This window comes from Sus scrofa, chromosome 4, assembly GCF_000003025.6.
Source record: "Sus scrofa isolate TJ Tabasco breed Duroc chromosome 4, Sscrofa11.1, whole genome shotgun sequence".
NCBI lineage: Eukaryota > Metazoa > Chordata > Mammalia > Artiodactyla > Suidae > Sus > Sus scrofa.
Genome location: NC_010446.5, coordinates 34551643 through 34804394, shown reverse-complemented (window position 1 = coordinate 34804394; position 252752 = coordinate 34551643). Strand labels below are relative to the sequence as shown.

The 252752-nt window shown below is 40.8% G+C and overlaps 2 protein-coding genes and 1 long non-coding RNA gene across 12 annotated transcripts; 1 reads left to right on the top strand and 2 right to left on the bottom strand.

Moving 5' to 3' along the window:
• UBR5 (ubiquitin protein ligase E3 component n-recognin 5) lies at positions 9885–158601 on the bottom strand. 10 transcript variants are annotated; one of them, XM_021089030.1, is made up of 59 exons: positions 158052–158277; positions 112143–112187; positions 111703–111784; positions 111174–111250; positions 110104–110223; positions 96968–97157; positions 96611–96770; positions 95869–96018; positions 93403–93614; positions 85029–85145; positions 84835–84945; positions 84063–84217; positions 82587–82704; positions 78599–78783; positions 76240–76349; positions 75260–75372; positions 73796–73939; positions 73595–73706; positions 72949–73103; positions 72439–72636; positions 67597–67807; positions 66316–66442; positions 62323–62474; positions 61800–61895; positions 61314–61437; positions 51817–51914; positions 50854–51002; positions 50275–50366; positions 49209–49355; positions 49015–49133; positions 48805–48931; positions 48584–48713; positions 46282–46442; positions 45924–46163; positions 42321–42444; positions 41605–41716; positions 40489–40620; positions 39858–40115; positions 39054–39322; positions 38671–38882; positions 35194–35424; positions 34597–34670; positions 32843–33015; positions 32634–32747; positions 31478–31698; positions 29966–30086; positions 29759–29863; positions 26857–27100; positions 24926–25037; positions 24177–24321; positions 23142–23272; positions 21744–21804; positions 18951–19126; positions 18638–18722; positions 17263–17418; positions 16781–16894; positions 14933–15077; positions 13541–13626; positions 9885–11060 (listed from the first exon to the last, which is right to left on the bottom strand). In XM_021089030.1, the coding sequence occupies exons 1-59, from the start codon at positions 158111–158113 to the stop codon at positions 10848–10850; spliced, it is 8403 nt and encodes a 2800-aa protein (XP_020944689.1). In that variant the 5' UTR covers positions 158114–158277; the 3' UTR covers positions 9885–10847. The 10 variants fall into 10 exon arrangements, with proteins under 10 accessions (XP_020944689.1, XP_020944691.1, XP_020944698.1 ...); XM_021089032.1 differs by having other exon boundaries at positions 21750–21804; XM_021089039.1 differs by having other exon boundaries at positions 9886–11060; positions 29765–29863; positions 61800–61844; positions 93403–93596; positions 158052–158585.
• Positions 158159–159581, top strand: LOC110260477 (splicing factor, arginine/serine-rich 19-like). Its single transcript, XM_021090802.1, has 2 exons — positions 158159–158879; positions 159424–159581. Exon 1 carries the CDS (start codon positions 158159–158161, stop codon positions 158858–158860), a length of 702 nt encoding a protein of 233 aa, XP_020946461.1. The 3' UTR covers positions 158861–158879; positions 159424–159581.
• On the bottom strand, positions 205588–228795 carry LOC102167349. The gene is made up of 3 exons (XR_002343178.1): positions 228469–228795; positions 211078–211160; positions 205588–206163 (listed from the first exon to the last, which is right to left on the bottom strand). It is a non-coding gene; the product is annotated as an uncharacterized LOC102167349 (long non-coding RNA).

The window sequence follows — 252752 nt, the reverse complement described above, 5'->3', positions numbered from 1 at the left end:
GAATCATCTTCAGTTTCCTTTATTAATATTTTCCAGTTCTCAGCATGTAAGTTTTGGACCTCCTTGGTGTGGCTTATTACTAGTTTTTTTTATGTGGTTATTACAGGGATTGTTTACACTCCTTTCTGATACTTCACTGTTATTGTAAAGAAATGCAACCAATTGCTGTGTGTTAATCTTATATCCTGATATCTTGCTGAATTTATTTATCATTTCTAGTAGTTTTTGGGTGGTGTTTTAAGATTTTCTATATATAGTATCATCTCATCTGCATATGACAGTTTTCCTTCTCTCTACCAACTTGGATGTCTTTCTTTTTTTTTTTTTTTTCTTATCTGATTGGTGTGGCTAGGATTTCCAAGACTGTGTTGAAGAAAAGTGGTGAGATTGGGCATCTGTGTCTTGATCCAGATTTTAGCAGGAAGGCTTTCAGGTTTTTAGCATATGTTTAACCATCCTTGTAACCCTGGGATGAATCCAGCTTGGTTGTACTGTATGGTAGTTTTCATGTTTTGTTGGATTTGATTTGCTAATATTTCATTGAGAATTTTGGTATCTGTATTCATCATAGATATTGGTATATAATTTTCTTTTTTCTTTTTTTTTTGGTAGTGTCTTGTCTAGTTTTGTTATTAGGATGATGGTGGCTTCATAAATGTCTTTGGGAGTGTTCCCTCCTCTTCAGTCTTTTGGAAGAGTTTGAGAAGGATTTGTAGAAATTCTTAATATATTTGCTAGAATTCACCTGTGAAGCCATCTGGCTCTGGATTTTTGTTTGTAGGAAGTTTATTATAGATTCCATTTCACTTCTAGTGATTGGTCTGTTCAAATTATGTATTTATTCCTAATTCACTTTTGGTGGGCTGTATGTTTCTAGAAAGTTGTCCATTTCTTTGCACTGGTCAGATTTGTTGGCATATGATTGTTCATTATATTCTCTTAAGGTTTTTTTGTATTTCTGCAATATCAGTTGAGATTTCTCCTATTTCATTTCTTATTTTCTTTATTTTGATTTCCTCTCTTGTCTTCTTGGTGAGCCTGGCCAGAGGTTTGTTAATTTTGTTTACCCTTTCGAAAAAACAGCTCTTGGTTTTATTGATTTTTTTTCTACTGTTTTTTTTTTAAATCTCTATTTTATTGCTTTCCTTTCTGATCTTTGATTTCTCTCCTTCTGCTAACTCTAGGTCTTGTTCATTCTTCTTTTTCTGATTCTTTTAGATGGTAGATTAGGTTGTTTGAAAATTTTCTTGTTTTTAAAGAAGGCCTGTATCACTATGAACTTCCCTCTTAAAAACGGCTTTTGCTGCATCCAGTTGATTTTGTATGTATGGCTGTTTTCATTGTCATTTGCCTCAAGATATTTTTTAATTTCTTCTTCAATTTCATCGTTGACCCACTGGTTTTTTTTAGTAGTATGTTGCTTAGTCTCCTTGTGATTGTTTTTTTCTTATTGCTTTTTCTGTGGTTGATTTCTAATTTCATGCTGTTGTGGTCAGAAAAGATGCTTAAAATAATTTCTATACCCTTAAATTTTTTGAGGCTTGTTTTGTGCCCTAGTATGTGGTCAGTCCTAGAGAATGGTCCATGTACACTTGAAGAGAATGTGCATTTTGCTTTTGGGGGTATGTAATGTGTTGAAAATATCAATTCAGTCTAATTTACTGAATAATTTAGGATCTCTTTTGCCTTACTGTTTTTCTGTCTAGAAGATCTGTCCATTGATGTGAGTGGGAAGTTAAAAATCTCCTACTATTATTGTATTCCCATCAATTTCTCCCTTTATGTCTGTTAGTATTTGTTTTATGTACTGGGGTGCTCCTATATTGGGCACATATATGTTGATGAATGTAAAATCCTCTTCTTATATTGATCCTTTTATTATTATTTAGTGTCCTTTTTCTTTATGGACTTTATTTTAAAGTCTGTTTTGTCTGATAAGAGTATTGTGACCCCCTGCTTTCTTGTCATTTCAGTTTGTATGAAATATCTTTTTCCATCCACTCACTTTCAATTTATGCATGTCCTTTGCTCTAAGGTATGTCTCTTGCAGGCAGCATATTATAGGTTCTTATTTTTTAATCCAATCTGCTACAGTCCTTATGCTGTGGGGCAGCCAAAAAAGAAAAAAGAAAAAAAAAACCCTAAAAATGGCTTAAAGACTTAAACATAGGGCATGACACCATAAAACTCCTAGGAGAGAACATAGGCAGAACATTTTCTGATGTAAATTGTACATTGTTTTCTTAGGTCAGTCAGTCTCCCAAGGCAATAGAGATAAAAACAAAAATAAACAAATTAGGCCTAATCAAAATTTTAAGCTTATGCCTAGAAAAAGGAACCATAAAAAAAGGACAACCTACAGAAGAGAATATTTGCAAATGATGCAATTGACAAGGGATTAATCACCAAAATACACATACAACTCAACAACAACAAAACAAACCAATTGAAAAATGGGCAGAAGAATCACAAACTTGTAAATCAACTATACTTCAATAAAACTTAAAAAAAAAAAAGGGCAGAAGACCTAAATAGACATTTTCTCAAAGAAGACATAAGATGGTGAGGTGGCACATAAAGATATGTTCACATCACTAATTACTAGATAAATGCAAATCAAAACTACAGTGAGGTACTGCTATTTTACGCTGGTCAGAATGGCCATCATTATCTCTTGTAGTGCAGTGGGGTAAGGATCCAGTGTTGTCCGTGCAGTAGCTTGGGTTTCTGCTGTGGTGTGGGTTTGATCCCTGGCCTGTGAACTTCCACATGCCATGGGTGAGGCCAAAAAAAAAGTCTGCAAATAAATGCTGGAGAGGCTGTGGTGAAAAGGGAACCCTCCTACACTGTTAATGGAAATGTAGGTTGGTGCAACCACTAATGAAAACAATATGGAGGTTCCTTGGAAAAGTAAATATAGAATTACTGTATGATCCAGCAATGCCACTCCTGGGAATATATCTGGACAAAACTATAATTCAAAAAGATACATGCACCGCTATGTTCTTAGCAGCATTATTCACAATAGGCAAGACATGGAAACAACCTGAAGGACCATTGACAGGTGAATGGATAAAGAAGATATGGTATAGGAAATTTCTTTGTGGCATTGCAGGTTAAGGATCTGGCATTGCCACAGCTGTGTCCCAGGTTGCAGCTGCAGCACAAGTTCAGTCCCTGGCCCAGGAACGTCCATGTGCCACAGGTGTGGCCAAAAAGAAAATAATGTGGTGTGTGTGTGTGTGTGTGTGTGTGTGTATACATATATATATATAGAGAGAGAATGGACTGTTACTCAGCCATTAAAATGAATGAAATAATGCTATTTGCAGCAACTTGTATGGACCTAGAGTTAACTTATATGTGGAGCCTAAAATATGTTACAAATAAACCTATCTACAAATCAAAATTGTGAGTCAGTCAGAGAACAGACTTGTGATTGCCAAGGAGGAAGGGGGAGGGAGAAGGATGGACTGGGAGTTTGGCTTTAGTAGATGCAAAATACTACATTTCGAAAGTATAAACAGGGAGATGTGAAGGTGAGCGCCAGGGTTGCCCCCAGCCCTCCTCGGGTCTGGCCGGGCCTGCTGACCTCAACGCCACTCTCCTCAGGGACTGCTCCAGCGGGAAGGCCCTCCGCATGCCTGCTTGCTGTCCGGGTCTGTGCTCGCCCTCGCTGCCCTGTCCCCGGCCCCATGGAGAAGATGGAACCGATCCAGAAGGCGAAGCTGGCCAAGGAGGCCGAGCGCTACGATGACATGACCACTTGCATGAAGGCTGTGACAGAGCAAGGCGCCGAGCTGTCCATTGAGGAGGCAACCTGCTCTTGGTGGCCTGTAAAAACGTGGTAGGGGGCTGCAGGTCCGCCTGGAGGGTCATCTCAAGAATTGAGCAGAAGACTGACACCTCCAAGAAGTTGCAGCTGATTAAGGACTATGGGGAGAAAGTAGAGTCCGAACTGAAGTCCATCTGCACCATGGTTCTGGAATTGTTGGATAAGTATTTAATAGCCAGAGTTCCCATCTTGGCGCAGCAGAAATGAATCCGACTAGGAATCATGAGGTGGCAGGTTCGATCCCTGGCCTTGCTCAGTGGGTTAAGGATCCGATGTTGCGGTGAACTGTGGTGTAGGTCACAGATGTGGCTCGGATCTGGCATTGCTGTGGCTCTGGCGTAGGCTCCCCCAGGGCTTTTGCTTCAACATTTTTAAGGGTTACCAAGGGAGCTCTTGGGCCTTTTCATCCTCTTTCTACCATAAAAAAGGCTCCTGAACTTCTGTTGTCTTATTCTTTAGCCTCTTTTTTCCAATGCCCTTCCTTCTTACCTTAAGTGCATTGTTCCCTCCCCAGCGACGACTTACCTCTCTCCATGTTACTTGCCTTCTGGGAATGCAATGGCGCTGCCAGAAAAGTAGCGTTCTGTTTTGCATCCTCTTGCTTGTCATTATTCTCTGCTGTTGAACACTTTAAAAACTCTGCCAACTGAGAAGGGTTCATTCCACATGCACCATCTAACTTTTTGCCATTTCCTTCTTATATCTGGGGCACTTTGCCCAATGAAAGTCATAGTTACCATTCTCATATTTCCGTGGGCCTCAGTGTAGCACTTATAGGCTGGATAAATTCTTTTAGAAACTCTGATGGATCCTCATTGGGTTTTTGGTATATCTCCTGAATTTTGTTTAAGCTCTTTTGCCTGGGTACCCCCTTGCAACGACCCACTAAGATACACTTCCTGTAGTGCTCTAGGTGCAGCATATCTCCATTATCAGGATCCTAGTCAGGCTCAGCAGTGGGAACTGCCAGATTTGCTTCTGGGGTTCCGTCTGGATCTGCTAGATGAAGCTGGTTTGCTCCCTCTCTAGCCTTGTCAGTGACCATCCTCCTTTCATCCCCAGTAAGCATCATGTTCATAAGAGTGTGACTGTCTGCTGAGTGGCAAAGATAAAAGTGAAAAGTTCAGTCATACGGAGGGGGTCCTCTCAGTAAACAGTTAAGCTTTTTCCAGTTAAACAAATCTGAAGGTGAGAATGGCTTTTGCATCCATGGAAACCCAGCTGGTTGGCCATCTGCCTTAAGGCCTCCTACAGGGTATTAGCATAAGGGAAACTTCCCTGCTTCAGAAGTAGCACCCGGTGTTCCCGTTGTGGTGCAGTGGGAAATGAAACGGATTAGTAACCACGAGGTGGTGGGTTCAATCCCAATCCCTGGCTTCGCTCAGTGGGTTAAGGATCCAGCATTGCTGTGAGCTGTGGTGTAGGTTGCAGACGAGGCTCGGATCCCTCATTGCTGTGGTTGTGGTGTAGGCTGGCAGCCATACTTCCGATTTAACCCCTAGCCTGCGAATCTCCATATGCTGCAAGTGCAGCCCAAAAATGCGAAAAAAAAAAAGTTGCACCCTGTCCAAATTGGGTGCCCTGTGGGGTCTGAGGGTGACATGAAACTAGGCCCCTGTGCCCTAGGGCTTAACATAGAAACTTCTAACTGATCCCCATAAGGGGGGGAATCAGAGATAGTATATATGCTGGTGGTATGTGGCGGTAGGAACACCACTCTCATGCCCTCCCTCTCCTTCTTGTAAACAGGTTTTCCCTTGGTCTTCCTTTCAGATTGCTGTACCATAAGGTGGCAGCTGTCTGACTTATTTTCCTCCTGAGGCAATAGGAAAAAAAAAATGCTTGTATATATAGAATCTCATCATTTTCACCTTCTCTTTCACAAAACAATTATAATTTTAAGATTGGCTGATATTATTAAGTGAGCCATTCAAGGGCCATTTCTCTCCTGATCCTAACACATATGTATTGAAACCACACACTACTGCAATAGAGTATCATCTCTTTCTTAGTCATACACCCACAGCTGTATTTTGCCCATTTATTATGTCCCAAGGGGCTTTCCTTAGGGACAGATGGAGTATTTCCCATAGTTATAAGTTCAAGAACAACACAGCACAAAAAAATTCCAATACCAATAGAAAAAGCAGATTCCATCATGGATGAATGCAAAACAAAAGCAAATGAACCAGTTCAAAATCAAACAGAGTCCAACAATTCCCCTATCCAACAGGATACCCCCAATCAAATGCAAAACCCATTGGCTTTTCCCTTAACGTTAAAGCCTTAAGTGAGGTGGAAGAATTTTCCTGGTTGTATACACCAGAGCAACTCACTGATTGTATGGAGCCTCTTGGCTCCCAAATGTTGATTCCTTGCTCCAGCTGCCAAGCACTGGGCCAGCTGGTGATACTTCAGGGAATTTCAATGGGAAGATCCTCAGCACAGGTGGTCCTGGCATCTGCTAGGACCTTACCCCAAAACTCCCCAACTGGGGCCGGGGCGCGCTGGCCAAAAGCAGCGAGCTCCTGGCTGGCTTGCCAGGAATTGATGTCGAACCCAAGTTCTCTCTGCTCATTGCATGACAGGCCAGTGAATCTAGAGGTGAGTTGTTGGGGCAAGGAATAACAACTTTAATAAGAAAGCTGGCAGACCCAGAAGATGGTAGACTAGTGTCTCAAAAACACCTACCTTCTCTCAGTTCAAATTCAGCCGCCTTTTATACAGAGGAAGGGGAGGAGGCAGGGCCAAGTGACTCACTCACAGATGCTTGCTTGGGGGAAGTGTCCACTGCAGTGCTGACCCATGGCTGAACAGGACCACTAATGGTTCTCTTGCTTACAGACAGTTTCAGGACGGAGATGTGGGGAGAGGGCATGGAAGCTCTGCATCCTTTCCCCATGCTTTGTCCAGTGTTTATCTTCCATCTGGCTGTTCCTGAGTTGTATCTTCTTGTAATAAACCAGTGATCTAGTAAAATGTTTGAGTTCTCTGAGCTGCTTCAGCAAATTACTCAAACCCAAGGAGGAGTCATAGAGACCTCTCCTTTATAGCCAATCGGAAGTTCAGACAACAGGAGTTCCCTTGTGGCACAGCAGGTTAATGATCCAGCATTGCCACTGCAGTGGCTTTGGTGGCTGCTGTGGTGTGGGTGTGGGTTTGATCCTAGGCCTTCCAGATGCTCTGGGTGTGACCAAAAAAAAAAAAAAAAGTATTACAGGCAACAACCCAGGTTTGCAGTTGGCTTCTCAAGTGGACGGTGGGTGTTTCAGAGCTGAGCCCTTTACCCATGGAATCTGCTGCTACCTCAGTTGAGTGTCAGAATTGAGCTGAATTGTAGGACAGCCAGATAGTGTCAGTGCGTGGCTTGGTGGAATGGGGGAACCCCTCCCACCACACCCACACATTGGAACTGGATGATCAGGACCTCTGGTGACCAACTCATTGCTTATAATCATACCTTCCACAAAATAGTGAGCCCACTGGTCAGGAATGGAAGCTCGAGTGCCTGGAGACAGCCTGCTTCAGCACTTACCAGCTGTCTAACTTTAAGCAATTTGTTTAATCTGTGTCTAATTTCCTCTCTGTGAGGATGGTAACAGTGCCTGTCTCAAAGGATACAGTGAGATAATGCAGGTAAAGCACATGGTGAGTACTCAGTAAAAGTTAGTCATTAAGAGAAACTTCATGTTTGCAGTGATAACAATCCAGTGACTTTTTTGAACTTTTATGATATAACAGAAGATTCTTTGCTTGTATTTAATCCAAGGGTTTTGACATGAATAAACAATTAACATTTTAAATACATTTCTACATTAATGAAATGATGTTTAGAGAGGAATTAATCTCCCTGCCTACTCACTTGGGTTAATGTAAACACTGAAAATATTTTTAATCACTACCCAGGCACAAAAGGAAGAACTAACCCAGGAATAGGTAATTAAAAGAAGTACTTTCCATAGGTTATAAGTAGGAGCGACTTAGCTCTGGGGAGTTTACCAACAGGAGGATTTATATTCACAAATAAAAAGGAATGCTCTTTGGGCAGTATTTCAGAATCATCTGAGATGCTGTTAAAAATAATTTCTGTCCGCCACTTGGGAGTTACTGAATCAGAATGTGACTGAAAGGCTGAGCAAAGCTTAGGTATCTGTATTAACAAGCTCCCCAAGTCATGCATATAGAAGAATTAAGAAATATGGAGTTCCCGTTGTGGCGCAGTGGTTAACGGATCCGACTAGGAACCATGAGGTTGCCGGTTCGGTCCCTGCCCTTGCTCAGTGGGTTAAGGATCCGGCGTTGCCGTGAGCTGTGGTGTAGGTTGCAGACGTGGCTTGGATCCCGCGTTGCTGTGGCTCTGGTGTAGACTGGCAGCTACAGCTCCGATTCGACCCCTAGCCTGGGAACTTCCATATGCCGTGGGAGCGGCCCAAGAAATAGCAAAAAGACCAAAAAAAAAAAAAAGAAATACTGCCTTAAGGGAAGATCTTAGACCTAGGTATTGCTGGCTACCTCTAAATACACAAAAATACTATCTTTAGGAGAGAAATCTTAAGGGTCAAGTACTAAGTAGTGAAATTATGCTATTTAAAAATCCTCAAGGAGTCCCTTGTGGCACAGCCAGTTAAGGATCTGGAATTGTCATTATAGCAGCTCGGGTTGCTGCCATGGTGCAGGTTTGATCCCTGGCCCAGGAACTTCTGCATGCTGCAGGCACAGCCAAAAGATAAAAATTAAAATCCTCACGTTTACCCGAGGAAGCCATTTATCATGGATAGTCTTGATACTCAGATAATTAACAGGAAAAAAATAAAAAGTAGCAAAACTTTGAAAACCTTTAGTTAAAGTTCATTCTTGGTCTGAAAACCTTTAGTTAAAGTTCATTCTTGGTCTTCTCTTCCTAAATTTGTTTTCAATTTCATAGATTTAATCACTAAACAAGACCAAAAGAGAACTTTATTTTACATGACTTTATTTTACATTTAGAACCATTTTATGCTTTACTTTAAAAAAACAAAGCAAAACAAAAAAAACTCATCTGCTTTTAATATTCCTAAAAGCACTTTAACCAAAATCTTGATTTAGGAAGACTTAAGACATTGTGCATTATTTTAAATATTTTCATCTTTCAATAACTATTAAAAATAAGTTCACAATTAGGGTTTCAAATGTCCTAATCATATCTAGTTTGTTCTCATTTAATATTTTATCAATTCCATCATGTGCATATAGAAGTTTTTATCTTTCAGACACATTGATGAAAATCAACTCTGAATCTAATTACTACTTCATTTATTCAGAAATAGCATTTAGGCATAAAAACCAATGTCTCACTTTGTAAAATAATCTTTGGTTAATTTACACATCTAATACATCATATGTTGTGAAAGTTTTAAGTAATACAATGAATTTCACTACTGTCATTTTTGTTTTTAGTATTTACTGTCAGCAGGGCTGAGAGTATCACATGGTTCAGTCTTCTGAAGGACTTTATATGTGTGTATATATATAAAATAAAGCATAGTGCCTTTGAACATGAAAAACATCCCAAAGGCCAGGAGTCCTATAAAGGAACTGAAAGGTAGGAAAGATTCCAGAGAATTTCTCATTTTCAATATGTAAAGTGACTGGTTTAAGTCACTTTCCTGAAGACACAGTGAAGAAGAAAATAGTGTTCCTTATTATGCCATTGAATAAAGCTACTAAAACCACAAGAATTTAGAAATGTTGATCCGAAGCTACATAATTAATGGATCATCAAAAAAGAACCTGTCACTTCGTTTTTAAATATTGAGTTAACTTCCTATGCCAAAGTAAGGGTCACACTTTACTTCCCCATATGTAAAAAGAAAGGGTGGCCTGGCCAGTGCCATTCAGGATTCTCTGCTAACTGTAAAATGCGGACTGCTTTCTTCTGTTTCTTATAGTCCATGTGTATGTTCAGTTCTTTAAATCAAAAATTTTAATGCACATAACCGTGTCAGTGTATTGCCCTTAGTTTAAAAATGTACAACTACATAAATAAAAACTATTGTTTCTTCAATATTACTTGACATTTCTTCTGTAATTTCTTTATTTAAAAAAGTAAATGTAACAAGATACTTAAAAAAGGCTAGATACAAAAGTAGTTAAGCTGCTCACGAACATTTAAAATTTTCCAAAATGTATCTTCAATAATCATGATCTTATAAAACATTTTACAGTTATCAGAAAGTGCCCAGGCTGAGTTTACATAACTGAAATGCCTTAGTACAAATGTCTGGTTAGAACTGAAGTGCAGTACTCCTGACTGACTGCTCACTGAAATAGGGATTTACAAAGAAAAAAAAGTTGATTGTGATAATAAAGTATTGTGCATTGGCCCCATCATATGTACAAAAAAGTGCCCTCACTCAAATGAACAAATTACATGCAAAATATTAGTGATATCATTTAATATCCTAGAGCTCAATGCAGTCAAACCGCAATAAAAGTGGTTTTTATAGGTAAAAGTGATTTCATCTCTAAGATCTGAATGTCCAGAACTTTTTTTTTTACAAGTTCCATATACATGATACACAATTGCAGCCAACCACAAATTAAACACCATAAAAAAAGTTAAAATGAAAACACAGAACATACTTAATTTTTTATTTTGAAATTCCCTATTCCTTCTATACAAGAACCTTTGCTGAAACACTTTCCACAAAGGCAGCAGTGAATTTTCAAACATTTTACAGTTTTTCCCCTCAGCAAAAAGATAAATCACAGTGTAAATTATGTTGTTCTGCTGTCATCTTTGGCTGGGGTTAGACCCAGAAGTTGTTGACTAGCAAACTATTATAGTCAAGTGTTGCTAGTGCTCCTTAGGCCTTTAAGCTACAAACTCAGCAAGGAATGTTTGCATTTAATTTCTTTAAGGTACCACCAGGGGGTGTGACAGCATTAACTTTCATAAACTTTTATAGACAAATGGAAAAAAATCTACAAAATTAGCTAGTAATATTACACAGCAATACACACTTTTTATACTCTACACAAAACCAAAATTCTTGGTCTTAATGGCGAGTAGCAATTTCTGTTTGAGAATCTGTTTAGAGGAATAGAGTGGGACGTAAAGTCGAGAAATGCAAGTGTTTGCGGTAGGAAGATGTTGGTCATCTGGTGGTCTTATTGTGATTGAGGGCATAGGCTGAAATCCTTCTTCACTGGCTGGTAATGATGGGCTTGATGTCCAAAAGTAAACCTAAATAGGAGTATAATCATTACAAGTTTGGCTTTTAACAGATTTATATTCAATCCTTAATTCTGGCAGTATCTAAATAGAGCACTATTCCTGTGTTAGAAAAACCTAAGAAGGGGTGTTATTTTGAACTGGGTTTTAAATTTATTTCTTGTACTAAAAGGAAAAGGTTCTGGGTCAAAAGAGAAAAAAAGGTGTCACCTATGCAGAAAAGTGACTGTTTTAATGCCTCAGTTTCTCATCTTGCAACATCAGGCTGTTGGGCCAAATGCTATCTAAGGGCCTTTCCAGTTACTAAATTCCAGAGTATCTCTTAGTGGGAATAAAGCAGAAGGTCTCCAAAACAGGTTCAAAATTCAGAGGTTATCAAAGAGTTATTTTGCATTTTATCTACTAGCAAAACAACCCAGTTTTTTTTTTGTGTGTGGGGCTTTTTGGTGGCTTTTTTTTTTTTTGTTTCTGGTTTTTTGGTCTTTTTGCCTTTTCTAGGGCCGCTCCCATGGCATATGGAGGTTCCTGTGCTAGGGGTCTAATCAGAGCTGCAGCCACCAGCCTACGCCAGAGCCACAGCAACTCGGGATCTGAGCCACATCTGCGACCTACACCACAGCTCACGGCAATGCCGGATCCTTAACCCACTGAGCAAGGCCAGGGACCGAACCCGCAACCTCGTGGTTCCTAGTCAGATTCGTTTCCGCTGCGCCACAACAGAACTCCCTACTTCTCTGAAATATTTTTATTACTACATACCATTCCTCATTGACAGTAAAACAATCTTGCATTTTTGAGTGCACAACTAAACAAATATATCCAATATCCCAAGTGACTAGGAGACCTATTACCTGAAGCATAGTTTTGTGAGAAATCTCATCTAGAATTCTACAGAAGGGGGCAGGAAAAAAACTGCTAAGTGTCAGGGTCTACAAAATCTTCAAAGAACTGTAAACGGGCTGGTGGAAGCTACTCTAGAGGTAAAGTTGGCTCGTTCTACTCATTTTACACGTGAAAAACAACTGGAAAGTGTTTCTCCAAAGATGAAAGTGGTTAACCAGAGTAGACGATGACATCACTGGACCTTCAAGAAGCTGGAAGAAGAGAAGAAATACTACAGGACTTCTCAGAACTTTTACTTGTGAACTGTGACTCTCTAAGAGGGAAATGAACTATGGAGTCTCACCCCATAACCCTAGGAATAATAATTCAAGGGAGAACTATTTAGGAAACCCTGTTATATTTTTACCTACATCAGGAAAAAACTTAATAGTATGTGAAGCATAACCTTCCAAAAGAGGAAAGGGAAAAAGATAGGGTAAAAGACACTTTGATATACTGCTAAGCACGAAGGAGTTACAGAGAAATAGTCTCCCTCACTCCCCCCACCCACCCCTCTTTCTCTCTCTCAAGACTGAATAATCAGCAAATTTCCCTTCCAGTAGAAGGCAGAAATGCTGAGATTTAACTTGACTTACTGGACTGAGGAGGATGCACTGGTTTAGAAATGGCACTAAAGGAAAACTACGGGAATAGATAAACGTAGGTAACCTTAGAAATCATACTAGATACTCAATCATTTCTATTTTTGTTTTTGGTAGGTCTTCCAGAATTGATAGGGGCCCTTTCTTAAGGGAAAGACTGAATCCAAAGACTGACGACAGGAACCCTAACATTAAAGGTAAATAGGAAACTCAAGTTTCGTGCTTTCTCACACAAGTAACCATTTCCCTTTTCTCAAATGAAATTGTGGGGGATATATCTAAAAATTGGATCATTTTCATACAGTCCATAAATCGTCTAGAATTAAGGATATTCAACAGGGAAATGTCACAGGGAGCTACGAAGAATATGAATACAGAGAATCTCTGATTTTCTAGCTAAGGAATGTCCCTCAAATTTCTGCAAGAAAGTCTAGAGGAGATTGCCTTTCAAGATTAATGGACAGGTTGATTTGGACAAATTCAAGGCTGGACATAGAATCATAAATTAGATAATATAAACTTTTATCATACTAAAAAGTCATGGAATCTAAGTTAACAATAAAAGTAAGAAGATTAAAATCATAGACTTAGTACCCATAATTAAGCTATGCTATTCCCAGTATACAGATGGCAATTATGATACTATTCAAGAATTCTGCAAAGGCTTGCTGCTAGCCAAAAGATTAAGGATGTAGATAAGAAGCAGTTAGCATAGGTAAGCACTATGGGGGGAAAACGTGTCTGAATAATAAGCTGGTATTATCTTTTGGGACCAAGGGTACTATTAATAGCTAAGATGTATTTCACTCTGTTTGTAGTTTTACTAATACTTCAGATGTTCTGTTCTAGAACAGAAAACCAAAACTGCCTTTTATTTCTGACCTTCAGTAATTTCCTTAGCCAAAGTTAAAATGACCAACAGTAACAAACTTAAAAGGCGGCCATACACAGTATTTAAGGTTTTCACTTTTTTTTGTTTTTACAAATTTTGTTCAACTTTAAACTTACAAGATCTTGTCGTTCTGTCATGCTCATCTTTTCCACAATTGACCAGAACCAGCGTTTGAACTGCAAGAGCTTCTCAGCATTTTCTCCTACAAATGAATACAAATTCAATAAATACACACTATATATCAGTTATATTTTTATTAATATTGCTTCTTATAAAAGCAGATATAAAATTAAAACGTGATGGGGAGCTAACCTTAATATGGGAAATTAGGAACGTGTATAATGTGAAATCTCTATAGTTCATTAGTCTATCCTAATGATTAAGACAAGGAAAATGAACCACCAGCCTCAACAATCACTGACTTTAATCTCATCTGTAAATCAAGATTCTTCTCCTGCCCTTAAACTAGTGCTTCTCAAAGTTTAATGAGTTTACAAGCCACTTGGGGGAATCTTTTTAAAATGCAGATTCTCAGTCACTAGGTCTGGGGGAAGAAAGGGGAAAGAAGCCAGAGATTCTGCATTTCTGAGAAGCTTCCAGATGATGCTGATGCTGATCTGAGGATCCTACTTGGAATATCTACATTAGATATATGTGTTTCCCCTTCTAGGTTTTAGGATTGTAAATAAGCCAAATTCTTACCTCACAAGTTTTAACTGAAAACTATGTTTAAAAGTAGAACAATAACTATTACACAATGTTCTATATGTTGCCAAGCATGAAGGTAAAGCAAGTGAATTTATCCAAATTTAATTTACTATAATTTGGCTGAAGCTGTTTGCAAAACAAGAAAAATAAAGGGGAAAAAACTAGAACCTTCATGTATACAATAATCTTGGACTAGAGGTATATAGTCCTCTGATGAATTTCCTGGAGCTTCCAATATTTTATTGTATGGTCACAGCTTAAAAAGTCTATTCCTAGAACATGGGACTTTGGAACGAAAGAGTTGCAACAAATAAAGCACCAATGGTAAATGCTATTCTAGGATTATTCTTTCTAGCATCTTCTTGTGTTTGTGTGCCCTTATGTCTAAGTGTGATTGGGTTCCAGCTCTACAGAGTAAACATCAGGCAGCCAAATTCATTAATTAGAGTTTAAGAACCATGAATTGGGAAAGGTCAATAGAATTGTCACGGGGATTTATTTTTTTCTTAATTCATATATAAAAATCCTTTTTACAGTGTCTCACCACAAAGAATTTTTAATTGTATTCATATTAAACTGTACATTCTTTAAAACCTAGAAAAATTAGCAATGAAAGAATTAAGAACCAAATGCTAAGCTGTCATCGTTCAACCATCTCTTAAAACAGATATATGAAAATACTTGAGTCATACAGCATTTTCTAAGCCCCTGTAAATACGTCTAAGAACCCAAAACTCAGAAAACGGACCAAACTGTCTGTATAGTTTATTCCTTAAGGAAACATTTACAAAATTTCATACCTGATTCATCATTGAAAGAGGTGAAACTGATCAGCATCTGCACATTAACTTCACCACAGCCATTTACCAAAAGCCTAAAATCTTCTGCTGTTAAATCTTCTAATGAATTTTTTGGAAGCACATCCAATAGACCTTTTCTCATTGCCTGGAAGATTTCAAAAATTACTTATTTATTACTATCGGTACTTTATTTTCCACATAGCATTACTGCTAAAACTCAGTGTCTAATTTTGGCAGCCTAAGAATACTAAAAAATTCTAAACACTACTAAAAATTACAGTTCTGTGTTTTGAGTTTCTTTTTAACAGATTTAAAAAAGAGGCAGAGGGGAAAAAAGGCTATAGAGGTTCAAAAGTGAAGTTGTATTGTTATATATCAGGATTTTATCATTTTTTTAAATTATGTTAATAACAGACAGGCTGGTCATTAAGTAAGAATAGCTTCAGTCTGTCAAATCTGCTTTCCTGGTAACATACCAGGAAGGGTATGATAATGACAAAAAAAATAGTCCTAAAATAAACCCCAAATCTTGTATTATCATGTGCCAAGAACTATTCTAAACATCTTAAATATATTAATCCATTTAATCTTATCCTCATTTTGCAGAGGAGGGAACCAAGGTCAAAGTACTTAAAGGAGTTTGCTACTGTCATATACCTAAAAGGGACTGCAGCCGTGATTTGAACCCTGACAGTATGATCAGAGGCTGCACAATTATTCCAAGCTCAGGGCTCAGAAACACTCGATAAACATTTTTCAACAGGAGGAGAAAGGGTTTAACGTAGCAGGCTTGATGTTGTTCTCTAGAAGAGCCTGACAGGAGGAATGGTCCTTGGCTGGCATCTGGAAACTTGGTTTTTGGAATGTTTCCCACCTTACTAACTGATTTTAAGTGCTTAGGGTGATAAATCCGGCTGTACCCTCCTGCCTACACTGCTTGTGCAGAGAAGGTGATTTATGATGAACACGTTTGATTTTCCTCTAGGAGTGTGAACTGCTTATAGGACTGATCTCCAATAAAAAACCTGGGCTCTGACACTTAAGCACACTTCTCAAAGCACAAACACGGCACACACGCTGCTGTAATTCACTGCTGGAGGAAGTATGTTCTTTGTGACAAACCGTGCCCCCAGAGAGAGAGGACTGCACCTGGATTCCTCCAGACTCTTTTTTTTTTTTTTTTTTTTTTTTTTTGTCTTTTTGCTATTTCTTTGGGCCGCTCGCGCAGCATATGGAGGTTCCCAGGCTAGGGGTCGAATCGGAGCTGTAGCCACTGGCCTACGCCAGAGCCACAGCAACGCGGGATCCGAGCCACGTCTGCAACCTACACCACAGCTCATGGCAACGCCGGATCGTTAACCCACTGAGCAAGGGCAGGGACCGAACCGGCAACCTCATGGTTCCTAGTCGGATTCGTTAACCAATGTGCCACGACGGGAATTCCCCCAGACTCTCATCTGATGTATTTTTTCACCTCGGAGAGTCCTTTTGCTATATAATAAACCATACTTATGAGTACAACTGCCTCTGAGTCCTAAGAGTCCTTCTAATGGGTCATAAGAGATATAAATGGTTGCAGGATCCCAGAACAGTAGTCATTTCAGTCTAACAAGCATCCTTTCCACTTTCACTCACCAAATCTACTTTCTGACAATTACATGGTGTTTCAAAGTAGTTTTACCCAAAATAAAGGAGTTGGTCTGGATCCAGGTGTAATTTATAAATTCATTTTGGTTTAAAATTTTTGACTTTTTATAAGCAATTTGAATACGCTGTGAGCTAGTTTAAACCAGAGAAGACACAAACAGCCTCTTCAGATTAAGTAACAACTTCTAGAAAAATACTTACATGTAATGGCTGTTCTGCAACCACCAACATTCTGTGTTCAGCATATTTCCGCACATATTCATACACATTCTGAGGAGTGACTGGTATATTTACACCATTAGGGATAAGTTCAACCTATGAAAAATTTAGGAGTGCCATTTACAAGCAGTTTTGTCAAAGCAGTTATAAGTTAACAGTTCACAAAACAATTTCCTAAATTTTAAAATCTAAAGACAAATCTCTATCTGACAAGCATCTAAGAGAAACAATTCTAGGCCTAAGTAACTATAAACTCTTCCAGCTCTCAGTCTGTCTCACTAACTCCTTTCATCTCTTTCTCTCCATCTCCTTTTCTGTGTGTGTGTGTGTGTGTGTGTGCGCGCACACACACATGCACGCACTTCTCTTTCCTGGTTCCTGTCCAAATCGTTTTTCTATGTGACAAGCACAGCAGACTAACCAAATTCTCTTGCCAGAATCACAAAATCACACATTTGCTTTACCTGTCCTCCACCCTCTTCTTTACACAGGTCAATTGCAAATGCCAAATCCATCGCTGAGAAAACAGCATCGGCATCTGAACTCTGAGAAGCAAGTATAAGTTGCCGCAAACTCTCATACATCACAGGGTCAAAAAAAGCAAAATCATGCCAATTGACCTAAGAAAGTTATCATATGAAAATCAATTATCAAAGAAACATCTTACCTTAAAATCTTAAAACCTTAGATAAAATAATTTTATCTAATTTGAAGATATATTTATAATAATCTTCCACTAAATATAACTGATTTAAAGAGGTAAAATTTTAATAAATCTTTGGCTCTGATAATACATTTAACTTTGGGTCTATATGATTCCATGTTCTTTCCCATAAACCTTGTTAAAAGCTCAACATTTCTATTTTGCTGGGCTTTAAGGCCAGTTCTTCTTTTTCTGCGCAAGAAGAGTGGAGTTGGAACACTTTAAGAAGTCAATCAAGTCAGAATTTTAAAAAAAAGAGGAGGAAAAAATATATATCATGATATGCTATAATAACAGAAAACAATATTCACCACTAGGTTTGAGTGAAGAAAATTATTAACAGACCACAGCTTTAATGTATGAGAAGTGAAGTGCATCACTAGAAATAATGTAGCAGTTGGAGTTCCCTTGTGACCACTGGGTCCACTGGTTAAGGACCCAGTGTTCTCACTGCAGCAGTTCAGGTTGCTGCTGGGGCATGGGTCAGTGCCTGGCCTGGAAACTTCCACATGCTGCAGGTGCATGCATTAATTGGCTTTCCTTCCCCCCAATCATAAAGGAATGTCCAAGCTGTCCAACTATCAAATCACATAAAGAAAATAAGCTAATCCTGTCACCCAGAGATAATTATCAAGCATGCTGTGCCGTATTTTCTTCCATTCTTTGGCCCTTCTACCCATGAACACCCCCATGTACATCCTACATATATTTTTGAAACCAGGAATGTTCTTTTCAATACACTACTACTTCCTTGCCACTGCTACCTGCCACAACTAATAATAATGATTAAAGTCTACTGGGCACTTACTATGTGCCAGGCACTACAGTGATTTCTTTACCATTTTATAAAATGGGGAAATAAGCCATAAATGTCAAGGGGATTTGTCTGCAACAGGATCCAGGTCTGTCAAACCCTCCAAACCCACCTGTGTCACCCATTCTGCTGTGCTCTCTCCTCCATGTATCCAGATTTCCCCCATATCATTAGATAAATGTTTAAAAATGATTTATAATGGCTATTATAATGTTTTATAATATTAAGTTAATGCCATAAACAGTATGCTAGTATATATAGTTATTTTATTTAAAAAAATTTTGCAATTATAAAAGCACTTAGGTTCATTAAAATCACTTACTTTCCTACCAAGCAACACTTTAATCACATGTCTATTCAATGTGATAGGACATAGCTCATTCTGTAACAGACATAGTCCAAGAATCCTAAAAATAAAATCAAGGAAATAGTATTTAAATTCAAAAATAATTCTAGAACATATAGCCCCACACATACATAATATACATACAATAATGTTGAGAAATTTTTTTATAGCCTCATTTCTAATCAGTATGAAGTTGAGCATATGCATATTTTATAAACTAGTATGGTTTAGAAAGTCTCATAAAGTGAAATTTTTTAAAAATTCAAATACAAGATTAGAGTTATTTTACCTGCCAATATTTCTGAAGCAATTCAACCTTGCTTCTGTGTTTTTGCCAGGCCTTGGAGTGTAAAATCCTCTTTTTCCCGGTTGGTAAAACAAGGGGGCATTGTCATCACCATCATCTGTATCATCTAAATCCATATCTACTACGCTTCGACTAGAACCATGACGTTTCCGGTTTTCCTAATAAAAGGATATCAGAGATTAAGTTCCAAGACTGATACTCTTTTTTCCCCACACCCATGGCATGCAGGAGTTCCCAGGTCAGAGACTGAGCCTATGCCACAGCAGCAACCCAAGCAAGCCATTGCAGTGAAAACACTGGATCCTAAACTCGCTGAGCAACAAGAGAACTCCCCAAGATTGATTTTTAACCACAAAACATGTGAACAGGTTCTCTAAAATCATTAAAAACGTGATTTGATAGGTAAAGCAACATTCACATTTAAATATAAGTAAACTTTAATTCACCATTTCAGAACTGTGATATGCAAAGCTTGTGCCTGTTAACTTCTCTGTCCCTTTAAATAAAAAAAATCCTTAATGAAACTCTGGTAGACTCTTTCACCTTAATTCCTTAAATACATTTTCCTTGGATAAACAATTCTGGATTGATGATTCTAAAAGCACTTTAAATGTTCTGGCCTGAGAAATCCACTGCCTTTCAAATCATTGTTTTCCCATATGTAAGGCACTATTCTTTGCTTCCTTATTTATTTATGTATCTAGACATAGTTTCCTTTCAGTTTATCCTGTTTAGGGTTCACTGACCTCCTTGAATCTATAAATCTGTGTCTTATACCATAGTAGGTAAGTTTTCAGCTATTCTTCAAATATTTTCCTGTAGCAATGACATGAAATGTTTGCTCTTTTGATAGGGTCCAACAGGTCTCTGAAACTGTTGTTTATCATCTTTGCTTTCTGCTCTTCAGAAGGGGTGATTTCTACCTACATTCAAATTGACTGATACTTTTGTCACCTTCATTCTGCTACTGACCTATCCAGTGAATTTTTTTTGTTCAGACATTGCACTGAGTGAGGCCGAGGATCGAACCCACATCCTCATGGATACTAGTCAGATTGGTTTCTGCTGAGCCACAAAGGGAACTCCCTTCTAGGCTCACTTTTAAAGTTTCTGCTTCTCTGTTGTGAACCTCTATCTTTCTTTCCCATTCATTAATGTGTTTACCTTTAAATCATAGAACATGAGATAAAGTATTTGATAATTATAACAAGTAGGTCATCTCAAGGTTAGCATCTATTGATTCTTTCCCCAAGAGAACTGGAGAGTCTCTGCTGGTTCTTTGTATGATGAATAATTCTGGAGTGTATCCTGGACATTTTGAATAAATACTAAGTTGTAAAATTCAGTCTTGCTAAAACGACATGGAGAAAGTTTTCTGGCTTTGGTAGGCAATCAACCTGGCTAGGTTCAGATTGGAAGTGTCATCTTCTGTGTGTAGTGGTTCCACTGTTTCCAAAGCCTTTAAATTATACTATTGGGTCTGCCCTGCATATACACTACTGGGACAGTCTGGGACTTGGACAGTGATGTATACCTTAGTTTATTTTTTTTTTTTTTTTTTTTTTTTTTTTTGTCTTTTTGCCATTTCTTGGGCCGCTCTCACGTCATATGGAGGTTCCCAGGCTAAGGGTCCAATTGGAGCTGTAGCCCCCGGCCTACGCCAGAGCCCAGTAACGCGAAATCCGAGCCGCGTCTGCAACCTACACCACAGCTCATGGCAACGCCGGATCGTTAACCCACTGAGCAAGGGCAGGGACCGAACCGGCAACCTCATGGTTCCTAGTCGGATTCGTCAACCACTGCACTACGACGGGAACTCCCAGTTTATTTCTTTTTTATTTTTATTTATTGTTATTATCATCTTTTTTTTTTTTTTTTTTTTTTTTTTTGCTTTTTAGGCCTCACCTGAGGCATATGGAGGTTCCCAGGCTAGGGGTCCAATCACAGCTACAGTTGCCGGCTTATGCCACAGCCACAGCAATACAGGATCTAAGCTGCATCTGTGACCTACACCACAGCTCATGGCAACGCTGGACCCTTAACCCACTGAGGAAGGCCAGGGATCGAACCCGAAACCCCATGGTTCCTAGTCAGATTGTTTCCGCTGCGCCACGATGGGAACTCCCCTTAGTTTATTTCTTAAAGCACTTGCTATCTTCTAGCTAAGATGGAGTAACAGGGGGTCAGCCTTATTCTCCTGCCATACCAGTTGTTTTTTTAAATTTTGACTTCCCTCCAATCTGTGTGCTATTGTTTACTTTCCAGAATCCTCAAGCAGTTTCTTTTTGTATTTTGTCCAGAGTTTTTAGTTTTAATCAGTGAAAGGTAAAATTGTATCTTGGCTGGCACTGACATTCTCAGGTAGTTGACAAATTAAATACATCATGCACTTAAATAAAGACTTCCTTACTGCTATATCATATGTCACATTTTCTCCGGATCTTTGGTACTCACTGCTTCCCAGAGGAACAAGCCCCAGGAATCCACAGTGCCTCTCTCCTTGTCTGCTGTTAATTCAAGACATCTCTAAATTAAAGGCTGTGCTCAACTGGAGGCAGCCAGTGAGTGGGGTTACACTAAGCCCTAACTAAAGCAATCTTATTACTTGATTCTGTATATGACACCTTTATACCTATCTTTATTTTTTCCTCTGCTGTAATCAAGCATTCTTCTTTTATAAACACATAGTTTCTTCATAAATATGGCTTTCATTCCCCCTTCTGTAATTTAAATTCCAAGTGATTATTATTAGCACATGAACAAAACATCCCTTACCTGTACCTTTTCTGAGGAGTCTAATAATCCAAGATCCAGGATACTATCAGCTCCATTTTCCCTAAAAACAAACAAAAAAACCTTTCACATTCCAGATAACTGAAATTTCTAGAATTTAGTGTAAAGAAAAGCATATGCATGTATAAGAACTCATAAATACATTAAATTTTTGAAGTAAAATCATTATCTAGGACACTCAGAAAACTTAATGCAGTTCTAGGAGCAGAAATGTCATAATATACACAAGAACCCTAGATGCTGTATGTCTAATCCAAGCCAATGAACTAAAGGCTACCCAATCTAAGACAAAAGAAGTGTAGTCTTCACAGGGGTACTGAAACTTAAGCTCAGGGGGAGCATTGTAAAAGAACACAAAAAATGTTCAGAAAGCAACCGCAATAGGAATCAAATTCTCTTCTAGTATATTTAAGTAATATAGAATTCATTCCATAAGGCCAGTCAACGGAAAATACTACTAAATTAGCAACCCTTACATATATTTATAAAAATCTTTTTTTTAATCAAAAATGCACATTATTCACAACTTCTTCTATAATGAGTTAAGCTATATCAGTGTGCTGATACTTCCAGAAACAGGGAAAAGGAATAAAGACACAGTAAGCACATAATAGTCCTGAGATGAAAATTAGTAACAGCAAAGAAAATAAACTTCAAGCAATCATCTTTGGTTCGGACCATTCAAAGGCTCTGAGACAGGTAAACAGTTGACACAGATGAGTGGCTATTTAGTTTCAGGGCTTAGCCTGAACCATCTCTAGGACTATTATCTAATCTAAGTTCCTCATTCAACATCATGAGTAGGAGAAAAAAAAAATCCAGACATTTTCATCTAAAATAATGTTCCAAAGTCTCATACTGGATGTTAAGAGTAGCCCCAGGATACAAGGGCATAGGATAAGTATGGCATATCTTCCTTTAACTTTCACCTGGGGAAAAGAAGGATAAGTAATTTAACTATTAGATAAGTGTTATATTAAAACAAATACATTACAAAATAGAAAGCAAGAACTTGCATTATTTTTAAAATTGGGTGGCCTAAAAGAAATTTCATGTTCATTTTAAGAACTCATGAATTATACCCAATTCCCTGACGTATTTGGCCTTTATCATTAGGGGTATTCGGGTGGAGAACGGAAATGTATTTCTTATAAGTTAGAAGGTTCATTTTTAAAGAAACTTCAGAACCTAAAATGACATTGCTAAAATTCTACCCTTCGAACACATGGGAAACTTGGCTGTCTCACTCATGGATTTTAAGCCACTGCTTAAAAAATCACTTAGTCTTGTACTATTTAGTATAAAGTTTATGATATGATGACACCCACATTCTAAGCATGGTTTTTATGTTTAAAATGTCTCCCCAATTGTATACATTACCGTCCATGTGCAATAATGAGTTCCATGGCTTCATCCACTCTTGCTCTCAGAGAATCTTCACTTGCTAGAAGCAGCAGCAGCTGAGCTGGGGATAATTCCAACAGCATGCCAGTGATTTTACTTGCAAACGCCTATAAGTGACAAACAAATGTTACTTGCCTCTACTCTGAAACCTCTTGTCTAATCAGCAATCTTTTATCAGAAGAAAATGTAAGAAACCTGGATGACAAACAAAAACTTCTGAAAGTATTTTATTAAATTGGAAGCATAATTATGGAGAACTCTGGTAGGGCATTAATATTTTATGCACTAGGGGTTTTGTTAAAGCTAGCTTAATATTTGTTGACAAGCCTTTTTAAATGGTTTTTGACATCCATGGGTAAACGTATGATATCCATGAGTAAACAAAAAAAAATTCAATTTCCCTTTTTTTCCCTTCCTCATCTGAGAGCTAGAAACATTGTTTCATTTAGGGTAGGAAAAAAAAGGAGGGAAGAAGTGAAGCAGGGAGGAGAAAGAAAAAGACGCCTATATTTAAGGCTAATAATTGGTTTTCTCTGTTTTCTTATTCTTTTGCTTATTAACACGTACATATAGTTATGTATAAAGACAAACAAAAACCACAACTAGGTTATGTTTCGTATTATATGAAAGAAACCTCTAACAGAAAATTCAAAATAACATCTTCCTGCAATACTTATCAACAGTAAAGTTTACTCTGCAATGTGTTCTAGCTACAACTTGATAATAAAGTTAGACTTAAAAAGTAACAATAATTTGTGCAAATAAATATAATATACAGATAATTCCTTAGCACACAACTGAACTTACTAAGCAGAATGCAAACCTGGCATAGGTAGAAAATAAACACAAAATTAAACCGCATGTTGCTTCTTTCCCTCTTAAGCTTCCTTTTTACTGCAGTCCTCAACCACATGGCTTTCCAGCAGCTGACAACTTTTTAAAATAGCCGCCTTCATTCAAACACAAAAATGGCATGGCCAGTTAAGAGGTGGCTGAGTACACCGTACATACTGGTTGCATCGCTTGTACACGGGGATAAAGCCTCTCTCCGAGTGCCTGACGATGTGCTGGCAGAGGATCAGGATCATCACTAGGATTTCCTTCCGAGGCTGGTCTGAAGGGCCTAGTGTCGATGGAAAGCTGTCTTCGAAAGTCCCTGAAAGATGAATAAAAGCCCTTATGACTTCATCTCCCTTGTCTGCAAAATGAAAATACTGGCACGACAAGTAACGAAGTTGGAAAACCAAAGCATATAGTTAGCTCCAACTGTGGTACCAGGGTGAAAGAAGCCAAAAGAATAATGGATGGGAATGAAAGATTATCTAGATTTTGTCACTTGAAAATCTATAAATCTGCAATGCTTAGATTAATTTGATTCTAAGGGAAAAGGACCTTAAAATACTGGAACTCGTGGACATTTTAGTCAAAAGTAAAATGCCACCTATCCTAACAGGTTTAAATAACACAATTGCCACAATTAAAATTCTCTAACAAATTTGGGAAAGCATGATAGGAAGTTAATAAAAATTTCAAAAAATTAGGAACTTGAGTGGGATAAATAAAAAGCCAATATAATTTCAACTGCCCCTGGGTTTTTAAAGCAGAATATTTTAATAATAGACTATTTCAGTTAAAATACCTATATCCAATTATTAAAACTTTCATGTTCTAAAAGTCAGTGATTGAGACTCTTATTTACAGGCCTACTTCCAATTCACCCAAAAAGATGGTATTCAATAAAAGATACAAAATCATCTCACCTATCCCGATCTCTCCGAGAACCTGCCCGCAAGCCACTACTCCTCCTCATTTCCCTTTCTCTCTCCCTTTCCCGATCCCTCTCGCCTCTGTTCCTTAATCTCTGCATTAAACCTGGAAAAAAAAAAAAAATATGAAATACACTTTGTTTAGATGAATGTAAATGCAACTTCTCTAAATGCTAAACTTAATGTGAGGACATGAGACAAACATAATGAGAACATGACAACAGAAGATCATCTTCCTAATAAGCATCTGTGTTAGTGCCTTTCTGTCATTCTCCATATGGTTTCCTGGAGGGTTGGGGGGTGATTCTGCAGAATCACCTGGTAGGTAAAAGACGTTCATTCAGTATTAATGAATTTATCACCTTGTCACGTCAAAGCTGTGAAGTACTATGTAGCAACTGGGGATATGTTAGTTTTACCATATATAATGCTGAGATTTCTTACATGATTAGGGTCATATTTGAATATCTTCTCTATTCTTAGTTTTGGGGATTAAGCATTATAGCCACCCAGCTATTATTCTTTTTTAAACCAGGGTATGCGGAGTTCCTGTTGTGGCGCAGTGGTTAATGAATCCGACTAGGAACCATGAGGTTGCGGGTTCGGTCCCTGCCCTTGCTCAGTGGGTTAACGATCCGGCGTTGCCGTGAGCTGTGGTGTAGGTTGCAGACGCGGCTTCGGATCCCGCGTTGCTGTGGCTCTGCTGTAGGCCGGTGGCTGCAGCTCTTATTCGACCCCTAGCCTGGGAACCTCCATATGCCGTGGGAGCGGCCCACGAAATAGCAAAAAGACAAAAGAAAAAAAAAAAAAAAAAAAAAAAAAAAAAAACAGGGTACGATTTCCTAAAAGGTGTGCAGAAAAGCTATTTCTGAAATGTCATGACTTCCCAGATTTCCTCATTCATCACAACTAACACTTTCTTTTTATTACAGGACTATAAAGTCAAATGGTAAAACTAACGATCAAAGGCTGGGGTACTCCCCATCTTTTCATCTTCAATTCTTTCCAGAGCTCATTCAGCTTTTATGGTAGCAGTTTATAGAACCCCAATAAGATACACCTGCAGCCTAGGTAAAACACAAGATTCTGCTCGTAAACCCCCCCCCCAAATACCATACCCGTTCATCTACAAGACTGACAATCTTCTGCCCCTACCTTACGTGAATCCCCAGTGTCACCTCCTTAAGGCTTTTGTAGTTTTCACAGGTTTTTAACATGTTAATTATAATCTTGAAAATTAGGTAAGAATTCTAATCCCAAAAGTGCTGATCCTCAAGGAGGGAGAGCTTGCACCATGATGTTAATATAGGAAACCTTATTACGAAAAAACAAAGTCTTGCTAAATTAAACAGTGAGGTTAGTGACACAGCCAATTTAATTTGGTTACAAGCTCCATCTCACTGGGGACTAAGGACAACTCTGCAAATCATACTTTGAAAAGCACTGCTCTGAATAATATTTTCTTCTCAGTATCTGTACTAATTAAATACATAGATTGGAGAAATCCTGCAGCCTACTCTTTGAATTTTTATAATACCATAGGTCGTAAACCTCCCATTTCCCAAACATTATAATTGAGATACAAAATTCAACAGTATAATCACAAAATTAATGTGGCAGCAAAGAGGAAACTGCTAAATTGTCGAATAGAACAGGTTTTTTTGGTTGTTTTTTCTTTTGGCCATGCCTGAGGCATGCAGAAGTTCCCAGGCCAGGGATCAAACCCGTGCCATAGCAGTGACGATGCTGGATCGTTAACCCACTGAGCAGGGAACTCCTAGAGTAGTTTAAACAACATGAAATTATTAATCTAGAATAAAACAGTATAAAAATGTAAATATACATTAAAGCTCTCCCACTCTAAACACATTATTTTGATCGAACAGGAAAGATTTTTATGTGCTCGTTGGCTCTATAGCACTTACTTGTATGAGTGCCTTTGTTCGCATTTTGGATACAATCTAGATTTGGCAGTTTTTCATTTGACAAAAAAGCCTGTGCAATGGCTGTATAAAAACTTCGTGCCACACCACTGCCCTCTCCTGGTTCATCCTTAAATGTAACTTTTACTCTGTGTACAGCCATAGGTGTAGTTGCACATCTTCGACCAAAGTGATTGTTAAGTTGCCTCATGGTCTGCTGAATAAGAAGATCTCGATCTCGATCAACCTATTAAAACACACCAAAAAGCAGTAAATTCAGTGTTGGAAACCACTTTGAAATTTTTCTACGTAAAATCTGAAAATCTAATTTTAGCCTTTCCTTGAGAGTTGAAGTAGCTGTGAAGTATTTGGCTTCTCAAAAGCTTACGTAGTTCAAATAATACTCTAAATCATACAAGAATATCTTACATTAAATCAGGATAATGAAATTTAGCTCAATTCTAACATTTTCTTAAAAGGTCTACTAGAAAACAGCAGTTTATCTGGTTGGGGAATATAGCAGGATAAATTGCAAGTAGATCAAAATGTAAATGTTAAAAAAAAAAAAGTAAATCCTAGAAGAAATCATAGGATATTCCTTTGGTGACAATACTATAACAAAGTAAAAGAAAAATGACAGATTGGGGAAAATGCTTTCACCTTCTATCACTGACAAAAATTGTACTGAATAGTATAAATTCATGAATATCATCTTGACTATTCTAAAAAAACTGAGGAAAAAAAACAATTCAATAGGGACAATGGGCAAGAAATACCAACAAACAGTTTCCAGGAAAAAAAAAAAAAAAAAGCCGTAATATATGAAACAGTGCTTTTTAACTTTGCTCATAGTAAAAGAAATCCAAATTAAAATTACACAGAGATGCCATTTTTTTTCCTATCAGATTGGCAAAAATCTAAAAAAATGTAACAATAAACTGCTGGCAAGACTTTGGAGAATTAGGCCTTCTCGGGTTGATGTTGAAAGTGCGAAAACATACAAACATTACGTAGAAGAATTTGCCATTATTTGGCAAAATTAATATACACATGCCCTTAAACCCTTGTCTAGGACTCTATCTTGAGGACATACTAACCAAAGAGAGAAACACACAAGATGCTAATCATCACACCACTATTTGTAACAGTGAAAGACTGGAAACAAGTCCAAATGTCTATCATTAGGAAACTGGTTGAAAAAAAGTGATACAACCATAAAATCAGTACTAGCACTAGGTGGTCAGAAAGAGAAGGCGGAACACCTTCTCTCTGGGGTATACTATTAACTGTAAAAAGCAAGGGGGAGAACAGGTCAGAGCATGCTTGGGGTGGGGAGTTGGAGAGAGGGATGAGTAACGAATACACATGTGTTTTTTTTTTTTTGAAAGGGGGGTGGGAAATAAGCTAAAACAAAACATCTTGAAAGGGATAATAGGAGCACACAGTAAAAGAGACAGAATGGAAACTAGATTTCTGAATACACCCTTCTTCTATAGAGAGAGAGTACAACTGTAGATATGTTACATTGATTATGAACTAACAAAATCAAAAAGAGGAGAGAAGTTCCCATTGCGGCTCAGCGGGTTAAGAACCCAATGTTGTCTTGGTGAGGACATGGGCTCAATTCTTGGCCTCTCTCAGTGGGCTAAGGATTTGGCATAGCCACAAGCTGTGCCATATGCTGCAGATATGGCTTGGATCTAGTGTGGCTGTGGCTGTGGCTGTGGCACAGGCCTGCAGCTGCAGCTCCGATTTGACCCCTAGGCCTGGGAACTTCCATAAGCTTCAGGTACAAATGAAAAAAAAAGGGGGGGGAGGAGAGAACAATCCCTAAAAAATGGAAGCAAAATGAAACAAAAGGCCCTAATTGTGTGGAGATGAGAGGGGAGGCAGCAAAATCACACTAAGGAATTTTTCCAGTAACTTTAAAATACTGTAATTTGGAGTTCCCGTCTAGCCTTGAGGTTAAGGATCTGGCATTGTCACTATTGTGGCACAGGTTTGATCCCTGGCCAGAGAATTTCCAGATGCTGAGGGTATAGCCAAAAGAAACATTAAGAAGAATAAACAAGAAAACAATATAATTTGCCTTTACATCCCCAAAGGGATATGCTCTAAAAACAAAAACAGCAAATAAATTTTAATCTATTTTTAGTAACTGTTTTGATGGTGGTAGTTGATGTTGTGATTCTAAGACTGTTGTATAAGTGCTGTAGGATAAAGGCAAATGAGTACCTTAGTGTTGCTGGGAAGCTAGATATTAGTCTATTCAGAAGAAAGGAAGTAAAGAATAAAAGGTGAAAATAAAACAATGCTGTGGTCCTAAATCTTGACTTTGAACTGGGAATATCAGTATGAACTCGATACAATTTTTTTCATTTTTTGAAGGAGCATTTCCTAGTTCTACCCACTAAAACTCCTAGAAACAATGCTAACTTGATAGGCAGTGAGCAACCTAGAACCCAGATTATGATCTCAAAATAAAATTTCCTGCTAAAAGGAACCATCTCCTGAAGCATATTTAGCTCTCTGATAGAAAATAAGACAAAATGGAACATACCAAAAAGTAAGGAAGTTATTTAACAAAGATTACTGGAGTCGTGTCAAAAGGACTCACGAACCAAAAAAGACCCAGGACTTCCATTAGGCAAAGAAAAGATAATCTGAGCATCAATGGATGAAGCACATCAAAAAAGTTTAAATCCATGTGTTGATGACATAGCAAACCAACTACCAGACATCAAACCAACTACCAGACAGTCAACTATTCTAAATGTGGTGATTATCATTTGTTTTCTTTAAATTTTTAATTACATAGACTATATCCCTAAGCAAGATTATTTTTTTATTTTTAAACTTTATATAAATGGCATATTATATGTAGAGTATGACAAAATCTAAATACCTTTACCTCAAGTGATAAATCTCTTGACTGTTGATTTCTTAGTTTTTCCATTTCTCTACGGAATTTTGATTCTTTTACTTCGAAACCACCCAATTCAGTTAGGATCTTAAAAAACAAACAAACAAAAACCCAAATGCATGACAAAATCATTCTCTGAAATATGTTCTTATCAGGCAGAACAGAATGTGAAGTGCTCGAAATACATACTGATCCAGGTTCTGCTCCAACATCTTCCATGAATACCCTGCCGAATAGTTCTAAAGAAAGGCGCCAACGTCCTAGCAGCATATCGTGGGAAATGACCATTCCCATGAAGCTACACTGTGGCCTGTAAGAAGTTTAAAGGGAGAAGGGGAACAATTTAGCTAACTCTAGAAATTTCCTGGGTTTTGTCAAAAACAGTCATTTACTTGGTCCTTTAATATTCTGAGATCTTAAGTAATTCAAAACCACACTCTTTACTAGAGAACTTTTCTATAGCTAGTCATTCTTTGAAGAACTCATTTTTACTCTCTTGTTCCTTCTGTCCTTTATGTAATAAGGATACATCTCCAGGTTGCCTCCTATCTTCATCTTTAATTTCACCTCCTTAAAGTCCAGGGTTCGTCTCCACCAGGTGATTCCCAGATCTCTCTTTAGTTCAAACTTTCATAATGGACAAGAATTTCACTGTGTGAAATGCACCCAATTTCAATCATACTCTACTCAAACGCAATACGGTGAAACTGAGTATGGCCTCTTCACTATAACGACGCTGCCTGCTGATGTCTTTCAGTAGTACCACCTATTTTCCTATTGCATGGACTTGAAAGTTTTTAATTTATTCTTCCTTTGGCTCCTCTAAAGTGATCAAGTCCTTTATGGTTTTCTTTCATCCTCGAAGGCAACATTCTACTTCAGCCTCCTTTTTAAAACTTTTTTAAAGCACCAGCCAGAACGAATAACAGCTTGTCTCTCTACCTCTAATTCTTCTTTCCTTCAATCCATCTGCTTCTACACATTCTAACCGTCTCGGCACCATATTGTCTCTAGGAAGCTTGGACCATCCTAGTCCACAATTTTTCCTTATCTTTTATGGGTGTCACACTGTGTACATAAGGTGCATATAGTTTCCTAAACTAACTTAATTGCAAAAAAAAAAAAAAATTATCTGACATTACACAACCAAAATGGATAGAGCATAAGGCAGATACTCATCAAATCATTAGGTGATTAGCCATACTGAACCACAGTATGTACTGGTAAATTTTGAGGGGAAAGCCAAGAACCTACTTCTTGTAAGAGACTTACTAAATGTGAAACTGGCAAAGGAGTGAGACCTAGCAAGTGTGAAAGTCACAAATCTAGAAAGTTCTTTTTTTCACATGCTCGTTTCCCATAGCTAAGCTCTTGCCAACAAGTATACAACCGGCAATGTGACATGGATATATACCTTAACTCAGTACTGAACACTAAAAAAGAGTCAGAAAAATGAAACGAGAAGAAAAATCAGAATGCCAATCAATGCCAAAATACCAAAAAGCCAAAAATCCAGAGAAGACTCTAATTTAATATTAAAATATCCAATTATAAACTAGGGGGGAAAAGTACCTTTTCACCCTATTATTTATCTACAAATGCAATACAAAGAAAATTATAAATTTTCTAAATAAAAATTCTTACAAAAATCTTAACAGCATAAATAATGGAATTGAAACACTATCTTCATTTAGCAAATACCTGAAAGACGTAAGAGGTGGCCCTTCACTTTCAGTCAGTCCTATTTCTGCTAGTAAACTGCTTTTCAATTGTGCAGCAAGATCATGAGCAGATGGCCCTGGTTTTGAACTCTCAGCTTCTTCTGGCACCACATTCTGTTCTTCCCCTTCCTTTTTTTGCCGATTTTGCATGTTCATTACATTTTTCAAATTGGCAGCGTAAGACATTTTAGTTGGAAGGACCTGTGAATTTTTACATTTAAATGTTAGATATTAAAAACTGACTAGATTTCCTTTTCAACTCACTAGAACTCCACAGAAATCACATGGGTGTTAAATAATTCCTTTCTGGTGCTTCAAATACAAAGGTGAAACCTATTTCTTTTCTATCCCTTGGCTGAGCACAAATTTCAGTGCATTTACCACAGCAGCCTCAGAGAACATTTAAAGGTATCTTTATAATATCTGTAGTGTATTTTTATAATATATTTAAGTGTCTTCCCCTTTATCACTTAGATAATAAAAAAATTCTATTCAACTACATGTCTTCTATATGCCTGTTCTTAAACGTGTTACTATGTCTTCATTGGAAAATCAGCATGTATAATTTTAGACTATCAAATCAGACTTTTATCTAAAACTAGATCTGTCACTTAACTAGCTGTATAACAACAGACAGTCCCACATGAAATTTACGTAATTTCTCCAAGCCTTACTCATAAAATCAGGATAATAATGTCTTCACCCAACGTGGTTATAAAAATTTATTGAGACAGTGCCCAGGAGATAGAATTATTCAACAAATGTTAGGTATCATTATTAATATTACTTTACTTATTCATATGCTAGATTTAAATAGAAAAGTTACACACCAATATATGTTCATACATACAAAAATTAAAATTTTCAGCAGCATTACAACAATCAACTCTGAAACAGGCAAAGCACATAATAAAACTGCCACCATACAGGTGAAATAACCTGACATACAGCATGTTAGTTCCAAAGCAGGCCTAACAACACTACTGGAATTCCTTTAATTATGTCCCAAGGCAAGAATTTCAGATACTTCTTTTGTCTGAGTAAATACAATATTCTGAATTAATGAATTTCCAAAAATTTGGATGCTAAGTGTTCAACTCAAAAACATCATATTGCAAAGATTTTGACTACCTTACCTCAAGGCAGTTTCTATCCACTGTGACCTCCATTAAGCATTTCCCACTACTGGCAGATGAAGAATAAAGTCCCTGACTTGGGCGGCCAAAAAGATCCTCCTTTCTAGCATTTGGCTGGAATTGTAACCAAAAATATTATAGTTACATTGAATACTTAAAAAAAATTAAGTCAATAAAAAGAAACCTTAAGGCTAGTTTATTTAAATCACCTGCAACAGATGTGGCTGATCAGCCAAGGGGATGGCCTCAGCCAGAGGCACCTCAAATGGATTTGGGGGTATACACCCAAGGAACGTCATGGAGTCTGAGCGTCGGAAAAATGGATGGTTTTGGCCAGTTTCTGCAGGAAGAGAGTCATCATCCTTATCATTCAAAGTAGCACCTAAACACAGAGAGATAAAATGTTTTTTTAGAAAAATTAATTATTGGGGAAGGGTAAAAGAATCTTCATCTGCTCAGTCCAGAATTCCTGTCATCTCTTTATAAAATTTAAGTGCCAATCAAACACATGTTAATAGTCCAAATATTTTAAAGTGATAATTCAAAATATTAGCTTAGAATTGTTATAGTGACAAATTTTTATTTATGTGTAGTTTAACATAAGATATTTGCAAAAAAATATCACGCAGTAACAAATACTGTTCCATTTTGCATTGGAAAGACACTATCCATATCCGCCTCTATCTCTGTAGAGATTCAGACCTGACTACAGCTAGTTTTCTGAGCGTAGGTGGGGCCTGGCTCACTGATGACTCCAAAAGGAAGAGATGGTAAGGAGCTAAAATTTGAGCCTTTGCTTACTTCTAAGTTCTGCTAACATTATAAGAAGACAGCAGAGGAGTTTCCGTTGTGGTGCAGTGGTTAACGAATCTGACTAGGAACCATGAGGTTGCAGGTTCGATCCCTGGCCTTGCTCAGTGGGTTAAGGACCCGGTGTTGCCGTGAGCTGTGGTGTAGGTCGCAGAAGTGGCTCAGACCCCACGTTGCTACGGCTCTGGCGGCTATAGCTTCCATTAGACTCCTAGCCTGGGAACCTCCATGTGCCGTGAGCAGCCCTAGAAAAGGCAAAAAGACAAAAAAAAAAAAAGAAGAAGATAAACAGAGAAATATCTGGACAGCTCATGCATCCCAAAAGGAAATCAGCACACCAACACCAACTCCCGTGAGTGGAACAAAACCTTTAGCAGTGCTTGCTTATAGTATGCCATGAAAATAGTGATAAGCTATGGCTGGATTCTCAAAAAGATAGCTGTTAGGTAAGCTGTCCTTCCCAGGGCTGAATAAAAATACTAGCCGATAATAAGAAATAAGTAAGTGGACTATTTGATCCCAATATAAAAACATTTTCATTCTACCTGAAATAACACTTGAAAACTATAAAAGAGTGTAAAAGACCCCAGAATTTCTTGAGTTTAGAATATTTTCGCTTCCTGTGAAATCAGATTGTCATGATCATTATACAACTACAGATGTGATAAATTCGAGTAATAAAAAAATTAAAAAAAAAGAATATTTTTCTCTTTCCTTATTGCATTAATTGTTGCATTTTGATAAAATTTGGGAGCTATCAATGGTATTTTCCATTTCCTGGACTCAATCTATTTTGCATCAGTATTATCAAAGGTTCTGCTAAGACTTTATTTAAATGTATGCATTACCTACACACTCCAAGACTAAAGGTCAATATAAAACTAAGAGAAATGCAAAGGAGAGATATGAAATCAAAATAGAAAAAATATCAATTGTTGAAAAGTTCCTAATATTTTTAACTTCATCCTTATTTATGAAGTAATTAATGCAAGGATATATAAGGAAAAATGGACAGAAAATGCAAGAAACGGGACATAGAGAAGAAAAGAGAAATTCCCACCCAGACAGAAAATAATGAAGTTAAAAAGCTTGAAGGGGAAATACTGAGGCAGCCATTTCTTGAAGTAGATTAGCAGATTTTCTGTACACTAACTTTGATTGGTGTCATCATCATTTTCATGTTCTGAATCTTCATTATCAATACCCAGTTCCAAGAGTTCTCGTGTCCTTTAAAAAGACAAGTGAGTCATTTTACATGAAGTATTCGTGCTGTATGAACAGGAGCAAAGGCGATAAGAACTATATAAGCAAAAAATACTGAAAAGGTGAGTTTAGTATCTAACCAATTTCAAGCACTGTGCTGTGATAAACTTCAGATTCTGGGAATGGCAGATGTTTGGCCAAATGTACTACACTGACTAAACAGGCTCAATAAAGGTAAAAGGCTCATCATACCATCAAACAGTGCGTGCTTACACAAACTCTAATCAAAAACATGATAAACAAGCAGGACAAACTCCTATTTCAAAAGCAGAAAGCTTAACTGGATTCTTAGGTTTCATATTTTAGGTGAGGAGTAGCTATGGAGAAAGGCGGAACAGGCTCGAGCCCATCTTTCCACATGAAATATTCCTGTGCTATTTATTTCTCTTTTGCAATGTTCTCCTTATTCCAAAAATCCGATGATGTACTAATGGAGACCACACCAAACAGCTATTTCTCATATCAAACTCACGGCAAGTATGGATACCTTTTGCGTTCCAGCTGAGGTGTATCCAATGTTGTCTGCTGATTCATTGCTTTAATCCAATATATAAGGGCTTGAAAAACATATGCCACATGCTTCAATGAGCAAACATCCAAAACTGGAAGAACATCAGAATGCTCATCGTTATGGGACCGCATCAATGACAGAGCATAATTTAGGAAGTCCCCTCGAGCTGACATCATTCCTTGACGGGCACTAAGCAACGTGGCACGTCTATAGGAATAAAAAGAAAAATATCTATAAAAAGAATGTAAGTGTGAAATTTACCACTATTATAAATAGGCAAAATTAGGAACCGAGAATACCCATAAATAAAAAACCATCAAGCCTAGGCTCTGCTTTAGAAATATAACCGCTGGGAGTTCCCGTCGTGGTACAGTGGTTAATGAATCCGACTAGGAACCATGAGGTTGCAGGTTCGATCCCTGGCCTTGCTCAGTGGGTTAAGGATCTGGCGTTGCTGTCAGCTGTGTCGTAGGTCACAGATGCAGCTTGGATCTGGTGTTGCTATGGCTATGGTATAGGCCGGCGGCTACAGCTCCGATTCAACCCCTAGCCTGGGAACCTCCATATGCCTCAAGTGTGGCCCTAGAAAAGACCAAAAAAAAAAAAAAAAAAAAAAAAAAAGAAATATAACCATTGTGTTTTATTACAGTACTGTACATTTATAAAGGAAAGGAATCCCAGTGTCCCTTGGAATGGCAGAAGGTACTCCTTCCCTAAAACAATGGTTCTCAAACTTCAGTGTCCATCGAAGTCACCTGGAGGGCTTGTTAAAACAGGTTAGTTGGCCCCACCCCTATAGTTTCAGTAAAAATAGGGTAGGGCCCAAAATTTATATTTCTAACGGGCTCTTAGGTCATCGTGATGCTGCTTTCTGAGAATCACGCTTTCCACTTCCTAAAATGACACCAAAAGCACAAGCAACAAAAGAAAACAAAGAGGGCACTGGGCTTTACTCAAAACACGTATGTTCCTCAAAGAACACTTTCAAGAAAGTGAAAAGACAACCCACAGAATGGGACATAATCTCCGCAAATCATGAATCCGATAAGGAACTTGTATCCAGAATATATAACGAATTCCTACAATTCCATAATAAAAACAAAAGCCAATTAAAAATGGACAAAGCATCTAAACAGATGTTTCTCCAAAGAAGATATGCAAATGGCCAATAAGCACATGCAAAGATGCTCAACATCATCAGCCACTAGAGAAACGTAAATCAAAACCACTTCATACCCAAGAGGATGGCCATAACCCAAAAGACAGATAAGCGAAAGCTTCATTCAGCAAGGAGGTGGACAAGGTGGAACCCTTATACACCACTACTGGGAATGTAAACTGGTGCACCCGCTCTGGAAAAGAGTCTGGCAGTCCCTCCAAAGGTTAAAGAGAGTTACCATATGATCTAGCAATTCCACAACTAGCTACATACCCAAGATAATCAAAAATACATGTCTATACAAAAAATGTTCATAGCAGCATTATTCATAATAACCAAAAGGTTATTACTGTAGCCAAAACAAATACCCATCAACTTATGGATGGAAAAACAAAACGAGGCATGGAATATTGCTAGTCCTGATGTATGCTAAACACGGATGAACCTTAAAACTACTTTGCTAAGTAAAGAAACCAGGCAAAAAACACCATATACTGTATGATTCCATCGATATGAAACATCCAGAATAGGCAAATCTATAGAGAGAGAGAGAGTAAATCAGTGGTTGCTTAAGAATTAGAAAGTGGGGAGTTCCCGTCGTGGCGCAGTGGTTAACGAATCCGACTAGGAACCATGAGGTTGCGGGTTCGATCCCTGCCCTTGCTCAGTGGGTCAAGGTTCCGGCGTTGCCGTGAGCTGTGGTGTAGGTCACAGACGCGGCTCGGATCCTGCGTTGCTGTGGCTCTGGCGTAGGCTGGCAGCTACAGCTCCGATTCAACCTCTAGCCCGGGAACCTCCATATGCCGCAGGAGCGGCCCAAGAAATGGCAAAAAGACAAAAAAAAAAAAAAAAAAGAATTAGAAAGTGGGAGGGAAATGGGAGGTAACTGCTAATAGGTATGAAGTTTCTTATGGAAAAGAATAAAATATTCCAATATTAACTATGATGATGGTTTCACAGCTGTGAATATACTAAAAACTATGAAACTGTACACTTTACTTTTTTTCTGGCTACACCTGTGGTATACAGAAATTCTCAGAGCAGGGATCAAAGCCACGCCACAGCAGTGACAACAAGCTGCTACAATGACAACGCCGAATCCTTAACCACTAGGCCACCAGGCAACTCCTGAAACTGTACAGTTTAAATGGGTGAATGTATGACATATGAACTACATCTCATTAAGCTATTATATTAGAGTGAGAGCAAGAGAGAAAAGGGAACCACATCACCAATAAAAATCTTTTATCAGAAATCTGTGTTGTCTGGGTTAGTAACCAGCCTGATGAGGACAGGGCTGTGCCTACTGGTGGAGCAGCTTCCTAGGACAGAAAGCTGCTGCCTCTCAATCTTTATCTCTAATCCTGGTCTCTCTGGCAAACACTCAATTTTGCATACTACAATTCCCACCAAATTCTCTCCCAGTTCTCAACATGTTCAATAGCAAATATGTCCATTTCCATTCTGTTAGATTTTTCTCTTAATTTTCTTATTAGTTATTCAGAATCGAAGTCTAAATGTAAATTCTGAGTCCTCCTGCTCCTTCTCCCAACAAGGCCCTAAATACTGTTTACATGACTTCAACATTAGTAACTGTTACTTCTCTTGTAGACTCAACCACAGTCTTGATAAATTTCCTAAGCAGTCTCCTAGATCCCTGTCTTTACTCCATTTACCGTCCACCCAAAGCAGCAAGGTTGCTTAGCTTGAGCCGCAGCTAGAACCAAATCCAGGACTGAGACTTCAGGTATAGGACACTTTCACTATATAGCACTGCCACCAGTGTTCAATGTTTCAGCTAATTTCTAGACCTAAAAATGGTCATTTATAAGTGAACAGAAAGAACACAACAAATACATAGAGAAACATACTTTCATTATGATTCAACAGGCTGGGGTAGGTAGAAAAAGAAATTTGATTTGATAAACCAAGGAGTAGCTTCAGTAATTACACAGGCTTTCCCCTAACAAACTGTCAAGGATATTCATAGTCAATATATTTCCTTGAATATATGCCTTTCAAGCAGGGCGACTCTGGGGGGTGACACAAGTCTATAGACCACCTACTTCAAAAATGAAGTGTTTAGTATCGGATTCCCAAAACATTTTAAAAGATAACTTGGACTCTAACTTATTTTGCTTCAACTACATAACAATTTAAAAGAAAGCAATGCAAGGCACATATGTCCTCCTTTACAATAGTGAGGTCTTATGTAACAGCAATCAAAAAGCTGTAAATTTCTAGGCCATAAGGGTTCCGTTTAAACATACAAGCATGTGCAAAGAACTTAATACCGTCTGCCTTCGAGGGTTCGTAAACTAGCCTCTTCTCGGGCAGTCATCCTTTCCCTTCGAGCTGAATTCTGAGAAGCATGGAGAGGATGGTTTGGGTGTCCCGGATCACCAGCAGATGCTAATGCTGAACCGTAACGCAACTGAGCTTCAGTAGAATCCATAATACTGACCATCCAGTTCCAGGTGGGAATAAGCTTTTCTTCTACATAGTTCTACAAAGACCAAACTAAAACAGTTAAAACTATCCAGATAAAGTTAAATTCGATAGAGTAGTACGATATAAACATTTAAGTACTCATAACATTAATTCTCAGTATACTGGAATTCTTGTAACAGACAGCAAAAAATACGTCTGAATGAGTAACTTTCCAATGGCTTCATACCTGTAAGTTCACGGCATCCTGGTAGGTCAATTTCACAGCTGCTGGGATCTGAGAGTATACTAGGTGATTATACTTAGGAATAAGGCCCATCAAGTCCGAGATCTGTCTGATGACGATGCTATAAGCCCTGGCTAAACTGCTTGCAGACGTTAAGTAGCTGCTGGCATTGCTAGCTTCCAAAGCAGCTGCTGCAGCTGCGGCACTCGTGCTGATGGTACCACTCCGACGTAAGTTTGAAGGATCGATATAAATCAAACCTGCTGAACTTGCTATATAAAGGAAAGAAGGACAGCCATAATGAGCTAATGTTACGTGCTAATTGTGTTTCTCTAACACAGTATGTATTTAAATGAACAGAAACATCAATTACATTAGCAAATATGGCAAATGAGCATTTTCTTAAACCATGCTAATTTAGGGAGGGGAATGATGAAGGGGATAAGAATTGCTGTAACGTTCTCAACCAGGGGCAATTTTGCCACTGCTCTCCCACGGGGGAACACTGACAATGTCTGCAGACGCTTTTTGGTTGTTACAAAAACGTGGGAGGTGCTATTGATATCCAGCAGGTCAAAGTCAAGGATGCTGCTGAACAACCTACAATGCATCATCGCAAGTAATTTACTCAGCCCAAGGTAGCAATGGTGCAGAGAATGAGAAACCCTGCTGTAAGCATATGTAAATAATTTTTGTATTTGAACTCAGCAAAACAACTATCACGAAACTACTTTGTTCTCTACAGGAACATGCATTATTTTAAAACCTATTTAAGCACTCTTAGAAATACCAAGTTTTCAGACTTGCCTGCAGGCGTGGATGTGCTGGAAGGGGCTGTGCTAGCTGCCCGCTGATGCTGGGTGTTTCGGACAGCCCACTGCATGGAACGGGGGGCCTGGGCGGCACCGTTGGCATGGGAGCTATTGGTGGTTCGCTCTAGTGGCTCATCAAGCATAAAAGTCTCTTGTTCTATGTCGTCACTCTGACTACTGCTGCTATCGGAATCACTTGAGTCATTTGATTGCGAATCGTCTTCGGAAAAGAAGGCAGGAACACTGCTCGCACCTAAATTTTTTTTATTTTTAAAACCAAAACTGTTGTGAATTTGACATTTAAAATTACAGTGTACCCCCTCATTCAGGAAAATACACGTATTAAATAGAATGGCAAGACTGCATCCAAGAGTCCACAAAACCCGTCATTAAAATAGTTGAACTAGAACTGTTTTGAATGAAACTTAAAAATATTATTATTTAAAAACCAGAAAAGCAAAAGAGAAAGAATCATTGAAATAATATTAACCTTCACTAATATCAACAAAGGGATGAAGTTATTAAAAGGGTTAGCCACCCTCGTGCATATCATACTGAGCACAGTCTAACCAATTCTACACCATAGCCTCAGTGTAAGCACGAAAGTTGCTAGGATAAGGACCTACCTGCTTCTGAGCCGGCAGTTGCTGCAGTGACAACACTTCTACGCCCACTAGCATTATCTTGATTGCTATGGTTACTTTCACTGTCACTTTCTGTTTCAGCTGCTGCTAACAAGTCCAGCTCCATGTCACTCCCTAGCAAATATAGTTAAATAATAAGGAAAAAAATGGTACAACTCATTGCGGATCAAGACAGGGTTTGATAAGCCAGAATATTATAAGGTTGGGAACTAGTGGCTCGGTGAGGGGATGGCGGGGGGTATCCAAGAGAAGTGATAAGTACCTGAGTAGCAGAAGAATAATGATTACGTAAACTATGGTACTCAGTGGACACAGATTCAAAGTCTGGCTTGTACAGCCTTATGCAATGTTAGGCAAGGGGACTTCAGCCAGTGGGCGGAGCTCTGGGTTAGGCCCGCCCCTCCATTTTCATTTGTTTTACATACTGGGATTCCAAGAGCAGAAGGGGGTTTAAAATATGTATCCTTTGTATTTCACAGTATACACACGTCAAAACAGATAAAATTATAAATTTTCCCAACATGTGTAGTTTATTCCATACATGTTGGTATGTCAATTCCACCTCCATAAAACTGATCCCGAAAAGTCTGTCCTACGGCTACTAGTAAGAATGGTTATGATGACTGCATAGCAAAAAGGCCAAAATGATAATCGTAACAGAATTTATACACCCTGTATCTAGGAGATGTGAGTGGGAATGGGGGCAATACAGGGAGGACTGAAAGTAATGACACAATGTGTTAGCATGTGGGTGGGATTGTGGGTCATAAGTTTTCCTTTTCTCTAATCTTCAAATACTATGTGGTTATGATTATTTTAGTTTCTGAAAGCCTTTTAAGAAAATAGAAAGTGTAAACCAAAAGGCAAAGGGAAAATGGGATAAATTATTTTGTACATGTAAATATATAAAAGCAAATAGATTTACATGCACGTATGTATACAGCTACCTTCTAAAATTCCGACAGATACTACAGAATCCCCTGGCAGAAAATACATTGAACATTTCATTATACATCAACTACAGCTCTTCTCTGTACTAAGACTTCTTAAGGGTACCTGACCTCTCATACTGAGGAATTTCTCAAATAACCTGCATACCGTCTTCATCATGCTCATCGTGCTGTCCCTCTGCCTCCGCATTTTCTTCCCCGTGTTCTTCCTGTTCGTCATGATGATCCTCTTCGCCAGCCACACCCTCCACCACCTCAACCTAAATCCAGATCTTATTTGTAGACAATCAAAGTACATAATAAACCCACATCTCTACCAGTAGTCCTCCAGAGCATTTAGTAAACTAAAATTCAAAGATGCCTAACTACAGGCAATTTGTAAGCAGTTCTGAAAATTTTCATTTGCTGGCGACAATCTGCTCTCAAATATTATGGTAGCATGTCCCAGTTTATGATTACGGTCCATACACAGAACCTTAAAATTAAAAGTACAACTGTGTGGGGGAGGGTATGCGTTTTTAAACTTTTGCAATTACAAAATTTACATAATAAACATGCAGATTCCTCTCCACCATCAAATACTTTGCACAAAAGTACTAAAATCTTTTACCACTGAGAATAGCTTTTCTGTGAACCCTCAAGTAGAACAAGTTTACCTTTCTAACTTATTATCCAATAAATCAAGGATTATTAAAAAATTTAAAGATGCATAATCACATATAAGAACATATAATAAAAGTCTAAAAGGTGGAAGCATAAACACGTAGCAGCCGTAAGCTCCTCGTAATAACACTTCTAGTGACTACTCTCCCCTTCCTTCCCAAATAAAAGCCTCATCTACCACAATCAAAACAATGAAACCACCTCTTCCACATCTGCTGAAACAATATCATCCTGTTCTTCATCTCTGCCCCGAACAGGCTGTGACTGGCTGATGCGCCTCTGCTGTGGATTCCGGATGATGTAGGACGACTGAGACGGGCTGGAGCTGTAAGGAATCAGGTCATGAGCATCCTGCTGCCACACACAGCTAGACCTTGACGCTTCCCAGTGTTACTCAGTGTGATTCACTGGCTAGGATGCTATTTTGAAACTTCTTGCAAACCGGCAATAATTAATCTACGGTCTATCCGAAAATATGAATCCCAGAGAAATTATTTGACCACAGAGATTTTTTAACTGATAAAACTCAGAATTATTTTTACTCTTTAGGAAGTCACTTCCGATTTGCGTTAGTGCACATACTTTTCTGAGTCCTTTCCACTACAATATTTCTTCAGGGAAGATTTTTTTCTTTTCTATTGCATTTAACACCAGTAGTCTTCAACTTTTGAAGGCTCCAAGAGCAGCATTTATCCACTAATGAGAAAGTGTGCTTCCTACCTTTAACAGACCTGACTACCATGACCTACTTTGCACCGGCTTATTAACCACTGACTTGCTGATGGGTGTGGGGAAGAAAAGAAGTTCAAAAGTATGATTTTAAAATAGAATCGTAACAAAAGATGGGGTGCCTAAATTGTTGTACTCCCCTAAAAATTGGACTCGGGAACAGCCAAGAAAGGACAGATTCCTCCAATATAAAACAAAAGGAAGAACCAGAGAACGCAGTTTAAAATGAAGGTCAGAGATCAGAAGATGGTTGTAAAACAACCCTGTGACCTCTTATTCTTTGTTTACAAATTAAGAAACAGACCAAAAGACGTTAAAGGATCTTTAAGAGTTGACACTGACAGTGTTCTTGCCTCACCTCGGCTGCTCTGAAAAATCAGAATTAAACTAGTTACACGTAAAAAGTCAACTTAGCCACTCTGTTTTCAAATTAATAGAGTATTAGTCTCAACTGCTGTTTAATATTAGAAATGTAAGTAACTGGTAATTTTACAGAGACAGTGAATTACAAAGCATGTTAAGAGGCTAAAAAATATGAAGAGATAATACGTGGTAACTGGTCTTATTTCGGGGACAATTTTATAATGGATAGATATATCAAAGTACTGTGTTGTACAGCTGAAACTAATATGTTAACTACGACTCAACTTTTTAAAAAGGAAAACATGAAAGAGTTCAGGTTATTTCCAAAACTAAGATTTCAATATTAAAATATAGTAGGTCAACATTATGTTAAGCCAAAATTAATGAGTATGTCTTTTTTTTCCTTTTTTTTCTTAGGGCTGCACCCTCAGCATATCCAAGTTCCCAGGCTAGGGGTCAAACTGGAACACAGCTGCTGGCCTACACCACAGCTCCCTGCAACGCTGGATCTCTGACCCACTGAGCGAGGCCAGGGATCAAACCCACATCCTCACTGGATACTAGTCAGATGCGTTTCTCCTGAGCCACGATGGGAACTCCCATTAATGAGTATTTCTTAAAAAACAAAAAATCCTGGAAAAACATCCACAGGAGCACTAGTACACTCTTTAAGAAGTTACTTTAAGAAGTTACATACTTGGTTATTTATGATACTGCCAATACACAAAACATATTATTACTCCCCATTTAGCAATGAGCTTCAGTTTTCTTCACACAATGATTCAATTTTTCCCCACAAGACTTCCTGGCATAATGAAGCACCAATCCTAAAATCCGGTCTCATAGAAGTTAAAATACTTCTAAGTTTGGGGGACTTCTATTTTCAGCAGTTTGCCAGATTATGCAGAGAAATCCCTCTTGATATGCAACACCTAAAAATACTAAATAAAATATTCAAACAAAAACAAAGCAAAACTATCCTAGTGATAAAGGAAAATAATCATACTGAATAAACTTGAGAACAACAGCGCCCCCATATACACCAGAGGTATCTGCTGATGTCTCTTAGACTAGAGTGTCAAGAAGCCATAGGAGAAAGTTTAGGGTCTGAGCGAAACAGAAGTTACACCATAGAAATCCCCTCTTCTGTCCCCTGTCATATACATAAAGCCAAACATAAATCATGAAACAGTAACATGTCTCAAGAGCCTTACCCATCTATACTAGCCACGGCTAGACGGGGACAGGAAAAAAGTCTCTTCAGAGAACTTCTAATTACAAGCCTACACCCACAGAGTTGAGAGCTGCAATTTGCACTGTGAGGTAGAGCGGGCTTCAGTGCTGGTTAATTCAATGCGTCAACACTGTAACACTATCAGTAAGCACCAGGCAAAATCTCTCTCTTCCCTACCATTAAATATATAGAAACACAGGAAAAAGGAAAATACCCATCTAGAATTTTCTCTAAATATCTCTAAACTCTAATAGCTGTGTGACCCTGAACAAGTTACCTACCTACTCTGAACCTCATTTTTCTCATGTTTAAAGTTAGACTGATAGTGGGTATGTATGAGTTACTGGAAATATTACAATAGGCTTTATATTAGACGTATCTGTGATGCTTAAGAAAGTTCCTAGAATTCATACTAAAATTTCACTAAGTTAGTCTTATATGATATGGTTCTCATTCTCTTATGAAGTGTTTATACCAAATAAAAACAGATTGATTAATTAATTAATTAATAAGGGAAGAAGGAATTCCCATCGTGAAGCAGCAGAAACGAATCCAACTAGGAACCATGAGGATGAAGGTTTGATTCCTGGCCTCACTCAGTGGGTTAAGGATCCAACGTTGCCGTGAGTTGTGGTGTAGGTTGCAGATGTGGCTCAGATCCTGTGTTGCTGTGGCTGTGGTGTAGGCCGGCGGCTGCCTCTCCAGTTCGACCCCTAGCCTGGGAACCTCCATGTGCCCTGGGTGCGGCCCTAAAAAGACCAAAAAAAAAAAAAGGAAAAAAAAAAGGGAAGAACGTTTCAAAGAGGTGGAAGGAAGTAACATAAAGAGCAAAGCTACAAACTTTGGAGTTCCCGTCGTGGCGCAGTGGTTAACGAATCTGACTAGGAACCATGAGGTTGCGGGTTCGGTCCCTGCCCTTGCTCAGTGGGTTAACGATCCGGCGTTGCCGTGAGCTGTGGTGTAGGTTGCAGACACGGCTTGGATCCCACGTTGCTGTGGCTCTGGCATAGGCCGGTGGCTACAGCTCCGATTTGACCCCTAGCCTGGGAACCTCCATATGCCGTGAGAGCGGCCCAAAGAAATAGCAAAAAAAGACAAAAAAAGACAAAAAAAAAAAAAAAGCTACTAATTTCAAGACTTCACACTCGGTAGAGTGTTACACGCCATCTACCATCTAAGATATGGGAAAACCCAACCTGGTCAAGTTTGTACTTTATATTTAATACATTCTTGGAACACTGGTCAAAATACCTCACTGGGAGAAGGAAGGATTGTACTATATTACAATGAATATGCCCACAACTATATGTCTATTACTTTAAATATACAGACACACATAATTTTTCAAGCGCTCTCACATGTTCCAAACGATCATGTATTTACACCACTGGAGTGCTTGTGCAAAAGGTTTTAGTGAGCCAATCATGACAGCTCCATGCAAAGAATTAATCAGAATCTGTTATTTGGTAGAAAGTTACCTGCTAGACTGATCAGATGATGGTCGCGGTGGCAGTGGTTCCACCGAAAATAATTCCTCGCTGCCTTGCATGGCATCTATGCTGGTACTTGCCAGAGTAAAGGGTGCGGTTGGGCGCGCGATCCCCATTCTGACAGGAACAATCAGTGATTCGGCTACATTGCACAATTCTTCTACTGCATAAGGTAGCAGTGCTTGGAATACACGCTTGCATTTTCCAATTGGCTGTGGAATAAAGTTGCTGGAGTAAAAAAGGAAATATGAGAATCTTTTGAAACCTTTCAAATACAGAATTTTATCATTATCACAAAAAATGTGTACAAACTGATATGAAAGCCAAAATCAAAAAAATGCCTTACTTTTTCTTTTTAGATGAAGCCATTTCCACACTGAGAATGACAAAAACTCGTGCAACTGATCGCAAAAACCTCATTGTCACAGCAATAGCTTCTTCTCTACGTCCCGGGGTGTATTTGTTTTGGAGTTCTTTCACTAGTGTTCCTAGTAGAGTATCTAAAAGCTTTAAGAACAGTAACTCTATTAATGTTGAGACAATCCCCAAGATGTTTAGACATTCATAAAGCAAAAAGTTTTAACACTTTTTCAATATTAAAATTTCATAATAAAAATAGCAAAACATTTACAATGTTGGTGATTAATTTATGCCACATGCCACCCTTATGCTTGACCTACACTAGGTCTCAAATGTCTGACTTTTTTTTTTTGGTCTTTTAGGGCCACACCCGCAGCCTATGGAGGTTCTCAGGCTAGGCATCAAATCAGAGCTGTCTGTAGCTGCTGGCCTAACCCACAGCTTGTAGCAACGCTGGATCTTTAACCTACTGAGCGAGGCCAGGGATCGAACCTGCATCCTCATGGTTAATTCAGGTTCATTACTGCTTAGCCATGGGGAACTCCATGACTTCTTATTTTTAGTTTCACCATCCTGTGTATATCGATTAAGAACAATGCTTAATATATCACAAGAGAGGAAGAATATGTCTCTCACTAAAGGGTACTTAACAAAACTGCAAAATAGACTCAAATATTTATATTAATCAATTCATAAGTCCATCCCTCTCACTTAACCATTATTACTACTTTCTAGTCTCATTTCTATGCACGGTCTATATCATAAAAGTTATTAACTGCAGAGAATACTCAATTTCATGAGCTATTCTCCCTGTTGTCTTTTATATGTTACTTAAAATAACCTTTGTTTTTAAATTATTGCATTACACTTCAGTGTTCGGGCTGAAATTTGATTCAATAGTCCTCTATTAATGGATCCATAAAGAATTTATTTTTATTTATTTATTTATTTTGGTCTTCTGTCTTTTTAGGGCCACAGCCACAGCATATGGAGGTTCCCAGGCCAGGGGTAGAATCAGAGCTGTAGCTGCCAGCCTACACCACAGCAATAGCAATGCCAGATCCCAGCTGCATCTGCAACCTACACCACAGCTCACGGCAACGCTGGATCCTTAACCTACTGAGTGGTGCCAGGGATTGAACCCGCATCCTCATGAATACTAGTCTTGGTTTGTTAACCAATCAACCATGAGGGGAACTCTAAGAATTTCAGTTTTTTTACATTATTCAGTGACACAGTATTTTTCTTCCTCATATTGTAAATTACTTATTTATGACAATTTTGAAGGGCAATGATAGTTTTATGGCTCTTGACATTGCTAAGTTGTTTTCCAAAAGAGTAGTATCAAATGCATGCCACCTCATCAATGTCCAGGTGTGCCTGGCCATAACCTCTTCAACACTGTGTTTTATGTTTTATACTCTTTTCTAATTTCACAGTGAAAAATGATATTTAAAAAAATTTTTTCACTAAGTTACTATTAATTTTGAATAGTGCTTCTTCTGTTTGGGTTTTTTTTTTTTTTTTTTTTTTTTTTTTTGGTCTTTTTGCCATTTCTTGAGCCACTCCTACGGCATATGGCATTTCCCAGGCTAGGGGTCTAATCCAAGCTGTAGCCACCAGCCTACGCCAGAGCCCCAGTAACATGGGATCCGAGCTGCGTCTTCGACTCACACCACAGCTCACAGCAACACCAGATCATTAACCCACTGAGCAAGGCTAGGGACTGAACCCACAACCTCCTGGTTCCTAATCGGATTTGTTAATCACTGAGCCACGACAGGAACTCTGCTTCTTATATTTTTATACTATTATATTTTTACTACACCCTCGGATTTTTATATAGAATGAAAGGAGCTATCACTGATTAATCTAAAATGAGAAACATAGGGAGTTCCAGCTGTGGCTCAGTGGTAATGAACCCAACTAGTATCCATGAGGACTTGGGTTTGATCTCTGGTCTCACTCAGCAGCTTAAGGATCCAGTGTCGCCATAGCTGTGGTGTAGACTGCAGATGTGGCTTGGATCCTGCACTGCTGTGGCTGTGGCGTACAACTCTGATTTGGCCCCCAGCCTGGGAACTTCTATATGCCATGGATGTGGCCCTAAAAAGAGAAAAAAAAAGAAAGAGAAATATAAATCGCCACCTCCCCAAGTCCATTCCCCTTAATGCACCCTTCAATTAGAGCTTACCAGTACTTGGAAGCTTGGATTAGTAAAATTACAGGAAGCTATGTAAAAAAAAATCCCCCTCAAGTGCTTGTAAGTAACCATTCGAAGGACTTACCAAAATATCTGCTGTACATTTGACTATAAGGCAATGAGTGAAACAGTCCAACCGAATGGTGCCACTTTGCTGATTGAGGTATACTTGCTCTTCTGGTAAAAGATGGCCTATCCTGCTGCTGGCACTGAGTCTTGAGAGGGAAAGAAAGACAGAATGCACTGTAATTGCCTACACTAACATGGGAAATAAATAAATCTAAAAAAATTATAATGAATACATACGGGTCTTTATTCTCCTGTGACCCAAACATAATCATAGATTTCAAAGCATTCCAGTCCTGGAGAACACGCTCCAAGGCAAGCTGGGCAAATCTTGGGGGCTCTAAGTCATGATCAGGCATATCTGAATCTGAAAACAAAAAGAAACAGCGTGTAAAAACAGAAAGTAGCACACCGCTTTTCCTAGGTGCCAAAACTGTCAAATCAACTCACCTTCAGGATTGGCTGTCTTTCGGTTACGATCCTCCCGGATCCGAGGAGGTCTGTACTGGCAATGCTCGACGGTCTGCCTCGCAACCGTCTGCACTAAAAAGAGTAAGAGGTGCTCCCCCCTGCAAAGGACAGCACTGTTAGGAGAAGAGGGAAGGTGCTTTTGCAATTTATATCCTCAAAGTCCCACAACTTGCCTGCTGTTTGGCAGCGTGACCAAATTAGTAGCGGTAAGCAGGCGATAAAGTAGATCAAGACGAGCAGATTTCTGTCCAGCAATTAGAGTTTTACATTTACATTTCTCCCAACAATCACAATAGGCTGTTGGTGATGTCCGTTTGAGTCTAAAAAGAATACAAGTACAAAAACTGAATTAAAAAAAAAAATGCAAAGGTCTATATTGAAATCACAGAGGCATAACTCATTGGAACTCAACAGGAACGTTAACTATAACAAGAAGGATAACGTTAGCGGTAGGAAGTCATTCTAAAGCAACACAGAGAAGCAGCATCACCACCCTAGCATCTAGCACAGTGAAGGTACTTAGTAAGCAATCAATCAATAAGTAGATCATCATTTTTAGATGTTTAAAGATAGACATATTAGCCAAAGTTGTTTTAATAAAAATTATGAGCACAGTATCTATAAAAATGTTCCACTTGTCCTACAAATAATTTATTTTAAAGTACAATAGACAACATCTACACATCTGCAGCACAGCTACGGCTATCGTCCCTACTGACACTCTAAGGCACTGCAAATGTTAGTGCTGGGGTACTTTACTGCTTCCTACGGCTGTGCAAACTAACAAACTAGCCATAGCAACTCTTGTCTGACCAAAGTTATTACATTTAGCTTAAGTAAACAAGAAGCCAATGCCTCTTAATGCCTTCATCAATTTCCTGCTAATGGACCCTATTACAGGGGACCTGAGAATATGGCTGAAGAATACAGACAAAAACATTCTGCAGACATGTTTCTTAAAAGACTAGTCTGATCCTGGTCACAATATATGATAACATATTTCTTGCATTATTAGGCTACTTTCATTCAAAGAGCACTACTCAGGACTGGCAAATATTTCAAAGTACACTTTCAAGCAAGAACCACATTTTAATACATAAATTGCCTTAAAGTAAAACTTGAGAAAAGCTTATGCTTTCTGAGTTACGAAACAAAGCCCGACTTGGTACAGGCTATTTTAACATGAGAATCTGACTCTAAATAGTTTACAATATTAAAGAAAAGGAGAATGGCACTTACTTGCAATCATGACCTTTATGACAAACCCTGGCACATTCTGTACAACAACAGAGCGACTCCAGCAAGCCACAAGTTCGACACTCAAAAATATCCTGAAATTTAGAAGAATGATATGTATTATCTCACCAAAATAATTATTTCTGGTATTTTCTAAAACAATTTAATCACAACGACAGCAGAGAAAAATTAATGTCCTCTGGAAATAGTCACAGATGGGTACACAAATGGGAATCAAATACTACCGGAAAGGCAAAAATAATTTATTATCATCTCCAAAAAGGTGTTACAGTTATAAAATCTACATCAAGAGCTGTGAATCACATTATACTACTGAGTGAAGATTTCTAATTTTTATGATGGACCATAACTAATTTAACAATCAACTCCTCTGCCTCATTTATTTAGGGATTAAATACAAATTAATTTTCTTTGGGTAATTTAACCCAAAGGAACACAGAATAAAAGGAAAACATCCGACTTGCAATTTCAAAGCTAGAACTATATAACTCTAGTGATAGTCAAAGGCGGGGAAAAACCCCTGAAGACAGCAAAACTATAGGGAAATATAAAATAACTGACCTGGTTAATGTGCTCTGCTCCAGTCCAAGTAAAACTGCAGGTATCATTACAACATAAGACATACAAAGGAGAGTCATCAGGGTTGGTACCTGATGGGCAAACCATTCCCATAAATACATCTTCCTCTTTTTCACTTGAGGATACTTCAGCTAAAAAGATTAAAAGCATAGAGGTTCACATATCAAGAAAGGACTTAATCACAGCCATCTGCTACTACTTTCCTCAAATGGAAAACCTCTACCATTTACACAGAATAAATCAGAAATTATTATATATTAATAAAACAAACTGATAGAAAAAGTGACCACGGCAAGGACATCCAGTCAATTCTGGTACAAAATAAAGCAAAGTGTAATTACATCACAGCCACATATGAGAACAATGCAAATACACCACATATCAGCCACCTAGGTCCTTAGCTCTACGTTACGCAGTTAAGATTCAAGTTCCAGCTCTATTTAACAAATTATAGATAATCACATAAATTATTCATAGCCAGTACTTTTTAAAAGATAACTACTACATCTTTTAAAGGCTGGATGGCGGAAACTGATACGCCTTAATGCTTTCTGTTAAGCAGTAAATCCAAGTCAGAAAAAAACAGTAAGACACCTAGCCCAGTCTGTTCATAAAATTTTATCACTAACACCAATTAACCACGGACACGTTCTTTCAGTAATCTATCTTTACTTTCAAAAGATTAATCATTAAACAATCCACTACAGAATTTTTTCTTTTAATTTAAGGAAATTCATAGCAGCTGCTTTTTGATGGTAGATGCTTTTTTCAGTGTACTTGAAAAAAGGCATGAACATATGAATTTTATACACATGAACAAAAGAATTATCTTGATAGTGCCTAATCAACTATATACTCTCTATATATAGAAATTCAATTTGAATAATTACAGAAGAGAATCTATTCAAATTAAAAAATAAGCAACTCATTTAGGACTTAAATTACCTTTTGCAATTTTCTGGGCTGTTTCTAAGATGGTAATTGCAGCAGGATAAGCTCGGCCACTTACAGCTGACATAAATGGAGTCATACCTCTTGCATCCCTAAAATGAGAAAAATTGTACATAAAAAAATCTGATCAATTATTTTCCCTCCTGATTATTAAAGAAATATACATATACTCATGGTGAAACGAAAAATAGTTCCATTAAATACTGTCTTGCCATTCAAATAAGATCACTGGTGGTATTTTCTGGTCTCTTATCTCATTTAAGAAAGCCACTTTTGTGGAATCTCTGTCTCTCTACACCATGCTCTCCTTTCTTGGCTTTAGGGACACTAAAGAACAGACCAGCAAGGGTACTGAAGTAAACTAATACTTTCTAAATGTGGGCACAGTAACAGGCCCTATCTCATAAAAGTGTGAGGAAGATTAAATCAATTATGACTTACAAAGCTGTCAGTACAATGTCTAGCAAAAAAAACATGTATTTAGTAAATGTTAGCTCTTATTATTATGAAGAATTTCCTTTTTAAAATGTGCCTTAAATAGTCTTCACGGAATTTCTATTCCCTCCTCGATCCCCTGCATTTCCCAAAATATTTGTGACTCCTTTTTTTTTTTTTTGTCTTTTTGCCTTTTCTTGGGCCACTCCCACGGCATATGGAGGTTGCCAGGCTAGGGGTTCAATCGGAGCTATAGCCACCGGCCCACACCAGAGCCACAGCAACATGGGATCCGAGCTGACTCTGCGACCTACACCACAGCTCATGGCAACGTGGGATCCTTAGCCCACTGAGCAAGGCCAGGGATCGAACCCACAACCTCATGGTTCCTAGCCAGATTCGTTAACCACTGCACCACAACGGCAACTCCCTTGTGACTCCCTTTCTCTTCCATCACAGCAACTACGGCTTCTCTAACAATAACACAGTTCCAACATTTACACCTGTTTACTAGGTAAGTCTACTTGGGATTTCCAAGTGATACCTTACATTCAGCATGTCTAAAACTCAAATCATCTTTCTGCGCAAACCCACCCTCTACCTGACTTCTCTATGTTACCCAACTGTATCACTGTCCCAGTTAACTTAAGACAAAAAAATATGGATTCTTCATGAAGTCTTTCTTCTAAACTAACTTTTGTACTTTTGCATCTAAACTTTCTTTTCCATTTAACAACTCATTCAGTTTATAACAACACGCATAGTAAAGGCTAGCAGAGACATATAAAGCATACTCTCATCTCTACTCTTGCCCATTGTAATCCCTTTCTATACCACCATCTCATTACTATTCCTATAATCCCACTTTGATACTACTGCAATCTAACAAAGCCAGATGATTCAAGCCCAAAGAATAGAGACCAAAGTGGTGGTTCTAACCTATTTTTTTCAGACCCACTGTTGTTCTCTTCTAATCCTCCACTTTGAATAAGAAGAGTTACTCTTTCTTAAAATATTCATACTTCTCCATTTCTAGTTACTGTTCCCTCTTCTCCCTACTTCTCATGGTTATATTCAAATTTCACCTTCATGAAGCTGCCTACGTAGAATAATCACATTTCTCCCTTCTGTTTATTCCAAAATATACTTATGTGTCCTTCCTATCCCAAACTAACATACATGTTACAAATGTCTAATATCTCAATTTGATTATGGGCTACTAGATGCAGAGGTAAAGATTATTCTACAATGCAATGTTTGTCAATTAAAAAAAAAAACCAAAAAAAGCAACATCTAGAAGAGTTCAGCACCTCAGTTGCCTTTACAAGAAATACTAAAGGAATTTCTCTAAGAGGAAAAGAAAAGACCACTAAAAACATAAAAATTACAGGGAAAAAAATCCCTCAAAACTCATTAGTAAAGTCAAAGACACTGTAAAGGTATTAAGTCAACCACTTATAAAGCAAGAAGGAAAGCTAAAATACCCAAGCTGTTAATCACCTATATCCAAAATAAGCAGTTTAGGGACACACACACACACAGAGATATATCATGTCAAACACATTAATATGTGTTGGGGGGATTTAAAAATGTAGAGTGTGCTCTAACTTAAGAGATCAGCAACTTGAAATAAGCACACATATACAGATTGTTATATATGAACTTAAAGGTAACCACAAACCAAAAACCTACAATAGATATGAACATAAAAAAAAAAGAGAGACCAATTCCAAACATAATACTAAAAACAACAATTAAATCACAAAAGAGCAAAAAAAAAAAGGAAAGAAAAAACAGTCTAAAGTACAACTAGAAACAATTAACAAAATGTCAATGAGTACAACATATCTATCAATAATCACTTTAAATGTAAATGGACTAAATGGACCAACCAAAAGACACAGAGGTTGGGGAGTTCCCATCATGGTGCAGCAGAAATGAATCTGACTACTGGTTAAATCCCCGGCCTCACTCAGTGGGTTAAGGATCTGGCGTTGCTGTGAGCTGTGGTGTAGCTCACAAATGCAGCTCAGCTCTGGCGTTGCTGTGACTATGGTGTAGGCCAGTGGCTATAGCTCCAATCTGACTCCCAGCCTGGGAACCTCCATATGCTGCAATTACAGCGCCCCCCTCCCGCGACCCCCGCAAAAAGAGTGGTTGAACAAATTAAAAAAATAAGACTCACATAATATGCTGCCTACAAGAGACTCACTTCAGATCTAAAGATACTCACATAGACTAAAAAAGTATGAGAGGATGGGAATAGGTATTCCCTGCACACAGAAATAAAAAGGGTTAGGGTAGCAATTCTTCTATCAGACAAAATAGACTTAAAAAAAAAAGACTAAAAAAAAAAAAGAACAACACATACTGATAAACAAATTGATTCTAAAGGAAGATATAACAATTGTAAATATTTCTGCACGCAACATAGGATCACCTAAATATATAAAACAAATATTAACAAACATAAAGAGAGAAAATGACAGTAGCACAATAGTAGTGGGGGACATTAACACCCACATTCATCAGTAGACAGATCACCCAGACAGAAAATCAATAAGGAAACACTGGCCTTAAAAAATACATTAATAGATATGTGGAGAACATTCTATCCAAAAGCAGCAGAATACACATTCCTTTCAAGTGCACGTAAAACATTCCCCAGAATTCCATTCTAGGCCTCAATAAATTTAAGAAGATTGAAAACATATTAATTGTCTTTTCTAACCGTAGCAGTATGAGAAGCAGAAATCAACTATAAGGAAAAAACTACCAAAACCACAAACACATGAAGGCTACTAAACAATGAATGGGTCACTGAAGAAATCAAAGAGGAAATTAAAAAATATCGGAGACAGGAGTTCCCATCGTGGTGCAGCAGAAAGGAATCCAACTGGGAACCATGAGGATGCAGGTTTAATCCCTGGCCTTGCTCAGTGGGTCAAGGATCAGTAATTGCCATGAGCTGTGGTGTAGGTTGAAGACAAGGCCCAGATCTGGTGTAGGCCGGCAGCTACAGCTCCGACTGAATCCCTAGCCTGGGAACCTCCATATGCTGCAGGTGCGGCCCTAAAAAGACCAAAAAAAAAAAAAAATCTGGAGACAGATGAAAACAGAAACACAACAATCCCAAATCTATGAGACGAAGCAAAAGCACTTCTTTTTTTCCTTTTGTTGGGAACCCTGCAGAATGTGGAATTCCCAGACAAGGGGTCAGATCCAAGCCACAGTTGGAAACTATGCCACAGCTGCAGCAACACCGGATCTTTAACCTACTGTGCCAGGCCAGGGATCAAACCTGCATCACAGTGCTCCAGAGTCACTGCCAATCCCATTACACCACAGCAGAAACTCCAGCAAAAGTATTTCTAAGAGGAAAGTTCATAGTAATATAAGTCTCCTCAAAAAAACAAGAAAAAAACCTCAAATAATCTAATCTTACATTTAAAGAAACTAGAAGACAAAGAATTAAAACCCAAAGTTAGTAAAGGAAAGAAATATAGATCAGAGCAGATACAGATAAATAATTACAGAGACTTTTAAAAACAACAGGAGTTCCTGTCGTGGCTTAGCAGTAACAAATCCAAATAGTATCCAAGAGGATGTAGGTTTGATCCCTGGCCTTGCACAGTAAGTTAAGGATCTGGCGTTGCCATGAACTGTGGGGTAGGTCGCAGACATAGCTCAGATCCAGCATTGCTCTGGTCCAGGAAGGCTGGGAATGTCCATATGACACAGGTGCAGCCCTAAAAAGCAAAAGAAAAAAGAAAGAAAGAAAGAAACAAAGAGCTGGTTCTCAGAAAAGACAAACAAAATTGATAAACCATTAGCCAGACTCATCCAAGAAAAAACAACTCAAAACCAGAAGTGAAAGAGAAGATACAGCTAACACCAAATACAAAGGATCATTAGAGGTTTCTACAAACAATTATATACTAAGAAAAAAGACAACTTATAAGGAACAGATAAACTCCTAGAGATGTACACTCTCCCAAGACTGAATCAGAAAGAAATAGAAAAAATGAATAGACCAATGACTAGTAATGACATTAAATCAGTAATTTTAAAACTCCCAACAAAGACTCAGGACCAGATGGCCTCATGGAGAAATTCTAGCAAACATTTAAGAGTTACACCTAACCTTCTCAAGCTATTCCATAAAGGAAGAAGAAATGCTTCCAAAATCATTCTACAGCACCACCTTAATAAAAAAAAACCAAAGATGGAGTTCCTGTCGTGGCTCAGTGGTTAACGAATCCAACTAGGGTTTAATCCCTGGCCTTGCTCAGTGGGTTAAGGATCCGGCGTTGCTGTGAGCTGTGGTGTAGGTCGCAGATGTGGCTTGGATCCCCCATTGCTGTGGCTGTGGTGGCTACAGCTCTGATTAGACCCCTACGCTAGGAACCTCCATATGCCACGGGTGTAGCCCTAGAAAAGGTAAAAAGACAAAAAAAAAAAAAAAAAAAAAAAAAACCCAAAAGATATTACAAAAAATTTAACTAATTAATTGATTAATTACAGGCCAATATCACTGATGAACATAAATGCAAAAATCCTAAACAAAATATCAGCAAACCAAACTCTGCAATACATTAAAAGGATCATATACCAAAATCAAGTGGGGGATTTATTCCAGGATGCAAGTATAGTTCAATATTCACAAATCAATCAACATGACATACCACATTAACAAACTGAAAACTAAAATCATATGAGCATCTCAGTATAAGCAGAGAAGGAGTCTGACAAAACTCAACATCCATTTATGATTAAAAAAAAAACACCCAAAATAAACAAAAAAAAACCTCTCCAGAAAGTGGGTATAGAGGGAACATACCTCGACACAATAAAGACCATTTATGACAGGCTCACAGCTAACATCAAAATAAATAAAAGGTGAAAAATGAAAGCATTTCCTCTAAAATCAAGAACAAGACAAAGATGCCCACTCTCACCACTTTTATTCAGTAAAGTATTAAGTCCTAACCATAGTAATTAGACAGAAAAAAAAAAAATTGGAAATAAAATTATCACTGTTTGTAGATGACATGATACCATATATAAAAAACTTTAAAGGGAGTTCTCACTGTGGCTCAGTGGTAAGGAACCCTACTAGTATCGATAAGGTTGTGGGTTTGATTCCTGGTCTCACTCAGTGGATTAAGGACCCAGCATTGCCTTGAACTTTGGTGTAGGTCGCAGATACAGCTCAGATCTGGCATTGCTGTGGCTACGATGCAAGCTGGCAGCTGCAGCTCTGATTCAACCCCTAGCCTGAGAACTTCAACATGCCACAAGTGCGGCCCTAAAAAGACAAAAAATAATAATAATAATAATAATAAAAAGGAATCCTAAAGATGCCACCAAAAAGCTTTTAGAACTAATAAATGAATTAAGTAAAATTGCAGGAAACAAAATTAACATACAGAAATCTGTTGCATTTGTTTACACTGACAACAAACTAACACAAAGAGAAAGTAGGAAAATAATTCCATTTACAACTGCATCAAAACTAATAAACTGGAGTTCCTGTTGTGGTGCAGTGGTTAACGAATCCGACTAGGAACCATGAGGTTGTGGGTTCGATCCCTGCCCTTGCTCAGTGGGTTAAAGATCCAGCGTTGCCATGAGCTGTGGTGTAGGTCGCAGAAGTGGCTCGGATCCTGTGTTGCTGTGGCTCTGGCGTAGACCCCTAGCCTGGGAACCTCCATATGCCGCAGAAGCGGCCCAAAGAAATAGCAAAAAGACAAAAAAAAATAAATTAATTAATTAAAAAAAAAAAGGCAAAAAGACAAAATAATAAAAACAATAATAATAAACTACCTAGGAATATATCTAATCAAGGAGGTAAAAGACCTATAATCAGAATACTTTAATACACTGATGAAAGAAATTGAAGACAACACAAATGGAAAAATATCCCTTACTCATGAACTAGCAGAATTACTACTACTAAAATGACCTTACCACCCAAAGCAATCTACAAATTTAATGCAATCCCTATTAAAATACATGACATTCATTTTTCACAGTATTAGAATAATCCTAAAATTTACATGAAACCACAAAAGACCCCAAACAGCCAAGCGTAATCTTGGGGGGGGGGGGAAGCAAAGCTGGAGGCATCCTGTTCCCTGATTTCAAACTGCTCTACAAAGCTACAGTAATCAAATGGTATGATAATGGTTCAGAAACAGATATATCAATCAATGGAACAAAAGAGAGAGCCCAGAAGGGAACCCACACTTACATGGTCAGTTAATCCACGGCAAAAGAGGCAAGAATGTACAATGGGGAAAAGGATAAATAGTGTCGGAAAAACTGGATAGTTATATGCCAAAGAATCAAACTGGACTGCTTTCTCACACCATATAAAAAACTCAAAATGGATTAATAAAGATTTAAATTATGACCCGAAACCATAAAACTCTTAAAAGCAAACAAAGGCAGTATGTTCTCTGAAAATGCTCTTAGTTTTGCTGTTTTGGATCTTCAGGCAAGGGAAACAAAAGCAAAAATCAAAAAAATGGGCCTACAGCACCCTTGTGAATACTGAAGGAAACCATCAACAAAATGAAAGGGCGGCCAACCAAAGGGAGAAGATATCTGATATATCTGACATGATGCATCTGACAAGGGGTTAATACCTAAAAATACACAAAGAACTCATGCAACTCAACATGGAAAAACCCCAATCTGATTAAAATTGGGCAAGAGACCTGAATAGACATTTTTCTAAAGAAGACATACAGATGGTCAACAGATGCAGGAAAAGATGTTCAACATTACTAGTCATCAGGGAAATGCAAATCAAAACCATAATAAGATACCACCTGACTCCCCTCAGAATGGCTATCACCAAAAAGATAACAAATAACAAAGCTGCTGAGGATGTGCAGAAAAGAGAAGTCTCATACAGAGACAGAATCAGAGATGCAGAGAACAAACTGGAGGCTGCCAGAGGGGAGAGGGCTCGGGGAATGAGTGAAATAGGTGAGGGAGATGAAGAGGTATAAACTTCCAGCTAGAAAAAAAAAAAAAAAAAAAAAAAAAAAAATTAGTCATGGGGATGTAATATACAACGAAGGGAACATAATCGACAATACTGTAACAACTTGGTATGGTGACGGACGGTAACTACACTTATCGTGATGATCTTTCTGTAATGTAAAAAATAAATAAATAAAACCAGTATGTTGTACACCTGAAACTAGTATATAATACTGCAAGTTGATTTTACTTCAATTTAAAAAGAAAAGACACTTTTCTAACTAAGTCATTCTCCATGGTAAATAATTTCCAGATACACCACTTAGGAAATTTTATTAGCAACTCTAGGAAATTCTCCTATATTCTAACATAAAAAAGGAAAAACGGCCAGTTTGGTAATTCCTACGTTTATCACCTAAAGTCAGGCAAAGGGACTATCTCTCCTGATAACACCAGCTTATTAATACTGTGGCATATTGAGTATTTTCCAGGTATTTAATATATTTCCCTAGATGAAGACAAAAGTCAATCATTGTGAGGATACTAAAATAAAGTACTAGTGAAAAAGACATTAACTGTAGAAATACAGAGTGGACTAACAACAAAGAGAAAGCAAACTAAGAACATAAAATAACTTTTCAGACAATACCACATGATTTTGAGGAAATCATACAAAGATAAATGTTTTAAAGTACCACAAATACAAAAAAGGGACAACTGAGAAAACAAAAAGATATACTGTATCTATCTGTATATACACCTTTTTACCTATGCCTCAAACCACTAATAAATTAGTAAGATGCTTCTATAGTAATAACTCTATTTACAATCCAATGACTTATTTTACTATTGGAGCAGCCTTCATTATAGTAATCATAATTTCATAAATTTGGTCATTTTCATTCAAAGGGCAGTTAAGGCTTAAACATGAAACTGCCTTGCTTTCAAAAATTAAAAACTCAAACCACCTTCTTATACTTAAATATGGGAAGATGACATAAGGGTCATGCCTGGAAGTTACAGTTCTGTAATCAAGAGACAGATCAGGGCTGAAATTCCAGCTCTATCACTCACTAGTGTTGTGATCCTGGGCAAATTAATTAACCTCTAAGCCCAGTGGGGATAATATCACTTAATTCAGACAGTTATATCTAAATAAGAGTGTTTAATACAAGTATAGTTTGGCACAGATTAATAACTATGATAAAAATGCTCATGATTGAGAGTTTGTAAAGGAAGATAGACAATCATGCTGAAAGTCGAGATGTAATCGATTAATGGTTAACGAGCATTTACAACAGAATTCTTATGAAAATCTGTAGGATTGCATGATGGCTCTGCAAGGTAAGATTTCCAAAGAATCCCTCAGAATCATCCTTGGGGTTTCAAAATACAGCTTCCAGGCCCCATTCCAGACCTGATGAGTCATACGTCTAGTGTAGAACTTGGATAAGAATCTGTCTGTGTAATTTTTAAAGTTCTCCAAGTGACAGTGATACAACTAATTCATGCCTTCAACATTTGAGAATAGCTATATGTGATCTTTTTAACATACCTACTCTGATCAAGCTAACATAAAATCAGACTGCATTTATTTAGTGTACATTGTATTACATTAAGAAGGGCTCTTTTGGAGTTCCCATCATGACTCGGCGGAAACAAATCTGACTAGTATCCATGAGGACGCAGGTTTGATCCCTGGCCTTGCTCAGTGGGTTGAGGATCCAGCGTTGCCATGAGCTGTGGTGTAGGTGGCAGATGTGGCTTAGATCCCTCGCTGTTGTGGCTCTGGAGTAGGCTGGCAGCTGTAGCTTTGATTCCACCCTTAGCCTGGGAACTTTCGTATGCTGTGGGTGTGGCCCTAAAAAGCCAAAAAAAAAAAAAAAAAAAAAAAGGAGGGCTCTTTCACTAAAGAGAACTCATGGACACAGAAAATACAATGCTAGACTCTGATAAATTATTTTAAATTTAATTAAGGTAACTGTTGTTCATACATTGCAAGATCAACTTAGTACAAGGAGCTAAGCTAAACCTTCATATCAAAAGTATATAAAATTTCTTACTTGGCAGAGAGGAGTTCTCGTAGATAGGGCTGCAGAACAACACTGTCACATAGCAATTTTAATATAAAATGAGCGTTAGCCTTTCGATCCTTAGATTCTACTACAGATGGCTCTGTGGAAGGACCTGTAATTTAAGCGGATCCATTTGGTAACAAAACAAGAGTATACAAAACAGAGTGAAAGACTAATCTGAACTATTATACCAATCATCTATCAGACAGACCACCAGAAAAATATTCTAGTATTAGCAACACATTAGTAACTTAATTACAGAGACTTTAAAGAGTAACCCATTTTACAAATCTCAACTGATTAAATGTATGTACAGACCACAACCTCACTGGTATAAAGACGAGAATTCAACAGATGTTTCTAAGCCAAGAAAAGTCTCCTTGAGACAAACTGCAGATCTGTACAAAACTATATGCAAAGTGTACACGTCTATCTTCCAAAAGCCTAGCAGAATAAAACAGGAGAGATTCTCACCTGGAATGGTGGAGGTGCTTGGTCCTTGACCGGTGCCAGTCGCTGCTGTGGTAAGAGATCCCACAGCAGGGGCCAGGATAAAATCAATGTCACCATCTTTCAGTAAACAGAACAGCAGGATGTACATCATTATAGGCAACATACCCCTAACATGTGCTTTTAACTGGCCTTAAGGCTTTTCTCTGCAAGCCAAGGTCACAGCGGACAGAGGTGTTGAGTTGAAACTTCTTTTCCAAACTACACATAAGGGAAGGAACCCACTAGACAAATTACTGACTATAAATCTTGATGTATTACTAGCTAGCTCCTTACCAATTCAGAAATACGTATTTTGGTAGAAGAGGGACATCTCACAAGACTTTGGAGAATTTTAAAGGGACAAATCCCTTAAATCTCCATAAACTAGTTATCATACTCATGCCAAAGTTAATTATTTCAGATTTCTAAATAGCCCACTGAAATGTTTCTTTTCTTTCATGACCTTATCTTTTTGTTAAACGCTAAATAAAGTAACAGATCTTACCAGGATCCATTGCAGGAGGGTCAGGAACCCAACTAGGAGGAGCAATGGGGGGTGAGACTGGATCTTGGTGGTCACTGGATGAAGCTCCAGCTTCATGTCTACCCAAACCAGCCGCTCTCAAGGAACGCCGCATCATTTCCCGTAATCTCAAACTAGAAGAACATGGACAAAATCAGAGCTCACTACCACGTCTGACTGTAATGATAAGGTGCACAGAACGTCTCATCTGAGATCAAAGCTTGTTCTACAAGCAAATACTCCAGGCAGGAAAGTGAAGTACAAATGCCAATTCTGGAATCACAGAATAAGTCAGCAAGGGATAGAAATGCCACTGGGGGCTCGTAGTACCCAGTTCAGCACTAGAACCACTATATTAAGCTCCCACACAAACTTAAGCACAGGGAACAAAAGTTGCAGTGAAGTAAGATTAGAAAATAATCTTTCATACAGTTAAGATAAATGAACAGCTGAACATTAAAACAAAAAAAAAAAATCTGTCCCCTGTTTATCATCAGTAAGAATTAAGTTTAATAGTAGACATTAGCAAAACATACTGATTAGCACAAAACCATTATTGTTAGCCCACTAAATCCCTTTTTTATGATCTTAAAAGCAATTGAAATAATATCCACACAGTAAGTAATTTTAAAACAAAGACCAATTTAGATTTATTTTTATACAAAAAGGTTTTTTTTTAACAGTACAACTTCATCCCAAGGAAATTAATGAATGGAACTGGAGCTTATAAAAGGTGTTGTTAGATTAATGTCTGGGCATGAATTTTTTTGTGCTGCTATACAAAAAAAAAAAAAAAAAAAAAAAAAAATCTGCACAGGTGTGCACATCACTAAAAAGATAAAGGAATAATCACAAACACAGACCTCGTTAGGGGAACTAGTATACTACCTGTATAAAGAGCTATACCTCTGAATAAAAACTTACAATGGCTACAAAATGAACACATTAAGAACTAACAGCAACTAAGAAAGAGCACATAAGGCAAATCCCTTCATTCAGATTTACCAGGTAGGCGTTATATGTCTGCAAATAAGTAATTCAGAAAGATCTGTATTAATGTTTGAATCCTAATTCTAATAATTATTTAATCCGAGGGTAAATGTGTTTTTCCATACCAATACATTTTCACTTTTATAAGGAAACTTTTTTTTTTTTTAAAGGCATTTACAAAAATTTTTGCTTTCAGGAACACATCTATTTTATGAGGCTTGTGTATGATGAGGCACCTTTGGGAAGAGAAACCTTTTTTTGGAAGATTCTGCAAAGTAAATTTTAATGTCTCAAAAATATACTAGTTATTATAGTATACACTATATCAGGGTCTTCTTCTCCCAATTTGGAAATCTGAGTTCAAGAGTTTTTATAACAGAGAGGGGAGCAGGGCACAGTGATTATTTCGGTCAAGGTCACTTCCTGTTCAAAGCTATCACCACAGAGCACGGCAGGCTCCTTACCAGTAACAGCACACACCAGGGTGACTCTTCACACTGTGATGCTCCTACACAATTTTAATTAAGCCCAACACAGACACTTGGTATCCTAATGTGTCTTACTCGAAACACACAGAGGAAAAAAAAAAAAATCAGCAATAATTGGGAGGCACTGCAAATAACCTGAAAATAAACACATGTTTTGGGCTTATTAAGAAGAATGCTGACACCAGGGTCACAAGCACAATGCCTACTGGGCCTGGAAGGTAAAATAAATTGAGGAAAGGGCAGTCAGGTGTAAGAAGTAGGGAGTAATGCAAACCAGAGGCATACATGCTCATCTAAAGGCATTCGAATTTTAAAGAAGAAAAATTTTAACATTGCATAGGCCAAACGAAACATAGGTGGGCTATTTATTCTCCGACCTCTAGCTTAGAGCAGATTAAGAATAAATGAAGATAAACTGAGACCGTAGTCTCATCTTGAACTTGCAAACTCCCAACTCTGTTGTTGTGATGTAGTCAATTCAATATTAAATGAGGGGGTCATTCCTTGTCATTTAAAAAAATTGTCCTTAACCTCTTTTCTTCATTAGGTCTTGGGAACATTTTTAAGTACAATGCCCAGCTCCTCATACAGATTCTTTAAAAATAAAAAACAAAAAACAAAAAAAAGAAAATTATTCTTCAAGATGTTGTACACAATTCATGAAGATTCACCTGTATCCTCAGTGGCTGAGGACAATACTGAGGAGATACCACCTTGGCTGCTAAGATTCAGAGTTTTGACATTTCTTCGTATAGGCTTGCCTGGAGTCATCGTATTTTCTGACAATATGGAAGAATTCAAGGATGATGTAATTTCCTCTTTGTAAGCACGTTATATCCATGCTACAGAAGCCTTAGAATCCAGTCATGTTCAAACATACCACTGTGACAAAAAAGCGAAGGTCATGTGTCTTCCAGATTAACAATCTCTAGAGTACATACACCTGCAATCAGATGCATCAATCAAGCTTTCCACTAAATCTGCCCTTTGTACTCAGGCACTATTGAGTCACATAACAAAACTTCTGAGTCAAATCATCATCTGAAGGCATTTAACAGTACTCCATTCAATATTGAAATTTCATCAGTTTTGGGCTTTACAGCTCATGAATCCCAGCCTGCATACTCATCAAGGGGCATCGCCTAGAAAATCCATTGTAGTCTAGAGGAGGGTTTCACTTCAATGAAGCAGAGTCTGTGGACTTCCTACTGCCCGGCGTGGATAATAAGACTCCTGTGCTTTCATCTGTTCAACCGGCAGCCCTGAGTTTGAACTGGTTAAGAGCACTGCAGTGAAATCTTCGGCAAATGCCTCAAAGGAGCTTACTCTGCAAATTATTTCTGTGAGCAACACATCACCCACTCTTGAAGCTCCTTTTAGTCTTTGCCTTCAAAATAATCCTTACATGAAAAAAGATGGCAGCACTGGCATTGGACCAACCATATCAAGAGTCCAACTTGATTTGCATCTGTATTTTCCCTGAGGAAATGAAATACCTGAAATAATTCAGACACTAATTTCTTCACGAAGAATTTAAGTTGCTTTCCACTTTAGACCAAACGCTTTGTCTGCCTAGTGTAGTCCTACACAAAATAAGCTGATGATAATTTCCATTTTGCATAGTCTACATAATGTTTTTGCACTGGTTTTAAATTAAAATTTGGTCACCCATAAATCACTTTTGATGAACCTCCCTTCAGAATGTTTTTGAACGTGGGAAACTATCAGGTTGGAATGAATTGTAGAAGAATCATTTTTAAAGGGACAGATGAATATAAAACAAGAAACAGGTAAAGAGAGTCTTCGTTTTAAGTAGACTTTACAACCTATCACATATTAGCACAGTGAGCAGTGCTTCCGTTAGTGATCTGTCAAGCATCCAAGAATTCTGGCTCTCATGTCTAATATAAACGTGCTTTTTTTTCTTCAGGAAAAAAACAAAAAACAAAACCCAAAACACCTATATCCTGAATTCTTTATATTCTTCATCTATTCGAACATCTAGTAATTTTTAATGTATTACAAAGTTTTGTCCATCCCACAACTCAGAAAACCTGAAAATTCTAAATATCAAACATTCATAATAGATACCAGCCTTTCACTTCTTCCCAGATCATTGGGACATCTGAGAAATTGAGCTAAATAAGCAATCTGAAAATAAAAGATCTAAGTTCTTTCAATTATTATGTTACTTGTTCTCCAACTAAAGAAAAGAACTTCCTAGGAAGTAAGAATGATAAATTTAAAACACATTCAAAGAATCAAGTTCAAACTACGCATCTAAGTTACCTCAAATTTTTGAAGGATCCTATTATTGTTCTACTCTTAACCTCCAATTAGATATTGTCAGATATTGTTCCCAGGGTGATATTGGGAGGAACAAAAACAAAACAAAAGGACCTACCAATTCATGCATATGATAGGGAAGAGATACATTTCTTTCTGTACTTGGATTACGTTTCCGCCAATTAAACTTTCCTGGTAAAAATCACATTACCTTCGACTACTTGATGATCCAGCCCGATTACCTGGGCCATTACTTGAAACGACGGATATTGCATTTGCAATGGCCTCCACAGCAGAAAGCCTTTCCGCAAATGTATTTCTTTCAGAGCGCTCTGCTTCTGAAACATGAGAGAAAAAATTAGGATCAGTTTAAATTTCAAAAGTAACAAGTATCGCTAGGTATTCTGTGCTCTAATTCACATACTAGTGATAAAAGCTTTATTTTTACTTAGAATTATTTCCTTATTCTGTCTTACTTTTCAACCCCCCAAAATAAAAAACAGGGTTATTCACAAGCAGGCTGAAATTTAGTTTTCACTAACAAGGAAGAAAAGACTCATATAGCAGTACCTTAGTCTCATCTTATATGCCTTTAGTGAGTCAGTGGTTAACACGATAAAGGTCAGAAACTTGAAAAACACTTATTCAAAAACTGCCAGAATGTCATCGACAGAATTCAAAAAAAGGAAAATCATTATGAATCACACAGTTGCACTTTTTCAGTTTCCCTGTTCACTTAGCCAATTAAAAACTTTAGGGCAAAAAAAATGATAAAAACAAACAAACAAAAAAAACTTATTTACTTTTCCAAAACATCGAACACTAGGTTATTTTTCTCTATATATTCTGAAAATTGGGATAGCAAAATAATTCTCATGGTTATAAAAGTCACCTATAATTACAAAATCAGTAAACTCTTAAGTACTATATATACAGTTTGTTTATAACAACATACAGTTCGTATATAACAAAACAGAATTTAAGACAACAGAAACACATTGATAAGAAAATTTCTTATTCATGTTACATATTCATCCTCATAAAAGAACAGGCATTTTTTACCTTCTGAGAATGTCAAAGCTCCTAGACTTTACAAAACAAAGTAAAAGTACATATGAATTCTTTATAGTGATTTTCTTTTCTTTCTTTTAATAATTTTTATATTTTCAAAACTGACCAAAATTCCTTTTAAAACTTTCGAAACTGACCAAAAAGCTTTTTAGGGCCGAACTGTGGCATACGGAGGTTCCCAGGCCAGGGGTCGAATCAGAGCTACAGCTGCCGGCCTACACCACAGCCACAGCAACGCGGGATCCGAGCCACGTCTGCCACCCACACTACAGCTCACAGCAACATCGGATCCTTGACCCACTGAGCGTCCAAGGTTCGAACTTGAAACCTCATGGTTCCTAGTCAGATTCGTGTCCACTGCGCCATGACAGGAACTCCCTAAAATTCCTTTTAAAGATCATGTTATACTCCTTAATCTTACCCTCTTCTTCTTTAGTTTCCTTATTGCTGGTCGGAAAGCAAACTGATACACAAGCATGCAAAATATTTCTATTTCCATCACATCTGTGGCTGATGAATGTCTGCAGCATCTGTAGATTTTGTTCTAAAACAACTGCTTGCTCAAGATTCATAAGGTATTGTCGACAGGCCTCATAGTCACAGCGTAGGATGTGCTGCATTAAGGTTTGTTTCTGTGCTCGGATAAAACAGCAAAAAAATTTTAATGAGTTTGGATAGCACATTACACAGGTCAAACATTTCTCATGGCCAACACAATAATATAATCAGCTTTGGCAGATATGCAAAGACAATTTAAGGTGGCCTGGCAAAAGCAGCTGAACTTAATGGAACTCGGAAGCAGAGAACACGACTGAGAGGAACAAGAGAGTCGGTCAACTTTCTGTAAAGGACCAGTAGTTTCAGCTTTTGCACCTACCTCAACGCTGTGACCAGAGCAGGAAAGCAGCCATATACAACCCATGAAGGAATGCAAGTGGCTGGAATGAACCTACAGATTGTAGCTACGGAACCTTTATTTACATCATATGTAACTAACTAGAATCCTATTGGTACTGCTCACCAGGGAAGTAGAGGGTATACATTTTACTCCAAGCTTATTCTCATCCTCTTGCACTCTTTAAGGTTACATCACACTATGGTACGTACGTAAAACCCAAAATCTTCAACTCCCCTCAGAAATCACGACAGATGCAATACACCAAAGGTGACAACTAGTGTCCATCACAGTCAAGGACACAGTAGTACTGATAAAATACCTACCTGAGAAACAGCATGCTAAGGACTGAATATCTGCTTCCCTCTCCCCCCAAATTCATGATGAAGCCTCATCCCCAATGTGATGGTATTTGGAGGCAGAGCCTTTGGCCAGTGACGAGGTCATGAGGGTGGATCCTTCAGGAATGTGATCAGTGCCCTTAAAAGGAGCTGGAGAGACCAGAGTTCTTTCCTGCTGCTGCGTGAGGACACATGGCCATCTCTGAACCAGTGAAAGGGCCCTCGCCAGACACTGAATCTGCCCACCCTGATCTTAAGTTTCCCACCTTCCTTAACTGTGAGAAGTAAATTTCGGCTGTCTATAAGCCACTCTGTCTGTACTGGCTTAAACAGACTAAGACACAGCATGAACATACCTAAGAGTTCAAATGTACTTTTTTCGGAATGGTAACAAACATAGTTGTGAGATTATTTAATGGACTGCACGTAAAGCATTAGTTATAGAAAACAAGTAAATCTGTTCACTTTAACTAGAATTAGGGACTAGAAGAAAGCAGATGGGAGTGAATGTGTGGGAATACAAAGGAAAGGAAAAAGATGCTTTTGAACATGCCACCTCTCCACAAACTAAGTAACCTATCCTTTCCCCCAACCTTATGGAGAGAAGAGGAAGTAACAACCGGGGAAGGAGAACACAAGAAAATACAACTGCAAAACTGTTTTCAGTACCTGACACCGGAGTGTGGAACTAACTAGGGTTCTGAAGTGGCCCCATAAACTGCACGCTCTAGTTCAAGAGTAAGAAGGGGGGCCACACAAGACTAAATTTGCCAAAGTCTAGCAACATACATGCATTAATCAATACATTGAGAGAATATGTCAAGGTCTCTCCAGAGAATAAGAAGCATAGTACTTTTAAAAATCAATCTATTTTGCTGCACGCTGCTGTGACACAGAATGTTTTCAAGAAATCAGCCCATCATCTGGTTGGAAGCAGCTCTCATCCCCAACTTGCTGGTCAGCATAGGGGGTCTCACGGCAACGCATCAATACTACACTCACTATGTCATGGCTTAAAAGCTTATTCCACATCATGCCATGCTGTCCCTGATTCACATAACAAAAGGCAGAGTTCAGGAAAAATTTCTGCACATCGACTGTGCTCCAAGCTTTAACAAATGAGGTACAAAGACAATGACACACTTTAGCCCTACCCTTGCGATGCTGACAAAGAGCAGCAAATGCCTACAGAAGCATCTCGAATAGCATGAATGAGTGAAGGAGGCTACGTACGTATGAAGAAGACAGCACGAACCGTCTAATATATGGCAACTAGCATGTAGACTCAGAGCAGCTAATTTTAAGTAATGAAATTGCAATGAATTGGAGAGACTACGTATAGCCTCTAAAAGGAGCAGATTAATGTTTTAATGAAGGCCCACGTTACCGGATCTTCTAATTTTTTAAGAGCAACTGAAAAGCTGGGTTATAAATATAAATCCTGTGATTTCTGAATGTCGACGACCAATCAAGAATTTTTAAATGATGTGAAGGCTATTTTTAGGGGCCAAGTTCTGGCCACAGCCCCCTTCTTTAACCCCACACCTGTACCAGTTTGGAACCATGAGTCTGGTAGGTGACAATTAAAGCTAAACCAAGAATATGTGCCTCTAAACAAAAACTAATAGGTAGTTCTCAGGGGCACATAGGTTCAGATTATTTTAGATACAATTCTAATAAGCTTGCTTATCACCTCCAACCTACTGGAGGATAAGTAAGCTCTCATTCTTCTTTTTTTTTTTTTTCTTTTTAGGGCCACACACATGGCATATAGAGGCTCCCAAGCTAGGGGTCAAATCAGGAGCTGTACCGCCGGCCTACGCCACAGCCACAGCAACGCCAGATCCGAGCCATGTCTTCGACCTACACCACAGCTCAGGGCAACACCAGATCCTTAACCCACTGAGCCAGGCCAGGGATTGAACATGCGTCCTCAGGGATGCTGGTCAGATTCATTTCCACTGAGCCACGACAGGAACTCCCTAAGTTCCCATTCTAAGCTCCATTTCCACCTTTTACAGAAAAACTCCTCGAGAGTTGTCTATATTTACCTCCAGTTCCTCAACTCCCATTTTCTCCTGAGCTCACATTTTCTCCTGAGCTCACTCCAATCAGGCTTTCCTCCCCACCCTTGATGACCTAGAAGGAGCCACACACAAAAGTGAGTATTCAGGGCAGGCCTTACTGGCCAACAGCATCACGTGCTACAGCTGAACAACACACTCTGCTTGACGCGCACTCTTCACTTAGCTTCTGAGACAACAGTCATTCTAGTTTTCCTCCAACTCCTTCTCAGTCTCTTGTGCAAGTTCCTCTTCGTCTCCTGGCATTTAAACACTGAGACCATTCTCATGGCTAAGTCCTTAGGGCTTGTTTCTTTTTCCTCCAAGACTTCAGTAATCCCAGTGAGAATAATGCCTCTAAATATCACAGAGAGACGGACAACTCCTCTAAGTATGTTTCTCCAGTTTGCTCCTCTCTCTCCTCATCCTTCCAACGTCCACATCCAACTCTCTCTATTCACCATCTCCTCTTGGATCTGATAAGAACCTAAACGTAACAACTCGTGCTGTCATCCTCCTGAACCCGCTTCATGCCTGCAGTCTTCATCTTGATAAATGGCCATTTCATTCTTCAAAACGTTTTGCCCTCTTGCTTCGACTGTTTGACACCCTGTATTTAGCCATGTGCAGATCCTGTTTGCTCTCCTTTAAAACATACTGCAGTATTATCTAGAATTTAAGCACTCATTAATCACTCCTGGGCCAAGCCAATATCGCCTTCCACCTAAATCCTTTTATTAGCCCCCTAACTGGTCTCCTGACTTCCAACCTATGCCCTCGTATTCTCAGTGTATCAGTAGCGACTTTTTAAAAATCGAAGTCAAATCAGATCTGCTCAAATTACTCCAATAACGTTCAGTGGTGTTGCCTCCACATTTGACAAATACAAATAAATACCTCAACCACAATACGTTCGAAAACTAAACTCATCCTCTTCCCTATCTCACTTGTCTCTCCTCCTATTTTTCATTTTCCCATCAACCACGCCTTCCTTTCACTTACTGCTGACACCCTGTCACCAAGCTTTAGAGCTACTACTTCCTTAAGATCATTTAAATCCATCCCTTCTTCTTATTGCCAAGAGTTAAGGCTTCCTCTGTTTCTAACATGGAAAATTACATTAGCTTTTTTACCTGGTCTCTAAATTTCTGTTCTCTAATCAACTGCTCATCTTCATTAAAAAACAAGCAAACACAGGGAGTTCCTGTTGTGATTCAGCAAGTTAAGAACCCGACTGGTATCCGCAAGGTTGTAGGTTCCATCCCTGGTTGCCCTCAGTGGGGTAAGGATTTAGCATTGCTGTGAGCCAAGGCGGAGGTCGCAGGCAAGGCTCGGATCCCTTGCTGCTGTGGCTGTGGCTTTGAGTGCGGTCCTTAAACAACCAACCCCCCAAATAACTTAAAAAACCAAACAAGAACCCCCCAAATAACTTAAAATCCTTCTCTCCTAGCTCTCAGGGGAATTCTTAAGCCCCCTAGAGGTTAACACACAAGGCACCCGACCCCAAAGCCTTTCTCCCACCTTATCCATTGCCTTTCATTGCTCCACATGAACCCTAACTTTCAGTTCTTTTGAAAGCATGTACATGTTCTCCCACCATATTACTGAGATTCACAAAGGCTGCTCTGCGTGCGTGCCTAAGATAACACCTCCCACCTGCATCTTCGGTCTAGGAGACCCCTATCTGTTTATTTAAAATGATGTCCAGGTATCACCTCCTCAGAGAAGCCTCTACGGTCACAGCTGAATTTATAACCCTCCCTCCTGTGTTCTACAACACTGTGCATGCCTTACTAAAACACTTGAGCCACACTGTCATCAATGGTACACTCATCTCTCTTGTCCTAATAGACTATTAGGTCCTGCAGGGAAGCGGTAATGAATGATCTAGTCGAGACTGTTTCCCTAGACTCTAATAGCGTCTTGGGAACTGAAATGCCAAGCAGTTTCAAAAGTCAGATTACCTCTACAGCCATGATGATAATAGCAGCTTTCTTTTTGATTGTTGAATTGGCAGGAAGATTTATTAAAGAATGTACACCCATTCCAAGACTACTAATAGGTGGAAGATCAAGCCAGTCGGGATCCCTTATTCCTCCCATGCAGTCTTTGGCCATTGGGTAGATAGTACCATTTCCATCTCGAAGAATAATAGGAGATTCCTATAACAGAGGGGAAAATAGTAAAGGCTGCTTTCCAATCAAAAACACATGCCTGATTTTTTCAACAGGTATATATATATATATATATATATATATATATATATATATATATGTGTGTTTTTTTCAAATTAGATTTTATATACATCCACGTTTGTAACAGTAACCAAGTAAGAAACTTAGTGTTAAAATGTGCTGAATGTTCTCAACGCTTCAACAGTTCAATTACGAGCAAGCTGGAGCCAAAACCCTAAGCTTCACAAAAATGCCGATGTTGTCTTAAAACTTTTCAAAAACAAAAATAAGCCTCTATACCTGTCCAGCAGTGAAAATGGCTACATTCCTCTCGTTCTGACCAAGGAAAGCGATGCTACTCGTAGGGAAATTATTTTCCTGTTCTGCTTTTCCTGTAGCGAGATCAAAGATACAGTACCGTACCCAATTTCCAGTCTTCAAAACAGCATGCACGCCTTCAGAAAGACATGTTTAAAAAAAAAAAAAAAGTTATACCTCTTCAGTAAACTCTAGGAAGCACGTACCAAATTTTATATCTCTAGCCACATTTGAAATGTAGACACATTTCATTCCATAATATTACATATGGGGGAAAAAAAACTATCAAGCACCTGAAAATACTTTTTTATTATTATTATTTTTCATCAGTTTTGTTTTTTTTTTCTTTGGGTCTTTTTAATTTGGGGCTGCACCCCCAGCAATACGGAAGTTCCCAGGCTAGGGGTCAAATTGGTGCTGTAGCCGCCGGCCTACACCACAGCTCATGGCAACACCAGATCCTTAACCCACTGAAGGAGGCCAGGGATCGAACCTGTGTCCTCAAAGATACCAGTCGGGTTTGTTGCCACTGAGCCACAATGGGAACTTCTTTGTTGTATCCCCATTTGCTGCACAGGTATTCACAGGATATAGAGCACGTCCCACCGAAAAATTACAAAATCTTTACCTTTGGAATCCACATTCACTGCTAGTATTTCTGTTTTTTCAGGTATACAAAGCTTTTTAGGAGTCCTCTGGAAACAGTCAGGAACTTTTGGTGTTCCACCAGTTTTGACAACCTGTATGACACAGAAGGAATTCTGCTCTCAAATCTGTAACATACTCGAGGTCCCAACATCCACCTGCTGAAGAGTCCCACTCCACTTACCTGCAGTTCATCTATTCTAAGTAACCGACAATCCTGCAGGAGAGAGGAAGGGTCAGCGTCTGAACCGGAGTTGCTCTGACAGTTTGTATTACTGGATGTTCCCGGAAATTTTACAGCAACATAGGCACCATCCACTTTCAGCACCTAGAATACAGGTAGATATGCTAAATGTTAACACCAACGCAGATGAAATCAACATGCAAATTATATTCATTGAACAAATTAACAATGAAGGCATTTAATTCCTTATGAGTATGCTTCTTCAATGATTATCGAGTTAAAAAATTAACCTGAAAATATTCAGCAAAGCCATGTGGTTGATGTCTACATCCGAGACTTATTTTCTATGGAACAACTGACCCACACGGACAGTGATTAGTGTGTGGATGTTTAGCAATCAACTAAAAAAATTAAGTATAATCCATGAAATCCTCCTACCCTTCCTCTTCAGTAGTTTAGAGCCCCACTCTGCCAAAGAACTTTTGCAATGATGGAAACACTTTGTATCTGCATGGTCCAATATGCCAGCTGTTAGCCATAACTGGCTACCGGGCACTTGAAACGAAGCTACTATGACCAAGCAACTGACTTGCCAAAGTTATTAATATTAATAAATTTAACTGGCTACATATATGGCCAGTGGCTACCATACTGGACAACACAGATACAGTCAGCAATGCACAGAAAGCCGAGCACAGGACTTGAAACCAGAATGCTTGAGTTCCAACTCTGCTACTTACTGCTTTTGATTTTAAGCCAGTGAGATCTTCTTTGGAAAAAAAAAAAAAACAGCTGCCCATAAACTACTTTGTTTGAAAATCCAATGCGATAATACATAGAAAGGCTTTTCTAAACTGCAGGACATGATGGATCTACTCTGTCTTTTAAGCACACATGAAAGACCATCACATTTCAGAAACTAAAGAGCAATCAGGAAAACCTTTACTTGGCAGATATGCTATAGCTATAGACCCATTTTGTTTTTACGATGTGTGAAGAGAAAGGTGAAATTAATGGCATTCCAGCTGATGGACTCTACTCACTTGGTTTCTTAGAAGGCAAGCCCCTCTCCAGGAAGAAGGGAAGAGAAAGTGGAAGCTTAAAGATAGTAATAAGATTTTTAAATGTTACAGAATATCATCTCCATTAAAACTGTCTAATAGTCCCCAAGAATGGACTGTATCAAAAAGTAATGTTATCTCTTTGCAACTTTTCTGTTTTTTAAAAAAGCAGCATTATCACCATAAAATGCTCAAGGAGAGGCATAATAATCATCACTTCATCGGTTAGGGACAAAGGAGATACGTGCATCAGGTTAAAGCATGGGACTCAAGAGGTCATTAGAGGTGAGAAGCAAAGCCGCCTCGAGGAAGGGCTGATGAGCACTCACCAACCAAAAACTCTTCCATACCCAATACCACTACCGCTCAGTTAGTGACTGATTCTTAGATATTCTGAACAAACCTTGCCAACAGGAACATTCTTAACATCTTCCACAAAAACGACTTCCCGAAGAGACCACTGCTCTTCGTTCACCTTTTCCTCCTCTTTGGGGGCAGGGGTAGACCGTCGTCGTTCTTAGACAACAACAAAATGGTAAGTACCAAAAAGAAAATGTGAAAGAGACTTTATAGATTTCATCTAAATATATGAAAAAAGATCATTTGTAAAGGGATACATACTTAAGATACATAAACAAAAATTTCCTGAACTACTACTGCTTTACAGACTTAGGCTTCACGATTAACTTCCACTTCAAATGAATTCACAGTGAAAAATATCCTCATCTGTTAATGCCTGACAATATTAATAAATACACGAATAATTACACTACTATAAACAATGGCAAAGAAGAAATTAAATACTTCTTTTTGACCCTCAAAATTACGGCTGTCTGACCAAGGTTTAAAAAGGAAGATCTGGTGGCCTGTTCTTCAAACTATCACATGACTATTAAAAACGAACTTTCAATTTCCGTGGGTACAAAGCAACTGCAGCTATAAAATTTTGGAATGCAAAAAAAAAGGAAAAAAAAATTGGAATGCTTAAAAAAAAAACAAAACTCTTCAAATTCAAGGTGCAGCAATAAATCTAGGTTTATAAATTCTACAATTCTGAGCAAAAGTTCTGACCATAACCAATTTATAATAATAACAATTTCAACAAAGGCGGGCAGATATTCTAGAGAGTGGCAGTTACTTCCTTCTATTACTACGATGCATTTTACTTCTGGCGAAAGTTACAGCTCTCAGAAACAACTCTGCAAATACTGTTTTTCCACTTAAAGTTGCTCGTTAAAAAAAAAAAATCAAACTAGTAGGAACACAATTTATATTAAAAGACATTTAAAAATGGTCTGAGTTGCCTCAAATCAGAAACCAACTGAACCCAGGGGTCTGCCCAGGACCTTGCTGTGACCAACGGGTACTACACATAAAACTTACTGTATGGCATCGATGCACTGCTGGCAATTGAGGACGCATCACTGCACGTGGAGGCTGGAGAGGGCGGAGGACCCATTTCCGTTTTCACTGGTTCCTGCTTACTTTCAGGCCTGCAATTATAAATGAGACACTCTTTATCATTAGGAAAAAGAAATATCAGGAACCTGTCAAATGGCTTATTTTTAAGACTCAAGTTTATTTTCGTAAGAGAATGAAACAGTAGAAGCTTGTACAAAATGGTATTATTCTTTAGGATACAAGGTACTGAAAAAGATACACAGTACATACTTCAAATTTCTAATAATGTTTTAAAATAGGAAAGGGAAATTATCATGTGAAGAGATCAACAACTTGGAACAATGGTTCAGATAAGCCTTATCTAGGAATAATAACAAAAGCTACACTCAGTTTTATCAACAGCTTTATCCAAAGCCTCTTGAGCAAACAAGTTTAATGTTTTAGTGAACAATGACTTGGACATAGCAATTTAACTGAAAAGATAGCAAAAGCAATTTTAAAAAAGCCCACCAGATCATTAATTTCCTAGGGTTCAAAGGAGGAACTCTACTCACAATGGTTTACAAAACTTTGTTTACCACCAGAGGTTCAAGAATAATCACTTGCTATAAATGAAATGAAAATTATAGTATATTAATAAACTATCCCTCTTTCTTGAGATACTCTGTTATTGTCATACTTGAAAAGATAACTACATCTATATTCCGCAGATAGTAAAAATAAAATATATTTTATTCACTAAAGGGCAGAAATCAATTTTTAGACAGACAAGTCATGTATTACTCAGAAATTTATTATATATAGATCACTCTGGTTATATAATGTAATCAAGGCCATTGTCTTAACCCCTCATCTGCTATTATTCCCACCAGGGATCTCACATGGGTTTAGAAATAGTCCATAGAAAACAGTGGTATTTTCATCAGCATCTCAGCAAAGAGCTCAGTACGAGCACACATGAATTCTCATGGCTGCTCTGCAAACCTTGTGACCATGGAGGCAGGCCAGTACTGACTCATCACCAGCACGCTCTTATAAAGTCAACACATTTCCATGACTAGAAGAGTCTAATGACATGAAAATGATTATCTTCTTAACATTTAATTTCATTTTGATATTGTACTAAGCTCATTAGTATAGACGGCAAATTTCAAGGAAGACTATGAAAAATTTAATAAATCACAGGATATAAATACCATATTCTATTTTAATCTCTTCTATTTGTGCACACGAAAAAGATTCCAAATGCTTTTCAGAGTTTCACAAACAATGATTTCACTACTTTTATTTTTAAGATAAAAATCAATGTAAGTAGAGAGAAAATATATAAATTTATTTTTAAAAACAAGACAGAGAACAAAGCACAAAACAAAGCACAAAAACCTTAATTAGGCATAATTACAATATTATGGTCTATTAAAGCATTTTTTAACTTATTTAAAAATACAAGGGTTTAAAAGTAACCCTTGTACGATCACTCCATTCATTTGAGCAAACTAAAAAATTTCAGAACTTTAAAAATCTATATGTATAGTGTAGTCCCAGTCATTTTTTTCAATGCTTGTATACATTCTGGAAAAAAGAAAGTAGTACATCAGAATACTTAAAACATGATTTCTGGAATGTGCTGTTATATTACTCTTCCATGTTTCTATAATGGTCACGTAATTTTATAAGATTAAGAAAAAGTTATTTTGAAACTATATTCAAGTTTTGAAGTTCATGTAGCAAACAACAAAATTACAAGACAAATATTTTTAAAGATGAGTAGATGCTTCTAAAAGTGTAGCCATTAAGATCTGTGTATCTGGTTCCCAAACAGTAAGGCAGCCTGAGAATGTGGGGTGTACACAATTTAGTGGAATTTCTGTTCACATACCCCTTCAATCTAAAAGTTTACAAACCTTTTATAGAATTTCCCTCCCTAGCACATTAGCCTTTAAAACGCTTCCAATGATCACGATAAAGGAAATATGTTAAGTCGAAATTAAGATGATTACACATGGAAAGAAGAGAGAAAAGTCTGCCTAGTACGGTAAGGCTGAGCACATTATCACTGCTACACAACACCTCCATAGGACACATTCTAATGATAAATGACATCAAAGGAGAACTCTACGCTGCCATATAAGAATAAGTATAATATACAAATATTACCCATGTTGCAAACAGGAAATTTTACCAATACCTTTCAAAATGTGTGGGGATCTTATCAAGACTCCCTCTTGCTAATGTTTATCTATGTTACTGTATACCTCTCAGTCTCCCAATTACCCCCTTCATACACAGAGCAAACTAGAAACTAGTGTCAACTCAAGATTAGTCAGGGCACAGTACTTACTTAGCTTCGGTGGTTTTGCTAGCTTTGTCCATGCTTTTCAAGCTCTCAGGAGATCGCAGTTGAAATCTACAGCTATCATTCATATTCCAAACTGATTCCATTAAGACACCAACTTTAGGAATCCCAGCACTAATTGAAAATGCAACCGCTCCAGCATGATAGAGAGGATTATTTCTTAAGCATACCTAGCAAATAAAAGAAAAACCACCATCAAGATGACATAACTTGAAAACAAACCAGAATTAATTCAAATGTATGAAAATACAACATATAAAAGGTTTGCTTCCTAGATTTTCCAAATGCAAGCTTATATAATCAATAAAATTAACAAAGCACTCAAAAGTCTCCAGCAAGAAATGTATTCCCAAAATTAAGGAACAGGAATAATTTTATCATAGCTGCTAAAAATTAATTTCAAAATTTCATGCAATAAATACCCTGATTATTCGGCTACAAGGACACAGGAGAGAAACAGCAGAGGAGAAACTAAAAAGGTTGTCATTTAAAAAGTGAAATGTGGGAGTTCCCGTCGTGGTGCAGTGGTTAACAAATCCAACTAGGAACCATGAGGTTGTGGGTTTGATCTCTGGCCTTGATCAGTCGGTTAAGGATCCGGCGTTGCCGTGAGCTGTGGTGTAGGTTGCAGACGCGGCTCGGATCCTGCGTTGCTGTGGCTCTGGCGTAGGCCGGTGGCTACAGCTCCAATTAGACCCCTCGCTTGGGAACCTCCATATGCCGTGGGAACGGCCCCAGAAATGGCAAAAAGACAAAAAAAAAAAAAGTGAAATGTGAACAATTATAATTTTTGTCTGTTTCTTATCATTTGAAATTATTTTCTTTCTTAATTCATGATGCTATACAGAGGCTCCATAACTTTACAGATATTTGTTTCCCTCAGAAGACTGTTGTTTTCTATAGGCCAGAATTTTCACCAAATATATGTTTTCTCTTAAACAGAGAATGAGTTCCTGCTGTAGCACAGTGGGTTTATGATCTGACTTGTCTCTGTTGGAGGCTCCAGTTCGACCCCCGGCCCAGCACAGTGGGTTAAAGGAGCCGGTGTGGCCACAGCTCTGGCTCAGACTCGATCCCTGGCCCCGGAACTTCCATATGCCCCGGGCACGGCTAAAAAAGAAAAAAAACACACAGAACATGTAGACATTAGTGTTAGAAGTTAACTGTGTTCAGAAGTGAATAACCTATAAAACTCACTGCCAGGCGGCACCCCCAGGTCATACTCTAAAACCAAGAACCTGTAAGGTGGCACTGTCTAACATGCCAACAAGAGCTCCCAATGAAATAAAAACACTATTTCTAGAAATCTCCTTTGATTTCTCCAATAGTCCAATCTTATTGACATTCTGTTCAGTCATCTAATAACTGATAAATATGATACACTTGACAGTGGCATATATGAAGACCACATTTTTTAGTGGTTTATAATTAAATATAAGACACAGGAAGAGGTGGTACACTTGAGAAGTACAGGAACTGGAAATACTGGCTGATATAGAATAGTAGTTCTATCAAGTCTAGCTGTGTGTCACTAAACATAATTCTGTGACCTAGACGTAATAGTTTTTAAGAGGCAACTTCTTGAAAGAGCTATGTCCTGCTTAGCTTGACTTAAAGAGAGGTTTCATCCATTAATTTTCAGAAACGACTAGTGAAAGCTTAATCATGGAAGAGGATCAATAAGAAAGGTTATAACTGAAAGAGAAATGCACAAGACATTAGAAGTTATTTTATTTACAAAGGTATTTATCCTTCTTATAAAAATAAATACACCTTAAAGACCAGGAGGTATATGCCCAGCATACAGCATATAACCACACATGCAATGAATATTTGTTAAATCTGTTACTCTCAACAACCACGATCTGTGAGTGCAAGAGTTGTTGAAAGCTGATCAACAATTCTTTCTGATGTGAACACATGAACACTTTCCCTCTTCTGTGGCTGTGACTTATCTTAAACCTCCAGTTTTCTACACCTTAAAACAAAACCTTAGTTCTACACCAAAGTATTGTCTATACTTAAGCAAAATGGTGAGGCACTAAAGTAAAGTACTTTTTCTGCCCTCCCCATCTATGGTAATGTCATCCTACATGCTAATAAGTCATCTGCTAGGATATCCTGCTATTATGTGTAGGATTATTTATTATTAATTATTATTAGTGAATAAGGAACTGTGAGAACACCAGAAATCAGCAGGTGAACTGAGGAAGAAAAGGGGAGCTCCTACAAGAGAGAGACCTGTACAAAGCAGCTGACATCAACAATGAGGGCTAAACCACAATATTCAAAATAGTGGGAGGTCGCTGAAAACGTCCTAGTTGGAAGGTCAAGAAAGGGGTCAGAACAAGACCACCATGAATAGGACAAAAGGCACAAAAATAACAAGTACATTTAAGCTGGGCTTTGGAGAAAAGTAACAGCTAAAGTAGTGACTACTTTTAAAGACAGAGGTAATATAAGTGATACCACCTTGTAATGATGAGAAAAAAGTGAAATCAAAAAAAGTGCTAATAAAGGTATCAGTACCATGTTATATAACAAAAACCACCATTTGTCTAAGTGTTAGGGATTATAATAAAGTCCTTCAACACTCATTGCAGCACTTACTGTAATAAATAAACACATCCATTTTTAATCCTGAAGATAAATTTCCACAAGAATCTAATGAATGAGAAGTATAACAGTAGTTCTCAAATTCTTCTAGCCTCAGGATCCTCTTTCCCTATTAAGTATTACTAAGGGCCCCAAAATCTTTTGTTTATGTGGGTCACATCTGGTTGGTATTTGATGTATTAGCAATTAAAACTGAAAATTTTAAACATTTATTTAACAATAATAAACCCCAAGTTTATATAAACTAGTTAGTAAAGTGACATGTTTTTAAAAATCTTAAGTAGCACTGTTCACCATTTTGCAAATCTCTTACTAATTTAATGGAAGACAACTGGACTCCCATGTATGCTTCTCCATTCAATCTGCTATGATATGTTACTTTAACCAAAAGGATAAGAAGCCCTACAGATATGCAACTTTCCCCTGAAAAGGATTGAGAAACCAATAGGAGTCCTTAGACCACACTCTGAGAACCAGTGGGGTTATCAGAAAAATCACCTTACGTTAAGACATTTATACAGGAGCCTAAAACTATCTCAGAGTCAAAAACTAGTAAAAAACACGGAGATGTGACAAAGCCTCCTGCCCCATGAAGAAAATACCCCCAGAGAGCAGGAGCTTTCAAACTGCTTGGTTGTTAAGAATCAACTGAGATGTTCGTTAAATACAGTGAAGCCTGGGCCCTACCACCAACCAACTACAGGAATGTTTCACACAGGGGGCTCCTAAAACTCTATGTACCAAATGATTCTTTGGCATGGGGTGGGGTGGGGGGTAGCAGGCAGCAAGCAAAGCTTTTTATTAAAAGAGATGGTTTGTGGAGTTCCCGTCATGGCGCAGGGGTTAACGAATCTGACTAGGAACCATGAGGTTGCAGGTTCGATCCCTGGCCTTGCTCAGTGGGTTACGGATCCGGCATTGCTGCGAGCTGTGGTGTAGGTTGAAGACACGGCTCGGATCCCGTGTTGCTGTGGCTCTGGCGTAGGCCAGTGGCTATAGCTCCCATTCAACCCCTCGCCTGGGAACTTCCATATGCCGCGGGAGCGGCCTTAGAAGAGGCAAAAAGACAAAAAAAAAAAAAACTAAAAAAGTAAAAGAGATGGTTTGTGCCCCAAGTAATTCTTAAAACCAGGCAGATCTAGGATGCCTGCCCCACTGGAAGACCAACTGACATCAAGGCAGAATCTGTATATTATTCAACAACCGAGTAAGAGTGGTGTGCTGCATATGTACTACTGGAACCTAGTCCTTCGAATGACATTCATTTATAAAACTGCCCATGGGGAATCACAGGGGAAGAAAGTGATTTTGAAGAATAATGATGTCCCTTAGGACAGATTTGATTCTAATCACTTACCTGGGTACCAACAGTGATGTTTGGCATTGAAGAAATACCAGCACTAGATTTGGGCTTTTTGTTTTTTGCTCTAGCTTTCTCTAACATTTTTTTCCTTTGACTGAAAGGGACTACACCCCTGAAAAGGAAAAGCAAAAATTGGACAAATAAGTAGCAAAGAAGCCCATTAATTACATATGACATTGCATATATTTAAGGATTTCTGTTGTGTTCCTTCTCCAATATTTTTGTCTCAGTATAACATTAACATGTATGACTTGCTTTTTGCAGGGTTTTTTTGTTTTTGTTTTGTTTTGGTTTTAGGGCCGCATTCATGGCATATGGAGGTTCCCAAGCTAGAGGTTGAATGAGAGCTGTAGCTGCAGGCCTACGCCACAGCCACAGCAACGTGGCATCCAAGCTGCATCTGTGACCTACACCACAGCTCACAGCAACCCACTGAGCTTAACCCACTGAACAATCCTTAACCCACTGAGGCCAGGGATCAAACTTGTGTCCTCATGGATCCTAGTCAGATTCCTTTCCACTGAGCTATGACGGCAACTCCACATGTTTAACTTCTTAATGATCATAACTTGATCACAGATTTAGTACATAAGTAGCTCCAATTTTATCAAAAATTAAGGATGGAAATTCACAAGAAATTCATCATTTGATATTTTCTTCCAAATAATTCTGTTTTATAAGTCAATTCCCCTTGATATTATTTCTGCCAATGCAGTTATGGATAATTCCTAAAGTCCCTTTCCAATATTAATGGACTAATTAAATGAGGCACAGAATATTCACACAATGAAATACTTTAATAACTTTTAAAATTATACTTTAAGTAACCATTAAATGAAAAAAGCACGAAAATACTCTAAACTTCCAATAAGTAAAAGCAAAGTACATGTTTATGTGTTGGGAAAAAGGCTAATAAAATACCCCCAAATATTAACAGTAGTTATATTTGGGTTGCAGGATTATAGGTGATTTTTGTTTCTACTTTATACTTGTTAAAAATGTCATAATTATAGTCACTAAGTATGTATTATTATAAGCTTTTCTTATTCTTTAAGGTTTTTTTTTCCCCCAATGTCACTATGCTCCAAAGTGAAATTTCCCTCTTTATAAAGCACTTTTCTTAAAAAATTGAGGTAAAGTTGATTTACAATACTGTGTTAGTTTCCGGGGTATAGCAAAGTGATTTAGATATCATATTCCAGTTCTCTGCCCTATAGAGAAGGACTTTGATTTTATCTATTTCTTAATACAGCATTTTGTATGTGCTAATTCCAAACCCCTAATTTATTCCCTACTCCCAAGCCCCCCCCCCCACTTTCCCCTCTGGTAACCATGTTTGTTTTCTGTGTCTGTGAGTCTAAAGCATTGCCTTTTGACTGATCTTCTCAACTGGTATTCTACTACTCAAAGCACCTATCTATGTACATAAAAGCATTCACTGATAAGAAATACCCCTTCTGTGATACTCACCACCAATATAAATTGTTCTCTAGCTGTGCACAGGTGTAGAGGGCACAGCAATGTAAAGAAACAATCCGTTCACCTTGAAGTTCTGAGTAGGTCTGTGCAGTATGCTCTAATTTAGAAGCCACAGAACTTAAAGTTTCATCCACCCATGTAGCAACCTAAAGAACAAAACATTGAAGGTTCAAATAAGACAAGCAATCTTTTCAAAAGGACTGTGGTCAAAACAAGGGCAAGGAATACCTACAACGTAGAAGGGAACTCTAAAAAGTTTTAACCTAAAGGCTAGAGAAACAAGTAATTCAGAAAAGATTCTTAATGAGACTAGAAACGGAAATATTTTCTTCACACAAGTCAATCAAAATAACAGTTACTGAAATAAACGTCTAATGCCATCTCTAAGGCACTGATCACAGCGAACATCTGCTCGAACAATTTTTAAAAGAATTTAGTGACTCTAAAGTCAAACTGATAATCTGGGGTACAATACCCATACTTCTTCAATCTCATCTATAATAGCTTTTCACTATCTCTTCTGTCAGCATTTTGCTTGAATATTTTTTTTCTTCCCTTCAAGTAGAAAGTTATCTCTGAAACTGGATTATAAAATAAAGACAGCAACAGAAAGACCATACATTGGATTACTCTCCCAAGGCTTGAGACACTCTGTGGATCTAGTTAGAAAGACAGAAATGAAAGATGGAAAGGGGGCAGGGAGAAGAAGAAAATCAAGAATTTAAGAAACGTTTATCAGTCAAACACAGTGTATCTATCATACCTTGTTATTTTCTGTAGCTACCGTTGCTCTTATGCTATTTGCAGACAGGAGAACTATCTTTTCATTGGTTAGCCCCAAAAACGTTGCTCGTGGATGATGTAAGGAAGGATTCTTTGAAAGCATAAAAAAAGTGATTACCATTTTGTCTGCTGATTTGGAGAGCTATTTAATGCGAGACTAATGTAATGAAATACCTGTGCATTTCTGTAAGGCTCAGACTCACTCCACTTCCACTGGTAGAGTTCTCCTTTACTACTGACAGCCAAAAGCTCCGAATACAGAGCCCCAATACAGATGAACTTTGTTCCATCCTATAAAGTAAAAATAACACAATGGTATAAATATAACAATTGCCAAACCTAAGGATTCGGACGTATCACATCAGTTACATCAAATCTGGATTAACTGGGTGAACACATAAACCACTTTGGCAAAGTCTCCAGCAAAGCATGCAGGGCCCCCTTAATGTGGCCTGGGCCTGTCCCCTCCCCAGAACTCACTCTCCTCAAGTCACATTGGCCTTCTTCCTGCTCCTGCCTTATTTCTCAGGTGACTCCCTCCCTCCCTTCAATCAAGACTGCGCCAGTGAGACCTTCCCTGAGCACACACTCTACTAACTCAGCACCCCAACAGCCCATCTCTCACTCTGCTTTCTTGTTAGTTCAAAGAGTCCACAGCTTGATGTCTTATAGTTACTCATTTAAAGTTTATTTCACTCAAAGAGAAGTTCTGTCTTGTTCACCGCTGTTATCCCCCGCTCTTAAAACAGTGCACACAGTAGATGCTTAATAAATGTGTTGAATAAATGAAGACAAGACAGACTAAGGAATTGAAGCAGGAAAAGGTGAATACCAAAACAGAAGATTCCTTCCTTGTAGGCTATTCCAAGCTGCTGAAACAAGTGTCTATGTTGTTTTTTAAAGGAAACGTTCACTTAGTTTTAAAGCAATGCACATGCGATGAACTAGAATGCAATTAATTATAAGATGCTTAGATAACAAATATAAACAAAAAGTTTCAGGGATAAAATGATAATTTTTTAAACATAAGACCAATATGATCAGAGTTATAAAGCTATCCAGAAATCTCACAGCAAAACTTGCCAATAACAGACTTTAGGCTGTATCTTTGCTACAGCAAAACTTCTCTGCTCTCTTTGAAATTCTGGCTCCAAAGTACGCTAAACCAATGGCATCTTCTTTCTGTCAAATCCCAATCTCATTTGGTCAGACGAGTTATGGTGCTCAACTAAACTCTGTGAAGTCTACCAAGACTTATAACAACAGAGCTGTTACATAAAGAACACTAATTTTAATCTTCTATTTTACCAGTGCCAGTCAATCTTATTTTCAAGGCACATCTATGGAGCGATGAGAAAGAGACCTAATTTGAAATTTTCTGATTTAGCAATTCTTCTCTTCCAACGGCATCTGAAAAACATGACTTTCTCTCCAGGGCTGCTGCATCGAATCTTAACATCTCTACCTCACACCTCCTTCTCAACCCCTGGGTAAAGAGATGAGGGAGTAAGACCAAGTGAGTCCAAAACCTGGACCCAACACTTAGCAACTAGGTAACTTCAGATGATTATTTCTCTGGACCCATTTCCTCACCTCCAAAACGGGCAGAATGATAAGACGCTGGGGAGAGAGGAAACAGAAACAAAAAAAGTACATATATGAAAGTACCTGGCACAAATAAGTGATCAAATTCAATTGTGATTACTCTGCGTCCCTGACTTCAACTCCTACTCCCCCAAAAAGCACCAAGCTTCTTCAACATCCCTGAAGATTTCCGGAATGAGAAAACATCACTCTCTCCTCCTTCTCCCCATCTCAAAAAGTGTCCCTCTCCACTACTTAAGAGTAACTCACAAACACACAATGGATGCAACCTCCTCTCATTACCCCAACAACAGTCAAACTCATCTTTTCCTTCAATTGTACTCACAGTGAAGTGAATTCTGACTTGGCCTATATCTCACCTCATCAGCTTTCACTAACAGCTGTAACGGTTCTTCCAACAGCCACAACAAAGCCCCATGCATTTAATCAATCCATCGTCTCTCTAAACTCTTTGAACCACTACCAGTTCTGTTCATTACCAGTTCTAGAACCTCTCCTCCCTTGTTCATAGGTTGCTGCTCTCTATATGGGTCTTCCTCCTACCCTCATGACCACCATCTCCCTTGTCCCACCATGTACTCCCCGACCCAGATTCTGTCTGTGTCCTTTTACGCAAGGCATGTGTGCTCCACCTTCAGCCTAAGTGCCCACTAGGGTACCTGCTTTTAAACATGTAAATCTCCTATCTCCATTCTAACCTGCGGACTAACTACCTATATGTCCTCAAAGCACCATAACATCTACAAAATGAATGCATCATCTCCTCCAAACGCACAGTCCCCATCTCCATGACTGACACCCACCACCCAGCCTGTAACAGGGCAGGGACCCGGGAACCTGGGCGCTCTCCTCAACTCCTCCTCCTTTTCTCTCAACCACACGGTGACCAGCAAACTAATGCTGTACTTTCAAATTCTTCTCAGACTCTTCCATTCCTCAGTCCTCGCTGTCATTGCTTTGGCTGAGATCCTCACAATTCCTTTCTGTAACAATTCTACCCGTCTCTTAAATGACTAGATGTTTCCTATTCTTATCATTTTCGCACAATGCCAACAGTGCTTGTCTCCTTAAAAACACACAAAACAAAACCCCACCAATCTTACCGTGTCAGTCCTCTAAGAACTCTGTTGGGAGAACAGCATCCTGACTCCTCAGCAAGTAGTCTAGGGCCCTTTATCTTGCTCCATCTTGCACTTCTGCTACTTCCTACCACACAGCAGCAGTTCCGAATTTCTCATTGTTCTCAGGGTGTGTTCTCACACAGCAGCAGTTCTGAACACACCCTGACCCTTCAGGACTCTAGGTGTGTACCTGCTACGTTTAGAATGCCTTTGCATCTTGGTTAACACCTACTTAACCTTAAAAATACTTAAATGTCATCTCCTCTGTGAAGTCTTTGCCAAATCTCAGGTGGTATCAGTCATTCCCCATGCTGAGCCCCTAAGCACCATACTCGCACCTTCAGTCTAGCACTGGTCACACTGCAAACACATTTCGTTTTTATGTCAGTGTTCATCTTCCCCAGTAAGTTCCCCATGTGAAGGTCCGTAATGTATTCACCTCTACATCCCCACAGGCCAGCTTGGTGCTTGGCACATAGCAGGAGCACACTGATAACAGGATAAACAAATACATCTTAACCCAAACTGAGTAAAAGTCCTGCCAGAGCACATAATCCTGAACAAAGCATCCCTCTAGCAAGAGCATGGTGTGTGCGGCCCCGTCACAACCGACTTGCCTATATTCTTCAAAGATGGGCTGCATGAGCAAAGTGAACCCTAAAGGCCCCCAAAATCCACTATGGACAAATGTGGATGGATGGTACAACCATCAACCAAAGGAAGATGATGCAGAAATCACCTACTGCTTCTTGATTGATCTAGACTAGTACTGAGAGAAATACAAAACAATTGCATACATACAAAGGGATTGTATTTTAGCTCACACATTTCATGTCACAGAAAACAATGCTTTTATTGTTTTCATGAAATACTAAAGGCTGCTTCTGAGCAAGATGGGGCCTGCTTCAACCCAAGTGGAAAAAGTAGATATGCATGTTTCCTTAAAGATCAGTGGTTTATAGTTCTATTTTTTAACAAATTTGAATCATTTAGATAAACCTGCAACTGCCTGAAAACAACACGCCATCAACCAAATAGGAAATCCCTCCTTAAAGGGAGATGGAAAATGTTAAGTTACCTGGCCAGAGCCACATCAAATCCTAGTAACCGTCCTATAGTTAGTGACCTATATGTTGAAAAAGTTGGTCATATCATTCCTAAATTATCCCCACAAAACTTGGTTTTATTTCTTTTTTAAAATTTTTCCCACCAGCAAACCCTAGTTTTCCCATGAAGTACCAGCTCCGACAGGAAGGTGTCATGGTTGGAATGGACGTTCTACAATCACGGGCTGCCTGGGACAAGCTGTCAGCTGCCCTCATTCCCACTCCCCTTCGCCAGCTTTCCATGTTCTCCTGACACCCGGCTCCTTTTCCTTCTTAGGACCATTTCTCTTTTTGCTCTTACTTCATCATTAAATTACATTTGTGATACATCTAACTAACTTCTAACAGAAACTTCCTGGAAGCTACTACATGTCAATTAAAAAAAAAAAAAAAAGACCCCCCCCCCTCAACTTCCACTTCTAGAACCTTGCCGGTGAGAAGCAGTATGACCAAAAAGTTTGATCAGCTGGTCCCAGCTATAAAGCTGCTCCAAAGAATTTCAGGAGCCAAATGTCACGGGACTATTTCCTCTCAACACCACTCAAAGAAACTTGAAAGCAACATGAAATTCTACAATTCAAAAGGCTGGTGGGGGATAAGTTTTCGTATTTCTCCTAAAATATATGAAAAGAGATCCAGAACAGTAAAAGTTATGACTATAAATTAACAGTGCTGACTTGTTGAATCAGTTTTGTTTCTTCATCACCCACCATACAACTTTCATCAAGTTCTCCTCTGAGAGCTACCTGAAAATAAGGATGTGCGTCTTAAATTGAACTCATTTGTTTTGTTACAGGGCACAAAGCGGCAGATTTTACGTTCGGCTTCGGCAGACTGACTTGGCACAGATTTCCAGACAAGTTTTCTCCCTCCTTTCCCTTCAACACTTAGGACCAAGTCCCTCTTACCCGTGCAGTCTTACTTTTAACAGTCTTTGTTACTACTGCAGGTGCACTTTTTTTCCCCTTTGTAAGTCACTAAAGATTCTTGTTAGAAGAAGGTTGGTATAAATACAATATGTATATTTATTTATGTATTTTCTAGATAGACAGTTACAAGTTAAACGTAGATATTCAGCAACATAGAACCAAGTTTCGAATCTGAGAAAAGCGAATTCCAAAAAGGACGGAGACGTGAACATGGAGCCATGTTAGGTAATCGCCTACCGCAAAGATGGCACCTTCTCATCAAAGCACCTGAATTGTCAAAGCTATTTCCAGAAATACAAAGCACAATAAGCAAAGGGGGGAGGGACAAGAATGGTGGAGCGAGAAGAGGTGTTTCTCTGGGGGGGGAGCTAAATGGGGGAGGGGGTGGAGCAAGGTAACAAAGTTAGAATTGCAGGGTAAAATTACTCCGAAAGCAGAATAAACTTGGCTAGTTCAAGTGTGAACACTGGGGACCTGGACTTAGGCACTCTCACTTTGGTACAGATTACCTGTTAACTGCCTGTTATGCTCCATTGCTACTGTAATGAAATGTTTTCATTATTTGCATTCTAGTCCAGTCAGACAAGGTGCATGGTCTGTATCTCTTTCACCCTATGCCAAATTCTCTACTAACAGAGAACCTGGCACCCAAAACACTACTGCCACACAGATCTACAGAGAACCCAAACCCACCGGGCTCTCTCACCCTCCCACGACCTGCAGAAAACTGCCTGCTGTCTTTGCAGAACAGGACCCTGCTTCCCCTTGCTCTCTACATCTCATATGCACCAGCTCATTTCATTCTCCTGACAAGGCGATAAGGAAAAAGGCATTATTAGCCCCATTTTATGGATTAGAAAACTAAGACCTAGAGAAGTTATCCCTCGGGCCTGATATGAGCTCCAGAAGTCTGGCTCCAGAGTCTGTCCTCTTAGCAATCACTCTGGCCTCCTATGATTCCCCCTAAAGCCGCCTGTATCTAATTACACCCAAGTAGAAACATCATTGTTCTTCCTTCCTACAAAAAAAACCTCTCACCCTAACACCTGAACAAAAGGCCTAACACACGCTATGCCTTTAATCAAAGCTACTCAATTCCTGATTAGAAGACCCTCACCTCTGTCTCTGAGGAGCTTTCAACATCTCTATAAATTATCAATTATGCTTTAAAAAAAAAAAAAAAAAAGCTGAAAAGTTAATGAGGAGAAAAACTTTGTCTTGTTTTCCTTTCTTTTAACATCTTGACCCCCTTCACTCCCTCCCCACCTCTGGCAACTACCAATCCGCCAATCTATTTTCAGTATCTATGAGCTAGATTTTGGTTTTGGAGGTTGTTGGCTTTGTGGGTTTTTGTTGGTTTTTTTTTTTTAAATAAAGATCCCACATTTCAGTGAGTACATACACTATTTGTATTTCTCTGACTTATTTCACCTAGTATAATGCCCTTAGGGTCCATCCACGTTGTCAAAAACGTCAAGATTTCATTCTTTTTTTTATGCCTAAGAATATTCGTCGTGTGTGTGTGTGTGTGTGTGTGTGTGTGCGCGCACGCGCGCGTGTGTGTCCATCTGTCCGTCCGTCCATTTGATGAATACTTAGGTTGCTTCCATATCTTGGCTATTGTAAACAATGCCACAGTGGACATGGGGGTATAGTGTCTTCCCTTGGTTCAGAAAACACCCAGAAGTGGGACTGCTAGACCATATACTTCTAATTTTTTGAAGAAACCCTATAGTGCTTTCCATAGTGGCTACACCAATTTAAATTCCCACCAACAGCGCACAAGAGTTCACAATTATGCTCTTACACCAGTTTTGACATTTAACTCAAAGAATAATTTGTGGAATAACAAAAGTTTAAGGTTACCTCAAATATTTTTGGTTTAAGATTACATTGTAAAGGCTTAAAGAGAACATTCGTTCCATCATTCAAGTCCTTTAATAACTCTCTGCATCTTCTGATTATAGCATTCAGCCTTGCAATCACCCAATGGTTTGCAGATAACTAAGAGAATGCTTAACAGCTTAATTAGGCTTATGCTACTTTCTCTTCCAGAATTGAAAACTTTGATGTCTACCTTTCAATCATAAGCTAATACAAAGTGTTTATTTTTCAATGACAACATCTTAACAGGATAAAAGGTATAGATAGGACATACTTGGTTGAACACAATGCTATTTCTCCTTCGTTCAATGTCTAAACAACCCAAGAAAATAACACGTGAAATAAGGCCTGTACAGTGTCAAGATTTTATGAAGCACTTAGTAACTGTCTCTGAAAACAAAACAAGCTGTACCTAAAAACATGCCTATCAGTAAAAACCAAGAAAGACTGGCTAACTCTAACAGGGGTACCCTAGCCAGGGAAAAACTTGCTAAACTCATCCTGTTCAAAACACTTTCCAACACATGATAAAGAAGCCTAGTCTAATACATATGTGCTGATACGATGAAACAAGATTCATGAGTCCTCTATTACTTCCTGCCAATATGAAGTAGACACAGACCTAAAATGATCCAGGCACGAGAAACAGGAAACAAAGAACAATGTATGGGGGGGGGGGGGGGAGAAAAAAGCCCAATGGTTTAAATTACCTTCTACCATATGAAGTAAAAGCAGAAACTGGAACACTTCTAGTTTTATGGAAATAAGTAAGAGAATGCAATTCAGGGAAAGTTTGTCAGCTGCCAAAGAAAACAGAATAACCTTTTGCTTACAAAGAGACTGATTAAAATTCATGTTCCTTCTTGCATTCAAGCTTTCCACATGAGCTGAATGCAAAGGAAAATAAATGAACTACATCAAGATTCACAATAACTATGAAAAATAAACAAATTCAGAAAGTTAAATAATACTTTTCCTTTAATACCCCAAATTCAACATCAAAGACAGACAAGAAATCCACATCAAAATCTCCTTATCTGCTAAAGATAACCTTCAAGTGCTTATCTTCTTTCACTTCTACTTAAGAAAATTTCCTATCTAGCTAGCTCTGGAAATAAGAAACAAGTATTTCAGAAACAGGTGAAAAACATGGCTTCCTATAGGAGTCTTTGAACATGAATTACCAGTCACTTAAGACAATGAAACCTACCACCATCAAAAGGATGATCAACTCTGTTTCACTTGCAGCAGCGATGGATTTTTAAAGATTCAAATCAACTTAAATCCTGGATGCTTTCTAGAAGCCAGTCATTGTGCTACTCCTCAGGATGCAAAGCGTAACTCCCTAGTCCATTCCTCTTGAGCCTGCTTTGTCTCCCATGGCTTTTAGAGCAAAGGCCCTGTCAGAATTCAATGCCATCAAACGGGAAAGCTAACCAATCAAAGAAACACAGATTCCTAATCTTGCCCTGACATGCATGCTTATAGCAATGATCAGAAATTTGCCCTGCAGAAACTGGGGTCCGCTTGACATTATAAAACAAATTTTCTATCAATAATATACCATCAGTTACCAGAGCAATTATCAACAGAAAAGAAATCCTGAAATGGAATGGCGATGTGTTACCTGGAACTACTATGTGGATTTCTCTGATATACTTCATCGAACAGAAAAAGAAACAGCACCACTGAACACTTTAAAATGACTCCTTTACTGTCATATAAAGATGATCTACTTTTATTTTAAAACAAAATAAAAATATCAGTTTATCTCTGCATTTTAAATGATAGTACAGAAACCTTTTTTTTTTTTTTTTTTTTTTTTTTGCAGGAGGGGCTGCACCAGGAATCCATTTAAAACGAAAATGCTGGGTTTTTTTTTTTTGTTTTTTTTTTCAAATACCTTATCAGGCCACCACTGTAAATCTTCTCCTAGAGATACTGGACTTTGAACAGGTGTATTCTTCTTATCCAAGTTTGGCTCTCCTTCCTTGCTGGTAGAGCCCCTCTCATTATCAAATGAGGCTCCATCAAGCCACCTTCGTTCACGTAAACGTAAAACGGATTCACGTTCACGCAACAGCTCAGAGTCTCTCTCTAAGGGAAGAAGGAGAACTGGTATGCAATTGGGTCACACCAGTGGGATAAAAGTAAGCCACTCTCTAGTAAAGACCCTTCAGGATGCAACTAACAGCAGTTTATCCACTCACAAGAATTTAATGTAAATGTGTATCTAGTAAGCCTGACATGCAACATCCAAAACATTAACTCTTCCAAGTGAATGTATGAAAATTATAAACTGGTATTTTTAAGCACCAAGTAGAGGCAGACTCTTCTGAACTCCAACAACATGCTTTTAGAGCAGAACCGCTTTATTTTAAACTGGATTTGGGATTTGGAGTTTTAAATTTTTGGCTCTCATTAAAAACACTCACCATAACATTTTTTACCTATTAGAAAATATGCATAAATTAAAATTTCAAAACATTAGATATATATAGATACCAAAAAAATGATTATTTGTTGGAAAGTGTACACATATAAGAAAAAAAGCCTGAAAAGGATAAAATATAAATCCACTAACATTAACTACAAAACTGTTGATAAAACAAGCCTTTGCTTAGAGTAATTTTATAGGCTGGATTTTTACAGTTACGTCTCATTTAAGATTTTTTGAGGAACTAGAATTTTTTTTTCTTTTAAGACTCCTTATAGAAAGATTATTTTTAAAAATGTTTCCCCGGAGTTCCCATCATGGCACAACAGAAACGAATCCGACTATGAACCATGAGGTTTTGGGTTCAATCCCCGGTGTCACTCAGTGGGTTATGGATCTGGCGTTGCCATAAGCTGTGGTGTAGGTCGCAGACGTGGCTCAGACCCTGGGTGGCTATGGCTGTGGTGTGGGCCAGCAGCTGAAGCTCTGACTGGACCCCTAGCCTGGGAACCTCCATATGCTACAAGTGTGGCCCTAAAAAAAGAAAAAAAAAAAAAAAAAAATCTCCCCCTAGAACTGGCCTACAAACTTCTAAACCCAGGTTTCTTTTTTTTCTTCAGTTTACTCACACATTACTTTTTAATATAGGTAATCACAATAAACTTTCCAAGACTCAAATAGTACAGATTAAAAACCACAATTGAGCCACATAAAGAATGCCATCCATGCAAGTCAAACATGGTCAAGTACCAGCAACTTCATATGGGTCAAACTAAAAGTGATGAAATTTAAAAGGAGTTATTTGTGTTAAATATTAAATATTTGAAATGTAATACTTGATGCATTTAAAGCAGTAAAATATGCGCTTAATTTTTTAAGCTATTACATAAAAGGTTCAGTATATTAAAAGGTCAGCATAGGTCTGTTATTTTAAAATTACTTTCAAGTACTAGGTATTTGTAGTAAGGTCTATATATAACATGGCATCTTTTCGCATTTACTAATGGCAAGTAAATAATACAGGTGATTCTTGCTCATTATTTGAATACAGCAGTTTTACATTCTGCAAAGTAAAAATGCTGACTTAAAAAGTTAAAATGCAAGCTAAATCTACATCAACATCTACAGTGAAAGGCTTATACTTGTATGATTTCAAAATCTTCTTTCCCTACTACACACTACATACCTTTTAAAGACGTCAAACTTTTGATAATATCATTTTAATAAGTTAATAAGCATTTCTGTATATCACTGATCAAGCTCTTTCTATGTTTCTTCATATTTTACTCTCCCATCTAACCAAGATTTAAAATAAACAAAATAATCATTTTAATCAAACTAAAAAGACTTGTTTTCTGAATGCTGCATGTCACTGTAAAGTAGAAATTCTGCTTTTAGTTCAGAATCCATATTACTATTTTAAAAATACACTTAGGGAGTTCCCACTGTGGTGCAGTGGAAATGAATCCAACTCATATCCATGAGGATACAGGTTCGACCCTTGGCCTTGCTCAATGGGTTAAGGATCCTGCGTTGCCGTGAGCTGTGGTGTAGCTTGCAGGCATGGCTTGGATCCCACATTGTTGTGGCTGTGATGTAGGCCAGCAGCTGTAGCTTCGATTTGCCCCTTAGCCTGGGAACTTCCATATGCCACGGGTGCAGCCCTAAAAAGCAAAAAAAAAAAAAAATTAGACTTAGATAAGTCATAATCCTTCATATATATATTCCACAATATATATAAGATCATCTCTAAAGTTCTACTATGGCACCTCAAAATCAGAAATAACTATTTTCATGCCAAAGCATCCAAAAACACTCATATATTACTTACAGTTTGTCTACTGTAATATTAAAAGTTCAAATACAATGAATTCTACCACTGCCTCTTCATATAGTCAGCCAATAATCACAAAAAAATAAATGCAAAATTACCTCGAGATGAGCCTAGCCTGGAAAGTGACGAACGACGAAAAGAAGGGTAACCAAAATAGCTAATGTCTTCAGAAAACATGGCATCTGCATCAATAATGACACTTGGGTGGGCAGAATGAATGTCAGCATCAAGAAGAGACATAAGGTCCTCTATAAACAGAAACAAATATAAATGATGCAGAAGTAGAGAAAGAATCTATAGACCACTGAAAAACCCCTGAAAATTAAAACGTTAAAATCAGGGGCTGACGTAACCTGAGAAGAAAAGCAGTAACCACCTAGGAAATAAAGCTAAAGATTTTAAGAAACATCTATTGCATGACTGTTGCTTGGGCAACCTAAGAAATAATCATAAGAAAAAAGGATCACTAAGATTCTTGTGGCATCAGAAAAATAATACAGTCAAAATACAAATGCAGTTCAGTTATTACATATTTAGTAATAAGGGCGTCAAAAAATACAACAATCCATTCCAGAGACATCTGTCAGCCAATGACAAAGCCATGCACATACATCCACGTCTTTACTGGGACCCAACACACCACAGGTCCACTGAGCAAAAACATTTCCCCATTTTCCCTTTAAAGGAATTTTGCAATCGAATCAAACGCTACAATGAGAAAATCTACCACCATGGAAAGAACAATCAGAAAATCCAAAGCACTTTAAATTTAACTCCATTTCGCAGTCAAAAAACTCTCTCCCTTCAGAGATGAGAAAACCATGACAGCGATCCACCAACCTCCAGGCAAGTAAGATTCACTGGCTGTATCATCCCCATCATCTCCATCTTCATCGTCCCGGCTAAGTAAATTATTTACAGCAAGGTTTACATCGAGATTTGTTCGCTGAAGTTCTCGAATAATGACACTTCTGGATTTGCCTTGTAAAACGACTTGGGCCTGAAATCAAAAATAAAGAGGAATGCTATGCTAATTTTCTTTTCCATAACTTCTCTATCAAAATCAGCTTTCTAGGGTCCAAACGGAAGAGCAATATTTCACAATTCACGACAGAAGTCATGACTTCAGCCCACTATATTCAGCCAAACCTCAGCCTGTCCTGCTGCTGCATGTCAAGTGTTCTACAAGATCCATACCTGTGAAATCAGCTCCTCTGGAATCACAGATGCTGGAATAACTGGCTGGGGTTGGCTGCCCAAAAGTCCAGACCCTCGATCCCGTCCAGTTCGAATTACTCGAGTCTGCCGGCGGGAATCTCGAGCTCCAGCTGACGATCGACCAGAGGATCCTCCTCCACTTCCCCCCACTCCAGAACTCCAGCGGCTTCTAAAGACAGAGTTTACAGAATGAGCATTTTAGACAGTCATTCTGAAAGATCACTTTGGGTCTCATTTTCATCCTCTTAAGCGAAGATATGATAAAGCTATTGTTTCTAATTGACATAATATGTTATAGTAGCATCTTGATAGAATAAGAAAATGGAACTGAGCTTTATGGTAACACTTCCAATTTTTTTTTAAGTGCTTCAGTATAAACTCACTTTGTAGAAAGATAAATGTCACACATTTTCACCTTTTAAAATAATTTTTATTTTACTTATTTACTTTTCTCTTTTTTGTCTTTTTAGGGCCATATCCACGACATACAGAGGTTCCCAGGCTCCGGGTCGAACCAGAGCTATAGCTGCAGCTGCAGGCCCTACACCACAGTCACAGCAATGCCAAGTCTGTAAGCCACTGAGTGATGCCAGGGATCGAACCCGCATCCTCATAGATACTAGTCAGGTTGGTTAACACTGAGCCACAACAGGAAATCCTAAAATAATTTTTAAAAGAACCACATACCAAGCATTTCTACTCACAAGCCTAAAATGAGTTACAGAACTCATCTCACCTTTGCATGAAAAACCTATCCCACATAACTACCACATAACTACTTTTCTGTAACAAAAAAAGTAAAATTCAGACATGTAAAGACACAACAAATAAATGGAAAGACACCCATGTTCACGGATCAGAAGACTTAATATTGTTAAGATGTCCACACTGCTCAAAGCAATCCACAGATTCATCACAATCCCTATCAAAATCCTAATGGATTTTGTTCCTCAAAGGACACAATCAAAGAGGAGGCAATCTACAGAACAGAAGAAAACATTTGCAGATTATATATCTAATAAGAGGTTACTATTCAAAATATATAAAGAGCTCCTACACTCAATAACATCAAATAACCTGATTTAAAAGGAGGCAAAAAATATGAACAGACATTTCTCCAAAGTTAATACACAAGTGACCAAATAAAGATCACTTATCTTGAGAGAAATGCAAATCAAAACTGCAATAATATATCACCTCACACCCAACAGAATGGCTACCATCAACGAAAAAAAAAAAAAGAAAAATTACAAGTGTTGACAAGGATGAACAGAAATTGGAATTCATATGAACTGTTCTTTACATTGTAAAATAGTGCAGTGCTATGAAAAACAGTATGAAGTTTCCTCAAAAATTAAAAACAGAACCACCATATATGACTCAGCAATCATACTTCTGGGTATCTATCCAAAGGAACTGAAAGCAGAGTCCCAAAGAGATATTTGCATACTCATGTTCACAGCAGCATTATTCACAATAGCCAAGAGGAGGAAGCAACCTGAATATCCATCAAAGAATGAATGAATGAACACACAAAATGGGTATATACATATATTGTAATATTATTCAACCTTAAAAAGGATGGAAATCCTGACACATGCTTCAAACACAGATGAACCCTGAATATGCTAAGTGAAATGAGCCATGACAAAAAGACAAATACTGCAGGACTCCAAATATACAATGCACAAATACACAATGTACCAACACACAATGACCTAAAGCAGTCAAACCCCCAGAAACAGAAAGTAAAACAGTGGTTTGCCAGGGGCTAGGGAGAAGGGTAAAGGGAGCTGTTTATTAACGTTTCAGGTTTACAAGGTGAAAAAGTTAAAGAGATCTCTTTCACAACAACATGAACATACTTAGTATTACTGAAATGTGCAGTTTAAATGGTTAAGCAGGTAAATTTTGTGTTTTGTTTTTTATCATGACTAAAAAAAGTCATGGGTTATCAAAAAGCAATAGTCCAGAAAATAGACTTTTCTTTTCAAGTTATTGCACTGTGACAATTATGTAATGGAAAATAATACAGGATCAGTGAAAAATAAATATGTATTCAAATCAAAAATTAAATCAACACTTACTTGTAGCTCATGATTTCTTATAAATTGTCAAAATGACTTAAGTCAAGTGGAACTTTATCTTTGTGGAAGTTTCGAATGGTCAAAAGCTAAATATATTATTTCAACTTGAAAACAGGAGGAAGTACACTAAAGAGTTTTAAAAAGATATAATTAGGGTGACTAGACATCCCAGCTTGCCCAAGATAATTCCAGTATAAGCAGCCTACCGTCTGAGACTAATCATTAATTTCACTCCACAATGTCCCAGTTTGGATAATAAATTATATGACCAACATAAATATAAGTAATACTTGATATTTCCACCAGGAAATGCATACCATTTCTCCCTCCCCCATGCAAATAATGCTAGGAACCTGATCAGATATACTATTCTAATGCACATCAATTCTTGACAGACCTTACAGGTATCACAAACTCAAAACTCCATGAGGAGTAGACAGGTTACTTATTTATAAATCAAGATAACAAGGAAGAGTGAAGAATATCTAAAACATTCATTTCTTTTAAGAGCTGCTAGATTAATCCATCAAAACACCAACTGGTGCCAATTTGCCATCTCTGCTACACAAACCCTCCACTGAGGTTAACTGAAAGACAGAGATCAAAATATCTCAGGCTTGCCCATTAACCTGACTGCTACCATGGAGACTACCCTGTTTTTCTCTCTCACACCTGCAGGGCAGGTGTCAGAATCTAAACAACCTACCAGCGTCCCTACCTCAACTGCTCTAACAGTCCTCTAACCAGCTTGCTACCTTGCTACCTAGACTAAGTACACACCAACAGAGGCTCGTCAGTGGTCATAAACACAAAAGGCAGTACTGGAATCCCCTTTTTATTTATAATTATGGTGAGGTATATAATTTTCAATATTAAGCTCAAAAATAATGTCAAAACCAGTTTCTATTATCTATACCTTGCTCATCAAATTACTCCTAAAATTTGACCACATTATAAATACTCAAGGTACACAAAAGTTACCCAGATCAACTGAGAAAAATCACACCCAGTATGGAATTAATCCAGACCTTGCAACCTTAAAGCCCATGGGTCAAGTCTTGTCCATACACCTTGTTTGTTGGTTGGTTTGTTAAAAAAAAAAAAAAAAAAAACAGCATCAAAAACAAGAAAAATCTGAGAAACTGTCAGTCAAGAGATGCATAAGAAGGAATGATGACTATATGTACTGCAGTATAAGGATCTTAAAAAAATAAGGGAATATGAACAGCCTTGACCTTCAGCTGATAATAATTTATCAATATGCATTAATTTTAAAAATGCACCATGCTAATGTTACATGCAAATAGTGAAAAACTAGGTATGAAGTATATAGGAGTTCTCAGTACTATCTTTGTAATTCTTTTGTTATCTAAAACTGTTCTAGGGAGTTCCCACTGTGGTACCATGTGTTTAGGACCTGACTGCAGCATCTCAGGTCTCTGTAGAGATGTGGGTTCAAGCCCCGGCTCCAGCACAGTAGGTTGAGGCCCTGGTGTTGCCACAGCTGCACAGGTTGCAGCTGCAGCTCAGATTTATCCCTGGCCTGGGAACTTCCATGTGCCACAGGTGTGACCAAAAAAAAAAAAAAAAAAGAAAAAAAAATTGCTCTAAAATACAAAGTTTTGGAGTTCCCATTACAGCGCAGCGGAAATGAATCCAACTAGGAACCTTGAGGTTGCGGGTTCGATCCCTGGCCTCGCTCAGGGGATTAAGGATCCAGCATTGCCATGAGCTGTGGTGTAGGTCGCAGACGAGGCTCGGATCTGGCATTGCTGTGGCTGTGGTATAGGCTGGCAGCTACAGCTCTGATTAGACCCCTAGCCTGGGAACCTCCATATGCCGTGGGTGCAGCCCTAAAAATACGAAAAAAAAATAAATAAATACAAAGTTTATTTAAAGGAATATATACATGGACACATGCATACAAACATACTTACACATTAGGCTGGTATGTGTGTGCCTATGTATATGTGTGTATTTCTTTCCATGGAAACATTAATTAGTTCTAACATCAAAACCAGGAGATTTCACAGGAAAACCAGATTTGGAGCTTCTAAGATAAAAGGGGGCAACAATGGCCCTGTATTTTTCTACGGTAAGTAACATCAACTGATTAGCTGCCTCCTCTAAAAACAGGGCATCCACTTAGTTGGTCAGAGCCCTGTGACCTACCTACCGCCTTACCCACCTTTTCTGACTGGGGCCAGCTTCAGCTGTTTACAATTACAATGACCTGCTTGGCTTTTCCATTTCAAATCCTGTACTATTAGCTCAAATTAAACTCCAAAGGAAACACAGGAGCTCAAAATAACGAAAAGCCACCTAAACCTATCATCTATGAAAGCCAGTGATAAGAAAACAACAGAATAAAGAGACTTTAGATACTAACATTTCCATGTTAAACATCCTATTAAACACAAACTTTCTCTCTTCTAAGGTTGGTGTTCTTCCCTTAACCTGGTCGGAAAGGAGTTTTAACAAAAACATCCAGATTATTGAAGTTTCTCCTAGGATAAATGTGAGGAATTATGAAACGGAAGAAAAGAAAAGAAAAAAAAAAAAAAAAAAAAAACAGTGGCAGCTAGAAATCTTTGGAACATAAACTTGCCAATTAGTGAAAACACTAATGGGAAAAATACTACAAGTCCCAGAAATTTGGGCTGCTATGCATTTCTAGGAATGATCAGTCAAAATAACCAATTCCCAAATATCCATGCTGATGGAAAAGAAAAACAGTACCAACTACCCCACAATTTTCCAAATTCAGCTCTCAAATACAGAGACGCCTCACTCCCTGATTCCTAACAGCTCTCTGAACCTAAAGGGAGCAAGTCAGGACTCTGAAGGAAGGGGCTGGGTCGAAGGTCTGTGGGGATCGTCTCCATGTATGACTGCATTTGGTAAATCTGCAGATAATAAGAGACTCAAGATCTGTCTGTCCTAGATTTTCTATTACATGTAATAAATTGAAATTTTCTTTAAAGCTTACCTTAATAACACAGAAAGGGGGGGAACCATACAACTCAAGGGAAAAAAATTTATTAGAAAGGATACATTTTTGACTCGAATTTCTTAATTCACAGAATAACCAATCACAATTTCACCATCACAAACAAAATTTTTCATAGAGACCAAGAGAAACAATGGGTAAGTATATACTTTGTGGACACCTGCAAGACCAAATAAAGGTAAACATATGGCTTAGCCAGAGGGCACCGTGACATTTTTCAAAACTGCAATTCAGGAACCCAATGCTAAAACAGCTTACAGAGTCTGTTCTGAGGTGGGAAGGTGGGGGGGGGGGACAGAAAAACATGATTCGATAAGGAGTACAAGCAAGGATGAGTAAGGGGAACCCCCAAACTAATGATTCTCTCTGCATTTGAAAGTCTTAAATTAGCCCTAATCTTCTACAGAGGTTTGACTTAAGCTCAAACATGCTTTATTATTATATTTGCTGCACATTTTATTAGCAGAGTCATTACAATTCCATTCCTTTCTTTCAGTCCTTTTTTCACACAGTCTATAACAATTATTTATATCCAAGTTTTACTTATGAAGAGAAGAGGACTTAAATCTAGGACAATTTGAGCAACACAGACAGTAATGGATTTTAAACCATAAAATAAAGAATAACATTCACTGCAACACAGATGCAACTAGAGATTCTCACACTAAGTGAAACCAGAAAGAGAAAGACAAATACCATATGATACCACTTATATGTGGCATCTAAAATATGGCACAAATGAACCTATCTACAAAACAGAAACAGCCTCATGGACATAGAGAACAGACTTGTGGCTGCCAAGGGGGAAAGGCGGGGGAGTGGGGAGGACTAGTAGATGCAAACTATTACATTTAGAAAGGATAAACAACGTCCTACTGTACAATACTAGGAACTAGAGCCAATCTCCTGGAATAGACCATGATGGAAAAAAATATAAAAAGAATGTAAATCTATGGATAACTGAATCACTTTGCTGTAGGACAGAAATTGGTACCACACTGTAAAACAACTATGCTCACAAAAAAATTTTTTTAATTAAAATAAAAAATAAAATAAAACACATTTCTCCCATTAAAAAAAAAAATAGGAGATACACATAGTCATGATGTATCTGCCCACAAAATATTATTATATTATTTATTACAAAGGGGAAAATAGCAACTTCATGGTTGAGAAGCCTGGCAAGCACTACCTTAACTAAGTGATCAGAGGTAAAGATCACCAATAACAAGACATGTCAATATCATGAGCCTCCCCATATGATGCGCTGAGAAGGGCACATCATCACTTCTGTGGTATTCTTGCCAAAAAATGCATCACCTGCCATGCCAATTAAAATCCCAGCAAGATTTTGTGGATATCAACAAAGTGATTCTAAAATTTATAGGGAGAGGCAAAAGACCTAGAACAGCCAACACAACATTGAAGAAGAAGAACAAAGTTCTTCTGACTGACACTCCCCAACTTCAAAACTTACGATAAAGTGACTATAAAGTAACAGTAATCAAGACATTGCACGATCAGGAGAACAAATAGATAAATAGATCAATGCAACAGAAAGAGCCCATAAATAGCCGCCAAATAGTCAATTGATCTCTGACAAAAAAGCAAAGGTGGCCGACTCAACAGATGGTGCTGAAACAACTGTACATCCAAATAGGCACAGACATTATACTCTTCACAAAAATTAACTGAAAATGGGAGTTCCTGTCGTGGCTCAGTGGTTAACGAATCTGACTAGGAACCATGCGGTTGCGGGTTCGGTCCCTGCCCTTGCTCAGTGGGTTAAGGATCTGGCGTTGCCGTGACCTGTGGTGTAGGTCACAGACGCAGCTCAGATCTGGCATTGCTGCGGCTGTGGCATAGGCCGGCAGCTACAGCTCCGATTTGACCCCTGGCCTGGGAAGTTCCATATGCTGCAGGAATGGCCCAAGAAATGGCAAAAAGACAAAACAAACAAACAAACAAAAAATTAACTGAAAATGTATCACAGACCTAATGTAAAACGCAAAACCATAAAACTCCTAGAAGATAACACAGAGAAAATATAGGTGACTCTGGGTTTGGCAATGACTTTTGAGATATTAAACCAAAGGCACAATGGAAGAAATAAAACTGATAAGTTGGACTTCATTAAAATTAAAAAACTTCAGCTCTATAAAAGGCAATGTCAAGATAATAAAAAGATAAGCCACAGACAGAGAAAATATGAGCAGAAGAAATATCTCAAAAAGGAGAGCTACCCAAAATAAACAACCTGATGGAAAAATGGGTCAAAGACCTTAAAAAAGAAAAAAAAAAACAAACTCACCAAAAAAGATCCTCAGATGACAAATAAGCACATGAAAAGATGTTTCACATCATACGTCATCAGGCAAATGCAAATTAAAATGGGAAACCACTACATACCTGTCAGAATGGCCAAAATCCAGAACAACCACAACACCAAATGCTGGTGAGGATAGGGGGCAACAAAAACTCTCACTCACTGCCGTAGGAATGCAAAATGGTACAGCCACCTTGGGAAAAAGTTCGGCAAACATATTCTTACCATATGATCCAGCTCCTTGGTATTTAATCCAAAGGAGTTGAAAATGTCACATCCACAAAAAAAAAAAAAAAAAAAGCACAAAGATGTTTATAGTAGCTTTATTCACAATTGCCAAAACTTGGAAGCCACCAAGATGTCCTTGAGTAAGTGCATGGGTAAATAAATTGTGGTATATCTACATAACAGAATACTATTCAGTACTAAAAAGACACTGAGTTGGCAAGCCATGAAAAGACATGGAGGGGCCTTAAATGCATACTCCTAAGTTGAAGAAGCCAATCTCAGAGTTCCCGTCAAGGCTCAGAGGTAGCGAACCTGACTAGTATCCATGAGGAAGGACGAGGGTTCAATCCCTGACTTGCTCAGTGGGTTAAATACCAGCATTGTCATGAGCTGTGGTGTAGGTCACAGACATGGCTTCGATGTGGTGTTGCTGTGGCTGTGGCGTACCTGGGAACTTCTGTATGGCAAGCACGTGCCCCTTTAAAAAAAAAAAGAAGAAGCCAGACTGGAAAGGCCACATATTGTATGACTTCAACTATAGGATATTCTGGAAAAGACAAAACTATGGAGATGGTAAACGATCAGTGGTTGCCAGGGGTTAGGGGGAAGGGAGTGATGTATAGGCAGAGCACGGAGGAGTTTTAGGAGAGTGAAACTACTTTACATGGTACTACAATGGAAGATGCATGTCATTATAATCGTACCCAAACCCACAGAAGGTACAACATCTAGAGTGAACTATAACGTCAACCATGGACTGTAGGTGATAAAGTATTAATGTATTTTCATCAACTGTAACAAATGGACCACTCTGGGGTTGGGGGGGGTTACTGATAACAAGGGAGGCAATACATGTGTGTGGGAACAGTGAGTATACGGCAAATCCCTATACCTTCTTCTCATTTTTGCTATGAACCTGAAAACAGCTCTTAAAAAAAAAAAAAAAAAAAAAAAAAAAAAAAACCTTCAAAAAAAAAAATGCAACATCTGGATTTAACCATGAGGAAATAAAAGACAAATTCAAACATTCTACAAAGTAACCAGTCAGTTTTCAAACTCATCCCGTCTAGAAAGATAAAGACAGACTGAAAAATGGCCCCAGATTAAAGGAAACTACAGAAGCATAACAGCAAATGCAACATGGGATCCTGGATTGAAGCCTGGACCAGAGAAACGGTATTCGTGGGACAGGAAGTGGAGTCAGAATACACTCTGCAGATTAAGCACTGATTCGGTGTTTTTTCCTAGTTTGGATAACTGTAGTATGGCTACGTAAAATATTCACATCTGGAGGAAGCCAGGTGAAACTTCACAACTTTTTAAAAGTCAAATTACAAACTGAAAAGTTACATTTAAAAGTAAAGAGGCATGGCAGGTTAAAGATCTGGCACTGTCACTGCAGCAGCTCAGGCTGCTGCTGTGGCACAGGTTTCGATCCCTGCCCAAGAACTTTCACATGCTGGAGTTCCCGTCGTGGCTCAGTGGTTAACGAATCCAACTAGGAAACATGAGGTTTCAGGTTCGATCCCTGGCCTTGCTCAGTGGGTTAAGGATCCAGCATTGCTGTGAGCTGTGGTGTAGGTCGCAGACGCGGCTCGGATCCCGCGTTGCTGTGGCTGTGACGTAGGCCTGTGGCTACAGCTCCGATTCAACCCCTAGCCTGGGAACCTCCATATGCTGTGGGAGCAGCCCAAGAAATGGCAAAAAAAAAAAAAAAAAAAAAAAAGAACTTTCACATGCTGTGGGTGAGGCCAAAACAATTTTTTAAATTTTAAAATTAATAAAGAGTACGGGATTAGGAACAAAGGCCACTAAGTAAATGGATACACTAATATAGGGATCAGAAGCCTTTTTCTATAAAAAGTAGAACAGTAAATTACTTATTTAGGCTTTAAAGGCTAACTGGTCATGACAAATGATCTCTTTCACCTTAGCACAAAAGCAACCATAGACAGTAAGTAAAATATCAAGCATGGCTGTGTCTCAATAAAAACCGGAGGCACCAGATTCAGCCTTCAGGCGGAAATTTGCCAACCCCTCAACTAAAAGAATTTTCAATCCCTAAAAAGGTGAAATTTAACATAGTATGGCATAATAATTATTCTTTCTTAATATAATCCTACTTTTTGCAAGTTAATCAAACAAAATGAAAATTTCATTTGTTAGTACATACCATGAATTCTTTATCATACACTGCTGTTGTTATGCTAGTTGTGTACACAGAACCATTAAAAGGAGACACGTAACATTTTAATAAAGATCAGAGCTATGTTTTCTCTTAACAGTTCCAGCATAGAATGAGCTAAAGGATACACTCAACTAAATGATCTCCCTTTGATCTCAAATTATACTTAGTGTGAAAATAAAAAAAGAAAAATAGATTTAAAAAAATAAACAGTGCAGCATAAAAACCAAAGAGCAGACAAAGTAAGCACCTTGGGGTCTCAATTTCTTGATGTAACTGTACCCAGCAATTCAGAGTCGGAATAAAATGTTTAAAATCATCCTATTCTCCTTAATTATATTCTGAAACCATTTAAATCACTTCCAATAGTAATTCTCTGATCGGCCTTTGAACACATATGCTGACCTGACTGATTTGTTACTACCTAACCATATTTATTAAATAATGTCAGAAAATCTGCCTATTCAAAAATCAAGGTATAAAATGAAAAAAACGAATTCCTGCTGTGGTACAGTAGGTTAAGGATCTAGCACTGCTGCAGCTGTGGCACAAGTGGCAGCTTTAGCTCAGATTCGATCACTGGCCCCGGGAACAAACTTTCATAATGCCGTTAAGAGTGGCCACAGAAAAAAACAATAAAATGAATAAAATCATCTGGCTTGGAATTTTTATATGATTCCTTTAGAATTTGAATTCCTTTGGAATTTGAATATAATTCCTTTAGTATATGATTTCTTTGGAATTTGAATATGATTCATTTGCGATAAAATGAAAGTGCTGAGCAAAAATTTTACAAATAATTTAAAAGTAAAAATAAGGTACAAACTTCCAGTTATAAAATAAGTCATGAAGATATAATGGTGACGTCATGGTGACAAGTTAATAGAAGTGTGATGCATATTTGAAAGTTGATAAGAGAGATCCTAGGAGTTCCTGTTGTGGCTCAGGGGTTAACGAATACAACTAGGAACCATGCGGTTGTGGGTTTGATCCCTGGCCTTGCTCAGTGCGTAAAGGATCCAGCGCTGCCGTGAGCTGTGGTGTAGGCTGCAGACGCGGCTTGGATCCCGCGTTGCTGTGGCTCTGGCGTAGGCTGGTGGCTACAGCTCTGATTGGACCCCTAGCCTGGAACCCTCCATATGCTGCGAGAGCGGCCCAAGAAATGGCAAAAAGACAAAAAAAAAAAAAAAAAAAAAAAAAAAAAAAAAGAAAGAAAAAAAAAGAGATCCTCAAAGTCCTCATCACAAGAAAAAAAACTGTACAGTGTGCTGGTTATGGATGTTAACTATGTGTACTGTGGTGATCATTTCACAACACAGCAGACTCGAACTATGTAGATCCACTTTATGTGAGGATATTTTTCAATAAATACATTGGAAAATTTTGGAGATCTGCAGTCATTTTTAAAAATTTACAAATGGGAGTTCCCGTCATGGTGCAGCGAAATGAATCTGACTAGGTTGCAGGTTTGATCCCTAGCTCTGCTCAGGGGGTTAAGGACCTGGCATTGCTATGAGCTGTGGTGTGGGTCGCAGATGTGGCTTGGATTCCAAATTGCTGTGGCTGTGGTGCAGGCCGGCAGCTGTAGCTCCAATTAAACCCCTAGCCTGGGAACCTCCATATGCCTCTGGTGCAGCCCTAAAAAAAAAAAAAGAAAAAACAGAAAAACAAAAACTTACAAACGAACTACGTAAGCCTACAAATATCAAAAAAAAAGTATATTATGAATGCATAAAATATTTATGGAGTTCCCGTCGTGGCGCAGTGGTTAACGAATCCGACTAGGAACCATGAGGTTGCGGGTTCGGTCCCTGGCCTTGCTCAGTGGGTTAACGATCCAGCATTGCCGTGAGCTGTGGTGTAAGTTGCAGACGCGGCTCGGATCCCCGCATTGCTGTGGCTCTGACGTAGGCCGGTGGCTGCAGCTCGGATTCAACCCCTAGCCTGGGAACCTCCCATATGCCGCAGGAGCGGCCCAAGAAATAGCAAAAAAAAAAAAAAAAAAAAAAAAAAAAAAAAATTTATAGTTATTAGCTTATGCTTACATAGGCATAAAGTGAGTGATATTTAATATAAAACGAATAAGGTGTTAGTTTTCTTACTGTTTTACAATTGTGCTTTCATAGAATTAACTACCATACAGTGTGCTTCCCTCCTAATTGGAGAAACTGGGTATCAGCCTATCATCTTTATTTTTTTAATGTAACAATGTTTCTAACACTGTATCATGAATAAGACTATAATACTATATGCCATAAAATCACAGTTCATTCATTAGTGTATAGGTTAGGCTGCCATGAAGTAATCACACTGCTGTTTCTTCACTATCAATGCATGCACCGCTATACCTGTAAATAAATGTGAATTTCTTTTTAATGTCATCTTTTCATTTTTCATGTTGAGAGTTAGCAACACATATAATACCTACAGTTTTGTATCATATAGGACGATACTGATGTAAGTAATGGCAGACAATTCATCTTGTAAAGAGTCAATGTAAACTTATATACTGGCATCAATAAACACCACAGTGCTGTGTAAGTGCTTTCTCTCCATGATTTTCTTAATAACATTTTGTTTTCTCTAGCTTATTATACGAATACAATATATACATGTATATACACATATAACACAAAATATGTAATAATCAATTGTTTACAGTAACAGTCAAGCTTCCAGTCAACAGGAGGTTATTAGTAGTTAAGTTTTGAGGGAATTAAAAGTTATAAATGGACTGCAGGGGGTCAATACCCCAAACCCCAAGTTGTTCAAGAGTCAAATGTACCTACAAACATCAAATTGTTGTTGTACACTTGAAACTAATATATAATTGTCAAGCATACCGCGATAATTTTTTTAACTAAAAATAACTTCACTGTAAAGACTGTAAAATTTAGTTACATAATAGTTTCAAGCCGCACTGAAAAACTACCAGATTTGGATACTAGAAAGGAATAAATGTTAGGGTTTTTCACCCAAGAATTAATTAGTCACAAATAAGACCAGAGATAGTACCACTGAAAATTTTTAAATAACATAAATGACATGACCAATGCATGTAACCATTATACATTTTTAAAATGTAAAAAATCTAGGTACCTGTAACTGGCCTACAAGGGTTATCATGGTGGCTCACCATGGGCAACAGGAACTCCAGCCCAGAGCTCAAGAGTTTCCGCATTCCATCGCTAGATAATACTAAGGCGATTACTCACAGCAGAGAGCGTTCACAGCGCCACAAGCCAGACCAGTGGATGCCACCTTCTAGCCACAACTTACCCCAGGGTGTTGCCTGCCAGCCGGCCCAGAGTCTCAGAACCTGAGAGAAACCACGGGGAGTCACTCGTCCTACCAGGTCTCGATGTCCTCCCTGCCCCGGAGTTGCTATTCAACTTAGACCTTGGAAAAACAAGAGGTAGGAATATCACAGAGGAGTCCCCAAATGCCTAGAAACAAGCCTCAAATTCCAGGCCCCACTACTCAAAGATGTGGTAAAACATCACTCTAACAATTCTCCAATTACTCCTACCGAAATTTTTACTTCAAATCAAAGAGCAAACCTAACGACTTGGAGCTTCACAACAATCCAGTTCTTATTTGAAACTTTTATCACAATTTAACTGTAAATAAATTACTTCTGAGATTTGTAAAAGTAAGCACACTTTCCTTAGCTGCAGTCAATTCAAAGTCATCATGTGTTACCTGGCAACCTTTTTTACACGTCATCATTTACAAAAACCAAAATGTTAAAGACTCTGTCGTTTTCAAATTGAGTTCCTTGATTTGGGAATATTAAAAGGGAAAAAACATGATCTGAAAAGTCAGTTGACTCAAAAAGCAGATCTGCTGTGGGACCTACCAAATACCTATCAGTCTTCTGGCAACCGACTTCTGTTAAGTGATAACTGATGCCTCTGCTACTTGTAATGTGAATATTTCAGTTGGAAATCATTTCTTGCATAAAAATTCAAATCAAACTACAAAGTAACCATCAAGTTATTTTATTTATTTATTTATTTTTGTTTTTTAGGGCCATACCCGCGGCATATGGAAGCTCCCAGGCTAGGAGTCCAATCAGAGCTACAGCTGCCATCAGAGCTACAGCTGCCGACCTACACCACAGCTCACAGCAATGCCAGATCCTTAACCCACTGAGCAAGGCCAGGGATCGAACCTGCAAGCTCATGGTTCCCAGTCGGATTCGTTTTCGCTGTACCATGATAGGAACTGCCATCAAGTTATTTTTTAAAAAATAAGTAACTTCAGGGTTCTCAAAACAAAACACAAAGTCAATGTTACACATTCAAAAGCTAAATATTTACTAAATAAAAAAGGAAAGAATGTCTTACCCATCATTATTGTCAGGTTTCCCCAATTCCAATCGGTCTGGCTGTACTGAAAAACCGATCCTACAAACTCTACCATCCTAGATGCAAAGAAAACAGAAGAAATTTCCAAAGTAAAAACGGGTATTAAAACTTGAATTTATTCAACACGCAAATTATGTACTTATTACTGTCAATTCAGAAGACAACAAACAAGCTCCCTTCCAGAAGGCAGTCACTCCTGAGCTGGGGAAATATGTCTCATATACATTATCAAGAAACCAATAAAAACAACTTAAAATATCTCAATCTAACAGAATTCAGAGTAATGAAATGACTGGATATCAGGAACCTCTCTATTCTCTTACTAACTAGTTTCAATTTAAGCTTTCTCTGGGCCATAAAATTTATACAATGAGGAAATGGAACTGGCTGATGTCTGAAATAACTCTTGTAAGAAACTGCTGTCTTCCATGGTTAAAAAGGAAGACACACAATGAGACACAGTTATATTTTAACATTCATTTTCATTTCTCTACTTTAAACAACTTACCTCAAGAAGAAAGGCAGCATGATTTGGTCCCACCACACATTGTTTTATAGTCGCCTGTTCCAATACATTCAAAGGGGGATGGCTGAGGAATAAAGAAAAGCAAGCAAATAAAATTACTTTTTAAATAGCAAATACATCTTCGGAGCTTCTGCAATCCAATTTTAAAAATTTCGGGCAAAACCTATTTTTAAAAACTAATATATTTTAAACCAACAACTGAAAAATAATTAGGTCATCTAGAGTCATCATAGCTCCTTGATATACCAGTTTTTTACAATCAGTGTGAATACAAACTATAATTCAAATGAACCCAACTCATAAAAAGTTGATACTTAGATTATAATATTCTCTATAGCTACTGCCTAATTATGAGTGCTTTTTCCTAGTTTAAAAAAACAATAATTCTTTTCAGGAAATTTAAAATCTCTTAAAACTCTCACCTGTTTAAATTATATTTGTTCAATTTCTCTGAAACTTCCCGTAACCTTTAAAAAAGAAAAAACAAAACATCAATAAATCACAAGTACAGTTCCTTTGTAACCAAAATAGTTCTGATGTGGTGATTTCTAACAGTAGCATACCAAAAAGTTTACTAATGTTTTTCATATTATCTTTGATTTTTATCGTAAAAAAGATCACAAGTCAACCGTACCAATTCCCTTTCCTCACCACCTCATTCGCAAATTCAATCATTATCATCTTACTTCGCAAATGAGACACGGAGACTTCTAGAGTTTATATAACGTAAAGCAGCAGTAGAGCTGGTACTCGAACCCACAGCCCAAGGGAAAGACAATTTTTAAACACTGCACTATACGTGTCCAAAGAGGCTTGAAAATACACCTACATCATGAAATGAAAATATCTGGGAAGCACATATCTATTAAGAATTTAATGTAATGGGGCAGAAACAATCCAAAAGCTAACGTGACCTAAGGTGAAGGTAATCTCAAGTTCCTGAAGAGCCTTATGACACACAATTGTACAACTTAAAGCCTCAGTGCCCATATCTATAAAACAAGGATAGCACCTCTCATTTTTAAAAGAGTGTTGAGGAGTTCCCGTCGTGGCGCAGTGGTTAACGAATGTGACTAGGAACCATGAGGTTGTGGGTTCAATCCCTGGCCTTGCTCAGTGGGTTAAGAATCCTGCGTTGCTGCGAGCTGTGGTGTAGGTCGCAAACGAGGCTCGGATCCTGTGTTGCTGTGGCTGTGGTGTAGGCCAGTGGCTACAGCTCCAATTAGACCCCTAGCCTGGGAACCTCCATATGCTGCAGGTGCGGCCCCAAAAAGACAGAAAGACAAAAAAAAAAAAAAGAAAAAAGAAGTAATTCTCCTCAAAATAAACTGAAATTTTTCTAAAACAATGGGGGAAAATTAAAACAGTAAATTAATAGGAAATTCCATGAGTTTTGTTTTCTAAATTAATAGGAAATTCCATGAGTTTTGTTTTCTAAAGAGTGGCAAAAATACATGAAATCTGATTTTAATCATTCATACTAAGGAGATAAAAGTGATATACACACTCAAAATTAATCACACCTTAAAGCCAGTTTAGGATTTAAAAGCTGCTACAAATCATATAACACTTGAACAAATAACCATAATTATTTCAATAAGAGTCTAGGAGGATCCAGTTGTCCTTCAACTTTATCCAATAAAGTTCTATCCTCTATCCAATAAGAAGTATCTTCCAAACACTAAAATATACAAAAGCAAACATCTAATACCAAATTGTATTCCTAAGCAGTAATAACTTTCAAATTATGTCACATTTAATATGTCTACTAAGAAGTAGATACTCACTAGTGACTATCTCACTCCCAAAGAACAGCATGATCATGTGTGACTTGGCCCCCAATAAAATACATTATCAGAATTCATTCACTTTCATCAACCAAAATGTGTTTTTATCAATCCCGTAAAAAGCCAAGTGTTTTGACTTAATCCCAGCTTGCTTATTTATAAGGCACACGTCTGTACTGTGACACAAGCTCAAACACCATCATTAGAGTGATGCACTATGGAACTTGTGAGCTTTGAGAGAAGGCTGACTAGAAAATGGTCAGAAAATAAACCGGGAGACTCCATTCTGGGCAATAACAACAGCCTGGAGAAGACCCAGAGCAGAAGCAGGAGCTCTTCCTCTCTTCAGCCCACATTTACTATGAGTAATTTATAAAACTCTTCACCAGACTACAGACTGCAGCCAGACTGTGAGGAAAGGTTAAGAAAGGCTTTATTTCCCAAAAGCCATCGTAGCAACAATTTTTTTAAAGATACTTGTTCAGCAGCATACCCATTCATTTTTTCTTTTTTCTCTAGAGCTTTTTTCCCAAGAACACATGGGTGGGAGGGTAGAGATAAAATCTGTCAAAGTGTTTTCAAAGATGGACAATAATTGAGATTAAGAATTAAATGTTGCTTTCATGGCTCCAAATGGTATTCCAGGTAGATACTATCTATAAAATGGAAGCTTTATAGATATTAAAACCTCGAGTAAGGTTTGAGGATATCAAAATGCCAGAGAATAACGACTCAAGAATTCAAAAGCACGGAGATCTGCCGTGGCTCAGCAGAAACGAATCTGACTAGCATCCATGAAGACGCAGGTTCCATCCCTGGCCTTGCTCAGTGGGTTAAGGATCCAGCGTTGCCGAGAGCTGTGGTGTGGGTCGCAGACACGGCTTGGATCTGACATTGCTGTGGTTGTGGTGCAGGCCGGCAGCTACAGCTCTGATTCAACCCCTAGCCTGGGAACCTCCATATGCCATGAGTGCGGCTCTAAAAAAGCAAAAAGAATTCAAAAGCAAATTTCAGGTTAGGAAAGGGATAGAGAAAACAGTTACTGCCATCGAATTTTCTCATCTTAAAAATCATGGTGGGAGTTCCTGTCGTGGCGCAGTGGTTAACGAACCCGACTAGGAACCATGAGGTTGCGGGTTCGATTCCTGCCCTTGCTCGGTGGGTTAACGATCCGGCATTGCCCTGAGCTGTGGTGTAGGTTGCAGACGCGGCTCGGATCCAGCGTTGCTGTGGCTCTGAAGCTCCGATTCAACCCCTAGCCTGGGAACCTCCATATGCCGTGACAGCGGCCCAAGAAAATGGCAAAAAGACAAAAAAAAAAAAAAAAAAAAAAATCATGGTGGACTCCATATCTGAAATGTACATGCACTTGTCCTGGAAACCATATCCCCTGGGTAGCAAGAAATCCAGGGTTACTCTCAGCTCATCTACCACTTCTGGCTTCATTTAAGCCCATTAAGTCTCTGGTCTCCTCTAAGTGAAGAAAGACTAACAGTCCTCTCTGGGCTCTTTCCAGTCCTAAAATTGTCATGTATGTATGAAAAGCCAATATTTATCAGTGGAAGGTATTTCTGTAATGTTTATATGGAAAGAGCACTTCCTAACCACTCACCATCATATGCAATTTCATCTTACCCATCTGAAACTTTCATACACAAATTAATTTTACACGGACACTTAGGTTTCCCCAAATATCAAATTTGCTTAATTTCTTAAATTCAATCCTGAAAATTTACAGAAAATGTATTTTTCCAAATCTCATGATAGCAGTTATCATGACTAAATTATTTGCTCCATACACACATTAGCTTACATGGATCCCAGAAACAGTAACAAAGAAAACTTCGGGGGGGGGGTGGTGTGGCGGGGGGGACTAACTGCAAAATAAGGAGTCCTTAGCTCCCCTTTACATTATAGAGTCCTCAGCAGACACGCAAATCCCAGAATTACTGCAGACCAATAATCACATTCGTTTCAATTTACTCAATTACTGAACATCTCTACATAATTATGTGGCACTCATCTACTACTGTAAAGGATCTTCCTCCAAAGCTTACAGTGCTTAAAGTTATTAACTGTATTTCCTCTCATAGCAATATTAATGAAAGTTTTCCCTGTTTTTAAAATAAAAGGAAAACCACCCCTAGAGCTCACCAACTTCCATTTCAGAATAAATCTTTACATGCGATTGTGACGGAAAACAATTTTAAGAGCACGGCATAACATCACAAAATAACCTCATAACTCAGCATATAATCTCATTCAGAGGCAGGCAGGAAAGCCTTTGTAAGGTGGCCAGAACACACAATGGATAGGTTAGCAATGTGCTTCTGACAATCCTTAGTACTTCTACACCAAAGATTTATTCTACATTCCAATTCAATAACCTATTTTATTCCTTCAAATTTATAGACATTTTACAGATCCAGAGGCTAAAATTTCTTAAGCACCAAGGTAACAGCAAACTGATGTTAACGGAGAAATCAGTAAAACAGTACTTGCTAAAAACTAACGTATTTATAGCTGCCCTTCAAATTCCCTATAATTTCCATCTCAGTTCCCCCAAATTTAACATAATAATTTTAGTCACCTTCTCACTGGTCCTCAATTGGCAGGAGCACTTAAAGCAGGTTCTTCAGTTTTATAATTCTCTGCCCTACCCCTAATTCCCATGCCACCCGTTCAGATAAACACACACACACACACACACACACACACACACACACACACCCTAAAATGAATGAAATTGCTAGATTTCTAGCTAAACTTCTACTGTCCAAAAGGTAGGTATGTCTGGATCCCTAAAAGCCTTCAATTCTCCATAAAGGTATTCCTGAAATTCCCCCTCCTACAAGATGGTGCTTTTCATACACCTGGAATCGGTAGGTGGACCAGGTGTAGGTAGACCAGGTGTACGTACCCACCTGCAGTTCATGTGTGTCGGTCATCACCTTATCGGTGGAAAGGGGCATAAGCCGCCATCCGTACATTTCTGCCAGTCTCATTTACTTCAGGCCCAGCTCACATGCTCCCTCCTCCATGAACTCCTCTGGTAGCTCTTAATTTTCTCCCCACACAAATCTACAGCTTCACCCTCAAACAGGACCTTTACTGCCTACTTTTTTTTCTAGTCATTTGTGTTTCTAGTTGAAGTGACTTGAGACTTGAAGCAAAGAGATAAAACTCCCCAAGTTATTTCCTCCCTCCTTCACTTCTTTAGATACATTTCCAGCAATGACCAGTGTACAGTAATACTTGTTATATACAATCCATTTTCAGAGGCAGAAAAGATGCCTGATCCTTTAAATTCAACAAAACTATTCCCTGTGTCTTAGAACAAGCAAGAAGAGTGTAAATATACAGATTTCTTTTAGGATAGTTCCCATAAAACTCTTACAGCAGAATAGTCAACATAGCAAAAACATTTAATCACTTAGCACTTATCCAAAACTATGAGCAAACTGCCTTCAAGTGACCTCACTCCAATCTCTAAGTATCCATGCACAGAATAAAACTTTTGCATATCCATGTAATTTTACTTGAGTAAAGGACTTAATAATCCACACACAGAAACAACAGCCAACAGTCAGTAAAGGTCCCTACAACATCCAAATCAAGACTCTTGCAGAAAATGTCTTAAAGATCTCCTCTTGCCATCCATGTCAGAGAAGGCAGGTATTGCCAAAACACAAATGCACCCAGATTATCTTCTTATAAAAGAAGAAATACTATAGGAATACCTCTGGCATTTCTCTAAAAGCAACTCTCCAAACCTTAAAGCTTTAAAACTCAGAAGCAATGAAAGTACACAGAGCACAGAGCAACGACTACGTTGCTAGACAGACAGTAGAGAAAGAGACATGGCCCTTCCACTGTATCATCATGCACTTTCCTAAATATAGGTTGTCAGTCCCCAACACTGTTCTTTTATACAACTATTGCACCATACTGTATACACCGCCTGCCACCTGTGAAGTGCTTCTTTGCATGCCAACTGTCCACAGTATCAACAATAACAATAAATTCAAGCTATCACATGGTGCTCCTGCTTGGCAGCCACTGTACCTGACATAAAAGGATGTACTTGGGCAAAGCTGTAGAGGGCATAGCATCAAATAGCCACATTCCCATCCCCATTAGCCAACTGAAAGCCTGGAGCTAGCTTATTCAATCCAGTAGAGAGGGCATCCCAACCCCAAATCCCTTTTCACATAATCCTCAAACAAGCCTTGTTAAGGTGTGCTGAGAGGAGCCCCTTAAGGGGGTCTCGGACGTAAAACATAAGGTGTCAACTGAGTCTTCTCGTGTTGGACTCTGGATTTGCTTATGTGTGAAGGAAATAGAGTCTTTCCGCCCACCTACCCACTCTGCGCTGTGACTTAAAATAGAAGGAGCCACCTTGATCCATGGGTCTGAGAATGGCTGGGAAGAGCCTGGAGGGCTCTCATTGTAGGTCTGCAATTTGACTTCAGGACATTTGATTTTCAGGTACATTTTGTAAAATCCACTTTGTACTGCTTCTATATGCATTTAAGCCTGATCATGGGTTCTCAACTTCAGGATGTCTCAGGAATGGGGAATGGGAGAGGGTGGATAGTAAGAGAAGCAATAGAACCATTTATACAAAACACACAGTGAAGAATGAAAAAAATCACTACACCAAAACTCAACAAGTGATGGTTTCTAAAAGGTTGGTTACAACGTAGAATCAGAAACCCTATCAATGAACTCTTAACACTCGAAGCCAATACTAAAATCCACCAGTCTGGGAGTTCCCGTCCTGGCGCAGTGGTTAATGAATCCGACTAGGAACCATGAGGTTGTAGGTTCGATCTCTGACCTTGTTCAGTGGGTTAAGGATCTGGCGTTGCTGTGGCGTAGGCCGGCGTCTACAGCTCTGATTATTAGACCCCTAGCCAGGGAACCTCCAAATGCCGTGGGAGTGGCCCTAGAAAAGGCAAAAAGACAAAAAAATAAAATAAAATCCACCAGCCTATCTTGTACTCTATCATTTACCCATACATGATTCTCTTTAGATATACAACTGTACAGCAATGTGGCATATGTGACATAAAGCATATTAAAAATTTTTAATCCTGCCTCCCTGATAATATTAAACTTCCCATGAGGCACTAACTATTTATCATCTGAATAGGGAAGGGGAGGCAGTACAGGCAAGGATACTAAAGAACCTCTAAGACTGATATGCAAAAGCTACAGTCAGTTACTAGAAGGGAGTCCTAAGGAAAAGTCACAAACTGCCACCTTGCAGATGTATACATGATACTGAATCACTTTTAAAAGACTATTTGCCAACATGGAGATTTGAAAACCTCACACAGATTTCCAGACTTCTAGCTTCTCTTAAAAAACGAGATCTAGCAACCAAGCTTAGACAGCCCAGTGTGACTAGAGGTGCCCTTACCTGCCTAGCGCCTGGAGACATATGGGTTTGAGATCACTGCTACAGAAGGATTATTCTTCCCACTCTCTGATAAAGGATATTTCCTTAGTGAAGAATAATCGGAGATCCCGTAGTGGCGCAGCAGAAATGAGTCTGACTAGTATCTGTGAGGATGTGGGCCTGATCTCTGGCCTGGCTCAGTGGATCGGGATCTGGTGCTGCTGTGAGCTGTGGCATATAGGTCGCAGATGTGGCTTGGATCTGGCATTGCTGTGGCTGTGGTGTAGACTGGCAGCTGTATCTCCGATTCCTGGGAACCTCCATATGCTGCCCGTGCAGCCCTAAAAAAGCAAAAAAAAAAAAAAAAAAAAAAGGAAAAGAAGAAGTATAATCTGTTCTTTTTTTTTTTGGTCTTTTTCTTTTTAGGGCCACACCTGCAGTATATGGAAGTTCCCAGGCTAGAGGTAGAATCGGAGCTATAGCTGCCAGCCTAGATCACAGACAGAGCAATGCCAGATCGGAGCCATGTCTGCAACATACACCATAGCTCATGGCAACACCAGATCCTTAACCCACTGAGCAAGCAAGGGCAGGGATGGAACTGCATCCTCATGGATACTAGTCAGGTTCGTTAACCACTGAGCCACAATGGGAATGCCTGTTCTATTTTATTATACAAATCTCAGCTTGTACATTGATCCCTAATATGCCTTTACAAGATATAAGTCTTAACTACATTTTATTTCTTTAAACTTGACTTGACAATTTCTAAAAAAAAAGCAATCACTTTTTGCCTACCCAGAGAAAACTGGGCTAAGCAGCATACATCTGATTTTACTTTTAAAAGACCTCAAATTACACAAATGGTTGCTTTTTTAGAGAGAAAATCCATCTATCAGCTTCCTGGCAGGCAGGACTTAAACATACTTTGTGCTGATGGAGCTGACCGATGGCAGTTTATATGATGTGTTCATTTTACCCTAAATAAATGATATAGGTCATTCAGTTTCACAGTCAGACCAAAATGAAAAGTTTCTAAACAAATATTGGAAATTCATGATACCAATTTAAATGGGAAATCCTTTTAATTCTTCCTCCTAAAATGGTTTACAGTTGAAACTGCTCAAAGATTTCCATAAAACGAAGATGAAAAAATTTATGTTACAGAAACACTCTGCAAACCATCACAGAAAAAAATGACATTATACTTACAAATTTGTAATTTCTTCCCTTAACATAGAAAATGTTCTGATTAGAAATTCCTACATAGTGCCATAAACAAACATTTTTCATAACAAAATGAAAAGAAGACCAAAATCCCAAACTATTGTGCCATTTGAAAGATAAACACATCTCAGAAACTAAATGCTGAACACAAGAAAATGAGTCATTTTCCTTTAAAGCAGAACCAACCATGTTATTTTCAGCTGCATTCAAAACAGGAAAAGGGAAATACACATACCAAATGGACAAGAAATTTGTTAGGAAAAGATAAAAGACACGGTCTTTATACATTAATTCTTTATTTTTTTTTTTTTTGTCTTTTTGCTATTTCTTTGGGCCGCTCCCACGGCATATGGAGGTTCCCAGGCTAGGGGTCCAATTGAAGCCGTAGCCACCGGCCTACGCCAGAGCCACAGCAACTCGGGATCCGAGCCGCGTCTGCAACCTACACCACAGCTCACGGCAACGCTAGATCCTTAACCCACTGAGCAAGGGCAGGGACCAAACCCGCAACCTCATGGTTCCCAGTCAGATTCGTTAACCACTGCGCCAGGACGGGAACTCCCATTAATTCTTCTTGATAATTTTCTTTCTGTCTCATTTAATTTCAATGTCTTGACAGTAAGACTATACATACATACAAGAGTCAAATTTGTGTTAATGTGTTCTAACAGGGTGGAAAGGTTTCTTTAGTGCTCCTGTCCAAAAAGCATAGCATCCAGCCAAAACATCAAGAGAAAAGTCTTGGTTTTTTTCCTTTGCCCTTAGGCCATATCCATATTCTAAATTTCTGCAACATCATTCATTGAAGAATCTGCCAAATGTGAATAATGTATCCAAATCGTTATAAACCCAACTTTAACTCTCCACACAAATCAAATGTCTCATGAGATACCTGATGCTCTTTGTAATATAAACACTACCATTTGGCAAGTCATTCAGTCCTTGAGCTTGAACTGTAAACTGAAATGAATACCTGTAATGAAATCTTATTTTTCCATAAAACAAGACAATTAGAAGGTTATGTTCCTGACCAAGGACCTTGATGCCATTAGATTCAGGAAAGCTTCTTTAAACTCTAACTTCTGGGATGGCTTCTTGTTCCCCTTTTAACATCAAAGATGAAACAGCACTTTTACTGCCTCTGAAAAGGTCATTCTACATTCCTGAGCTGCCTGCCATGCCCTCTGTCCCAGGAGATACTCCACAGTCTGGTGAGGGGCAGTATGGTGGGTGGGGTGGGCAAAGAACGGGCTGCGCGGTCACACAAACAAACCCAAATTCAACTCCATCCTTACCATGAACTGGCTCTGAAACCTTGGGCAAGCTTACTCTAACCTCCCAGAGCTTGGACGGTTTCTTGGTCTGTTACATGGAGATAAAACCACTTGTCCGGCAGTGCTGCTCTAAGGATTAAAGGCAATTTTGCAATGTACCTTGGTAAGAGCCAAGCACTTAAATGCTCAATAAATGGCAGCCATTGTCATTATTACCGAGCTATATCCTTCACCCTTGGATAGCTTGCTCTGTGTATTGCTACTTCAAATCTGCCAAGTTCTGGCTTGAACCAGCTGCCAAACTAAATAGGGCCCAATCTGAATCCTGAGCTCTGGTAGGAACCTGAGGAACCAGGGGAGGACAGCTAAGTCTGGGGAATTCTTGGAACCAGAAATCTGCAGACATACGACAGCTAACTCTTTGTATCTTGCGCATGGGTTTTAGGGAAGAGAGTCCTTCTCTCCTTGCCTCTACCACCTCCAATCTCTCACTCTTCCAGAACGCTCCATACTACAAACATCCCTATACTCTCACAAGTCCTTAATTAGATTATATTTACAAACTACTCTTATTTTTTTATTGTTTTGTAGACACCTATTCCTTTAGCCTAGAATAAACTGCAGCCCACTGCCTTCCTCAAGGGCAGGCTGAAGAACCGGTGGGAAACCTTCACTCGCTTCCACTCCAGGCTCATCTAGGCATTTCTCGGAGTCCCCTGAGGCGTACTTCCTCACAGCTCTTACTCTGTAGCTACTTGTTGGATGAAATATTTGTCCCTTTCACAGCCTGACAAACTTTATGAAGGGAAGACCCATGTTTTATGAATTTCTAAACCCCCAGCACCTGACGCCCAATGAATCCTTTCTACCTGGGTGCCAGTGGATGGGTGGCTCAACAGATGAAGGGACATTCATGTCCCTACTCTAAGTCCTAAGACCAATATTATGACACTAGGTTTTTTTAAAACACACCAAAGGAATACTGTCCTACAAAATAAATAATCCCGTGGAGGCTCTACTCTAATTTGAATGGTCTTGCCACACTGTGAGGAAATTTTTTAACTCTTTGAGAATCATCCCCAGAAAGAATTTACTAGACAGGAAAATCACTCAGTGCTTTGCAGCCGGGGATATTCTCCCATCCCTCCACTCAAAGGACAATCTTCTTCTCCCTCCATGTCTCCCTCCTCTGAGGCTTAATCTGGGTTGGTGTTAAGGAAATGTGCTGAAAGGGCCAAAAGGAAGCTGGAAGCCAAGGGAAGAGAAAAGAAGAGCTCGTCAGGAAGCAAAATTACAGCTAAAAGCCCGTGCACAGCCACCCGCTTAAAGTGCCTGAAACTGGTCAACATGAGTCTAACTGGCTAAGCACCTTAAAATGCAAACTAGAAAAGTCTAATGACTGATACCTACTGGCAAGAAATGCAATAAAAGAGTCTAGCATTTAACGCTGTACCAAAATAGAAAGAATGATATAAATACCCATATTACTTTTGGATTTGTTTGAGGGGTTTTTTTTTTGGTTGCTGAGCCAATCATCAGCATTATAGCCAAGGAACACAAAACCAGTGCCGGCCAAATCCTACCTTGATACCCAAAATAGCACTGGGTTTTCAAATAATTCAGTGGAGGCTATAATGCCACCCCACCTCATTTGCTGGACCAAATCTGGAGGGAGAGCCCGAGTTAAGGGGCCCAGGGCACGGTCCCCAGGTGGGGGGGGGAGCAGGGGAGAGAAAATGGTAGCCACCTTTACATTGCTTTAGTACAGTATTTATTGATTCAGGAAAACAAACACAAAATTCTGAATAAAATAACTTGGAAACTGGAAAAAAAAAAAAAAAAAAAACTTGGGTTTTGAGTCTCAGCCCCACCATAAAAAGAAGAGCATGACCTTGAGTAGGTCATTTAACATCTCCTGTGCTCATGTTTCCACCTCTGCCCAAAATGGTGTTTAGCATATCTGCTCCATGGAGGTGTTTTAAGAACTGGATGTGTCACATGTAAGAGTAATGTGTAGCACCTAAAATAACAGTGTCTAGACCTGGCTAATCATCCAATCTAAAAGACGTAGTACCAGACCCCCACCGAAATCTACTAAATCAGAAATCTCCAAATACCCAAGAATTTATTTATTTATTTATTATTTTTTTTTTTTTTTGTCTTTTCTAGGGCCGCTCCTGCAGCATATGGAGGTTCCCAGGCTAGGGGTGTAATCGGAGCTGTAGCTGCCAGTCTATACCACAGCCACAGCAACATGGGATCCGAGCCACATCTGCGACCTACACCACAACTCACGGTAACGCCGGATCCTTAACCCACTGAGCAAGGCCAGGGATTGAACCCGCCCGCAACCTCATGGTTCCTAGTCGGATTTGTTAACCACTGAGTCATGATGGGAACGCCTACCCAGGAATTTATGCTCTGGCTAAATAAGTAAGGTACATTCATAAAATACCACTGGAAGGAATAACATGTCACCTCTGAGGAAAGGAAGTAGGAACCCAGGAAACAGAGCAGGGAGGAAGCTTTTCACTGAGTACCAATGTACACGTTCTGAATTTTAAACCACATAAACATATTACCAACTCAAAAAAATTGTTTTAAATTTCTAAGCAACCCAAAGTGATTCTGATGATCTACCAAGTCTGGAAATCACTATTTGGAAATACCACAAATATATGTAAGGATTGTTTAAGTAGTCACAAGATTAGTAGTCCATTTAGGGAGACAGGAATCACCCTGCTATTTCAAGTTTTAAAAATGTTGCTTAGGATAGCTCCCTCTTAGAAATTCACAATCACATACCTCTATTAGACTTGACAGATCCTCAAAAAAAGAAACCCGTTAAACTATGCTTAATCTGGGAGTTCCCACTGTGGCTCAGCAGGTTAAGAACCTGACTAGTATCCATGAGGATGCGGGTTCAAACGCTGGCCTCACTCAGTGGGTTAAGGATCCAGCGTTGCTGTGAGCCGACAAAGCTTGGATCTTGTGTTGCTGTGGCTGTGGCGTAGGGCAGCAGCTGCAGCTCTGATTTGACCCCTAGCCAGGGACCTTCTATATGCCACAGGCATACACCTAGAAGAAAAAGAAAAAGAAAAAACTATGCTTAATCCCATGTTTTCCAAACTAAAGTGAACACTGGAAAACACCAAGCATGGGACACAAACAGGCCATTCTTCCCAATAAAGCTCCCAGAGGTAGAAACCCTGCCTTATTCATCTCTACACCCAACCCTGGAGAGTACCTAGCACAGAGAAAAACCTCTCCCTCCAAAAGGCAGAGGTCAACAGCGACAAACTGCCTTTCCTGTTTTTTCTCTATATAAACAAAAATGATTTCCCAATTTCCTTACTGTTTAATCAACTTCAAGGACTGAAAAGATAAACAACATAAACAAACAATCCTACTCTAAAATTATATTGTTAATATATATCTACAGCAGGAGTTTCCATTGTGGTGCAGTGGAAATGGATCTGACTAGGAACCATGACACTGTGGGTTTGATCCCTGGCCTTGCTCAGTGGGTTAAGGATCCGGTGTTGCCATGAGCTGTGGTGCAGGTTGCAGATGCGGCTCGGATCCTGCGCTGCTGTGGCTGTGGCCTAGGCCAGCGGCTGCAGCTCCAATTCAACCCCTAGCCTGGGAACCTCCATATGCCAAGGAAACAGCCCAAGAAATGGCAAAAAGCCAAAAAAAAAAAAAAAAAGGGGGGGGGGAAATATATCTATATCTCTATCTATATCTACAGCAGATTTTTTTTTGGCCACACTCACAGTATGTGGAAGTTCCTGGGCCAGGGACTGAACCGGCCACACAGCAGCAACCAGAGGCTGCTGCACTGACCATGCCAGATTCCTAACTCATTGTGCCACAAAGGGAACTCCAGCAAGTCATTTGTTAAATCTAAACAACATGGCAACAACATTTGTATTCCTTTAAGTGGAAAAATGAAAGATCTTTAACTATGATTCAAAATCATCTTCTTTTAGAAGACAGCAATAGATTTTAGTACTTCCCATCTACAGTACAAGCAGACCTTGTTAGGCATCTTTAGTCCCATAAAGCCAGACTGACCAAGTGAACTTTACAATCAAACTGCCAACCCCCTTATTACCTGGAGCATGAGCAGTAGCAGTGTACCCAGAGCGGGTACACTGAAATCAGTGTACCCAGAGCGGGTACACTTCTCTGAAATCTGCACCTACTATGGTTCTTAACATTGGGTCTCTAATCCAGAAAGCCCTCCTTCAGGTATAATTCAGAGGTCTAATCCAAAGGTAACAAACAAATGTCAAAATATAAGGGCTCTACTAGATCCTTTTTGTTTGGTCACTATGGAACACAAATGGACACAAATTTCTCCTCTCTGGCAACAGAGCAACCATAGCAAAGAGCTGGCTCCTGGTTGTGACCTTCAGGGTTCCCCTAATAAGTGTTCCCAATTCTTCACCTTACAAAAAATACTCAATCCAGTATACGCTGACTCAACAGACAGTCTCTAATTGGCAGACTGACATTACAGATAGAGAGAGCTCTTATGTCAGCCCCCACCTCTTTACGTGCCAACCACTTAAAAAACAAACTACCAAAAAAACATAAAGAAAAAAACAAAAATACAAACAAAACAAATCCAAAAAACCGTGGTGCTTTTAAACAGTATGTGGATAATGTTGGTCAGAAAGCTAACTCTGGAAATGATTATGAAGGCAATCAGCCTACTGTCAATGCCTAATATTCATGCCCAGACTGCTGGGTTTTCCCCACCATGGTTTGTTTGTTTGTTTTTTTTTTTCCAAGCCTGAAAAATCACTTCCCAGGCACAGACACTCTATTCTCAAGATTGCAGCATCAGGCACTTCAATCTCCTAAAAGAGGAAGATGGTGAAGTGGTGAGTGAGATGGGTCCCAGCACTAACCTGATCTCCAGCCCAGCCCTCTTAGAATCGCCACCACCTCAGACTGTCCTAGCAAACACCAGCCCAGAACAGGAACGCTCGAAAACTCATCACAGCTACGACATAGTCCTGGTCCTCACAAAAATGACTGGCATCGGTAGCTATTTACTGAGCAAAACAATCAACAAGCCCAACAACATGGAACCTGCCTACAGTAAGATTACTACTAATAAACATTATAAATTCACAGCGAGACTCTGAAGTTGCTCTGTCCCAGACTAACATCCCCACCCCTCCTTTCTTCTCCTAACACTGAGTTTGATGTGGCGAGTCAGTGAAAAGGTCTTACACAGGTTTGGGTGGGCCTGTTTCCTTCACTTTCCATCTAAAGCTGAAAAAAACGTGAGTAAAACTAAAACAAGCTGAAGGAATAAGATGTACATGTGTCATCCAGCAAATATTGACTGAGGAGTTCCCATCGTGGCTCAGCAGAGATGAATCTGACTCGTATCCATGAGGATGAAGGTTCAACCCCTGGCCTCACTCAGCGGGTTCAGGATCTGGCATTGCCTGCGCCACTGTAGCTGTGGCATAGACTGAGACCTGCAGCTCCAATTAGACCCCCTAGCCTGGGAACTCCCATATGCTGCAGGTGTGGCCCTAAAAAAAGACATAATTTTTCTTTTCTAAAATTTTTTTATTTTTTATTTTTATTTCTTGCTTATTAGGGCCACACCCTTGGCATATGGAGCTTCCCAGGATAGGGGTTGAATCAGAGCTGCAGCTGCCAGCCTACACCACAGCCACAGCAATGTGGGATATGAGCCATGTCTGCGACCTACACCACAGCTCATGGAGACACAGGATCCTTAACCCAGTGAGTGAGGTCAGGGATCGAACCTGCAACCTCATGGGTTACTAGTCAGTTCGCTTCCGCTGGGCCGTGATGGGAACTCTAAGACAACGTTTTTAAAGTAGGAAAGACAAATCTAAATAAAAAAAAAATTTCTCCTTAACCCTTGGGTTGTAAAAACTTTCTTAGAAACAGAATCAGCACAAAATTGTACACTACTGTACACTTAATTTGATATTTCTTAACTTTTACCAGATCTCAGGGAAACAAATACACAGATTTTTTTCATTTAATAGTGAGTATTTGATAAGTTTTCCATGAGAAAACAAAAGACTCAGGAGGAGACGGGATTAAGACGGTGGAACAGAAGGAATGGAGTTCACCCTCTCTCCCAAAAACAGCAGAAGTACAACCAAATGCTGAACAACCTTCAACCAAATGGACTGGAAACTTTCAAAAAAGATACTCTACTCCAGAAGACAAAGAAGAGGCCATATCAAGATGGTAGGAGGGGTGATTACACGACATAAGCAAACCCATACCTGCTGGGTGGGCAGCCCACAGACTGGAAAGTTAACTGTATCACAAAGACTCACCTATGGGAGTGAGAATTCTGAGCCCCACATCAGGCCCCCACATCTGGGGATCTGGTATTGGGAGAAAGAGCCCAAGCAACATCTGGCATTGAAGGCCAGTGGGGCTTGTGTGCAGGAGCACCTTGGGACTCAGAGAAAGAGAGACCCCATTCTTGAAAGGCACACACAGGCTTTCATGGGCACTGGGTCCCAGGGCAAAGTAGAGACTCCTTAGGAATCTGGGTCAGACCTGACTGCAGTTCTTGGAGGATCTCCTGGGAAAATAGGGGGAAACTGTGCCTCATTCTGTGGGGGGACCATGGAGGCAAACTTCTCTGGAATAATCATCAGCATATGTTCCTCTAGAGGTGGCCATTTTGGGAAAATCTGGCCCCACCCACCAGTGCTGAGAAGCCCCAGGGCAAACAATAATCCAGGTGGGATCACAGCCCCACCCATCAGTAAACAGGCTGTCTAAAGACCCCCCCCCCCAAGGCACACAGGCCTCTAATCTCACCCAGAGACAAAGCCCCACACACCAGAGGAAGGAATCAGCCTCACCTACCAGTGGGCAGGCACCAGTCCCTCCCATCAGGAAGCCTACAGCAAGCCTCCCTACCAACTTCCACCACAAGGGCGGCAGACAGCAGAAGTCAGAGAGGCTACAACTTTACTGTCTGCAAAAAGGAGACCACTCCAAAAACCTACAAAAATGAAAAGGCAGAGAACTAAAACTCAGATAAGGGAGAAAGAAAAAACCCCAGAAAAAAAACTAAGTGATCTGGAGATCATCAGCCTCCAAGAAAAAGACTCTAGACTGATGATGCTGAAGATGATGCAAGACACTGGAAATAAATTGGAGGCAAAGAGTGATAATTTACAGCAAACACTGAGCAAAGAAATATAAGATTTAAAACTTAAGCAAGGAGAGATGAAAGATGCAATAACTGAAATAAAAAATTCATTAGAACCAACCAACAGCAGGAGAGTTTCTGTCCTGGCTCAGTGGTTAACAAATCCAGACTAGTATCCATAAGGACACGGATTCGATCCCTGGCCTCGTTCAGTGGGTTAAGGATCTGGTATTGCCATGAGCTGTAGGTCCCAGATGCAGCTTGGATCCCGTGTTGCTGCAGCTGTGATGTACTCCTGCAGCTGCAGCTCTGATTCGACCCCTAGCCTGGAAACTGGCATGTGCTGCAGGTGCAACCCTAAAAAAAAGACAAAAGACAAAAAAAAAAAGAAAAGAAAAAGCAACCAACAGAATACAGGGGGCAGAAGAACAAATAAGTGAGGTGGAGGACAGATTAGTGGAAATCATTGATGTGGAACAGAAAAGAGAAAAAAGATTGAAAAGATCTAAAGACAGTCTAAGAGAACGCTGGGACGTTAAATGCACCAACATCCATATTATAGATGTGGTACATATATACAATGGAATATTACTCAGCCATTAAAAAGAAAGAAAGAGGAGATCCTGTCGTGGCTCAGTGGTTAATGAATCCGACAAAGAACCATGAGGTTTTGGGTTGGATTCCTGGCCTCAATCAGTGGGTTAAGGATCCGGCATTGCCATGAGCTGTGGTGTAGGCAGACATGGCTCAGATCCTGAGTTGCTGTGGCTCTGGCATAGTCCGGTGGCTACAGCACCGACTGGACCCCTAGGCTGGGAACCTCCACATGCCGCAGGTACGACTCAAGAAAATACAAAAAAAAAAAGAGCAAAAAAATAAAAATAAAAGGAAAGAAATAATGGCATTTGCAGCAACATGAATGGACCTAGAAATTATCATGCTAAGTGAAGTCAGTCAGACAGTGAGACACCAACATCAAATGCTATCACTTACAGGTGGAATCTAAAAAAGGAAACAATGAACTTCTTTGCAGAACAGATATTGACTCACAGACGCTGAAAAACTTATGATTTCCAAATGAGACATGTTGGGGGGTGGAGGGATGTGCTGTGGGTTTGGAATGGAAATGCTATAAAATTGGGTTGTGATGATCATTGTACAACTATAAATGTAATAAAATTCATTGAGTAATTAAAAATAAACAGGAAAAAAAGAAAAGACTTTATGAGTCTGATTTACCTGAATTACTCAATGAAGAGGTTGGGGGTAGGGGGTATAAAACCTCTTCAAGCCTCTATTCTTGCCATCACATCACACCTGCCACGGGTCCAATTCAATCGACAAATACTTCCTGAATGCCCAGAGTACAGGCCTGCTGTTAGTGAGTATTACAGGAAATCAGCTGCACTATAAAATACACCAGGGAGGGTGGGAAGACAGTGGCACCCTCTGAGGGGGTTCCTACATACTTGGGAGCATGGCCCCTAAGCCTGAGCCACAGCTGCTGAAAACAGTGTCATCTACCCCTCAGGAAGCCTGAGAAAAAAAGGGAAGTTGAGAACCACTGATCCAATCCACACCTCTCAAGCAGTGCACAATCTACTTGTAAGAACAAAAGAAACACATATGGAAACAAATAAAAACTAAAATACTAAACTAAGTCCCAAGATTTGTACTAGAACCAAAAATTACCAAGAGAAGGCAGAATTCTTTCGGGCTAGAGAGTGTGAGGGCCAGGGTTTCTGTATGCTGTGGATGAAGGCACAGAAATAAATTAAAAAAAAATTTTTTTAATGTATTTTATCTATTAACCAAAATAAATGGCTCTTATACAACTAAAAAAAGTTCTCCAGAATACATCAAGAAGCCAAGAAGATTTGAATTTTTTTCTTATTTATCTAAATAGTTGATAGAGCTTGAGCACTCTGCTAGTCAAAATACTGCAAAAGTAACAAACGATATACCACCATATAGTTCGTGGCTCAGCAGTTAATGAACCTGACTAGGATCCACGAGGATGTGGGTTCGATCCCTGGCCTCGCTCAGTGGGTTAAGGATCTGGCGCTGCTGTGAGCTGTGGGGTAGGTCGCAGATACAGCTTTAATCCCAAGGGGCTGTGGGGCAGGCCAGCAGCTACAGCTGTGTTTCGACCCCTAGCCTGGGACCCTCCATATGCCAAGAGTGCGGCCCTAAAAAGAAAAAAAAAAAAAATTATATACCACCTTCCTGAGATAAAAATAATTGTTCTTTTTAGAACTGAAATCTCCCTTCCAAGTAAGCGTGAATAAATATACAAACAAGACCATTTCAGGAGGTGACATACTTCACAAACGCAGATCTCACGACCTGGATGGACAGAGAATACCAGATCACACACTCTGTCCACTTCGCTTTCACGCTGTGGACAGGAAATCATACAAAATGAAGGCTGCACAGAAGAACCTGAGTGCCCTAAAGAGACTCTCAAATGGCAAAACCTAGTAAAAGAGTACCTCTCTTCCTGCCCCTCACCAGGCAGAGAAGAACATGAGGGAGAAAACATTTCAAAAGCAGTAATAAAGGAAAACACAAGCCCTAATTACAACAAGTCTTAAAGAACTCTCTTCATGCCTGAAGACCAATGGAGGCTCCCGAAATTAAATTCTGAGCCAGGCTTGAGTACATTCTGAGAAGTTATTAAACCTGCACATCCTGGGATACGCATTTTCAGGAGGAAAATGTAGGACTACCGCAAAGCCAACAGCAAGCTTCAAGCCTCCCCCCAGAGCTAAGAGGTTCACAGCCAAAAACCACAGATACATGAGCAAAGATTACAGGAACAGTGTGCAAGCTAAAGAGAGTCACATAAAAATCACTTGATACTATGGACTGAAGGCTTGTGTCACCCTCCCCCCCAGTTCATAGGCTAAAACCCCAATCCCCAGCCTGAGAGTGGCGCCCTCATGAAGGGACTGGTGCCCATAAAGGGAGAGAGAGGACACAGAACGAGAAAGACAAATATCATATGATGTTAATTACATGTAGAACCTAAAATATGTTATGATCCCGTTGTGGCGTAATGGGATTGGCAGAGTCTCTGCAGCACCAAGTAGGATCCCCAGCCCAGCACCGAGGGTTAAAGGATCTGGCATTGCCACAGCTGCAGTATAGGTCGTAACTGCGGCTCAGATCTGATCCCTGCCCTGGGAACTCCATAAGCCTCAATGGGGCAGCCAAAAAAGAAAATAAACAATAAATAAATAAAAATAAAACAGTACAGTTTGTAAAATAAATAAAATATGATAAAAATGAACTTATTTATAGAAGAGAAACAGACTCACATAGCAAACAAACTTACGGATACCAAAGGGGAAACGGAGGGGGCGGTTAATTAGGAGTTTGGATTAGCAGTTGCAAACTACTATATATAAAATAGAAAAACAAGGATCTACTATATAGCACAGGGAACAATATTCGATATCCTGTAATAGTTCATAACGAAAAAGAACTTTAAAAATATGTATAACTGAATCACTTTGCTGTACACCAGAAACATAACATTGTAAATCAATTATACATCAATAAAAATTTTAAAAAGGCGAGACAGGACAAGAGCTTGCTTCCTCTCTCTGCTCACCGCCATGTGAGAATACAAGAAAATGATCATCTAAAGCTAAGAAGCAGGCCTTCACCAGAACCCCACCACTACGGTACCCTATCTTGGACTTCCAGCCTCCAAAATTGTGAAAAATAATGTATCAGTTTATGGTATTCTGTTAGAACACCCCGGACAGACTAAGACAGTGGGTATGGAAATCTAGTGTATTCAGAATAAACAAATATTTTTTTTTTGTATAGGACTTGTAGTTAAACATGTGTTTGCCCCCCATGCCCCCTACAACCCCACTAAAACAGAAAATGAATTTGAAAGTTACAAAGACTAACAGAGAGAGAGAGCTAGAGCACTCAAGCAAGAGATGCCAACAAAATTTCTGGAAGCTGGAGAGCAAATAGAAACGTGGCAAATGAGAGCAGACAAGAAAAAAACTGAAACCTAAAATCTAGAGGAGGGAAGCCAAAAAGGAAGAGACCAATTCTTAGGAACTATAGGCACCAAGTATCTCAGAAGTCTGGGGGTAACCCCAAACAGGAAGTTTGCCTAAGGAGCAGTTAAGGTCCCCACCCTATAGGCAGGAGGCTGCCCCTCCCAGACTCTGACAGAACTGTTCCCTAAAAGACAGAAATTCAACCAGAATAACAGCTTGGGGATACCTGGCTTGGCAGGTATGGGACACTAATAGCCATGAAAACTCTCTGCAGAAATGAGGAGCCAGCCAGCCCCTAGCCCAGAATGCTTGCTGCCACATTCCTTAACTTCCAGGATTTCCTTCCCAAAAAACTAGCCCCACAGGAGAAAAACAATCTTCAGCATAATATAAAAAAAGTCCAAGCAAGAGACAATGGGAGAAAAGTAAATCAGACTGGTAACAAAATCCAACTATTAGGGGAATTCCAGAAAAAGAAAAATGAGAAAAGGGATAAGAGAAAAAAGTGTAACAAAACTGCCTGGAACTGAATGATCTGAGCTTTCAGAATAAGGGGTACCTACACCGAGTGTTTGGGGGCCCATAATACAATGAATGAGAAAAGGACCAACTACATAAAGGCACATCAACATGAAATTTCTCAACACCAGAGGGAAGACCTCAAAAGCTTTTGGGGGTTTTTTTTGATGGAGGTGGGGGGAGTAAGTCAGTCAAGTAAAAAGGATCAGGAGTCCAAATGGCACTGACTCCTCAAAAGAAATACTGGAAGCTATATGACAATGATGCGATATCTTCAGAATTTTGAGAGAAAAGTATTCCCAACTAGAAATTTTATACCTAGGAAATAATAATATAAGGGACAAAAATTAAATTTGCTTTCAACTAAATAAAGTAACAAAATGGCACACTAAAAACAGAAAAAAAGGAGACTTCCCATTGTGGCTCAGTGGGTTAAAAATCCGACTCGTATCTATGAGGAGGCAAGTTTTATCCCTGGCCTTGATCAGTGGGTTGAGGATCTAGCATTACTGTGGGTGTGGCACAGGCCAGCAGCTACAGCTTCGATTCCACCCCAGCCTGGGAACTTCCATATGCCAAGGGTGCAGCCACCCCCCCAAAAAAAGGGACAATAAATAAATAAATAAATAAAGGGACTTGACCCTACCTACTCCTTCAAACTCTTAATATCGGCTTGCCCACAGTCTATAAAGTAGACAAGCCAGAAAAACCCCAACCACAACAATCAGAACTTAAAAGCCTGACCTTTAAACTAAACCAAGGTTTTTGATCTGAAATACCAAGAAAGGATTGAGTCCCTCAACGCATCCAATTAAACCATAAATTCACTTCTATGACGGCAAAGTTTACTTACACATTGAACCAAAAGGGTACTATAGCACATGATACTATAAAAGAGCCTGGTACAAGGAGTTCCCGTCGTGGCTCAGTGGTTAACGAATCCAACTAGGAACCATGAGGTTGCGGGTTCGATCCCTGGCCTCACTCACTGGGTTAAGGATCCGGCGTTGCCCGTGAGCTGTGGTGTAGGTCGCAGACGAAGCTTGGATCCCACGTTGCCGTGGCTTTGGAGTAGGCCAGTGGCTACAGCTCCGATTAGATCCTTGCCTGGGAACCTCCATATGCCGCAGGAGCCGCCCAAGAAAATGGCAAAAAGACAAAAAAAAAAAAAAGGAGCCTGGTACAAAACAGCTGCAGTTCCTATTACTTCTGAATGAATGAAGGAAAAGGAGCTGCTAAGTGGGAACTGGAGAAAAACGAATACGGGAAACCAGAACTGCTATTACTTACTGACAGGCAGTACCACTCTGGATAAAGAAGCAAAAAGTGGAGTTCCCATTATGGCTCAGAGGTAAGAATCCAACTAGTAGCCATGAGGACTCGGGTTCAATCCCTAGCCTTGCTCAATGGGTTAAGGATCTGGTGTTGCCGTGAGCTGTGGTGTAGGCCGGCAGCTGTAGCTCCAATTAGACTCCCAGCCTGGGAACCTCCACATGCCACAGAGTTCGGCCATAAAAAGCAAAATTAAAAAAAAAAGATACTATGGTCCATTGGGCACCTTCTCTTTTGATTTCCTCCAGAACTTCTCATCGATTTTGCAATTAATCATTCACTGCTGCATTTCTAATACTGCTATCTTACTACTTTTTTTTTTTTTTTTTTTTGTCTTTTTGTCTTTTTAGGGCTACCCTCGCAGCATATGGAGGCTCCCAGACTAGGGGTCTAATCAGAACTGTAGCCGCCAGCCTAGGCCACAGCCCCAGCAACTTGGGATCCAGGCCTCGTCTGCAACCTACACCACAGCTCACGGCAGCACTGGATCCCCAACCCACTGATGGAGGCCAGGGATCAAACCTTCAACCTCACAGTTTCTAGTTGGATTCGTTTCCACTGCACCACAATGGGAACACCTACATTTCTATTTTATTCTCTTAACTACATAGTAAGCTCCTTAAGGACATAATCTGTGACTCAATGTTTTGTACATCTGGGTATTTAGAACACTGCAGGTACTTCATAAATTAAAGATACTTTAATGTTCAACAAAAACAGAGACTATTCACAACCTTCTCAACTCAACACACAAAGAATATAAACAATGTTGTGTCACTACGGTAATGATTCCCATGTGTCCCCAGCCCCTAGCAAGAGTTTCATCAACAGGTACCGGCACACTGGCTTCAGGTCCTAGTTTCAACACTCCACTGAGCTTGGAGACTGTCACTTTAGAGCCCTCATTCCTCCACCACCCCAGGCAAGAGGGAAGAAAAAGACACGTGATGATGATCCTGTCCTCTACAAACAGATCAAAATTTTAAAGCAACTAAAAAAAGACATATTCATGTAGGCACAAGATAAAGAGTTAATGCACTGCTTTTCAAAGGCTGGAGCACAGTTCTTTACTATGACATCTTGTTTTTATCAACAAATGTTTAAAACTTCAGTTCACATAAAAGTAAACCATGAGCCTCAGCATAAGACTCTGCTACTTAATTAATGGACCTTAATAACTAAGGGCCTGCAGAGCTTCCATGCCTGCCTACTTGTACCTCTCAAAAGTGTCCTATCTTAGTAAATCTACTTCTTGCCTAAAAATAAATAAATAAATAAGGGCCTGTGCTTAGAGACCTACCACTCCCCAGCTGTGCAGCCTGGGCACCACACTCTATCGCCTTCAACTCATATTGCCTCTGCTGCTGCCAGGGTGCTAAATGAGACTACGTTTGAAAATAGAGTGCTTCATACATAGTAAGGAGTAACTGCTAAAAATGTTTAAAATGAGCAAATCTCATGGTTTTCCAGATTAGCCTCTAAACATTACATAATTCTAACCCAGTAAGTTACAATCCTCAACTTCCAAAGATGGGCCTCCAGAAAACAAGGCCTTAATTACTATAACTTCAGCTTTTACCAGTGTCCAATACAGTCACATAAAGAAAACTTCTGCGTTAATTATAAAACTCACTGTCCATTAGGCTTTTTAATAGCCCTAAATGTAAAAGATGTACTAAAAATTTATCTCAGAGTATGAGTAAGAAAAAGTTTCTCTGATATAGCATGATCAGCGGTTAATTTTTCAGCCACTGCTTTTAGTCTTGGCTTCCGTAAAGCCCAAAAATATGATTCAACTTAAACTGACATTTCACTGAAACTTCCTACCATCTTTACCATCCAGAACTTCTACCCACTCTCCCCCTTGCTTTGACTCTTAGTCCTGGGAAGGCTTTTAGAAACTGTCCAGTCCCACACCTTCGTTTTATGAAAGACAGTAACAATAAGGTCTCTTTTGATCAGAAACAGACAAAATAGACAAAAGGCACTGTATGTACAAAATTAACAGAGGGTCAGAAGTTCCCTTGTGATGCCTCTGAGTTGCCGCAGCTGTGGCGCAAATTTGATCCCTGGTCCAGGAACTTCCACATGCCACAGATGTGCCACCCCCAAAAAAGGTAGAGTCTAATTAATTCCCCTCCCTTGAATATGAGCCTTATGGTTCACGTCTTGAGAAAAGAAAGAGGCTGAAGAAACTATGTATAATTTCTTTTTTGTGTGTATGTGTGTCTTTTTAGGGCCACACCTTTGGCATATGGAGGTTCCCAGGCTAAGTGTCTCATCAGAGCTACAGCTGCCGGCCTACGCCACAGCCACAGCCACAGCCACAGCAATGCAGGATCCAAGCTAACCCACTGAGAGAGGCCAGGGATCGAACCCACATCCTCAGAGTTCCTAGTTGGATTTTTTTCTGCTGCACCACGACGAGAACTCCCTATGTATGATTTCTAAGGCTGTGTCAGGAAAAGGCATTCCAGTCTAGCTCTCTGTTTCTTGGTACAAATGCCTTTTAAGCTCTGAGCTACCTGGAAGCCTCCATCTACAGAGACCACACAGAGGTAGTAGAGCCGCCTGAGAAACCTGTTCCAGATCCCAGCTGTTTGAGTTTTCCAGAGGACTCCAGCGACCATCTGACCACAACTGCATAAGAAATCTAGGTAAGACTGAGTACTTTCAATCCCCAGAAATAATAATAAACAATTGTTGTTTTACACCGTTAAGTGTGGAGGGATTTATTACACAGCAATACGACCAGAATACGAGTCAAAAAGGGATCAGCAGCATCTTTGCAGTACCCAGGACGCAGGTTTGACCTCCAGCAACGCACAGTGGGTTAAAGGATCTGGCGTTGCCACAGCTGCAGGATAGGTCACAACTGCAACTCAGATCTGATCCCTGGCCAGGAAACTCCATATGCCTTAGGGTGACCAAAAAAGGAAAAAACACAACAAAACAAATCAAAAACCCAGAATGATGATCAAAGGAAACCTCAGCATTTTCTTTGGTCCTAATTCCACTAGTATATGAATAAAGCGTCATTTATGATTCATCTCTGATACCTTCCTTACCAGTTTCTTTTAACTGTGCCAAGCTTAAAAATCTAAACTTTCTATTACCTACACTTGTGAACTTCCTTAAATGTTTCACATACCTTATTTACAAGTCTATTTAACCTTAGACTCATCTGAATAGTAAATCTTTGTTCAAAATAAAAGTCTTTTATGCAACATCGACAGAAAATGCATGCGTTCTTAGTAACTAATACAACACTGATAGGCCAGCTCTCCTGTCAATCACCCAGGTAACATATATTGATAGAATATTTCCTCATCCCTGTAGTCAAGAGACCACATAAGAAAACAATAGCTGACAAAGCCAAAACCTTCACTGATCTCTTATTAAAATGGTCTCCAAAAATCCCTGCAAGTTAAATAAGTGCAAAACCTGGCCAACAACAAAATGTAATTCAATGCAAAATATGTGCAAAGTAAAACTGCAAATCTTGCAAAAATGCAAGATTCCATGAGGTCTAGGAAAAGTAACACTAAGAAATTAATCAAAACATACACACACCACTGACAAATGAAAATTATATACAAAGATCAATTAAAAGTTCATAAAAAATGAAAACAATGCTACAACTGTGCTCTGAAACAATGATTTTAACATTTCAATAAATGTGTAGTGTGGTCCTCAGAACAACTACAAACATTTCTGTAAAAATGACTACAGGACAAAAATAAAAGGAGGCCAGATAAAAATCTGTAGGCCTTGACTGAATTCCGGTTTGAAAAAAAAACAGCTTTTTGAGAAAACTGATAATATTAAGGAACTCTTAATTTTCTAAGGTGACAGTGGTTGTACAAAAGAAGGTCCATATTCTTAGGAGATGCAAGCCCATGTATTTAAAGATAAAAAAGGATCATGATAACTACAACTTCTAAATAGCTTAAAAATCACTCACATATACATGAATATTTTGCAAACTGGGAAAACAATTAGCCAAATTGACAATTACTACAGTTCCCTTGTTGTACACTAGGTTAAGGACCTGGCATTGTCTCTGCAGAAGCTTGGGTCACTGTGCAGGTTCATCCCTGGACCCGGAAATTTCTGCATGCAATGGGTGCAGCCAAAACAAAAAACAAAAATAGTAATTACTGAATCAAGAAGAAAGTGGAAACCAAATAACTCATTGTTTATTCTCTCAATTTTTCTGAAAACCTTCACAATAGAATGTTGGATTGGGGGATCGGGGTAGGGAATCAACCTCATCAAAAATACACACACACACAAACACACAGTCAAACATCACCAATTAAGGAACATCTCCTACATGAAACACAGAGGGAGAAGGAAAAAAGATCAAGTGAAGTTATTAAACGGTGACATCTTTCAATAATGTTACTGGAATAGTACATTTGAAAAAAAAATCCATACAACTTAATTCATTCATTATTGTAGGAATATAGTCCTAAAAACTAATTTTTATTAAAATCCTTTGTTTTGCTTACTTTTGAAGTTCAAATTAATTGAATAAAAATATGTATTTACAGGCCCATAGTAGCTCAGGTAATGAATGTGACTAGTATCCATGAGGATGTGGGTTCGATCCCTAGCCTTCCTCAGTTGCTATAAGCTGTGGTGTAGGTCACAGACACGGCTCATATCTGGTGTTGCTGTGGCTGTGGCATAGGCCAGCAGCTACAGCTCTGATTTGACCACTAGCCTGGGAACTTCCAGAGGCCATGAGTGCAGCCCTAAAAAAAAACAACAACAAAAAAAAGGTACTAATATATATCAAGTACAAGAAATGCAAAGACCACAATGAGTCTGCCTTCAAAGAGGCTCACCTATCAGCTCCCCGGATGTCCCCTACAGACTCAAACTGAAGGAAGGACAGTTTAAAGGGTAGCCCTGCAGGACAATGAGAATGTTTAAGAAACCATTCAAGGATATTATAAAGAACAGTTCATTCAGTAGGCTTTCCTGTCCATCATTTCTAACTGATTACATTTTTCTGGCTATGGCCCCAGCATACGAAAGGCTTCAGGCCAGGAATCAAACCCGTGCCACAGCAGCAACCCAAGCCACTGCAGGGACAATGCTGGATCCTTAACCTGTTGCGCCACAGGAGAACTCCTAACTCGTATTTTTATAAGAATACATTCCGAAAAGATTTATAACATGTGGAAATTAGACACCACCTGTTACAAAAGAAGTGTTTCATAACTACTAACACACAAAAAGCATGTCACTGGAATGTAAGCTCAGGGCATGAATTTTTGCCTCTACGTTCACTGATACAGCCCAAGTATCTGGCCCCAAACAAGCCCTCAATAAATATTTGACTAATAATTATATTAATGAAAGAGAAAGTGAGAGAGAAAGAATGAAAGAAAGAAAGAAGCCTGAAGTTGAATTTTTTTAATGTTCATTGATATTTAAGTTATGGTAAAAATTCCCGTCTGTTTATGAGGAAGAAAACAAGTGCTTAAACCTTATCACAATGGTTTTTACAAGCCTATCTCCCTTAGTGAACTCTAAATACGAAGTGGAAATGATACATTTCTGTCCAAAATGTAAAAAAGCTTTCATCACACACCATTCCTTTAGACATGGTTGTGAAAAAATATTCTGTAAGCTCAAGTCAGAAATTATACCTCACTCAGGGGGTTAAGGACCCAGCGTTTGTTGCAAGCTGTAGCACAGGTTACAGATGTGGCTTGGATTCTGCGTTGCTGTGGCTGTGGCCTAAGCCAGCAGCCGCAGCTCCAACTGGACCTGGCAACTCCCATATGCTGCAGGTGCAGCCCTAAGAATAATAATAATAATAATGATGATGATGATGATGATGGTAAATACTCACATAGAAATATGTAAAATACTAAAATTTATGGAGACACCAAAAGCAAACTATCCAAAACCCAGAGACAAGTACACTGTTATTTTCTTTCATTACTTCTTACTAAACTTTTACCTTTAATATGGTTAAGACCATGAATTGTTTTAGACAGAAAAATGCAGGAAGTTGTCTTGTGGTGCAGCAGATTAAGGATCCGGCATTGTTACTGCATTGCCTTGGGTTGTTGCTGTGGCATATGTTCAATCCCTGGCCCCAGGAACTTCCAAATGCCACAGGCATAGCCAAAAAAAAGACAGAAAGAAAAGGAAAGGAAAGGAAAGGAAAAGGAAAAGGAAAGAAAAATGCAGTCCTTTTTTTTGGGGGGGGGGGGGGGTGCAGCATGAGGAAGTTCCTGAGTCAGGGATTGAAATCTAATGCCACAGACCACAGCACACCACTGATCCTTAAGCCACTGCACCAGGCCAGAGATCAAACCCACACCTCCACAATGGCCTGAGCCACTGCAGTTGGATTCTCAACCCACTGCACCAGCGTGGGAACCCTGAGAAATGCAGTCTTTATTGCAGTGATATTACTGGTCCCTTTACAAGACTTGAAGTCTTTTCCCAGCATCAAAAAGGCATGTGAACTGAACCATCCATCCAAGTTTGTCTGTCCTTATTAACATTAACACCAACAATGTGGCTGCACAGAGATTTAAGAAAGCGATTTGCAGCCATGGAATCAAGTGACTGGACTAAACTAGGATGGAATTCACACCCTTTACTGCCCTGCTTGTTACTCTAAGTCTAAGCTGCTAAATTAAAGTTATAGCCCATATATGACATAGCACAACAGCTTTATTTTATCATGATAATACCAAGCTCATATTGAAGATAAACAAGCATTCCTTCCTACAAGAAAACTATTCCACTGATTTGAAACTCCATGTAGTTATTACTCTGAGCATTCTCTCCTTCACACATGCTGTTCCTTCTACCCAGAAATCTCTTCCAGTCCTCCGGGCCTTATATCACACATCTCTCCCACCAGCTCCTCAGCCTACCTCTCTCTTTAGAATACTGGTCCTCCTTTTAAACACTTCTCCTTCCAGGAAGGGTTCCGTCTTCAAAAGGCTGGGCTATGTGCCTCTGGTGAAGAGTCCTTTACTTCCTCTTTTCTGTATTCATCACACCGCCCTGTGATGGCCTTTTTCCCACAGACTGAGCTCTGTGACCATACACCCAAGACTAGAACCAACATGCAGCAGCAGAAAATCCACAAAATTTGCTCAATTAAAGGATGAAATACTCTTCAATGGTGCACGCACACACATTGTGTGTGCACATATTAACATTTAATTATACACACACACACACCAAGTATGTATCAGAAAAAAAAAGTTATTCCCCATTCCAAAAAGAAAAGAAAAAGCAAAAAAGCTGAGTTAATGCAGAGTCTATCTTTGCCAATTCACTAATCATCCTAGCCCTCAATTTCCTCAGCTGTAAAATCTGAAAACCCTAAAATCCTCCTCAATGTAAAATTTTAAACATCTCAAAAATTGACTTTCTACTCAGCACAGTCAAGCAGACCTTCCGTTTACTATAGTTGAGGGTAATACAATCATTACAGCCTATCACACAGAACAATAACAGGTATCCTGGGAAACAGAAGATAAACTCCCATGGGGCACCTGACAGTAGCAGGACTGCCTAAACAGCCTTCCAAAAGGCAACAGTCTTAACCCACACAAATCAAAGGTGAGCAAATACTCCCAAGCCCAGGAGATAATGATAAGCTGTCTATATGACTTTGCTTCACCACACATTATTTCAAATAAGCTTTGGCTACCCAGAACCTTCTCCAATTCAACTTATATGGGAAGTACAATGCAAAGATAATTGTACTAAATTCTTTCATGTCAAGTTAAATACATGAGTTCTAGCAGTCAAAAATTTTAAAAAATACAGAAGAGTTGGGCTGGCTTTAAAGAGCTCTCCTCCAGCTAAAGTGTTCAGAGTTTAGAATGTCCACTGCTCCTAAATACCCATCAGAATAACTACAAAAGGGTAGAAGAGCAGGAAATAAAAGTCAAATCTTAGAATGGCAAAGGTGACCACCTTATGTTAAATACAACCCATAAAATAGTATCTATAGGCCTAGAGTCACAAGATTCAAGGCTGAAATGAACTTGCAGATATCACCTAACACCCCCTTATCTTACAAATGAGTAAACTGGAGTTCCCGTCGTGGCTCAGTGGTTAACAAATCCAACTAGGAACCATGAGGTTGCGGGTTAGATCCCTGGCCTTGCTCAGTGGGTTAAGGATCCGGCACTGCCATGAGCTGTGGTGTAGGTCGCAGACACGGCTCAGATTCCGTGTTGCTGTGGCTCTGGTGTAGAGCAGCAGCTACAGCTCTGATTAGACCCCTAGCCTGGGAACCTCCATGTGCCACAGGTGTGGCCCTAGAAAAGACCAAAAGACCAAAAAAAAAAAAAAAAAAAAAAAAAAAAAAGGAAAGAAAGAAAGAAAAAGAAAGAAATGAGTAAACTAAGATTCAGTGCAAGGAAATGACTTGCCCAAGATTACATGACCTGATGGGTAGAAGAACCAAGTCTCCTGACTCCAAATCCAGTATCTTTCCAATTCTCAGAGCTCTCTCCCCATAAGGTACAAATTCTTTCAGGTAACACAGAAAATTACAAAACAAACCGTCTAAAAGACAGATAAAAATGTATTAACTTAAAAAGGGACTAACTAAACAGACTAAGCAGGAGTTCCCACCGTGGCGCAGCATAAACGAATCCAAACTAGTAACCATGAGGCTGTGGGTTTCATCCCTGGCCTCGCTCAGTGGGTTAAGGATCCGGCATTGCCACGATCTGTGGTATAGGTTGCAGACACAGCTCGGATCCTGCATTGCTGTGGCTGTGGTGTAGGCCAGCAGCTGCAGCTCCGATTAGACCTGTAGCCTGGGTCTCTCCGTATGCTGCGGGTGTGGCCCTAAAAGACATAAAAAAAAAAAAAAAAAGGGACTAAGTAGATACATCTAAGTTCAGAAACTTATTCTTGAGTATTTCCTCTCTCCTTGGTGTCTTAAATCTGCATTCATTAAAACAGATCACATGAATATTTAGAACTATAAATAATCTTCAAATATTTATTGGCAGTGCACTACATGAAATCTTCATTTTAAACAAAGACAATAACAATGAAAGAGAGAACATGCGGTCTCATTTTTAAGTGTCTCTGTGCTACAAGACCGCTCTCCTGGCAGCATTCAAGGAACTATGCAGTCAATCCCAGTCTGTGCAGAAGGGAATAGAAAGGAGCAGATTCCCCAAATACTCTCTTCAAGTACCCCCTCGACCCTCCTTGCCAACTCCCAATACCCTCTCTTCTAGCACTAAGTCAAAGCATTAGGATAAAGCAACTTGTTTTCCTACACTGACAGGCCATTATCTTCTTGGGTTCTTATCCGTAGGCAGATCTTTCGCAAACACAAAACCAAGGAACAAGAAAACCCCACTGTCTCTATATAAACTGTCCTTAAACAATGCAAGAGTTCTGGGCTATTATTAAAACTCTAATTATCAATATCAAATACAGACATCTATGATGAACCCCTGGTTGCTGACACAACCTTCAATGGCTATAAATGAAAATTCATTAGACTCAAGAGAATGGAAGTGAAGAGGAAGAACCAGTCCCCACACCCTGAAACCTTCTTCAAAGCCCTTGGTAAGCACCAGTTTTAATCATCACATCCTTCTTCCCTCTCATTTACATTTTCTATTAGCACTTATTTCTTTATTTACATGTCTGTCTCCCCATTAAACTGAAAGCTCCATAAAGGCAGAGGCCATCATCTTTGCATCCCAATGTGTATTAACTGAGTTGGAAAACTATTCCCCAAATAAAACAAAAGACTGAAATTTATTTTCCCACTTTGTTCATTTTTTCCATTCATCAACAAAAAAAAATTTTTTTCCTTTTTACGGCCACACCTATGGCATTACGGAAGTTCCCAGCCAGGGGTGGAATCAAAGGTGCAGCTGCAGCCAACAGCACAGCCACAACAACGCCAGATCCGAGCCACATCCGTGACGGCTTGCAGCAATGCTGGATCCTTAACCCACCGACTGGAGGCCAGGGATCGAACCCACATCATCATGGTTCAACCTGCTAAGCCACAACCAGAAACTCCGCATCGACAAAATTTAAGTAAAAGAAACCATGGACAAGGACAGACTCACAGTTCTTTCTTCCTCTGAGCCATTCTACAACACAGAAACCTTTTCCCTACTACCAATTCTAAGAGCACAGAAATTGGAGCAGGGAAAAAACCTAAACAACCTGGTCCAATTCTCTTATTTTACAAATGAGTTACATCCTTTATTCATGGTCACATGGCCAGTTGGTTTCAGATGCACAAAAAACAACTCCCCAACGACTGTTTCCCTTCAATTTATGTTCCAGTACCATCATATCAAAGACTGAAAACTTGTCACTGCCAACTATATATCCCATCAATTCAAAACCATCTAAGAATACCAAGTTTTCTTAAAATCTGTGTCCTCTAATCTATGTTACCTTAGCAGAGAAATTTTTAAAAATGCGTTTGGGGAAAAAGCTCCTTTCCATTGAAAAATAAAATGCTTGCCTGCCATATCCGTAAACAAAGGATGTTGCAGCCATCAGTGACTGCAGCCACTCCCCCAGTGACGGGCCCTGAGGGAAGTCAGGAAGCAAACACAGAATACCTGCCATCTAGCACAGCCACCAGCAAAGGTGCAGAGCTTGAGGAAACTCAGAACGTAAAAAACCCGACGCCACACGGCTGAAGTATGTACCAAAGTAATGCTTTCAGTGAGCCCAGACGCTTGCCATCTTCCCATACACAGAAAAGCACTAAATTCCTTAACTTTGAAATACCTAGTTTTATTAACAGTAATCTCTTTAATTTCTTTTTGTGGCTGTGCCCACATCATGGCAAGTTCCCAGGCCAGGGACTGAACCTGAACCACAGCAGTGACAACGCCGGATCCTTTAACCACTAGGCCGTCAGAGAACTCTTTATCAGTAATCTTTTGTTCCTACTACCTGCCCCTTTTTGCAAAACTCTGATGTAGCCCGCCTTCCCCCTTGGCTTCCTGGTAGCAGTTTTCGCAGGGTTATTTGAGATGCTGCCTCATGGGCTTGAAGACCTAAGAGTGTCCTCCAAATAAAACATAACTCTCTACTTTTAAGATTGTGCATTTTTTTCAGTAGACACCATCTCTAGTACTTTGACAAGGAGGTGGAAGATATTTGGCACAATCAAGATGTTACCATTGGGGGAAGCTGGGTTATGAATACAAGGGACCTCTCTACATTATTTTTGCAACTACTTGTGAGTCTATAATTACTTCAAAGTAAAAGCTTTAAAAAAAAAAGAAAATGGCCCACCCACCTGATGCCGCTCCCTGGGCTTGCTAGTCCATCACTTCGCTCTTTTTCAACTTTCCCAGTGAACCAGAAAAGGTTCTAATACTTCTCAACCCAAGTTCCAGGAAGGGTCAGTGCAGCCACCCAAGGCCTAGCACAATGTTTGAGAAACACACAGACATTTACTGAATAAGGAAACTAATCTTAACCCTGTTAAACTGTGTCTGTGCGGGCAACACAGGGCAAATGTTTACACAGGTCAAACTCAACTACCTCTTTCACTGGTCTTTCATAGTGTGCTACAGGTCTGCCATCACTCCCCCGGACTAAACTGTTATCCTAGGAGCACTGACATCTGCTTTTAAAAAGCTATCCTGGAGTTCCCATCGTGGTCCCGACAAGGAACCACGAGGCTGTGAGTTCAATCCCTGGCCTAGCTCTGAGGGTCAAGCATCTGGTGTTTGCCACAAACTATGGTATAGTTCACAGATATGTCTCAGATGTGGGGTTGCTGTGGCTGTGCACAGCAGCTGCAGCTCCAATTCGACCCCTAGCCTGGGAACTTCCATGTGCCGGGGGTACGGCCCTAAAAAGAAACAAACAAACAAAAAATGCCATTCTCTCAAGTGTCTTATAGTTCTGGAGAGGATGGATGTAATACTTACACACCTTGACTCAAATTTTTTAAATTTCATTTGTAAAAAGTGAAAAGCAAACAAAAATTATTGTAGCCTCGAAGGGCAGGAAAATACACCATTCTCAGACAACCACAGAACTTAGTCTAAGGGGGAAAGGACAGCGGGAGGCAGTGAGGAACTGGTGAGCTTGGGCCTATTCGCTGTCATCAACTTCTTCTAAAATAAAGAAATGTCGGGGAGAGCCTTTTATACAAGGGTCCTCGCACCTTTCGTTCTTGATGGTGGTGGTCCCTTTAGACACTATGAGAAGCACTACTTTAAATCAAAGAACTTCTTAATCAGAAAAAAAACCACGAATTGACTACAATTCCTTTAGGTTATTTCACTGTTACAAAACTTCAACACTACTGCCAGAAAAAATTTCCATGGGGAAAAAAAAACAACAACAAAACTTTAAATACATCACGTTAAAAAAAAAATGCTATTACCTCCAAGAATGTCCTAGAATTTATCAAATTAAAGACTGCATCTTCAGAGTTCCCATCTCAGCGCAGCGGAAATGAATTTGACTAGGAATCATGAGGTTGTGGGTTCAATCCCTGGCCTCACTCAGTGGGTTAAGGATCCTGTGTTGCCGTGGCTGTGGCGTGGGCCAGCAGCTGTGGCTCCGATTCAACCCCTAGCCTGGGAACCTCCATATGCAATGGGTGCAGCCCTAAAAAGAAAAAAAAAAAAAAAAAAAGACTGAATCTTATAATGTCAACTGAAGAATTTCCAAACACTCTCCTGAGGAGTCACGAGGCCCCAGAAAATAAAAGCAAAAAACCAACTGTCCTAGAGTCCCCACCACTTGACAGTTTTGTGAAACCAAAAACATTCTGGATGGTATGGGGTGGCTACTAACCACAGACTGATTCCTATCTCTGGATGCCAGTGTAGCATTTATTTTTCAGTATCCCTCGGCTCTCAGAAGGGAAGGGGCAGAAAGATGAGCAACTGCCAACAAAATCAGCCTCCACGTCATCTCTGACCTGCAGCCCGTGGGCTGCCAAGGTCCCCTACAGAAGACACCCGTTCCTGGTTCTGCAACCCCTCAGCAGAGACAGAAACCTAAGAGGCAGTCAGTAGGAACATGTGGCAGTAATTTGTATTCATCCCTGCTGGCAAATGCAGGAAGCAAAGAAAAAAACGTAGTTCCTATACTTCCCCAAAGAACAACCACAGAAAGAAACCACAGCATCTAAGGACTCCTCCCTCTCTCTGATAATAATCAGAACACCTGATAAGCTGGAAAAAAAGCAATCACTTAAGTAAAATTCCAAGGATCTTCTAGGAGATGAAGACAAGCTTAGATACCACTAGACATATCAGCAAACTAAGAGAATGAATGTGTAAACTAGACGTTAAATCGCCTGACTGGGGGCTCCCTTTAAAGATAGTCTCCCTATGCAAATGAGAGAGCAACTGTTCAAATTCCCTTTGGACAAGAATCACAAGTCACTCCCACAACATAAGGAAACAGATGTTGAACAGCACAAACTGCCCTCCCCTCAAAGCTTTTCGTATGAAACTGTTTCCATCATTTAGACGTCAAAATAACCCTAACATATTGTCTCCGTTTTTTGACTTTCATCCAATTAACTTCTCAATCCTTTGGATTGTGGGATGGAAATCCTGTGAAACTGGATTGTGATGATCATTATACAACTACAGATGTGATAAATTCATTGAGCAATAAGAAAAAAAAGTTAACTTCTCAATCTCAAATGTGGCTTTTTCTTAAAGCTTACAAAACCCATGCTCCTCCACTTTTCACATCATAGCAGCCATCTGTCAGAGGAAAACACTCAGGTGAGCCTCCCCCAGGCCCCTAAGCAAGAGGGTCCCTGTAGCCACTCAGGCAAAGGCCATCTCTGGGGTTTCAGATTGTCTGTGAGGAAAAGCTGGTATTTGAGTTCACAGAAAGAGCTCTAACACCTTGCCATCTGAATTCTGGAACAGCAGATTTATGCTGGAGCAGAGCCAATTACTTGAAATGGTAGGTTCTTACCACTTTCTCTTCTGTGCTACAAAAATGGGGCCCACTTGATGAGAAAGAAAATAAAAATCTGTTGATTCATTCAATTCACAGTGCTTCCTAGACTGGACACTGTGATAATCTTTATAACCAACAATCTAGAATACCACTATTGTTAAAGAAACTCCAAAATAAAACCATATATATATATCAATATTTAAATCAATACAAAAATTTGCCATCAAGAAAAATGAAGGCTTTCCCGTGGCGCAGAGGATTACGGATCCAGCATTGTCACTGCAGCAGCTTGAGTCCCTGCTATGGTTCAGGCTTGACACTAGCTGGGGGACTTCCACCTGCTGCAAGTGTGGCCAATAAAATAAAATGAAAGAAAAGTTTAAATTAAAAAAAAAAGAGTGATATCATATGGTATTTGTCTTTGTCTTTCTTGGGCTTATCAGACACGACTTAGAATAGATTTACAAGGAGATCCTGCTGAATAGCATTGAGAACTTTGTCTAGATACTCATGATGCAACAGAACAAAGGGTGGGGGGAAAAAATGTAATTGTAATGTATACATGTAAGGATAACCTGACCCCCTTGCTGTACAGTGGGAAAATTTTAAAAATTATTTAAATAAATAAATAAAAGAAAAAGAAAAACATAAATTTTTTAAATTTGGGGTAGCTTATTCCCTATGAAAAATAATGCAACATGTTAGAATCAAGAAAAATTTCAAATACATAAAATTATACCCAGCACGATCACAACTGTATTTTCTTTTAATCCACGGACAGGAAAAAAAAGGACCAGAAAGTCACCAAAATATTACCAGTGACAGTACTCTTCCTACCTAGACTTTTTAAAAAATTTTTATTATAGTTGATTTACAACGTTTTGTCAACTTCTGGCATACAACAAAGTAACCCAGTTACACATATATATATATTTTTTTTTCCACATTATCCTCCATCACAAGTGGTTAGAAAGAGTTCCCTGTGCTGTAAAGCAGAATCTCACGGCTTATGCACTCCAAATGCCATAGTTTGCATCTACTAAGCCCTCAACTTTTTAAATTGATCTTCTTTGTTTTCCAAATCTTCTCTAAGATTGTTTTTTAGAACAAGGAATTTTTTTAAAAAATAAAGACAAGGAAAGGCCAGAAGCTGAAAACAACCCAAACTTCCATCAGCTAGAAAACAGATTAAAAAACTGGAATAACCAAACCATGAAATACTACCACCACAAATACAAAAGAAGAAAAACTGCTACTTGTGCTAAGGAAAAGATACCTGATAGATCATTCCACTTCCATGAAATTCCAAGGAAAAATTACAGCGAGAGAAAGAATGGTTGTTTTCAGAAATGGGTGGTAGGGGTAGGGACTGAGAATGCAAAGGGGACCAGGGAAACGGGGGGTGGGGGGGACCACGACGGGAACTCCAAAATGTTCTTATCTTGATTGCAGTGGTAGCTGCACAACTGTATACATCTGTGAAAATTCATCAAACTATACACTTTTAAAAAATGGGCAGTGGAGTTCCTATCTTGGCACAGTGGTTAACAAATCCGACTAGGAACCATGAAGTTGCAGGTTCGGTCCCTGGCCTTGTTCAGTGGGTTGAGGATCCGGCGTTGCCATGAGCTATGGTGTAGTTTGCAGATGCGGCTCGGATCCCGTGTTGCTGTGGCTCTGGCATAGGCGGGTGGCTACAGCTCTGATTAGACTCCTAGCCTGGGAACCTCCATGTACCGAGGGAGCGACCCTAGAAAAGACAAAAAAAAGAAAGAAAAAAAAAAGGGTACATTTTATTATATTTACATATATTTTATTATATGTAAATTATACTGTTACTAATAATTTTATTTTTTATTAAAGTATAATTGATTTACAATGCTGTGCCAATTTCCACTGTACTGCAAAGTGACCCAGTCATATATACATATATGTTCCCTTTCTTATATTATTTTCCATCATGACCTATCCCAGGAGATTGGGTATAGTTTCCTATGCTACACGGTAGGACCTTGTTGTTTATTCATTCTAAGTGTAACAGTTTGCACCACCCAACTCCAAACTCCCAGTCCATTCTACATCCTTCCCCTTGGCAATCACAAATCTGTTCTCCATGTCATTGAGTTTTTCTTTTCTGCAATAGGTTCATTTGTGCCCTATTTTAGATTCCACATATAAGTGATATCATATGGTATTTGTCTTTCTCTTTCTGACTTACTTCACTTAGTATGAGAATCTCTAGTTGCATCCATGTTGCTGCAAATAGCATTATTTCATTCTTTTTTATGGCTGAGTAGTATTCCAACGTTACAGAATAAAGTTGAGGAGTTCCCGTCGTGGCGCAGTGGTTAACGAATCCGACTAGGAACCATGAGGTTGCGGGTTCGGTCCCTGCCCTTGCACAGGGGGTTAACGATCCGGCGTTGCCGTGAGCTGTGGTGTAGGTTGCAGACGTGGCTCGGATCCCGCGTTGCTGTGGCTCTGGCATAGGCTGGTGGCTACAGCTCCGATTCAACCCCTAGCCTGGAAACCTCCATATGCTGCGGGAGCGGCCCAAGAAATAGCTAAAAAGACAAAAAATAAATAAATAAATAAACCTGTGGCAACTTGAATCCACATTAAAAAAAAATAAAAAAAAATAAAGTTGAAAACATTTTAAAAATGAATGGTACCAGTGGAAACTGAACAAATAACATTACTTTTGCCATTTAGGTAAAGCAAATTTTATCTTTATTTACATGTGAAATAACATTAATTTAATAACATTAATTTTTTAATAACATTAATTTTTAATGTTTTACTCAATATCCTGATAAAACTGAGAATGTCACAAAGCAGTTACCTAAGAATTTACCATATTTCTCATTTTGAAGGGGTGTATTGTCACTACAGTGATGTATTAAGAAAAAAATATTAAGAAAATGATATATTAAGAAAAAAATCTAAAAGATCTATTAAGAAAAATAAGAAAATAATATAAAATGTGAATAATTTCTAATAGCCAAATTCATTTTACTAGCAGTCTTACTTCTATATATTAACTTAGAAGGAATTTTGACATGACTTATTTCTCAATGTGCCCCACAGACAGTCACTTAATTTCAAGAATCCCATCCTACTATCATTAATAACTCGTACAAGTAACTTACTAATAAAAAGCCATCACACTAGATGTTAAGAAGTGACAGTATTGGTCGACCTGGAAAGAACCTGAAGATTTCCAGTGTGGTACTGCCTGTCCTTCTAAGACTATCATCCAAAGAAAATTTCTCTTATTCTTAAGAATGTCAAATTTTGTAACATGTTAACACTCAATCAGTTTTATTATGTAAAATTCCAAAACTGTCAATCATCAAAAATAAGCATTTCCAAGACAGGAACATCTGAACAGATTAAACTTTTGAGATTAAGGCGACTTTTTAAACATTTTCATCACTGAGATACATAATAATCAATTAAATAATCTGAGGAAAAGGAATAAATAAGGAAGAGGCTTGAAATCAGACTGGCCATGAATAAATGACTATTGTATATAGATATTCATTACACTATCCTCTCTACTTTTGTATACGCTTGAAATTCTCCATAATACAAAGCTTTAAAATAATCTTCAAAGTAAAACTTAAAAATCAATTATAAAAACAAATCAAGAGTCCATAATTACAGTGAGCCAGGGGGCAGGCCTTTGTCATTTGCTCAGAATTCCAAGGTATCAAAATGACAAAAACACAGACTATAAATGGAGTTTGTTTTCTTAACCAGAAGTATAGTCATCCCTCTATCTGTCTCAGTGGGACATTGATTCCAGGAGTGTGTGTCGTCGCCCCGCCCCCGCAAGGAGACCTAAGTCCAAGGTCTTAAATCCCTTAGTAAAATAATTAGCACAATGATAGTTGGCACTCAGTATCTGTGGAGGTGAGACCCATGGTTACCAAAGACCAAGTGAATGTACAATAAAAACGGGGCAAAAAGACAGGAGTACATTCTCCCATAACATAAAATTACTCCCCTCGATACACCTGATCTATTTAAGGGTAATCTGATGGTCTTAAGTGATTAAACTTTCCTTTAGAGACTCTTTCCTAAATAACCTAATTGTTAGGGAAAAAATCCTGACCTTTCTAAAGGTCATCCCATTATTCCTAGTTTGTACTCCTGTGTACTCCTCAACCTACAATTTAGTCACTGATTTCTTAATTTTTAAAACTGACCTGCCCTTGTTCATTCTGATTTTCAAATTTTTGTTTGGCTACTTCATATCCTGCCTATAATCTTATTTCCTTAATCAACTTCACTTAATCATTTCCGTGAAGCTTGCCTGTATTTCCCCAGCAAAGTCACTCTAGCATTATTGTTTCTAGGTAACAATCTCAATAATCAAATAGATGTCTCACTGGGTTGGTGATGTGATGCTCTGTCCCACCCTAACACTTGTGTTTTGGGTGTAGCACAATGACATTTTAGGCAGCATTCAACTATCACAACCTCTACCCATCACAACCTTTGTTCAGCTCTAATCCCTGGCATTTTTTCTGGCTCCTACTGAAAAAGTGAGGCTATGCCTGAGTCTTTAAAACCCAACAGTTCCTAATAAAAATACGGAGCACTTACTAAATGCCATGCCTTGTGCAAAAAAGCAGGTTCCATGCCAGCAAAGTCCAAGAGAATTCCCAGCGACCATGGTCTTTTCTGCGTCTGCACTGTCCACTAGCTACACGTGGGCAGAGAGCACTTGAAACAGGGCTACTGTTAAATGGAACTGACTTGTTAATTTTATTTCATTTTAATTAATTTCAATTTAAATAAGTCATGTTTTAAGACTAACTTATACTGTCTGAGGAGTTCCCGTCATGCGTGGCGCAGTGGTTAACGAATCCAACTAGGAACCATGAGGTTGAGGGTTCGATCCCTGGCCTCGCTCAGTGGGGTAAGGATCCTGCATTACTGTGGCTGTGGCATAGGCCAGCAGCTATAGCTCCGTTTAGACCCCTATCCTGGGAACCTCCATATGCCGAGGGTTCGGCCCTAAAAAGCAAGAAGCAAACAAAAGACTAACTTATACTGCTTGAATTTTTCTTCATAAATTTTCATTCACTTTTACATCTATATACATTCAAGATAATCAAGGATAGAGTTTCTCAATCTCAGCACAACTGACATTTCGGACAGGTTCAGTTTATTGTGGAAGGATCTCCTGTGCACTGTAGAATGTTTAGTAGGATCTCTGGCCTCTACCTACTCACTGGAGGCCAGTAGCAATGCCCCAACTGAGACGATTAAAAAAAAAAGAAAAAAAAAAAAGTGTCTCCAAACACAGCCAAATAGCCCCTGTGGGGGCAAAAATTGCACACGGTTGAGAACCACTGATCGAAAGAGTGTGTGGATTCTGCACTCAATGCTAAGGATATTCTAGGGCAATTTCTTTGACTTCCTACTTTTCTCTTTGGAAACCAGACAACACATAGAGCAGAAAAAGTAACCACCTCTTTACACTCTCTTCTATCACAGAACCTATATTACAATACTGTGTTCTCCCACCCACTAGCTTAACAGTTCTTCCCCAACCACAAGGTGGTTACTATGCCTGACTTAGATACTGAGGTGTGTAGGGGGTAGGGAGTAGTAGAGACGGGAATAAGGTTCTAAGTGGTTAAATGACTGGCCTGCCATAACAGAGTTAAAAAGTATGGCTAAGACAAACTCAGGTTTAGGAATTCCAAATTTCAAACTCCTGTCTAAACTATCCTACTAGGTAGCCTTACTTACTGGGCACCTAAAGGGGGAGCTCCTTAGAGAAAGACCCTTTTGATGTGATAATCCCAGCCAAGACTGTTTACGATCACACATGCAAAAAAGCAAAGCTCAAAGGAAAATTCCACATCTAGACCAGCAATGAGAACTGCAGCCAACCTGCATCCCCAGGATTGATTCGGGACAGGGAAAAGTCAAAGGGACATACTCGCATCACCTTAAAAAGCCTCTCCTAACCTAGACACTAGGAAGGGGTAAGAGGGTTCACTCCCAACAAAAGGGTTAAGAGGGTCCACCCCCCTAAATCAAGAAGGAGCCCAGGAAGGAGGAAGGAGTTGAGAGGAAGGGGAAGTTGAAAACTCTCAGACAAGTGGCTGCTCTAAGGTTAGGATGCCTCAGAAAGCAGAAATATCCTGGAAGGCAGGTCATGTGGATATGGAAGAGTGGAAAGGGCCCCGAGCTTTAAAAATGAGAAGACCCATCTGTCAGTACCCTGCATAAACTCCCAAACTTGGCCTGCTTCTCCAGCACGTTAATGAAAAGACTGGTCTATGTGACTTCTTTGGCACTTTCCAGGGCTCGGTGAGCTGGCACTCCCAGCTCTCCTCTCAATCTCAACATGCAGAACCATGTGCTTGGTATGGCTTTTGCTATTTCTCTGAGACAGTGTTTTAAGCAAAAACACAATACTAACTCAAGAAATTCACCAGAAAGAAATCAAAATGTCTCAAGAATATCAGAGCACTAAAAGGTTTCAACTCCACAAAATTTGCCAAGAGGGCCCGCACTCTGGACCAGGGACCCTGTAATCACTCTGGAAAGCCACAACCAACATCCCATGCTCTCTGAATTCCCTTCCTCTGCCCTAGCCATTTACACCTATATTCACCTACCAAATTATTTCATCTCCCAGGGCCAATAATTTAAAATTTTAACCTAATACACAAAGACTATCACAAAAACAGCAAGTATAAAAACAGAAAAAAAAAATCAGATATAACTGGGTTTTTTTTTAATGCTGAGTCCATTTTAGAAGTTTAAGATATCGCAGTATTACACTAAACAAAACATGACTTTTAACAGGATGTGGCTGTTTTAAAAAGAAAATGTATTTGTAAAAGAAAATACACAAATTTGTTTTGAGTCCCCTAAAGTTTTCTTCAACTGAGCAATTTATTGCATTACCATGTTGCCTGTCCAATCTTACTGCTTTTCCAGTGAAGACTAAAGTCTACCTAATTATAGCCTTTTTCATCCAAAACAATCATTTATCATTTCATTTGTGACTATCATAGATACATTTTGCAGATTAAAAAAAAAAATCAAGCCATAGAAATATGCACTCTTTCCTATTATCAAAACTTACTAACACTTGGTAGATTTTTATATGAAGACAAAAATATTCTGGGTTTATTCTAGTAAGTTAAAAGGTTCCAGAAAACCAAGCTCTTCTGGAAAGAGATTTCACTCAAAGCAATGCAGCAATAGGTTGATCTTATTACTCTGCAACTAGATATGCAAACTCGATTTTTCTTTTGAAGGGGAGACACAGAACAGCTCCATCAAGTCAACCACTTTCAAACTGAGGGAGCATGACTATCTCAAATGCTGCCTTCATAAATCTCAACAGACCAGACATTTTTACTGCTTCTAGATACAATTATAGGTTCCTAAGATTTTCTTTCCTATTTTTTCAAATATCTGCCACCTCTGATGCCATGATCTCATCAAATCCATCTGTCTTTTCTTAACTTCATTAAATGAAAACTGAAGACAACCCAAATATGCTTAATATCGAATATTGACCCTACAGGAAATCAAAAACAAAGCTGATTGTTTACACCAGAAATTTAAAAAAAAGATAAGGTAGCTTTAAAAAGATACATGTTAATTTCTGAGACTAGCTGAAACAAAAGGAGTGCTCAAAAATTATTCAAAGTGCCCAACACAACTGCAAAATACGTTTAGGCATGCATAGTCAATTGAGTAAGCTAGTCAGGATTCCTGGTATATAAAGTTAGAACTAATATAGAAAACATGCCCTACTTCTCTCTTGGTTCAAATTTTCTGAGGTACAAGACAAGGTGCACCACAAGCACTATCAACTTGGTTCTATGAATGACAGTACAGCTATCCTGACTACAAGCCTGGTTCTAAAATTTACAAAAAAAAAAAAAAAAAACTTATGAGAAAGTCTTAACAAAAGATCCGTAATGAAATAAAACTGGAGTAAGGACTGAATTACAAAATCTTAAAATAAATGACTTAGAACTCATCCCAGTATTTAAAGGAACTACGTGACAACTCCAAATGGTTAATATTTTCAGAAAGTATTCCAAAAGTTTCACAAACATGTTAAATACAATATGGCTACAGCAAAGATTAGACAAATCCGAACCCAATGCCAGAAGCCTCCAGCTTCTCGGATCGAAAAGCTGTTCGCCCCACTCCCAGACCGAGGCCAATATCTTAGCAGCAAGTTAGGCCTCTTCCTCCCTCCGGGAAGCGCATGACAAACAGGGCGTCATGCAATTTATGTCACCGGTCACTTAACAAAAATATCTAACTTCTAAACTTGAGCCGAGATGGCCTTCTAAACTCAAAAGGAATAGAGAGCAGCGAAAGTGTTGGGAGAGAAGGAGGCTTAAAATGTCCCACTCTCTAACCCTGTAAATACTTAGCCCATCATTAGATCTGAGTCCTGGATTCTAAGACTGGCTTTAATGGAGTCTTCCCTCAACCTCCTCGGAGGCTGTTTTGCAACAGTGAAGGAACTTTTCCTGCTTTATCTCAGTTCCCTGAGAGCATGCGGCCCTGCAATTCAATATCCTAAACTGGCACTGAACGGTGGAGGAGGGAAGGGGAGGAATCCAGGGCCAAAACAGCCTTCTTATGAAAGACAAAAAAAAAAAAAAAAAAAAATCATAAATCCTCCTCCGCCCAGAGCAAAACCCATCCCAGAAATTTACAGCATGTTAAGAAAAGCAGCAGTGCGAACTGCAAACGCAAGAGTTTTCCTTTGACTCTACGCACGGTTTTCAGCTGTCAAATTACAACTCAGGAAAACACTATCATTAGAATAAAAAAGGAAACAAAAAAGCTCGCAACATAGGGGCCGGGAGCAGGAGCTGCCAGCATCATTTCGGGAGAAGCAGAGCAAAGGGAACCCAATCCACTTCCCCACCTCCGCCTAAATTTATCCCCTCCCGGGACAGGCAAACCTCACTGCAGGGACTCAAATTTAATAATAATAACAATAATCATGGCGCTTCCTCCCTCCCCCCAACCGCGATCTGCCGGGAATCAGCTTCTCCCCACCCACCCCCCTCCCCCGGGATCTCCAGGCCCGGATGGTCCAGAACACCCCACCGGACACGGCTCCCCGGGGCCCGGGCGAGCCCAGCCTACCCCGGGGCCCCACGCCCGGCTTCTCCTCTTCCCTCTCTTTTTACCTCCACCATCCCCCATCCGCATTGTCTGTCTCAATTCAACTTTGACTAATATGGATTCCTCGGGCCTGGGCCGGGCGGTAATTACATGCCCCCCCCCCCACACACACACACACCGGGAGCCGGACCCCCCCTCCCATCTCCACCGAGTTCAACGCGGCTCCTCCGTGGAGGGGGGGCGGGGGTGTAGGAAGGAGGGTGCAGTGCGCTTTCCCGTCCACACCACGCTCCCCACCGCCCCCGCGGCCCCGGGGCCCCAGGACCAGAAGTTTACCCCGGAGGGGCCTAGCCGGGGGCAGTGAGGACCCCCGTTCCCCCGCCGGCCGGTCGGCGCGTAAACACCGGCGCCCGCCCCGGCGCGGCCCCGTGGGGGAGGGGAGGGCGGGGAGGCGCCCCTCCCCCCGCCCGCCCGCCCGCCCGCTGGCCCTATTACCTGTCATTGAGCTGGTCCTCGGTGCCCGGCAGCGGGTGAACCACGAAATGGATGGACGTCATGGTGCTTCCTTCTCGTCCTCCTCCGGAGGACTGCCCCCTCCCGCTATGCACCCCCCGGATCCCTTCCCCTCCCCAAAACCCACAGCCGCCGCCGCCGCCACCTCCCAGTCCCCAAAAGGAGAGAAGCAAATGCGCAGGGGCCGCTGCCGCCTCCCTGCCGAGCGTGTGTCCGCGGCGCGGCGGTCCGGGCAGGAGGGCGGATCAACACGCCACCGGCTCCCCCGGCGACAGCGCGCAAGAGTGCGAGGCCGGGACCCGGGGCGCGCCGCCGCCAGCGGCAGCCGGGCGTCGGGAGAAGGGCCGACTGGGGAGGGAGGAGCGAGGCGGGCTGCGGGCTGCGGGGCTGGTGTGGTCCCGGCGGCGGACGGGGTCCGGAATAAGGAGGTGGGGAGGGAGATGAGCCCGCACCGCGCGTCACTGGCAAGAAGCCGCCGCCGCCGCCGCCAGCACCGCCGCCGCCATCTTCACTTCTGCCCCAGTTTCTCCGTCTCGCAGGCTCCGCTCCCGAGCCGCGGGGGAGGGGCGAACGGGAGGAGGAGGAGGAGGGAGGAGACCGGCGGGCGGGGGCACGGCTGCGAGGGGGCGGGGCTCCGGGAAACGGGCGGTAAGGCCCTTTCGATTGGGCGGCTCAACGTTGTCGGGCCACGACGCTGTAAGGCGCGTGCGGATTGGTCCGTTCTGATCCCGAGCCCAGCCCCCTGGGGGTGGGATATCTCCGGAGTGAGTGTTCCGGAGAGCACGTGTTAAGGGAAGAGGAGGCGGAGGGGTGAGCCGGTCGGGGTGGGGAGAACTGGAGGGAGGCTAAGTGTGTATCCCCCGGGGGAAGGGGGGGCTGGGAAAGAAGAGGGGGTTCTTCGTTCTCTCGCTCTTATTACCCTCGGGGAGGCCCTAATTATTTTGCGGACCCTTAGGGGGTTTTTGTTGTTTCTCGTCCTTGATCCGCAGCTATATTTAAAGTGGAAATGTAAAATTAGTCAAGGGGCAAGAAATACACAGCCTTTTACTGTAGAAGTAAGGTAGTTATGTAAGAACCTTTCCAGAAGGTCCAATAGTAGGATCCTAGAGCTGACTTTGCAGCTACTACGTTTATCACTCTGATCTCCCCAATTTCCCCAACACCAGCACCATCATATACCCGCACGAAGACAAATGTGGAAATTTCCACCCATTTCCTGCTTTGAATGATTCACGATTTTTTTTTTTTTACTACTTTTAAATGAAAGATGATATATCTCTTCTACAAAGATGTTTCGTTCTTCAGTTTACTGTCAGTGGGATCATAACTGCTAAATCTATCTGCTTTTTTCTAGGGAACCAGTTCATAGCTTTCTTCTCAAAGGCTTCTACAGCTGCTTCAGAAAATCAAGTACCTCTTTCAAGACAAAAAAAAAAGTGAAGGAGACCCCATCATGGTGCAGCAGAAACGAGTCCGATTAGGAACCATGAGGTTGCAAGTTCGATTCCTGGCTTCGCTCAGTGGGTTAAGAATCCCACATTGCTTAGAGCTGTGGTGTAGTTTGCAGATGCAGCTTGGATCCCACCTTGCTGTGGCATAGGCAGCAGCTGTAGCTCCAATTAGACCCCTTGCCTGGGAACCTCCATATGCCCCGGGTGGAGCCTTAAAAAAAAAAAAAAAAGAAAACATGAAGCCTCTTCTCCAGTATGTTTGGATATTCATTAAACCAGGGTTCCTATGAAACATTTTTAATATTAACTACCACTCTTCTGCTAATGCATTACAGACATAGACACACACACTCTTTTGCTTAGGAAGTTCTTTTGAACAAAATACATGAAAATTTATTTATAATTAAGATAGCGTAAATAGCCCTGGAGACAGATAATGGAACACTTTTGTAGGTCGCCAGCTCCAAATTGGCCCAGATTAATTTAGACTAAAAAGTGACTTCAAGGCCACTGTCTATTAGAAGTCCATGGGAGACATAGGGAAGCAGGGTAGACCAGTGGACACTGCTGGTTTTGGAGCTAGACAGATGTGAATTTGTGCCCTGTTTCTGTTGCTTAATGTGACTTTTATTAAATCATTTAACCTGTCATAAATATTTCTCATTTGCGAAATATTCCATAGTAATAGATCTATATAGGGTTTCAGTGAGGCCTAAACAAGTAAACAAGTGTTCAAGCTCCTAGACCACTTTATAATAGTAGTCTCAGCAGATGCTTTTATTTGTCTCACTATGTGCCACTTGGCAAATGTATCACTTGACTACATACTACTTTATACACTTAGGTCTTTTAATAGCACCCTCTGGGGTAAATAATATTCTCTCCATTATATAGATGAGGACACTGAGGCTAAAACACTTACGGTAAGTGCTGAAGATGAGACTTAAACCTAAGTCATCTAACCTGATTCCATTGCTCTTTCCACTATACCACAATGGTATATGCCATCTAGTTAATAATTTAGAAGGAATAGACTATTCAAAGTCAATAGGGAAAAAAATGTGATATGATAAATACAATAAGAGTGCTATGAAAGTTAAAGGAGGAAGTGGTTCCATCCAAGAGAATTAGAAATGTCACTTAAGCTGAGCTTTCAAGAATATTATGGGAAAAGAGAACCTCTAACTTAAACCTTGTCATTTTGGATGTGCCCCTGGACAAATTCCAAACACCATGCCCATACTTTGCTTCATTTCTCTTTCTTCCACATCTGTCTTCCTTTTCATTCAGAGTGCTTCTACTCTGCTTCCAACTCAAGGTTACCCACTCATAGTTTCCTAGAACCCAGACTTTCTGACCCAGTTGAAGGCCAGTCTCATTGTTCTAGGCAGCCCATTCAAACTTGGTCTTTGACTGAGAGCCATCTTGGCATTACCCCTGGCTGGCATGTTAGGAAGAACTTTCCTCTCCCCACACTCCGGTGGGTCACACTTTTGTTTTTTGTTTTTAGGGCTGCACTTGAAGCATATGGATGCTCCCTGGCTAGGGGTCAAATCAGAGCTATTGCCACTGGCCTACGCCTATAGCCACAGCAGTGTGGGATCCGAGCCACGTCTGCAGCCTACACCACAGCTCACAGCAATGCTGGATCCTTAACCCACTGTGCAAGGCCAGGGATCGAACCTGTGTCCTCATGGATACTAGTCAGATTCGTTTCCGCTGAGCCACAGTGGGAACTCCAGGTGGGTCACACTTTGAAGAGGAAAAGAAAAACAGAGAAAAAGGCACAGAGTTGTGCAAGCCCATCACAAGGATGGGGAAGGAGGGAGTAATGGCGATAAGCAAGGATCAGGCAGAAGCTTTTTCAAGAGTCAAAGTGCAGTCAGAACAGGTCTCCAAAGGAGGTGGGAGTGGCCTTCTTTTCTAACAATTTGGACTAATTCTCCCTTTGAGGACAACTAAAAAGTTAGCCAACTATTTCTTTAAATCTGCTCAAAGGCATAAGAGAGTTAACAGAATAATAATGTTTTACTAAACTAGGATCCAGGGGATGAACAGACCCCAACGAAGTGAGGTCTGTGTTTGGAACCACTTTTTCCCCCTGGGATGAATGCCAACTCCAGAGAGACCGAGTGAGAAGCTAAGAAGCTGAGCAATCCTTCCAACTGACACTCAGAACTATGACAAAAGGGACTAATGTCCAAGGATGCCCAGTGCGGTGGTGAATGAGTGCTAATGAACCCTGCTTCCTTTGTGTTGCGCCTTGAAGGGCTGCACTTCTGAAACCAGCCATGTCTTCGATTTGGTTTCCCCCAAAACATACATGAGATAGGGATTTGGCTATAAATCGTTTTTTTCAGCAGTGTTCACAAGAAGCACTGTATGGAAATGGAGAAATGAGGCAGGGGAAGGAGAAAATCCAATAAAAGATAGGCTGAGGTGTGTTTTACAACTGTGGGCAACTGCCACTCAATCCCACTGGGGACCCTCTGAGAACCTGTATAGGACATACCTTGGAATTAGCCCACAGAGCAGGAGGAGCCAGATGTAGTTATCCATAAATTCCATCCCTCAGTATTTGAGGATTGCTCCAGGCTTGTCAACTCCCTGACACTTCAAGCTTTCCCCACTTGTGTACAAAGCACACTCCTAAGACCAAGAATGAAAGGAAAATAAAGATACTCAGAGAAAGAGAAATGTGAGACATTTTTAGCAGTCAACCAATACTAAAGGGTGTTATTGAAGTAAAAGGAAAATGATTCTCCAGGGTAAGCTCAAAGAGGCATAAGAGAATGAAGAGTGAGGATGAAAAGGGAAAATATGTAGGTATGTGAATGTTGACTGAATAAACAATGGGGCTTAAACATCCAAAACACTGACAATCCAAATGCAGGCCTGGATGTAGAACATGAGCTCTCATCCGTTGCTGGTGGGAATGCAGAATGGTACAGCCACCATAGAAGACAGTTTAGTAGTTTCTTACAGAACTAAACATACTCCTAACATCTGATTCAGCAGTTGTGCTCCTTGTTATCTACCCAAAGGAGCTGGACATTTATGTCTACACAAAAACCTGCACACGGATGCTCATAGCAGCTTTATTCATAATGGTTAAAGCTGGAAACAACCAAAGTGTCCTACAGCGGTGAATGTGTAAATAAACAGCAGTAGATTCATACAATGGAATATTATTCAGCACTAAAAGGAAAAGAGGAGTTCTCTGGTAGCCTAGAGTTAAGGATCTGATGTTGTCACTGCTGTGGCACAAGTATCCCTGGCCCGGAAACTTCCACATGCTACAGGCATGGCCCCCAATTATTTATTTATTTATTTATTTATTGTCTTTTCTAGGGCCGCACCCGCAGCATTATGGAGGTTCCCAGGCGAGGGGCCGAATTGGAGCTGTAGCCGACAGCCTATGCCAGAGCCACAGCAACACAGGATCCAAGGCTTGTCTATAACCTATACCCAGCTCACAGCAACACCGGATCCTTAACCCACTAAGCAAGGCCAAGGATCGAACCTGCAACCTCATGGTTCCTAGTTAGATTCATTAACCACTGAGCCACGACAGGAACTCCCCCAATTTTTTTTTTTTAATAAAAGGAAATGAGCTATCAAGCATGAAAAGACATGGAAGAAACTGAAAGGCATGTTACTAAGTGAAAGAAGCCTATCTGAAAAGGCTACATACTATATGATGCCAGCTATACCACATTCTAGAAAAGGTAAAACTATGGGGATGGTAATAAGATCAGTGGTTGCCAGAGGTTAATGGAGATAGGAAGATGAATAGAGCACAGAGGATTCTGAGGGCAGTAAAACTACTCTGTATGTGACTATAATGGTGAATACATGTTATAAAATGTTCCAAACCTACGGAATGTACATCACCTAAAGAGAACCCTAATGTAAGCTATGAACTCCTGGTGAAAATGACGTGTCAATGCAGGTTCACTAATTTCAACAACTGGACCACTCTAGTGGGAGATATTAATGGGCAGGGCTATGTCTGTGTTGGGGCAGTGAGTTTATGGGAAATCTCTGTACTTTCCTCTCAGCTTTGTTGTGAACCTAAAACTGCTCTAAAAAAAAATTGTCTTATAAAAAATCTTAAATATTAGTAAAATAAATTCAACAGGATATAGCAAAGAGTAGATCACAAACAAGCTGGATGATTTTACATGAAAATCAACAAATGTAATTCACCGTATTAACAGAATAAAAAGAAAAATCATTGAATCATTTTGAGTAAAAAAAAAGTTACGAAATTCTATAAGCATGTGTGAAGAAAATTTCCTAGCAAACTATGAACAAAAGGGGATTTATTTACTTATTTACTTATTTTCTTGCTTTTTAGGGCTGCACCCAATGCATGTAGAAGTTCCCAGGCTAAGGGTCAAATTGGAGTTGCAGCTGCTGGCCTATGCTACAGCCACGGCAACATGGGATCCAAGCCATGTCTGCGACTTACATAATGGCTCATGACCTACACCACAGCGCACAGCAATGCCAGATCCTTAACCCACTGAGCGAGGCCAAGGATTGAACCAGCAACCCCATGGACACTAGTCAGGTTCATTACCACTGAGCCACAAAGGGCACTCCAAAAGGAGACTTCTTTAATTTGAAAAAGAGTATTTCTAAAAATCCTACAGGAAATTTCTTTTGTAATGGTAAAATGCTGAAAGCTTTTACCTCAAGACTGGAAAAAAGGATGTCTGTTCTCACCACTCCTTTTCAACACTGCACTAGGTTTCCAGCTAGTGCAATAAGAAAAGAAAAATAATTTTAAAGTATAGGGGTTAATTTTCTGAGGCAGCTGCCAAAGTTGTCAGCAGGACAGATGACAGTCATCAATGGTTGAAACCATTTCCAGGGCTACCTGAAGGCACCAGGCAGGTATTGCTGGGCTCCAAAGTCCTGGCCATGTACTGTGAGGACATTAACATCTCTCCCAAACTTCTCCAGAATTAAGTTGAGGTGCCATGCCTTGGCCTTTTCCACAAGCACATAACACCAACCTGTCCAATGGTCCTTTCTACTTCTGGGTCCCCAAGCACATCTTCAAGTAGACTGTTCAATACCCGTTGCCCCAAAAAGCATGACCAGGCCACTCTAGAGCACCTCAATGTGTTAGACAAGAAAAAGCAGATGATCATTTCTGTTCACGTTTGTGTGTTTGAAGCCGATATATAAGTTTGCCCACCTGGGTCACCTGCTTTATAAATGGGTCTAGAAGTACTAGGAAGTGGCAACAACCTTGGAAAAAAAGAGGAAGGATGAGGTCAAGATTCACTGCAGGAAGAGGAAGCAGCTCAAATGAGCCAAGAAGAATGTGGGGACCAAAACCAGCATGGAGAGGTCAAGACTCATAGACTCCTGATCTGTGTCTAGTAAAAACTGTTTATCTCTCAAAATATATATATAGGTTTTGGAAAGGAAGATATTAAAAAAAAAAACACATTATTTTCACAGGAAATATTTAAATATATAAAATTAGAATTAATAACCAAGATTAATAAAATAGCTAAAAATAAGGCTAATGTCCAACAAAATCAATTGTTTTCAACATATCAAAAAAACCCCAAAGAATTAGAAAATTAAATTTTAAAAATATCATTTAAAATTATATAAAATGGAATTCCTGCTGTGGTGCAACAGGATTGGCAGTGTCTTTGCAGCACCAGGATGAAGATTTGATCCCAGCCTGGCGTAGTGGGTTAAAGCATCCAGCATTGCCACAGCTGTGGCATAGGTCACAACTGCGGCTCGTATCTGACCCCTGGCTTGGGAACTCCATACAGCATATGCTGTAGGGCAGCCTAAAAATAAAAAATAAAAATTATAAAATGTCTAATAAGACTAAATTCAATAAAAGATGTATGCGATCTCTACGTAGAGAACTTTAAAACATATTTAAGAGAAATCAAAGATGATCCTTTAAAATTGGAGGAATATACCACGTTTTGGACTAGTACAACTACTAGCGTGAAGTTGTAAAGTCTTCCTAAACTGATCTATAGATTTAGTACCATCTCAATAAAAATTCCAATATTTCTCCTCCACACCAGTAGAACTGCACAAGTTGTTTTTCAAACTTACGCAGACATGTAAGAAGAGACAAAGAGATCAATGAAATAGAATAATGAGCTCAGACATAGACCAAATGTTAATGAACACATGCCATTGATAACCTAGGCACTTAAGGGCAATTTGGAAATGAAGATGTTTGCAGTAAGTTGTGCTGGGATGACTGGATGTGTTTTTTTGTTTTTGTTTGTTTGTTTGTTTGTTTTTGGTCAGGGGAGGCATGCCCATGGCATGTGGAAGTTCGTGACCTAGGGAATGAACCTGTACCACAGCAACAACTAAAGCCACTGCAGTGACAACACCAGATCCTTATCCCACTGCACCATAAGAGAAATCCTGGATATCGTTATTTCTGAAAATTAGACTTAACCCCTACCCACATCATACACAAAGATCCAGGTGGGCTGCAGATGTAAATGTAAAAGGAAAATAATAAAATCTCTAAGAAGATAATATAAAATGATATCTATATGACCTTAGGATAGGAATAAATATCCTAAACTGGACATGAAAGCTCTAGTAATAGAGAGACAGGATCATTTTCTTAGACAATATTATAAATAAGAATTTCTTTTCATCAGGAAGACAACATGAAGAATTGGCCTTGCTCAGTGGATTAAGGATCCCATGTTGCTGTGGCTATGGCACAGGCCGGTGGCTACAGCTCCGATTAGATCCCTAGCCTGGGAACCTCCATAGGCCGTGGGAGTGACTCAAGAAAAAGGCAAAAAGACAAAAAAAAAAAAAAAAAAAGATGGTGGAGTAGAAGGACTGGAGTTCACCTTCTCTCCTAAAAACAGCAGAAGTACAACCAAATGCTGAACAACCTTCAACCAAATGGACTGGAAACTTTCAAAAAAGATACTCTACTCCAGAAGACAAGAGGCCATATCAAGACAGTAGGAGGGGCGATTATGCAACATAAGCATCCCCATACCTGCTGGGTGGGCAGGCCACAGACTGGAAAGTAGCTATATCACAAAGACTCACCTATGGGAGTGAGAGTTCTGAGCCCCACATCAGGCCCCCACATCTGGGGATCTGGTATTGTGAGAAAGAGCCCAAGCAACATCTGGCATTGAAGGCCAGTGGGGCTTGTGTGCAGGAGCACCTTGGGACTCAGAGAAAGAGAGACCCCATTCTTGAAAGGCACACACAGGCTTTCATGGGCACTGGGTCCCAGGGCAAAGTAGAGACTCCTTAGGAATCTGGGTCAGACCTGACTGCAGTTCTTGGAGGATCTCCTGGGAAAATAGGGGGAAACTGTGCCTCATTCTGTGGGGGGACCATGGAGGCAAACTTCTCTGGAATAATCATCAGCATATGTTCCTCTAGAGGTGGCCATTTTGGGAAAATCTAGTCCCACCCACCAGTGTGAGAAGCCCCAGGGCAAACAATAATCCAGGTGGGATCACAGCCCCACCCATCAGTAAACAGGCTGTCTAAAGACACCCCCCCCAAGGCACACAGGCCTCTAATCTCACCCAGAGACAAAGCCCCACACACCAGAGGAAGGAATCAGCCCCACCTACCAGTGGGCAGGCACCAGTCCCTCCCATCAGGAAGCCTACAGCAAGCCTCCCTACCAACTTCCACCACAAGGGGGGCAGACAGCAGAAGTCAGAGAGGCTACAACTTTACTGTCTGCAAAAAGGAGACCACTCCAAAAACCTATAAAAATGAAAAGGCAGAGAACTAAAACTCAGATAAGGGAGCAGGAAAAAAAAAATAGAAAAATAGCTAAATGATCTGGAGATTCTCAGCCTCCAAGAAAAAGGCTTTAGACCGATGCTAGTGAAGATGACGCAAGACACTGGGAATGAACTGGAGGCAAAGACTGATAAATTACAGGGAACATTGGGCAAAGAAATACAAGATTTAAAACTTAATTAAGCAGAGATGCAAAATGCAATAACTGAAATAAAAAATTCATTAGAAGCAACCAACAGCAGAATACAGGAGGCAGAAGAACGAATAAGTGAGGTGGAGGACAGACCAGTGGAAATCACTGATTCAGAACAGAAAAGAGAAAAAAGATTGAAAGGAAATGAAGGCAGTGTAAGAGAACACTGAGACAACTTTAAATGCACTGACATCCGTATTATAGGGGTGCCAGAAGGAGACTAGAAAGGTAAAGGGACAGAAAAAATAGTTGAAGAAATAATAGCCGAAAACTTCCCTAACATGGAAAAGGAACCAGTAACTCAAATCCAGGAAACACAACGAGTAACATATAAAATAAACCCAAGGAGGACCACCCAGAGACACATAGTAATCAAACTGACCAAAATTAGGGGTTCCCATTCTGGCACAGTGGAAACGAATCTGACTAGGAACCATGAGGTTGCAGGTTCGATCCCTGGCCTTGCTCAGTGGGTTAAGGATCTGGTGTTGCTGTGAGCTGTGGTGTAGGTTGTGGATTCTGTGGATTCGGCTCAGATCTGTCATTGCTGTGGCTCTGGCATAGGCCACCAGCTGTAGCTCCAATTAGACCCTTAGCCTGGGAACTTGCATATGCCATGAGTGTGGCCCTAAAAAGACAAAAACAAACAAACAAACAAACAAACAAACAAAACCTGACCAAAATTAAAGACAAAGAGAAAATATTGAAAGCACCTAGGGAAAAGAAACAAATAACATATAAGGGAACACTGATAAGTTATTAGCAGATTTTTCAGCAGAAACTCTGCAGGCCAGAAGGAAGTGGCATGATATACTTAAAGTGATGAAAGGAAAAAAACCCTAACCAAGATTACTCTACCCAGCAAAGGTCTCATTCAGATTTGAAAGAGAAATAAAAAGCTTTACAGACAAGCAAAAGCTAAGAGGATTCAGCAACACTAAACCAGCTTTACAACAAATACTAAAGGAACTTCTCTAGGCAGAAAACGCCACAACTAGAAGTAAAAATACTACAAATGACAAGGCTCACCAGTAAAGGTATATATACAATAAAAGTAGGATATCATCCACACACAAATATGCTGCCAAAATCATGAGAAGAGGAGGGTATAAATGCAGGACACTCGAGATGCACTTTCAATTAAGAGACCAATAACTTAAAACAATCTCATATATATATATATATAAACTCCTATATCAAAACTGCAGGGTAACTGCAAACCAAAAATCTACAATAGATACACATACAAATTAGAAAAAGGAACTCAAATATGCACTAAAAATAGTCGTCAAACCACAAGACGAGAGAACAAGAGAAGGGAAGAAAAAAGAGCAACAAAAACAAATCCAAAACAGTTAATAAAATGACAGTAAGAAAGAACATACTTATCAAAATATACATTAAATTTATTTATTTATTTATTTATTGTCCTTTTGCCTTTTCTAGGGCCGCTCCTGTGGCACATGGAGGTTCCCAGGCTAGGGGTCTAATCGGAGGTGTAGCCACCAGCCTATGCCAGAGACACAGCAATATGGGACCTGAGCCGCATCTGCAACCTACACCACAGCTCATGGCAATGCCGGATCCTTAACCCACTGAGCAAGGCCAGGGATTGAACCCACATCCTCATGGTTCCTTAACCACTGAGCCACGACAGGAACTCCAAAAATTACATTAATTTTTTTTTTTTTGTCTTTTTGTCTTTTGTTGTTGTTGTTGTTGTTGTTGTGTTTGTTGCTATTTCTTGGGCCGATCCCGCGGCATATGGAGGTTCCCAGGCTAGGGGTTGAATCGGAGCTGTAGCCACCGGCCTACACCAGAGCCACAGCAACGCGGGATCTGAGCCACGTCTGCAACCTACACCACAGCTCACGGCAACGCCGGATCCTTAACCCACTGAGCAAGGGCAGGGACCGAACCCGCAACCTCATGGTTCCTAGTTGGATTCGTTAACCACTGCGCCACGACGGGAACTCCAGAAATTACATTAAATTTAAATGCACTAAATGCCCAACCAAAAGACACATACTGGCTGTATGGATACAAAAACAAGACCCATATATATACTGTATTCAAGAGACCCACTTCACTTCTATGGACACATACAAACTGAAAGTGAGAGGATAGAAGAAAATATTCCATGCAAATGGGAATCAAAAGAAAGCTGGAGTAGCAATACTCATATCAGATAAAATAGACCTTAAAGAATATTGTAAGAGATGAGGAAGGACATTACATAATGATCAAAAGACCAATCCAAGAATAAGATATAACATTTATAAATATATATGTACCTAACATAGGATCACCTCAATATATAAGGCAACTGCTAACAACCTTAAAAGTAGAAACTGACAATAACACAATAATACCTAGGTACTTTAACACCCCACTTACAGCAATGGACAGATCATCCAGACAGAAAATCAATAAGGAAACACAGGCCTTAAATGAAGCATTAAACCAGATGGACTTAATAGATATTTATAAGATATTCCATCCCAAAACAGCAGAATACACATTCTTCTCAAATGCACATGGAACATTCTCAAGGATTGATCACATTCTGGGCCACAAATCAAGCCTCAGTAACTTTAAGAAAATTGAAATCATATCGAGCATCTTTTCTGACCACAATACTATACGACTGGAAATCAACAGCAAGAAAAAAATTGCAAAAAGCACACAAACACGTGGAGACTAAAAAACTTGCTACTAAACAACCAATGGATCACTGAAGAAATCAAAGAGGAAATTAAAAAATACCTAGGAGCAAATGACAACAAAGACACAACATTCCAAAATCTATAGGATACAGCAAAATTGTTCTAAGAAGGAAGTTTATAGCAATACAAGCCTACCTCAGGAAACAAGAAAAAACTCAAATAAATGACCTAACTTTATATCTAAAGCAGCTAGAGAGAGAAGAACAGACAAGACCTAAAGTTAGCAGAAGAAAGAAATCATAAAGATTAGAGCAGAAATCAATGTAATAGAAATGAAGAAAACCATAGAAAAGATCAATAAAACTAAAAGCTGGTTCTTTGAAAAGATTAACAAAATTGATTAACCCTTAGCCAGACTTATCAAGAAAAAAATATAGACTCTAATCAGTAAAATTAGAAATGAAAAAGAAGTTACAACAACAGACATCACAGAAATACAAAGTATCATAAGAGAATATTACATGTAACTATATGACAATAGAACAGACAACCTGGAAGAAATGGACAAAATCCTAAAGACACTACCACAAAACTGTTAGAGATCATCAGTGAATTTGCAAGTCACAGGATACAAAATTAATACACAGAAATCGACTGCATTTCTATATACTAACAATGAAAGATCAGAAAAAGAAATTAGGGCAACAATCCCATTTACCATCGCATCAAAAAGAATAAAATACTTAGGAATAAACCTACCTAAAGAGACAAAAGACATTTAGTCTGAAAACTACAAGACACTGATGAAAGAAATCAAAGATGACGCAAACAGGGTGTTCCCATGGTGGTGCAGTGGAAATGAATCTGATGGGGACCATGAGGTTGTGGGTTTGATCCCTGGCCTCATTCAGTGGACTAAGGATCTGGTGTTGCCATGAGCTGTGGTGTAGGTTTCTTTTTTTTTTTTTTTTTTTTTTTTTTTTTTTTTGTCTTTTTGCTATTTCTTGGGCCGCTCCTGCAGCATATGGAGGTTCCCAGGCTAGGGGTCTAATCGGAGCTGTAGCCACTGACCTACGCCAGGGCCACAGCAACGCAGGATCCGAGCCTCGTCTGCAACCTACATCACAGCTCACGGCAACGCCGGATTGTTAACCCACTGAGCAAGGGCAGGGATCGAACCTGCAACCTCATGGTTCCTAGTCGGATTCGTTAACCACTGCGCCACGACGGGAACTCCAGCTGTGGTGTAGGTTGCAGATGCTGCTTGGATCCTGCCTTGCTATGGCCGTGGTGTAGGCCGGTGGCTACAGCTCCAATTAGACCCCTAGCCTGGGAACTTCTATAGGCCGTGGGTGTGGCCCTAAAAAGACCAAAAAAAAAAAAAAAAAAAAAAAGACGCAAACAGATGGAAAGGTACCATGATCTTGGATTAGAAGAATCACTATTATCAAAATGACTATACTACGAAGGCAATCTACATATTCAACACAATCCTATCAAATTACTAGGATGTTTTTCACAGAACTAGAACAAAATATCTTAAAGTTTGTTTGGAAGCACAAAACAAAGAATAGCCAAAGTCATCCTGAGAAAGAAAAATACAGCTAGAGGAATCAGGTTCCCTGACTTCAGACTATACCACAAAGCTACAGTCATCAAAACTGTATGGTACTGACACAAACACCAAAATATAGATCAGTGGAACAGGATAGAAAGCCCAGAATTAAACCCATGCACCTACAGTCAACTAATCTATGACAAAGCAGGCAAGAATATTCAATGGAGAAAAGACAGTCCCTTCAATAAATGGTTCTGGGAAAACTGGACAGCCACATGTAAAAGAATGAAATTAGAACACTTCCTAATATGATACACAAAAATAAACTCAAAATGGATTAAAGATTTAAATATAAGACCAGATATTATAAAACTCTTAGAGGAAAACATAAGCCACTCTCCAACATAAACCACACCAATATCTTCTCAGATCCACCTAGTAGTGTAATGACAATAAAAACAAAAATAAACAAATAGAACTTAATTAAACTTAAAAGTTTCTATAAATAAATAAATAAATGAGTTCCCATTATGGCGAGAAAAGAATCCAACTAGGGACCATGAGACCGGGTTTGATCCCTGGCCTCGCTCACTGGGTTAAGGATCTGGCATTGCCGTGAGTTGTGGTATAGGTCAAAGACATGGCTCGGATTTGGCGTTGCTGTGGCTCTGGTGTAGGCTGGCAGCAACAGCTCTGATTAGACCCCTAGCCTGGTAACCTCCATGTGTTGCAGGTGACAAAAAAAAAAAAAAAAAAGTTTCTGCATAGCAAAGGAAACCCTAAACAAAAAGAACCCACAGAATTGGAGAAAATATTTGCAAATGAAGCAAATGACAAGGAATTAATCTCCAAAATCTATAACCTCCTACTGCTCAATGCCAAAAAAACAACCCCATCAAAAAATGGACAGAAGATCTGAACAGACAATTCCCAAAGAAGACATACAGATGGCCAAAAACACATGAAAAGAAGTTCAGCATCACTAATTATTAGTGAAATGCACATCAAAACCACTATGAGGTACCATCTTACACCAACCGGAATGCCATTATCAAAAAGTCTACAAACAGTAAATGCTGGAGAGGGCGTGGAGAAAAGGGAACCCTCTTGCATTGTTGGTGGGAATGTAAATTGGTGCAACCACTGCAGAAAACGATATGTAGATTCCTCAGAAAGCTAAACATAGAATTACCATTTGATCCAGCAATCCCACTCCTGGGCATCTATCCAGAGAAAACCATGACTAGAAAAGACACATGTACTCCAAGGTTCACTGCAGCACTATATACAATAGCCAAGACATGGAAATGTCCATCGACAGAGGAGTGGATCAAGAAGAAGTGGTACATATACCCAATGGAATATTACTCAGCCATTAAACGGAAAGAAATAACGGCATTTGCAGCAACATGGTTAGACCTAGAAATTGTCATGCTAAGTGAAGTCAGTCAGACAGTATGACACTAACATCATATGCTACCACTTACATGTGGAATCTAAAAAAAGGACACAATGAACTCCTTTGCAGAGCAGATACTGACTCACAGACTTTGAAACACCTATGGTTTCCAAAGGAGACAGGTTGGGGAGCAGGGAAGTAGGCAGGGGGTTTGGGATAGAAATGCTATACAATTGAGTTGTGATGATCGTTGACTATAAATGTAATAAAATTCATTGAGTAATTAAAAAAATAATAAAAATGGTTGGAGTTCCTGCTGTGGTGCAGTGTAACTACAGTTAGGATTCCTTACTCACTGTGCCATAGCAGGAACTCCAAACATTTTGAATCGCAGATACAATCCCTAGCCTAAGAATTTCCACATACTGCAGATGTAGCCATAAAAAATAAATAAATTTTTAAATAGTTAAAAATAAAAACAAACAACTACAAAAAAATATTGAAAGAATTCCAGTTGTGGCTCAGTGGTTAACAAATCCAACTAGGAACCATGAGGTTGTGGGTTCGATCCCTGGCCTTGCTCAGTGGGTTAAGAATCTGGCGTTGCTGTGAGCTGTGGTGTAGGTTGCAGACGTCACTGGGATCCCAAGTTGCTGTGGCTGTGGCATAGGCCAGTGGCTACTGTTCTGATTAGATCCCTAGCCTGGGAACCTCCATATGCCTAGGGAGAGGCCCAAGAAATGGCAAAAAGACCAAAAAAAAAAAAAAAAAAAAAAAAAGAAAAAGTAAGCTACAGAATAGAAGAAGATATTTGTGACCTGTATTACTGAAAAATGACTCACATTCAGAATAAATTTTTAAATTCCTAGAAATTACATATTAAAGAAAAAGAAAACTAAATTTTCATCTTTTTTATGGGGCCATGCCCATGGCATGCAAAAGCTCCCAGGCCAAGGATCAAACCTACGCCACAGCAGCGACCTGAGCCACAGCAGTGATAGTGCTGGATCTTTAACCCATTGAGGCAGCAGGGAACTCCCTGCATTTTTAAACTGAAGTATAGATGATGTATAATATTATATGTTACAGGTGTACAATACAGTGATTCACATTTTTTATAGTCTGTTTATAGTTGTTATAAAATATTGGCTATATTCATCATGTTGTACAATATATTCTTATAGCTTATTTTATTTTGTTTAATTTTTTTTATGACTGCACCTGTGGCATATGGACGTTCCCAGGCCAGGGACTGGATCCAACCTGCAGCAACAACAGATCCTTTAACCTATGCTATGGCACAGGGTCAGGGATAGAACCCATGCATCTGCAAAAACCCCAAATACCGCAGTCAGATTCTTAACCCATTGCACCACAGTAGGAACTCCATCTTATAGCTTATTTTACACCTAATAGTTTGTACCTCTTAATCCTTTACCCTTATATTGCCCCTCTCCCTCCCCTGTCCCCACTGGCAACCACTAGCTTGTTCTCTCTGTGAGTCTGCTTCTTTTTATCATATTCACTGGTTTGTTGTATTTTTTAGATTCCACTTATGTGTTATCATACAGTATGTGTCTTTATCAGTCTGACTTATTTCATTTAGTATAATACCTTCCAAGTTCATCCATGTTGCTACAAATGGCAAAATTTCATTCTTTTGCATAAATGGATATATTTTAAAATTTCTGGAAATATTAAAGAAAAAGAAAACCAGGATTTTTTTTTTTTTTTTATTTTAGGGTCACTACTGCAGCGTATGGAGATTCCCAGGCTAGGGGTCTAATAGGAGCTACAGCTGCTAACCTACACCAGAGCCATAGCAATGCCAGATCCAAGCCACTTCTTCCACCTACACTACAGCTCACGGCAATGCTGGATTCTTAATCCACTGAGCCAGGCCACGGATAGAACCTGCATCTTCATGGATGCTAATCAGATTCATTTCTGCTGAGCCATGACAGGAACTCCACACCAGGATTTTTTTTTTTTTTTTTTTGTCTTTTTGCCTTAAAGTGCCACTCCCCCGGCATATGGAGGTTCCCAGGCTAGGGAACCAAGGCCAGGGATCGAAAAAAGATGGAAAGAGGAGTTCCTGTCGTGGCTCAGTGGTTAGTGAATCTGACTAGGAACCATGAGGTTGCGGGTTCGATCCCTGGCCTTACTCAGTGGGTTAAGGATCCGGTGTTGCCGTGAGCTGTGGTGTAGGTTGCAGATGCGGCTTGGATCCTGCGTTGCTATGGCTCTGGCGTAGGCCAGTGGCTACAGGTCCGATTTGACCCCTAGCCTGGGAACCTCCATATGCCGAGGGAGCGGCCCAAGAAATGGCAAAAAAAGACCAAAAAAAAAAAAAAAATATGGATAGAGAAGTTCCCTTGTGGTGCAGCAGGTTAAGGATCCAGCTGTGTCACAGCAGTGGCCCAGGTCACTGCTATGATGTGAGTTTAGACCCTGGCCTGGGAACTTAAACATACTGCAGGCGGGGCCAAAAACAAAAAAACAAAACAAAAGAAAAAACAGAAAGGAAAATGGTTGTATGACTTCATACTCCCACTAGCAATATTTAGTAGAGGTGTATATATACAATTTTTAATTAGCTAAGCTAGTTAATTACCTCCTATCCTCTCATCGCATTTTTGCAAATGTCTCTATCATTCACCCAAAGAATGATTTCTTGAGTGACTAGTGTATGCTAAGCACGAAGAATTACAGAGAGATGCAATGGAACAAAGTTTCTGTTCCCATGGAGTCTACAATTCAGGGGCAAGAGGTGAGCGAATGGGTTGCAGGTACTTTAACAAAATGTAAGCCCCTTGCCAAAGTCATATAGGCAGTAACTAGTGGAGTCATCATGAAAAGAAAGATCAAGTGTTAAGGACCTTAGCGGTCATTAATCTGGTGTCATTTCGTAGAAGACTTTGAAGCTCAGAAAGGTTAAACTGCCCAGTGACACATGCAAAACAGTGCCATGAATTTGGGAGCCCAAGGGGACTCTAGAAGACCTCTCTCAGCTAACCTAATGGGCCTCGGCAGCTTAAGACGCATCTCAGAAATGGGAAGGCCTCCCACAGGCATTCAACAGCTGTTCATTGCTGATTGCCACATGCTAGGCATTGTGCCATGCACTGGGAGCCCAGCAGAGAGCAAGGCAGTTGACAGCCTTTCTCTGGGGCTTCATGGAGTCTGGCGGTTCCCAAGCTGAAGCTGAGAGCTATTTCAGTGGCCATCTGAGAGTTATCATAGGAGGTGAAAATACCTACAGATTTTGGAGCTCCTCTCAGATGGTGATTCCATTGGTGTTCCATTGGTCTGGGGGGGCCTTGGAATCCATATAGGTATAGATATAGAGTTATAGAGTTCTTTTTTTTTTTTTTTTTGGCTGTGCACATGGCATGCTGAAATTCCTGGGCCAGGGATCAAACCCAAGCCATAGCAGTGACAACACCAAATTCTTAACTGCTAGGCCACCAGGGAACTCCTTGGAATATATATTTTGGTCTTTTAGGGTCACACCCATGGCATGTGGAGGTTCCCAGGCTAGGGGCTGAATCAGTGCTGTAGCCACTGGTCTAGGCCACTGCCACAGAAAAGCCAGATCCAAGCCATATCTGCTTGTGGCAATGCCAGATCCTTAACCTACTGAGTGGGGTCAGGGATCAAACCCACATCTTCATGGATGACAGTTGGGTTCTTAACCCACTGAGCTGCAACAGGAACTCCCAGAATATACTTTGTCTTTTTAGGGCCACACCTGCAGCATAGGGAGGTTCCCAGGCTAGGGGGTCGAATCAGAGCTACAGCTGCTGGCCTGCACCACAGCCACAGCAACAAGGGATCCGAGGCTGTTCTGTGACCTATACCACAGCTCACGGCAATGCTGGATCCTTAACGCACTGAGCAAGGACAGGGATCAAACCTGCGTCCTCCTGAATACTAGTCGGGTTTGTTACAGCTGAGCCATGACAGGAACTCCCAGGATCTATATTTTTAACACCTTCTGAAGGTGACTCTGGTGAGCAACCATGTTTTGGGACTATGGACCTAGTATATCTCACCATCTGGCTTTTAGAGCTGAGACAAGGGAGACCTGGAGAGACCCGCCCAATTCTGCAGCTAGAGAGAATCTGTTTCATGCCCATCCCTGGGGCAAAGCACTCATGCATTCTTCAGCCAAAACTGAGCATCCACCATGAACCAGGCAGTGGGCTAGGAGCTGGGGAGACAGCAAAGATAAGATAGCACAGTTCCTGCTCTAAGGGGCTTACATTTGTCAGGATGGGGGTGGGAGGCAGGGAGAAAGACAAGAAAGAAGGAAACCGAATCATTTAAACTCTAATAATGAGAAGTGAGACCAAGTGAGTGCCGAGTCAGCGCCGAGTCAGCGGAAGAGAATACGTTAGGTGGAACCATGTAAAATTGTCAATATTTGACCATTTTTGATCTACAGAAATAACAATTTCATGTGGTTCAGCTTTATAAATAGGAGTCAGAGAGAGGCTGAGCCTGTTTTCCCCCGGGGCAGGGGAGAGGGAAGGAGGTCTCACAAGATGGATATGATTTGAAGAGGAGAATGACAGATAAAAGCCTGGAGGAAGGGTTTTGTTTAGAGCAGAGTCTCTGAGGAGAGATTGTGGAAGAGAAGTTGGAGAAAAAGGACATTTATTCCGTAGCTGTGTGGCGGACACTGTAGAAATGGCACTGTCATCAAAGAAGTGCCATGCGCAATCACTATTCTTAGGAGTTATTTACCCTTTGACTTCAGACCCAAACAATAAAAACTGTGAATAATTAAAAAAAAAAAAAGATCAAGGGAGTTCCCATTGTGGTTCAGCAGTAACAAAGCTGACTAGGATCCAAGAGGATGCGGGTTCAATCCCTGGCCTCGCTCAGTGGGTTAAGAATTCAGTGCATTGAGCTTTGGTGTAGGTCAAAGAGGAGGCTTGGATTTGGCATTGCAGTGGCTGTGGTGTAGACCAGCTGCTGCAGCTCCGATCTGACCCATAGCCTGGGAACTTCCACACGTCTCCGGTGCGGACCTAAAAAGACCGAAAAAAAAAAAAAAAAAAATCAAAGACTTGCTTCCACACAAAGATGCATGCTACATCCACCACTGCAGACATCCTGCCCAGAGGTGTCTGTCTTCAGTCCCTGACCGAATGCCTCTTCCTCTCTGATGCTAAATGTCACCTCAAGTCGGGGGAGATGGCCCCCGCCTCTGAACCTTCACCCTTCGCTCTTCATACTTTTCTTTCCATCCACTGCCATCTCCATCTACCACAGCTTGTTCCGGGTTTAACTTCCTTCCGTCCACTCAGTGGGCTCCCTCAGTGTCACGTTCACCTGGGTTCTTCTGCCAGTGCGTCACCTCACGAGGACAGACTCGATGGAGAAGAAATGAATGAAAGGACGCATGCATGAATGAATGGGGACTATCTCCAAATTTGGTATTTAAGGTCAGGTAAGGCTGCAGGAAATTGCTCCAAGTAACCACTTGAGAGATTAAAGGTCTTTGATGCCATTTAGGTCCTGAGGAGCTCCCTGCCAAAGCAAGGTCCTTGTCTCAAGGGCACCTTTAATCTCCATCTCACGAAGGTAAACCTTTCAGTGTTAGGGGTCAGCCCATGTTTGGTCAACACGATTAAACTCCAGGACTGCCTCTGCCCTCTTGGCTGGGTCTGGGAGGGGCAAGGTAGCTGAGCACAAAACCAGGTCACAGCCCCTTCGGCCCTGGCTTTGGCCCGCCCGTTTGCCCTATGTACAGAAATCTCCCATCAGACTGACTCCAAGTCCCATTTTCTGTGGAAATGGCGCACAGCTGCTTGCCACATTTCCCACAGTCGCCCTGTGTGTACTTGGAAATCATTAGCTTCCCTGCCATGTATCTTTTCTGTAGAGGAAACAGTCCCTTCAGCTCTTCCTCACAGGCCCCATTTTCCAGCTACTGAAGTGGCCACCAGGGCTCCATATTGGACCCAGTCTAGCCAAGTCTACATGATTCAGAGGCTGCTTATTCCAGTTGGTGAATTACCTAGGACTTTGGCTTTTTTCCCCCCCTTTCTTCTGCTATTTATGTGTGAGGAAATGTTACTGCTCAGTATTATCTCCTTCAGTGTCTGGGAAGAATACTAATACTCACATTTGTTTAGTGCTTTGCAGCCTACAGAATGACATTACATATACAAACCTGTTTTAACCTCCAAACAGTCCTGCAGAATAGATTTCATTAGTCTCTTTTTCCAGGGAAGCAATGATAAATGACTTGTCCATGACACACAGCCAGAAAATACAACAATTGGGTCTGGACCCAGCTTTTGATTCTCTCCAGTACTCTCACTGTTAAGCCCTTCAGGGGATGCAAATTTCCCACTTTGCTACCCATTAGGGATCATGGAAAGGGCTAGATGGGAGGGTGGTTTCCTGATACTACCATTAGGAGTTACCTGCAGATTTAATTCTGTTGGCCCCACTGGCTGGAATTTTCTGCTTTAGCAGCAAGGCTGTGGCATCCACCCTTGAGTGGTCCACAGCTTCAACAACCATATAACCTTGGTCCCAAATGGATACACATTTTGAGTAGTGGATATTTTCAAGTGTATTATCACTGCTGGGGGTAGTAGTATGTATCCTATTGAAATTTGTCCACTTGATCACAGTGTTCTAATGACTCAAACAAAACCCAAAACTTAAGTTGTGCCTTATAATTTCCAAAGCATATTGCAACAACCCTCTGAACTATATATGGAAGGAAAATAACAATATTCATATCCCTACTTTAAAGATGGGAAGAATAAGGCTCAGAGAGCAAAACAGCAATTTCTGAAGGTCCCACAATTGGGGACCCTAGAAGGGGAGGTATCTTCTAACTCCAAATCTTCTGCTCTTGCCAGAAAGACTAGTTATCCACAAATCTTATATACAATAATTAACATATGTGGAAGTGCCTGTTGTGGCTCAGGGGGTTAAGAACCCAACTAGTATCCATGAGAATGAGGGTTTGATTCCTGGCCTCAGTGAGTGAGTTAAAGGATCTGGTATTGCCACCAGCTGCAGTGTAGGTTGTTTAGGTCGCAGATGAGGCTGGGATCTGATGTTGCTGTGGCTGTGGCATAGGCCAGCTCCACCCCTAGCCTGGAAACTTCCATATGCTGTGGGTGCGGCCGTAAAAATTTAAAAACTAAACAAAACAAATTAACATATGGACTTACCAGGCATTTTCACATACATTCATTCATTTCATCTTCAAAAACCCCTGTAAGTTGATACTGTTATTAATGACCATGATATTACTTTTAAATTCTCAGTCACATTATCACTGTACCCTTTCACCTCAGAGTGCTAAATTCAACCCTGAGAACATTCATTTATGTTGTAAAACCCTGTACTGGCTCCTGTGAACAGAGCCTGTGATTTCTGCACTCCCGAGTCTCCTGGACACTGTTACCAGAATTGGAACATCAGAGCTGTGATTAGCTGTGAAATGACAGGGGCAGACAGATCAACCAGAAAAGGGGTGAAAGGAAGAGACCTACCACAGAGCAAAAAAGGCAGCCTCTCAAATTGCCCCAGATGCTTCAATTAGTGGTTATTTCCAAACTAGAAAATAGATTTTCCATGAGCAGCCTAAAAAGGAACATCAGCCTAGCCTTAGTGTATAAGCCATGTTCACACACAAAGATACCAATCATTATGAATAATGTCATCCTCAAATGCTGAGACTACTATTACAGGCCATGGTTATAGAATCAACAAATGATGAAAGGTTGGCTCTGGAGCCCTCTGCGGAGCGGTCCAAGCACTCATGGTCCCGTTCACAGGGCAATCAGTACTGCATTACTTTAATGATTAAAAGAGGTACACATACTCTTTTTTTCACTTCTTTCTTCTCCCCTTTTCGCAATAGCTACCTGATGAGGAAAGGGCCACGATTAAACAGAGACCCAAGAGACTAAACTGGAGAGAGTGTCCTAGACACGGGTGGCCTGGGGAGAGTGGATTCTGTGGTCAGGGCCTATGACTTCTGCACTCCTGATTCTCTTGGACTCTGGGGAAACGACCAGGTTGGTGGGGTTCCAAATTTCCTCTGATACTTTAACCCATATGAGGGGGATTCACCAGTGTTTCTACTGTTCAGTGCCACTCTGATGTCACTGAGCTGCTGAACAACCTGCCAAGGTTTCATTTCTATCATTTTCTTTCTTTTTTTTTTTTTTTTGAGGTGGGGAATCCCACAGCTTATGGAGTTCCGGGCCAGGAATCGGACCCAAGCTGCAGGGGGGACCTACACGGCAGCTGTGGCAACGCGGGATCCTTTAACCCACTGCGCCCGGCCGGGGATCGAACCTGCATCTTGATGTTGCAGAAACGCCACAGATTCCGTTGAGCCACAGCCAGAACTCCTGACTTCCGTTCTCTATCCATGAGGACTGTAGCTGGGAGAGGCAAGCAGGGAAGAGGAAAAGCATTTATACCCCTTGAACACAGTCTCCAAACTGGGGCCTTTTCAAGAAACAGTCGTTAAGGTACAATTTTGACATGAAAAGGTATTAGCAGAGGCAGTGTGAAAACAAGGCTGTGAAACCTTAAAAGAAGGAAATCAGAGCGGTGACTCAGAATGGTGTTTGCCCTGCCCCCCCCCCCCGCTACTCCCCCTTTTACCCCCCCCCCTCCGCTGCTACCTCCCCCCACCTCGCCCGCCCGCCATCAGCCCATCAGCCAATCAGTGGTGCGGCCCCTGGGGTGCGCTCAGCGTCCCTTCCTCTCCACGTCCAATCGCCAAGCTTCTCCCCAGGGCCCTGGCCCTCGGAGGCGGACCACCCTGGACTGCATCCATGGGGCTCCATTGCTCTGGGTTTCCAGTGGTGTTAGGCCAATGAGGGCATTAGCGGGAGACAGAAGGGCCGAAGGAGACAGAGATCAGCCCCAGCTCCCTCCCAGGGGTGGTATTCCTGGCAGATGTTCGTCTTCCATAGCTGTGGCTCTTGCCAGATTGCAGTCACTTCCCTAAGAGTGGAGGTGGTATAGCTCTTGCCCATCCCCAGGAGCTTCACCAAGCCTTTTCGGTTTTTCTAAATAATCCCTCAATTAAATTTTATTCAGCTGCCCTTTGGAGAGCGCCATCTGACTGCAGGCAGGCCTCTAACTATTATGCCTCCCAAAGCCTGGTCCTCTTAAGGTTTCAGCCCTGTCTGTCCAGTCCACAGCCCCTTCAGGGAGATCCTACTCTGTTTTAAAGTGAATTTCACCCCAAATAAATGTAAACAGATACAGCAGTGTGTCAAAGGGCAGCTTTATGAAGTAGGCCTTCCTACTTATTTTAATATGGGCCTTCCCACCTCCTGGGAATCTTAAAAATATGGATGAGATTTAAATTTAATAGGGGGTCATTTGAATTTTTTAAGGCTTTTTCTTTTTCATTCTAAATGAAACTACAAAAATACGAATAAAAGGAGACGTCTTGGGGTAGTTTCCCTGGAATCTACCTCCTGGGGTTCTGATGCTCATTAAGTAACTGTAGCTGGCATACATTTTTTCTTTTCTCTCGCTCTTTTTTTTTTTTTTGCTTTTTAGGGCTGCACCCACTGCATATGGATTTTCCCAGGATAAGAGGTCTAATTGGAGCTGTAGCCGCTGGCCTACACCACAGCCACAGCAACACCAGATGCGAGCCTCCTCTGTGACCTATACCACAGCTCATGGCAATGCCAGATCCTTAACCCACTGAGCAAACCCAGGGATGGAACCTGCATCCTCATGGATCCAGTCAGGTTCATTAACCACCGAGCTACGATGGGAACTCCTCATCCCTTTTTTAAAGTGAAGTATAGTTTACAATTTTATAACTATAATTTATAAGTTTATAATTTCCAATGTTAGTTTCAGGTGTACAGCAAAAAGTGATTCATGTTTATATATATTTGTTCCTTTTTTCAGATTCTTTTCCATTATAGGTTATAGCAAGATACTGAATATAGTTCCCTGTGCTATAAGTAGGTTCTTGCTCTTTATTTTACATACAGTAGTATATATATGTTAATCCCCAAATCCCCTCTCCACTATCCCCTTTGGTAACTGTAAGTTTGTTTTCTATGTCTGTGAGTCTATTTTTATTTTGTAAATAAGTTCACTTTTATCTTTTTTTTTTTTTTTTAGATTCTACATGTAAGTGATATATGATATTTGTCTTTGCCTGACTTACTTCACCTAGTGTGATAATCACTAGGCCTATCCATGTTGCTGCAAATGGCATTATTTCATTCTTCTTTATGGCTGAAAAATATTACATCATATATATACATATACACATATTATATATATATATATATCATATCTTCTTTATCCATTCATCTGTCAGTGGACACTTAGGTTGCTTCCATATCTTGGCTATTGTAAATAGTGCAGCTGTGAACATTGGGGTTTTCGAATTAAAGAGTTTTCTCCAGATATATGCTCATGAGGAGGATTGCAGGGTAACTATTTTTAGTTTTTTAAGGAACCACCATACTGTCCTCCACAGTGGCTTCACCAATTTACATTCCTACCAGCAGTGTAGGAGGGTTCCCTTTTCTCTGCACCCTCTACAGCATTTATTATTTGTAGACTTTTTTTTTTTTTTTTTTTTTTTTTTTTGCTTTTTAGGGCCACACCTGCAGCATATGGAAGTTCCCCAGCTAGGTGTCAAACCATAGCTATAGCTGCTGGCCTACACCACTGCCCAGCAAAGAGGGATCTAGGCCGCATCTTCGATCTACACCACAACTCACGGCAATGCCAGATCCTTAACCCACTGAGTGAGGCCAGGGATCGAATCCACATCCTCATGGATCCCAATTGGGTTCATTAACCACTGGGCCATGAAGGGAACTCCCTGTAGACATTTTTGATGATGGCCATACCTCATTGTAGTTTTAATTTGTATTTCTCTAATCACTAGCAATATTGAGCATCTTTTCATATGCATGTTGGCCATTTGTAGATGGCATAAAATATTTAATCTAGAAGATCTGAGGTGGAATTTGCGTAAGAAGAATGCCAAACCAGCACTGGAACGCTTGTTCATATTCTAGGTGAGAGAGTCTTTGGTACGAAAGATCCAAAGGAGAAGCAGAAGAAGAAGGAAGAGTAGAGAAACTGCTTGAGTATCCATTTCCAGAAATACTGAAGAGGTTACTAACATCGAAACCTTCCTGCCACAAACTCCTTTAAGTGCTAGATAAAATGCAACAAACATCCCTTTATTTTTATTTATTAATTGCCTTTTTAGGGCCGCACTCACAGCGTATGGAGGTTCCCAGGCTAGGGGGCCAATAGGAGCTACAGCTGCCGGCCTACACCACAGCTCATGGCAACGCTAGATCCTTAACCCACTGAGCGAGGCCAGGGACCGAACCCGCAACCCCATGGTTCCTAGTTGGATTCATTTCCTTTGCGCCATGATGGAAACTCCCAACGAACATCCTTTTAAATGTGTAACCGAGCTCCTGAGAAAGCAAGAGAAATCTCCAAAGGCCCAAAGGAAAGATGGAGCTGAGAATTAGAGAGAAGGGATGAGGCTGCTGCTGCAGTAACATGCGTGGGGGTGTTTAACCCCATGGACGTAATCGGGGGCACTTAGAATTTTATGGCCACAAGAGGACACTAGCGTAGGCAGAGCTTTGGAGCTAACAGCCCTGCCTATAGCTATACCCAGGAAGGGTTAGGTCTTTGGGGAAGGGAAGAACTAGAAAATATCCCTCCACCAGCATTGGCAGATGACAGGAAGCATGTAGGTTTCAGCCCTGGCTCTGGGTGGGGATAAAGAGTCAGAGCTGATCATTTCTTACCATGGCTTATCTCACTGGGGAGTTTGGGGCTTCAGTGTGTGTATTTTGCTTCTGCAATTTGCACATCTTTCAGCTTAAGACATTAACATAGAATGCAGTTCTAGACCAATGACAAACCTAGGGCTTCTGCAGAAGCAGACAAGCACAGGTGCATGTACACGCATACACACACACCCCCGAAACCACATCTTTGAAAAACATACTTTCAACCCGGGTTTCACAGGGGCTCTCCTGATAAAAGCCTGCTGAAGATGAGATGACAATAGAAAATTCAATATTCACATTAAGTCCCAAGCAGAATAAATAAAATTAAATCCACACCTGACAGGTAGGAAATTTCATAACAATGAAGAGAGAGAGAGAGAGAGAGCAGTTTATCTACAAAAAACAACAGCAACAGAAGCAACAATAGAAACTAGAAACTAATGGAATCATATTTTCAAAGTGCTGAGAGAAAATAACTGCCATCCTGGTTTATTGTTTATTATGGTAGAGAAAATGTGAAATACGGACTTTGTTCAGCATAAGAGAGAGCTCCCCAGCAAGAGAGCTTTACTGAAAGGACTACCGAAAAGTATGATTAGAAGGACACTGAACTCAGAAGGAGAAAGTCGTACTCAAAAAGCAATGATGCAGTTCCCGTCGTGGCTCAGTGGTTAACAAATCCGACTAGCATCCATGGGGACGCAGGTTGGATCCCTGGCCTCTCTCAGTGGGTTAAGAATCCGGCGTTGCTCTGAGCTGTGGTGTAGGTTGCAGACGGGCTCAGATCCTGCATTGCTGTGGCTGTGCAATAGGCCAGTAGCTACAGCTCCAATTTGACCCCTAGCCTGGGAACCTCCATATGCTGCGGTTGCGGCCCTAAAAAAAAAAAAAAAAGCAATGGTGAGGAGTTCTCTGGTGGCTCAGCGGTTAACAAAGCTGACTAGGATCCATGAGGATGCAGGTTCCATCCCAGCCCTTGCTCAGTGGGTTAAGGATCCAGTGTTGCCATGAGCTGTGGTATAGGTTGCAGATTCGGCTCAGATCTGGCGTTGCTGTGGCCGTGGCATAAGCCAGCAGCTGTAGCTGCAATTGGACGCTAGCCTGGGAACCTCCATATATGCCTCAGGTGCAGCCCTAATATATATATATATACACACACACACACATATAAATACATATATATATACATATATATATACGTATATATACACATATATATACACATGTATATATACGTATATATATACGTATATATACATATATATAACACGTATATTTAAAATTCAACTTTTTTTTCTTTTTTTTTTTAATGGCTGTGCCCACAGTATACAGAGGTTCCCAGTCTAAGGGTCGAATAGGAGCTGCAGCTGCCGGCTTACACCACAGCCACAGCAACACAGGATCCGAGCTGAATCTTCGGCCTACACCTCAGTTCACAGCAATGCCGGATCCTTAACCCACTGAGTGAGGCCAGGTATTGAACCCTCAACCTCAACTCATGGTTCCTAGTTGGGTTTGTTTCTGCTGCGCCACATCAGGAACTCCTAAATTCAACTTTTTTTTTTTTTTTTTTTTTTTTGTCTTTTGTCTTTTGCTGTTGTTGTTGTTGTTGTTGCTATTTCTTGGGCCGCTCCCGCGGCATATGGAGGTTCCCAGGCTAGGGGTCGAATCGGAGCTGTAGCCACTGGCCTACGCCAGAGCCACAGCAACGCGGGATCCGAGCTGCGTCTGCGACCTACACCACAGCTCACGGCAACGCCGGATCGTTAACCCACTGAGCAAGGGCAGGGACCGAACCCGCAACCTCATGGTTCCTAGTCGGATTCGTTAACCACTGCGCCATGACGGGAACTCCCTAAATTCAACTTCTTAATGCAATTATATGGTTAGCACATCCTTACTTTTGTGTGTGTATATGTGTCTGTGTGTGTGTATTTTTTTTTTTTTTTTTTGGTCTTTTGTCTTTTAAGGGCCACACCCGCAGCATATGGAGGTTCCCAGACTAAGGGTCTAATTGGAGCTGTTGCTGCCGGCCTACACCAGAGCCACAGCCACGCCAGATCTGAGCCCCGTCTGCCACCTACACCACAGGTCACGGCAACGCCAGATCCCTAACCCACTGAGTGAGGCCAGGGATTGAACCCACCACCTCATTGTTCCTAGTCGGATTAGTTTCCCGCTGGGCCAAGACGAAACTCCCGTTTTGTTTTTTTTCGTTTTTCTGTTTTTTTTTTTGGCTTTACCTGTGGCATGCAGAAGTTCCCAGGCCAGGGATCAAAACCATGCCACTGTAGCAGTAACCAGATCCGCAGCAGTTGACAACGCCAGATTCTTAACCCGCTGAGCCACAGGGAGGTCCCCTACTAGATTTCAAGTGTTCTATATCCTGACTCAGCCGGAGATCCTTGAACACCTCCTCCTTTTGGAACTTTGCATTCGAAGGCGCTGTGAGAGGCGATTTCTGCCATAAGCCACATTATCTCTGATGATCCATTCCCGTCTCTTCCATTGTGAGTGGAAGTGCAGAAAAAAACAAGGTCATAACTCAGAGAAAGAGGCTGGAGCCATCTCATAAAACCCAACTATTCTGAACAGGAAATCCACAAATGCCGAGAGCCCGTTCCATGTGCAAACTGTCCAAGGAAGGCTAAGTAAAAGCATGACCTTCACTCCCACAATCTTCTCTGAAGCGTGTGTTTTGTTAACTATACCAGTTGCATGCAGGATTCCCTCCTCTTATTTTTGTTAGACAACAATTATATGCTGGGTCATGTGTGGTGCATTTATCCCTTGATTTATTTTTCCTATTAGATATTTTGCTACCCATGGGGCATGAGCATGACACTGTTTGCCGAATTAAAAATCGAGATGTCACACAAAATCCAGATATCCAAAATCACTTAAAATTTTTTTGAAGATCCCGTCACCCACATCCCCATGTGTCAACAGCTGCCTCCCACAGATGGAACATTCGCTTCCAGTCAGTTCCTCTGCACATCCCCCCTTGTTCTCACACCAGACCACCCTCATTTGACATTGACTCAACTCTAATCTTTTACTTCCTGTCCTGGCTTTCTGCCTAAAATAACTCCTCACAACCCAATACTTATGGTAAAACAGTCTTATTGAAGTGCACGCAGGTCATAAACTGTCAAAATCTAAAGCCCCTTTGATGGTAATATTTCATTTTCACCTAGTTACCAAGATTACACTATCACATATTTTTTCCCTCAATATTAATAAGCAACGCAGGAATTATACAAGTGGTTGATGTGCAATTGCCCTAACTTCTCTTTCTAGATAGTCTTGCTTCTGTTTCCTATTAGTGAAAGAAAATCCCTCCTAATCACATCCTGCTTCAAACTACATAACATCACAAGACAGCCTCTGAAATTATAATTGTTTCAGTATCCTTATTTTTCAGCAACTTCAATAACTCTCCAAAATATAATCAAATAAGGGACTTAACTTTTTTTTTTCCCTTTTTAGGGCCACACCCATGGCATATGGAAGTTCCCAGGCTAGGGGTCCAATCAGAGCTATGGCTGCTGGGCCACACCACAGCCACAGCAACATGGGATCTGAGCCACATCTGTGACCTACACCCTGGCTCATGGCAATACTGGATCCCCGACTCACTGAAATGAAGCCAGGGATTGCACCCACATCCTCATGGATACGAGTTGGGTGTATTAGCTGCATCACACGGGGGAACTCCCAAGGGAATTAAGTCTTTTATCTTTTTGTTATTATTGAACTGTGAAGCAGAGGTCTTTCTGGGTTTTTGGTTCTGGTGCATTTCAGAAAGTAAGTTATTCAGTTAGTCAGGTAGTTTTAAGTTTTATATTACCAGTACAACTCTAATTTTCTTATACAATTACCTACTTACAATAGGTTTCATGAAAAAAGACATGTAACAAGCATCTAATTTTATACTGCTGGCCTATTTGCATTGTTTTAGTCAGTCTGGCAGACTTTATAGAACAAAGTGAAACCTCACCCTAAAATTTTTGACACTTAAATAGTCAAAATATACTAGATTTTTTTCTCTGCCAAAAATCTCTGTGCTAATGTTCTAATGCAGTTGAGCTGTGGGAAAGAATACACGCAGCTTTTGCTCAAAACGATTCAAGAAATCATTTAAAATTAATTTCTCACCAAAGACTAGAGAAGAATCTCTCAAGAATTCTTCAGAAGCACATGGAAAATTTTCATGACCCTCTGCAGGGTATAAAACAATATTTAAAAAGTCATTGAGGGAGTTCCCATTGTGGCTCAGTGGTTAGCGAATCCGACTAGGAACCATGAGGTTTCGGGTTTAATCCCTGGCCTTGCTCATTGGGTCAAGGATCCAGCATTGCCGTGAGCTGTGGTGTAGGTCGCAGACGCTGCTTGGATCCTGCATTGCTGTGGCTCTGGTGTAGGCCGGTGGCTACAGTTCTGATTGGACCCCAGCCTGGGAACCTCCATATGCCTTGGGTGTGGCCCTAAATAGACGAAGGACAAAAAAAAAAAAAAAAGTCATTGAAGATAATTGGAACTTATTTTTGAGCAGACTGTGTACCTACAATCTAGAAAACTATATTTTCCAAGTTGGTGATTACAAATTTCAGAAGTCTTTTTCTACTGCCTCTCAAAATTTCTTACTTTGCTCTTCTTTCTTAATTTTTATTTCTACCCTCTTCAACTTCCCCTTATCTTTTCTTTTCTCAACTTTCTCTACAACATGTATAGGTCCTCTCAGATCCTCTGGTTCCTTCTCATTGTATGATAATATAATACAATGACAAAATAGCATTATCAGTCAATAAATGTTGGGGAAAATGTTCTGCCCTATTACAAAATACAACTTTACTTTAGGAAACTACTTGTAATTAATATACCTTTTAGTTGTTCGTAAAATTATATGTATTTTTGTCAGTCTGTAAAGTGGCCATTAAAAATGAAAATTAAGGGGTTCCCACTGTGGCTCAGCAGTAATGAACCTGACTAGGATCCATGAGGACACGGGTTTGAGCCCCGGCCTCGCTCAGTGGATTAAGGATTTTGCGTTGCCGTGCGCTGTGGTGTAAGCCAAAGATGAGGCTTAGATCCAGCGTTGCTGTGGCTGTGGCGTAGGCCAGCAGCTGTAGCTCCAATTCAACCGCTAGCCTGGGAACCTCCATATGAGACAAAACAAAAACAACAGCAATAATAATAACAATAATGAAAATTTAAAAGGAGGTGGAAAATGAAGCTGGTGCTAGGCATGAAATTAGCACCAGCAATTACTACCAGTACTTTATTCTTTTTTTGGCCAGCATTCTGGTTTGTCCTGGGACCTAGCACTCTCTGTTACTTACAACGGCCCACATCCCTCCCTTTCTCCTGCTTGTCTTACTCAGATTACCTGCCTCATCCCCAAAGCATTTCAGTTTGCAGCCGCAGAGACAGTAAAAACCCTGAAGTGCTGAAGCCAGGAATGTATCATCTCCGTAATTCAAGGACTGTTCAGTGGGGAAATGACTTCAGGTGCATTCCAACTTGGAAACTGAAAATTCTGGTGAAAATTCATGGCATCCAATGAAAATGTCTCACATTTACAACATAGGGAGCTGCAGATGGAGAGCCAGGGGAAAGGAAAGCACCCCACAACCGCCCCCAGGAGAAACAAGCATCATTCGGCAGAAAGCTTATAGTGAAAGACAGCACTGCATAAACCTGGTATAGCCAGTAACAACAGGAGCCTAGAACTTCAGGAAAGCACTTGATTTCCTGGTTTACAGGAGCAGCTTGCTTTCTTTTCCTTTTCTTTCTTCCTTTTTCCTTTTAAGGCCTCATTGGCAGCATATGGAAGTTTCCAGGCTAGGGGTCAAATTGGAGCTGCAGCTGCCAGCCATAGCCACAGCCACAGCAACGCCAGATCCAACCCTCCTTTGCAATCTACACCATAGCTCACAGCAACACCAGATCCTTAACCCACTGTGAGAGGCCAGGGATCAAACCCATATTCTCATGGATAACTGGTAGGGTTTGTTACCACTGCGCCACCTTGGGAACTCTAGGAGCAACTATCTTATCTGAGACAATCAGGATTGGTCATTTGTCTATAATCAAAAAACTTGCTTAGAGCATGGACGCTTTAAAAATGATACACAGATAATTTATCCATTTATCCATTTTGTATAAAACATATAAACACCAGTCTTTAACTGCTGGGCCAAATTTACATGGCTAACTTAAAACTACATATGCATAACACCAGTCTTGAAATGTAGGGCTAAGTTCTTTTCTTTTAGTACAGATCAATAGACTTCTGAGTTACTTTTCCTACATAAGCCGTGGCCACAGTGTATTGCCCTCAATTTATAGTCTGGGTGCTACTTAAGTGGAACAAAGCTGCTAGGGCATTTGTGAAGCAGAGAAAAATGTATTTTTTGGCAAGATTTTTCCAATCGTCTTTCCAGTCTTTTACAATTGTGTTCACATCGAGTTCAAAAGCAACATTTTTCAGCAACTCATCTTACCAACTCTTCTCCAAGTAATACATTTAGTTTTCAATAGTGTGAGAGTTTCCTCTTGCTGCTGTAACAAATTAACCTCAGCTTGAGCTGCTTAGCACAACACGCATTTACTCTCTCATAGGTCTTTGCTCAGAAGTCAGTAAGCTCTGCTTAGGGTCCCAACAGGGCTGACCTCAAGGTGTTGGCAGTGCTTCATTGCTCACTGGAGTCTATTAGGGGAGAGTCACTTCCAGAATCATTTGGGGGTTTGGTGGAATTTATTTCTGTGAGATTATAGGACTGAAGTCCCTGTTTCCTGTCCCTGTTGGCCAGGGTCATTTCCATCGTCTAGAGGCTGCCCACATTCCCTGGTTCTAATGTCCTTTCTCAGGCTTCACATCGGCAATGAGGGGGGTGAGTTCTTCTCACATTTCTCACCTTTATGCACTCTCTTTGTGCCTCATTTCTGCTGCTTTTAAGGGTTCATGTGATTACTTTGGATCTATCTGGAAAATCTAGAATAATCTCCCTATTTTAAGGTCAGCCGATTAATAATCTTGACTCCATTGGTGAAGTCCCTATAGAGCTGTACCTATATTGTGAGTGTTTGAATAGCCAGGGGATGAGAAGCTTAGGGGAAATATTGAGGATGCTGCCTGCCCCAAACAGAATCAACAGCTCTTCTGCTTCATACTCATATTTTACCAAATTATGAAATACTTGAGTAAATATTTAAAATAACAAGCACAAGTGGCACAAAGCAATTTGGGTACATAAACTAATGAAATACCTCAATTTGTAGGGACAGAAGTATGTGATTATCCTAGAGAGTAGCCCACTAGGCATGAGTGTGCAAGATACCATAAACACTGGTCAGTAAGTTTGCGCAAGAGATGGTGAGTATTGGTCAGTTAAACGTAAGTTGGTTAAAAGAGTTCTCTGTAGGAGTTCCCTTCGTGGCTCAGTGGTTAATGAACCCGACTAGGATTCACGAGGATGCAGGTTTGATCCCTGGCCTCACTCAGAGGGTTAAGTATCTGGTGTTGCTGTGAGCTGTGGTGTAGGTCAAAGATGCGGCTCGGATCCAGCGTTGCTGTGGCTGTGGTGTAGGTCGGTGGTGACAGCTCCAATTTGACCCCTAGCCTGGGAATTTCCATATGTGCTGGGCGCAGCCCTAAAAAGACAAAACAACAACAACAACAAAAAACCTGTAACAAACGAAAGAGGAAAAGCCATATGATCATTTTGATAGATACCGATTGGAAGCTTTGAGTGTCTGGGGATTGTTCTGATAGCATTTGCTGAAGGATAATTGGATGCGTCCCCGCCTCTTTTTGGCAACCCTCCCAGATTTAAAGTGTCTGAAATTTCTTCTTTGTGGCCGATCACTTTCTCTGGAGGGTAATCTTCCAGAATGGTCTGGGGTGGAGCTAGTGATAGGAAAAAGCCCAGCTTCCAGTGCTAAGAGAGTCAAGCTTGGGAATGGGCAGTGGTTCAGAATGTAGACTTTTACTTTTTTTTCTGCTATTGTTTGCAGCCTGTCCTTCATCCTGTGTCTAAATAACCTCATGTCAGTTTCTTGAGTTCTGCTGGTTCCTGCTGCATGACATGCCTGAAATTAGCGAGGTTTCAGCTCTCTCCTCTGTGCTAGGTCTTACATGGCACCATATGTTTTACAGCTTTGAAATTTGTGTTTCCTCTTGTCTCTGTTTCTGCAACATCTGAAATGAATGTCCCCTTACTTGGCACTTAGTGTCCTTTTCAAAATGTCTACATATGATTTGGACATTTTACCAGTTTTATTGGGGATGTAACTTGACACTTCCTTCATGTTGTATTGTTAAAAATATTGTACTGAGTTTGGGGAATGTAAATACAATTTTTTTTTCCCATATAAACATCAGTCCCCCAAAGTCTTATATTATTATATACTTATGTACTATGACATTTGGATATTAAAAATCAAGAAGCATTTTATTGATAAAACATTGACTAGAGAGGCATTCTATACGATACACTTTCTTCATGAAAAGAAAATTTCTCCTACTCAAAGGAAAGCAGGAAAGAAGAAAAAATAAAAAGTAAAGGTACAAATGCCAACTAAACAAATCCTATTTTTTTTTTTTTTCTTTTTAGGGCCGTACCCTCGGCATAATGGAGGTTTCCAGGCTAGGGGTTGAATTGGAGCTGTAGCTGCCAGCCTATGCCACACAACAACATAAAATCTGAGCAGTGTCTGTGACCTACACCACAGATCATGGCAACGCTGGATCCTTAACCCACTGAGCAAGGTCAGGTATTGAACCTGCAACCTCATGGTTACTAGTTGAATTCGCTTCTGCTGTGCCAACAGGAACTCCCCTGATATAATGTTAATTAAAATAAATGTAGGAGTTCCCACTGTGGCACAATGGGATCATCAGTGTCTTGAGCACTGGGACACAGATTCAATCCCCAGCCCCACACAGTGGGTTAAAGGATCCTGTGTTGCCACAGCTGCAGTGTAGGTCACAACTGCAGCTTGGATCTGATCCCTGACCTGGGAACTCCATATGCCATGGGGCAGCCAAGAAAGGAAAAAAAAATTAATAAAATTAACATAGATAGTGGGAATTCCTGCCAGGACTCAGGGGTAACAAACCTGACTAGTATCCATGAGGATGCAGGTTCAATCCCGGGTTTTGCTCAGTGGGTTAAGGATCCAGTGTTGCCATGACCTGTGTGTAGGTCACAGATGTGGCTTGGATCTGGGTTACTGTGGCTGTGGCTCTAGCCAGCAGCTGTAGCTCCAATCGACCCCTAGCCTGGGAATTTCCATATGTCACAGGTGCAGCCCTAAAAAACCAAAAAAGGAAAAAAAAATACCAGGCAAAAATAAAATATTAAAAGAAAGCTGAGGTAGCAATCTTAATATCTGACAAAATGAAATTCAAGTAAAAAATAGAATTAAAGTTAGTAAGGAATAATATATACTAATAAACACAAAATGATAAACCAGGCATACAGAAGCACTTAATAAAAACAATCTCAAGTATATATTTAAGCACAACTGACAGATACACATCAAAAATTATAGTTGGAGGGTTTAACTGATAGATCAAACCGATCAAAAAAAATAAATGTGGGAATTTCTGAAAATATAGTGAATAAGCTTGAACTGACTGAAAAAAGTACAAAGGGAGAATGAGGTTTTTGCACAATTATCATTTGTAGAAATTAACAATAAATTTACAAATAATGATACATATTTTACTGAAATACATATAAATAGAAGGCTACGCATCATCTCACAGTAAAATGGCTGCCTAGTAGAAGCAGAAGGAGTGAGGAATGGAGATAAATAAATTTAAAAAAGGGGGGCTAGTTTCTGATGTGGCTTAGCAGATTAAGATCCTGAGTAGTGTCCATGAGGATGCAGGTTCAATCCCTGGCCTTGATTAGTGGGTTAAGGATCTGGCATTGCCACAAGCTGTTTTGTAGGTTGAAGACGTGGCTCAGATCTGACACTGCTGTGGCTGTGATGTAGGCTGGCAGCTGCAGCTCCAATTTGACCCTTTGCCTGGGAACTTCCATGTGGCATGGGTGCAGCCATAAAAAAAAAAAAAAAAGAGAGAGGTCTTACATGAACCAATAGTTATAGAAACATTAACTCAGGCCTTTAAAAAATTATGACAACAACACCCCATACCCTCAACTTTTCTTACCCTTAAAGGAAACACTACTGTGAATGAAGCCTCAGTGTTAAAAATGAGCCGAGCTTTCTGTTTCAAGATAGAGAACAATGAAGGAGGCCACTAACTGATGAGAATTTCCAAAAATTTCTGGAGACAAAAAACAGGAAATGGGGTGGGTGTTGGAAACTGTTTCTTGGGTTGGGTGTAGGAAACTTTCTTGACAGACATAAGATGTGGGCTGCAATGAGGAGGGAGCTGATTTGCTTATAGAAACTCAGAGAGATCAGAACTCTGAGACTCAACAATGGCAGGCTCTACAGGGGGCAGAAAACAGAAATCTACGTTAGGAAGAGTCACCTCGTCTGCCCCTGGTCACAGAATACCAGGCTGCCTAGTGTTTACCCCAAGGTTAAAGTAAATAGGAAGGTGCTTCTCTAAGGAAACTGACCAACCTGCCTGGAGACAAGGAGATAACAAGTGCAGTCTGGAGTCCTCAAGCAAACCGGCTGATCCTCAACTGCTTGCCTGAAAACAAAGCCTGCCATTCAGCAAGCCCATCCACACAGCCAAGCTCTCAAGGAACAAGCTTTTCTTTGCCTTTTTTTAAAATATACATGAGCAACCAAGGATCACTAGACATTGGAAAAAAGGCTGCAACAAGAAAAAAGGACCAAATTAGACAGAGAAATCAGTCCTACAAGAGACAAATAATTCAGAGAATTGTAGATAATTTAAAAAAATACCATTCGCGGGGAGTTCCTGTCGTGGCGAAGTGGACAAATCCGAGTAGGAACCATGAGGTCGCAGGGTTGATCCCTGGCCTCGCTCAGTGGGTTAAGGATCTGGCGTTGCCATGACCTGTGGTGTAGGTCACAGACACAGCTCAGATCTGGCATTGCTGTGGCTCTGGTGTAGGCTGGCAGCTACGGCTCCGATTAGACCCCTAGCCTGGGAACCTCCATATGCTGTGAGTACAGCCCTAAAAGGACAAAAGACAAAAAACAAACAAACAAAAATAAATAAATAAAACAAACCAAACATTTTGGGTGTTCCTGTCATGGCTCAGCAGTAAAGAACCACACTAGCATCCATGAGGTTGTAGGTTCAATCCCTGGCCTTGCCTAGTGGGTTAAGGATGAGGTGTTGCCGTGAGCTGTGGTGTAGGTCATAGACTCAGCTTGGATCCTGCATTGCTGTGGCTATGGTGTAGGCTGGTAGCTCTGATTCCACCCCTTGCCTGGGAAATTCCATATGCCATGGGTGTGGCCCTAAAATGCAAAATAAATAAATAAATGCCCTTTTGTATATTCAGAAATATCTGAAAAATGAAAATTGTACCCCTAAAACAAGAGAAGGATGCTATAAAAATGGTAGGATTAAAGACAAAGCTTTGAAAAATTTAAACGATTGTCAAATTTTAAAAATGCAATAGAAGGAAGATAAAGTTGAAGAAATCTCAGAAAATATAGCAAACAGAGAGGTGGAAAATATAAGCGTAATGAAACCCCATATTTAATTAATGTAATTAATGAGAATTACAGAAGAACAGGAACAAAGTGGTAGAAATAAAGAAATCATGAGAAAAAAATAGATTTTTGCTTAATTCTTATACCAGTAGACCATTTAAACTTGCAACTAAAAACTGTAATTCCAACATGAACATTAGTTAGTATTTTTCTTTACATTAATGAGCAAGACAAATGTGAAATAATGCAGAGGTATGTCTGAACGTCACCCATTTGCCAATCATGCGAGTAACTTTGCTGAATTGGATAACATTTTCAAATATTGGAAGAATATTTCCTCATTTTCTCTGTTCTCTTTACAATGTAATGGTTACAGATGTGAGGCACTTTTAAGTTCAGTCTGAATTATTAATATTTTCCCCATTACTTTCCTAAGTCTAGAAAAATCAATGAACCTCAAGCCCTGACTTGTAACATTTGTTGATTTCTGTGGTGCAAATGAAATGGGCCACCATGGCCCATTTCAAAATACCAACATGACATCAGTGATTGCAGAGAAGGGAAAAGACAGGCAGAACATATGTATCTATATGTGTGATCTATTTCCATCATACAGATACAATGCACATAAATAACCTCATGAGCATGGATGATAGTTACATGTAGTTAAATAATTAGGAAGTTTTGAGTATCTTTTTTTAATTTTATGGCCGAACTCACGACATATAGAAGTTTCCAGGCCAGGGCTCGGATCTGAGCCACAGATCAGGAACTACCAGATCTTTTAACCCAATGAACCAGGCTTGGAATTGAAGCCATGCTTCCAGCCACCCAAGCGGCTGCAGTCAGATTCTTTTTGTGTGTGTGTGTGTGTCTTTTTGCCTTTTCTAGGACCGCTCTTTCAGCATATGGAGATTCCCAGGCTAAGGGTCTAATTGGAGCTCTAGTCACCGGCCTACATCAGAGTCACAGCAACTCGGGATCCGAGCCGCGTCTGCAACCTACACCACAGCTCACGGCAATGCCAGATCCTTAACCCACTGAGAAAGGCCAGGGATCGAACCAGCAACCTCATGGTCCTAGTTGGATTGGTTAACCACGGTGCCACGACAGGAACTCCTGCAGTCAGATTCTTAACCCACTGCACCATGGTGGGAACTCCTGAGTATTGTTTTTAGCATAATTTATTTAATCATAAGTTTTGATAATGTAATTTTGGGGGGGCAGCACCCGAGGTATGAGGAAGTACCTGGGCCAGGGATCAAAACCTCACCACAGCAATACTGGAGCCACAGCAGTGACAATGCTGGATCCTTAAATGCTATGCCACCAGAGAACCCTTCAATAATGTAAATTTTTTTTTGGTCTTTTTGTCTTTTTAAGGCCTCACCTGTAGCATATGGAGGTTGCTAGGCTAGGTGTCTAATCGGAGCCACAGCTGCTGGCCTATGCCACAGCCACAGCCACGCAGGATCCGAGTCTCGTCTGTGAACTATGCCACAGCTCACGGCAACTCGGGATCCTTAACCCACTGAGCAAGGCCAGGGATCGAACCCGCAACCTCATGGTTCCTAGTTGGATTCGTTTCCGCTATGCCACGACGGGAACTCCAATAATGTAATTTTCAATGATGGTTGTGTTTAACAACCAGCTCACAAATTCCTGGAAATTAAAACAATCAGCTCTCAGAGCTGGTTTGCACAGACTTCAGTTCACAGCTGGAACGTACCTACAAAACCAGTCCCAGAGTCCACAGACCTTATCAATACCCTAGAAGGCCCCTCCTGCCCTTTATGGGCAATGCCACCCTTAAGGATAACCACTATTATGACTTCATAGAGTGTACTTTTGATGCAAAGAATTTTATTTGCATAGGTTCTAAATATGAATGTTTTTCAATGTTTCTAAATGCTATAGTAACAAACAGTAATAATCAATGAACATTTAAAATCATTTAAAATTGTATTTTAATTGTATTTCACAGAATACCTTGCTTCTTTTTCTACATTGCATTTATTTATTTATTTTTGCCACACCTGCAGCATGCAGAAGTTTCCAGGCCAGGGATCAAACCCATGCCACAGCAGTGACAATGCCAGATCTTTGACCCACTGAGCTGCATGAAAACTTCTGCATCCTTTTTTTTTTTTTTTTTTTTTTTTTTTGCTTTTTAGGGCTGCACCGGTGACATATGGATGTTCTCAGGCTAGGGGTCCAATCAGAGCTATAGCTGCCGGCCTATGTCACAGCCACAGCAACATCAGATCCGAGTCACATCTGCAATCTATACCACAGCTCATCGCAACACCAGATCCTTAACCCACTGGGTGAGGCCAGGGATCGAACCTGAAACCTCATGGTTCCCAGTTGGATTTGTTTCCGCTGTGCCACAAGGGGATCTCTACTCCTGCACCCTTTTTATTTATTTAAAAATGTTTTAAAATTTTTTAGTTTTTGCTTTCTAGGGCTACACCCATGGCACATGCGTGGAGGTTCCCATGCTAAGGGTTGAATCAGAGCTGTAGCTGCCCCTGCCACAGCCACAGCAATGCCAGATCCAAGCTGCGTCTGCAACCTACACCACAGCTCACGGCAATGCCGGATCCTTAACCCACTGAATGAGGCCACGGATTGAACCTGCGTGCACATGGATACTAGTCAGATTCGTTTCTGATAAGCCACGACAGGAACTCCTCCCACATCCTTTTTTAAAAAGTTATTGTTTTATTCGTCTTCATTTTCCAACATGAATCTTTGGTCTATACTTGAGATCTCTGCTTTCCATTTTGGCTACCATGTACATCAGCTATTGATTAGACTCAGAGCGAAACCCTGGTGCAAGAAATGGGGTTCCAGGCCCCGAAGGCCATTGAGACTTTATGAAGAAGGGATACCACCTCTCGGGGGGCTCCTCCTTGGGACCTGGGAACATATGCCCTAGTGTACGTTGCTGTTTTCCCAGTCCTCTCTTACCTGCATGATGTTTTCCAAAGAGATGTCATTAGCAGACAAGAGTGGCCATTTAAGCTGGTCACCTTGCCGTTCCTCCTCAGTTTTTCTATGAGGGTAACACACTATCAGTTTTATTGGCTTTGAGATCTTGATTTGCACGTGAAATGGCTCATGCTCAAGTTCCTCTCTGAACGTTCTTAACTCTACAGAAGTACTGCAATTGCCTGTGAAACCATTCTCTGGACCCCTGTGATATCTCTGCCCCTTATTTCCCCGATCTGTGGCAAATAAGGACACTTGAGATTTTGCTACTAAGCTTTGTTTTCTTTCTTTCTAGCTCCTTTTGTAATCCTGTCATTCCTTCTCTAAAATCACTGTCAAATGCACTTGAAAGCATACTTAAAAAAATCTTACTGCCTAATGACCTCAACAGCGAACACCACAGCCTCCTCTCCTTAACTATGGAATAACAAAGCTTTAAGCCTTTATTAAAAAAAAAAAAAAAAAAAAAAAAAAGTTGGAGTTCTCGTCATGGCTCAGTGGTGAATGAATCCGACTAGGAACCATGAGGTTGCAGGTTCAATCCCTGGCCTCGATCAGTAGGTTTAGGATCCGGCGTTGCTGTGAGCTGTGGTGTAGGTCGCAGATGCAGCTCGGATCCCGTGTTGCTGTGGCTCTGGTGTAGACTGGCAGCTACACCTTCGATTAGACCCCTAGCCTGGGAACTTCCATATGTCGCGGGAGCAGCCCTAGAAAAGAGAAAAAGACAAAAATAAAATAAAATAAAGTCATGCACTAAAAACCAGGCTTACACCTAAGTGGGTATAATTTGGTTTTGGGGAGAACTGCTTAAAAAGAATGTAGGGCAAGGATGGAGCAGTGGTGGAGATGGGGGTGCAGTGAGGATGGGCCTGCCCAACATTCCAGAAGGAATAATTATACCTCTCAAACCAGCTATGTAAATTATAAAATGTAAGCCACAGTCCTTATTTGTCTTGTGAAAATGTAAAAATATCCGATTTTTTGCATTGACCAAAAAAAAAAAAAAAAAAAAAAAAAAAAGAAAGAAAGAAAGAAAGAAAGAAAAACTAGAGACACCTTATGGACTGCATGCCTGTGTCCACCCAAAATTAACATGTTGAGACTCTACCTCTCCATGTGATGGTGTTGGGAGGTGGCGACTCTGGGAAGTAATTGAGGTTAGGTGGGATTATGATGAAGACCTCATGAGTGGCATCAGTGCCCTTACAAGAGTTACAGAGAGTGGAGTTCCGGTCCTGGCTCAGTGGTTAATGAATCCGACTAGGAACCATGAAGTTGTGGGTTTGATCCTTGGCCTTGCTCAGTGGGTTAAGGATCTGGCGTTGCCATGAGCTGTGGTGTAGGTCGCAGACATGGCTCAGATCCTGTGTTTCTGTGGCTCTGGCATAGGCTGGCAGCTACAGCTCTGATTCGACCCCCAGCCTGCGAATCTCCATATGCTGCAGGAGTGGCCCTTGAAAAGGCAAAAAGACCAAAAACAAAAAAGAGTTACGGAGAGCCTGCTTCCCCTCTCAGCTCTCTGCCATGTGAGAATACAATGAGAAATTGGCCCTCAATGAACCAAGAAGCATATTCTCACTAGACACTGAATCTAATGGTGCCTTGATTTTGGACTTCTAGGTTTCAGAATTTCTGTTCTATGATATTTTTGTTACAGCAGCCTGAATGGACGCAGATAGGACATTATGGAGCATCTCTTCTCAAACGAGGGTGAGTCCTGCCCTTGGTGTTCTGCCTGTGTCCTCATGTGGGCTTATTTGTTCCTGCCAACATTGCAGAGTCTGCAAGGCTTGGTAAGCACATTGCGTTGTTGCTGTTCTGTAGCAGTGCGATTACTTCGACTGTGGTCAGTTGCATATGCCTGTGTGAGTTTTGTTTGTTTGGGAACTGTGGTTACTTGAAAACACTGTCAGAACTAAAGTCTGTTATTATCATTTATAAACTATACTAACATTCCATTGTAAGTTGAAGAATGACACCAATGATAGCATAGGAGGCTTTATCATCACCAGTAATTAATCAGAGTGCTTCTACTGAGCAGAGAACCATTCAGCTTCCACTTGGGATCCTACAAAGTGTTTGAAGTTCATGAAATTACATGACTGGCAGTATCAACACAAATTTACCTGAAAATTACAAACCATCCCAGGTAAACCACAAAGTTGTAAGAAAATTGTTTCAATGGTTGGAATATGGTATTACAAAGAATTCAATATTCAGTTACTTATACTTATTGTTCTTCCTCACTTTTTTTTGTCTTTTTAGGGCTGCATCCGTGGCATATGGAAATTCCCAGGCTAGGGGTCTAATCGGAGTTGTAGCCACCCGCCTATACCTCAGCCACAGCAACGCAGGACTGAGCTGCATCTGCAGCCTATACCACAGCTCACGGCAATGCCGGATCCTTAACTCACTGAGTGAGGCCAGGGATTAAACCTGCAACCTCATGGTTCCTAGTCGGATTTGTTAACCACTGAGCCACAACGGGAACTCAGGTCTCCCCCACTTTAAAAAAAAATCAGTCATGAAGAATTTCAGATGGAAAATAGCTTTGAAACATTTTAGGAAGAAGCATTGAAAACTTTCAGAAAGCATGAAAAAGTTGAAAAAATATTTACTTTTTTTTCACTTTTTTTGGTCTTTTGTCCTTTTAGGGCCGCATCTTCGACATATGGAGGTTCCCAGGCTAGGGGTCTAATTGGAGCTCTTGCCACCGGCCTACACCACAGCCACAGCAACACCAGATCCTTAACCCACTGAGCGAGGCCAGGGATTGAACCCACAATCTCATGGTTCCTAGTCGGATTCATTTCTGATGCATCGCAACGGGAACTCCCGAAAAAAACTTAAAAATATGGCAACTTGAGAGTGAATATTGATTTTTGTGGTAAAATCATTGATAATAGATTGTCATCACTCATTCAAGAAAAGCTGGAGTTCCCGTCATGGCGCAGTGGTTAACGAATCCGACTAGGAACCATGAGGTTGTGGGTTCGATCCCTGGTCTTGGTCAGTGGATTAAGGATCTGGCGTTGCTGTGAGCTGTGGTGAAGGTTGCAGATTTGGCTCAGACCCCGCGTTGCTGTGGCTCTGGCGTAGGCCAGTGGCTACAGCTCCAATTAGACCTCTAGCCTGGGAACCGCCAAATGCCGTGGGAAGCGGCCCTAGAAAAGGCAAAAAGACAAAAAAGAAAGAGAAATTGAAAAGAGTATAATACACCTCTTATTATATAAAAGTATATTCACTTAAGGATAGAAGTAATCCTTGAAATATTTCCTTTTTCTTGGAAAACAGCCTTTACTTTTAGGAGTTTACTTATCTATATATATAAGCAATGTTTTAGCACTCACAAGTTGATTTCTAAGTGTACATATTCACAATCATTGTGGTGATAAAGACAGGAGAGTTACAGGATATGATAAAAAGATCATTTTCCTTAACTTATCCAATACCGTTTTATAAGAAGACTGATGGTACAAAGAAAAAATAACTACTAATTAATGCAGGATCATCACAGAAAACATCAAAGTCTATACTAAAGAGAGTTTCATTAGGAGTTCCTGTCATGGCGCAGTGGTTAACGAATCAGACTAGGAACCACAAGGTTTCAGGTCGAGTCCCTGGCCTTGCTCAGTGGGTTAAGGATCTGGCATTGCCGTGAGCTATGGTGTAGGTCGCAAACGAGGCTCGGATCCCGCATTGCTGTGGCTGTGGCGTAGGCCGGTGGCTAGAACTCTGATTAGACCCCTAGCCTGGGAACCTCCATATGCCGTGGAAGCAGCCAAGAAATGGCAAAAAGACAAAAAAAAAAAAAAAAAAGAGAAAGAGAGAGTTTCATTAATGATAAAGACATAGCCAAGACTAGCTGTCCATGGTTATCAAGTTATTTGCAGTAAATCAGAGTCAATATGAATAAAATGCAAGATTATGCCCATGAGGTTGTATAAGAAATGTTAACAGAATGGAAAGTTACCAGAGAATTGCAGTGAAGTGTAAGTAAGAAAAGCCAAGACCATTTCACCAGGTGCCCATGCCATGCGCAACCTCTGGATTAGTCAGATGAGTCTGGAGGGAAATGAGAGAACATCACGGTTCTCTGAGTACTACCAATCCTTTGTTTTCTGCCACTCATGAATCTGTGGAAATAGTGACAATATAAAAACACGTATAGCTGCAGTTGAAAGTGTAACGAACCGCAAGCTATGTGATGCTTTTTAAACCCGGAGAACTGGACATCATAGTTCATTATCAGCAGTGAGGAACTTTTGGAGATTTTTGGAAGATGCAAAAGGCTTTTGCAATTGGCTCTTTAATGACACAGGTAAAAAAATTTATGGAGCAGTTTGTTGGCATAAATTTCCAAATTTGACTTTCTGTTTGCTGAAGTTGTCTTTATCACAGGCTAAGCAGCTATGCGGTTGGGTAACATACAATTGTCACTGTTGCCATTTTAGGATTTCTAAAATAGTTTACCACTGATGAGATTTTAATGAAATATACTCTATCATTTTGAATAAAAATATCTGTCTGGAGTTCCCGTCGTGGTGCAGTGGTTAACGAATCCAACTAGGAACCATGAGGTTGCGGGTTCAGTCCCTGCACTTGCTCAGTGGGTTAATGATCTGGCGTTGCCATGAGCTGTGGTGTAGGTTGCAGATGGGGCTTGGATCCTGCGTTACTGTGGCTCTGGCATAGGCCGGGGGCTACAGCTCCGATTGGACCCCTAGCCCGGGAACCTCCATATGCCGTGGGAGCGGCCCAAAAAATAGCAAAAAGACAAAAAAAAAAAAATCTGTCTTTGCTTTTGTTAGGTCTAGCTTACACTGGAAATGCTGAAGGAAATCAAATATGGTATCACCAAATTTTTGTGCTTCTGGGGGCTTACTTTCATTGCTGAATGCAATCAGATGCCAGGTTTTGATGCTCTGAATGAGGCAGGATTCTGCCAGTGTAAACCTGGGGCCAGAGAAGCTTAAGGAGGAACGGACATCCTCCCATATATCTCAGATAGTGTGGATTCATGAGAAGAAATACTAGCATCTTATGAAGTGGATTCATCTCAAATCATCTTTTGAAGTATGCTGCAAGATGCATCATCCAAAGCCATTACTCCTGCCAAACCAAAGAATCCCCATGGGACTGGAGAGGCTGAGGTCAAGCCCCAGACCCTGAAATTGGTCCATTTGGAGGTTTGAAGCTGAGATGGAATATGTCAGTTGCTGCCCACACTCCAAAATGTGGCATATTCCTTTCTTGTATTTTGAAGCACATCTTTGAATAATTGAAAATGATAACATTTCTCTTTGGACGGAACTACAAACATTCCTCTGGGACCTTCTGGGTTTTGTTCATCATTACTGACTAGTACCATCAGAGGAAAAAACCCCTTATTTTCTGAGCTCAGTTTTGAAAATAAAGATCCCACTAACTTCCTTACCACCCTGAACGGTCTTTGTCAAGCAACCTCTGATGAAAAGAAAACTCCCAGCTCAGTTTTTAGGAGGTGCCCCAGAAGCTCAGATGCCCATCAGGTCACACTGCTGCTTAGAAGAAAGTGGCTTGCATGTTGCCCAGCAAGGTGGCAGATGTCAAAGATCCTGTGAACAGTGTTGCCTAAGCTCTGAATATTTTCATCTTCCTCCAAGCCAGGGCCTTGAATCACCACCTTTTCAGAGATTGTTTCCAATAATAATAGCAGAAAATTATCAACTGTGAAGAATAAAAGAGATCATGAAGCGCTTACTGAACTTTTTTTTTTTTTTTTTTTTTGTATTTTCTTTTAGGGCCACACCTGCAGCATATGGAGGCTAGGAAACAAGTTCCCAAGTGCTTATTGAACATGAAGCAGGAGTTGTGTGAGGAAAAAAAGGGAGTTCCCATCATGGCTCAGCGGTAATGAATCGGACTAATATCCATGAGGATTCAGGTTTGTTCCCTGGCCTCATTCATTGGGTTAAGGGATCGGGCATTGCTGTGAGCTGTGGCGTAGGTCGGCAGCTGCAGCTCCAATTCGACCTTTAGCCTGTGAACTTACATATGCCACGGGTTCAGCCCTAAAAAGTGACCTGAGCCACAGCAGTGACAGTGCCAGATCCTTAACAAACTGCTCAACAAGGGAACTCCTTTTTTTGGGGGGTGTGCCCATGGCATGTGCAAGTTCTCCAGCCAGGGGTGGAATCAGGTCCATAATCTGCTGAGCCACAATGGGAACTCCTGCATGTATTTTTAATGAGAGAGATGGACAGAGATAAAGCCTTCCAAAAAAGTATTTGTAAGACACACTTATTATTATAGACAGTAACCAAATACTTCCCACTTAGATGTTATTGAAGCAAGTTCAGTAAAAAATTACTTCTGTGATTCATCTACTGTTCATTGAAAAAATTTTATAATGCAAAAGTCTTTTATATATGAGGGCACCACTACCACAAACCATCCAAGTACATGTGCTCTGAGGTATTATTTTAACAGTAGGAGAGACCTTTTAGTGTGGATCCATCAGTCCATGTCTGCACAGGCAGGATTTATCTATGGCCTGGAACAGGAAAACAACCAGGCCACACAAAGATGCTTCTTCCAACGTCACAGCCTCAATTGTGGAGCCCTTGAGAGAACAAATTTGAAACTACTGTTTGTGACAATGACAAGATTTTAGTTTTCTTAGTTCTATTTCTTTCTTTCTTTCTTTTTTCTTTCTTTCTTTTTTTTTTTTTGCTTTTTAGGGCCGCACTCGTGGCATATGGAAGTTTCCAGGCTAGGGGTCTAATTGGAGCCACAGCTGCCAGCCTACACCACAGCCACAGCAATGCCAGATCCTTAACCCACCAAGCGAGGCCAGGGGTCAAACCCACAACCTTATGGTTCCTAGTCAGATTCGTTTCTGCTGTGCCACGATGGAAACTCCTCCTAATTCTTGGTTTTCTTAGCTGTCTGTGGCCAACTCATCCCAGAAAACACTTTTTACATTTCATTTTGCAGATGTGTCACTCCAAATGTAGATTAAAAAAAAAAAAAAGACTTTTTTTTGGGTCTTTTTAGGGCTGCACCTGGGGCATATGCAAGTTCCCAGACTAGGGATCAAATAGGAGCTACAGCTACTGGCCTACACCACAGCCACAGCAACTTGGAATCTGAACCTTGTCTGTGATCTACACCACAGCTCATGGTGACTCCGGATCCTTAACCCACTGAGCAAGGCCAGGGATTGAACCCACGTCCTCACGGATGCTAGTCAGGTTCGCTAACCGCTGAGCCATGACAGGAACTCCTACACTTAAGCCTTTGTGAGAGGTGTAAGATCTGTGTCTGGATTTTTTTTTTTTTTTTTTTTTTGCATGTGAATGTCCAGTTCTTCCAGTACCACTTGCTGAAGAGACTACCTTAGCTTCATTGCATTGCTTCAGCTCCTCTGTCAAAGATCAGCTGTCTGTATTTGTGGGAGTTTATTTCTGTGCTCTCTATTCTTTTTATTTATTTATTTATTTATTTATTTATTTATTTATTTATTTATTTATTTATTCAGTCTGTTGTCTTTTTAGGGCCCCACCCACGGCATATGGAGGTTCCCAGTCCAGGGGTCAAATTGGAGCTACAGTGGCCGGCCTACACCACAGCCACAGCAATGCCAGATCTGAGCCGTGTCTGTGACCTACACCACAGCTGACGGCAACGCTGGATCCCTAACCCACTGAGCGAGGCCAGGGATTGAAGCGCATCCTCATGGATACTAGTGGGATTCATTTCCACTGAGCCACGACGGGAACTCCTGATGACTGTAGATTTATAATAAGTCTTTTTTTTTTTTTTTTTTTGGCCGCACCTGTGGCAGGTGGAAATTCCCAGGCCAAGAATGGAACCCACGCTGCAGTTGTGATCTGCACCAGCTGTAGCAATACAGACCCTTAACCCACTGAGCCACAGGGGAACGTCCTATAGTAAGTTTTGAAGTCTGGTAACATCAGTCTTTCACCTTTGCTCTTCTCCTTCAGTATTGTGCTGGATATTCCATATGAACTTTATGTTTTCCATGTGAACTTTAGAATCAGTCTGTTGATATCCATAAAATAACTTGCTGGGATTTCTACTGGGATTGCACCGAATCTAGAGCTCAATTTGGGAAGAACTGATATTTCTGCAATATTGAGTCTTGCTCTCTGTTAACATGGATTATTTCTCCATTTGTTTAGTTTTCTTTGATTTCATCCGTTGGAATTTTGTAGTTTTCCTCATATAGATCTTGTCCATATTTTGTGAGATTTACACCTAAGTATTTAATTTTGGGGATGATAATATAAAAGTATTGTATTTTTCATTTCAAATTCCACCTGTTTATTATTGGCATATAGGAAAGCAATTGACTTCTGTATATTAACTCTGTGTCCTGCAACCTTACTCTTATTAGTTCTTAGTCTTATTAGTTCCACGAGTTTTGTCGATTCTTTCAGATTTTCTACGTAGACAGTCATATCATCTGCTAAGTTTTTCAAACTGCAAAACAGTTTATTATCTTCCTTCTCAATCTGTATCCGTTTTATTTTCTTGCCTTATTGCATAGCAAGAACTTTTAGTACAATGTTGAAAAGGAGAGGTGAGGGGGACAGCCTTGCCTTGTACCTGATCTTAGTCAGAAAGCTTAGAGTTTCTTACCATTAGGTATGATAGATTTTTTTGAGTTTTTTTAGTAGATAGTCTTTTTATCAAGTTGAGAAAGCTCTCCTCTATTGCTAGTTAACCGAGAGTTTTTTGGTTTTTTTTTTATCATGAATGGGTGTTGGATGTGTCAGAAGCTTTTTCTGCATCCATTGATATCATCATGAAATTCTCTTTTTTAATTTTTTGTTTGTTGATGTAATGGATTGCATTAATTGATATTAATGTTGAACCTGACTAGCATGCCTGGAATAAATCCCATTTGGCTGTGCTATGTAATTCTTTTTACACTTTTTTGAATTTGCTTTGCACATATTTTGTTGAGGATTTCTGCACCTATGTTCATGAGAGACATGGGTCTGTGGTTGTCTTTTTTTTCTTTTCTTCTTCTTCTTCTTTTTTTTTTTTTGGCCACACTCATGGCATGTTTTATCCCTGGGCCAGTGACAAAGCCAAATCCTTAACCATTAGGCTACCTCCTATAGTTGTCTTTTCTTGTAATGTTTTTGTCTAGTTTTGGTATTAGGACAATGTTGGCTTTAATGAATGAGTTAGGAAGTATTCTCTTTGCTTCTATCTTCTAAAAGATATTTAAGAGAATGGATAATTTCTCCCTTAATGTTTGGTAGAATTCACCAGTGAATGCATCTGGGCCTGGTGATTTCTGTTTTGAAAGGTTATTCATTATTGATTCAATTTTGTTCATAGATAATACATCTATTTAGATCCTGTACTTCTTCCTGTGTGAGTTTTGGCAGATTGTGGCTTCCAAGGAATTAGTCCATTTCAGCTAGGTTATCAAATTTGCGATTACAGAGCTGTTCATAGTGTTCTTTTATTATCCATTTAAGTTCCATGGGATCTGTAGTGATTCCTCTCTTTCATTTTTGATATTAGTATTTTGTGTCCACTCTTTTTTCCTTAGTTAGCCTGGCTAAAGCTTTATTGATTTATTAGTATTTTCAACAAACTAGCTTTTGGTCTCACTGATTTTCTCTATTTCGTTCCTGTTTTTTTTTTGTTTGTTTGTTTGTTTTTTTTTGGCTTTTTGACTTTTCTAGGGCCACTCCTGTGGCATACGGAGGTTCCCAGGCTAGGGGTCGAATTAGAGCTGTAGCCTCCAGCCTACACCAGAGCCACAGCAACGCGGGATGCAGGCCGCGTCTGCAACCTACACCACAGCTCATGGCAATGCCGGATCTTTAATCCACTGAGAAAGGCCGGGGATCGAACCTGAAACCTCATGGTTCCTAGTCGGATTCGTTAACTTCTGTGCCACGACGGGAACTCCATACTGGTTTTGTTTGTTTGTTTGTTTTTGTCTTTTTGCCTTTTCTTGAGCCGCTTTTGCGGCATATGGAGGTTCCCAGGCTAGGGGTTGAATCGGAGCTGTAGCTCCTGTTTTTAATTGTATTGATCTCTGCTCTAATAAATTCTTATTCTTTTCCTTTCCTTACCTTGGATCTTATTTGTTATTCTTTTTCTTGTTTCCTAAAGTAGAAATTTAGATTATTGATTTTATTTTTTTTGTTGTTGTTGTTGTTGTTGTTATTTTGGCCACACCTATGCCATGTGGACGTTCCTGTGCTGGAGTTCCCTTCATGGCTCAGTGGTAAACAAACCCGACCAGGATCCATGAGGATGCAGGTTTGATCCCTGGCCTCACTCAAGGGGTTAAGGATCTGGCATTGCCATGAGCTGTGGTGTAGATCAGAGATGCAGCTTGGATCCTGTGTGGCTGTGGCTGTGGCTATGGCTGGAAGCTGTAGCTCTGATTTGACCCCTAGCTTGGGAACCTCCATATGTTGCAAGTGTGGCCCTAAAAGGCAAAAAAAAAAAAAAAAAAAAGAAGAAGAAGTTGTTTCTATGCTGGTGATCAAACCTGAGCCCCAGCAGCAACCCAAGCTGCTACAGTAACAACACCAGATCCTTAACCCACTATGCCTCAAGAGAACTACAGATTATTGATGTTAGATTTTTCTTTTCTAATACATGCATTCAGTGCTATCAAAAAATTTCCCTCACACTGCTTTCTCTGCATCTCACAAGTTTTGATAAGTTGTCTTTTTAATTTTCATTTAGTTCAAAATACTTTCAAATTTCTGGAGTTCCCCTCATAGCTCAGAGGAAACAAATCTGACTAGCATCCATGAGGACACAGGTTCAATCCCTGGCCTTGGTCAGTGGATTAAGGATCCAGCATTGTCATGAGCTGTGGTGTGGCTGCAGACACAGCTTGGATTTGACATTGCTGCAGCTGTGGCTCATGACAGCAGCTGTAGCTCTGACTTGACCCCTAGCCTGGGAACCACCATATGCCACAGGTGCAGCCCTAAAAAGCAAAAAAAAACTCTTCAAATTTCTCCTTTGACCATGTGCTATTTTTTTATTTATTTAGAATCATAGTGTTTACTCTTTGCATATTTGGGCATTTTCCTGTTACCTTTGTGTCACTGATTTCTGGTTAAAGTTCACCATAGTCTGAGAGTTGACACTGTATGATTTCTTTTCTTTTAAATTTAAGTTGTGTTTTATGGCCCAGAATGTAGTCTATCTTGGTGAATGTTCCATGTGAGCTTGCGGAAAATGGGTATTCTGCTGACAAGTAATTTTAAGCTCCTTCGATCTCGTGGTTCTGTCACCTTTTAGGGCCTGGCAGCCAGCCATTGTACTATTTGCATCTGCGGGCAGATGATAATTGCACCAGAGATATTAGGGACCAGGCTTAAAGTTGCATACAGTTCTCTTGGGCAGCACACATTCTATTGGGCATAACACAGCCACGTGGTGCCATCTTGATGCAGAGGGACGAGAAAATGTGGTCTGCTAGTGTGCCAAGGAAGAGCACAGGGACAGGGGAATGCCTTACCACTCTCTGCCAAAGTCCATGCTTCTGGTAACCATATGTCTGTTTCATTCTTTCTGCCACACACAGAACACTGCCTCTTCACCCTGCAAAGAAGAACACTCCAAAGTCTCATCCAGTTACTACCTTCAGCCCACAGGCAGGATCTGCAGACAATGCACTGATGTGTAGGTCTCTCCATCAGGTCTGGATATGGCTCCTTGTGTGCAAAGTCAGCACCTCCCGGAGTGTGAGCACCTCCCTAAATTGTGCGCTCTAGGCATCTAACTTGCCGCATCTTGGTCCCAGCCCAGTCTTCTTCACATCCTGATAAAAAAATGTTGGAACATAAAATTCCTGCATTGATCACTCACATTTGGAAGAGAAAACAAAAGACATACAGCAGTCGCTGGTCAAGAACAATTGGAAATCCCAAGGTCAGCTCTAATTCTTCTCTTTGGGAGTAACTTTCCATTGGCTTTGGTGGCTCCTGGATCCACTGTCTGGCATGGTCTTCAATGTTCATCACTTTCTTTCTTTCTTTTTTTTTTGTTTTTTTTGTTTTTTTTGGCTGTAGCTGCAGCATGCAGAAGTTCCCAGCCCGGAGATCAAACCTACACCACAGCAGTGACCTGAGCCACAGTAGTGACAATGCCACATGATCCTTAACCACTAGACCACCAGGGAACTTCTATGTGCATCACTTACTTTTTCTTTTTTTTTTTTTTCTTTTTAGGGCCACATCTGTGGCATATGGAGGTTTCCAGGCTAGGGGTTGAATCGGAGCTGTAGCCACCGGCCTACGCCACAGCCACAGCAATGCCAGATGCTAGTCCCGTCCTTGACCTCCACCACAGCTCACAGCAATGCCTGATCCTTAGCCCACTGAGTGAGGCCAGGGATTGAACCTGTGTTCGCATGGATCCCAGTCAGATTCATTTCTGCTGAGCCACAATGGGAACTCCCTATAAAGTATTTTTAATTAAGGTATGTACATTTTTTTCAGAGATAATGCTATTGCACACTAAACAGACTACAGTATAGTGTAAACATAACTTATACGCACTGCGAAACCAAAAAGTTTCTGTGACTTACTTTATCACGCTACTCACTTTATTGCCATGGTCTGGAACCAAACCCACAACATCTCCAGTGTATGCCTGTAGTTCCAATATGCTTGGAAATGAGAAGTCATTCTCACATGCTTGTTAGAATGATGTGTAGGGAAAAACTACATGGGCTGTGAGTCAGGACCCAGTGGCTAATCTTGACTTTCTTAGCGAAAAAAATACATGAGTTTTTATAACAACTGTTTTATTTTGTTATAGACTTGTATTTCTTAGCTGTGTTCCTACAGGGCTGCAGATTGCTGAGCTCTAGAGAAGTGAGACATTGTAATAGGAACTATTTATTTATTTATTTATTTTGCTTTTTAGGGCCGCACCTGTGGTATATGGAGGTTCCCAGAGGGGTCAAATCGGAGCTGCAAGTGCCAGTCTACACCACAGCCACAGCAACACAGGATCCAAGCCGTGTCTGTGACCTACACCACAGCTCACGGCAATGCCAGATCCTTAACCCACTGAGTGAGTCTAGGGATTGAACCCTCATCCTCATGGACATTAGTCAGGTTTGTTACCACTGAGCCACGATGGGAACTCCAAAAATTTATTTTAAAATAAGAGCAAGAGAGTTCCCTTGTGGTGTGGCAGGTTAAGGATCTGGCATTGTCACTGCAGCAGCCAGGGTCACTGTTGTGGCACGGGCTCAGTCTCTGCCTTAGTAACCTCCACATGCTATGGGCGAGGCCAAAAAAAGTAGAGCAATATCAGCAGTGAATGTTTTTTTTTTTTTTTTTTTTTTTTTTTTTTTGCCTTTTGGGCCGCAACCACAGCATATGGAGGTTCCCAGGCTAGGGGTCTATTCAGAGCTGCGGCTGCCGACCTATACCACAGCCACAACAATGCCAGATCTGAGCCACATCTGCAACCTACACCACATCTTATGGCAACACTGGATCCTTAACCCACTGAGCAAGGCCAGGGATCGAACCTGCAACCTCACGGTTCCTAGTCAGATTCGTTTCTGCTGTGCCATGATGGGAACTCCCAGCAGTGAATGATTTTTGTTTATGGTAAATTTCAGATGCAGTTACTTAGTTCTGAATCCCTTGGGGCCATTGCAAATGGGTACTGTAAAATCAAAAAACTTTTAACATTGGCTTTGCACTTGGGTTTTCATATTATGTGCTTACAATTGAGTCAGCCTTGAGAATGAATCACCTCATGTTCATGGATTTACCTCTCCATAACTTGGGGGGAAATTAAGAGAAGGGTGCCTTGTTCACTTGAATCTCGGCTAGTTTCAAAGAGATAAGAGCGTCCTACAGTTTTGATATGGCTCTCTGGCAAACCGGATGTGATTTATTTTTAACATTAATAATTCCTCTGCCAAGGGCATGCTATTTGCTTGGGCTTGTAATCTCTTTGCCATAATATTTATTCTGTATTATTCTACAGAATCCATGGATGAATTAATCATTCTTGGAACCTGAACATTAACCCTGCTGGTGAGTCAGATCACACTCATTTGGAGTTGCTGGAGAAGAAGAGGGCTGCTTCCTTATGGACCCTACTCGTGTGTGTGTGTGTGTGTGTGTGTGTGTGTGTGTGCCATTTCTTGGGCTGGTCCCGTGGCGTATGGAGGTTCCCAGGCTAGGGGTCTAATCGGAGCTGTAGCCACCGGCCTACGCCAGAGCCACAGCAACTCGGGATCCGTGCAGCATCCGCAACCTACACCACAGCTCACAGCAACACTGGATCCTTAACCCACTGAACAAGGTCAGGGATTGAACCCACAACCTCATGGTTCCTAGTCGGATTCATTAACCACTGAGCCACGACGGGAACTCCATGGACCCTACTCTTAAGGACAGATATAGTCATCAAATGGGAAAATTCTCAAACCCTTAGAGATGACAGCATGTGAAGCTCAATCAGAAGCTGGGGTGGTTGCTCGTAATTAGCATTATAGATTGTTTTTTGTTGTATTTGCCCCCAGTATTCATTCTCTGTCACTTTCTCAGTAATAGAACAAGTGGTTACGCGGGCACTTGGCCACTCTGAATAAGCACTACCTTACCCAGGCTTCCTTACCATAAACTGTCATGCTATAATTTAGATCAGGCCAGTGGGGAGGGTAGTCACAATTTCAAGGCAGTCTCACTAGTGGGAGAGGGTATGTCCTATTTCTCTCTGAACCACAATGTGAAAGTTACATGTTGAGAATGAAAAAGCAAGATGAAAGGAACGTGAGCCCCTGCTCAGGGCAGAGCCTCCATGCCAATGTTGGACTGCCCTTCCAGATTTTTATGTGTAAGATAAATAAATTACTACCTTGTTCAAGCCACTGTCACTGCTATTTTTCTGTCACTTCAGCTGAGTTTAATCCTGATAAAGTCCCCATATTTAGAATGAATATTCCAGATCAGGGAAAAGGGATCTTTTCTCTCTCTTTCTAATACAGAGTCTGGCTGCACATGAGCTCAGAATGGGGAGGTTAGATCCAAGGACTTTCTTTTTGCCTTTTTTTTTTTTTTTTTTAATCTTTTTAGGGCCTCACCCAAGGCATATGGAAATTCCCAGGCTAGGGGTAGAATCAGAGCTGTAGTCACCAGCCTACACCACAGCTCACAGCAACGCCAGATCCTTAACCCACTGAGCAAGGGCTGGGATGGAACCTGCAACCTCATGGATACTAGTCAGATTCGTTTCCACTGAGCCACCAGGGAACTCCAGACTCAAGGATTTTCAATGCAAATAGTAACCTATTACTGGCTGATATCTACTGAATACTCTGCCTTTGAAGGTGAAATTTCTTCTCTCACCAGTTACCAAGGAATCATTGACAGCCAAAAACCAGTTCTACTTGCAGAGTGTCCTGGTAAACATGACAGACACTCTCAAAATACCTGCACGGACAAAGACTGAGGATATAGATGTCATTAAAGTATCATCAGATTTAGGAACAACCATCAACTAAATAGACTGGAAACTACCAAAAAGATATCCTATGCCCAAAAATAAGGAGGCCATATTGAGATGGCAGGAAGGATGATTACACACTATGAGCAACCCCATACCCACTGGGTAGGTAGCCCACAGACTGGAAAGTAACAATATGGCAGAGGCTCACCCAAGAGAGTGAGAGTTCCAAGCCCCATGTCAGGTTCCCATGCCTGGGAGTTTGACATTGGGAGAAGCCCCTGAAGCATTTGGCATTGAGGGCTAGCAGGGCTTGGGGGCAGGAGCTCCACAGGACTGGAGGAAATGGAGACTTCATTCTTGAGAAACACATACAAGCTTCCATGTGCACTGGGTCCCAGGGCAAAGCAGAGACTCCATAGGAATCTGGGTCAGACATGCCTGCAGTTCTTGGAGGATCTCCTGGGAAAACGGGGTGAGTATGGCTCATTGTGAAGGATACTGGAAGCAAAGGTCTTGGGAATAATCATCAGGGTGAACGCCTCTCGAAGTGGCCATTTTGGAAAAAGCTGCCCCACCCATCAGTGCTGAGAAGCCCCAGGCCAAATAAAAAACTGGGTGGGAACACAGCCCCACCCACCAGCAAATAGGCTGCCTAAAAGCCTCCCAGGCACACAGCCACCTCTACTCCTACCCAGAGACAAAGCCCCACCCACCAGAGGGATAAGAATCAGCTCCACCTACCAGTGGGCAGGCACTAATTCCTCCCATCGGGAAGCCTGCAGCAAACCCCCAAACCAACTTCAGCCACCCACAAGGGGAGCACACGTCAGAAGCAAGAAACCCTACTTTCTGCAAAAAGGAGAGCACACTAAAAATCTATACACAATGAAAAGGCAGACAAGTATGACTCAGATAAAAGAACTAGAAAAAATCCCAGAAAAACAGCTAAGTGATCTGGACATTACCAATCTCCATAAAAAAAGACTTTAGCCTAAGGATAGTAAAGACGATTCAAGATCTTGGAAATAAACTAGAGGCGAATATTGATGATTTTTTTTTTTTTTTTTTTTTTTTGTCTTTTTGCTATTTCTGAGGCTGCTCTCGCGGCATATGGAGGTTCCCAGGCTAGGGGTCAAATCAGAGCTGTAGCCACGGGCCTATGCCAGAGCCACAGCAACGCGAGATCTGAGCTATGTCTGCAACCTACACCACAGCTCACGGCAACGCCGGACCCTTAACCCACTGAGCAAGGCCAGGGATTGAACCCACAACCTCATGGTTCCTAGTCGGATTTGTTAACCACCACGACGGAAACTCCAAATATGAATTATAAGAAACAAAGAAATAAAAGATTTAAAGATTAAGCAAGCAAAGATGCAAAATACAATAACTGAAATTAAAAATTCACTAGAAGGGGGAGTTCCCGTCGTGGCTCAGGGGTTAACGAATCCAACTAGGAACCATGAGGTTGCAGGTTCGATCCCTGACCTTGCTCAGTGGGTTAAGGATCTGGTGTTGCCATGAGCTATGGTGTAGGTCGCAGATGCAGCTCGGATCCCGTGTTGCTGTGGCTCTGGCATAGGCGGGTGGCTACAGCTCTGATTAGACCCCTAGCCCGGGAATCTCCATGTGCCATGGGTGTGGCCCTGAAAAGACGAAAGACAAAAAAATTTTTAATTAAAAAAATAAAAAAGAAAAGAAAAAAAACAGTCCCCAAAGGCTACATACTGTATGACTCCATTTATATAAAATTCTTGATGTGACAAAATTATAGAAATGAAGAAGAGATTACTGGTTGCCAGGAGTTAAGGAGTGATGGGAATGAGAGGGAAGTAGGTGTGACTATAAAAAGGCTTCTTGACTTATCAATGTCAGTATCCAGGTTGTGATTTTGCATTATAGTTTTACAACATGTTATCAATGAGGGGAACTCAGTAAAGGCACACAGGATCTCTTCATATTATTTCTTTTTTTTTTTTTTTGTCTTTCTGCTATTTCTTGGGCCGCTCCCGAGGCATATGGAGGTTCCCAGGCTAGGGGTCGAATCGGAGCTGTAGCCATTGGCCTACACCAGAGCCACAGCAACGCGGGATCCGAGCCACGTCTGTGACCTACACCACAGCTCACGGCAACGCCGGACCCTTAACCAACTGAGCAAGGCCAGGGATTGAACCCACAACCTCATGGTTCCTAGTCGGATTTGTTAACCACTGCGCCACGACGGGAACTCCTCTTCATATTATTTCTTAATATCATTCTATAGCTGTCTCAGAACAAAAAGTTTAATTTAAAAAATGGAAGGAGTTCCCATTGCGGCACAGCGGAAATGAATCCGACTAGGAACCATGAGGTTGCAGGTTCCATCCCTGGCCTTGCTCAGTGAGTTAAGGATCCAGCATTGCCGTGAGCTGTGGTGTAGGTCGCAGATGCGGTTCAGGTCCCACGTTGCTGTGTCTCTGGCATAGGCTGGTGGCTACACCTCCGATTAGACCCCTAGCCTGGGAACATCCATATGCCGCAGGAGCAGCCCTAAAAAGCCATAACTAACTAACTAACTAACTAAATAGATAAAGGAAAACCCTTTTTCTTTGCCTGTTTATACAGGTATTAATTTGTTAGCGGTTCCAGGCAAAAGGTAGCCAGTTTTTACCTCATAAAATGTTAAGTCTGGGTTTTTCAGACCAGTACTTACTGTGAGGAGTCAGGGGGTTTGGGTGTAATCATTCCACTGTAAACCACTACTAGATTCTTTGCTACCTGGAAGAGAAATCTGCTCATAACAGCATAAAAGGTGGTTCTTATAGGCTCTTCTTTAGGCTTTAAGGGCTTCAACCGTGTCCATCCTAAATCCAAAGGTCAGTTAATAATCTCTGACAGGATAAAACTGGAATTTGTTTTGGCCTCTCCTCCTTTATACTTAGATCATAATAACACTTTTAGTTCTTTGGGGTCAGCTGGATGCATAACGTCCTGTTACAGAGAAAGAAAGACATCCATCCTCTCGTATGTAGATGACACATATGGATTTATCATGACCTAAGAGTGGCCTTAGGAGGCATTTGGTCCTAATGGCTCATTATTGTCGAGATGAACAGCTTCAGGTCCATTATTCAAAAGTCAAATCCGCTGTTCTGAGTAGATAGCCCTCAACGTTTTACGAGTTTGTCTCCAGTAATCTCATAAGATTGGTAAGATCATTTATGGTCTCAGATTTACACCCCAGAGACAAGCAGGTGCGCCTTTCCAGGGAGGTAATCAGAGTGTTTCTCAGGAGGCCTCAGGTAATACCTGTTCCCTTTGGCAATTTTCCACGGTCTGCTGGGTGGTCCCTGGTCTTCTGGGCTTAGAGACCTAGTTTTGTCCATCACACTCACTTAACCAGGTATATGAGAGTCGATATAAAACCAAAACGCCAGTGCATGGATTTGCTGAGAGGCATGTTCCATAGACACTTTCATCAGTGTTTTGAGGATACAAAGACAGTATTCCCTAAGAACCAGGAAGTGCAGGTGCCCACTGAGACCTAAGCTACACAATCAGAACAGGATGGGGATTATTAGACTAGGGCACCTAAAGCAGGCATGGAGAGCCCATTTTCTCCCTGCAGTCAAATCATAAACTATAACGATTCAGTTACAAAGTCAAAAATTATTGTTACAATGATGGGGAGACATGATATCCATATTCTCCATACAAAATTTCTCTGTAGGGACAATGACAGAGGGAGAAAGAGACTGATGATAAGCATGGAAGGAGAACAAGAAGAGTGGGATTAATTCCATGTTTCACAAAGGTATTAGGTTCACAAAGCAGAAGACATCCGTCTCACATGGGGTGGGGGGAGGGGTGACCTTGGAATCTGAACATCTGGTGACACATCTTCCACTTCTATCTTTACTGGGGAATGGCCAAACAAACAAATGAACAAAATGCTCAAGATTCAGAAGCTGTTGGCTAGGATTTCCACTGCCCTAGGCTGTGCCCTTAGGTTGGACAATGCCCACATTCTCCTCCATGCCTTTTCTAGGGTAGCAAAGCCCTGCCTGGGTAGCATTCTCTTTCTTCAAGGTGATTTTGAATATTGCTGCTTCAACCTATTATGTTTTGATGTGATCGCTCTCGGAGGACCCTCTTATTCCAAACTCCTGGGATTTGGCTCAGCAGCCTACAAATACTTACAAGCAAATATTTTGCAACTTACTTATCTTGGATCCACCCCAAGAAGCTGTGTGGCTCAAATCAGTAAAGACTTTTCTTTTATTGATCCAGGTGGTCATTGGGATAACTGCTCTAAAACCCCTCAAGGTCAAAATAATTTCTGTACTGCTATGGGGGTGGAGGCTTGGGGCTTTCTTCCATGGTCTATATTAAACTAGGCTCTAAATGATTTTCTTTTTTTTTTTTTTTTTTTGTCTTTTTGCCTTTCCTAGGGCTGCTCCCGCGGCATATGGAGATTCCCAGGCTAGGGGTCCAATTGGAGCTGTAGCCGCTGGCCTACGCCAGAGCCATAGCAACTCGGGATCCGAGCCGTGTCTGCAACCTACACCACAGCTCACAGCAACACCGGATCCTTAACCCATTGAGCAAGGCCAGGGATCAAACCCGCGACCTCATGGTTCCTAGTCGGATTCGTTAACCACTGCGCCATGATGGGAACTCCTCTAAATGACTTTCTAAGTCGTCCCTTTTATCATCAGTATGGTATAAATAAACGTCATAACACAAATGCAGATCACTAAGCTGTGTGTTCCTTCAAAATATTTGTGTTTATCTTGATTGTATAAGAAATGATAAACATACGTAAAAATAATTTTTACTCCCCCTCTCCCCCACCAAGAGTCTGTATTTGTCTGTTTTCTATCAGTGGTTCTGGCGTCTGACTTTTGTTATGGTGTGATACTGGGTAACAAAGCAATTCATCTGCCAGAAAGAAGTATGAACACCCTTCTTGCAGCTGGCTTCATAAATATCATCTATTTATGCGGCTCACAAGAACTCCTCTTTTCAGCCTTGACGTAGCTACTGAAAAGTGCTTACATTTACTGCAGAATTTTAAGCACAGAGTTCCTCTAAGTGGAATGGTAATGGATTTGCGTTGTGGTATACCCTTAATGGGCAGGTGGCTTTGTTCAGTTTATTATTGGCAATGATGAGAACACATGCTGGTTTTGTCACCTGGGTCCCAGGTTCACATCAGCTTAAATGATGACCTATCTTTGCTGCCACATCCTGTATCAGTCATCCGATGAAAGAGCTGGGATGACAGATTCAAGTCTAGGTGCCCCGACTGCCAGAAGGCTGGAGCCAGAGGCATCTGAGCCAGGAACTGACTTAGAACTTCAGAGCAAGTGTCTCGGGGTTAGGCTCCAGACAATCAACCATGTGGAGACTGTGGTGCTCTGACCTGTGTACATTTACACACCACAACTCCCTGGGCCTTTGGTAACACACACATGCCAGGCAGATGCCACACCCCGCTCCCCCACCCTGACTGCAAATAAAAACCCATGGGGTTAATAATATACACAACATCACCTCATCATCCCTCCCTGATTCTTTTTTTTTTCTTTTTTTTGTCTTTTTAGGGCCACACCCACAGCATATGGAAGTTCCCAGTAGCCTGGGATGGAATCAGAGCTGAAGCTGCTGGCTATGCCACAGCTCAGGGCAACGCCAGATCCTTAATCCACTGAGCGAGGTCAGGGATCGAACCTGCGTCCCATGGATGCTAGTAAGATTCGTTATGCTGAGCCACGACGGGAACTACCCCTCCCAGATCCTAATCAAAGAATCTGTGTTGATGAAACAGACTGAGTAGTTGCAGGCAGCCTATGTTGTAAAGGCATTTCTTATAGACATTCTTGTCTCTTTGTGTCTCCATTCATTTCTTTCAAGTTCATCAGTCTAAAGATCACTACATTGTTCCTGGAAAGCTGTCTCCTAGAAAGTTACTTGACTGAAGCTTTTTTACCCCCTGATACTTTTACTCGCAAACGAATTGTCAGTTGTACTTATTATTAAACCACTTGGCTCTCAGTGGAAATGTACCAGTGAAACGACGTTTTTCTGTTCAGCTATTACTAACCTTTTCCATAGCCTTGCAAAAATAATTTGGCTTTTTGTTCTGGGTAATTCCTGTCCTGCTGACGTCACTGCATAATGCAGGGTTGTAATGATAAAATTAATGCCAACCACCACTACCACCAAAATAAGAACACTCAGCATTTCAACATTTTGAGCACTTTTCTAAGCACATTACATATATCAACATAATCCAACCTCACAGTCTCATGACGTAGGAACTAGCATTATCCTCATTTTATAATGGAGGAAACTGAGGCACAGAGAAGTTACCTAACTTGCCTAAGGTTATACTCATGTCAAAAGAGATGTGTGTAATTGCTCTTTTTAGAAAAACGATTTTTCTGTTTTTAGTTTATAACAATAATATGTGCCTATGGTTTAAAACAAAAGTTCTTCTAAGACTAAGAATTACAATTTGAAAAGTTAAGAAAGGGAGTTCCTGTTGTGGTGCAGTGGAAATGAATCCGACTAGGGTTCGATCCCTGGCCTCGCTCAGTGGGTTAAGGATTTGGCATTGCCATGAGATGTGGTGTAGGTTCGCAGATACGGCTTGTATCCCATGTTGCTGTGGCATGGGCCGGCCCCAGTAGCTTCAGTTTGACCCCTAGCCTAGGAGCTTCCTTATGCTGAGGGAGCGGCCCTAAAATTTTTTTTAAAAATTAAAAAAAATTCTAAAATTAAAAAAAATAAAAAAACAAAAAGTTTTTAAAAAACTGCACCAAATTCTACAACCTAGAGATAAACACTGATCATTTTAATTAATTTATTATTTATTTATTTATTATATATTTTTTTGCTTTTTAGGGCTGCACCTGTGGCATATGGAGGTTCCCAGGCTAGGGGTCCAATCCGAGCTACAGCTGCCATCCTATGCCACAGCCACAACAACGTGGGATCTGAGCCACGTCTGCAACCTACACCACAGCTCATGGCAACGCCGGATCCTTAACCCACTGAGTGAGGCCAGGGATGGAACTGGCAACCTCATGGTTCCTGGTTGTATTTGTTTCCATTGTGCCACAACAGTGACTCCACCACTGCCACTTTTTAAGCAAATTTCCTCCAAATATCTCTTTATATGTTTAGGATCATATTGATATATGATTATCATAACACAAATGGGATCAAACACACACTACTTCTTTTTTTTTGTTTGTTTTTGTCTTTTTGCCTTTTTCTAGGGCCGCACCTGCGGCATATGGAAGCTCCCAGGCTAGGGGTCTAATCAGAGGTGTAGCCACCAGCCTACGCCAGAGCCACAGCAACGCAGGATCCGAGCCCCATCTGCAACCTACACCACAGCTCAAGGCAACACCAGATCCTTAACCCACTGAGCAAGGCCAGGGATCGAACCCATAACCTCATGGTTCCTAGTTGGATTTGTTAACCACTGAGCCAACACAGGAACTCCAAATACAATACTTTTTTTGCAATTTACTTTTTTCACCCTATTTTATGATGTCAGTGGCCCTTTGAAGACAGCTAACTGCTATGTCGATCTCTCTGGTTATTGGAATGATTGGGGTTGAAGGGAGTCAGAAGAAAGGACTCGAGATCAGGCTGTGTCCAGTCCCTGAAGGACTCCTGCCCTACTTCAGGGCAGGTTTTACTTCAGTCTGATGTTTAACATGGTCATTTTTTTTTTTTTTTTGTCTTTTTGCCTTTTCTTGGGCCACTCCCGCAGCATACGGAGGTTCCCAGGCTAGGGGTCGAATCAGAGCTGTAGCTGCTGGCCTACGCCAGAACCACAGCAACGTGGGATCCAAGCCGCGTCTGCAACCTACACCACAGCTCACAGCAACACCGGATCCTTAACCCACTGAGCAAGGCCAGGGATCGAACCCACAACCTCATGGTTCCTAGTCAGATTCCTTAACCACTGCACCACAACGGGAACTCCTAACATGGTCATTCTTGACAATGCCACAAAAATTCTCTCAAGAATAAAAGCCAAGAAGTGCTGCTGGCCACTGACTTGGTCCTGAAGGCCTGACCCCCGGTTCTCAGATAATTAGCCAGACCCTGGGCTGAGGATGGTTTACTGTCTGAGTCATGCTCCATCTGGCACGAGGGGAACCCAATATTAGACACGTAGCCTCAGTGGGGAAGCGGAGCTGAGAGCTGACACTAGGTGGTTACTGCAGCAGCCCACTGATCAGTGATGCGCTAGTGAGGGAAGAAGTCCAAACCTCTCCAGGAAACCAAGGAAGTCTTAGGACGAGGGCTGTTCCCAAGCATCTCACTAGGAGACACCACTCACACCAATCCACATGGGTGACACCCTTGAATTGCACAGTGAATGAACAACATGAGCAGACATAGGTGATAGCCACTATTGGTCAGCTGAGGCTGGGCCTGCAGGACAGAGTTACATCCTGTGGCCACTCAAAAGAGAATCATCCTAACAGAGTCCCAAGGATGACAGCTGATACCATGCAGAACACCCCTGCACCTCTCGTGTGTTTGGGAATCAAATTAGTAAAGGGGTAGTTTAAGGGTAGGCGCACCTATATGTGAAAATGGATTCCCAGGCTGACTTTTTTTTTTTTTTTTTTTTTTTCTTTAAGCTGCCCTGCAGCCTATGGAGTTTTCAGGCCAGGGCCAAAATCTGAGCTACTATTGCAGGGACAACCTACGCCAGTGGCAACACTGGATCCTTTAATCCACTGTGTCTGGCTGGGGATTGAATCTGTGCCCTGGCACTGCAGAAACAACACCCAATCCCCTTGAGCTATAGGGGGAAGGCCTCCTAGGCTGACTTTGAAGGAGAGAGACCTCCTGGGCTCACACGCATGTCACCACTGGACTGTCCTCTGGGCAGGCAGGGCCAGTCCATGTGGGAATGGGTCCAGCCCTTCAAAAACACAGTACTATTTTTTTTTTTTTTTGTCTTTTTGCTATTTCTTGGGCCGCTCCCGCGGCATATGGAGGTTCCCAGGCTAGGGGTCGAATCGGAGCTGTAGCCACCGGCCTACGCCAGAGCCACAGCAACGCGGGATCCGAGCCGCTTCTGCAACCTACACCACAGCTCACGGCAACGCGGGATCGTTAACCCACTGAGCAAGGGCAGGGACCGAACCCGCAACCTCATGGTTCCTAGTCGGATTCGTTAACCACTGCGCCACAACGGGAACTCCCAAAAACACAGTACATTTTAAGAAGTGTTTTAAATTCTATCTTTGGACTTAAATAAAAAACAAGAAAAAGTGCAAAATAAATAAATGTCATCCATAATTCTTTCACTCTCATCTAAAATAATCATGGCTACGATTTACATCTATTTCTGTCTCGCCTTTTTTTTTTTTTTTTTTTTTTGCTTTTTAGGGCTGCACATTAGGCATATGGAAGTTCCCAGATTTAGGGTCAAATCAGAGCTACAGCTGCCGGCCTACACCACAGCCACAGTAACTCCGGATCCTTAACCCACTGAGCAAGGCCGGGGATGGAACCCGGATCCTCATGGATACTAGGTGGGGTCATAACGCCCTGAGCCACAACAGGAACTCCCCAAGCTCATGTAATATTTTATGTTTCCCATGATCATTAAATTCTACACGAACATAAAAGTGTAATGGAAGCAAAATAATGCACTATCTAAAGTTCTACAGCCACCAAAACAGCCCTTCAAAGCAACTGTCTTCCTTAAAGATGGTGTCTGGAAAGCAAGGCTTAGATCATTTCCCCCAAACAGATTCCATATACACTTCCACAGTGTATTAGCCCCTGGAATCTGGGGGGATGGCATTAGTTAAAGAACATACCTCTAGCTTTCATTTTCATTTTTATTTTTGGCTGCACCTGTGACATATGGAAGTTCCCAGGCCAGGGATCAAAACTGAGTTGCAGCTGCGACCTATGCCATAGCTGTGGCAATATCAGATCCTTAACCCACTGTGCTGGGCTGGGGATTGAACCCTCGCCTCTGAAGACAAAACACTAGATCCTCAACCTTCTGTACCACAGCAGGAACTCCTGCTTTCATTTTTAACTGAAAGTTTTTTTTTTTTTTTTTTTTTTTTTTTTGCTTTTTAGGGCCACACTAGCGGCATATGGAGGTTTCCAGGCTAGGGGTCTAATCAGAGATGTTGCTGCCAGCCTACGCCAGAGCCACAGCCACATCAGATCCGAGCCGCGCCTGCCACCCACACCACAGCTCACGGCAATGCCAGATCCTTAACCCACTGAGCGAGGCTAGGGATGGAACCCAAAACCTTGTGGTTCCTAGTCGGATTCGTTTCCGTTACACCAAACTGAAAGATTTTAAATTAATTCCTATACATGGCAAATGAACAAAAAACTCCCAGTAAACTTCAAAGTTTTATTTTTAAATTTATTTTATTTATTTTTTGTCTTTTGTCTTTTTAGGGCTGCACCCACAGGATATGGAGGTTCCCAGGCTAGGGTCCAATCAGGCTGTAGCTGCTGGTCTACACCACAGCTCACAGCAACATCGGATCCTTAACCCACTGAGCAAGGCCAGGGATAGAACCTGCAACCTCATGGTTCCTAGTCGGATTCATTTCCACTGCGCCACGACGGGAACTCCAAAGTTTTAAAAGAATATATATTCAGGACTCACTTCCTTGCCCCACCTTCTCCTCTCCAGAGGTGAAACAGTTGTCAGGTTCTTGGGCATTCTTCTAAACATGTACTGTGTATAGGTAAGCACGGATGTAATAGTTATCTCCATTTTTTTTTTTTCCCACCTAAATGACAGCATACTCTATGCTTTGCTCTCGCCTTGTTTTGTATATTTAAGTTGGAGAGAGAGCACATGGTCTAGGGGCTAAAAGCATAGGATTTGGAAGCCAGATTTCCTGGCCTTAAATTCCAGTACCATTATTACATAGGCAGGTGTTCTTGACCAAATTATCTAATCTCTCAGTGCTCTGATTTCCTTATCTGCAAAGTGGATCTAACAATGGTATCCATCTCACTGGTGTTAATGAGCTGAACTGGGTTTCCTCCCAGAAATATGTTAGAAATCCTGCACCCCCACCACAGGACCTCAGAGTGGGATCTTATTTGAAAATAGGATATTTACAGAGATAACCAAATTAAAATGAGGTTATTGGGGTGGACCCAAATCCAAGATGACTAGCCTTTTGGTTTTGGTTTTGTTTTCTTCTCTGTGGCAAATGGAAGTTCTCAGACTAGGGGTTGCATTGGAGCTGTAGCTGCTGGCCTGCGCCACAGCCACAGCCACACCGGATCCAAGCTGTGACTGGAACTTATGTCATAGTTCTTGAAATGCCAGATCCTTAACCCACTGAGCAAGGCCAGGGATCGAACCTGCATCTTCATGGACACTAGTCAGATTTTTAACCCACTGAGCCACAGTGGGAATTCCCTGACTGGTGTTCTTATAAAAAGGGGAAATTTGGACACAGACACACACATAGAGAGAAGACCATGGGAAGATGGAAGTTATGCTGCCAGAAATCAAAGAATATCTGGGACAACCAGAAGCTGAAAGAGGCAAGGAAGCATCCTCCTCCACAGGTTTCAGGGGGAGCATGGACCCCCCAACACCTTGACTTCTGACTTCTGACCTGCAGACAACAAATACCCGTTGTTTAAAGCTACCTAGTTTGTGGTACTTTGTTACAGCAGCTCTAGCAAACAAATACACATATGCCCAGAATTTATACTATGTCCAATGTTCCTCAAATACTACATAAGCATTACCTATCATTATTATGTAGATCTGTCTTTTTTTTTTTTTTTTTTGGTTTTTAGAGCCACACTCATGGCATATGGAGGTTCCTAGGCTAGGGGTCGATTTGGAGCCATAGCTGCCGGCCTACACCAGGGCTCACAGCAACACCAGATCCTTAACCCACTGAGCGAGGCCTGGGATCGAACTCACAACCTCATGATTCCTAGTCGGATTCATTTCCACTGTACCACGATGAGAACTCCCTGCCTCATTCTTTTTAATAACTACATAGTTTTTTTGTGGTTCTGGCAAAATGTAGTCTTTAAATATTTTTCATTATTATCAAAGTAATAGATTTGTTTAAGAAATAGTACTAAAAGGCACATAATGAAAAAATTAGTATTTTGTCTCCACTAATCTTCAAACTCCCAGTTTCATTCCCCAAAGACATGCATTTTCAGTAACTTGGATCTTCTTTCTGGTATTTCTAAGTTTCAGACACTCTTTTCTGCCTCCTGTTTTGATAAATGAAGATCTGGGTTTATGGCAATCCCTTGCCCCCTACACACACACACACACACACACACACACACACACACATACACACACACACAGACTTTCCCCTCTCATCTTCACAATACAATTATATAACCACTTTCAGTTATGTAATCGATTGTTAAAATAGATTTCTTAAGGCCTGAAATTCAACTGAGACACAAAGGCTGAGAACATCCAAAGCCAAGAACAATAGGTACAAAGCGCCTCTACGTTGTAAACACATTCTAGAAATCGATGCAGGGCTTGCCAAATGGGTGGCCCCAAAGTGATTCTTCCATCCTTAGGCTTTAACTACCTCCAGTCTCGAGAATTAACGAAGGAGCCTGTGTTGGGCACTGCTTTGGAGCAGTGCTGTGTTTCCCACCCCATCCCTAGTGCTGGAGGGGAGGAAGACTCCTCCTACTCAGCCTAAATGGAGTGAGGAGGATGCTAGGAAGACCCTCAGAGTTTGCAGGGACAGTCTTGTACCTGGTGACTGATTGACCCCTGGATAAAAGGTCTGAAGCAAAAGCTGGCTGGAGCAGCCTGCCTGGTCGCAGGACAAAGAGTCAAGGTTGGCCAAGGCTTCCAGGGATTAGTGGGGCAAAGATGTGGTTTTCTGTGACCCAAATTGGATTCTGTGGAAGAGAGCTGCTAACAGGTGGATTTCAAAAGTTCCCAACCCCAATAGTCCCATATGGAAGGATGAAAAATGACCTTAATAAAGAGTGGACAGGCAGGAGCCAGGTGCTGAGCAGACAGCTGTCAGTGGTCAGCCAAATGAGGCATCTTCCAGGTCAGGGAAAGTACAGAAAAACATCCCCAGTGATGGAGGTTCTCCCACAAATCAACCTTGGACATATGACATATGAAGAGGATGCTGATGGCAGGTGAAAACTTTGCAGGCCCAGATCTTTCCTTCCCCTTCATTCTACCCTTTCCGTGTCTTCATCTGGCACAGTGAGCAACACAGAAGAAAGTAATACTGCCCTTCTACCTAGGATTGCCAGATTTAGCAAATAAAAGTACAGATGCCCAGTTAAATTTGAATTTTAGATGAACAATGGATGCTTTTATAATATCAGCACATCCTATGCAATATTTGGAACGTTATTCTATTAAAAGCATTTGTTGCTTTCTGGAACTCACATTAAGCTGGGCACCCTGTGTGTTATTTGGCAATCCTGTCCATACTTCTTGCCCACTGCAAACTTCAAGCCTGGGTCAGGTCCAAGCAGTGGGAGAGGAGAAGTAGAAACTGGATAAGAGCTTAGTGTTCTGATATCAGATGACGCTAGACTTTGGATAACCTGGAAAAAATGGAGATATTCATTAATAACCTAAAAGTACTTAGAAACATGATCGAAATGGTTGATACAGGTTTGCTCCCTGGCCTCGATCAGTGGGTTTAAGATCTGGTGTGGCCATGAACTGTGTTGTAGGTCGCAGACATGGCTCGGATCCTGCATTGCTGTGGCTGTGGTGTAGGCTGGCAGCTACAGCTCCAATTAGACCCCTAGCCTGGGAACTTCCATATGCCTTGGGTGCAGCCTTAAAAAAGACAAAAGAAAAAAAAAAAAAAAAAAGAAATTGTTCAGAGTTCAGCCATGGGGCTGAAAAAGTGAGATGACAGATTTTTGGAGCTGGAAACTTCCAAGTCCCTCTTGTTTAATAAGCTACTCCCCAATATACTAGGTTTAGCAGTTAGGTTATTTATTTATTTATCTATACTCTCAGCATGTGGAAGTTCTCAGGCCAGGGATCAAACCTGTGCCACAGGAGTGACTCAAGCCACAGCAATGACAATGCCGGATCCCTAATACACTGAGCAACAAGGGAATTCAACTCCTAGGATATTCTTTCTTTTTTTTCTTTTGTTTGCTTTTTAGGGCCTCATCTGTGGCATATGGAGGCTTCCAGCCTATACCACAGCCACAGCAACATCAGATCCAAAGCCATGTCTGCGATCTACAGCACAGCTCACAGCAGCGCTGGATCCTTAACCCACTGAGCGAGGCCAGGGATCGAACCCACAACCTCATGTTTCCTAGTTGAATTTGTTTCTGCTGCACCATAATGGGAACTCCCTTAGGTTATTATTTCTATGTAAATGTTATTTGTTGCTGAGCCAAACTGTGAACTCAGATTACATTTCTTTTACAACTTTTTTTTTTCTTTTTTTTTGTCTTTTTGCCATTTCTTGAGCCGCTCCCACGGCATATGGAGGTTCCCAGGCTAGGGGTCTAATTGGAGCTGTAGCCGCTGGCCTACACCACAGCCACAGCAATGCCAGATCCGAGCCGTGTCTGCAACCTACACCACAGCTCACAGCAATGCCGGATCCTTAATCCACTGTGCAAGGCCAGGGATTGAACCCGCAATCTCATGGTTCCTAGTCGGATTTGTTAACTACTGAGCCACGACGGGAATTCCTATAACTTTCTATTTTTAATTTGATTTAATAATTGCCTAGTTAAGTCATTTTTCATTGGTTAAAAGCCATTTATTTTTCTTTCCCTATGAACTGCCTAGTCACATTATCTGTTGGGTTGTTGAGCTTTCTCTTACTGATTTATTAAAGTTTATTTATATATTAAGAAAATTACCCTAAAAGAACGCTATTTTATGGGGGAATTAGAAATAGTGAGCAACAGAGGCTAAGTAGGTTTTTTCTGACATTTGTGCTGAGAAACTTAGATTTTCTCTGTGCTCTGTTGTGAGTATCCAGTCTTGCTCATCCAAAGCAAATTTTCTTAAATCAATAGTTTCCTTAAATATTCCTTTAATGCTCACACTCTCAATTCTTGGTTAAAAATTTTCCAAGAAGGATGTGTACGATTAAGACATAACCCATCAGCATTTTTCTTCTTTAGACATGATCATTCATCCTTGGGATTTATTTCCATGAAATTAACCCACCTCAGGAAAATAGCTGCAAATATTAACTCAAAGGAAACAAGCTAGAGTTCTCTTGAGATGCTAATATTATGTGGTTGGAACATGGAACGCAAAGATTAAAATCTCAAATTTGTTTCTTTCTCTGTTCATGATTTTATGATTCTAATCCGATAAGAAATCTCATTATTATTTTCAGTTTCCCACTAGAAAATCGGAGCCCTGTGCCTTAACTGTCTCATGAGATTTAGTCTCTGAGACGTCTCCAAAGTAATGGGAATTATACAGTAAGATAAAGGTTACACTTCAGATGACTACCAGGGCATATAAATTTCCATTGTAAATGGCTGCAAACTACTTGGGTAATTTTTGCATCTAATTCTTTCCAAAGACTCCCTTTGTTCTTAAGGGAAATAAAACATGCCAAAAACAAATACATTAAAATATGAATTCAAGAATTATTTTAAGAACAATAGACAGAAAAAAACGCATTTCAGATTAGCTGTCAGTAGAGTCCCACATTTGGCAATAATTTCTCAGAAGAGCCCAGGGCGTGCACCACCTTCTAATTTTTATTTATAAATTCAATTTTAAGATTGCGACGAGGCCTGCTGATTCTATTTCCCTGCCTAATTTATTTATTTCTCTTGAATGAATGACAAGTCGGAAGGGCTGGATTCCAGAATCCCTTGGCCCTGGAATTAAAAAAAAATCTTTGCACGTCATGCAGATGCGAGCTCTGTTGAGTGTCAGCGATATCATCCCCAGCATATGTAATATCTCACATTCCTGTTCTGCTTTCTCTCTCTATTCAATAGAAAACTCGCTTTGGGGGGACCATCCACCTTAAAAATTGACCAACATTTCTTTGCTTTTGTCCCGCTGCAGCACTCAAGTTCATCTGTCAGGTTTTTGAGTTCATTGGACAGAGCGACAAGACAGAAATCTGATCAGTACACAGAACAATCAATCCATGAAGTGTAACAGGGGATGTCCCATGGGATGGGAATATTTGCTGAGGGATGGTCAGGTTCCTGGCACAAGGTTGGGTGTTTCCATTTGGGCAGTTTTACTGAACTCTTGCGACAGCTTCCTCGAGGTAAATGGGAGATCTGAAGGTCAGAAAGTCAGTGACTTGCTGAAGGAGGTGAATGTCAGGATTTTCCCGCTGCTACCTGTCTCAGACCCAGTCCTACAGCCATACCGAACTGCTGCTTTTTTTTTTTTTTTTTTTTTTTTTTGTCTTTTTGCCATTTCTTGGGCTGTTCCCTTGGTATATGGAGGTTCCCAGGCTAGGGGTCTAATCGGAGCTGTAGCCGCCGGCCAACGCCAGAGCCACAGCAACCAGCAACGCTGGATCCGAGCCGCGTCTGTGACCTACACCACAGCTCACGGCAACGCCGGATCGTAAACCCACTGAGCAAGGGCAGGGATCGAACCCGCAACCTCATGGTTCCTAGTTGGATTCATTAACCACTGCGCCACGACAGGAACTCCTGCCGACAGTTCTTCTTGAGCTGGTACTCCTTCTACAAGTGTATCTGGATAGTCTGGGACACAAAAAGCATCATAATATGAATAACCCTGATGTAGGGTTTTATGAAATTGATGGAAAGACTATTGAGGAAATGCTAGAATCACAGGCAAACAATGATAAATAAGAGCTTTGCAGATTTAGACCAGTTAAAAATTAAAGAGGAGGGAGTTCCCGTCATGGCTCAGTGGTTAACAAAGCCAACTAGGATCCATGAGGACGCAGGTTCAATCCCTAGCGTCTCTCAGTGGGTTAAGGATCCGGCGTTGCCGTGAGCTGTGGTCCCAGACGGAGCTCCGATCCCATGTGCTACAGCTGTGGCCCTAAAAAAAATAAATTAATGAAAGAGAAAAAATGGACCTTAATAGGATCTTCAAAAGAGAAATATTTGTGGAGTTCCCATCATGGTGCAGTGGAAACGAATCCGCCTAGGAACCATGAGGTTTTGGGTTTGATCCACAGCCTCACTCAGTGGATTAAGGATCTGGCATTTTTGTGGCTGTGGTGTAGACCAGCAGCTACAGCTCCAATTTGACCCCTTGCCTGGGAACCTCCATATGCCTAAAGTGTGGCCCTAAAAAGCAAAATAAAAAGAAAAGAGAGAGAGAAATATTTGAAAATCATAAATCAAGGGGGGCAGTTGAGAAAAACAAAGGACTTCAGTATTTTGTCAAATGTGCTACTAAACACATTTTTACTTTTTATTTTTATGTACGTATTTATTTTTCCTTCCTTCCTTCCTTCCTTCCTTCCTTCCTTCCTTCCCTCCCTCCCTCCCTCCCTCCTTTCTTTCTTTCTTTCTTTCTTTCTTTCTTTCTTTCTTTCTTTCTTTCTTTCTTTCTTTCTTTCTTTCTTTCTTTCTTTCTTTCTTTCTTTCGATTTTTAGGGCGACACTCGTGGTTCCCAGGCTAGGGGTCAAATCAGGGCTATAGCTGCCAGCCTACTCCATAGCCACAGAAATGCCAGATCCGAGCCTTGTCTGTGGATTTACATCACAGCTCATGGCAATGCAGGATCCTTAATCCACTCAGTGAGGCCCAGGATCGAACCTGCAACCTCCATGGTTCCTAGTCAGATTTGTTTCTGCTGCGCCATGACGGGAAGTCCTGTATTTACTTTTATGACCACAGCTACCGCATATGGAAGTTCCAGGATAGGGACTGAATCCAAGTTGCAGCTGTGACCTACACTGAAGCTGCAGTAACTCCAGCTTGTTTAACGCACTGTACCTGCCTGGGGATCAAACTTGCAGCTCCACAGAGACCCGAGCTGCTGCAGTCAGATTTTTAACCCACTGTGCCACAGTGGGAACTCCACATTTTTAAAAAAGTAGATTCCCAAACCCTAATCAACATTAACTTTGTTTTTCATTCCAAAAATTAAGGAAGACTTTAAATAATTATCTAATTTTGTTAAATACAAATATAGATTATTTGCAGAATTCTTTTCACTTTCCAAGATAAATTTTTTTTTTTGGTCTTTTTAGGGCTGCACCTATGGCATATAGAAGTTCCCAAGCCAGGGCTTGAATCGGAGCTGTAGCCACTGGCCTACGCCACAGCCACAGCAATGCCAGATCCAAGCTGTGTCTGCAGCCTACACCACAGCTCACCGCAACACTGGATCCTTAACCCACTGAGCGAGGCCAGGGATGGAACCTGCACCCTCATGGATACTAGTCAGATTCGTTTCCACCAAGCCATGATGGGAACTCCCAAGATCAAATTTTAACCAATTTTCCCCATATCTTATATGAGATGTTTGTGTTGGGTTCTCTTTATGCCCTTCTTAAGGACTGTGAGGCCGCCTGTATTTGTCCTGTTGTTTCATGCTTCCGAACCTGTGGTTCCATTTGCCTGCGGGACCCATCTCTGTGGCTCTGCAGGGCCACACCCTTCCCTGCTCTCAACCTTCTCCAGTATCACCTCTTGTGTGAGTTTGTTTCCTCTAGCCTTTCCTGCTCTCTTAGCCAAATGGATGGAAGAATAGGAAGAAACACACAACTTAACGGGAAAGTTAAGTTATAATGAAGCAATGAATGAGTTCATGTCAGGAGGCACAGATTTCTTAGACTGAAACCTGAGCACAAATAAAGAATATTTCTACTATCATAGAAAAAGTTCTATTGCACAGCACGTGGAACTTACTCGTGAAAATATAAGCAATAGCTTAAAAATAATAATAAAACAGAAAGAAAGGAATTCTGGGCTTGTTTTCTTCTTAAGTCGTAGTGATACTGCTGGAATGAGTGTCACCATTCTGAGATGGTGCTCTGGGAGCACGTTGGTGGGGTCCTTACCAGTGTGGGGGGCTGGATGAGGAAATGACCTTTAAGCTAAAACTTGAGTAGGAATTAACTGGGAGGGTGTTGGCAGGGGGTGGGCTGTGGGTTCGTTTAGAAAGACAGTCCCAAGGAGAGGGAACTGTGGGCAGGGAGAACCTGAAGAAAGATACAGGATGCCTTTGGAAGAAGTACAATATATCCTTCAGGCGCTGATTCTGCAAAGTCATGGTTGACCTTGTCCCTGCATCAAAAAATAAAAGAATATGGCCTAAATGTGAACTGAGTGCCATAGGAAATAAATGCTTCTGGTTATGCCAGGTCAGGATGATTAGAAGGTGTGATGTGTCGGGAGTCTTCCTATTAATTCTTTAGTTTCAACATTCGTTCATTTCACACTTATCACACATCAAATGTGGTAAGAACTCTATTAGGAAACTCACTGAGTGACCCAAATAACCTGGAGATGTTACATAATGAATGGAAGTTCACTATCTTTCTATCTTCAGAAGATTTTTTTTTTTTTTAGTTAAGAAGGTTTTTTTTTTTTTTTTTTTGGCCATGACCATGGCAGGTGGAAGTTCCCTGGGCCAGGGAGCAAACCCATGCCATGGCAGCAACCCAAGCCATTGCAGTAACAACGTCAGACCCTTAACCCACTGCCCCACAAGAGAACTCCCAGAAGATTTTTGCTCCAATTGAACTAATTTCCTATTGCTAGACATAGTAATTATGAATAGAATATCAGATTTTTGTTTCCAGGGCAGTATGTCCAAAGTGTTGCATTTCAGAAGGCCTTGTAGTGCTTATTTTAAATGCATACTCCTGGAGTTCCTGCCATGGCCTAACGGAAATGAATCTGACTAGGAACCAGGAGGTTGCGGGTTTGATCCCTGGCCTCGCTCAGTGGGCTAAGGATTCGGCGTTGCCGTCAGCTGTGGTGTAGGTCACAGAAGCAGCTCCGGTCTGGCTGTTAACCACTGGGCCACAACAGGAACTCCCAAGTTTTTTTTGTAAAAAAATTTAAAAATAGGGAATTCCCTTCAATGGTGCAGCAAAAATGAATCCGACTAGGATCCATGAGGTTGCAGGTTCCATTCCTGGCCTCGCTCAGTGGGCTAAGGATCCGGCGTTGCCGTGAGCTGTGGTGTAGGTCGCAGACACGGCTCGGATACTGTGTTGCTGTGGTGTAGACTGGTAGCTGTAGCTCTGATTAGTTCCCTAGCCTGAGAACCTCCATATGCCGTGGGTATGGCCCTAAAAAGACAAATATATATATATATATATATTAAAAAAAAAAAAGATATCCCAAGCCAGAAATAAATCCACATACCTATGGTCAAGTAATTGATGACAAAGGAGGCAAAAATATACAATGGAGAAAGGACAGTCTCCTGAATAGCTACATGTAAATCAGTGAAATGAGAACACTCCCTCACACCATGTACAAAAATAAACCCAAAATGGCTTAAAGATCTAAATATAAGACACAACACCATAAAACTCCTAGAAGAAAACACAGGCAAAACATTCTCGGGCAGAAATGCCAGCAATAATTTATTTCTTAGTCTCCCATGGTAAAAGAAATAAAAGCAAAATTAAATAAATGGGACCTAATCAACTTATAAGTTTTTGCATCAACAAAACAAAAAGTCAACCTACAGCATGGGAGAAAATATTTGCAAACAATGTAACTGATGAGGGGTTAACATCCAAAACATACCAACAGCTCAAACAACTCAATATCAAAAACGCAAGCAACCCAAACAAAAAATGGGCAGCGGATGTCTCCTCTCACCACTGTTATTCAACATAGTTCTGGAATTCCTAGCCATAGTAATCAGAGAAGAAATAAAAGGAATCCATATTGGAAAAGAAGAAAAAAAAGATATATGTGTATATATATGTGTGTGTACATATGTGTGTATATTAAGAGGATGTGTATATACCAATGGGATATATAAGATGTACATATATGCATATTCAGAAATATGTATAGAATCCCAGACGCCTTAGCAGCCTCTAGAATGGACTGGAATGTTCTGCTGAACATGAAATGAAAAGGGCTATTTTTTTTTTTTTTTTACGCTTTTTAGGGCTGCATCCACAGCATATGGAAGTTCCCAGGCTAGGGGTCAAATGGGAGCTGCTGCAGCTGCTGGCCTACACCACAGCCACAGCAACACAGGATCTGAGCCATGTCGGTGACCTACACCAGAGCTCATGGCAACGCTGGATCCTTACCTCACTGAGCGAGGCCAGGGATCAAACCCACGTCCTCATGGATGCTAGTCGGGTTGGTTAACTGCTGAGCCATGACGGGAACTCCACGAAGGGCTATTTGATACATAACTTTGGACCTTGTGTCTTGTTAACTCTATCTGCCCCATCCCCTCCCATCCAAGACGTTTATGAAAAGTTGTCTTGAGAGCTACCTTCTAGGATTGGGCCCAAGCTGAGGAATGTGAGGCACCTTAGATGAAAAGTACTAACCAGTGGTTCTCAAAGGGCCATCCTAGGACCAGAGCCATGAGCACCACCTGAGGAACTCATGAGAAAGGCAAATTCTGGGATCCCACCCCAGTCCCACTAAGTTAGAAACTCTGGGGATGGGGCCTAACAGTCTATCTTTTAATAAGCCCTGCAAGTGATTCTAAAGCTAAAATTTGAGAACGACTGCTCTCAATTGGAGTCACTGCCAACTGGCATGGCATCCAAGACAAATCTGTAAGCAAAAAGAAGGTGGCAAGGCCAGTGTAGGCTCTCAGACTTGCTCTCCGTGGTAGTGGCCACAGTGTACAGGTGCCATCCGGACCCTGAAACTTCCAGGTGAGTGTTTATTGGGAATCAATGTTTTCCCCAAGAGTTGGCACCAGAGTGACGTTTGCATCTCCCAAAAGGGTTTCCAGACAAGAACTTCCTCCAGGAGCTTCCAGGAGAGGTGCCGGGAACCATGGCTTATCTATAGGCAAGGAATTCTCTCTCTCTCTCTCTCTCTCTCTTTTTTTTTTTTTTTAGTCCCACACCCATGGCACATGCAAGTTTCTAGGCTAGGGGTCGAAATGGAGCTACAGTTGCTACCCTACGCCACAGCCACAGCAACGTGGGATTCGAGGTCTCCAACCTACACCACAGCACCACAGCAGTGGATCCTTAACCCAGTAAGTGAGTCCAGGGATCAAACCCACATCCTCAAGAATATTAGTCAGGTTCTTAACCTGCTGAGCCACAATGGGAACTCCCTAGGCAAGGAATTTTTTTTTTTTTTTTTTTTTTTGTCTTTTCAGGGCTGCACTCACGGCATATGGAGCTTCCCAGGCTACGGGTCTAATCGGAGCTATAGCCTCTGGCCTACGCCACAGCCCATGGCAATACCGGATCCTTAACTCACTGAGTGAGGCCAGGTATTGAACCTGCAACTTCATGGTTCCTAGTCGGATTCGTTTTCGCTGTGCCACGACGGGAACTCCCTATGCAAGGAATTTTTAAAGATCCACCTGCATCTGCAGAGGTGGGGTTTTTAAGACCTGCATTAGTGCAGGATGGGGAGGCTAATTCTCCTTATCTGAAGATAAGCAGGGCAAGGGCTCTGCTTAAACACCCCTGTGTCACTTTACTACTTTGGATTTCAAAGTCGAGCTAACCAGATTTTATTTACTCACTCCAAAACCAGTTCAACTTGGCAAAATTAAAGAACAAGAATACATACACTTTTGATAGATTTTTCATGGCTCCAAAATAATTTGGGTCCTGGATCATTCTATCAGCTGTCACTGTCAGCAAGTAACCTTAACGAACAGCATCTTGCACGTTATTGCCAAGTCACATTTTTTGGGCACATATTTTCCTATAAAATATTTAAGGCTCCATCTGACTCTGGTCTTTGGAAGAGATTACATTTCCTCTAAATGTCTGATGCATCCTTTAGAGTTCTGGCCACAGTGCTGCCAAGGCAAAGGCTGCTGATGGGAAGCCCTGTGCTCTGGGGTGCTGGCAGCTCGTCACCCCCATTTCACAGAACTCCGAGCCCACTGGAAAAGGCAGAGTGGATGGATACATTTTCAGAGTGATTTTCCAATTGTATTCCCTGCATGTTTTTTTCTTTTCTAGAAGTCTAATGAAAAGACTTCAAATACCAAAATGATTGCTTTTAAAAAATATTTGGTTTAAAAAGCATCTTAGGAGTTCCCGTTGTGGCTCAGAAGAAGTAAATCTGACTAGCATCCATGAGGATGTAGGTTCAATCCCTGGCCTCGCTTAGGGGATTAAGCATCCAGAGTTGTGGTGAGCTGCGGTGTAGGTTTCAGACACTGCTCTGATCCTGTGCTGCTATGGCTGTGGTGTAGGCCAGTGGCTATAGCTCCAATTGGACCTCTAGCCGGAGAATCTCTATATGCCTCGGGTGCAAACCTAAAAAGATTAAGGGGAAAAAAAAAAAAGCCATCTTAGTCCAGGTCTGAGGTCAAGGGGCAAAAAAGACAGGTGATGTGGGCCCTTCAGGGATGTTGGATAAAACCCTGAAAACTTCCAGCAAGAGGCAACAGAGGCTAGCTGCGCAGCAGGCCGCTGTGGTGCAGTCCTTGAGAGAGGGGTGGGGCCTGACATCACAGTCCTGCAAAACTAAATGCATTTGTCTACACTTCCTGCTCCACACTGAGGGAAGCTGCTTCTGAGGACTGGAATGCGGGCATTGCAACCGGCAGAGGCTGGGCTGCCTAAGTCTTGGGTTTCCCAGAATGATCTGACTTATTGACATTCCATTTCGGGATGCATACTGAGAGTTCTTGAGAAGCCGTGCTTATTTTTTTTTAGGATTTCAGCAGCTTTTACATACACTCACACACACACATACATATACCAACGCTTCTGCAAAGAAAGCGCTGTATATATTTTAACAAGTCTCCCTGGTCTCTCTGCCATGCTTTTTTAACGCAGCTGTTCTGGAGGTCAAAAGAAGTCAGTCTCTGGATATCCTGCAGTGGTTCAGACTCTTAATCCCAGGGCTAGAACACCCCTGAAATTATATGCCAACTGTGTGTGTGCATTTCCCCCCCTAAAGTCGAGAGGACACAGCTTTGTCAGAGGGTCAAAGAGTTTAAAGCGTTTAAGAACCTCAGAAATTTAGGTGCCGTGGCAATGATTAATTTCTGTTGCCTGCAAGAGAATATTCCTGAAGGACCATGGTCAAGGTTATTCACCAAGGTCTCTGGATCCAGAACAATACAACACACACATACATATCAGACTCATAAGCCATATTTTTTTTCTGAGAAAAAAGAATCTTTGTAATATAGAACAGCGTTTTTTTGTTGTTGTTGTTGTTTTGTTTTGTTTGTTTTTGTCTTTTTAGGGCCACACCCACAGCATATGGAGGTTCCCAGGTGAGGGGTCTAATCAGAGCTACAGCCTCTGGCCTACGCTACAGCCACAGCAACCCCAGATCCGAGCCGTGTCTGTGACCTATACCACAGCTCACGGCAACACCAGATCCTTAACCCACTGATAGAGGCCAGGGATGGAACCCGCAACCTCATGGTTCCTAGTCAGATTCATTTCCTCTGCGCCATGATGGAAACTCCTAGAACAGTGTTCTTCTACTCCAACCACCACCCTAAATTCAGTTGTTGATATTTTCCTTTTAAGGCTTTAAGGGTTTTTTTTTTTTAAATCAAAAAACACATCAGAGATAAAATTTGGTTCCCAAATTCCTCTTTCCAAAACTGCAATGATGAGTTTTAGCACGTATTTCTTCAGCCCGTTGTATAAAGCTTGTATATACATGCAGCCCTGAACCATATACGGCATTCCTTGTATATTTTAAATGGTATCATCCTGAATGCATCAGTCTGCAACTTGTTTTCTCCCCTTAAAGCTATACTTTGAAATCTATTCACATTGACATATGAAAATCTGGTTCATGCTGCCGCGTTTGCTATTTTGTATTTTAACATTTAAATACACCACATTTTATTTATGTATCATTGATGGATACTCAGGTTGTTTTTAATGTCTGGATCTCATAAACAATGCAGCAGTGCCTCTCCTTGAAGAGATCTCCTTGTGAGCATGTCTTTCTGGGGTGGAGATCTCGAAGCAGAACTCCTGGACCATGGCGTGTGTGCATTTCTGATTTAATAAAATACTGCCCAATGGGTCTCCAAAGTACAGCACAGCAATTTCACTTCTCCAGCAGCATCTGAGTCTGCAGGGATATTTTCCACTGGGGCTCAGGTGGGAATGTATCTGGCCTGAGACCTCCTGCCTCTTTCCCATCTTTCTGTGTTGAAGCAGCTGCATCTCTGCACATGGAAATGGGAGCCCACCTAATGAAAGTTTGGGAGGGAATCTTTCTCAAGTTTTTGATCCATGAGGCTCTACTGACTTGCCAAGGCCTACACCACGGGGTTGGGCCCCAGCCTGTTTGTTTAGACTCTTAGCTGATTTTTTTTCTTCTGACTTTAAAACAAGTGGAAACTCCTCATCTGCTCATACCTGTGCCCTAAACTGACCTGACCCAGGGGCCTGACCCTGAACAGGGAAGGACCAAGTATCACACTCGTTTGACCTCAGGTTACCTTAATCAATATTATTGCTTGGTTTGGCTTGCACATCCATTACACCAGTATTTATCCAGCACCTGGCTTGGGGGGTGCAAAGATAAACAAAACAACCTCTACGGTAGTAACTGCCACCTGCAGAGGGTATGAACTAGCAGCTTAGCTTCTTAACCAGTCCTTCCAGCCGGGCTGTGAAGAAGGTACTATTATCATCTCCCCTTCGCAGGGAGGGAAACTGAGTTTAGGATGATCTCCCGTGCCCAGCACAGCTAGGACTGCAGCTCACATCTCTGACTAAGTAATGCAGTAGGAGATGCTCTCTTGGAACTGGAGTGAGAGGTCGCTTTAGTCAAAGGGATAAGAGGAGAAGGTAGAAAGGAAGTGACATTGGAAGGGGCCTCGAAGGCTGCTTCATATTTTAATGGGAAGTGATAGTGGGAAGGATTGATGATGTACCAATGCATGAGGTGGGAAAGAGAAAGATGAGTTTGGGGAACAGTGAATGTCTGGGTCAGAGGAAACTCGTGGAGTAGGACATAAACCAGGAAAACAACCTGAGGTCTGATCACAGTAGAGAGGATGAGTCATTGGTGTGATGTGATCAGAGGTGGAAGCAAACAACAACAACAACAACAACCACAAAAAGACAAAAGACAAAAAAAAAAAAAAAAAAGAGGTGGAAGCAGTAGACAATGGAACTGCGGGGAAGTGCAGGGCCGCTGGGAGATGAGCTGGGAGAGGAGAGATGCTGAGGACTGGCTGCTCACATCCACTCTAGCCAGTATGACAAAGGTTGGAAAGCTGGTAACTACAACTCACACATTTCCTTGTAGCTAGACTTCTAGACAAGGATCTATTTTGCTGACATGGGTGATACAGAGGCAACATGGTACCAGGGTCAGGGTCACTTACTTCCTGATTGGAGAACTTCTATAGTGAAAGAACTCATTTTCTTTCTTTCTTTCTTTTTTTTTTTTTTTTTTTTTTTTTTTTTTGGTCTTTTTGCCATTTTCTTGGGCCGGTCCCATGGCATATGGAGTTTCCCAGGCTAGGGGTCAAATCAGAGCTGTAGCCGCCGGCCTACGACACAGCCACAGCCACAGCCACACAGGATCCAAGCTGTGTCTGTGACCTATACCACAGCTCATGGCAACGCTGGATCCTTAACCCACTGAGCAAGGCCAGGGATCGAAGCCACAACCTCATGGTTCCTAGTCGGGTTCATTAACCACTGAGCCACAATGGGAACTCCAGAACTCACTTTCTAATTGTTGACAGAGATAGTAGGTTTCTAAGAGTTGGGTATTGTTCCTGGAAGCTCTGTTTCCATTGTATTCACCAGATTTTTCAACAATTCATTAGCCGCCTAAAGCTGAGTTCTGTTCAAACTAACTTGAGTGGCTTCTATTTCTGCAAATAAACTTGAAATAAGAAGGTGATAGTTTGGATGAAAGCAATGGCTAGAAAGAAGAGGGGGTGGGTGTGCACATTTCGGAGATAGAAATGGGCAAGATGGGGTCCAACTTGGGATGTGGGATGAAGGACACTGTCAAAGTTGATGCTGAGGTTCTTACACAATGATGATGTAGGGAGTGATGGGTCATTAATGGCCACAAACACTGGATTTCGAGAAGGTGACTTTAATCTGGAACTTTGGGGAAGACCTAAATCTTGGGAAGTGCAAGAAGAGTCAGGTACGATGCAATTAACTATTTAGAAGCCTCTTTCCACTCTAAGCTCCAGTTCCATAAGGTCAGAATCCTTGCTAGCTTATTCACCATGACAAATTCTAGGCCTGGCTCAGTGCTTGAAATATTATGGATATGCAAGAAGTATTTGTTGAATAGTAAAGTTAGGCATCCAAGGTACGAGAAGAATTATGAAAGGAAAATATTTTTAGAGTAAAAGGGTAGGAAATAATGCAGGAGCGAGAAAAGAAGTTACGAAGTAAGAAAAAGACCACAGATACAACAACTGGTGATGTATTTTTAAAAAGGATATTTTAAAAGCTTTTCTAAAAACAAACTTTTGAAAAAACTGAAAGAAAACACACAGGCAGAAAGTGTGTCATACTTGCACAGCTTAACGAATTATCACAGACTATAACCACCTTCCAGATCAAAACCTAGAATATTCTCAGCATGTCCAACACCTCCCTCATAACCCCTCTCTGTTGCTAACCTTCACTACGTAAAGGAAACCATTATCCTGACTTCTAAATCATAGATTAGTTTTTTACATTTTGAGCTTTCTGTGGTCATACACTATATATTCATTTCAGTCAGTCTTCTTTTGCTCAAAATTATGTCAGCAGAATTAATCTGTGTTGTTGAATGTTGCAGTAGTTTTAAAATTTTCATTGCCGTATAATATTCCACAGTGTGAACACACCACATGGTTTATCTACTCTACTGTTGATGGACATTTAAATTGCCTTCTGGTTCAGACCATTAATAAAGCAACTGGAAACATTTTTTTTTTTTTTTGTCTTTTGTCTTTTTAGGGCCGCACCCACAGCATATGGAGGTTCCCAGGCCAGGGGTCCAATCGTAGCTACAGCTGCTGGCCTACACCACAGCCACAGCAACGCCAGATCCTTAACCCACTGAGCAAGGCCAGGGATTGAACCCACAACTTCATGGTTCCTTGTCAGATTTGTTAACCACTGAGCGACTACGGGAACTCCCTAGAAATATTCTTTTTTTTTTTTTTTTTGCCTCTTCTAGGGCCGTACCCGTGGCATATGGAGGTTCCCAGGCTAGGGGTCCAATCGGACTTACAGCTGCTGGCCTACACCACAGCCACAGCAAGGCCAGATCCGAGCCACATCTGTGAGCTACACCACAGCTCACAGCAACACCGGATCCTTAACCCACTGAGCAAGGTCAGGGGTCGAACCCAAAACCTCATGGTTCCTTGTCAGATTTGTTAACCACTGAGCCATGACGGGAACTCCTAGAAATATTCTTATACAAATATTCTGGAATACCTACCTACACATTTATAGTAGGTATATATCTAGAAGTGAAATTGCTGGAATATTGGGCCTAAAGAGATTCAGTTTTAGTGAACACCATCAAACAGTTTTCCAAAGTGGTTGAATTAATGTATATAGTCAGCCCTTCATATATAAATACAGATTTTGGCCCCTGTGGGGATCCTGGAACCAATCCCATGTCAAATACTGAGGGACAACTGTACTCCATCCGACAACGGTACAATTGTTCTGTGTTTTCTCCAAAAGGGATTAGGGCTTTTTATATCCTATTTAAGAAATCTTTCTTTCTTTTTTTTTTTTTTTTTTTTTTTTGTCTTTTTGCCATTTCTTGAGCCGCTCCCGCAGCATATGGAGGTTTCCAGGCTAGGGGTCCAATCGGAGCTGTAGCCAACGGCCTATGCCAGAGCCACAGCAACGCAGGAACCAAGCCGCGTCTGCGACCTACACCACAGCTCTCGACAACACCCGATCCTTAATCCACTGAGCAAGGCAAGGGATTGAACCCACAACCTTGGATTCGTTAACCACTGCACCACGACGGGAACTCCTATTTAAGAAATCGCCCCTGACTTCAAAGTCATGGAGATAGTCTTCTATTTTATATTTTAGAAGACTTATAGTTTTATCTTTCATATTTAGATCTTTAATATTTTGGATCTGATGTTTATATAGATTGTACGGTAGGGGGTCAAGATGAATGTTTATCCCATTCGGACATCCAGTTGGCCCAGCATCATTTATCTGAGGAGACTTCCTCCCCCCATTGTTCTGCAGAACCATCTCTCTTTGTCTTTTATACGTGTATGTGTGGAATTTGATTAGGGGATCTCTGTCCTAAAATGCGGACCCTGCCATTTACTCCGATCCTATAGCTGCTCCCTCTTAATACGTTTCATTCTCTGTTCCAAGAGGTAGTCATTTTTTCCAATTTGCAATGAAGACTGAGATGTAGAGTAAATGTGGTGCTGGATTGTTCTATTGGGAGTTATGTTTCCTAGAATTCCTTTCTCTGTATGATTCTGGGTTGAGTTGGCCAAAAGTGAGGTCAGGAGAGATGTAGGAAGTGGAAACGAGGCAGGCATCATTATGGTCCTAAGGTCATCAAAGATGAGGTGGCGAGAGCCAGACTCAGACACGCCCGGGGGCTCCAGGGTGCGCTCACTCCACCCTCGCCCCCTGCATCCAGTTCTCTCCTGTTCACAGGCTCTGCCAACAACAGCACCCCAGGCCTGCCAGCACAGACGCTGCTGTGAACACAGAGACGTGTCATGACGATCCAACAATCCTCCTTAGACTTCAACTCCAGCCCCGGCCCCATCCTACTCCAGCAGCTGGACGTGCCTGGGCTCCAGATTTCCCCGTCAGCCAGGGCTGGGGGGTAACATCCTCTGATTCTTCACCTCTCCTTCCCAGACCTTCGCCTCCCCAACTCTTCCCCAAATTGTGTAAGGTCCATTTCCTATAAAAAATTCCTTCTCCCATAACTCATAGTGAGGTTGATTCCCTGATAGAACTCTGACTGATCCACGCATGTTGAAACAATCAACACAGGGGGATGGAGGCAAGCCTTAGTAAGACTGGTCGTGGGTGAAAAGCTAACTGGAGACCTGCATGACGGCATTCTGGGCAACGCGATCACCCTGCGGACTTCGGCTTTAAGACCCTGAAGCCGGCTCACTGACCCTTCTGCTTGTCCTTCCTCCATGCCATCCTCACCTGCCTTGGATCGGTCCCTTTCTATACGCCCACATCTGTCTGTCCCTCCAGATTATAAACCCATTTAGTGGCTTGTCTTATTCCTCTTTGCCTGAAGGGAAGTGTCAGCCAAGGCCACAAAGATGCCAGGAGGGAGTGACTGAAAGGGGAGCTCAGAGTCTCCACGGGGGGCGCTGGCACTCAACTTGGTCCTAAATGTCTGATCAAGACCTCAGTGGGCAGGATGAGAGAGAACGCATAAGAACAAAAAACATACTTCTGGAGTTCCCGACATGGTGCAGTGGTTAACGAATCTGACTAGGAACCATGAGGTTGTGGGTTCAATCCCTGGCCTTGCTCAGTGGGTTAAGGATCCGGTGTTGCCGTGAGCTGTGGTGTAGGTCACAGATGCGGCTGGGACCCCGAGTTGCTGTGGCTCTGGCGTAGGCTGGCGGCTACACCTGCGATTAGATCTCTAGCCTGGGAACCTCCATATGCCACGGGAGCAGCCCAAGAAAAGGCAAAAAGACGAAAAAAAAAAAAAAAGAATAAAAAACATTTCTGTGGGTTGTATGCCAAGCATGAGCTAATACGGACTTTCTGCATTACCTTACTCAGTCTCACAACCCTTGGATGAAGTCAGTGTTATATCCTCACTTTATAAATGGAGAAACTGGGCATCGCAGTAACTAGAAAAGGAACCCATCACCACATCCCCCTTCTAATATCCAGACAGAAACTAGGGCTGGGGTTGATGCGTCTTAGAATTTAAGAAGAGCCCTTCCTTAGGAGTGGAAACTGCAAAACGTTGCTGTGGCCCTTGAGTGTGTAAGGGAGGCCTGGAACTGGGGGGGGGGGGGATGGGGAGAGGGAGCGAGATGATGGTTTTGTGTGGTTTTTGTCTTTTCTCCTGAGAGAAGAGAAAAGGAAAGACGATGGAGAGGATGTTACATAACCTGGCACGAAGCAGCCCAAATGGCTGAGGAGTGTTTTTAAGAACACAACCAAGGAAGCTGTAAAAGATGGCTAATGTTTACTTTTAACTTGTCTGATTTTCTGTGATACAAATCCCTCTATCTTCTTCAATTTCCATGTACACAAAGATATGTCAGGGTGAAGCTACAGGAATGAAGGAAATGGCTGAGTGTCACGTTAGGGTTACGTGAAACAGTGAGATGAGCCGTAAACTGAACTAATTCACAGAAGCAGACGGTCAGAACAAGAGGTAACTCAGAACTCAGGCCCCCTGAGAGCTTGCAGAAACCTTGAAGAAGGCACTGGGGTTTTCAAAGTCTGTGGAATAGGGTGTTTGAGACAATTTTCTCTGGATCATAAGCAGCAAGAAGGCTCTGGTTGACACTTCCATCCTTTTTTTTTTTGTTTTTATTTTTTATCTTTATAGGGCCGCACCCATGGTATATGGAGGTTCCCAGGCTAGGGGTCGAATTGGAGCTGTAGCCGCCGGCCTATGCCACAGTCACAGCAACGAAGGATCCAAGCCGCGTCTGCAACCTACATACACCACAGCTCACGGCAATGCTGGATCCTTAACCCACTGAGTGAAGCCAGGGATCGAACCTGCAACCTCATGGTTCCTAGTCGGATTTTTTTCTGCTGTGCCACCACGGGAACTCCAACACTTCCATCCTTTATAGGACTGGGTGAGTGTACTGAGCCTGGAGGTGGGAGTTACGAGCTGAACTTGAGGGAAGGCTGGTAGTAAGGTGTGGCTGGAGCCTGGAGCTGGGGTGGACTGCTGCAAGGGGTAACATTGGGTCAGAGACAGCCCCCATTCTCATCCATGGATCAAACATCATCAACATCTATCTGGGGGCTCAAAATGTACACATGGAAGTAGGGGAGGGTAAGATCAGGTAATATCTCCTCCAGGGAGCAATGGATCCCTTTCAAAGTCTACACACCATTTAGTTGTACGGAGTGACATCCGGTAGTAAGGCTTTTGAAAACAGGCAAAAGGATGTGTACGAACCCTACCTTTGATGTGTGTCTGTAGCACAGACAAATGCACCAGCCACCTGCCATCGTCCCCCTCATTCCCCCCAAATCCCGCCCTGAGAGCTGCCCCCTCTGCCTTCCTGATTCTTGATCAAATTAGCAATAAGGAAATTCAGGACCTTTTGATCCAGGGACATTATTATTTTAAAATATTTTTACCTTTGAGAATTTCCTAGAACTAGATCCTAACTAACCTCTCAGTGTAACTGGTCTCCTATGAAAACCCAAGTCAACAAAGGTCTCCTGAGTATAGACCATGGCAGGCACTGGGTTCCACTGAGAACCAAGACCCAGACTTGCCCATGATGGGCACAGTGACTCAGAGAAACCCAGGCATGACTTTTAAATATGCAATGAGCTGGTGAAATAGAGTCTTGGAGAAACATCCAACGCTCAAGCTTCATAATGTTTTCTCCTCCACTTAACCTCCTTTCCCTTGGTGCCTACTTGTCAAAAGGTTTTTCTTTTTAGGGCTGCACCCACAGCACACAGAAGTTCCCAAGCCAGGGGTCGAATTGGAGCTACAGCCACCAGCCTATGCCACAGCCACAGCAACTCAGGATCTCAGCCATATTTGCAACCTACACCACAGCTCACGGCAATGCTGGATCCCCGACCCACTGTATGGGGCCAGGGATCGAACCCACATCCTCCCGAACACTAGTTGGTTTGTTTCCACTGCACCGCAATGAGAACTCCCAAAAGGATTTTTGTTAAATACTAAAATATTGGAGGTATTATTTCTTTTAAGAGATTCCTCAACAGTACTTTATGTTTGTCAAAAGAGATATAAAAATCCAACCCCTACATGGAACAGAATGACGAGAACTCTAGCATGCCTGAAACTGAGTGACATGAAACTTATTTTTTAGGCTTAATTAAGCCTGAAGTCCACGGATATCCTCAACCCCAAACCACCATTTATTATAGAAGAGGAAAGCAAACAACATAAAATAAGGAAGAAAACTTGCAAAACAGCATCTTAGGATTTTGTCGGAAAACATTGGATCCTGTTAAAAGTAAGACGACAGGCCCAAAATGGAGTCACTCATGCTAAGCTCCAAGTCACCAAAATGTAGACATAAATGAATTACAGTTTTAGCTCTTCCAAAAAGGGAATCTTTTTTTTTTTTTTTTTTTTTTTTAGGTGTGGCATATAGGGGTTCCCTGGCTAGTGCTCCAATCGGAGCTGTATCTCTTGGCCTAGGCCACAACAACACAGGATCTGAGCTGCATCTGTGACCTATACCACAGCTCATGGCAATGCCAGATCTTTAACCCACTGAGCAAGGCCAGGGATCGAACCTGCATCCTCATGGATCCTAGTCGGATTCCTTTCTGAAGAGCCACGAGGGGAACTCCAAGAAAGGGAATCTTAAACCAATCAGGAATGGTCAAAGCAGCATAGACAGGTAATCTCCTGCTAGATCCCCGCCTTCCCCTAAGGGAAAGTGACCTTGCAGTGACCAACCCGAGGTTTGGTCTAGGAGCTTCCTTATTCCTCCCTCTTCCTCCCATACGTGTTTTCCACTCTGTGCATCTCCTTGGGGCTCCTTTCTATCTGCTAGATGGGCTGCTGCCCAATTTACGAACTGCTGAATAAGGCCAATAAGATCTTTCACGTTTACTCAGTTGAGTTTGGTTTAATGCTCCAAAGACAGTCAGTAGCAAAATTAACCCCAAAGACCTAACCGCCATCCCTCTACGGCAACAGAGTGGCTGAGATCTCCCCTTGCCCGAGGCTGCCTGTGAAGTAGGACGGGCTCTGCTTCTCCCATGTGAAGCACTTGTGCTGGGTATCAAATCCACAGCAGGGACCACCAGCTGGGCTCTATTTCCTAAGATTGCCTCCTTTCACAGGCTCACAGAAACACCTTTTCCAAGAGTCTGAGAATTCCCAGGGGCTTCATGGTCTCCAGCATTTGCTTCTGTAACAGGGTAAATTCTGGGATGGCTTGCTGTCCTCACGTGTGGTCCCTGCTTAGACTATGGAAGGAAACTATGCCCCTTTCCATAAGTGCCACTGAAAGACTCTCACACAAGGTCATGCATGTGTGTGTGTGTGTGTGTGTAGCAGAGTCTCTGGGTGGCTTGGTACAATGAGGGACCTAACTCTAACACTCTGGCCACACGACATCAGATGTAACATCAGCGAGACCTGTTCTCACAAGTCTTCCAGGCACACTGCATGCCTCTTATCTACCCTCTCTCACTTCTCCTCCCTCCCCCACTTTTTTTGGTCTTTTTAGGGCCACACTAGTGGCATATGGAAATTCCCAGGCTAGGGGTCGAATCGGAGCTACGGCCTCCAGCCCATACCACAGTCATGGCAATCCAGGATCCAAGCCACATCTGCAGCCTACACCACAGCTCATGGCAACGCTGGATCCTTAATCCACAGATCGAGGCCAGGGATCGAACCTGCAACCTTACAGATACTAGTTGGGTTGGTTAGCACTGAGCCACAACGGGAACCCCTCTTCCTCCCTTCTTTTGACCCAAAGCTCAAATTCTTCCCATTCATTTATGTGGAACAATTTCATTCTCCTCCGCCCCTGGCCCTAAACTCAGCGCCAGGCCTGCCTCTCTCTGCACAGCTACAGACTTGGCTCTAGCAGCTGGATTAAGCACTTAAGACAGAGGCCACCTTCCTCCCCGGTGGCAGGAGTTGTGTGGTAGTTTCTACACGTGCCCACAGATCCTCTGAGATGTCTCCTTCCAAAGGCTGGCACCTAATTCTCCTCCCCATTAGGGTGGGCCCAACCTGGTGACTCACTTCCCAAGAACGAAGAGTGGCAGAAGGGATGTGGGACCTCCCAGGTGAGTACCTAAAGGGCAGAGGGTCGTCCTCCTCTCTCTCAGACCATTCACCCTGAGGCAAGCCAGCCACCGTGTCACAAGGACACTCCAGAGAGTGTGGAAACCCAGAGAAACTTCTCTGTCTCTCCGTTGCTAATTCTTTCCACTGAATACAGTTCTGGGTCAGAGAGCGAAGCGTGGTCAGGGATGGGGGAGGTGCTGGGTCACAGCAGAGGAGTAGAAAGACAACGCCTACTAAAGTGACCAGGTGCAGTGGAGGAGGGCACAGGCTCTGAAGTCACAAAAACCTGGGTTTGAATCCCAGCTGGACCTCTTTTTTTTTTTTTTTTTTTTTTTAATGGCCACACCCAGGCATGTGAAAGTTCCCAGGCCAGGGAGTGAATCCGAGCTACCGCTGTGGCAACGTAGATCCTTTAACCCACTGCACCAGGCTGGGGCTCGAACCTGCAATTCCACAGCAACTGGAGCCACTGCAGTCAGAGTCTTTTTCCTTTTTTTTTTTTCAGGGATGCACCCTCAGCATATGGATGTTCCCAGGCTAGGGGTCCAATCGGAGCTACAGCTGCCAGCCTATACCACAGCCACAGCAATGCGGGATCCAAATCCCATCTACAGCCTACACCACAGCTGATGGCAACACCAGATCCTTATCCCACTGAGCGAGGCCAGGGATCGAACCTGCAACGTCATGGTTCCTAGTCGGATTCTTCTCCACTGTGCCACGACAGGAACTCCAGCAGTCAGATTCTTAAGCTCCTGGGCCACGGCAAGAACTCCACCCAGCTGTGTCTCTTATTACCAGCCCCTGCAAGCTTCTGAAGTATCTGTGCAATGGGGCATTATCGCCTTCAGAGAGATGCTGGGGAGTGAGTGGACTGAGACACAGTTAGGCTGGGTGTCAGGACCCCCAGCATAAGCACTCCCTCGTTGTGGTGATTATGATGATGGTGAGTGCTGGCTGAGCACGTCCTGTGCATGTGTCAGGCCCTGCGGGAGCTGCATTACCTACATAATCATGGCATTATCAATGTGATACGGTATCTTCATCTTCACATTCCAACCCAGTAAGGTTGATAAGGTACAGAGGCTGAAGAGTCTCCCCCCAACCCCAAGAAAAAGGCATGTCCAAATCAGAATCCCAGATACCTGTAAATGGTGATCTTATGTGAGAATAGGAGCAAAAAACCAACCAATGGAAAAATGGGCAGAAGACCTAAATAGACATTTCTCTAAGGAAGACTTATGGATGGACAGTAGGCGCATGAAGAAATGCTCAATATCACCAATTATTAGAGAAATGTGAATCAGAACTACAATGAGGTACCACCTCACACCAGTCAGAATGGCCATCATTCATAGGTCCACAAATAACAAATGCTGGAGGTGGTATGGAGAAAAGGGAACCCTCCTACACTGTCGGCGGGAATGGAAATTGGTACAACCGCTGTGGAAAACAGTATGGGGGTACCTCAGAAAACTAAATATACTACCATATGACCCAGAAATCCTACTCCTGGCCATACATCAGGGAAAAAAAACCCCTACAATTCAAAGAGATATATGCAGGGTTCCCATTGTGGCTCAGTGGTTAATGAACCTGACTAGGATCCATGAGGATGCGGGTTTGATCCCTGGCCTTGCTCAGTGGGTTAAGGATCTGGCATTGCCATGAACTATGGCTCGGATCTGGCATTGCAGTGGCTGTGGTGTAGGCAGGCAGCTGTAGTTCTGACTCGACCCCTAGCCTGGGAACTTCCATATGCCGTGGGTGTGGCCCTAAAAAAAGCAAAAAAAAAAAAAATTACCCCAAAAGATAAATGCATGCATAAGATACAACAACCAAGACACAGAAACAACCTAAATGTCCACTAACAGATGAGTAGATTAAGAAGATGTGGTACATATACACAATGGAATGCTACTCAGCCATAAAAAAAGAATGAAATAATGCCATTTGCAGCAACATGGATGCAACTGGAGATTCCCATACAAAGTGAAGTCAGAAAGAGAAAGACAAATACCTTATGATATCACATATGTAGAGTCTAAAATATGACACAAATGAACCTATCTATAAAACAGAAACAGGAGTTCCCATTGTGGCACATCGGAAAAGAATCCAACTAGGAACCATGAGGTTGCGGTTCGATCCCTGGCCTTGCTCAGTGGGGTAAGGATCCAGTGTTGCCGTGAGCTGTGGTGTAGGCTGCAGACACAGCTCAGATCTGGGGTTGCTGTGGCTCTGGTGTAGGCTGGCGGCTACAGCTCTGCTTGGCTCCCTAGCCTGGGAACCTCCCATGGGAGTGGCCTTCAAAAGACAAAAGACCAAAAAAAAAAAAAAAAAAAAGAAACAGACTCAGACATGGAGAACAGACCTGTGGTTGCCAAGGGGGTGGCAGGAGGGAATGGGATGGACTGGGAGTTTGGGGTTGGCAGATGCAAACTATTACATTTAGAATGGATAAGCAATGAGGTCCTGCTGTATAGCACAGGGAACTGTGTCCAGTCTCTTGGAACAGAACATGATGGGGGATGATATGAGAAGGAGAATGCATATATAGATACATGTACCTGGGTCCTATGCTATACAGCAGAAATCGGCACGACATTGTAAATCAACCATAATTTTTTTTAAAA

Coding starts and splice junctions, on each gene's coding strand:
- UBR5 (XM_021089030.1), bottom strand. CDS start 158,113: ATGACGTCCATCCATTTCGTGGTTCACCCGCTGCCGGGCACCGAGGAC. Junction 84,218..84,834: donor TAGCTACAGAAAATAACAAG/GTATGATAGATA, acceptor TTTGTTCTTTAG/GTTGCTACATGGGTGGATGA. Junction 75,373..76,239: donor CAGTGCATCGATGCCATACA/GTAAGTTTTATG, acceptor TTGTTGTCTAAG/AACGACGACGGTCTACCCCT.
- LOC110260477 (XM_021090802.1), top strand. CDS start 158,159: ATGCACCCCCCGGATCCCTTCCCCTCCCCAAAACCCACAGCCGCCGCC.